Source organism: Perna viridis, chromosome 3 (assembly GCF_037379345.1).
Source record: "Perna viridis isolate PV_CMFRI_1.1 ecotype Kerala chromosome 3, ASM3737934v1, whole genome shotgun sequence".
Lineage (NCBI taxonomy): Eukaryota > Metazoa > Mollusca > Bivalvia > Mytilida > Mytilidae > Perna > Perna viridis.
In genome coordinates this window covers 37,805,044-38,069,021 of record NC_142447.1, presented here as the reverse complement: position 1 = coordinate 38,069,021, position 263,978 = coordinate 37,805,044, and the positions used below count along the sequence as shown (strand labels likewise).

At 32.5% G+C, this 263,978-nt stretch overlaps 11 protein-coding genes and 3 long non-coding RNA genes across 25 annotated transcripts; 7 read left to right on the top strand and 7 right to left on the bottom strand.

Annotated features, from left to right (window-relative positions):
- Window positions 1-22,735: 22,735 nt before the first annotated feature.
- On the top strand, window positions 22,736-28,413 carry LOC148622156 (uncharacterized). Its single transcript, XR_015920867.1, has 3 exons — window positions 22,736-22,994; window positions 26,605-26,746; window positions 27,750-28,413. It is a non-coding gene; the product is annotated as an uncharacterized LOC148622156 (long non-coding RNA).
- An 8,516-nt stretch (window positions 28,414-36,929) lies between these two features.
- On the top strand, window positions 36,930-42,884 carry LOC148622155 (uncharacterized). The gene is made up of 4 exons (XR_015920866.1): window positions 36,930-37,073; window positions 38,291-38,388; window positions 38,841-38,950; window positions 41,445-42,884. It is a non-coding gene; the product is annotated as an uncharacterized LOC148622155 (long non-coding RNA).
- Window positions 42,885-57,824: 14,940 nt separating this feature from the next.
- Window positions 57,825-58,727, bottom strand: LOC148622154 (uncharacterized). Its single transcript, XM_088574108.1, has one exon. It carries the CDS (start codon window positions 58,725-58,727, stop codon window positions 57,825-57,827), a length of 903 nt encoding a protein of 300 aa, XP_088430234.1.
- A 3,532-nt stretch (window positions 58,728-62,259) lies between these two features.
- LOC148622153 (uncharacterized) lies at window positions 62,260-102,094 on the bottom strand. Its single transcript, XM_088571764.1, has 31 exons — window positions 101,810-102,094; window positions 91,022-91,173; window positions 90,124-90,292; window positions 87,752-88,093; window positions 87,074-87,379; window positions 84,680-84,991; window positions 83,719-84,039; window positions 83,105-83,419; window positions 82,548-82,704; window positions 81,795-81,943; window positions 80,171-80,497; window positions 79,420-79,731; window positions 78,540-78,860; window positions 77,643-77,951; window positions 77,122-77,454; window positions 76,162-76,497; window positions 75,395-75,712; window positions 74,486-74,797; window positions 73,790-74,113; window positions 73,518-73,625; window positions 72,777-72,983; window positions 72,114-72,434; window positions 71,238-71,561; window positions 70,687-71,007; window positions 70,150-70,473; window positions 69,286-69,630; window positions 68,605-68,922; window positions 67,993-68,316; window positions 67,036-67,377; window positions 65,802-66,119; window positions 62,260-64,110 (listed from the first exon to the last, which is right to left on the bottom strand). The coding sequence occupies exons 1-31, from the start codon at window positions 101,904-101,906 to the stop codon at window positions 63,386-63,388; spliced, it is 9,189 nt and encodes a 3,062-aa protein (XP_088427890.1). The 5' UTR covers window positions 101,907-102,094; the 3' UTR covers window positions 62,260-63,385.
- Window positions 102,095-113,550: 11,456 nt separating this feature from the next.
- On the top strand, window positions 113,551-142,493 carry LOC148622152 (antiviral innate immune response receptor RIG-I-like). Its single transcript, XM_088571759.1, has 19 exons — window positions 113,551-113,689; window positions 114,448-114,576; window positions 117,114-117,242; window positions 117,920-118,252; window positions 118,930-119,088; window positions 119,649-119,783; window positions 123,437-123,775; window positions 124,500-124,643; window positions 125,170-125,568; window positions 125,928-126,106; window positions 126,714-126,895; window positions 131,419-131,614; window positions 134,259-134,421; window positions 135,438-135,533; window positions 135,858-136,018; window positions 136,736-136,874; window positions 137,412-137,651; window positions 137,900-138,067; window positions 138,499-142,493. The coding sequence occupies exons 2-19, from the start codon at window positions 114,465-114,467 to the stop codon at window positions 139,140-139,142; spliced, it is 3,918 nt and encodes a 1,305-aa protein (XP_088427885.1). The 5' UTR covers window positions 113,551-113,689; window positions 114,448-114,464; the 3' UTR covers window positions 139,143-142,493.
- Window positions 142,494-150,536: 8,043 nt separating this feature from the next.
- On the bottom strand, window positions 150,537-177,904 carry LOC148622151 (exportin-7-like). 3 transcript variants are annotated; one of them, XM_088571760.1, is made up of 30 exons: window positions 177,862-177,904; window positions 175,048-175,194; window positions 174,517-174,610; window positions 173,309-173,379; window positions 171,557-171,652; window positions 169,291-169,368; window positions 168,509-168,658; window positions 167,961-168,087; window positions 165,004-165,077; window positions 164,630-164,749; window positions 163,456-163,602; window positions 162,252-162,427; window positions 161,835-161,892; window positions 161,318-161,450; window positions 160,682-160,787; window positions 160,059-160,194; window positions 158,856-158,929; window positions 158,458-158,602; window positions 157,671-157,827; window positions 157,285-157,352; window positions 156,898-156,986; window positions 156,556-156,663; window positions 155,706-155,788; window positions 155,404-155,458; window positions 154,901-155,060; window positions 154,120-154,258; window positions 153,578-153,738; window positions 153,064-153,162; window positions 151,754-151,881; window positions 150,537-151,449 (listed from the first exon to the last, which is right to left on the bottom strand). In XM_088571760.1, exons 1-30 carry the CDS (start codon window positions 177,874-177,876, stop codon window positions 151,338-151,340), a joined length of 3,306 nt encoding a protein of 1,101 aa, XP_088427886.1. In that variant the 5' UTR covers window positions 177,877-177,904; the 3' UTR covers window positions 150,537-151,337. The 3 variants fall into 3 exon arrangements, with proteins under 3 accessions (XP_088427886.1, XP_088427887.1, XP_088427889.1); XM_088571761.1 differs by lacking the exon at window positions 165,004-165,077 and having other exon boundaries at window positions 164,630-164,733; window positions 177,862-177,899; XM_088571763.1 differs by lacking the exons at window positions 171,557-171,652; window positions 173,309-173,379; window positions 174,517-174,610; window positions 175,048-175,194; window positions 177,862-177,904 and adding an exon at window positions 169,971-170,050.
- A 2,715-nt stretch (window positions 177,905-180,619) lies between these two features.
- Window positions 180,620-184,939, top strand: LOC148622150 (BBSome-interacting protein 1-like). 6 transcript variants are annotated; one of them, XM_088571757.1, is made up of 3 exons: window positions 180,620-180,730; window positions 184,152-184,223; window positions 184,534-184,939. In XM_088571757.1, the coding sequence occupies exon 3, from the start codon at window positions 184,548-184,550 to the stop codon at window positions 184,767-184,769; it is 222 nt and encodes a 73-aa protein (XP_088427883.1). In that variant the 5' UTR covers window positions 180,620-180,730; window positions 184,152-184,223; window positions 184,534-184,547; the 3' UTR covers window positions 184,770-184,939. The 6 variants fall into 6 exon arrangements, with proteins under 6 accessions (XP_088427883.1, XP_088427879.1, XP_088427882.1 ...); XM_088571753.1 differs by having other exon boundaries at window positions 184,152-184,249; XM_088571756.1 differs by having other exon boundaries at window positions 184,152-184,343.
- Window positions 184,940-185,069: 130 nt separating this feature from the next.
- LOC148622149 (uncharacterized) lies at window positions 185,070-187,519 on the bottom strand. Of its 2 annotated transcripts, none has more exons than XM_088571751.1 (3): window positions 187,459-187,519; window positions 185,502-185,713; window positions 185,070-185,268 (listed from the first exon to the last, which is right to left on the bottom strand). In XM_088571751.1, the coding sequence occupies exons 1-3, from the start codon at window positions 187,506-187,508 to the stop codon at window positions 185,153-185,155; spliced, it is 378 nt and encodes a 125-aa protein (XP_088427877.1). In that variant the 5' UTR covers window positions 187,509-187,519; the 3' UTR covers window positions 185,070-185,152. The 2 variants fall into 2 exon arrangements, with proteins under 2 accessions (XP_088427877.1, XP_088427876.1); XM_088571750.1 differs by lacking the exon at window positions 187,459-187,519 and adding an exon at window positions 186,446-186,608.
- On the top strand, window positions 187,497-197,068 carry LOC148622148 (uncharacterized). Of its 2 annotated transcripts, none has more exons than XM_088571746.1 (14): window positions 187,497-187,650; window positions 188,923-189,142; window positions 189,485-189,564; window positions 189,829-189,924; window positions 190,599-190,814; window positions 191,111-191,226; window positions 191,442-191,562; window positions 191,935-192,160; window positions 193,184-193,248; window positions 193,771-193,905; window positions 194,413-194,658; window positions 195,135-195,241; window positions 195,557-195,695; window positions 196,037-196,329. In XM_088571746.1, exons 1-14 carry the CDS (start codon window positions 187,587-187,589, stop codon window positions 196,081-196,083), a joined length of 1,878 nt encoding a protein of 625 aa, XP_088427872.1. In that variant the 5' UTR covers window positions 187,497-187,586; the 3' UTR covers window positions 196,084-196,329. The 2 variants fall into 2 exon arrangements, with proteins under 2 accessions (XP_088427872.1, XP_088427871.1); XM_088571745.1 differs by lacking the exon at window positions 196,037-196,329 and adding an exon at window positions 196,352-197,068 and having other exon boundaries at window positions 187,498-187,650.
- Window positions 197,069-197,074: 6 nt separating this feature from the next.
- Window positions 197,075-198,577, bottom strand: LOC148622147 (uncharacterized). Its single transcript, XM_088571749.1, has 3 exons — window positions 198,255-198,577; window positions 197,823-198,031; window positions 197,075-197,468 (listed from the first exon to the last, which is right to left on the bottom strand). Exons 1-3 carry the CDS (start codon window positions 198,344-198,346, stop codon window positions 197,317-197,319), a joined length of 453 nt encoding a protein of 150 aa, XP_088427875.1. The 5' UTR covers window positions 198,347-198,577; the 3' UTR covers window positions 197,075-197,316.
- A 775-nt stretch (window positions 198,578-199,352) lies between these two features.
- On the bottom strand, window positions 199,353-201,996 carry LOC148622146 (uncharacterized). Of its 2 annotated transcripts, none has more exons than XM_088571747.1 (3): window positions 201,824-201,996; window positions 200,077-200,297; window positions 199,353-199,531 (listed from the first exon to the last, which is right to left on the bottom strand). In XM_088571747.1, the coding sequence occupies exons 1-3, from the start codon at window positions 201,934-201,936 to the stop codon at window positions 199,407-199,409; spliced, it is 459 nt and encodes a 152-aa protein (XP_088427873.1). In that variant the 5' UTR covers window positions 201,937-201,996; the 3' UTR covers window positions 199,353-199,406. The 2 variants fall into 2 exon arrangements, with proteins under 2 accessions (XP_088427873.1, XP_088427874.1); XM_088571748.1 differs by lacking the exon at window positions 201,824-201,996 and adding an exon at window positions 201,557-201,725.
- Window positions 201,997-205,223: 3,227 nt separating this feature from the next.
- LOC148622145 (mitochondrial proton/calcium exchanger protein-like) lies at window positions 205,224-223,902 on the top strand. The gene is made up of 13 exons (XM_088571742.1): window positions 205,224-205,384; window positions 209,187-209,244; window positions 209,858-210,386; window positions 210,834-210,980; window positions 211,257-211,400; window positions 212,799-213,002; window positions 213,826-214,077; window positions 214,724-214,879; window positions 217,503-217,602; window positions 217,829-217,980; window positions 218,993-219,249; window positions 219,495-219,636; window positions 220,654-223,902. The coding sequence occupies exons 1-13, from the start codon at window positions 205,336-205,338 to the stop codon at window positions 220,870-220,872; spliced, it is 2,409 nt and encodes an 802-aa protein (XP_088427868.1). The 5' UTR covers window positions 205,224-205,335; the 3' UTR covers window positions 220,873-223,902.
- A 2,480-nt stretch (window positions 223,903-226,382) lies between these two features.
- Window positions 226,383-254,606, bottom strand: LOC148622144 (uncharacterized). Of its 2 annotated transcripts, none has more exons than XR_015920582.1 (3): window positions 254,389-254,606; window positions 228,296-232,923; window positions 226,383-227,824 (listed from the first exon to the last, which is right to left on the bottom strand). It is a non-coding gene; the product is annotated as an uncharacterized LOC148622144 (long non-coding RNA). The 2 variants fall into 2 exon arrangements; XR_015920581.1 differs by having other exon boundaries at window positions 228,296-228,374; window positions 254,389-254,477.
- A 1,073-nt stretch (window positions 254,607-255,679) lies between these two features.
- On the top strand, window positions 255,680-263,087 carry LOC148622143 (uncharacterized). Its single transcript, XM_088571743.1, has 2 exons — window positions 255,680-256,206; window positions 262,109-263,087. The coding sequence occupies exons 1-2, from the start codon at window positions 255,834-255,836 to the stop codon at window positions 262,648-262,650; spliced, it is 915 nt and encodes a 304-aa protein (XP_088427869.1). The 5' UTR covers window positions 255,680-255,833; the 3' UTR covers window positions 262,651-263,087.
- Window positions 263,088-263,978: the final 891 nt, after the last annotated feature.

The following is a 263,978-nucleotide window of genomic DNA, read 5'->3' as shown; positions in this document are numbered from 1 at the left end:
TTTATTTCATGATATGGTACTACAATAATCACTACCACCTGGACTACAACTACTCAATAATAATGATAGTAATAGTAATGTGAACCGTGGGAAAACCTATTGTTACAGAACTTATTTTGATCTTAATTCTTGACTCCGTGTTGTTCTACATGACACCATTACTATAGTTAGTCAATAAGTCAAGTTAATTCACAAAAATGGATATTAACAAATTTATTTATATCTTATATTTAAAAAAAAAATCAATAGTTACTATTTCAAACAGTTTAAGTAGGTGTGAGAGAAGAAAGTGTGTTTTGTGTTTATTCTTTGTATACCATTATTACGACCATATGTCTAAATCCTAATTGGTATTCGTCATCAATCACATTTCAACTAGTATCATAGTGCTAATACAGCGCGTAGGTAAAATGATTAACTATGACGAAAAACATTCACTCATGCAAGTATACTACTAAGATTTTTTTTTTCGCTTTCTTTCCTGCTAAGATCACACCTAATTATTTTAAGTTCACTCACCTTATGTCTATACCTGCTAAATAAAACTCTCGCTTAACAATGAATATTTCAGTTAATTAAAAAAAGCACTGAGAGATTAGGAGTTTGGTAGCTTCTGACATATGCATACAGTTACACCAGGGATGATTGCATACAAAGTAAACATTTCAAGGTAAACTGCCTAGTTATTGACACATGTCAACGAGTACTTCAGAAATTGTTATAATCCAGACAAAACCATCCGTCATAAGTCCGGTTAAATATAACTTTGATATCTTAATGAGAATGCTACTATCAAGTTTTATTCGATTTACCTGAATATAAAACTTTTAAAATTTTATCAATTCAAATATTAAAACCATGTGTAGAACAAAATGAAAAAAAAAGGTAACAAGAAACAAAGACAGAGCAAATAAAGCAACAAGATAATCAACTAACACATGCGTAATTCAAACCAAGGGAACAAAACTGAAGTAAGCATTGGTCGTATATACAGGTAGATTATCGTCCACAACCGAGTTCATAATGTCATGTGTAAAAAAGAAGAACATAATCATGATGGGATTAAAGAAAATATTCATAAATAGGATGACATACCAAAGTGAACAAACAGTGAATAAGGACAATTACTTTTTGGGGCTGTATCACTTAATTCACACAACATTAGACGAAATGGTACCCTCAATATCAAATGGAAAATTAACTACACGTAAATAAGAGTCATAGTGTACGTGATAGTTAAATATTAATTTCACACCTTGGTGCGCTTGATTACTCTTTAACGCCAATGTCAATCACTGTTTGATTATAGAATCTGGCCATGTCTTCTGCCATGACGAAAATCTGTTTACAAACTAAAATAAAAGCACTGTTGAAACAGATTTTAGTGAAGGGTTATTTATCAATGATTGTCAGAGTTCGGGTCTCATCCCTGTTTTAAAGATTTTCAGTTTCTTACTAATTCAGACCAATATCAGTCATAAGCATCTATAGCTCTTCTGGAAACTAATGGCAAATAGTTTTTTTTTGTTCTAAATAGTACTGTGTTTCTGAATTGATTTCCGTCGTCTTGTGGTTGGCTAGTGACATTTATACTTCTGTAAAATTAGATAATATAAAATTGACCTGAGATGGTATAATATAATGTAAGAAATGACGAACGTCATTACTGTCAAAATAAACTAAAATCCCTGGTTCATTAGTGTCTGGTAATATTTTACCCTTTGATAAGAAACTGAATTGATGAATATCAAATAATGAAATGAAGTTCGTCGTCTACATGTATGAAGCTTTATGTATTAAAATTATACACTAGATTTGAAAATTTTTAATTAAAAACTTTATCGAAACACATCTTTATTATGGCCGTGTGATTATAGCATATGATTGGAATAGCATTCTCAAACAGAAACTGGATCGTTTTCCCCGGATTCTGACCACAAGGACAACTTCTTTCAAAAATGTTTTCATGTTTGATATTTCCATTGGAAGCACTGACAACCTGATTTTAGTCTTAAATGACGTTACGTATTACGTCATACGGAACTTTCTTGCTTTTAGTGCAGGTTCAACAAGTTGTTTCTGAGAAAAACAAACAGAATGTAGAGAAAGCTAGGTCTGTATCTGACACACATGGATCAACTTTACCCAAGTCTGTTAGAACTTTGACCGTCATCGATAAGGCCTGTTTGTTAAACCTGCATCATAGTAGAAAACAATCAGTTTTGTCAAAAGAAATAGAAATCAATAAAGAATCAGGATGACAGAAAGTACTTAATAACAAGCAAAAATCTAAAAATGCGTTTTCGACTTTTTGCTCTGAATTGAATATTCTGTTCGGGAATTTACTAAGAAACAGCGTTTACATCATTACACTTTATGCTTTTCACGTGGTGTGATTAACCGAAAAACGCATTTTTTAGAAATGTTAGAAAGATTGTAAGATGGCAAGGTGGAATTTCCATTTTTGCAATAGAAATAAAATACATAGTGTCCGGGTAACTATTCAAACAGTCGTACCAAGAATCTATTGTAGGGAGAAGGATTTTAAGTCGAGACAGGTATCAATACAAGTTTTTTGTTTATTGCTTTTGGTTGCATTTTCTTGTTGAAATAATATAATTGATTATTATGTAGTGCTTTTCACGTCTTATTTTTTCAGAGGAAGGTTCGTATATTCAAGATATCGTGTTAGAAAACTTCTTACCCTATTTGATGATTCCTGACGTATTTACATATCATGATTAATATAAGCTAATTTATTCATTTAACTCGTCAGTTTTTTTTTTTGTTTTTTAAATTTTTTTTATAATTTTTTTTATGGATAAAAAATGCGAAGAATGATGACTCAAGTGATTTTCAAACAAGGTATGCATAGATAAGACGACTTTGAGAACAAAATGACTGTAATAATACATTAGTTTGAATTGATAATAAACTCACAAAAAAGAAAGCTAGTACTAAAAAATTTCCTCGCATACTACACTTTTCATTTTATTGGAGAAGTCTGTGGAATGAATCTGAAGTTCATGTATTGTTATTTAGGAAACATTCAGAATAATTGCATGTACATCTTTGTCAAATTATGTCTCAAAAGTGTATCATTTGTTTTGTTAAGACATATACAACACACTTATTGCTGAGACACAGAATTGTGTTACGATTAGTCATCCAGTTACATTAGTAGAAATATAAAACCAATCGTCCATACTATAAGGTCTAGTATTCTTATATTGTTTGTTAAGTGGTTTTGACTTCATTCCATCATCATGAGGAATTGGATTAAGCAAGAAACAACTACTTTATTGACTGTTCATTGCGTCACTCCTTTATATGCAGAAAAATGATCGACTTGATAACACTTCGAGACATTTTTTACTCTATTGTATCGATTAGAATTTAAAAGCAATAAAATTCCCCGTGTTTTTTGTTTCATTTCCAGACAGAACCTAAGCGTCATTAATGAATAACATATGTCGGACAATAAATTTGGAATATTAAATTTTGGAAATGATATACAAGTATATATACAGTATCTTGTTTTTTTCTAGCTAAGGTACTGACAATGTTTTTCAGAAATAATAAAATTATAATTGTTACCGAGTTCATTCCCCTGAATTCAAGTTATTTAAACAAATGGCTTTTCCGATGCCACAGATTATAAGTGGTTATCTATTCATTATGTAGTTTCTTATTATTTTCTGTTTGTGATAGGTGTTGAAAGTTTCCGATTTTCTAAATTACTTGATACATTGATATATTTTCAGGAAAAATATTCAAATAAAATGCAAACACCAGCAGATATCTAAATCTGGATTTGAAACTACATTTTTTCAAAGAAACTTTTGCATTTGGGCAATCATTTAACAGGTTATACAAATTATACAAATTTTGAATTTACCACAATTTAAAAAAAATCATGAATAATTTTAACTTTGTTCAATATATACAAGAAAATACGTTAATTATCGAAAGTAATAGTCCGCTGTTGTTTTTCATACTTACAACTTTTCAAACCGAAACGTCCAGTAACTATTTTTCTCTTGCTACATTTTGACATTACAGAATTCAGCAAAACAACGCCATGAATTGTCCAGAAAAACATCTAATTCTGAATGAAATACTGAATATTTAAAAACATGTCGTTCGAAAATAAAAAGTGAGCTACTTTTGACGGTAGAAAAACATATTCACATAAAAACTCTTTGTTGGCAGTATACCTGTTCAATTTATGATGTTTTTTTTTTTAATTTTCGATACAGGGTTAAATATATTATATTCAGTGATTTTCTATGACATATCTGGCAACACCGCCTCAACAAAATAAATATACAATCAAGTCTAAGCTACACCCAAACTTGCGAATGGATGCGAGGTTGCAAATTTGGTCATTCCCTCAGGGGGCTTCGAACCCCTTCTCTTCTCTAACATCTATGGCAACACCGCTCAATTCCAATGCTCGTGACCACTCGGTCAACTTGGCTAAAAAATATAGCTTTCCTTGACCGAGTGATACTAACTCGTAAGTAAATCTAAAGCGCGAGCATTAGCACATGTTGTAACTGAATAGGACAATCTTAGAACACAATGTATGGTAGTACGGGACAGTTCATTTAAATGTTATTATATGCAGGGGGGGGGGGGGGGGCGACCAAAAATTTGCATCGCAAATTTGACAGTTCTAACATCGTTGGAAATATTTCAGACCTTTCTATACGTTAACATATCTTCCCTGTATCAATTTGATCCGATGAAGCAGTGTAGCGGATACAGTCGTCACATTCTGAGACGTTTGTATAATATTGATTTGTTGTGACATGCATCATTAATTTGATCCTCTATGAATCCTCTACTTAAATGAACTGTCCCATACTACCATACATTGTGTACTAAGTTACAGCCCTAGATTAATCCTACGAGGATGAATGACCCGGCCAGCGAAAGCTATATTTTTATATAGCCTAGCTGGCCGAGTGGTCTAGGGCGCTGGAATTTGTGCAGGCGGTGTTGCCATAGATGTCACAGCGGTACGAGTTCGAGTCCCGCGGAGGGAACGGCCAAAAATTTGCATCGCAAATTTGACAGTTCTAACATCGTTGGGAATTTTTCAGACCTTTCTATATCCTTCCTATCACTAAGACCTTTGTTTTGAAGCAAGTTACAAAGAAAAAATTGCGACTTACGTAAATGAAATACTTTGATTATAACATTTTAATGTAAATTTTAAGGAAATGATATTTAGCTTCCAGCTAAATTAGAAGTTACAGATCTTGAAAGACGTTTCAAGGATATTTGTAAAAAATCAAATCTGCCGCAGGACGGAATTGTTTTATGTTAGTCTGAAGATCAATAATTCGTCACGTTAAAGACATGGATTAGTGTTGGACATGTTTCTAAGCTGGAAATAATTGTTTGACACAATTAAAGTAATTATTTGGAACTAAATCATAGAATAGCGTGGCCTACTTAAACTAGGTATGGATCAATATGCATCAGTTATTACACTAACAGTTATTAAATAGCAGCTTTTGATACCTCAAACAAACAATGACAAAGTCATTTATTGAACAAAATAATTTTATAACGAGAATATTGTTGTTTTCAACAATTTTTGCATGGAATTGAATTCAGATTTTATAAGTTTATTATTGTAAAAAGCAGTAAAAGCTCGTCAAGCAATAAGTCACTTCACTTAATCGATTGGGATGTTTGTTATTATTTTTTTTTCAATAGGGAGGATATAGCATTTTCTTAAGTGACAAGAAAGCGAAGATTTACCAAAAGCATCAATGTTTTACAACAATCACATTATATAGAGCAATAAAAATGCCATCGAATGTAACTTTATTTTGCCCTATATTTGTTTTTGTTAGCCATTTGCCGAATCTAAGTGTCTCGTGTTTCAATGTGTGGTCCAATATAGACTTATTAGCTGACTGTCGTTCCGAGTAATGTTTACTGATTTATATTTTATTTGATTGTTTTAGATAAAGGCTTCCTCATTCATGACTTTCTGGATTATGATAAAATGTCTTGGTCAAGCAAATTAAAGACTTGTTTTATCGTATGCTTTTATCGAAACATATAGTAATAATACGATAATAAGGCTAGTATTCAGGGTTTCTTAGATTTCAAGTTTATGGGATTGAAATTAGTTATTGTTCAAAGTATTAAGAGATAATATTGGCAATTTTTGGTATGGCATGGTCACTGTAAATGTTTCAATATCCAAAAATCCGTTTGATTTTGACAAATGTGCTCCAGTATTTAAAAAAAATGAAATGACGTTTAAACATAAACAGAAACGAAACAGTAATCAAGGGAACCAAGGTTATAGCGGTAATCAAAAGAATGTAATTCAGGGACAAGCCCACAGATGGAAAACAGACATACTCAACAAAGAACATAATGTAACTAAAATCATACATAGTATTTACAAAGTAACAAAAGCAAATGAACAACTTCGACTCCACTAAAAACTGGGAGCATGGACCAGGTGCACCGGTAGGGTAAGCGTCCTCTGCTTTTCTAGAAACACCTGCCGAGTTGCTCATAAAAAGTCAAGTCTGGGGTAGACAAACGAGGAAAGGAAAACTGTGACCTGTTGAATAAATCAGTTTTCATGGTGCAGATTGATACACCATAACGATCCACGAGTTCATGATGACGACCATAAAACTTCTGTAGTGATGACTTCAATCTTGTAGCAACATAACCCTGTTCCAGAAGCCTATTTGTTAGAGGTCTAGCGCGATACAAAAAGTCTGTGTTGTTTCGGTAAGCTCTGGCATAACGTATGAGTGATATGAACACTCCTTACGCAGGTGCTGAAGGGATGTTGCCACAGATGAAAGGAAAGTTGACAATTCTGAATGAAAAGTCATCACGTTTGCCGTAAAGTTTGGTAAATAGCTTTCCTTTACCATCGATTTCTAAGTGTAGGTCAAGATACGAGGCTGACTTCACAGTGTCTGTAGTATGCTTTATCTCAAGTTCTTTGGGGTAGATGCGATGTATCAAATCCCCGAAATTAGGATTGTTTAAAGATAATACGTCATCTATATAGCGGAAACAGAGATTAAAGGATCTAACTAAACGATATTTTTTCTTTCGGATCAGAAAAAGAATAATGTAAAAAAAAGTTGTTTTTCCGTTGGCATAAAGTGTTATGATCATCCAATGAACGGCGATTTACTATCCAGATATCTACTATATTGACAGGACAGTTTACAAGGAAAACTGGTTTTAATAATCCTTTATGAATCTTTCCAGACTGGTTTAAATCTTAAATTGTACTGATGATCAAGCAATATACAATCCATCGGAAAAATAATCAGAAATTTGACATAATACATCGTATTTCGGATATGAAACAGCAATAATTTGCATCTGAAGTCGATTCCACATTAAGCCTTATTCATTGGTAACGATTTAGTAGAGAGTCATCTTGACAGTCATTTTTCTTCTCTTTTTTGGTATAGATAACTGTTGTCTTTTGGTCATTTTTCATTTCATTTAATCAATAAATCGCATACAAAAGGTTAGAGATTTCGAGTCATACATAGTTCAAAGACATCCGATTATAATTGGAAACTGTCGAGTTCGAATAGCAAGTAAAACAAACTAAAACGACTTTTTAGCTCAGCCATGGCACCGAAAGAAAAGGAAGCATGATAAATTTTATGGAAAAAACAAGTTCGAAGAAGTTTTTACGAATAGCTAATTGGAATTTTTATATACTTTATTTAAAAAATGATGTTTATTTTGCGAGATTGAGGGGTACCTAGTAGGTTAAATACCATTTGCTAGTACTTTGACACAAATATACGTCAATTTCTTTTGGTATCTTGAAGGAAAGTTTTGCACTATATTAGTCTTTGTTATTTTGTGATATCAAGAGAAAAACAAATAATTGACAATTTCGTATTTTTATAGTGATTTTGTATTACCATAGTGTAATTTTGTTAATCTAGAATCTTTTCCACAATATCAAGGTTATTGACATCATGATTCTTTGTTGAAATGAATGATTTCGCCCTTGTGTGAATAGTGTTTGACACGTGTCGCAGAGCTGCATTATTGTTGGTAGAAATGACCGGATTATGCTCAATTGCAATATGACGGGTTGCGCTGGCGGTGTACTGGACATGCTAACCTACCTATCGGAGCTCATGGTATCATTCCCGGGATCACATTGCTAGTTTTTTTTATTGTATTTTTGTTTTCTTCTTTTTTTTTTGGTCTTGTTTTTGTTTTTGTTCGTTTTTGTTTTTTTTTACGTCTTGTTCAATATCTTCAGTTACTATGTGTTTAGGGCATGTGTTTTTTTTTGTATTTTTTTTTTATTTTGACGAATTTGAACCATTCCACTGCTGATGCTTCTGTCTTAATTTATTTTTGTTTGTTTGTTTTGTTTTGTTTCGTTTGTTTGTATTTTTTGCTTTTCTTTTTTTTTTTTTCGTTTTTTTTTATTTCTGTCAAAGATATAGACAAGTCAACAAAAGAGACGATATAAATTTAATTTGTAAATATCTCTATATTTTTCAATATGAAATTCCTAGTAATTTTAAATGTCGGTAAATGTACGGAAACGGAAACGATGTACTTTTCCGTCCGGTCAACTAGTTCGCCTTATATCAATAAAGGACTTGAATTACTCAGTATCAATATCTGGGCTACTGCAATAGGTAACCAGTTTGCTACCATTAAAAGTGGAAAACAAACATAACATTGTTTGCCATGGTTACTCCAAAAGTAGCGCGAACAGACGGTTGGAATAGTTCGAAGTAAAATGACGCAGGCTTATGTCGCAAATCATATTCATGTCCATGCCATAACCATTTACCGTAAATTGTGTTTTGCGCAAAAAAATATTGTCTATAGTCTATTGTATAGTAAGAAGGACAATATCAAGACTAATGACACATCTGTTTTGTGATTCTTGTGCATCGAAATGCAGAATTAAAAAAAAGCAGAGAGAATGAAAAATTAACACATTTCAGTGAGATTGCTATGAGATATTTTAAGAGAGAAAATGCAATTACATTAGATAAATGAATTTAGAAAATAAAACCACAAACCAGAGGGAACGTAATGCAGTTAATGGTGACGTTAACTTACAGCAGTACAGAAAGACGCTTTCAATTATGATGCATAAATGTCTCATTGCAAGGCACATTTTTGTTACACTATCCGTTGTTTTTTAAAAAAGACAAAATATAATGTCATTTTACAAATATAATAATAAGAATAAGAGAATGCATTGGGAGAAATAAATAACCAAAATATGATAACGAGTGCCGAATAACACAAAAATTAATCAACGACAGAGATTGTTTCGCTCAGGATTTAGATCTTCTAACAGTCTTTTCAGAAGTGTTCATACTTTACATTTAAATAATAGGTATTTTTGTATTTAGTTATGTACAAATACAGATTGATAATCGTTTTATTACATAGATTTTTACACTTTTCTTGTTATTTCAAGACATTATGTGCTTTTTTTTCTATTGCGTATGAATTTACTGAATTCTTAGTGATGTCCAACGTTATAAGAGGATAGTGACGTTTTCTGTGATAACAGAGTTTAACAATGAAACAAATGATTTCATATGTAAAATATTGAAATTTATCACACTTGGAAACTTCGATAAGCACGATATTTATGTTAAATGATAGTGGCGTAGTCTTCAATGCACTTTTCATTACTATGGCTTTGTTTTATTGTTCGGGAATCCAACGCGAAACAATCCAATGACCTTTAATGTCTATGCACCAACAACGATATACAATAGGTAAAACCTCAATTAAACTATATTTCGGCATATAATTAATCCTGCTATTTCAAAACATCATTGTTACTTTTCCAAGCTGTTCTTGGCATACCTGTTTGCTAGTTCTTATTGAATCAGTCTGACAAAGGTTTCAAGAAGTTTCTCGTTTATTTTCAATCTCCGAAATATTCAGTGGTGAAATGTTTTAAAGAAAGTATCGAACCATGTTCATTTTTCAATCGCTCTATTTCTTCACTATTTGAACGATATTTATTCACTATTCCTCACCCGGCAATTAAAGAGCAATAAAACTGCTTGCAAATCGAACAGTTTAATAGCAAAATGTCTTTTACAATTTGAAAATAAAGTTTTATATCCATTAGCATTGTCTGAAACATTTCTTTCCAATTTTCTAATGTCTTTTTCTTCTGCTTTTTCTTCGAATGCTTTTAATCGTTATGCTTGACGTTGTCTGGTTTTGCATACAGGATGATAAATTATAGTTTATGACGTAACAGACAAGAATACAGATTTCTTTATACCCTTTCGGAAAAGTACCTCGTTCCTTAGAATCATAAATTCCAATGATTATTCTAGCTTGTATAAGTAATTTATTGATGAAACCTTTCCCCGATTATTGTGACGAACGGCTTAGGTGTCTGATTTACAGACTTATTCAATATATTCAAATTTCTCCGTAAACGTGCAATGACTTAATTCAAATTCAGACTTGCATTACACATTCTACTTGATATGTCTTTCAAAATCTTGATATAGATTAAATTGTAAAAAAGCAGGTCAAGTCTTGAAGACAGTTCAGTTTTATATAAACTACAACACGTCAAGTGCATTTAATACACCTTCACATACAGAGCTGAGTCCCTTATGATTATCATTAACAACAGATATAAAAGTACAATCTCGCTTCTTATGTCTATACATGCATATATCGTAAACGCAAAAATTTGCGAATGTTAATTATTATAAATTTCACGATGTATCTAAGCTTCTGTACAAATACACAGACTTAAGTACCGTGATGAGTCTAAAATTACAACCATATTTTAAAGAACATTGTATTGATATTACTATTTCGACTGTATTCCAGCTGATGTTTTTTCATGTTTAATTTACTTTTTTACAAATGATTCCGTAAATACTTCTGACATTTTATTAAAATCGTCCGTTTTTCCAGGAAAATGGGAACACAATGAGAGTATAAAATAAATTACTTCACTCCAAAAACAAATATTGAATTTTGTTAAAAATGTGTTCATAAATGAATAAACTTGTTCACTATTAAAAGTGCTTAAAATGCTTTTGTCTAATAACAAACTATTGTGGGAAATGTTAAAAAACATAAGCTTATACAACTTGTACTAGCTAAAGTGTGACTGCGAATGATTTGAACAGAACGACCTTCGATTGTAACATTTATCTTCCGTCTCAAGTTAATCGAACTGACAACCACAAAACAACAATCGATCAACATTTGATACAAACAAGACGAGTTCAAACGTCCGACGGCACTAATGATTCCAAAATGAATATCCGCAGTTTAATCGTAATCCAATCATAATAATATATTTGTTTAGTTTCATTTGATTTAAAGTCGATATCAATAAAAAAAAAAGGGGGGGTGCAAAGCTCTGTCATATTCACGTGCCAGAAATGAACAATTATATTTATTGACCAGCTTTTGATTCCCAAGATGCTGTTTAGAATTGTCCGGTATGAGGGTTTAACGACCTCAATACCAGCGTAATCAACAACATGCCGATACATATAGGAGATTCATTTATCCAGAAACATTTCTATTGTAGTGATCTAAAAGAAGTTTTTGAAATTCATTACCACATAGAATTGCTGTGCAATCGTTGATTACTTTGTCGTAATCCTGATCACACGCGATTCTGAAGTTTGAATATCCAAAAATTCTAGACATTTTATCTATCAAGCAATGTGACAGTTGTCTAGCTCATTGAATAATTGGAGTAAAAATACCTTTCATTTCTTTTATCAGTTATCCCTTGTACTGCCAAATCAACAAAGACCTGTCATATAACAAAAAAACAAACAAACAAAAAACAAACATATGCACACAGAAAAGCTGAAAGTATTTACTTGATTTTAGTTGAGTTCTTCGTGTTGATCGTTTCTGTGTATAAATTTCAGTTTCTTTGGGATTTGATTCTTGCTTTTCATTTGTTTATTTTTTTGGTTCCTTACCATTTCGTCCACGGGTTCTAACGCGTTTAACTACATGTATTTGGTAGTTCTTATTTTCTCTTCATTCAAGAGTGTAGAATTTTAATAGTATTAGTGTTATTTAAGAGTAAAAAACCATCTGTATTTTATGCTAGACAGCATCGGTTACCTCCATTGAATTTCCCCTGATGCCTGCAAGTCGACAGAATAATATATGTATTAAAAATGTGCAGCCGATGGTTTGACCACTATACTCTTGTAAAAATGGGCTTGGTTTATATAAATAAAAAATAATATTCTAGCGGCATGGTAAGGAACAATAAAGCTGAAATATTGTTTTCCTAAAAATGTTCTCTGTAATGAAATATATAACAAGATATGATCAGTATTTCAATTTATCGGCTCCCCTGTGCAGATTAATACCAATCAGATGTGCATCAGGAATAATGGCATAAAACTGCCTCATTTTCTGTTGATAATTGCAAGATTGAGATCTGCATAAATAGTTGAAAGTAATTATCTCATACATCAACCAAAAGAGGTGAATTTCATTGACAAGTCAAGATGTGTTTAAGACGATCGTGTTATTACAAAAAAAGATCAAAACATCAAATTGTTGGGGAAAAAACAAAAAACGATATTAAATTAGGTAAAAACACGACTTCTTTTAAAATTTTAATAACTTGCAATACCATTACGAGTACATTTTTTGTTATAAATTTAGTTTCTAGATTGTCGCTTTTTCTTAATACTATGTATTATATATTATACCAAGCAACATAAATGTCTAATGGAACAAAACTTATCATTCAATGTGGGGAAATAAAAATGGAAAAGAAATTTTTTAGTACATGTCTAACCAACTTTCAAAACAGATGAACTAATTCTATGAAATACCTAGAACAATTTGTATTTCATAATAAAAATACTATGAAACCGATTCGCTCATTATCTGTATATGTGTCTTGCCTCAAGTGTATTTATTCAATCATAATTTAATTAGATTGTGTGTTTATTCAACCTTAATCAGTATTGCCGTGACTAGTGTTTTTTTTAATGACGAGACGCATGACAGGGTTCTGTGTGCACCTTCCTGAAATGATAACGATAAACTACAAAACTTTGGCAAAAAAGGAATGGTCTTAGTCCGACCCTAGGTATTTAAAGACCACTTTCTCTCTCTTTCTCTCTGCCTTTTTATCAACATCGCTTCAATAAATCATGTAACCATCTTTATTTAATTTGACTCATTATTAACTGGAAGTAAGAATAATCTAGATTGCAATATTTTTATACAAGGTAATCAAATAAGAAGGATTACTCTGATATCAATTTCAAATCTCCCTAACCCCGGTTCCCCTGATTTCTCTCTCGAAAGGATATTTTAGCAGCTACCAGCTCCCTTTTTCAGGAAGAGGACAATTTCGTTTATTTGTGAAAACCTTAATGTTATGCTTTATGCTTACCCATGCAAATCTTATCCTATACCTACTGGTTATTGATATTTGGTCAATAAAAGATCTACTCTTGCTTACATTCAAGCTGCCCGCCACACCTGTCGGAAACGAATTAAATAGTTGGGAAAGATTTTGAGGATTGTATTCGCGTTTGGTGTTTTCTATATCGCCTCCTTACGCTCACTACTGTTTATTCAAAGCTAATCGTATTTGGTTTGTAACAAGCTGTCTGATTAGTTGATTCCCCTTAAGCAAACCAGATAAGTTTAAGCAAACTAGTTTAGTATTGTGTCATCTTTAATTTCGATTTCGGCCTGCAGTTAATTCCAAAAAAAAACACAACGTTTTCAGTGCTTATTCATTTTGGGCAGGAACCTATTAAAGTTGAATTATAAGTATGGCCAAGTTCGAATTTTTATAAGTCGCTTCGCTTGTAAAGATTAATTTCCATGTCTAGTCTTTGTCCCTCGATTACATACTTTTGATTTCCGCTAGAATCTTGGTTCCCTTGATTACTCTTGTCAAAAACAAGGTTATTTCGCATAACCTGTTCAAAATTTAAAAATATCCCTTAGATAGCACTGATTGTAAAATTTGAAATTGATCCATTTACTACATCACGCAAAAGCTTGTTTAAACTACTGTATTTTGGGAAAGAAATGGCAATGCCGGGTAATATAAAAGAAATTCCGAAATTATGAAAATTCCCCTTTTTACTATTTTATAGTATTTATAAAAAAAATAAAAAAAACAATTCGAAGTGCCTAAATTTATCAGATATCTTGAATAAATCTTTTTCTTAATTAAAAATATGAGTTTTACACTGTCGGATTGCTTTGAATGAGAATTCTATTTTATACTGAGACCAGTTTGTTAGGGGTAATATTTTTAACATTTTTTTTTTCAATATTCTTCTTGAAAATGATTTTTTGGTAGTTAATTTATGAACAAAATTAAATTATGTATCGAAAGATACCAAATATGAGACGTTTTAATTGAGCAATAACTTGAATCGTTATGATGTATCCATCTGCACCATAACAACTGATTTATTCAACGGGTCATAGTTTTCCTTTCCTCGTTTGTCTACCCCGGAGTTTACTTTTTATGAGCAACTCGGCGGGTGTTTCTAGAAAAGCAGAGGACGCTTACCCTACCGTGCACCTGGTCCATGCTCCCAGTTTTTAGTGGAGTCCGAGTTGCTTATATGCTTTTGTTACTTTGTATGTATGATTTTAGTTACCTGATGTTCTTTGTTGTGTTTGTCTGTTTCCCATGACTAGTCTTTGTCCCTGAGTTACATTCTTTTGATTACTGCTATAACCTTGGTTCCCTTGATTACTCTTGAAGAGTCAATTTTGTGCGACTTTTTACGGGAAAAAAATCAAAAATCCAATTATTAGCATTTTTTTTTAATATAAATTCTTACTACGAAAATCGCAACAAGTCATAAAAAGAACACCAGAAGTATTACTTGAGATAAAACTAAACAAAAAATACCGAATAAGAAATTTGTTTACTGAAGCATGAATAGCGATTTTGACATTGAAAAATATGTCAATTTAAGTGATTCTTCGGTGGAGTGGGGGTACATTTCTTTCATTTTACTCCCAACCCCTAAGTGTTACCGCAACTTTCTTGATACCATTGGAAAGCTGAGACATGTTGATACATATATATCTCAATTTTGTAAGAAGAAGTTCAAAGAATTAAAAGGAAAAGTAAAAATTTGAATTTTGCTTCAATCAGGTATAAAAAGTAACATCAATAAAAATACAAAAATGCTTCAGTTTATTTTTTTGCGACGCAATGATATGTAATTGTGAGGTATAAGGGTAGCTGAAAATCATATTTTGGTTGATGGGTTGGGGTTAACGGGGTTATCTCAACCCACGTACTATAGTTTATCTTATTCGAAATTGCGATCTGAATTATCTTAAATAAACTATAAAAAATTAATTATTACTCTTGATTATCACTCACTTGTAAACTACTTAATACAATTTCAAATTCAATTTTGTCTAATAATGCACTTTTAAGCGAAGTATTTATTAGAAGAGAACTTTTATATCATTTAACGGAGAAATTTTATGAATACATTTTAATCATTTTTATAGTCAGATATCAGATAACATAGATAGTCTATCACTGAACTATTTATGTATGCAATTTAAGAGAAAAATTACATTACTTAAAAAATGATAAAGTGCATTTAACCCCTAAAAATCTTGATGTGTCGTAAAGATAATACCGATTTGACAGGCGTCAATCAAAATATAGGGAAACGGTTTGCAAAATTTAACATTATAAAACAGAGGAATTCAATAGTACAAAAGTCATTCTCTGACGGATATATTACAGTGAACAATAAAATGATTCTTGCTCTAAATAGTCAATTGTTTAAATGGCAAAGGAAAACTACATAATGGGATGATAAACAAGAGACTAGACTAATGGATGTTCATTTAGTTATTACTCTTGTAAAATCAATGGGTCTTGATAATAGGCATTAATCAATTCGACACTCGTCTAAACAGAACTATTCACTTATGTTTTATATCAATAAAGATTATTAGAATAAATCAATTCTTAGTCATTTTAATTGTGTTTTTGAATGTTATTTTTATGCAAAAATGTTGTTGAATAATAGACCAAAAAAGTATTGAAACAAGAATGTTAATTTTTACTAACAGATTGCATATATGAACAGAACCCAATTCATGAAAGTTTAATATGAAAATATAGTACAGTTGAATATGTAAAACAGGATTTTACAATCATATAACATTTTCTCTACTCAATAGGTAGTCTGGATACCTGCACTGAAAATCATATACAGTGAATTCATTTCATATTTTACTTGAGTTTTGTTTTTCACAATTTTTTGTGTATTTGAGATATTTTTAGATGTTCAAGTAGCACAATTATATTTGGTGCATATGGGTTAAGGTCACGACGGTTTTTTTTTTTCGGTGAATGCTGGATCCTCCAGTATTGAACTTGCTTTCAAAATTAGCTGTGAAATGTAAACAAGCACAGGGAATATATAAATGACACGTACGACCCGCAGACTATTCTATTTCAATATCACTATTTTTATAATCTAAACATTTCATCTAAGATTAATTGACATATTGTGAGATATCATCAGAAAAGAAGTTTAAACATAAATATTATATTGTTCAGAATCTTTTAAATTACACAAGAGCCCGTGGGACCTAGACTTGGTTTTCCATAATTGTGGGTAAAGATGTGCATAACACTACTCGAGTAATTTGTCTATACAAGTGTTTAACAAAATGGAAATAGGCTAGATGTTATCGGGTAAATTACATAACATTAAGAGTCTGTATGATGTTTGACTATAGAATGTGCATTCCGACAGACGTGTAAGAAGAAAAAGCGAACAAAAATGAAAACTATGAATTGATTAAATAAAATAGAATATGCTTCTTACTGAAATTTATGAGAGATTAAGAAAGCAAGTACTGAATATTTCCAAAGTTTCCAGTCTAAAACCTCGTGTACATTTAAAAAAGATATCCATAACGGAATTCCAAGCCGGTAAAACACAGTTTCGGTAGATCCTATCTAATATTTCTAGCTATTAATTTTACTGTTTTTTTTCTGGAAGATGACATTGAATAACCACACTTAAGAAATTTAATGCAAAAGCAAAGGTCACCAAACTTGATTTCGAGATAATTGAGCCATAATAAAGGCAGTTTTTAAATTGATTCTGTGGGGAATTTCACTAATGCATTCGCAAACTATAAAAAATGGTTGATAGATTCATACAAATAAATAAAGAACACTTAACTGGTATTCTTTTGTACTTTATTAGCAGTCCGCCTAAGAATCATACACTTTTCACTGTGATTTATTAATGTCAGATATTTTATCCGAATTGAGTTTAAATCACTTGGATATATTGGAAACAACAATAAATAAAATGAAAAAAATGAAAAAAATATTTTCACTGTTAGCATAGCAACGACCACTCCTTAGCAACCACCAGTTTAGGGCCTAATTATCACAAAAATATCACAATTTGAATGTAATTGTATATATCTAATGGTGGACATTTGTCAGACTACATAATTATATTAATGAAGTGTGATTTAAGGAAAACAATTTACAATGAAGTACAAAACAATCTGATTGGTTTAGATCTGGTTACCATAGCAACCAAAATTCTAAGTTTTTGACATTTTTAAATATACGTAAATAGGCTATGTTCAGACCTGTTTTGCCAGCTCTAGAAAGAAGATATTATCCAAATGTATGCCTAGACCTCCCCACTGAAACATATCAAAAATAAAAATGTGTAACCTATCTTTGTTTTTGCTCATCTGGACCCGAAATCACCACCCATAAAGATTTTTCTTCATCTTAATGCTTTTCATACTAACATTGTCCAGACCATAACTTTTTTGGTCAAACTGAAGTTATATACTGATGCATTAAGGATAGCGAATCAGCATCCAAATGAAGGGCAGTATCTACATTTCTTTGACTGTGTTAAAATTTACTTCTTAACTCATGTATGGGCAATAATAAGTAGAAACTTGTTGACTATGTTGTATAAAAGTAGTTTGCATTTTATAATTATACAATTGATTCTTAAATGTCAAGACAAGATGAAATGTATAATTATAGGTTACCCATGTTTGGTTCACTCATAATTTCTAGACAGCTACAGGTAATAGATGTAGGGTAATAGACCAGTAAACAAACGTTTTTTTTTAGATCACCTGGCCAAAAGCAAAGTAAGCCTATGCCATCACTTGGCGTTCGTCATCGTCGTCGACAAATTTTCGAAAATCTTCACCTCTAAAGAATTGAGATCTGTGAAAAAAAAACATAGCCACAGTTACTAAAAATAACACATAGGGGTCTAATGGCATTTTTTGCAAATAATTCAAAAACCGTTGCCTTTAATGAAATTCTGGTTGGGATAATATTATTCAGCATCAAGAAACAGACCTATGCCGAAATTCTGAAAACGATGTAGGAGTTATGACCCCTAAAACAGTTTTTTGGCATTCTTCGTATGTACAACTTTGAAAATATTCTTTTCAAAAACCATTGTGGTGATTTCAATTAGAGTTTGCATAATTGTTTCGTTGGTATTCCACACAAAATGACAGTTGGGATTTTCGATCAATGAAAAAACATAACCTCTGTTTCTAAAAATACAACGTAGGGGTCAGAAGAAATTTTTTGGCAAACAACTCAAAGGTTGTTGCGCTTAGCAACATTCTTGCAGAGTAATATTGTTCAGCCTCCTGAGACAGACCTATGCCGGAATTTTCAAAACAACTTATCATTTGACTCAGGATTTACAGCCCCTGAAACAGTTTTTGTCAGTTTTTGCAAGAGCAACTTCGTAAATCTTCTCTAAAACCATTGTACATAATTCAATGAAAATTGGCGTATCTGTTCCTTAGGACATCCCACACAATATGACTGTTAGTACTTTTAATCCATGAAAAAAATATGGCTGCTCTTACTAAAAATATAACATAGGAGTCAGAAGACAGTTTTTGCAAATAACTTAAACTTTGGGTTATATTGTTCAGCATCATAAGACAGACCAATTCCGAAATTTTCGAAACGATTGGTATACTAATGAAGGAGTTATGGTACCTGAAACAATTCTTTTTTTTTTTCGCATGCACATGTACACTTTTGAAAATCTTCTCTAAAACCATTTAAGATCATTTAATGGAAATAAATCATATAATCCAGGGACAAAAACCAGACATGGAAAATAGACATACACAACAAAGAACATAAAGTAACTAAAATCATACATACAAAGAAACAAAAGCAAATGAGCAACTCGGACTCCACTAAAAACTGGGAGCATGGACCAGGTGCACCGGTAAGGTAAGCGTCCTCTGCTTTTCTAGAAACATCCGCCAAGTTGCTCATAAAAAGTCAAGTCCGGGGTAGACAAACGAAATATACATTTCTGTATGATTTTGAAAGATAACAGAAAATAATGTTCAGTGTAATAGGTATGATCTATCTCAACCAAGGAAAAAGCTTGCGTATTATTTGCAGGAAACAAATTGAAAACAAAGGTAAACTTGGTGGGTTTTACATGCATGTCTGATTTTTATTTTTAAAAAACTGCAACTTAAGTAGATTTATGGGTGCAAATTACACCGAGCTCAATTACTCACATAGGTTTATATAATTATAATGTTGATTTCCGAACTTTGCAAAGCCATCCCCATCAAATAGACATATCTTTTTCATTACTCGTGCTCTTCTTTTTGCATAGAATACCGGACAAGATGTGAACAATTAGCTACCAAAAAAAATTCATTTTTGATGCTGAAGAACTCAAGAGCACTCATGTTTTGATATTTCATATTAATACAGTCGATTTATAATCCATATTAATCATGAAACTTTCGTAATTGAATATATGCATTACTAAAACTGTTTTATATAGTTTTAATATTATTATTATCTAAAACAATCGTATATCTGAATCTTACGCTGAAAATTTAATTATTGCATTGATCTATATTTAGAAACTAACATTTGATGAATATCAAAGCCAATCCGTCTGTGTATTGTAAATCCAGTGGAGACAGAAGAAAGTTGTAAAAACAAAGTAGGAATGATAAAACAGATGTATAGTGACAACAGTTTGTACATATATTGGCTTAAAATGATATGTACAGATTATTTAGGGTTTAAAAAACTATTGCTGTAGAAAAATCATGGGTGCATTCGGTATATTCGAAACGGTGTACTAAAATATGAAAACAATGCGTTTAATTCTGATTGGATGTTATATATATATTTTTTCAAAAGAAACAAAATATAACAATCAATTAATGTTATTGAATTCTAAACGGATAGAAAATAATCATAAAATATCTTGTGGCGAAATGCCAAAAATACAAATTCGTCTTCATCCGACATTGTATAAAGTGTGATCATAATTTGAATTTCTTTACATTATTCAGTTCAATAAAATGTGCTGATAAAAACATATAGTAACCTCAAAAAAATGTGGAAAGTTTATAAGCCAAGAAAAGATAGTATAAAGAAAACAGACTACCATCATGAAACAGATTCAACAAAAGAGATTCAGATTGTTAAGGAATGTTACCAGAAGAGATCCAAATTAAATCACACGAATAACTGCAAAATGGGTACCAGCTGGTGACGAGCGAAAGAGGGGAAAATCCCAATAAATCTGACAAACAACAATGACCAGTGATTTCAATGGTACAGGAGATTCCGGGATAAATGGAGAAAATCGCCAAAGACCGAGATGCTTGAAAATCCCTGGTCACAGCTATGCACCTCCAGGCGCGAAGAGGATAAGTAAATAAGTATTGAAACTTGATCCGGGTAAATTTCAATATGTAGCGGTCAACTAAAGCTTAAACATACATAGTCTTAGTGAGCATTTTTCGTCATTTTTGTTGAATCTATATTTTTAAGAACTTTAAGAGCATATTTCCCCTATTTCTGTTGTTTTTAAAGTTTATTGCAAGCCGTTTAAACGAATCTTTTGATCAGCTGTTGATATAGAGCGAGAACATGGATCTTTAATTTATAATTCACGACTGTGAGAATACTTATTTTATTTACTCAATTTCGTTTTTGTTTGGTCAAGTGGGTAAAAAATAAGATTTTGTAAGTTAAAGGTTTAGTAATTACTTAAATACCTATAGAAAAATCGGTCAAATCGATTTAACTCGGTACAGAGTGTTGACAACTTCCACAGAAATATTTGCTCTTCGGTATTCATACCCTTAGAAATAACTTTGTTGAAAAACATTTACAAGAAGTAAGGTCTACAATTTCTATATTTGGTTAACCAAGATATTTCTTAAGAAAAATAGACTCATCTATACAGAGGGTGGTATTTATATTCCCGCACTGAATAAAGTAAAGTAAATGTACCATTCAAATTCAAAACGGGATGATTTAATCAAAGTGTGTCCTTCACATTTACAGTTATAATCTATCCACCTTTTTAGGGATGAATGCGTTTGAAAGTCGATTTGTTGAGGCTTGAACATATCATGAGTCAGTTTTTCATATAGGTGTGTATGTGCTCGAATCCATGTAATAGAATATATAACTTGGGCAATACCTTGATCAATGTTACTGTTTGTTAACGGCATATTTATTAGAATAGTATTGTTGTATGTCTCCGACGGATATTCCGTTCATTCCATAATATTATTTACTTCATATCATATACGTAGTAGCTCCCTTAGAAACATACAAATACTGTTAACAATGGTAGATATGCTACTTGATGCCGAGCAAATTAACTTGAGTCAGACATAATCATGTTTGTTCTACTAATCATTGATATAAGATCATAGGTAGACCTAAAAGAAGCTTAATCTTCCAGGCAGAAACTAATAATGTAAAGATGGACGTATTATGGAATATCTTGTTGTTATTGGAGTATTTTATAGCTAATGTGAGAAAGGTGCTTTTTCAGTTGCTAGCGAAGGAATTTTAGTTTTTTTAATCTTAAAACGAAGGTAATGAATTGTCCTTTTCAAAGGATGCACTTCAAAGTATTCATTTTTTTATGTTGTAAATTTGTTCCTTTTATTAATATTAGCAATTTTTTTCATCTAATGAATAGAGCTAAATACCTAAACTACTAGTATATATGCCACATGTTTGGTTTGCTTACATACTAAGGAATAAAACCGATACAATTAAAGTAAGTCAAACTTGTATATAAAAAAAGAACCGAAAAATTTATAACTTTCTGAGAATCAATTCTAGTTATACTAGGAAATAAGGTTTGTAAACAATGCTGATACCAATTATGTATCAATGTAAGTTTCAGTTCAAAAGGTGCATTGATACATCTTATATTGCAGATCCCTATTTATCCCGAAATAAATTAAGTATACCTCAAAATTAATACCATTTAGAATACAGAACCAGAATGGTGTATAAAAAAGATTGAGATGTTCATAATTGTTTGGCATACATTGCCAAAATGTTCCACTGTTATATTTCTAGTCACACTTATCTATCTCCATGGCTCTATTTCTGTCTGAAGAGTGAGTTCTAAGTGTGTTGACTGCATTTCTTCAATAAAAACTATATTTTTTATGTATCATCACCTGCTTACTTCATGTATCATCAACTGTATATATATATGCATCTCTTTAAATCCTTAAGAATACTGTATGAAATACCAATACGTTATAAATGCACGACTTTAATTTCATTAAATATATCAAGTCAAAACTTTTCAAATGATGCACTTCAAAGTATTTAATTTTTTGGTTGTAAATTTGTCTCTTCCTTTTGAATATTACGAAACGATTTTTTTCATCTACTGAAAAGAGAGCAATATTAAAAGATCCATTCCCTATTTGAAAAGCCTAATATTCCTAGATGGTCGGCTACCCACAAATTTTATTGGAGTTTTTTAATTAACATCCACGAAAAATTAATTCTGTGAAGTAGGAGAAAAAGGTTTTCGACTATAATTTATCCTCACATTTTTCTATTGGGTGTTTTCTTTGGAAGAAACTCAATCGCGGTTAGTATGTGTAAGGATATGGATATTATTTTATTCATAATGTTTTACTTGTCATCCTGGTAAGGTCTTAAAAACAATTTTGAAGGTCATTTCCTTCTTAAATGCAATGACTTTTGCTCTGATAAAAAAAAATTGTAATTAAATGAAATTATTAAATTGAGTTATTATATTAGAAAAATAACACCTAAGCCTAATCGTGGTATCTTTTAATTGTACACTTCAGCTATGTTATTATATCACGGAAACCGCGTCAAATGTTTCGTTAACAAACTATTGACTTAGCTTTTTCAGCTTTTGATGTGTTGATTATGTTTTTTAAAATAAATAATCTTAGTTTCGGTGAGTGTCTTAACCTCATCTACCCAAAAAAGATTGCCATATAGGACGTTATATATTCATTAAAGTGTGCCTCTAATCGTGACATCCACTTTGTTATTGACAAAATATGAAATATTTCAACTCTATGAAAACAACTACTTTGATGATTATCATTCTACCCTTTCTATTATCATTGCATTCCAGCAGCTCAAGTTGTTATCTCAGGCCCCTGCAGGTCTGGGTGTTAAAAGAATAGGCCTGCAGCAGCGCTAAGCTTGTCGTAAATAGAGACTAAATAGTGCTCAGAACCCTAGCCGGGGGCTAGGGCGCTCTGCCCACAGAGTAACTGGGTTGTGTGCCCTAGGTGGTGGAATGGGGTACCCTTGGCGTGTTACATGCTGGGGTCGTCAGGCTATAATACGGAAAACCTGACCACAAACCATAGTGGTGCACCGTGTTGGGAAACATGCCACGTTCCTCGCACGTTAAAGAACCCTACTGTGGTATTCTCCCGGAGTAGGAACCATAGGGGTCCGCCACAGGAAGCTAAATTGCCCGACCCTACCCACCACTCCCTATTTCCAGTGGCAATCAAAATTTGTCGACCCCATTGTCCTTGTGTCCCATCCCTTTTTCATTTCATAATTTCATGTTCATTTTATCATCCATTTCATGTTCATCGTCTGAATATAGCTGAAATATTGCTGCTCGGACGTTAAACCCCAACAAACAAACAAAACCAATTATGGCCGTCACCATCACCTGACTGAAAGAAAGAAATTTTTCGTATCCAAGAGTATGTTTGCGTCCTCCAACTGTGATATAATACCAGCTGTACATTAGATGGTTTAAATAAAGTCAACGTTGGAAAAACACGTATGATCTTGAAAATGGTAGTATATGTTTGGCAAGATCATTTGTTTAAAAGGTTAGCACTCATTCTACGATTCACAGAAGTTGTGATTGCCGACAATATCCTTATAAGATATGAATGTGTAGCAAATGGTCAAAGTCGTCAGTTTTGCAGTCGTCACCATGACCTGACTGGCCAATATAAATTGCCCTTTTCAAATATCACAAACGGCTTCCAGCTGGTATAGTTCTTTTTCTTCTTCGCTCACTAACAATGACCTTCAACAATCAGCATTTTTTGTGTTTTAATGAAGCAGGAACTGCACATCTATCCGAAGCACATGAGTCTGCCACTGGTTTACCGTACCTTTTTATATTACCTTCTGTATTGTCACTATATCTTCATAAGCAAAGGCAAAGATAAAATGAGTGTAAATGTTTGTATTGACCTTGTTATGGGCTATGTTTATGTATAATGTACATGATTCATTTATGTGTGTCCTCTTTGTATGAGGCTATCAATAAAGTCCTCTTTTGTATGAGGCTATCAATAAAGTCTTCTTTTTCTTACTCTGATTTTGTTTGTTTATAAGTTGTAATTCCATGAAAGATATATTACTGCGTGAAATGGTGTGTTTATTTGTTGTTTCAGTTCATTCTTGACCTTACATTCAAGTGGATGTTTAAGGCCTTATAAAACTGGTTTAGCAACACCGCAGACATGCGCCTGTCAATAGTCAGAAGCTGTTGATCATTAATATGTCGTCGTGTTGTTATTTGACCTTTTATTTTATTGTAAGAAGTGTCATCGTTCTTTTACCATGGGTTATATAATTTTTTTATGCAGTGGCCTTTCGGAGCTTACTTAAATGTGTGTTTACACTTATTGAAGACCTTTGCTGATCTCTTTAGGTATTTACTATTTTACAGGGGTTATGCGATGGTGCATTAGTGACGTTTTGCCATATCTATTCCTTTTCCTATTTGACACCTTTTATATAGCTTTGTCAAACAGTCTCAGTAAACACTTTTAATGCCTCAAATGTTAAAAAAAATTATAGTACTAATTGTTTATCTGCTGACTTGTATAAAGGGTAAGGAGTGAAAATACAAAATGTTTCTTTTGAACAAAGTTGACACTTACAGAGTCAGCTGTTGGAATTATGCAAACAAATGAATGACCGCAATTTATCCAGTCTGACTTGTTACAAATTATCTTATAATAAGCTGACAATTATTGCTCTACAGCATTTTATTATTTGGTTTATACATTACTGTGTGATAAGTATGTCTTTTGTGTCATAACTGATACTTAACAAATAAGTTATTTTGACGAAATTACCAATTGTCTAATGACTATTCACCTTTTGCCTCATTGCATGTGCATAAAATGTACAATGTAGTAATAGTATACAAAATGTGTTGACTGTCGACTAAAGAACAATTATTTTACTTGGAGATTCAGGACCCGTGCAGGTCCGGGTGCCAAAAGAATAGGCCTGCAGCAGCGCTAAGCTTGTCGTAAATGGAGACTAAATAGTGCTCAGAACCCTAGCCGGGGGCTAGGGCGCTCTGCCCACAGAGCAACTGGGTTGTGTGCCCCAGGTGGTGGAATGGGGTACCCTTGGTGTGTTACATGCTGTGGTTGTCGGGTAATAATACGGAAAACCTGACTGCAAACCATAAAGGTGCACCGTGTTGGGAAAAATGCCACGTTCCTCGCACGTTAAAAAATCCTGCTGTGGTATTCTCTCGGAGTAGGAACCATAGGGCTACGCCACAGGGGGCTAAATTGCCCGACCCTACCCACCTCTCCCTATTTCCAGTGGCAATCAAAATTTGTCGACCCTATTATCCTTGTGTCCCATCCCATTTTTCATTTCATCATCATTTCATGTTCATTTTATCATCCACTTCATGTTCATCGCCTGATTATAGCTGAGATATTGCTGCTCCGGCGTTAAACTCCAACAAACAAAACAAACAAACAAACTTGGAGGTTCGGAAATTATGTTGGAGTCCAAAATGCTATATCTTGGTCCAGCAGGGCGCAGAATCAAGAATAGATACATGTTTTATACCATTCAAAAATAATTCATTTGATTGACAAAGTTACGATTAGAATGATACAGAGTGTTTGTGATTTCCATTTTAAAATACCTGTTTAAAACTTGTCACATATTATATCGTATAGATACGTTAATTATAATCAATTCACAACGAGGAAGTAAGCTTTACGTATTCTAATTGTAATTATACTCTCTTATTATATTATCTGTTATGACAGACATTTACATCCTTGTAGTGTAAGACGACAGAGAACTAAATGAAATAATCTATTTGAATACCTTAGCATGCAAATCATACGTGGGCCATTGTGTTTTGTGAAAAAAAGCACCCTTAACTTTACAGGCTACAAAATTGAAATTTATAATTTCAGAACAATCGATTTGTCGTGCAAAATTAACATTACAATCATGAGAAAGTGAATTGCAGCTGCTTGTTAATTGTTAAGAAGAATTTCCCCAAGTTGGTATTATTTCCGTCCCCAGGAAAAAGGAGAGATTTTCAATTTCTTCATAGTAAGTAATTAGGGTTATATCTAGTATTGTCTGACAATACAGGACGGTAAGAATTAAACTGAAAGGAAATGGACATAACTGTTGATTGAGCAGGCAATAGTTAGATATATACCATGAGCTATATGAGGAAATATGTTAGTTTTTCCTTAAATGTTGTTCTATATAAATAAAATGTGGAACAACGGATCACTTACAGTATCCAAGATTTGAAACAAAGGACAGCAATTTTGCAAGGACTACATTTATTTCCAAAACGGTTGAAGTATATTTTAAATTACTTTAATATTCTGAAAATTACGAAAGGTGGATCATGTGGTTTAGCTTATACATGTATTTTTGTCAATTTATCGAAGCAAATAGCATTATTCATTTTGAAACCAAAACAGTTAAACATAATGAAGCGAGGATAAAGTCCTTTTGATTCGTGTATGATTATGAATTTATCAGAATTTATTAAATATTTTTGGCAAGCACATTTCCGATATCATACGAACTCTGAAAACGTTTACTGAAAAAAAATATCATAAAATAAAAAAGATTTCATTACCCCTAATGCAAACTTTTAATCTTATATTACCATATTTATTGTAGAATGCTCAGGTAAAAGTAGTAGGTTATGTAAATGTAAAAAAAAATAGAAACCATGTGATTTTGGTATATTTTAGCTTGACATGTGTTCAATCCATTGAGGGGCTTTTGATATTTAAAATAGGTCATCACATGTCATGCTTAAAATAGACGAAAAGCACATGGTTTTTGGTTATATTTACATTCAAATAGCTATTACTTTTACCCGGTAAATCCTACAAAATATATGGACATTTTGAGAAATAGGAAACTTTTTTTATTTCTTCATGAAAGTTATTATTGGTAAATGCTCCATGAGTTCGTATGATATTGAAAAAGTGTTAGGCAAATTATTTTTTAATTTTGACAAAAATCATATTTTTTTCATAATCCCATAGAAATCAAATGAACTACACATAACGTAAATGATTTGTAGAAACTAAAAGTGTTTTTACTCACTAGCCGGTAACAATTTAGGAAGCGTGATGACAGTTGTCCGACGTAGGTAAGTCATGCGAGTTAGAAAGTTTCTTATAAAACAATCGCGGTTTTAAAATGTTATTGCTTCAATTGCAAGTTATCAATCATAAGGTCTAGCTTAACTCATGAACATATTTTGCTTTGTGTTTAAATTCCAATTTTTGTTTGTATTACAAAACTGCAGTTTTTCGTGATAAACATAGATAAATGTAAAGAAAAACACAATTCTTATTAAAAGTTAACACGTCTCAGTATAATGTTATGTTCTATAGACGTTTAGCAATTACAAACCAACCCGATTCTAGTATAAGGGTCTAGACTAATATATTGTTTATTACACCTGATATCCCGTATTAAAAAATGAAGTATGGTCTATGTTTTTCTTTCAGTTTTAAGAAACCTCTTTCCTGTTGGTTTATACTATCGCCACCAATGACGTCTTCTTGGCTACAGAAGGACGTACATAAGGAAATGTTCAAACAATTAAACGAATGTTTGGTTCTGTCTTAAGTTACTTTCTTTTATAAAAAGTGCAAACAAAGGTCATAGCGGTAAAACCTATTTAAAAACATCTCAAACTTTTTCATATTGTGTAAGAGTTTTCAAGGGAACCAAGGTTATAGCGGTAATCAAAAGAATGTAATCCGGGGACAAAGACCAGACATGGAAAACAAACATACACAACAAAGAACATAAAGTAACTAAAATCATACATACAAAGTAACAAAAGCAAATTAGCAACTCGAACTTTACTAGAAACTGGGAGCATAGACCTGGTGCACCGGTAGGGTAAGCGTCCTCTGCTTTTCTAGAAACACCCGGGGTAGACGATGTAGAAAAGGAAAGCTATGACACATTGAATAAATCAGTTTTTATGGTGCAGATGGATACACCGTAACGACCCATGAGGTCATGATGACGACCATATAACTTTTGTATTAATTACTTCAATCTTGTAGCAATATAACCCTGTTCCAGAAGCCTATTTGTTAGAATTCTAGTGCGATACAAAAAGTTTCGGCAAGCTCTAGCACACCGTATGAGTTGTAATATGAACACTCCATACGCAAGTGCTGAAGGAATGTTGCCACAGATGAAAGGAAAGTTGACAATTCTGAATGAAAAGTCATCACATTTGTCGTTAAGTTTGGTCAATAGTTTTCCTTTACCATCGATGTCTAAGTGTAGGTCAAGATATGAGACTGACCTCACAGTGTCTGTAGTATCCTTTATCTCAAGTTCTTTGGGGTAGATGCGATGTATCAAATCCCCAAGATTAGGATTGTTTAAAGATAATACGTCATCTGAGTTTAAAGGATCTAGCTAAACGATGTTCTTTCTTTCAGATCAGATATAAAGTCAGCCTCAAAAGAGTGAATAAATAGGTCAACAAGTAGAGAAGCACAATTTGTTCCGATTGGAATGCCGACCGTTTGTTGAAAAACGCGTCCACCACACTGGACAAATATGTTGTCGATTAAAAATTCCAGCATTTTGTAAACATCTTCTGTATATTTGGAAGAAGATTTGGAATTATTTCTTACATAGTATGAGGAATCTCTACCAAGAACTATATATTTGTATCTAGGTGTACCACCTTTTTGGAAAAACGACCATGTATAATGTTTTTAAGTCGGGATTTTAACTGAGTATGGGGAATAGAAGTAAAACGTGTTGAAAAATCATAGGTTTTAATGCTGTTATATTCTGATAATAGTCTTGAACTGATTGTCTCCAATAGAGTTTTCGAATTTTTCAGGATCCACATTGAATTAATACCAAAGGAGACCAAAAGAGGATAGCACAGATTTATGGTTTTCCACAAACTCATCTTTGGAGAATGTGGTAGCAGTATCGATCTTATCACTGCTATTATTTTCTACATCTACCTCTGATAATAAACATTGGAGGTAAAACGTTTTGCAGACAAAAACAATGTTGTTTTGGTATTAGTCTGCAGGTACGACAACATATTTGTCATGTATAGTAGACAATGTTTTTGCTACATCGGGGTCTTTGAAAACTGGTGTAGTATTGGCACTCATTGACCTACTTAAAACTTTTATTCGTTTCAAAATTAAATACCTCACGGCCTTTAACCACTCTGACAGAGAATCAATGTCTTCTTGTTCTCATTTTATCCATTTTCTTGTGTAGTCCTTCACGGCATCCATGTGAATTTTAAAGTTATAATTCCAATTTATGGAACATAGTTAACGGTACGTGGGACCTTTAGAAAGGATATTACGCAGAGATTCGTTTTCGATCATGGACAAATCTCCCGTAACGATGTGACCAGAAGGACCATATTGAATGGAAAGTTTTTGCAAGAACAGTCAGCTTGTTTAGCCTTGAAATCCTCAATCTCGAGGTTCTGCAATAGCCTTTTAGAATTGAAAAATTTGGATGCAATGGGTGAAGTAAAGGAATATGAAATAATTGGTATGAATTTTTCTTTAAAATATAGGGGAATGTTGGTAACGTTTTTGTGATGGAGGATGTTAATCAAATTAATTGCATCTATACCTTTTTTGACAAACGGTAGTGGAAGAAATGATCGTTTTTCTTCATCTAGACTTTTCACACCAACTGGTTTAAAGAGTCTGTGGAAACCAATATCTAAAATGATGGCAACAAGTCTGTGTAATGCTGAGGTAGGGTCAGAAACAGGAGTGTGAAGACTTTGTTTTGTACATGGAGTGTTGTAGAGTGAGAGGTATAGAATAGAGTTGGTTCTAATGTGATGAAGTCCAAGAGGTTTTTGTATGAAAGGAAGGAGACCATCTATGGAGACAACATGTGTAAAAGATCCTAGTAGTGAGGTTGCAAGTTTTAGACAAAAACATTTGTAATTCTGGGTTTTCTTTTCTTCCTGTTTTCATTGGGACCGTTTTCTTAAACTTGACGTGTGCAACCAAAGTTACAAAATTCGAAGTAATATGGTGATTTCCTAGTAGAATTATCGCCTTAAAAGACAAAATGCATATTTTCTCGGAATTCGTCATTCATAGAAATAATGCTAACAAACGTCTCGGTTTGTTCAAATTTGAAATTGTGCATCAACTTCTTGTAAGAAGTATTGCCGTTGATACGTCAAAAATAACGATTCTTGAAGTTTTAAGATTATGCTTGAAATTTCCAATCGTAAAATGGCCTTTGTGATAAAGCGTATTATATCAGACCCCTTGCTAAGCCAAAATCGACGATTTTGCCGTTTTTATTTATAATTTGGAAACCATTACAGCTAGCATAGAACTTTCAAACTTTAACCACATTTGAAAAGGGTCAACTTTCTACGACTCCTTATCAGAGTTATTATCCTTTAAATTCTTTTATTGTTTCATCTTGAAGATAGTTACAGATACACAAAAAAACTGTCTATTTATGAAATGATCATTATGGAAATGTATACAAAAAATGACATTGTCAAAGTTGTATGACAACTCCGTATAAGGGCTTCTTCTTGAAAACAAAAAATAACAATTATTCAGGTCGTCAAGTTTAAAACTTTCGATTGATGAAATGGTCCTATAGACGAAAGTGTAAATGATTAAAATGTTATCAAGCGAACCAAGGTTATAGCGGTAATCAAAAGAATGTAATCCGGGGACAAATACCAGATATAGAAAACAGACATACACAACAAAGAACATAAAGTAACTAAAATCATACATACAAAGTAATAAAAGCAAATGAGCAACTCGGACTCCACTAAAAACTGTGAGCATGGACCAGGTGCACCGGTAGGGTAAGCTTAATGCCTCTGCTTTTCTAGAAACACCCGCCGAGTTGCTCGTAAAAAGTCAAGTCCCGGGTAGACAACCGAGGAAAGGAAAACCATGACCCGTTGAATAAATCAGTTTTCATGGTGCAGATGGATACACCATAACGTTCCACGAGTTCATGATGACGACCATAAAACTTCTGTAGTGTTGACTTCAATCTTGTAGCAACATAACCCTGTTCCAGAAGCCTATTTTTAGAGTATTAGTGCGATACAAAAAGTCTGCGTAGCTTCGGCAAGCTCTGGCATAACGTATGAGCTATGATATGAACACTCCATACGCAGGTGCTGAAGGGGTGTTGCCACAGATGAAAGGAAAGTTGACAATTTTGAATGAAAATTCATCACGTGTGTCGTAAGTTTGGTCAATAGTTTTCCTTTACCATCGATTTCTAAATGATATATTTATTCCCTTCGGGAAGCTGCAATTGAACAAATAGGCCAATCAAGCTTTAAGTTTTTCTTCGGGCAATAACAGGACAAAAGTACAAAAAGTAGTTAACTTTCATTATTCAGTATAATGAAAATTCAAGGATGCTTATGTTAAAACTGTCGAAACCTTCTATCTAAAACAAAGTGATTGATTTGATATAAATATGGTGAATTTATGAAGTTCCAATTTTTTTTTTTACATTGTATGTTAGAAAAAGGTACGTAAACACGACTTATAACGGGTATACATGTACGTACAAAGTCTTCTTCCTAAATAAAATATGAAAAGGAACTGTATTGAATTGGAAGGTTTGTTGTTAGTTAGGAAAAACAATATAGCCAACGATGGTGCTTTATGGATTATTAATTGATATCATTTCAAAATATGTTCAATGAAGCACTGAGAGTGAAAAAGGCACGTTTGTAAGGATGCCTCTCCCACTTGTTGCAAGAGTTGTCATTCAAACTTCAGATATAAATGGATGCTTCATAGCATTGTGTATCGTATAATAAAATAAAAATACTTAGGAGCAAAAATGGGGAAATCATTGTACGGGACAATACCGGAAACACCAAAACAAAGGTGCAAAAGTGGGGAAATCCTAGGGCAGAACAACAACAGAAACACCAAAGCACAAATGTGCAACAGTAGGGAAACTCTAGGACAAAACAACATCGGTAACGCCAAAGCACAAAGGTACAACAGTGGGGAACTCCTTGAATAAAACAACATCAGGAACACCAAAGCACAAAGGTGCAAAAGTAGTGATATCCTTGGACAAGACAACACCGGGAACGCCAAAGCACAAAGGTACAACAGTGGGGAACTCCTTGAATAAAACAACATCAGGAACACCAAAGCACAAAGGTGCAAAAGTGGTGATATCCTTGGACAAGACAACACCGGGAACACCAAAGCACAGAGGTGCAAAATAAGGGAAATCCTTCAACAAAACAACATCGGGAACACCAATGAAAAAGATGCAAAAGTGAGGAAATCCTTGGACAACCCTAAAGCACATGCACAGATGTAAAAGTAGGAAAATTCATGTACAGCAAAACTCTGGGAACACCAAAGCACAAAGACTAAGAAAATATGTTTTTGTTTTAATTTTCGTTCCTTTTGGTTTTCCAGATCACATATGGTTGTTAGTTTGTTTAGTAAAAACCCTTATTTAAATAGCTATTTCTGAGTTAATTACTCGTTGAATTACGTTTGGTATCTAACTGCTTTTCTTTTAGTTTTTGTCTACTAACGATACACTTATGGGTTAATTATATCACGATACAAGGTGTTGTAGTGATCATATTGTCCGATATCATTTCAATTAAACTTCGCCTTTACTCCTTTCCTGTTATTTCTATTCGCATTTATCTGTAGAATGTGTGATTCATGATGAAATTTGACACATCAAAATAATTTGCATCAATTTATAATAGTTTTTTTGTACTTTAATTTCAGTTATTTTTGTTCTGACATTTATTACATCACTACAGGATGGTGTTATTGTTACTGTGAAGGAAATTTGAATAATTTTATAATTTTGTTGTCTTTAATCATGTCTTGAAACTCTTGGTAATTGGTGTGTACAAAACCAAGAACAGTTAGTCCTGGTTCAAATTTATTTCATTTATATACAGGGTTAAAAGAACCAGGTATGTTGACAGACTTCCCTGACCAATGGCTAACCATAACCAGTGTTCCGTTATTTATATATTTTATCATGTTCTTGATTTTTAAAAATTATTTATGTGTTTGTGTTTCTTTGTTAATGTTCCTTTTCAAGAGTTCAAGAAGGCAAAGGAAGAAATTGGGCTCTTTATCTGGGTAAGGGAAAAGTTTTGCTTTAACCGAAAGTAAGTGGCTGGCTAATTTGTAAAATAAAATCTTTTTAATGAAAAATATTCAACTGCATGTACATAGCCATCAGCGGAATTTTAAAAAAAAAGCACTTATAATTTCACGTAGAAATATATTTGAAAAAAAGTATAATATGAAAAAAACTAAACAACTATCGACCAGTCTAATATGAACTTATATATTATTTTCTCAATTTTCGCATCGGGTTGGTTATTTACCCTTCAGGATTATTATTCGATTTCTGTCTTTTTGTGTTGTTTGTTTGTGACCGAATATATGTTTTCTCTTTGTTCTTGGAGCATTGATTTCTAATGACGTTCTGTTCGTTTGACTGGTGGCAACATATCATACAATACCTGGCAATACAATTTTAACACGCTAGTTACCTAAATATACAGATAATGTGTTCAATTAAAAACTTACTAAACATTTACTTGCCAGTTTACCTTATAGAAAGTGGCAACACCATTTATGGTTATACAATCGATCGCCAATAGGATTCGAACGCCATCGTCATGATATCATTTGTATCTTCCACTGTCACACGAGATGATTAAGATATCACGTATGTTCCTTGCCTAGATTTATGATGGTCTCTGTGCTTAGTATTGTTGTGTACTTATGCGCAAGTGATTCTTTGTTTCTTGATATCTGATGTTTTAACCATTGATTTTTTTCTGTGTACTTTGTTCTATACTTTCATGTAAAGTCTAGATCGTTGAAAATGATCCACAATGTTTCAATTGTTATATAATTTTCAGAATCTTGAGTTTAAGTACACCCGTCATTTAATGTTTAAAAATAATTTTACGTTACTACAGGTGTACAAGGCAGCTTTGAATTCGTCAGAAATAGATTTTATTGTTTATGAACTAAACAAATGTGAAGGTCATTTAGGTTTCTTTCAGTACAGATAACACAGTTGATGCATTTGTTCTTATCAGCAGTATTTCGTTGAAATCTATAATTTCACTCAAGAGACATTCTTGTGCAAGAATTATTTGGACACTTTAAACCAATTTTTAAAAAAATGCATCACTTTGTTTACATCCGGTTAAAAAGTACTAACCCATCAAACAAATAGTACTCTTCGACTTTTATGTACTGTGATAGTTCTATGTTTAAGCTGGAAAGATGTTTAGTCGGTTAGAGCAGGTGCATCGTTAGAACATAGAAGCAATCAAAAGATAAAGAATGGTTTGTTAATTGAGTGAACAAATGATACGTTCAGTAAAGTTTCTTCACGCGCAGAAAACTATTTGAAGGCAGTCATTCATTTCCTTTGCACCCCACAGTTTGTTACTTCCAAACCAGCCATTTCTGCAAATGAACGGTTTTCGCTGTCTCTAAATCGAAACATTTGTTAGATTAGCACAGAGTAACCGTTTGAGCGAAGTAAAATTCTAACTGCATAACGTTGATGAGATAATAGTAATAATGTTATTTTGTGTCGATTCTTTTCAGCTAGTCTTCGGTTTAAACATAGAAAGGAGCAAATACAAATGTACGAGTGTTGTCGTGTAGGTTGTTTATCATTTAATTTGTATTATTTTTGCTGAGCATCAGGTGTAAACAAACTATGGTATACTTATTGTAAGTAGTAGAAGTCATCAAAGAATGTAAAAAACACATTTTTTATATATATTTCGTCTCATCAAAAGAGACGTAGCATACAGAATTTAATTATTCATACAAGGTTAAGAAATAACACTGATGAAACAATTTCATCAGAATGACTTTCGGGGTTTCCTATGTGGTTTCTTGGGAGGGCAATGGGGTATCACCTAGAGATTTGCTCACAGTGCATAAAGGAAACGTCGATAAACTATACATTTTTTTAGATGAGACATGTATTATTCTACCACCAGTATCTTACAACTAACGGAATGTGGCAAAACAAGACAAATAAGATGTCTGTTATAATTGAGTATTATTCTTTTTCTTATGAAAATCTACATCCAATTCAATCTCAATTAATCAAACTAGATTAAACGTTAATTTTAATAGATTTTACGCATGCACTTATCTGTAAAATTTCAGGAGTTCGAATCTTGAGTAATGTTCTTCATAAAGAACATTGTGAGGATTAAAGATCGGGTTAAAATTTATAAGATAATAAGTTACAGGTAGTTTGTACAGACCATATGCATCTCACTCCAATTACCTAGAAACACATCATTTCTGTTCAGGTTCGAGGTGCAGTGCACCAGATGCCGAGTTAAAAGTAAGCCGTACTTGTGTGTCGAGTTAAAGTACGCCGTATTTGTGTACAAGCCGTTTTCCTACTCGACTGTTTCTCTGTATTTATTCGAGTCAAAAGTAGAAAGTCCATCAATGTATATTTTTTCAATTATGTTTTGTACTTGACCTTGTTGTACAATCACTGTACAACCATTTTACCTTTTTACTTTGAACCTACTGTCAAAACAGACAACTACTTCTGTTGTTAGTATAAACATATATTTATTCTAGTATACAAACACATATAAATACAATAAGCACATTGAAATATACAACTAATAGAAGGAGAAGGAAAGATACAAAGTTCTGTGTCTTTTAGTGTAAACTTGTGAGAAAATGCTTATAATTCAAATGCTGTGTGGAATGATTTCTTAACCGACTATCGAAATAACGAATAGAATAAATGGACTTACAAAAAATAGTGAAGAGACGTAATCCATGAAAATTAAGCATTAATGAACCTTTTACTTTTGATGATAAACTTCTGAACTTTAAAAAATAACTTCTACATTTTGTTCAGCATTTTAGAACATTTGAGCCATACAATACGTTTACAGTGGTAGGTACATCAAGTGCCATAGAAAATATGGTTTCATTTCAGAACATATGATTACTAGTACTTTGGTTGTTACTGCAATGAATGGGGAAATTGACAATTTATTGTAGTACTTGACGAAATAAATATATTTTGTTTTTGTTGGTTATACAATATAAATCAATATGTATTTACAATTAGAGACCATGCCATACTTTCTATTCTTAGTAAAATTGAAATAACCCAAACATAGTCTGGCAACAGTATAATAGAGTATTGCCGATCAGATTTGTTTGTTGATACTGGCGCAACTAATAAAACAACAGATGGTAGGAGACAGGAGTAAAACAGATGTGCACTAACAACTTTCAAGAAACAGTTGCAGGATAGAGAAATATGCTTGTAAATGCATTTTACTAATGAAAAGGTCAGTGAAGTTATTTACATTGCATACAAACTGTTTAATCAAACATTTTTTCTCGTGCATGTTCATTTCAATTGGTTTGGTAAGACATTGCCCTACTCTGTGTGTGGCGTTCCTTTATCCATCTAAGCGATGCTAATATAGATTTCAAAGAATATCAATAGTTTTCTCGTTAAACATAGAAACACTTGCAGGAATCTTATCTGAGTAATTCATAATTAAAATCGGTAAGTTTAATGGATAAGGAATATAGAAATGAGCTCACTTACTGGAGATATAATCGGTTCTAGACTAAATAGTTCTACAGAATGACGCAGCAAAACAAGTTGGAACAGTCACTTGAATAAACGCATTCCTCAAAGAAATATCGCCATTTAGTGAGTCATTTCACAGGTCTGTCTATCATTTTCTGTTAGTAGATAAGATATTCAGTTTCCTCTAATGCTTTTTTTATTTGAAACTTCATCATTGGTTAATGCTATAAAGGGGTATCAATATCTGCTCTCTGTATCGATCATCCGATGAAATATCAAACCGCGTTTAAAAATAAAAGAAAACGAAGATACATGAAACATCACTACCGGAGACTTATACCTAACACCGTACCTATAGAGCTTTCGTCACTACATGTATTGTCAATGGCAAAATTGATATAAGGTTTGACTGATGGCAAAATCTATATTACATGTCGTATCATCCCGAATAGCTATGTCAGTACGAGGGCCCCTGGTCCGAGGGCTGATATTGATCGAGGTTGAAACGGCATATGATACAGATTTGCCATGTGATATACACACTATCATACATTTAAAGAGAAAAGTATTACAGTATACTGACTGTCCGAGAGACCCAGTAATGAAAATATAAGAGAATACCGAGTAAAGGTTCGGCCATGCGATAAATATATGTGATAAAGGTTAAACATGTGATATAGGTGTGTGATAAAGAGTATGAATCTACAATGATTGATAAAGATCAGACATTTAAGCCTTTATCAGATAATTGCTGTATTTAATAGTAAGCCATACGATAAAGCTCCTATTCCACTGAGGCCTGAACACGTATCATGTTTTTATTATTTTTGAAGTAGCCTTGTTCATTTTGTAAATTAATCGCCTAATTCGTAAGATTTTTTCCTTCGTCGGAAAAAATGGTGCTCGATAAGTGTCAGCATTACCAAATCTTATCAATTCACTTAGTTACGTTTATAATTTACTCAGTTTTTCAGGATTATTTCATCATACATTGTAACTTAGATATTTTGAAAGAGTTCGGAAAGGCGGTGGTTTACTATTGATACAACCTGTTTTATCAGATGGTATGTGTTAGAAAACAGATGTCTGGCTGGAAAATAATAAATAACTAATCGAGGTCGTTTTCATAGATTAATAAAGTTCATTTTAATGATGTTAAAGTTATTTTTTAACTTGAACAAGATTCAACAATGTTCATTATAGAGGCAAACTTATCTTAAAATAAACGTTGAATGAAATGAGCCTACCGTGTGTATTGTTTTGTTGAGGCAGCTGATACTGCTATATAGAAACGGATTCCTGCAATTTTATTTCATATAATAATTTTACATGAAAAAAAAAATTAACATTTCACAACACAATTATAGTAAAACTAATGCAACTATCATAAAAAAGAGTGAGAGTAAAGACGCAAAATACACATGAAACCGTGGATGTCGCCACAGATGATTTTAAAGGTGGCGTTTAGACTTTTTTCTTGAACATGAATAGTAATACATACTTGTTCTTTTTCCAGAAAAAATTTGGACCGAAATTAACAACTTGGTGGTTAACAATATCAGTGTTATGTTCGATTACATAAAGTGTTTGCCTATACAACTGTGTATGAGTGAATATTGTCTCGCGGTAAATATGTTGCTGTATGAGCATAGTAAAGAAATTGGTATTATTTAGCGTATTTTTTTCAAATCTATCTTTGTTACATACTTCTCAAAGTTTGCTATTTTATACACATAATCATGTCTTTGTTTCTGTATATACATATATTTATCTTATTTCGTGCTATTTATTCGAATGTCATCCTTTCCATGTAAAACAATTATTGAACGTTTTGTAACACAATATAGAAGAACTGTGGTTTAGACGTTGAATTCAGGGAATACTGGCTTTAAGAAAATTGATAGCTTTTGAGTTAATAGAGGATTCTATTGGAATGATTAACACGACATGAATTCTCTGTCAAAATATTTTTTATATCTGAAAATTCAACATGAAAAAATCCACATCCTTGTGAAAAGTGCCAATTAATGAACTAGAAGACAACGTTTTCTTAGAAAAAGACCATAAAAGAATAGCAAAAAGGAAGCCCTTAAACCATAAATAAATTGGTCATTAGTAGCTCACGGAGGGGTTGGTGCTATTATGAGTTTACGTTTCATATTGCCATCAAACAATAAAAAACATGAATCTTTTCATGGGTAGAACTAATACACATTATCCATATTTGGTTGTTACATCATGTCATATAAGTAATATAGAAACGGAAAGCAATTTTACATATTAATAAAACATACTCATGCTAATAAAACAAAACAAATTTCAATGAAACCAAATTAAAGCATGGATCAATTTGTGTGCATCAATATAACAAGTGATCACTATTTGTGTGCATCAATATAACAAGTGATCACTATTTGTGTGCATCAATATAACCAGTGGTCACTATTTGCTTCTACATTCAAGAGAATAGTCCACCTTCTCAGTTAAGATGATCGCACACAGGTATGTGAAGTAAAGAACTACATTCGTTCCTTGTACTTGATTCGGAATTGATGTACTGAAAATAGCTTAACTATCAAATATTCACTCGCATTTATGTTAAGCAAATACAATTAGTAGATCTACAAAAAATGTTCACATAATTGATTCGACAGTTTGTCTTCCATCGTAATAGTTAACATTTTGGAAAACAGATTTTTAATGCATATCAAGAGAGTGTCAATGCGCTCCTTGGCCAATTCATTTAGTTATTCTCTGGCAAATGTACTTTTAGCAGAATTGCGATGTAAGCGCAAGTGGATATATTCATTTTGTATGACCTCCAAAGTATACATCAGATGTTTAATTTTCCTCAATATTGTATCAACTGTATTCAGGATTTTTTGTCTTATGATATAATTTGAACACCAGGAATCAAATCAACGTCAAACAATTCTTCAGAACGACGGTTATACATGTGATAGGTGACCCCAATTTGTACAATAATAACAATTCTGTGAGTTTTGAATCCCGGAGAAATGATCAGAATTGTAATTCGGTACATAGTTCTCCGCCGTCTCCTAGTCTGTCTAGGGTTATTAAGTTTATCGGTAATAGGTATTGCAATGTAATAAGTGCGCTTCTTCGAAAGTATGAAAAATTCTGAGGTTTTACAAGTTTAATGTACGCTACTCGTTAATTAGTGTATTAGGTACCGACCTGGAATAAATCTGATTGATCCTGTTGATTCGTGGGTCTGATGTTTGTTTGTTGGGGTTTAACGTCCGAGCAGCAATATTTCAGCTATATTCAGACAATGAACATGAAATGGATGATAAAATGACCATGAAATGAAAAAAAAAAGGATGGGTTACAAGGATAATAGGGTCGACAAATTTTGATTGCCACTGGAAAAAGGGGGGATGGGTAAGGTCGGGCAATTTAGCCTCCTGTGGCGGAGCGCAAAGGTTCCTATCCTATCGAATACCACAGCAGGGTTCTTTAACGTGCGAGGAACGTGGCATCTTTCCCAACACGGTGCACCACTATGGTTTGCGGTCAGGTTTTCCGTATTATAGCCTGACAACCCCAGCATGTAACACGCCAGGGGTACCCCATTCCACCACCTGGGGCACACATCCCAGTTGCTCTGTGGGCAGAGCGTCTAGCCCCCGGCTATATTTCTGAGCACTATTTAGTCGCCTTATACGACAAGCTTAGCGCTGCTGCAGGCCTATTCTTTTGACACCCGGACCTGCACGGGGCCTTGTGGGTCTGAACTCGTTACGATATATATCTATATATAGATGTATATTTTACTTATTATACAATGATTTACGTCCTAATATAGATAACATGATTTTTTTTTAAAGCTATGTTACCCAAAATTGATACCAAAGGGCTTCGTATATACTTTTAAGTTAGAAGTTTGACGCGTCGTTCGACTTTCAACCAAAGAAATTATAATTGACAAACAAATCTATGCATTCCAATCATGATGTTTTAACCCTGAATAATGACCGATCTATTGAAAAAACTGTAAAAATATCATTTCTGCTGCTAGCGTAATTGATTTTTTATTGGTTTTTACTGCTGGAACATTAAATTTGTCGCTTAAAATAATGCAATTTTCCAATTCTAGGGTGAATCCAATGTTTTCAGGCGGAGGAACGACAATTAATACCAATTAAACAGTTTGTTATTCATAAAGAAGCGATGCATGTACACAGAATTGTTAGTAATGTGATTGGTAGGCAATTGGTTCCGACATTTAAAGTGATCGTCAGGATGTAAAAACTATCTTCAATAACAGTCATACTGACTTCAAAGCTGCTGGAGTAATTTGTGTTCATCAATTTCTTTATTAACTCCCGTTTAACCTGTCATTCTTAGAAGGTGCAAATCAATTTGTGAGCAAAATACTTCAATTATTTTCTTAATGGTTGAATGAAAACGGTTAAATTAAACATATATCATAGTCGACTTTAGAAATAATTTACGGAAACTCCCTTTTATCATTGTTTTACCACGGGCTGGCCATATATGTCGCGTCATAGTTCTAGCTTCATACGAGATAAAAATGTACCTCTGAAATATCATACACGTGTGTTTCTTGCTTGTACGAGAACAGGAAGTTTATATGAAATGATCGGTTAGCTTTGAACAATACCCAGTTTCCGATTCAGACACTGAGGCTCTTTACAAGACTATATAGATCATATACATTAGCACGCCCCGAAGTTTATGAATAATCATTGCCAGCTGCTTAATCTGGTTCCTGAACTGGTTCCCTGGTCAATATCAAATTGCTACAACGTACTTTTTTAAAACATAACATAGTTTATACGTCTGTGCAGGTTTTTTTTTTTTTTTGCTTGTATTAGAACGGGAAGTTTAATGATCGGTTAGTGTTGAATTCATGTAATATTACCCAGTTTCCGATTCAAACACAGGCCTTCGTTACAATTGATTATATAAAGGTCATATATATTATAGGGACACCGATATTTATATGTAGCCATTGCTGATTGTTTAATCTTGTTCCGGGTGACTAAAACATTCTAGTCATAACGGTTACGAATGAGTACACTATAATATCAAGGGAAGCAAGATTTTTGCAGAAGCCACCCTTTTTTAGAGCTTACCGTATTTGTACCATTTCGGAAGTTGAAAGTAATCCAAAATCTGTGACAGTGAATATTTGACGATTAGCGACTTTGAAGACTTCAGTCTTTAATTTACCATGGCTGTGCCTGTGGTGTAAAGAGCTTCGAAGCACGTCATATTAGAATCAACTAATTCTGTACCTATTTAAAAATAAAGAAAAATCCAGCAGAGGGAAATATTGCAATCAACTAAGATCAGAGACCTATAATTAATTACAAGTCTAAAGACATTATAAATCACAGAAACACAAATGTTGCATAAAATATTTTTGTAAACCGGTTGACGGCAAGAGGGTTACATTGCTTGTTTATCTTCAGTCATTAAACAAGAAATGATGACCTTTGATGAAATGCATCTACACTGCACATTTCATGTAAATATGTACATAAAACATGTTCTGATTATATAACCTTTAATTTATCGACATGCTTAATTCTATAAACAGTGAAATGGAATTTATTGATAATAAAGTAAGTCATAGAATTACACACTTTGTGTTTTATTTCATTTGATAACATGCAGTAAAAGCTCGAGCACATGTTTATTATTTCGATCAAAACAATTTGCTAAACGAAACTGGATATTTGATATATGATCTGAATCCGAATGACTTGTTCCAGATTGATTGATATATAATTCTTCCAACATTTTAACAAAGAATGCTGCCTGGCGCTGGTATTTACAATCAAACATTGAGTACAGGCTAGCATATATTAGCATAACGTTAAGTCCTGAAAGCATTGGACTGACAAATGAAAGCGGAGTATTTCTTCTGTAAGTTTTTGATTGTGTATGATAAACCGTATATCTTGGAATATTGTCTTAAAACAGTAACAACAAACTGTTGAGGTTCTATGGAATCAAAATATCTCGTATCCATAAAATAATCTGAAAAAAGCCCAAATGTAACAAAGTGGTGAGAAGTAGGGCGAATAATTAACTGTTAGTGAATGCACAATGATAGAATTTTCCTTTTGAATAAAAGATTTAGATGAACTTGTAATTCAGTGTAGTTGTTATTGAAATATCGAATGGCTGATTTGGTTGTTGCAGTGGTCATTTTAATAACCCTTTTAACAATGAGAAATAAGACATAGCCTGAAAAATGAAAACAGAGTATTTAGCTTACATCGTATTTGGTTGACTTCAGACCCTAGTGATCTATTTCATATAACACTGACATTTTGATAGAGTAATCAAGGGAAATCAAAAGAATGTAATCCAGAGGCAAAGATCAGACATGGAAAACAGACATAAACAACAATGAACATAAAATAACCAAAATAATACACATAAAGTAACAAAAGTAAATGAGCAACTCGGACTCCACTAAACACTGGGAGCATGGACCAGGTGCACCGGTAGGGTAAGCATCCTCTGCTATTTTAGAAACACCCGTCGAGTTGCTCATAAAAAGTCAAGTCCAGGGTAGACGAAAGATGAAACGAAAACTATGACACGTTGAACAAATCAGTTTCATGGTGCAGATGGATATACCGTAACGATCCACGAGTTCATGATGACGACCATAAAACTTTTGTAGTGACGACTTCAATCTTGTAGCAACATAACCCTGTTCCTGTTCTATTTGTAAGAAGTCTAGCGCGATACAAATATTTTGTTAGTTATGGCAAGCTCTTGAGTTGGGATATGACCACTCCATACGCAGGTGAAAAAGTGATGTTGGCACAGATTTAAGGAAAGTTTACCATACGAAATGAAAAGTCTTCGCGTTTGTCGTATAGTTTTGTTAATCGTTTTCCCTTACAGATACCTTACAGAAAAGCTTTTGCAATAGGGGTATCGAAATCGCAAAATTCTAAAAACATTTTTTCGCCGATACATATGTTTCAACTACGAGATTCTTAATTGAAAGTGGCATTGTCTACTTTTGTCTATTTTTACGGTACGAGTCCATAACGCACAATCTTTCAAACAAAATTTGACGGACTTATCAACCGTTACTGCCCTCAATAGATTTGTTTGTATGGCAAGCCGTTGTGGTACTAATTACCTATTTATTGATATCAATAATTGATTTATTGATATTAAGGATTATTTATTGATATCAATAAATTGTATAATTTTTCAACAAATAGATGAATTATTACCGAGTTGATAAAGAGGGTCCCACTATAGGTGGTTTAATCGTGGTCAGAAAAGTGTTTGTAATTGCTTATTTTATTAGATATTGCCCTGCTGCACCGTTTACACCTGCCTCATATTATGTCCATAGCTAGCTTTTAATAACTGCAAATATTCCTTAGGTGGTTTCTCTTTCCATCTACATGTCGTATATTTAGGGGAAATTAAATGTATCATTGAATACATTTTATTTGATTTTAACCTTTTTTTTATTTGCACGTGTGTACTGTTTTAGCTCATTTTCATCTTACATTGAATGGGTGGTTAAGGCCTTTTAAAATTAAACCCCACCACAGCCTTCACGAGCCTGTCCACAGTCAGGAGATGTTAGTCGTTCATTTGTTTTTTTATTATTATTATTTTTTGTCGTTATAAAATTTTAGACTGTCATCACTCTTTACTCTTGTCGTCGAGGCCATTCGGAGCTTGCTTACTTGTTGGAGACTTTATGATGACTTCTAAAAACATTTACTGTTTGGGGTTCAAGTTATACGCTAGTGAATTTGTTGCATATTACCATATTCTTTCCTTTATCTACTTACAATCAGTACTTTACACAACATTTCACTCTTATTGTAAAGTTTTACTTAATAAGACCACAGGAGCATGTTCCAAGAGAATAAAAGGAGCCAATGTTTTAGCGGTAATAAAAAGAATGTAATCCAGGGACAGAGACCAGACATGGAAAACAGACATGCACAACAAAGAACATAAAGTAACTAATATAATACAAAGTAACAAAAGCAAATAAGCAACTCGGACACCACTAAAAACTTGGAGCATGGACCAGGTGCACCGATTGGTATTGATATTACACATGGTGAGGACATATTTTTTTTGCTAGTGTTCCTTAGTTCGTTCATTTCTATAACGTACAGTTTCTATATTTCTATTTTTACAAGGGACTCAAACCTTTTTAAACTTATTTTATGTGTGTTTAATTGTGTATTTTTTTCACAGTGCCCAGATTTAAAAAGGGGGAAGGTTGTAATGTTTACTTGCTACTTCCAAGGAACAAATACAGATCCCGACTTGCGTGCCCTTGTGAATAGACAGGGTCAATCAATGCAACTCAACTGTAATTGTTTAGTGCTATCTTGTGAGATGTGAGGAATGACGGACGGACAAATTTTGCCTGATTTCAATCCAAGAAAAAACTATGTAGTCTACAGATTATATTGAATAAGCAATTATCAGTTTGAACATAACTTGTAAAAAAAAACGCGATGGGTACAGTGTCATTAGTCAGGTTTTTTCTCGATGATGGACATGAAAAGTATTGCAACTGATCTTTATTCTCACTGATCTTTTAGGTTTTTCCAGATAAAGATGTTTTAACAAGTGTGATCAATGAAGATAGGCGCGTTTGAAAACGATTATAGCTCAGGGACCTTTGAATCAGGTGAGCTAGTCAGAACTTGACTTGATATAATGATTCCAATATCGTGTCTTCATTAAAGGATGATGTATATACACCTGTCGGTCATACCTTCCTGCATTCAAGATCAGAAGACTTCAAAGTAAGTGGAGACATGCAAATAATCTAATTGTAAAGTGATTAACACCCCTCAGTTTCGTACGATATAATTAGTGGTAAATGTTAAAAGTCTGATCATGGTTGCTTAACATCATAATCGTTTCACAATATCGTAATAATAAACAAATTATCGCAATGGTTCCTGCTAATTAAGCACTATAACACCGATGTTAAGCAGTGCGTAGTGTTGTAATGAAAGTATTTGTTGACTTTGGGTGTTGGCAACCAGGAACCATTAAAGAAACTTTAAACAAGTGAAGTGTCCAAGATTTTTTAATTTTAAAGGAGATCTTTGGAATAGATATATGGTTGTATCCATATTAAATGCCTTATGGTATACCGTGGTTCTCAACCCCGCATGGAAAGAATTGGGGTTGATATTACATACGGTGAGGGCATATTTTTTTGCTTTGTTCCGTTCATTTTTGTAACGCACAATCAGTTTCTATATTTGTTTCATCAAGGGACTCAGACCTTTTTAACTTATTTGTATGTGTGTTTAATTGTGATTTTTTGTTCACAGTGTCAGGATTTAAAAAAAGGGGAAGGTTGTAATCACTCCAAAGTACTTTAATTAACCCAGTCGCATATTTTGCGCCTGTCCCAAGTCAAGAATTTCTAGCCTCTGTTTGCATCGTTTTTACTTTCAGTTTACTTATATATTGCAGGAGTATATGGGGGCGATTATTTCGCTTTACCTATGTATAATGTTGTTTTGGGGCTAGCCGCAGCCTTCCCTTTGGTGTGAGGGTTTTCTCGCCATTCATTGAAGACCCACGAATGGCCATGAGCTGAAATTTTTCATCGCGGTTGGGTTGTTGTCTTTTTGACATATTCACTATATCCATTCTCGTTATAGGGTGCACTATACAGTTACACTTAGGCGGACTGTTTCGCACACCAAGTGGACCCGGTCAAATTTTGTAAAATTAAGAGTTGAAATTTTGTGGATATATTGTTTAAATGTAGTGAAGCATTTATACATAGACAGATGTAATATATGTAATGGTAAACAGGTGTAATTTAAATGAACAATGGTATCTAGAACGTTTCAGTTCCCTGTTGTATTTGGGTCTCTCCTCAGCATCTGCTGGCTGATTTTCAAAATACCTTATTTCTCAAGAACTTTTTGGAACTAAAATTGCAAGAAAATGAATCGGAAAGAGTGTTATTATTTTTACTCTTTTTCCAACTCCTCCATGCATACTTATATCCTGTGCTAGTGTCAAAGTGCCTGATGTTTTAATAAAACATAGTATATGACTGTTAGTTTTGAAAGGGCACCCCTGACTTATACTAAAACTCAGTAATATTTTGTTTTCAGAACTTTACCATGGCTACTGGATTTTATAACAAAACACAGAGAGAGAGAGAGAGAGAGAGAGAGAGAGAGAGAGAATAACAGAAACTAAGCTACAAAACTAATTATGTAGTGTATATAAATGAGGAAGGAGTATCAAGTTTAATATATGATAGAATTCAATCACGAGGGATATAATTCTTTACCCAATTTAACAGAAACTACATTTTTTGTGTAGACGGACGCTTCTAATCCGGTTCCTCAGTATTGCCGACGTGCGGACCAACATTTTGTCAACATTTATCTCCCTTTGGAACAGGTGTCTAATCAGAACACGTAAGGTTTTCCATGCGATATCGACGATACTTTAGAAAATCTCAAAAGTCAAAAGGGAATTTCTCGTTCTACTGACCCTGCAATAAGTTTTCTTTACCCTGGATACAAATGAAAATCATCCTTATGTAACCTACCAACAAAATGAAACACCCTGTAAATTTTTGGAACACCGTTGTGTTTGTCTGCTGGGTATTCCATTTTCATTCGAGTTACCTCTTTTTTCTGCACCCGAATCCGAACATCGATTAGAGAGACTTCGAAATTATATGTTGAATGCATAGAAATTCGTCTAAAATCGTCATATTGACCACTTCAGAAACATCGCTACATCTCTATTGAAACTTTGAAAGGTAGTCAAAACACGCATGCTGGCACGAGACCGCAATTAATTTTCAAGTGCATTTCAATATACACATTTGAACAGATTTAAAAAATTCCACCGGCGCAAACTGAATAAAACTTCTCTGGCCTAAAGATTAGTACAAACAGGATTTTATATATAAATTGTAGAAAATTTTACCATCATTTTCTGAAATTAATACGTATAATTTGGAGATGGGGTAAACATGACAAATGAACTGAGGAAAAAGTCCTAAATTTTAACCTTCTTCCACTGAACCAAATCACAACTTTTAGTCAGAATTGATTAATGAAAAAAAATCCCATGTAATTTTAACCTATTTTCTACCAATTAGAGGCAAAACTTCAGCAAACAAGTTTCCAGTAAAAATATGAAAAAATGTGGAAGGTACCTACTACCAAAGTTGGAACTATATTTAACGAAAACCAAGGGGAATTAATTGTGTTCTCGTACCTGCTAGACAAAACGTTTTCCAGACCTCCATATTAATTGATTGGAACTCCTCGGACATTTTAGGAAAACAAAAACTGCTTTCGGTTATCATAAAATAAGGAATTCTTTTCTTCGGGAACTGTTTGGCCTTATAAAATTACAATTTTGCCGGCTCCCACAGATTATACTAAATCAAATCTAGCATATATGGTATATGATATGAAATCCACTTTATCTAAAATGGAACTTCCTAAATGTTTTGTTCGCTTACTTAAGGCAAATGCCTTCCTCATATTAAGATGTTATCTGTCATGGTGATTTTAAACTTGTGTACATTGAATAGATGTCTAAAACAAATCCTTTAGTCCGAAGAGAATCCGGATTATACAGGTTTTTCTCACCAGACAGTAATAATAACGCTTTCGTAAATATTACCACTAAGCTCCAATCTAATTTGTTCTTAACACAGAAGTAATTAGCAAATGGTTTATTCATATTGGGGTTTCCATGACATCCAGGAGTAGCAACGTGACAATACTTTAGTGCTTAAATAGTATCTAAGTACATATTGGTGTACAGAATTCAACTTTAATGTTATGTCCTTTGAAAAATAAATATCTCAAGTATTCATAATCTTATTTAATCAAAATGATAAGTTTCAAAAACCATTTAAAGCAGTAAGATATGTTGCCCTTTCTATCTCTACCTGTCATTTTATCAAGTGTTTGAAATGACGTCATTTTTTTTATTTGTTTGTTTTGTTTGTTCGTTTTGTTTATTTGTTTTTATATTTTTTAAACGGGTAAGGCAGTATATGTAGTTCCCGTTTTGCATCGAATACCTCCGGTTGTTGAAGTTATTCTCTGTTTTTATGTTTTTCTTCTGATTTTACTTAGATGATTCTTTGTTACCGTTTTTCCCTCTTGTAGCATCTCTAAAATTTTCAATGAATAATTCAAATATTCAATACTTATCTTATCTTTTCGCTTGTTTTACAAATTTGGTTTTGATAGTTGAGTTTGTACAACTTTGCAGACTTTCTTTTATAGAGATGATGAACGCCTACTGTTTAGTTTGACTTGTACCCCATTACAAGGCAGGACAATGCCCTTTTTTATTTGTATATGACTTCTTGGGTGGGAATCGCAGGGACATTATCAATACATCTTTTCTTTTCCATTACAACAAAGCAATGAATGGTCTTTTCGTTGCATTTCTGAACTTTTATTTTAATTGCAGCACTTCGTCTTGCACTTATCATGTAAGTTGTAGATCAATTGGATACAATCAGTTAAAAAACAGACTATAAGTATGGTTTATGGATATGACAAGAAGATTGAAAACAATGGTTCTATGTGGGTGATAATACTAAAACGTTACGTTCCTTAGAAGTGGGAAATGAAAATGAGATTTTAAGCTTACATAACAAAATCTTCTTATTGCCTGCTGTGATCAGAAGGAACAACTTGTAAGTCGTGTGCTTTTTAACTAAACCCTAACACATTTCGTATACACATCAAAAGTTTGCAAATATTTTTCTTATAATAATGTTTCTTAGACATTTAGAAATATAACCAGGATAAAAAAAAATTAATTTAAATCAGATGTTTCCACATAAAGTACAATCTGTGTGTTGTAATGACCAAATTACGTAACTCCATACCAATCGTCAAACGAAATACTTACAAAACTAGATAATCCATACGGCTGGTAAAATCAATGTAAACTTCAGAAAAGCTCAAATAAACCTCATTTTCGATGAACCGATATAGATATTTGTAAAATGGACGGCGAGAGTAGCAAATTTTTAAGAGTTTTTTTTTCCAAAATATCAGCACAATCCTAATCCAAATTTTTTTTTATGGAAAACGTATGTACATTTTAGCTCACCTGTCCGTAGGCCATGTAAGCTATTGCCATTACTTGACTTGGCGTCCGTCGCCGTCGTCGTTAACCATTTTTAATTGCCCTTGACACAAAAGCTCACGTCTCATTTTCTCTTCCATATTCAACCATTAAAAGCGTTTTTCTCTTCCCTGATGGGGTTTTTAACGTCCTTGACCACCATGTGGGGCTCACACGGACGGCGTTTCCTCCCTTTACTTCTGTTTTTAAAATTTATATTTCTGTATGCGCACGCTCATAAGATTATTGTATTTCTTTTACGGAAAAAAGATGTACTTTCTTTCTAACACCATTTGTACATTATTCAACAAATGAAATATGTTAAAACTAAACCAGTTTCCGATTTTGGGGATTTTTTCTTGGTTCCATAACTTAGACTTAAACACTAACCGGATGTTTGACAATTTAAAATGTAATAATAGATGCACAGGTGTTTTCCCATTACGCATTAGCTGTAAATTACAAGTAAAAAGTAAAAAGAAGTAGTAAGACGAAATTTTTCTGTTATAAAAAAAACGGTAAACTTATGAGGTGTTGTTACAAATCCTTAAGGTATAATACTTATAACATTGATTTTATCAGTGTTTTCTCTATTTAAGCCTCAAATTTGAAATATTTGAATACTTTTCAAGTTATGATTTTTTTCTTGATAAAAATTCATTTTAAAAAAATACTAATAAAGCATATTTTTTCATGTACACATACAACATTCAGGAACTAATAATAAAAAAAACAAAAATTAAGTTCAAAAATGAAATATGTGATTTTTTAAAATAAATTTAATGGGTGTTGATGCATAAAATTGAATTAACTTATGAAGTTATTTCAAAAAATGCTTACATAGTACTATAAACATGTAATCTTCATCATATTCTTTATTTGCAAATTCAATAAATTGATATCATTTATTTAGGAGCATAAATGATTGATAATTTAATAATCATAATTATAAATGAATTAATTTAAATCACAACCTTTAAAGAGAAGACAAAATCACCATGACAAGAAAAACAGCAGGCTACAACGTGATCAACTAGCTGCACGAGTATAAGAACATATTAGAAAAAACCGAAGTAATATGGGTTGGCTAAAAAAAAGGGAGTATTCAAAGCAACCTCCCTGGGAAACCTTCAGTATGGAATACATCTTGTAAATTAAAGATGCTTGGTATTTCTTTTGATATTATGGCAGATGACAATACTTGTCACCAATTGAAAAAAAGTACAAAATATTTTGAATTTTTGGTGTAGGAGGGACCTTACGTATTTTAGAAAGGCAACTGTCATTAAGACTATAGCCCTCCCAATATTAGTCCTAAGTTTTCACCAAATCCACCATTGGACATAATTAAAGCCATTCAAAAGACTTTTCTTCAATTATTTTGCGACGGAAAACCAGAAAAAATCAAGAGAAATATTATTATTAATGATTACCAAAATGGTGAATTAAAATTCCCAGATGTTAACTGCTTTCTCAAATCCTTGAAGATGTCCTGGCTACAGAAACCTCTTAACCCACTTAATCACTCGCCTTGGAAAGGACTATTTTCAAAGAGGTACTCGGAATTCCACAGCAATCCTCGGAACTTGATGGAGGTAAATGTGAATAAACATTGAGTCAGCTTATATGGTTTAATTCAAACACCATGGTAAACGGCACGTTTTTTGCTTTAAACAACAGTATTGTCAAAAAGATATATTTTTATTAACGATTTGATGTCAGGTAATTGATTACTAACCTGTAAATTAAAGAGTTTTCGGGGGAAATACCCAAGTATAGCAACAAATTTTGTTGAATATTATGGTGTCATCTCTGCAATACCAGAACATTGGGAAAAATCAATACAGGGAAAGGCAATAATTGATGAAATAAAAAAAATAATATTGTAAAAAAAGTGACAAGAAACTTAGTAAATTTTTTTTTAATTGTTCATTTTAAACAAATCAGAAAATGCCACCAAAATTCAGCAAAAATGGGATATTTTACTTGGACAGAAGATATTAGACTGGAAGCATATTTTTTCTTTGAGTTTTTCCATTACAAACAAAACTGTAAGCTTCAAAACTTTCAGTTCAAATTAGCACATAAGACTTTAGCAACAAACGCTTCCTTGTTTAAGTGTGGGGTTTAAGAATAGCAAATATGTACTTTCTGTAATGAAACTAAAGACAGTTTTTCCACAAATTTTATGAATGTAGACTGAGTGATAATATCTGGCTAAGTGTAAAAGGCTTATTACAAAAATATGGTTATGAAATCCCCTCCTCATTAAACATATCGACAAACTTTTTGGCATAAAAGATATTGATGATCCAAATAACATTACTATAGTTAAATAACACTATAACAATAAAGTTGAAATGATAGCACTTTCCGTATATCCGTTACACCCTTCATTTCGTGCATTATAAAGCTAGAGCATCGTTGCTTCTAAGAGATAATTCGACTTTCTATGTGAATATAAACCTCTAAAATACCACCAATAAACTGTTTCGTAACAGTGTTACCCAATCATATGCACGATATGAGTGACGCTGACAATCAGCTGACTGTTCCTTTTCTTGGTTTAATTTTCGTTTTCGTGCCAACATATATACTCAATACTGCTTGACCTGGTTTGCACTCATATGTTTAATATATGACGATTTTGATGTGTTTCTTAAGGTCGTTGGCTATCGTTTGGGGTCTCTCACGCACGGTGTAAAGCATCAAGGCGTTTACACAGTCCCCGGCATCGTCAAACCCGTGAATGTGGGTCAAAATTAGTTATCATGTGACCACGTTCATTCTTTAAATTCATTAAAATCAATGCATTATCACGTGATTTAATGTCCATCGATTCAATAATATGTAATATGCACGCTATATACAGCGTTGTAAAGCCTACAGCAGCATTTTCTGAATCTTTGACCCAGCAAAATACTTTCTGGGATAAAATCAACACTTTCCAGTGCATGTGAGACAGATATTGGAGCATGCCAGTCAATCGATGAGAAATTTCCACGGCGGAAAAAAATAATGTTATGTTTCCGAGCACTATTCTAAAATTTTGTAGGGTCGGTAGGTAGGGATTTTTATTTTAATTTGATATTTTTGTAATGAAATAAGTCATAGAGATACAATGAAAATCAAATATGCAAAGACTCAACATGTAATAGACTTAATTCACAGCCTAATCCCTTTTTGGATTCGGCGCATGAGTATTTTATTATTATTATTTTTTTTTTTTTTTTTTTTTTTTGACGGAGGTGGTAAAAACAAAAAATATCTTAAGTGCCGAATTCCAAAATAGGAATTATCCACGACCAAGAGCACACTCATGGCATGTGTGTTTTCAATTTTCTTCTTTTTTCTGAAAGACAATGGGCGAAATTTTTACGATATTTTTCTTTCTTCAAAATTTCAAGTAGGGGGTCAGTAGGGTGTCCGGAAACATTTTTTAGGCCTAAACGGATGGTCAATTTATTACTCCACTAGTGCTAGAGATTGTCTGGCAAGCTTTTTTCTGACTTGGCTTGGGGTATAAAAGAACGGAATTCCAACCCTTTACATCAATTGTCTATATATATACATGTATATCTGAAACCAAATGATACTGGCAGTGCCTCTTGATATATTTTATACAGCTGCAAAACAAGTGTACAGTTTTGGTCCAAGGAAACATTTTTCAGGCTACAAATTATATGTGACTATTTAGAATTAGATAAAATTGTTTGATGCCAGATTTAGTTGAAATATTGATTCTGAAGTGTTAATTGTGAGTCAGTTCCTATGGATTTAGCCGTTAAGTCCTTTTCATACCGGTACTGTATTTTTGTTTCATAATAATTTCGTATGTTTTTCGTTGAGTACATGACTGTAAGTGGGAAATTTTTCCTTAATGCAGTTTTATTCTCCTTTCCTAGAGAACTGTTTAACTAGACTAATGTACTAAGACATTATAGATGTAAATTCATAGCAAATCATACACTACTAATTTGGTTCTAATGAATAGTAATTGACAGGCTTTTTAGGGGATTGAAAATGGGGCAAGTCCAAATCCCGAATTTGCCAAAATGGTGCTGACAGCGACATCATCGTCGGCGGCGTCCGTGTCGTCGTCGTCCATATTCACTTGATTTTCGTGCGATGACATTATGGTTATGGTTGATCAATTGTTATAAAATTTTGATATAATTTTACTAACTACTAATTAATGATTGCTCCTATTTAATTTTTTAGTTTATGACCCTACCATTTTAAAATTAGGGCCATCCATGTAACTGACAGATACCACACTGTTGGTTTCTGTTAATCTAAAAAACACTGAGAGCCCAGAATTTTACCAAGCTAATCTACATAAAGTGAAATGGTCAATCCTTAACATGACATAGCAATTTCAACGCATCCATGCAAGTACACCTGCAAAGAAGAATATGTATATGACATGTTTTATGGTTGCGGCAAGTCACTGTGGACTTTGTTCCCCATTTATTGATATCAGTAGATATTTTGTAACACATGTTAATATATATTTATAAACACGTGCATAATTCAATTATGGATTTCTGGATTTCAGTAAATGGAGGATTTCTGAACGATGCAAACACATTCTCCCAACCGGTGCATCCGGGCCATGCTCCCATTTTTAAGTGGAGTCCGAGTTTCTCATTTACTTTTGTTACTTTGAATGTATTATTTTAGTTACTTTATGTTCATTGTTGTGTTTGTCTGTTTTCCATGTCTGGACTTTGTCCCTGGATTACATTCCTTTGATTTCCGCTAGAATCTTGGTTCCATCGTTACTCTTTCAAGACAAAACGTATGTATGTTCAAATTTGCTCTTTGAGCAATACCAGTCTGCGTCCATACTTGCCCCTTGGCAATACTAGTCTGGGTCCATACTTGTAAGATAGAAATAATTAGGCAGATGTACTGCACTAGAAAACCATTATTGTAAAAGATTGTTGCCTTTGCAAACTGCTCTTGGTATCAGTTAAACAAATACTTTAGTATCTTGCGGGAAAACATTGTTTTTATTTATTTTATTTTATTTTATTTGGTTTGTAATATACATTGTGACTTTTGATTAATATATGTGTCTGTACTTTCCACACTTTAAAAATAAACAAATTACACAAAAAAATAATTACATGTTCATACAAGCTCCCATTTCGCCTTAGTTCACCCCAAATCTTACTAAGACGAAATGGGAATGATTTTATGTACTAAATTTGACAGCTAAGGGGAACAAACCGATTTACATCATAGTTTCGGTAGTGCAGAAGGTGACACCTTCTACGTGTTTCACCAAAGCCGCATAATGATTTTTTTAATTATAACGTAGTGGGGGTGATGCCGCAAATGAATCTCATTTATAAAAAGGGTATTTTCTAATTCATAATGAATAGTTTTTCATCACACTAAGTGGGTTTGATAATAGAATGCATATTTTTATTACTGACAAGCTCTTACATCAATCAACATTATGATATACATCAAACAGATTCATTTAAGAAATCACACATACGTGTTTAATGCTTACAGGTGTTTCCTCTGAATTTTTGTACTTGTAGAATTATCCGTGCAATAACACAGCTAATATAAATTTCTATAACGGTTGTTTGTTACCACTTGAAAAGATGGTATCAATAATGTTATCACATACTTATGACGGAAAGGTCACTGGAGGAGCTGCATCGAGGGCTGCATGTCTCTACATAGCACGGCGGATTTAAAAATAAAAACAATAAACGTATTATCTGATTGGCATTGATCTCGAAGATAAACTAAGAAAGGCAAAACGTTGCACGACTTTCTGAAAACTATAGTATCTGTATTATTCTCGGTCGCTTTTTATTTTTAACTCCTCTCTAGGCTTGTGGTTACAATTTTGGTTAATGGCGGAATGACTGCACAGTATATGTGTAAAATATCAAATCTCCATTTACAATTAAACATGAGCGCAAGTCATGCGACATACAGCAATTCATAAATGTTTTCAGAAGCAGGTCATGCGACAATCATTTGCAGTCATTGTCGGAAAGCAGGTCATGCGACAATCATTTGTTGCTATTGTCGGAATGCAGGTCATGCGACAATCATTTGTTGCTATTGTTGAAAGCAGATCATGCGACTGTCGTTTGAAGTTATTGTCGGAAAGCAGGTCAAGCGACAGTCACTTATAACTATTGTCGGGAAGCAAGTCATGCGACAGTCATTTAGATTTAAGCAGGTCATGTGACATATATTTATAGTAATGTAGGAAAAGGCATTTAAAGCAGGTCATGCCACAGTCATTTGTTGCTACTGTTTGAAAGCCGATCATGCGACAGTCATTTGTAATTATTGTCGGAAAGCAGGTCATGCGACAGCCGTTTGAAGTTATTGTCAGAAAGTAGGTCATGCAACAATTATTTATAACTTTTGTCGAGAAGCAGGTAATGCAACAGTCATTGAAAGCTATTGTCGGAAAGCAGGTCACGCGACATGCAGCCATCTGAAGTGTTGAAATGAGTTTTCAGTTATACCGAAATACTTATAAAGCTTATAAATGTGCGAAAAGTTACTAATTCGCTAATACAAACATGTCAAATAGCTACAAATACATAGGGGAGATATATCAACATGGTATAATTACGATTTATCTCGCCAACATCGTAAAGGATCGGCGGCAAAATTACAGATGCCAAATATATCGGTTTTTTTTGTTTTGTTTTGTTTTGTTTTGTTTTTTTTTTTTGCATGTTTTCGCGACACTATAAAGAGGTTTCCGAGCAGCCTACGGCAAATGAAACAAATAGTTAGCGTTATTCTTGCTATTATTTCATTCCGTGCTTCAGCACGAAAATAATACATAAAAAACACAACACTGATTTCAAAGAGACAATAGCAACATTTAGACCATACATTTCTGACCTAGGAAAGGCTTAAATAATAACTTAGTCTATGGTGATTGTCTTGAGAAATATATCTGTTTTTATTTACATTATTAACTCCGTTATAAATTAATCCGACATCTTTTTCACATAACATAGTTTTTCAGCGTCTTAAGAATTAGCACAAAATTACTGTCAACACAGGCAATGTCCAAAAAATAATAACTCTGAGGTAAAAAAATAAGCTTATACTATAGCCGAGACATGTTGAATACGACCTTAATCCGAATTGCACGTTGATAACATCAAATGAATAAAGTATTTCATCTACAATGCAAGAAAAGTTGCATGGTGATATTTACCTATAGTGCAGCTTTTTTCGTTCTTTGTAATTCGTCGTCATAATTGGAAACGAAAAACGTTTCAAATTGTTTACAACTCTTCGGATTTTATACCATCACTCACAATATCAGAAACGAAAGCTATGAATACCTTTGTGGTGTAAGGTGGTGCGAGTCTTGATACGCCGGCATTGTCAAGGAATGATATGTTGGTGTGTAGTCTTGGTTCGGTGGCGCCATAAAACTGGTTGACGGTCCAGGCTGACCAAAGGTAGATGCGAACGCCGAACTCAAGGAATGATCGCCGTTTTGTGGAGAGTAGCTTGAAAATGGATTCCACTTCATGTCTGTTGAAAACGGATATTGCTGTGGATGTAAAGGGGGTGGATATGGGAGAGACGCGTGTGTACCATACAAATGTCCAAAATGAGCTTTATTATAGTCACTATTAGCTTTTTGCCTCTTTTTGAACCTGGTCGATCTTCTTAAGAAACTTCCATTACTAAACATATCTTTACAATCAGGGTGAATGGCCCAATAACTACCTTTTCCCGGTCGTCCTGCTGCGCGAGGGACTTTTAGAAAACAATCGTTGAGTGACAAATTATGACGGACGGAATTCTGCCACTTCTGTTGGTCTTTTTGATAGTATGGAAAGCGGTTCATGATAAACTGGTAAATTTCATTCAGTGACATCATACCATTAGGCGAACTTTCAATTGCCATGGTTACGAGAGCAATGTATGAATATGGTGGTTTTACGTCAGGTCCAAATTGTCTTGCTGCTTGGGAAGCCGTTGATCCAATTTTTCCTGAATCTTCACAAGAATTATGTGATGTGTTTCCATATTTGTCTTGATAATTCCCTTCAAACAGAATAGTATTAGGTTTTTGTCCATGTGAATAGAAACATCCTTCTTCTCCATCGCTTTTCTCCTCTTTGCATTTTGATTGTTCAAGATGAGTTAAAGATAGACTGTGTCCATTAGTATGCACATTGTCAGCAAGGGCGACATTAGGTCCACTTTCATCAAACGTTTCCATTTGAATATATGATATCTTGTAGAACTCCTGGAAATCACACAGAAACTATCCTGCCATTACAAATACATGAATATACAGACCATTTTGACCATTAGACATACATGTACATACACTGAGTGTTAAGAACTTACGAAAACATCATCGATTTTGAATAGTGAGTGGACATGGGAAAGAAAGTTAAAATTCCGAATTCGTTAATAGCATTTTATTTCTGTTCTTTAAAGTTTTAATGTTCTAAAAACAGTAATTGCCTTTTGCCATAGGGAAATTCAATATTATGACTAGGCATTATGACATGCGAAGTCTCGTCCATGGAAATCTAGCACATAATATAAATTGGGTAAGCATTTCGGTAAGACCGTTCTTTGACAGTTAAATTGAAAATTTGGTCGTTTAGTGTGAAAAGTATAAGCATAAATATAATAACTAAACCCCATTAAAGGGCAGTTAGATGAAAATAATTAAGAGAGTGATTATTTTTTCCAGAAAAAAATGGTAATGTTATTAAGATTGGTTTCGAAAGAGTAATCAAGGGAACCAAGGTTATAGCGATAATCAAAAGAATGTAATCCAGGGACAAAGACCAGACATGGAAAACAGACATACACAACAAAGAACATGACCTTTTAAGAAAAATTACCTTTTTCTTATTGAAGTAATGATTCTTTTATTTTAGATTAAAATGGCGGAGACAAAACTTGGCAAAAGATACTAGAGTGCGTGTCTATTACAATTCAACTCTGTCATTATTTAAAATGGTTTATTGATACAAATTTGTGAACTCGTCTAATCAGTGCGCATGGTTTTGGTACCTGGCTTCAGTCACGAGTCATATATAAGTTTTCAGTTTGTTTAATTTTGAGGCTGTGATTTCGAAGTAACGTGACTATTTACCATTGCATACGTTCGCAGATCAGTGTTTGTTCATTGTCAGATTGGCTGTCTATTAGCATGTGAATTATAAATTCCCATCAACATTTGCAGGTTAATGGACAAATTAATATTTATTTCACGTTAATTACTCCAACGATGCGCAAGAATCCGGATCAAAGTACTTCACACGCCTTATGTCCAAATACATCACTTTTTATTTGCATTAAATTTTAGATTTAAATGTCCCTTTTGTATTACTTATATCCCTGATCATTGAATCATAATCAGAAAGATAAATAAAGTTCGATCACCTGAATCATTGGAAATTGTATAACTCGAATGTAATAGTTAAATGTTGTAATTGGTCAGAAGATATCATGGATCAGTCAATCCTACAGGGGAGGGATTATGTTTATCGGTATTTCTAAGGTCGAGCGATACAATATTTCCAAAGAAAGCTATTACCAAAGACAATTCTGTATTCGTGTAAAGAATACATCTCTTCATTTACAGGGACTTTCTATTTTTTTTTCACTCCAGCATTCACTTACATACTTGATTTTTAGAATTTAATCATGAAGTTTCAAATGCACTGGCAGTAATGCGCCTAAAAAGCAGACTATTGCAAACGTATGCCCAATTAAATGATATAAATGGTTTTGCTTTCCAGGAGATAATTACAGAACTGTTCAACTAAACAAGACCGCAGACTTGGAACACTATAGTGGCCAATAAAGTACAAATCTAGTTAAATCATGGAGAATTACGACTAGTCCGAATTTCCTCTGAACCTGCAACCCTCCTCTTTTTTATTTGGATATTGATAACCCGACATATCAATATCCAAATAAAACAGAAGAGGGTTGCAGGGTCAGAGGAAATTCGGACTAAATTACGACCTTTTTCATTCCGAATGCTGAAATACGTTTGATCGACAGATCAAATTCCTCCACCATTAATCTCGTTTTTGGTATTTAATAGAATAAGGAAGAGATATGTAGAAACGCAACGAATGCATCATCGTATAATCTTTATAAAAATAATAAATACCTACAAAGATCACCATAAGATCTTCACACCTTCTAGTAAGCTCTGAAAGGCCCGGACAACTAAAGTAATAAATCCACGGTAACAGAACGGAGATGAACTAAAAAGTAAAATAACGACACGAAGACAAATTAATGACCAACATCTCCCGCTCGACTGTGAACAGGCACATGTCTACGGTTGGGTTATACGTTTTAAAAGGCCGTAACCACCCCCTTTAATGTAAAGTCAAAAATGAATTGAAACAGCAGATTAACGCAGCAAAAAATTCACACAGTAATATATCCAATTCTCCTTCGTGGAATACATCAACATACAACATATTGACAAAATGAGAAATCCAATTAAACAACTCGCAGTTACTGAAGACTACCTCAGAGAACATATTGCTGGATGACAATACCATCATTAAGGCTTTTTGGTGGTAATTTTAGACACTGTCTTAAATACACAACATACCAATAAGAGCAACTTCCTTACTGCTCCTAAACAAGATATGATTATTGCTTTTTAAACATAGAAATGTTAACTGAGGACAATGCTTTAAACAATGACAAAAATGCAAATAAATTCAATAAATAACAACTTCAAAGGCCGAACATTACCGATAAAATAAATACTATGGTTTGAATTTTAAAAAGTAAAATTCTTTGCAAGTAACTGCAAATAGACACCAAACTTTGTACATAAATGCAATCACTGCAAATGGACACACACTTTTACAAATACCTGCTATAAATATGCAATAATTTATTTTTCAATTTCAGTTTTTAGCATTAATATGAATTGATTAATTCCTTAAAACGCGTAAGAAGGTCTTTCAACTGTCTTCATTACTCCTCTATGTACCAATTTGTACAATACAATGTACAATATAGTTTTACATAAGTTATAAAATATTTTAGGTTTTCATTTATACTGAAAATAAAATCGAGCATACTAATTAAAGTAAAATAAAGATTCCAGGGTAACGACTCTGACAAAACAATGAATAGAGAAAGAGTGAGAAAGATAAGAAAAATATTCAGAATTTAACATAGTCCCCAGAAGAAGAGAAATATAAATATCTCCAATTTGGTTGAGAATATCTAACAAAGTTTCTGGCAGCAACCATTTGATTTTCGGGGGGTGGAGTTGTGGGTTTTTTTTCTGAAAAAAGTTTGTTTCTGGGAAATGTGGAAAAAAAATAATTTGACTAATCACTGGAGAGATTTGATTTAAAAAATGATAAAAAAAAATCATGCTGTCTATGTAAAAGGTGCTATGCAGTAGTGAGATGACAAGTAAGATTGTTTTCAGAGTAAATGATGAACAAAATTGTTTGTTTTTGATAGGCCTAGGAGAAAGTTATTTTGCTCAAGGGTAAAAAATTGTCTTGGAAAAAAAATTCACAGCCCCCCCTCCCTACAGAATCAAATGTTTGCTGCCTTATACAAGGTAGAAGGTGTAGGAGTTTTAGAATACTGATACATAAATTAGATAACCTAAAATGTAACAGACAGACAGGCAGAAGGATGGATGAACTGACATGCATGACTCTTGCACCTGATTTGGTCTTTGGCATCATACAGGAAAAAAATGACAAAGGGTTTGGCATTTAAAAAAGACATCGTTTATGAGACAGGTTTAATAATGATATCACATGATGTTTATAAATAACAGCTTTTTTATATATAATCAAAATGAATCAGGTGTCAATCACATATAATGGAAACCTGAACAATGACATGACATACATATAAACATTCACAACTTTCTATATCATATGTATATACAAAAACAAAGAAATCTGAGGTTTATGTAAAAAATCTAAAGACTGGTCTGTAGAAAACTAGGTTTTATTGGCATGAGCTAATACAAATACTGTTAACCAATATAATCATACAAGTGACAATCTGTGATAGTCTAAACCTGTTAAAATTAGAAGATTGGTAAGTTCTTCTAAAGCTTATTGATAGATTAACTTGCAAACATGTACAAACTATCTAAATGAAAATGCTGACACTATCCATTTACACATACATTTCATTTTATCTATGAAGAAGAGGTCTACATACTGATACATGGTGAACTGGGAAGTTGTCTCAGAAGTATATCTCAGCATAAAACATACCTGTTAACTTCTGAACTTTGGGACAGATCATGAGGGAGATTCTTCCCCATAGACACTGTCTCATCTGGAAGATTTTTAGGCAAAAATTTGTTACGTAAAAATTCAATTATTTAATATTTTTCACAAACAATATAATATAGTTTTAACCAAAAACCTCCCACTAATCTAACATTTTTATGTGGCAGATTCTAAATTATAGATTTTGTGGGTAGGGTCAACAGTAAAGTAGTGTCAGATGTTTATAAAAAGTAACCAAAATAGTATCAACTATAATTATCATAGATTCAGGAAAAAAAAATTATCACCAAAAGAAAAGTAATTTCCTGATTTTGGATGAAATAGGTATATAAAAAAATGAAATTGAAATTACCCAATATGAAAAAAAAAATGCAAATAAACACCAGCATCACATGTCCATATCTAGTGAGGCATGTTTCCCTTTGAGAACAAGCTGCAAAATTCAGTGCTAGACTTTGGTTCACTCATAACAAAAATGAGCATTCTCTTGACAAAGAGAACACTGCCAATCCTACATAAACAAACAGGTATTAGTATTATCTGGAAGACATTCTTAATTATAAAAGTTATATTAAGCACTTTGAGTGACTACATACAAGTAAGACCATCAAGCCGTGGATGTAGATTGGTCAGAAGGAAATCTTATTTCCGTCTGTTCTACATTCGGATTATTATACAATGGATTGGCAAACGAACTTGGCGATGGATCGCTAAAGTTATCAGTTTTTGCATAATAAGCACTTCCATTTTTAGAAAGTTTAAGTTTATCACCATCCTGTGATGATGGGCCTCCATTTTGAATGCCACCATTCTCAGTTGGTTGTAAGTTCATATCAAATAGCTGATTGTTCATACCATCATGGTGGTGTTCTGTGATTTCATCACGGAAACGTTCATGAGGTATACCACTATGGCGTCTTCTATATCTGACAAATAGCACCACAGCTAAAGCTATAATTATAATAAGTAGTATGACAACTGGGACAGCAATCATGGCTGACTTCCTTCCATCAAATTCCCGCTGTTGAACGGGAATGACTGTCACATTAGAATTTTGTCTCGGAGTTGTTGATGTCATCACAACTGATATTGTTGATGTATTTTCCCTAGTGGTTGTTAAGTGTCTATCAGTACTAGTATACTTTGTTGTTGTCATTTTCTCAGTGGTTGACGTACTGGCAGTTGAACTGGTAGATGTTGATGGTTTTTCTGTTGAGATTGTTGTTGTTGTTGATTTTGTTGTTGTTGTTGTGGTGGTGGTGGTGGTGGTGGTGGTGGTAGGTTTTGTTGTCAAAGCTTCAGTAGTTGTTTCCATCTCTGGTATCATAGGTGCTGAAATAAACAAAACATCGAAAACAATATGGCTAATCAAAATTTTGTCAAAGATAGCCTGTATAAATTTAGCACCTTATTCATTAGATGCCTGTTGATGAAAACTGAATCTGACTTTAATCATAAAAGGTATATATGTACTAGTAGAAAATAAAATATACAAGTAAGAGTCTTCATAAAATCATGTGATAGTTCTACATAGATTAACCTCCATCAATTATAGTTGCATGTAAAATGTACCTTTTAAGAATTCCAGAGTTTTATTGGAGCAAAATCATATTCTTTTCAAACTTCAAACAAAGGAAGGCTTTGGAATGTTGTATTTGGCATTCACCTACCTATTTGACATTACTTTTTTCACTTTTCAGTTGGAAATTTTAAATATTGTGTGGCACATCAAGATGTTTCTGTAAGATAACTTGGGCATACCCAACCATTTTGAAATTTCTGAACCCATCTCTGATAAGGGATGGTGTTATGCAAAGAACAGAAATTTCTCACCCTTCTGGAGCCCCCTGATTGATTAGTTGCGTTCATGCTGTTCATTTTTGTTGTATGTATTTAATGGTTCTTTTGTGTTTTGTTCTACGTTTTTTTATAATTTTGGTGTTCCTGGAGTTACCCCCATCATATGTATGTTTTTCTTATTTTATTTTGGCGTTCCTGGAGTTACCCCATCAATGTATGTTTTGTTTTTTTTTTCTAATTTTGGTGTTCCTGGTGTTACTCCATCATACGAATGTTTTTTTTTTTTTAAATTTTGGTGTTCCTGGTGTTACAGCCCCATGCAGGTCCGGGTGTCAAAAGAAAAGGCCTGCAGCAGCGCTAAGCTTGTTGTAAAAGGTGACTAAGTGGTGCTCAGAACCCTAGCCAGGGGCTAGGCGCTTTGCCCACAGAGCAACTGGGATGTGTGCCCCAGGTGGTGGAATTGGGTACCCCTGGCGTGTTACATGCTGGGGTCGTCAGGCTATAATAAGGAAAACCTGACCGCAAACCATAGTGGTGCACCGTGTTGGGAAAGATGCCATGTTCCTTGCACGTTAAAGAACCCTGCTGTGGTATTCGATAGGAGTAGGAACCTTTGTGCTTTGCCACAGCAGTCTAAATTGCCCGACCTTATCCATCCTTCCCTTTTTCTAGTGGCAATCTAATTTTGTCAACCCTATTTTCCTTGTGTCCCATCCCTTTTTTTCATTTCATCATCATTCATGTTCATTTTATCATCCATTTCATGTTCATTGTCATAATATAGCTGAAATATTGCTGCTCGCACGTTAAACCCCAACAATCAATCCTGGTGTTACCCCATCATATGTCAATACAATTTTTTTAATTTTGGTGTTCCTGGAGTTACCCCCATCATATGTATGTTTTTTTTAAATTTTGGTGTTCCTGGAGTTACCCCCATCATATGTATGTTTTTTTTTTTAAATTTTGGTGTTCCAGGAGTTACCCCATCATATGTATATATTTTTTTTTAATTTTGGTGTTCCTGGAGTTACCCCCATCATATGTATATTTTTTTTTATTTTGGTGTTCCTGGAGTTACCCCCATCATATTTATGTTTTTTTTTTAATTTTGGTGTTCCTGGAGTTACCCCCATCATATGGACCTTCAGTACATGTAGTACTAAATCTTCTTAACAGAGTGTACTGATTATGATACATTAAAAAATCATTTATGAACTTACAATGACAGATAACTCCAACATCTTCAGTATGGTTACAGTTGTGAGTCCCTATCCCCCTGTGGCTACATTGATATAACGTCTCCTCTGTCCCTTTACACTTAACATTATCAAACCAGATAGGACCTGATCCAATACCAAACTTCCCTCCTCTGACCACAGTTCCTCCTGTGTAGTTGAGCTGTCGACAGACCACACTGGCAGCTTGGTCATTCCAGAAATCATCACAAACTGTTCCCCATTGGTTGGGACCACTGATGTAGACCTCAACTCTCCCAGAGTATTTGTCCTTACCATTCACAAGCCTTAGTTTGGTTGGTTCTGTCAAAAGTGAAATACAAGTTACCAATATGTCATTCAATACTGTGCTCTAAGGGAAAAGGTATAGAGATTTTTCTAAGTTGATGACATTGAAAAGTGAAAGATCTTTCATTTTTCTTCATTTTTGTAGTAATCTTATTTTTGAATTTTTAAGTTGCACTCCAGCTTAGAATCATGCAAAATGTGATTCATGGGTGAAAAGCCTACATATTTTTATTTTTGATATTTTGTTTGAAATGCCATAGTAAACAGAAATTAACATTCCGTTTTTTAGAAAACCTGTGCTCTTAGAAGATAAAAATTATATAGAATGCACTGTATATTTCAAAATAAAGGGAGATAACTCTGTAAATGACACTCAAATACAATAGAATCTACTGAATTTTCAAGTTGATTATCTCCTAAGAGCAAGCAGATTTGAATGAATAATTACACATTTCATAATATAGACCCATAAATCAACACAATATCAAAATTAAAAATATGTAGCCTTTTTTTAGGTGTATCACATTTTACAGATATTGCATGAATTTTACAAAGACTACTACTTAAATTTTGGATTTCATTACAATGACAATCTATATACAACTTATTTCAAAAAAGACAAAATTTAATGGAGAACTTAATTTTACCATTCCACCAATAAAAGAATACCCTAAAACTTTGTTGAACAGTGGTGGCTTATGAAAGTAACCTAGTGTTTTTATAAGACAAAACCTTCTTGGTGTCTATGTGATACTTTATAAAGCCTACAAAAACACAGGTTAAGAGTAATACCCATCATACCAGTAAACCAATAATACCTAAATAATAAAAAAAAAAAAGAAAGTACCAGCAAATACAGAAAACATCTTTAAAAAAATATCTACCAGTCACTTAAGGTGTAATCCTTGACATAGAATCTCTTTAAACTTACCAACACTTTCATTAAAACATTGTGTGTAAGCCCCTGTCTCATCTTTTGTTCTCATACAAAGATCATCCAGGAAAGATGAGTTAAACCCTGTGTTGAGGCATGTCATCATGGTCTGTTCTGAACCCTGACAGAAGAAACCAGTTATCCACCTTGGTAAAGATTTCAAAGTTCTGTTGACATTATAGCTAACTATTCCATCTTTGTAGTTAAGTTGACGACACATGACCCTGGCATCAGCTGTTTTCCATGACCATGAGCAAACTGTACCCCATACACCATCATAACTAAACTCCACACGACCAACAGAGTTATCTTGGCCACCCTGTAACCTATACTGTACACCTATGAATACAAAAAAGAACCTATTAAGTAGCAGTCTTTCTGAAAACAGGAGGTGATTCATGCATGTCACTGAATTCAGTTTAATTTCTTTTTCAAAAACAGTAACTGATCACATAACCAGTCTTAGTTTTTCATTTTGTCCTTGCACTTTTGAGATAAAAATTATACAGATTGCACATAAAATTTGCACTTTGTAAGAGATATCGTTTGGATTTGGTTTCATTTGGTTGATTTTAGCGGGAGATAAATGTATGATTTTCTAAAAAGTGCAGATATGAATGCAGAAAGGATTATTGTTAAGTGAATGTGTAGCATATATAGACTGAAAAAGCATCATTTGTTTGGTGGGTTTTTCTACACCGTGAATCACTTTACCATTGGCAGTGTCTGAATTCTATGTGGACTGGTACTTAAATTAATAAATTTAATTATCATAACAAACATTATTCTAAAGACTGTTTTTCACAAGTAGAAACAACACTCTATTACTTACGTTACACAACAGAAAGTATCCACAATCATTTTTTTTTATTTTACCAGAATATTCTTTTGTTTGTTTGTACTGGGGTCCATATGAACCACAGGTACAATGTATAACTATCACTGATAGCTTACCTGTAGAGTTATAGCAGAGAACTCCAGCATCATTAGAATTAAAGCTACATGTGTCAAGATCAACATTCTCAGAGTGTGTACAGTCAGCAAGTGACTTCTCCATTCCAGTACATTTCACCCCTCTCATTAGTATAGGTTTTCTATTCTTCATAATATGTAGATAGGCCACACCCCCAGCATACCCAAGCTCTTTACAGGTGACATTGGCATCCCTGTCATCCCAGCCATGCATACAGACACGCCCCCAAACACCATTTACACGAACTTCAAGGATACCATGTACTCCACTGGCTAAACTATCATGTGCTATTCTTGGAGCAAAGCCTAAAAATTACAAATAGAAAAAAAACTCTTATTACTTGTAGAAAGATTTCATACCAAACAAAGTTAGAACAAACTCTCATACTCTTGAATGAGAGGCAAGAGTGTTATTACTTTGCCATATCCAGTAAAAACAGGATGCAAAAATTAACAAATTTTCACATTTCAGATTTCTTCTTTTAAATCTGTAACCAAGGCTATGATACACTTGAAGCACCACCTATGGAACAACTAAATATTTTTTTTTATATCTTTAAGAAATGAATAAATGAATGACTCTTTAAAACATACCTTTCTTCTCTATAGTGGAGTTACTGCAGTAAACTGAAGCATAGTTCCTACAGGATGTCTGGTTAAACTTCATTAAACATTCTGACAGATCCTTCTCCTTCCCTGAGCACTTCAGATCAGATATCAGAGTCTTCCCATCCATCTTACCAAAGGCTGACCCTTTAATGGCTAGACCATCGGTGAAGTTATTACCCAGACTCGTACATGTAACACGAGCAGCCACATCATCAAATCCTTCATCACAGACACTATACCATTCACCATTGACATGGTATTCTACACCACCCATTCTGGCATCATGACCTTCATTCAAACGAACTGAAAAAAAGAAATTGAAGATGAAATAACATTTATTTTACCATTGACTTCAGATTACAGAGTTCATCTTCTTCTTATCTACATTTAAACATACTTTAACACAGAAGATAGGTCTAACTATCACTTAACACTTAGTGTTCTTCATTCAAATCCACAATAAAACATTAAAAAAATAATCATGTCTTTGTATGTATATATTATAGCATAGTTATTATAACACAAAACAGATACATCTACTTTTGGTTCAAGATGTCTTCCATTCCTTTACAGATCAATTATGTAAGCATTGCCATTTATTGAAGTTTAGTTGCATTTGTATTCAATAAAAAAATAAGTAATCTTTTCTGTATTCTTTTAACTTACCATTTTTATAACAAAACACAGATGCATCATCCCTGTGAGAATCACAGATGATGGACAATATCCAGTTACTCTCAGAGAATTGATCATTAAAACCTCGATGGGGACACTGGTGTAAGTTATTCTCATCACCACTACACTGGAGATGACTGAGCCAGATAGGCCCCCTGCCTTTGCCATAGGCTGCACTAGCTAGAGCAACACCTTCTGTGTAATTAAATTGTCGACAAAATACAGATGCGTCTTTATTGTCCCAGCCTGCATCACAGATTGTACCATTGATGCCACCGACTGATATTTCAACACGTCCAAAGTGAGGTCCCCCTCCTGACATGTAGTACTTTATTCCTGAAAAATTAAGTTAAATATGTACCAGGGTAATTTCTCACTTACCATATATATTTGAATTGATGACTTAAAGAACTAGTCTTATACAGCTTTTACTTAGTAAAAAGAAGCCAAACATTTTATTGCTGGTATACTGTAAATTCAGAAATTATTGTGTGCATTAATTACTGCCATTGTTTCTTTCAATACAATGTATAGTCAAAAATGCCCATTTGATTGTTGCAATTTTTGAGAAATCTCACATTAATTATTTGAAAAATTCCCTAATGCTAATTTTTATGATTGCAATTTAAAGTAAGTAACATTTTCACAATAATAAAAACATGGCAATGATTTCTTCATTTTCTAAATTTACATAACTATTACTTTTCTTCATGGACAAAAATTACAAATCATAGCGTTCATTCAAACTGAATTACGAACACAGTTAAGAGGATACAGCTCATAATGGAATGAAATCAAGTAATACTACTGGTATTAAAGCAAATCAGTGGAAATGTAAGAGATAAAGCTAGATACCATCATCATCATAACATAGCACTGAAGCTATATGAGAATCAGAGCAGTCACCAAGAGTCATCCTGGACTTATGTGGACAATCTAACAATTTCTTTTCCTCTCCAGTACAGTTGAAGTCACTCAGCCAGTATGGCCCTCGGGAACTCTCTGACGTGGATTGTTCATCATGTTTGTAAGCAACACCCTGCTTATATCCCTGCTGTCGACACATGATGGTAGCATCTACATCATCCCAGTTATTACCACATATCCTGCCCTGGGCACCAAGATGAGTTACAATTATCTGCCCTTTGTTTTTATCTTGTAGCTTCAGTGTATATTCCTCTGTGAAAAAAATTGAAAAACAATGAAAAAATTATATTACAATTGTATATTTATAACAAATTTTAATTTCATTTATAGGTCATGGAAAGAAAAGGTAACCCACTGATGTTACAAAAGGATTTTTGCAACTCTGACAAAACCATGCAGAGATGGAAAAACAGGCAATACAGAATGCTTATAAAATCAAAACCCAAAACATATGTAGAAAATTACCTCTATCAGGAATCTGAGTTTGATTGAAGCACATGACTGAAGCATACTGTTCACTGTCACATTTCTCTTCTTGTAAGCATTCTGTCACAGATTTCTCTCGGCCTGTACACCTTAAGGTATAGTTGGTCAGAACAGGTTCTGTGTTTTTACCGAAGGCAGAACAACAAATAGCCTGACCATCAGTGTAGCCCAGCTCAGCACATACAATTCTGGCAGACATGTCTGTAAACCCAGTATCACACACTCGTAGCCAAGTCTTGTTGTGATAGTAGAGAACAGCCCCATTGCTACTCCCTGGGGTGTAGCCCTTATATAGTTTCACTGAAAATTAAAAATACATGACCTTCAATAAAACTATTTACTAAGAGAAGACTTTTAACCTTAGATGAAAAGTTTGACTTTAGTCAAAATACTGGCAAGCAAAATGTTTAGAATGTCATTTTCAGACACTTGGTAATCAAAATAAGTTCTGTTACATTATGAAAAATAATAATAGCAAAAACTTGACTAAAAAAAGCAGATGATTCAATGCAGTAATGTCTGAATCTTACCATTAGTGTAACACATAACAGAGGCATCATCCTTATGTCCAAGACAGAACCTGGAATTACCAATCACCCATCCTTCATGTGGACAGAGATCTAGACTTTCCTCCTTTCCTGTACAGTGGATTTTACCATCCCACTGAGCTCCCGATCCTGGTGGTAGGTTCTCTCCATAGTATGAGTCTCCTGTATTGAACCCAAGCTGTCGACAGAATACGTCAGCATCGTACTGGTCCCAGTAATGGTCACAGATTGTTCCCCATTCTCCATGGACAGACACCTCTACCCGACCAGATCTGTCGTTACCTCCTGCTAATCTGTAGTATACACCTGAAAAAACATTCAAATATCATTAACTGGATTTACAAGAACAGTTGTTTGCTTTGATTTGATTTCAGATCATTAGACATTGTAAATTCTACATTTCATATAGTCTATAAACTCAAATATATTTTGTAAATTCATTTGCATTGATGAAATCCAACAGTAAATAGTAAGGTTAAGTTACAAATATTGAAAGGATTTGTCCCAGTTATTCCTAATTGTTTTACAGATAAAAGTTATCCAAGAGGTAAGACCACTATCTGAGCATTCATGAGCTATCTGCAGTATATACTGCATCTGGGAATAAATAGCAAAGGTACCAATAATTGTTGTTAGAACAGCATGCCATACTTAAAATTCTTGTCAAAAATAAAGAAAAACAATTTCTTCACATTTTACTCAGTAACTGGTTATAACAAGTTTGTAACTCCTGCTGTACCATTTCAGATTTGGGTGCTATGCCTCTGAACATGTGTTTTAAAGGAAAAAACTGCTACTTAACATTGTGAGGATAACTTCTTGACTCTTGATTATCACATGATTTAAACATATCCTCACCTTCTTTATCAAAGCAGAGTACACCTGCATAGTGTTTCCCCTCACATTCCTGTACATTTCCAAATCCAACATGGTTACACTCGTTCAGACTGGACTCGTTGCCATGACAAGAGACATTAGTAGTCCAATAAGGACCAACAGCATCCATATCACTCTTGTAATGGTAATAGGCCATACCATCAGGATAACCCAGTTCTCTGCAAACAACCCGAGCAGCCATGTCATTCCAGCCATCATTACAGATTCTACCCTCAATACCAAGATAGGTAATATTAACCTGACCTGTATAACTTGATCCACCAGCAAGTCTTAATGTGTAATCTGAAAGTCCATTGTTAAATCACTCTATCATAGCTCATTGATATTGAACTTCTAAGTAAACAAACATCATCAGTTAGCTCACTTTCATTATTTCCATTAACAAAGTCTTAAACTCTTAATATATAATTTTCTGTATGTGAGACTGCCATATTTAAATTCATGAGGATTGACAAAATGATTTTCCAATACTCCTGTATAATAATCAATAGCCAATTTATAATTGTTTTTATTTGCTTTTTTTTTTTAATTATTTTCTGCATAGTAATTCCATTACATAATTCAAAATTTAACTTTTTCAGTAGTAAATCATTCCAAGTGATCAGTACATTTTGTTTTACTTACTCTGAGTCCTAGTTCCATTGTAACAGGCCAAAGAAGCGTAGTTCTGGGGACTATTACATGCTGTCTGACTGGTACGACAGTCTGTAAGGTGTTTCTCTCCTCCATTACATTGTACCTTCCCATACAGAGGAGTTATAAAGCTGAAGCCAAAGGGAGAACAACACAGAGGCAGTCCATGTTCATATCCAAGTATATTACAGGCTACATCTAAAAGGAAATGTAAACATTAAGATACTTAGTATTGTAAGTAAATAAATGAAAGTTTTTATGGGAAAGATGATTTCCAGAATTTTTTATTAAGAATGATAAATTTGGAATTAGTGAAAGCTGTTCATCGAACTTCACCTGATAGATAAAAAAACTGAAAATTTCATCAGAGCACTCTACAGAAATTATTACCTCTGGAAAAAATAATTTGAAATACTGGAAGTCAAACTGCAGTAATTTAGTACAATGTAAGTGTTACATATACATTAAAAATAATTCCAGTGATGTTTTGTTTTTTTGGTATTTATGAATCAGGTGATAGTCCATCAGACTAACTAAAGTGTCACTGTTACGATGAGAAAATTTTAAAACTCAATGTAATTCATTTTTACCAAAGTAAAATTACATCATGATGAAAATTCCTTAAAAACTAGCAAATAACATGTTTTCAGCTATTTTGTTGACAAAAAAATTGTCCTTTACTATGAAGCCATGGTTTTTTACATCCATTTTCAACAATACAACTATACCTACCAGCTTCCTTCTCAGTAAACCCACTAGCACAGACAGTACTCCATCCTTTAGTCTTGTGGTAAACCTCTAACATACCATTACTCCTATAGTTACCTCTCATCAAACGTACTGTAACAAAATTAGATATAAACATTTTATTGTGAAAATTTGTTTTCTTTATAGTTTAGGGTAACATCACTAAATAATCCTTTAAAGTATGAGCTTAAACTGTACCAAATAGATTGAGGTTGTCATCAATTAATTGTAAAAAAATTGACTTAATTCCTCCATACCAGATTTAAAACAGACAACTCCAGCATCATTTCCATGGGTACATCTCTGTGTTTGGGCAGGATACCATGATGCCTCACACTGGAGGAAATTTGTCTCATTACCAACACACTCCACTCTAGTCATCCAGATATCCTGTTCACTAGATCCAACGGTAGATGGATTAGCCTGCACGCCACCTACATAATCCCCTAATTGTCGACAGAAGACTTCGGCATCTGAATCATCCCAGTAAACATTACAGATCGTACCCCAGCGACCGTTCAGGTAGATCTCCGCACGGCCACTTCCCTCATACTCATCTCCAATCCTGAACTGTATACCCTCTGTAAAAATAAACAAGTACCAATCAAAACTTACGCTGATGCCTCATCTGATACTATTAGGTCTGACCTCAGTTTTATAGATTATCAAAACCAAAAAAATTGAATGCTGTGCTTACAGTTCAAGTGGACTGTAATTGACTCTCAGATAATGTCAAGGATAACAGAAATTAAATAATAGAATAAAATAAACCTAAATAAATAAACAGTTTAAAATACCATTAACACAATATTCAACATAGAGAAAGAATTGTCACTGAAGCAATGAGCTCTAGCCACTAAATGAGTCAAAATCAAGTACAGCAGACCCAGTAAGACATAATTGACCATATCACAACATTGTGGAAATGTTACATGTTTAGTGGAAAGAGTTACCTTTTTTCTTTGAGCAGACAATTGCAGCTCTAGAAGATCTTGTATTACATTGATGATCTTCACTGAATGAGGCCATCTGACACTGGTTCAATTTTCTCTCCATACCCTTACAGTTCACTTGACCAAACAATGTAGGTACATGTCTCAGAACAGTTCCTCGTGTGGCATTCCCTGTGGCAAACCCTAACTCTTTACATACTACCTGTGCATCTCTATTATCCCAGCCTACATCACATATAGAACCCCAGATTCCATATCTTTGTACCTCAACATTACCAAAAAATATACCGCTTGGTCTTGTTACTTGTACAGCTAAAATATAGAACATAAATGCATACAGTAAAAAGTCATACTTAGTATGTTTTTATTTTTTATCTGCACTTTATAATGAAATTCTATTATTAAATAAAACAATTAATTAGAAATTTAAACAATACTTCAATTAGATCAACTTTATCTGGTTATGATGTCCAATATTAACAGATTAAAACAAATAGAGAGTAATTTTTTCATATTTCTCTAATTCAAATAACCCTTAACTTAATAATGCTGTCAGGATCAAATCTTACATTTACTGGAAATTGTTAGAAATTAAATTATAAGGATTGTTTTTAATACTGGACCAAGTTATACTTGCATAACCAACTTTGGGGCAGTTTATGTTTGTTCATAATATGCTCCGCAGTTCATGAAGTAAAAAGTGCTCAAAAATTGGTTATATTGCATAATTTGGTCAAAAATTAAAAACAGTCCTTAAATACCTTTTCTTCTTAAAATAAATAAAAGATACCGTAAAAAAATCTGTAAATTATTAATCTGATATCTAATTCTAGTTTAATTTTACAGTAGTTATCACATCACTTCCTACTGTTTATTAAAAAAAATTAGCAGTTCTTACTCAATACTTACTAAATTTAGAAGCATTAGAGTCAGTACAAGCTACAGAAACATAATGTTGAGATGAACACTTCCCATCAGTATGGGGGCAGTCATTGAAATTCTTTTCTCTCCCTGTACACTGGACATTGGTTATACCAATCGGTCGTGAGGTCAACCATGTTCCCTGAGCGGAACAGCACTGGGCTCGACCATCTCTGTAACCCATGGACTGACAAGCAACCATTGCATCCCTGTCATTGAAGTTACTGTCACACACAGAATACCAGGACTCATTCGTAAACACTTGGAGCTGTCCATAATTGGCTAAACCTAATCCTGACAGTCGCACTGTAAATAATAATACATGTACATGTAGTATGTAATTTTACTGGAATATTCAGTATAAAGCCTGTTTGGTAAGTCTCAAAACCCTCAACCGTAAAATAAAAATCCTTTGTGATACAGATTTAAAAGTATATATAAAAAAATCCTTTTTGATCATATTATTACATATGTCCAAAAAAAGTGTTGTGTTCATTCCTGTCTTACTATTTCATAAAGTAAAATGCCTTCTTGCAAGTCAATGTACACATGTGATAATCTTGTTAAATAACAAGCTTTCAGTGAATTAAAAGTATCCATCTTTCGTGGAAAAAAAAATGTTTAATCAATATCTATCATTTTTAAGAGGTTTTCAATAGTGTGTTTTCAGTTTATTCATTTGCAGAATTTTGAAATAAAAGTAACAAAATCAAGAGGAAAACAAATGAAGCTAAAATGAGTAAAAATGTATGTACCACTTGCATAGCATTTGACTCCAATGTCCTTCTCATGGTTAGCACATGCTGTATCAGGTTTCTCTCCTAAGCCAACCAGTTCACATTCCAAAATACTTGATTCATTCCCATTACAGTAAGCTCGGCTGATCCAAACAGGACCAGTAGTGTTGCCATAGGAATGGTTCAATACGAACACACCATACATGAACCCTCGCTGACGACAAATCACCGTGGCAACCTTATTTGTCATATACCAACCACATATACTACCATATGTTCCATTAATTTTTACCTCTACAAGTCCTTCAGATCTTGATTTACCACCAGTAATCCTTAGATCAAAACCAGAGGTCTCTAAAAAGATATAATTGTATAAGTTCTAACCAATAATCAAATAAATAACTTTCATATCACTGAACAGATTACAGAGTTCATTTCAAAACCTTCCTATCAAATTTACCTAAACAAATCCTATACTAGCGCTGTATAGTTTCCATGGAAAAGATCAGGTTTGTGTTTTACACACAATATGATACAAATGTATTGAAAAAAAATGTTACTACAATCAGAATAACATAAAAAATGTTCTAAAAGTTCCTTTAGGCAATTTAGATGAGAGTAATTATACTGTAAATTTTCTTTTCAGGAAAGCATATAACTAATTGGTATAATGATTTAGATCAATTGCAAGTTAACCAAATGTATTCAAAGTTACCATTAAATTTATAATAAATTTAGTACATGTAAGTGAGGAATTTATCCCATAGATTGAAATGCAGCTGATATATTGATGCAATTTTTCTATAAAATACAATATTTCATCAGACCAGATAAATAGTTATAACACAATAACAATATTTCTTGTATCCGATAGATAGAAATGCAGCTGATTTATTGATGCAATTTTTCTATAAAATACATTATTTTATCAGACCAGATAAATAGTTTATAACACAATAACAATATTTCTTGTATTACCATTAGTTTTGTAACAGAAAGCAGCAGCAGAACTACTCAAAGAACAGTTGTCAATCTGTCCCCATCGTAGTTTACCACACTGCTCCAAGTTCTTCTCTGACCCTGTACAGTTAAGATTTGTCAGCCAGCGAATGTCATTCGTCCTTGACCTTGGAACATGTGGCAATACATCATGTCTATATTTATATCCAAATCCACCAAGGAATCCTTTCTGACGACAAGCCACCATGGCATCGTTACTATCAAACCCATTACTACACACCAATCCTTCATGGTTGAAGTAATTAACCTTGAGTTTACCATAGGTTCCATTCTCAAATCTTAGCTCAAATCCTAATAAAATAATAAAATATGATTAGGACATTAAATGTAAATTTTAATATCAATTTATTTAATATAACTGTCATTCAGTATTGGTAACTAACTAGCAACAACATTGTCAGTAAGTAACTATCATTCTAAACTTATCTTATATATAAGATTATTATGACTTACAAATATCTGTTAAGAAAACTGCTTACCTTTATATGGCTCCTTGTCCGTACAGACAACAGAGGCATACTTTTTACTTGTACACCTCCCCTGTCCATCTGAGGCTCGACATGACTGTATTGCAGGCTCGTTACCCAAACACTGGAGATTTGTGATAGTAATCTGGTAATCATTAGTACCAAATGCTGAACAACAAAGACTTTTTCCATAAGCATATCCCATGTCTCTACAGGCTACTTTAGCATCATTGTCATCAAACTCATCAGAACATACCAAGGTGTACATGTTGTCATTCCAGATCTGAAGTGCTCCATAGTCATCACCAGGAATGGTGTTCACTGAAATAATGATAAATACTCTGAGATACTAATTCTGTAGTCATAGTAGACTCAATTCTAAAATTAAGATTACATACTTTATTGACAAACAACTCAATATTTTGCTTTTTAAAACAACTGTAAATCAAAGAGCTTTCATGACTTATAAACAAATAACATGCATACATAAAGAAACTTTGTGTGATAAATTCTTTGTGTAAATTTTGCATGTCAATTACTTGGAATGTTCAATTTTATTTGTACATGATCTTATAAATTGAAGAAATCTTTTTCTAATGAGCTGATGCAAAATCATACAGTAACTTCTAAGTAATAATCCAGTGGTTATAATCTGCAGTCTACAATTATTTTGAGCTTTACAGAAATACCAACACTACCAGTTTAATGGATTAGCTTTTAATGTACTTGGAATATGTGTATTACATGTATTGATCAAAACTTTAACATAAATAATTGTAATCAAAATGTACCCATGCATGGCAAAATGATGTTTGATAACAACTCCTTTGTTATACTCCTCTTGACAATTGTCTAGAGTTAATTAGTTCAGTAATCTTGTTATTTTCCTTCATAGCAATATTTAACTACCTTTTCTAGAGCAGGTGACCCCAGCATCTGTGAGATGTTGACTACAGTATGACTGGACATTTCCCCATCCTCGACTCGGACATTCTAACAGACTTGATTCAGTACTATCACAAAACATTCCAGAAAGGTAAACATTTCCTGTTCCAGAACCATGATATGACCCTTTGTATGCTGTGCCATCAGGGAAACCAAGCTGTCGACAAAGAACTCTAGCGTCATATTTACTCCAATCATAGTCACATATTGTTCCAGGTATCCCATCATACACCACTTCTACGCGACCATAATGCTTCTTTCCATCAGCTAGTCTAACCTGCACACCTGTTAAAATGATTCATTTATTGACAATTAAACATTACAAAGACTGGTTGCCTTATTGATTTAACTGATATGAAGAAATGAATTTTGTTTATGAATGAAGTTTCAATTTTTTTTCAGTTACAGTACATATTTAAGCTCTATTCATAATATTTATTAAATTGCATGTTCAAATATAAGAATACAGAATACAAGTTTATACTGTGAAAGTACTTTTGTTCGTGGGGTACCAATTTTCCTGGTTTTCGTGGGTTGACCAAACCACTGGTTCCCAATGAATAAGAGATTCCCATTGATGTGTACACTGAAAACATTCAAACCACGAATTCAAGAATCACAAGCTTGTGTTTCTTCCCTGATCCACGAAAATTGGTATCCTCAAATTAAAGTACTTTCACAGTAATACAATAAAGTAAATAGGCACAACATTAAATCAAACAAGTAGTAAATATCAAATTATAACAATACATATAACCTTTCCTTTTATAATGACCAACTTTATAAACTTTCAAGGATTGACATTAGAATCCTTTGCCTATTTAGACCAAAACAAAATACCTACCAGTGGAGTTAAAACAGAGTACACCAGCATTCTTGATAGATCTGACACAGTCCAGTGGTACCTCAGCACTAGCATAGCAGTCCATCAGAGTCATTTCAGTCCCTGAACAGTTAGCCTGGGTATACCATACAGGCATGGTCCTGGTATACACTTCCTGTGGACCAAACACCACGCCCCCTTTAAATCCCATCATGTGGCAGGTTGCGTTAGCATCTTGCTCATCCCATCCATCTGTACATACCGTACCATTCATACCATACTGCTCTACAATCAGAGATCCATGGAATCCGTCAGACAGGTAGAATTTCTTCTCTGAAAGTCAAGTTATATTTCCATTAAACATCCAGTGATTCAATTACTTTTAAAAAATATATTTCAAACAGGTCAGGGGTTGAAAATTTTTTTAGTCCCAGGCATCAGGCTTCAGGAATTTTCAACCCCTGTAGGTGATATTTTATGCCAATTTATTGATACAATTATACTTAAATTATGTAGACTGTTTGTTTTACATTATTTTATATATTTTCACTATCATTTTACAAGTACATGTACCAAAGTATGCAGCAATGCAGATATCAGTCATAAATATTGTGTTTGGCATCTTATTTCCAGAAAGAAATACTTAGATTATGATGCTTTTAATGCCTGTAAAGAAGTGACATGAATAGTTTTATTCCATTTTCTTGGACAAAATAGCATTATCATGCTCAAAACTACATGTACATACTGATACCATATTGTCTCAACTTACCTGGTACAGTATCATGTTTAATACAGAGCAGGCTAGCATAATTAATGGTGACAGAGCTACACTTCCCCTCAATGGTAAATTTACATTCCTTCAAGCTCTTTTCACTCCCATTACAGTTAATCTTATACACAGTTCCAAATGACTTCAGAGATCCAAACGACCCAGGAGCCAATATTTTGGCCTTGTCAAAACCTACATCTCTACAAACCAGATTTGCTGTAACCTGGGTGAAGTTTTGGGCACATACACTGTACCATTTGTTGTTCTTTATGATTTCTACTCGACCAGTCACATAACCTTTAGATTTGGTGCCATCAACAATACGAACTAAAAATAGATTAGCAATAATTTAGTAAATTTATTTTCTTTTCAGTTGATAAAGTACCAGTATAATGACCAAAGTATTTAATTATCCTGGCATTAGTGTCACAAAACTTGAAAAGCCAATAAAGTCTAAAAAATTCCTAACTGTTTGTGATGTCATCAATTACTTTGGTTTGATGTCATCAAAGACTTTGGTTTGAGTTTCCATGAAGTTAAGAATATTCTTTGACTTAAGTTTTTTTTAGTTATGTGGTACCAAAGCCTTTCACTATAAATTTTCAAAATAAGTAGTCAACTAGTTAAAGCAAACTCAATAAAGGAAATCGGTAATGCAAAATAAACATCAAATTGCAGACACTGTCGTGCTATGCATACCTCCCACTCGTACAGGAAGTTGATATCGTAGAGCAACCAAAATTGCCTACCACATATGCCCCATCTATATATAGCCACATACTAAATTTGAAATTGATCCATCTATTTGGAGCCAAGATAATTGTGACAAAAAGTTTGACGGAGGGACAAGGTGATCTAATATACCACCCATCTGTTGAGTGGGGTATAATAATATTTTCTAGATTTTAAAGATTCATTCTGGTTCTTGGGTTCACCACATAGCTGTGTTTATTATTATTTATGTTTATATATCATACAACATCATTTTTGCTTACCAAACAAAACAATTTTCTGGACATTAAAAAATTTTAGTTTGACAAATTAAGAAAACCACAAAAATTAGTAGCCTTAAAAACATTAAATTTCATAAAGGTTAAGGGAGTCAATATGACACAGCATATCTCTAAGCACTACAGATTTCTTGTCAGTAGTCTTAAATCTAGATCATACCCTAAAGCATACACATAGCTAGAAAGATTACATGCTAAATATGTGAGTAACATATACCTTTCAAGGCAAAGTGATTAATTTTTCATACCTAATTAAGATTTTAAAAACAAGACATAAGAATTAACACCCCCACCCCCAAATCTTGGTAGAAAGTACCATAAAAATGCATTAAAACATTTAAAAATCTAGAGTAAAATAATTCTGCGAAACTATCATTAAAATTCAGTCATGAAATATTTTTACCAAATGCCCTATAGTATTCTTCAGTTGATCTTTTGAAGTCAAAGGAACAATGTAAATTTTACATTGTGACATCATCATTTATTTCATTTAAAGGAGATTTCAGTATGAAAACATCAGAAAAGTATGTTATCTTTAATAGTAGTTGATACTGTGCAAATACAACAATAACATGATAAAGTTATTGATAAGAACATTTAACATTAAATTTTACCATCTTTCCAGCAGTAAACTCCAACATGATTCTGACAGTCTAGTTGCTGTACAAACTTCCATCCAAAGCTGGAGCACCCTAGTAATGATGTCTCTGTCCCTGTACACCATACTTTAGACAATACTGCTGGCTCTTTCCCAGGTTTTACACTGTAAATTTATATAAAAATCATTATCATAAGTCATTTTTACCAATTAAAAAAAATTCAAATACAGTTAAAAAAACATCATAGAATATTTTCTTATGAAACATACATCACATATTATGTATGGTGTATGGTGGATTTTTTAAGCAGATGTAACTTTGGCAATTTTGAGACAAAAGTATACTATTGAAAAATGGTTGAAAAATTTTGTTGATTCTAATTTTGGGTAGATGCTGATTGGTGCACTAAATACTTCATTTTAGAGTAAATGTTTTGCAGAAATTATTTTTTGACGTTTTTAGACAGACCACTAAAATATGCCAAAAGTAGCACCCTGCGAAAATTACCTGCTGTATGGTAGTTTATGAAAAAAGGTCGCCAACTATTTAGCATCACTGTAACCCATAATCAATGAAGCATCAGAAGTTAGGTTATCATGTACATCATAAAATAATTTTGTTAGAAAAATGTATCTTATAGGTTTTATATTGATGTGAATTTTCCAACTCATTTCTGATTTATTTAACAACTAGAAAAATTATCATAGTGATTCTACAATGACTTAATAACAAATCCAAAGCCATATTTCTACATTACACCTTGCTTACACCATAGGTTCTCCAGCATTGTACCCCAAACTTCGACAGACTACAGATGATTCCTGAGATCCCCATTTATTGTCACAGATAGATCCTGCTTCATTATCTACATGGATGATCACTCGACCATAGTTCTTACCCCCATCTACCAACATGGTACGGGGTGCTAAAATTAAAGTAAATCATTTAATAAATAGTTACGGCAACTGAATTAATTGATTAAAATGTTAAGCATGATTCAGTTGGTTCATTGGAAAATTTTAACAAAATTGTTATTCCCAGAAAACAGATCTCCAAAGTAATAAAGACTAACAATAATCAAAAATTTTTTTTCGAATAAGTGATTTTAAAAACAGAATATGAATCAAGATTGTGATTCTTCAGGCATTATCAATACCAGTTTACTATAATACAATATCAACATATACGTTTATAGTGTACCAAAATAAAGATTTTTGGGACCATTTACAAACTTCTGCATCTGTGAATTAACTTGAAAATACAATTTATAACAAAGAAAGAAAACTCACTAACATGGGCGGAATATAATTATTATCATTTCTTACCAAACATATTATAACAAATAGCGCCAGCCACAGATGAGCTGTAACATACACCAGTGTCCATCTTACATCGAGATATATCTGTCTCATTACCAAAACACTGGAATTCTGAGATCAATACTGGGGCAGATATGGTTTTAGGGTAGACAGTAGCCACACCCCCAGCAAACTTTTTAGATCTACAGAGAACATGTGCTGCCCTATCATCCCAGAATGATGAACACACCTGTCCCCAGGTGTTAAATGCTTGCACTGATACAGAGCCATAGTTATCATTACTGATTCCCTCAGATTCAAGACCAATGTTTACTTTGATATCTGAAATAAAATATACTATTTCAAAATATACTGTATATCTGGCTCCTAAAAGTAAATCTATTTGAAGTGCTTGTTAAATTCCAAAAATACATCTGTGTTCAAGACCTTGCAGTCTAGTGTTCAAGGTTGTTTAACTCATCACACAAAATTTAAAAACATTTCAATATGAACAAATGTATTTTTCTAATGTACACAAGGCTACATTAAAACTTAGGCTCCAACTCGATTTACATGTCAGAGGAAGATAAATATGTTTTGACCCTGTTGAAACTGTTAATATAGATAAGTTCTAAACTTACCAGTCTGAGCAGTCCCATTGAAGCAACTGACAGCAGCATATCCAAAGTACTTGTTGCTGCATATCTTCTTGGTATCCACCTTACACTCATCCATGGATAATTCTGTCCCCTGACAAGACACCTGGGTCAGTGGATACTTATTGTATTTACCAAAACTTCCCTGAGGCAACACTGTACCATTGTTGAATCCTAAATCTTTGCAGACAAGCCGTGCCTCAAAGTCTCTAAACCCACTGAGACATACATCATACCATTTCTGGTCTGACTTGACATAAATGTTAACTATGCCATTGTCTGGTTTGTGTGACTGCAGTAATCTTACTGAAATCAACATTTTCATAATTATTGAGTAACAGAATGAAACAACAATCAATATTGTTTTCATCTCTAGTGAGTTGTTTAGACATTGTATTGACAGCATCAGCTACTAATACATGTCTTACTCAAGTTCTTGAAATAAAGTTGCAATTATAAAAGTTAATAACACCTAGTATAAATAATAAATCTATGGTCTATAGTACATCACAGTAAGTATTTGTAGCAGTTGTTTATTAATATCAGACAAGATGTGATACACTTTTGAAAAAAAAAACACAAAAAGTACTTTTTATTCTCTAATTCAGTAACAATTTCCAACCACATAATTAGTCTGTTTGTCATAAAGTTGTTGTACTTTTGAGAAAAAAACCACAGATTTTGTATGAATCTGGCCCTTTGCAGGAGTTATCATTCTTGATTTTGTTGTTTTGAGAGAGATGTATGTGTGGTTTTCTAAAAAATACAGATCTGTTTACAGAAAACGCTGTAGTTTTGTAAAAATATGGTATACAAATATTGTTTATTTACAGTACCTGTACCGATCTGTGCAACAAAATTGCGATTTTTATATGTGAATTGTGAATTTTATATGGACTATATTTTCTACCACACTAAAAGAATTTGTTAATGTGTAAATAAATACCATCAGTGTAGCACATGACTTCTACATCTTTTGTATGACCAGCACATCCATCTGTCGGTATGTCCCAGCCAGAACTGTTACACTTTAGTATAGATGTCTCTGTACCCACACACAAGATATCACTGAGGAAGACTTTCCCTGTACCAACTGATCCCAGGTTAGTTGTCTCACCGTCAGCATACCCCTTCTCCTTGCACAGGACCCTGGCATTGGTTTTTGACCAGTATTTGTTACATATAGAACCTTTCTGACCATCATATGATATCTCTACACGACCTCTCTGACCTCCACCAACTATGCTGATCTTAGGTGCTTTAAAGAAAAATTAACATAAAATTTGTATTCAGTGATAACTTATTAATACCTGTAGAGTAGAAGTATCATCATTCTGTTACCAGAGATTTCATTACTTTTAGGGCCTTCAAGAGCTTATTTGAAGTATTTACACTTGCTGAAGACCTTCAGGTGATCGTTGAAAGTATTTACTAAACTAAGGTGATATGGTTGTGCACTAGTTGTGTTTCATCATATTCATTCCTTCTTCTAATGTAGTTCAATGTGAAGTCATACCAAGAACTTTATAGGCTATCGATCTGCTGAACAATTTATAATGTAAGTTATTTTAGTTATACATTTGTTCCACATTGTTTTCATGTTTTTAGTGATTTGTTTGTTGTCCTATTTACATGTAAAACACTCACTGTAATCAAAATGTTAATTTCAGGACCTTTCACGAAGAATTTTGTACTATGGAGGAGGGTACTGTATTATTTTCACACTTTGAGCAGAACATGTATCACAACTAACTAGACATGCCTTTAGGAGTAGTGAAATGACAAGTTAATGACGTAAATATGTCTTAATTACTGCACGTCAACATAAGGTGATTATGGGCAGTAATAAAATCAGACAGAAAGCTAAAAAAAACACATACAATCAGTTGGTACAAGTTTTCCTAAGTGTGATCATGTGTATTATTAAAGACCTTGTAACATGAGGAGCACGTACCATGCTAATAAATGTAATACATGCATCAAGTTAATCTCCTACATTAATTGTCAAATGACTATAATGATGTTTTTTAATGTTTCCTAACTTATCATATTGTTTACATCAAGTTCTATTTAAAGATTAATGATTTGAAATGAGGTCAGAATGGAATTTTGTAAAAATTTTAAGTTTTCTTTAACACAGATAGACTATTGTTCACTTGATATAAAATAAGTTTTGAAACAGGATAACAAATACAGTTTTGTAAATCAACTGTCTTCAGTATTTTATTCTGTGTAAAAATATCAAACATAATGAAAAAATCCCTATGATAAAATAACCAAATATTTAAAAGAAGACTTTGTCTAATTCTTTTAGGAGACCCATCTTTGTGGTTTCTAAGATCATACAAATATAGTGACTAATATAGAATAGTGACAGCTAGTCTCTATGAACTGCCTAGTTACAGGTGGTTTCCAAAGTCACACAAAGATAAAATAGTGACAGGTGGTCTCTATGAACTGCCTAGTTACAGGTGGTTTCCAAGGTCACACAAAGATAGAATAGTGACAGGTGGTCTCTATGAACTACCTAGTTACAAGTGGTTTCCAAGTTCACACAAACATAGAATAGTGACAGGTAGTCTCTATGAAATGCCTAGTAACAGGTGGTTTCTATGAAATTCCTAGTGACAGGTGGTTTCCAAGGTCACACAAATATAGAATAGTGACAGGTGGTCTCTATGAAATGCCTAGTTACAGGTGGTTTCCAAGGTCACACAAAGACAGAATAGTGACAGGTAGTCTCTATGAACTGCCTAGTTACAGGTAGTTTCCAAGGTCAGATTATATATTTGTAATTAAAGGTGGGCTCAAATTTCATATTAATTATAGGTCATTTTTAGTGATAAATTACCAGTAGTTATCTGTTGTTCTCAAGGACAAATTAGATAGAGGTGGTTTCTAAGGGCAGATTAGTGATTAGTGGTTTCAAATGACATATTGATTTCATGAAGCCTCCAAAGACAGGCAAGTTTTGAGAGGTTTTCAAGAACAGATCAGTTATAGGTGGATTCCCATAAAAGAATAGTGATAGGTGATTTCCAAAAATGGACTAATTAAAGTGGATTTCAGTTTAGATTAGTTATAAGTGGTTTCCAAGGACAGATAAGTTGTTGTTGGTGGTTTACACAGGTAGATAAGATACAGGTGGTTTTCAAAATAATATAAGGTAATTAGGTTTTCAAAATCAGATAAGTTATGCATGTTAAAAATCCACACTGTTCATTGGCAATTACCTTGTTTTGCATGATTGTTTTAACATATAAAATTAGAAATAAAAAATACTCATAAATAAAAGTCCAATCACCTTTCTTTTTATTTTATGCACAAAATATGTACCTACCTTCACTTCTATAGCATAATACTGATACAGCAGGACACCAAAACACAGGCTGCCACCAAGAGGTGCTCTGACAATTTTTTAATGAACTTTCTTTTCCAGTGCACTTCACATTAAGGACCCATGCCACCTTGTCTGGCTGGTGTTTAGTGCCAAAAACAACTCCTCCAGCAAAGCCTTTCATACGGCAGACTACTGAAGCCTCTACATGGGTCCATTCATAGGCACAGGCATGGCCCCAAATACCTTCATGGAGGATTTCTACACGACCCCAATTTTTACTACCATCAACTATAGCAATGTCAAAATCTGAAGGGGAAAAAACAAAACTTAAATATTATAAATTTTTGTGTGTTCTAAAGAAAAGCTTTTCAATTAAAAATAAGGGATTGCATTTTCTTATTGCTAAAATTACTAACATCACTATGAATACAAGTTCAAAAAAGATTGTGAGTTATCTCTCTACTTGATTCTGTTTACAAAGATGATTTTGAAATTTTCAAGCATCACTTTCAACACAAAACTATGAGATATATATATATATCATGTTTATATATTGTTTTTTCATGCACTTACTGCATTTTCAAACTGTATTTGTTTGCCTTTAAGTGTATGTCTATACATGTTCCTGTAGAAACCTATAAAGCATAGATGATTGTAGTTTATGAATGTATGACTTACTATGATTGACCTTGTCCAGTGAAGTATTGTAACATATGGCCCCAGCAAGACTGCCATCAACACAGCTTTGCCAGTAGTAGTCCAGATGAGAACAATTTAATAACCTCTTCTCATTTCCTTTACATTTAAACCTATAGAAGGCATCCGAGAAGCCGAGTGACATCCTAACTGATCCTCGGGTTCCATTGTGTAGAGCCACTCCAGATTTGAATCCAAGCTCTTTACATACAACCCCAGCATCTGTATCATCCCAGCCATGATGACAGACTTCTGACCAACCCTTAGGTCCACTAACTTCGACAAGTCCTATCTGAGGTTGATCTTCGGCATAATGCAACTGTGCTATCATTAATTGTAAAAATTATCATGAGAAAAAATATGAATAAGTTTTATTAAACAATATGAACTGAATATTTTGAAATCTTTTTCCATTGGAAAATAATTTGAGATGTGTGATGTCATAAACATTGACTGGTCCGCAGTTAATCCCAAACTAAATAAAGTTTTGATAAAGGATCAAATCTAAATTTGGACTAGAATCGATTAGAAATTGTTTTTAATTTTTAAACAAGTTATACTTGCTTAACCAACTAAGATGGTTTACACTTGTTCATTAAAGGCTTACAAGTTCATGAAGTGTAAATTGTTCATAAGTTGGTTATATCACACAACTTAGTCAAAAATTAAAAACAATCCTTAAAATGATAAATGCCACTGAATTATAGCTGTAAATATACATACATGCACAAGGAATAACAGCACTGTCTTTATTCATAATCAGGAGATGACACTTAAGTTCTTCCATGTGAAACTTAAATGACGTGTACATGGACTAACCGGTATTTCAAAATGACAAATTTTATTAAATTTGAAGCAATTTCAGTTACACAAATGCATTTTTAGGAAAAATTTTGCCTTTAATAAGTTTGACAGAAAAATTATATCATATTTGACTGAATCTAAAGATGCTACCTTGTACAACAATGTACATTCATGTATAATGTCCATATCCAAATAAAAAAGAGGAGAGTTGCCGGGTCAGAGGAAATTCGGACTAGTACAGAGTATGATCAAATAAACTAAATAGCCTTATATGGCGGTATCACCCTTTCCCCTTCAAGTCCAAAAGTACACTCCATGTTTTGGGTGAAGTCCCAAGTACCTTTTACTTTTTGGTAAAGTTAAAATTCCACGAAAGAGTAATCAAGGGAACCAAGGTTACAGCGGTAATCAAAAGAATGTAATCCTGGGATAAAGACCAGACATGGAAAACAGACATACACAACAAAGAACATAAAGTAACTAAAATCATACGTACAAAGTAACAAAAGCAAATGAGCAACTCAGACTCCACTAAAAGCTGGAAGCATGGACCAGGTGCATCGGTAGGGTGAGCGTCCTCTACTTTTCTAGAAACACCCGTTGAGTTGCTCATAAAAAGTCAAGTCCGGGATAGACAAACGAGAAAAGGAAAACTATGACACGTTGAATAAATCAGTTTTCATAGTGAAGATGGATACACCATTACGATCCACGAGTTAATGATGACGACGATAAAACTTCTGTAGTGATGACTTCAATCTTGTAGCAACATTACCCTGTTCCAGAAGCCTATTTGTTAGAGTTCTAGCGCGATACAAAAAGACAAGATCTGGCATAACGTATGAGTTGTGATATGAACACTCCATACGCAGGTGTTGAAGGGATGTTGCCACAGATGAAAGGAAAGTTGACAATTCTGAATGAAAAGTCATCACGTTTGTCGTAAAGTTTGGTCAATAGTTTTCCTTTACCATCGATTTCTAAATGTAGGTCAAGTTATGAGGCTGACTTCACAGTGTCTGTAGTATCCTTTATCTCAAGTTCTTTGGGGTAGATGCAAGGTATCAAATCCCCGAAATAAGGATTGTTTAAAGATAATACGTCATCTATATAGTGGAAACTGAGATTAAAGGATCTAGCTAAACGATATTCTCTCTTTCGGATCAGATCAGCTATAAAGTACGGCTGTTTTGAAATGTTAAGTCCATGGACGTGTGTGCCTCAGTATAAAGTACACTCTAAAAATGACCAAAATCCCAAATCCAAAAAGGGGGGCGATACCCTCTTATACGAATGCCTGAAAGTGATATGTTTATGGTAAGGCTGCCTATCTGCATGCACAATGTAGTATAATCTGTTATTAAATACTTGTCTATTAAGTGACATACATATTGGCTCAAATAACGAACCAACACTGGGAGGGAAAGAAATTTATTGAAAACTTAACATAATTTTATTTCCACGTCAATTAGTGAAGAAGACCCAGTGATATTTGCGAAGTTTCAAATACAATATCAAATGTTTTTGTTTACGTTAAAATAAATACCTACAGGTAACGTTAAAGCAAGAGACGCCAGCATCCTCTAAATGGTTACAGTTGTGGACACCCCATGGATTGGTCAGACACTCGTCCAGCGAAGTCTCGTAACCTTTACAAATAACTTCATCTAAAAATATTGGACCTGTTCCGGGTCCAAAATGAGCTAAAGAATGAGCTATCTACAATGAGAAAGTGACCAAAATCAGAAGAAAAAAACATGGAAATATATTTTATTGTGGATAAAACATTGGACGATAAATTAACAACTTAAGTACCAGTCCAAATAAAATTCCGACATAGTGCATATTAAAGTGATTCATGGTGAAGAAAAACCCACCGAACATGCACTATGCTTATTCAATCTACATATGCTATATTTTCACGTAGCAATTGTCTTTTCCATATTCATATCTGTATTTTGTAAAATCGACCAAATTAAACAAAATCAAGAGCGATAGCTCTTGCAAAGTGCTAATTTTAATGTGCAATCGATATAAATTTTATCTCAAAAGCGCAACACCCAATGAAAATCTATGACTGGTTATGTGGTCTGTAACTGATTCTTAATAGAAAATTAAAGTGAATTCGATTGGTTCTTGACATGCATAAATCACCTCCTGTCTGATTTATATAATGACTGCTACTAAAAAAAAAACAACAAAAAATAAGGTAGTAACACATCAATAAGTTTGGTGCACATTTGCTCCCTAAAACGTTTGTTAAGGATCGATGGAAATCGCAAAGTTCAACATTTTCTAGTATAGACATCTACTACTTCTTCCATTTATAAAATGGGGATAAAGAATAATTTAAAAATAAATTGATACAGAAACATATATAATTACACTCTAATGGTTCACTGGGTGGGAACAAGCTGAGAAGTTATATAGTACTAAAACCATACTTACTCCCCAAGTAAACCCCAACTGTCGACACACAACTGTTGCCGCATCCTGGTCCCAAAAATCATCACATATAGTACCCCATACGGTTTTATTTTTAGAAATTTCAACCCTCCCTGAACTATCGTCCTTTCCATCTTTTAATCGTACGTAGAAGGCTGAAATAAAAAAAAAGTATTAAAAAAAGTAAATTTATTTGCTGATACATGGGCATTGACTACAGTGGCGGACCCAGAAGGGTGCAGGTGGTTGGTACCCCTTTTTATTGGAAAATTTTACACATGAAAATGACAAATTTTCACGCAAAACAATGCAGGTAATGTTCCAGCACCCCTTTTTTCTGACGAACCTCGGCTGGTACCCCTTCTTTTCAAAGTGTCTGGATCCGGCCCTGGACTATTGGCATAATCGACTATACAATGACTTATGCTACCATCAAATATGCAGCCCGTAGATTAGACTAAGTTTTAATTGTTTGTTTGTCGGGCTATGTAAATGATAGATTGAGAACACCACTGGTTGGATAGCAAACTTGATAGTTTAACAAAAGTCCGTAACACCAATTCGTTAATGCCTTAGGTTCTATTGTTTTATGATGCATATCTGTCCTATGTGGTTTGACTACTTCCGATAGTCATTTGATTGGAATTTTTTCACACATTGACTGACTACATTTGAATTATGATTGATAAAAATTCTTCAAGGTGAACACAACTGCAAATTTTGGAAGACAAAGATATGAAAAGACAAGGTCCACCTGGTGACAGCTTACAGTTAGAAGTTAAACGGCTGTTATTCGAAGTGTGACACTTTTTAGAGTTTTAATAAGTCTTTGGTGAAACCTATATCTGTCTCGTGTAACATTTAGTATGGTAAACGAAAAAGAAGGAATGTCAGAAGTACAAAATCTCACAGCATAAAAACACAAATCGGTAACGAAATTTCAGATATAAACAAATTTCTATCTAGAAAACTCGTTTTTGGCAGTAATGTATGGGGGCCAATTTAACACAAATTACAGTTAAGTAAAATATTTAAAGTTATGTCAAGTCGTACGAAAACCTTGTATACAAAATGATATATGTGTCGCTTTAATTCAGTAAAAAAACGAGCATCTATCATGTTCAATTATGTTTAATACTTAACTGTTATGACGATAAAATGCTTTCTGAATTCTAATTTCATTTTCAATGTGTCATTATACAAGAAAAACATGATTTTTAAAACTAAAATGAAAGATTTCTACATAAATTACATGTGTCTTTAACCCAAAATATGTAGGAAAAGAGCGATGTGTTTGCGTTAAATCGAGGGGATTTCTGAGGCTATCAGGTCTAGGAATGTTATTACTTAGTACTACAATATTCGTGTGACTATCATCAACAATATACTGTTTTGCACACATTTTTAAATAACGTCTTGATTTTGATGACTGTTAATAATCCAAATTTGTTTGATTGTACATGTATGATGGTTTTTAAAATTACTTTGAAGTGGGCTTTTATGACTATCGCATAATTGATTAAATCTTTATGGTAATGTCACCTGCATGGCCATTTGGAAACTTTCAATTTTATTAATGGACAATACCCATCTAAAGATGACTATGTAGTTTTCTTGTATTTCCTTATAGTTCCATCTTATCAATAACCAATCAATAAACAAGATGAACAAGGCTAATCTGGTTGATATGACAGAGATATATGCTTGGTAGGGGGTCAATTATTCAACATTAAGACTTCTTCAAAGACGACACATTAGCGATATATAGAAACATATATAGAAATAGAGCGGTTCAGATTTTTCCAACTAGGATGATACGGAAATCGGTTGGTAATTCAAGATGGCTTTTTTAATGAGCGTATAAATACATTTGTGTATACATTTGACGTACAATAAATCCATGACTTTATAAACCACCGCAATTTGTGAATTTTTGTTGCATTCATAGTTGGAATAAGGATCGGCGTCTTCTGTTGATTTTTTTTAAAATAATATGTCCTGGGGTTCATGGAAATTTCTTATGCCCCAACCCTTTAGTAAAATCCTCGACCGTCCACGGTTTATAGTGCAAAGGAGTCTCTATTATATATCAATGTTTAAATTTGACATGTACTAAAATGAGACTTTAAAGTAAAGCAAATGTACAAAAGTGTCTGTCAAGCTATGGTATCATAACAGTCAGCAAACATGACATCCCCAACTAAACATACAACAGACTAGTATGGAAGTTCTTAGACCTTTATGTCATTTTTAACGATAGCGAAGAAATAAAACCTTCATTTATGACAAAGTGAACAAGTATCGAGATGCCTACACATAAGGTCATCAATGTAGAAAACATACTTAAATCTGTTGTTATAATGTTCACCCATGAATTGCTACCAGCTGAGTGGTAGAAAATAGCGCATATTGACTACGTTACACCATTGATTGATTGGCGGATTGCCCATTTGCCCATTTTTATCTATTACTCATTTGACCTTTGGTGCAGCTCATGACAATCCACAATTATTACTCAAAACAGTTTTGCTACTACCCTCTTAAAGAAATAACCAGATCGGTTCCTATAAAATCTGTATAAAATATAAAATGTTGTCAAGGATTTTCCTGAAATAAAAGAGAGAGAGAGAGAGTAAACAGACGGAGGTAACTGGATGAATGATTATCCTAAATAAAATACATTGGCATTCAATGGCAATCAAAGAGTACCAACAAATTAAGAATTTTAAGGAGATTTAAGTTGCTGGAAGAACATTTACCCTTTAAGTTTATAATTCAAACGAAATTGAAGTTGCTGGAAGTACATTTACCCTTTAAATTTACAATTTCAAAGAAATTAAAGTTGCTTGAAGTGCATGTGCCCTTTATAAGCTCACAAGTTTTAATCAACCTAGATACAACTTACAATTATATGCATTAAGGGATTTCTGCACTTTTCCAATCTTTTTTTTAAATGATCGTATGTGTTGTGCTTTGCGTTTCATATCTACCAGATATATGTCAACGTAATAGAAAAAAACGAACAGATATAATGGTGAAACGTACTCCTACAACGTGAGAGGTTGGAATTCCGTCCGTTAGGATGGCACCAAGTCAGAAAATAGCTTGCCAGACTACCTCTAGCATTGCTGGAGTAGGTTAAACGCAACAAATATACCAGCGTATAACCTCGAAACAAAATAATATATACTTTCAGAGGTCATCAATGATTGATTGATTGCTTGGGTTTAACGCCCGAGCAGCAATATTTCAGCTATATGCAGGCGATGTACATGAAGTGGATGATAAAATGAACATGAAATGATGAAATGAAAAATGGGATGGGACACAAGGACAATGGGGTCGACAAATTTTAATTGCCATTGGAAATAGGGAGAGGTGGGTGGGGTCGGCAATTTAGCCTCCTGTGTCGGAGCCCTATGGTTCCTACTCCGGAAAAATACCACAGTAGTGTTCTTTATAACGTGCGAGGAACGTGGTATCTTTCCCAACACGGTGCACCACTATGGTTTGCGGTCAGGTTTTCCGTATTATAGCCTGACAACCCCAGCATGTAACACGCCAGGGGTACCCCATTCCACCACCTAGGGCACACAACCCAGTTGCTCTGTGGGTAGAACGCCCTAGCCCCCGGTTAGGGTTCTGAGCACTACTTAGTCGCCGTTTACAAGCTTAGCGCTGTTGCATGCCTATTCTTTTGACACCAGGACCTGCACGGGGCTCAGAGGTCATCAAAGGTCTTAATGCAAAAGCTATAACACCAAACTTAAAAAAAGTTGTTCTATTCCTAAATTATCTGACTTCTGTAAGCGGTTCGTATATTGATATTAATGTAGTGCACAAAACATGATTATTTATATAAATGGCCAGTATGATCGGTCCAATGATCATTATTTTTCATGTAAAGAATTACTTTCTTCACAGACAATTCATGTATCCAGCGATCACCCCCTAGTACTGGAAAACAAACTTTTTGGCGATTAATTTCTTAACGCCTCATGACCTGAAATCCTACTTGCATCTTCTATAGAATGTAAAAATCATTTCTTGTCCGCATCGTCACTCGACAGCGTTAGTAATGAATTATCGCATTTGTTCAATTTAGGCGATTTTGTTTTATCTGATATTAACTGTTCAAAATTCATTATAAGTGAACATATTTCTGAAATGATCATTATAAGGAAAAGACCAAAAGGTAAAAGTCTATTAAAAGAAAACATTTAATTTTTTCTATAATAAACATTTTATACGACCAAATGCGTAAATTGCTTTGAGTTTTTCCTTTTCCTAGCACTGTAAGCAGGATATTCTAACAACAGTGTGTTATTTGATCGAATTTTTATTGAATGAAATAAAAATGACAGATCTTACATGTCTTGGAATAGAATTATCATGTTCAATTAGACTACGAGGAGACATTAATTATCAAAATGAATTGCTTTTTTATTTCATTTACTGGAAATTAGATAAAATGTTTTTTGTTCATTTGTTGAAAAATTTGCCGAAATATAGTACTCTAGTCGAAACACGCTTTGTAATAATTAAGCTAGAACACAAAACACGAAAACATTTTTTACTACTGAAGAAAATAATCAGCTCTAAGATCGGCAAAATATAATACAATGTAGTGAGCAAATCCCGAGAAAAGCGTCTGTGTGCGTGTTTTTTTTTGTTGTTTTTCAGTGCACGAAAATTCATTCGCTTATAAATTTTCCATCAAATTATCATAAACAATTAACATGCACTCCGTCCAAATATTACAGGAGGTTACGACCTTAAAATGCCCTTAAAAGGCATCGTCCAAAAGAACCAGGAGATAACCACCTTCAGTGTTCCCTGAGTACTCCCCCCCCCAAAAAAAAAAAACAAAAAAAAAAAACAAACAAACAAACAAAAAAACAAACAAAAAACACAAGTGACGACCTTTTAAAACGTTTTAATCACTTCGGCGCTGGGATATTGTTTTTTTTTTTTTTTTTTTTTTTTTTTCTTTCCAACACAAATCAAAGACTGAAGTCTTCAGAGTCGCTAAATGTTCTATGCTAAGGATTTTGGCTTATTTTCAACATCCAAGCGAATTCAATGCTCTACTTAAACTTCACTACCAATCAATCAGTGATTTTCTCATTTTCACCATAAATATATGTATGTATGGCGCGGTATCGGGGTAAAAAATACGTATTTATGCATATACTAAATTCGATTTATTCATATACTAAAATCGAATTCTGTATATGCTAAATCATTTAAGCTTATCCTTAATTCGAATAAAGCATAAGCTTGAATAAATTATCTATGCATATGCGCAATTCGAATTATGCCTATGCAAGAATAATTAAGCATAGGCAAAATTCGAATTATGCACATGCATAAATAATTTAGCACAGGCAAAATTCGATTTAAGCAGGTGCATGAATTGAATTAAGCATATGCTTAAATGCTTTTTTTTCCTTGATACGGCGCCGCAAGTGTTCTAAATCCAAATAATCGCAATTTTTTGTGAGCTACAACTTGAAGATTTTAGATCGATTTAAGGAGGACTTTACAAGGATGATGATTGATAATATACAATCATGTTCTTTTCCATTTCACATCTTTTGACACCCTACATTTGTACATTAGTAGTAAAAAGTGTATTTCTTTTTCGAAAATATACTTGACTTTTAGGACTATATTGTTGTGTTTAGTTCAATGCTAACCGATCATTTCATCTTTAATATAAACTTCCCACTCTCATACATGTGAAAAACACGTAGAGCACATGTGTATGCTATTTAAGTAAATTTTCGGCCCTGTGTTGGTTTTTATCGCACGATTTGTTGCTTTGTTATATCAAGTTCATGATCAAATTCAAAATTTTCAACCAATAATAGATCAATGACGCATGTTTTATTGTGATTTTTGTTGTCTTCAATTAATTTGGTAGATTTCAGATGTTTGTCCACTAATACCAAGTTGTAGCATGATACATGGTTAAAAATGAATGATTTCGCCCTAATGTCAATTAATAGTGTTTGACATTATTAGTAGTGCGTCTTCGTGTTGTTATCTGACTTTTTAGTTTATTTTGAAGAAATGTCATCGTTCGGTTACCATGGATTTGATTACTTTTGCTGTCGGGGCCTTTTGGAGCTTACTTGAAGGTGTGTTTACACTTATTGAAAACCTTATGGTGATCTCTTTAAGTATTTACCGGTACTATTTTATAAAGGTTATACGATGGTGCATTTGTTGCGTTTCACCATTTTATGGTGACATACCAGGCGGCAACGATCTTATATACCCCTGTGCCTTTCAAAGGAAAAAGGAGGTTTCGACCTTAACCAGGAGGTAACGATCTTTAAATGTCCGAGCAATCCAAGTGAAGGAGGAGGTAACAAAATTAAAATGTCCCCTACTGCCGACAAAAGAACCGAGAGGTAGCGACGTCAAACTGCCATCTCGATCGAAGAACTAATAAAAAAGACATTAAAATGTTCTCTTGGTGTTTAAATGCACGAAACAGCTGCTGACTGGAGATGATTTAGAATAAAAATGGCCTGCGCTCTGCGTGAAAAAAATATTGCTCCTGACCATATAGTTAAAGAGTAAGACGGCTCATACCTGAAAATCAGATGATCGATGCATATATACGCGGAATATCAAAAATAGAATGAAAACTAACGCAAGTCACTAACATCGTAAACTGACTTACATTTTTATATAGAAACGAATGTTAATTGTTGCATAAATGATACAAATGTCCTGACACATTATAGTGAGAGTAAAGTATATGTTTGTTTCCGACCATAAAACAGATGACCAATGTGTATTAAATATCATAAAATACATTAAATATCATCTTTAATAATGACAGTGTCCGTTTGTACGCCTAGGGCAGTAGTGTGTTGTACATTTATAGCTCCTGTTATACTAGTCGTTAGCACTGTTGACCATTGAAGACATACATACATTAGCTAGGGTTACAAGAGTGTCTAGTCGTAAGATAAATCAAAAGTACAAAACATATATAAATTCCTCGCTTCAGTATGAAATAAGATCACGAAAAGAATGAAAGAGGGCAAAGAAAGATATCTGATCCCATAGAGTACTCTCACGAATGCACCAAGATGGATATTCTGCTGCAGCAGAACTACTTTATACGCTGACGCCCCCGGTATTTACTAGTACACCAAACCCATTTTTTTAAATATTTTGATCGTTTTACACCTTAACATGAGATACGTTTCGTGTAAAGTTTCAAGATTTATCTATGTACAAGCTGCAGTTACGTTGCAAAAGGTACACAGGAAGAATTGCGTGTGAGAATTTTTTTCTCTTGTATTACTGCTCAATCATTTGATGGAGATGTAAGTTTTTCGTTATTTGAACTTTCTAGTATCAGGGAAATGTAACTGAAAAATTACTTTTACATTGTGTTCGACGAAAGTATGAGTTAAAATTCGATCAAGGATATCCGTATATTTGAATAGGATAATAGTTTAGTTTTGAATTCTTTCATGGTTTATTATACATTTCATAGCTACGGGCTCGTTTACTATGCTTATTTTCCATGATATAAGTAAATAGATACATATCTGTTGTGACTTGTACTAATATTTTACAGTCACTTGTTCATATATTTACTATAACGTTTTAAATAAAAATAGTTAACGTGCATATTTCTGAGACTTACTGGTATTAAGCGACAATTTTAATGCGACTTAAACGACTAATCCTTAACTTTGATACTGAAAAAATGGCTACTTATTTTATTTATTTATTTATTTATTTTTGGTTTATCCGGTCCAGCATTGTCAATTTTCCCCACCCATTATTTACTGTTAGCACAAAGTTTGATCTCAGTTTCCTTAACTGAATATTTGAAAAACAAAAAAAAAACAAAAAAAAACTCGAAAAAAAGGCACAGATTTTATTGCATAAACTACGTTTTTTATACCTTAGAACCTCCAGAAAATCCATTCAAGTGTTTGTAAAATTGCCTTTTTAAGATATTGATAGGTCAAATTTAGTTGAAATGCACTATGGAAAAATGATGAGAAAATTTTCCCGTACTTTTTCCTTATATAAATAGAACTATCTATGTCAACGATGCTTCAAGATGTATTGAATATATTTGAGACAAAGAATTATGATGTGCCACCCATTGCCTGATTCTTACACAGAATGGTACTTAAAATCCAAATAAATGGCCTGAACATGAAAACAAGAAAAGATTTAAATACACAATGTGGCGAACAGACACCACACATAAAAAAACTAAGCCCTTGCGATATAAACTCCCGGATATCAAGTGACATAAAAGTAATGATCATTCTTTTTTTATTGTCATCACGTGTCATTAGTATAATAGCATTAAAATAACAAGCTAACTGCATCAACTCCTATCTCATATGTCACTTTATTGACAATTCATCATCTTTTTTAAATGAAGTATGCGAAAAATTGGTAACAAATTTCACAACGAAAAATACATTTCATTCGTTGCATAAAAAAAATTAAGACGAGTAGTGAAATCATGAAGTCGATCGTCTTCAAGTAGCACTCCAGCTAATTAATCATGCAAAATGTGATTTATGGGTAAAAATCCTATGTATTTTTATTTTTGTTATTTTGTTTAAATAGCCACAGTAAACAGACATTAACATTCATTTTCATATAACCTGTGGTACTTAGGAGATAAAAAGTATAAAGAATGCAGTGTAGATTTCAAAATTAAGAGAAATAACTTTGTAAATGACACTCAAGTACAACAGAATCTATTGGATTTTCAATGTTGATTATCTCCTATGAGCAGGCAGACTTGAATGAATAATTACACATTTCATAGTATAGACCCATAAAACAACTTAATTATAAAAATAAAAATGTGTAGCCTTTTATGGGTGTATCACATTTTTCAGATTTTGCATGATTCTTACAAAGGCAACGACTTAACGTTTCCCCCGATTTGCTGTTTTTGATCAATTGAAATCATTGGTTATTTGTCTCGGGTCATATAACGACCAGTTCAATGTACAAATGATGATTGAATATTCCACGATCAGTTTGTAGTCTGTCATTTTCTGGTCTTTGTTTTTTTACATGTCACGATTTGAGTTGTTTTCTACTTCCCATACACATGCATGTAACAAACGTAAAATCCGATATTAATCACCAAAGATTGGTTAACTTCTAAATATATGGGTTATTTCAAAATTTTGTCTAAGAATCGTACATGACGTACTATAAGAAACCAAAGGTATACTGGTGGCTTTTGTTTAAAAACTTGAAATTTTATGTCTCCCGTTTTATGTTTCAGTGAAATATTTCTAAAAGGGTATTAGAATCTTCCAAATACATCACCAAAATGATTCCCTTTTGCTCCATATGCAGCTATAGAGTGTGCTTGAATAGCGTTTAAAGAGTTGACTGTGTCTAAATGTCCAAATCTGACAGATAATGGTGGTCCTTATGATGGCATGGGGACTAATAAGTGTCTCAATTGACCGGTCATCATTGTCGTCAATGCTACACAGACCATAATGATTCTGATGTATGGAAAACAACTGTTTAATATTCAACATGTGTACATGTACTTATAATTTTACATTTAATATTTACTTTTTCTTTGAGTTAAAATAAATTAACGAAGTGGCTATATGAAATCTAGCTAGCAATCAATTTAGCTTCAAGTATTTGACACTATCACGTCAAATAAATAAAATTCAAATATGGCCCTATTAGGTCGCATATCCTTACCAACCAACATAATACAAGTTACATCCCCTTCCCCTCCCTTCTTTCGTGACTAGTGCAGACATGTGATAAAATGTTTCAGCTATTAATTTAATAAAGATTCGGGAATTGTTGAAACGTTTCTAACATCGGATGATAACGAGCTGTTTTACAATCGTTGCCTGGATTTTACGTTTTTTGTTTTGTTTGTTTGCTTTTTAGGGCGCTTCGGTGGAGTCACACGTTTTACATTTACACTGGGCTCATTTAGTGAGACGTTTTACTGTGGGTTCTATTTATTTTATGCTTCACTGAGATTTATTGGTCAAAATTTCACGACACATTCTTTTTTATAGACGTTTTGATGATAGCTTCTTTAGAGCAGACATTGTTATAGGTGTTATTTGGTCTAGCCTTATCTAGTAACGATGAGATAGTCTTAACAACCTTAATCTGTATTGCACTCACTTCCGTGTTCATGTCGGAAAACCAGCATTGACGATCGTCATGGAAATCATTCCTGTTATTCTATGATATTCTGACATAATTTCTAGCATTGTAGATGGGAACATAACTTTATATTTCTTTAAAAACCCAAGATGGTTACAGTACTTTAATGAATCTGCCAATAGTCTTCATTACGTATATTATCCATATTGATGTTTGCTAGAACATGTATCACATATTGATAATAATTACATGGTTTTGTTAGGACATGTGTACCATATTGTACACCGAATGGTTCTCAAAAAATAACCGTTAATTTGTTGCAGATGAACACGACGTTAAGATTTGTACTTGAATTTGTATCCTTTATTTCCAGGAGCAAACAAATAGGCGCTACGTTAATGAAAGGACACATTTTGTATGAAAAAAAAACCCTTCATCTGGATAAACGTTTTCGTTAATAACACGATTTGTATCTAGTTATATTTAGTTGCGTGCTTCCGTCGGTCAAAGCTCGCTTAATGACATGTACTATTTACGAAACCATAAAAATGTGAATGTTTATAAGAGATAGATTAATGGTAATGGTATTCCCATACAAATGTCATAATAAAATGATAATCTTACCTAATGTAGAATTTTTACCATACGTTGGACATAGAAACTCCACTAGAAATATCACAGATAGAAGCTGTATTATCCACAGTTTTGACGAATAGTCCATTATTATTTTTTTAAAAAGGTATTTGAGCAAATAATATTAATATCCTTCCATTATCAGTTTCCAATATTTTTACATCCTTTGAAGTTTTCCTATTGCGCGTAGTCTACCTCCAGGTGAGAATATTTTGTAGTATTACGTTAAAGTTTATAATAGTTCACCATCAGTTGATGAACACAATCGTACCATATTTTTTAGAAGGATGTAGAAAACAAATTAATCGTATAACAATATAAAGGTGCTGAGAGTATACAATTTTCTTTAGAAGACGTACCGAGGCCTTCAGGGATCCCGTTCCTTGTCAAATGCTATCAATCACTGACCATGTTTGGCCCTAGGCGATATCTTACGTATGGTAACCATAAATGATTTGATTGGAGAACTTATATATGTTTTATTTGATAATTAATACAAATAATCATAACGGCAATATGTATCTATAGATGACGAATCATAACAAAGGATTACACGACATTATTGAATAAGTACAAATATGTGAAAAAAATAAACTGATTTATTATGCTTGTAAGGAAAACGTTTGGAAGTGTTTTTTTTTTAAACGCTTCAAGTAGAAAATGACAAGATTTACAAGTAATGAGGACATTAATTTTTATGATGCCATACGCTCGATTTTCTAAAACACAATTAAATGAAATACAAGGAAAGCGAAATCGTTGTGGTGGTATTCAGCTGTCTGTTTATTCTGTTTGCCCAGCCACACTTCATTTTGAAGAATTCCAATATTTGGGGATGGGGTAGGGTTGGGTGCAAAAATGTTCTTGATTAAAAATATTTGAGTTGGGCTATGGTACACAAAAAAGGCCAGACCGCATTAGGGCTTCTTGTCATAAGAACATTTATTGTATGTTGAATATCAGTAAAAAACACATTTTATTAGTTAGCCATCGCCATAATATGAGACTAACACAGTGGCAAGATGAATTACTGTTAGAAGCATAGGCCGAATGAGATTTTTTTTTAATTCAGCCACTATTTTCTATTTCTAAATCAGGTCAAGAGACGTGCCATTTGAACTTAACACTGCAGCCTTGCTGTGAACCAATGGGGGTGTTGCTCCTTGGTGATAGAAAAATCGAGATGTCCGCTATTATGAGATTGAAAGAGCATACAGGCAACTCAGCCTTGAAAAAGGGGAATCGGAATGGTTGCACCTGCTGCTCTGAGTTGAGAAAAGGAGGATTGATATCGGCTACTGAGAGGGTGAGGAAAAAGAATGGTTGCCGAATATTCATAGACCGAAGATGAGGCTGATCAGAAGTCGGGGAAGGATGCATGCATGCCGGTGACTTAGATATGGGAGCATGTTATTTTTAGCGATATCTTAGTGACAGAAAAAAAATAATTTTTTGTCCGATGGCTACTTAGAATTTGTGGAAATTCGATTTCTTCTTTTTGCCTGCTTCTGAGGAAAAGCTAGGATTGTTGTCAGTGATGGGGAATTGTCGTGTCTTTAGAAATTGTGAAACCGCCAAGCCCATGTTGCAACTGGTATTTTAGAACAGTCAATGTTCAAACTATACATGTAGTCACTGGGTAATGGAATTAATTAATGAAATAGTAATTTTCCTATTCTGTAGACCGACCCTATCATTAATTTGGCGTGTTATACGTTATACTACAGAAATTAAGTGTTCTTCGGGTGATGTTTGCCTTTGAAACTCAGTTTTTCCTATCTTATAGTTTTGTTTATGAAATGTGAAATCAAAATTTTCTTTTCATAACAAGTTAACTTTTTTATCGGTTTCATAAGCAATGACTATGTCATTTATTATGGATAGTGTTGTTTTTTTGACATTCAATCAACCATCACACATATCACATTTAATGATTCATCTTACTGGTTTCCTGTCAAATAGATTTACATTTCATTATAAAATTTATAATAAGGTCTAGTTACCTGTTTCATTTCTTTTAACTTTAACATATATAAGTTTCAAAAGGGACAAAATAAATAAAACAGAGACAGACCTTAAAATGGTTTAATCACCGGGGCTTGCTCCCACTATCAAATATGTAGCCCGATTATTTATGAACAAGGTATGAGGCCCTGCATATTTGATAGTGGGAACAAGTCCTTGTGGTTAAATCACAGTCGCTTGTCCCCTTTCCGCTAAATAAGTTAGCTGCAAATTTGATAATGGTCTATAGTTCAAGTCATATCAATCCACAACCATACCAGTTAGCTTATAAATGTTATTCAAGTGCCACGTAAAACATACTGTATTTATTCCTAATCGTTTGTTCGCAAATGTATATCTAACGTCGCAAAAAAAAACTCAAAAGATATCGCAATATTTCAATTGGTAAATATTTCAATTGATTTACTTGTTGCGTTAAACAACCACTATCAGAAAATGAGTGGGTGAAACTGAATTACCATTTTCCAATATAACCAAAACTAGCTCTAGTAATTTGTTCACTACATTCAGGAACTTTAATTAGATTGCTCCATTTTCATGACCGAACTTTTTTTATTTGTAGATTTACACTCGTATGCAAATTTATCCATATGAACGCATTTAACACGTGCATGTGCAATAAATGTGCACTTGGTCGGGATTATTTGATTTGAAAAGCTAGGACATTCTAAACTCTTTTTTTTTTATTAAATATCAGGTTATATCTGGATAAAAAATTGACCGGATTAATGTTCCCACAAAATGGCGTCCAATGACGTAAAGAGTAACCAAGGGAACCAAGGTTATAGCGGTAATCAAAAGAGTGCAATCCAGGGACAAAGACCAGACATGGAAAACAGATATACACAACAAAGAACATAAAGTCACTAAAATCAAACATACAAAGTAACAAAAGCAAATGATCAACTCGGACTCTCAAACCTGGGAGCATGGACCAGGTGCACCGGTAGGGTAAGCTTAATTCCTCTGCTTTCCTAGAAACACCCGCCGAGTTGGTCATAAAAGTCAAGTCCGGGGTAGACAAACAAGGAAAGGAAAACAACGACTCGTTGAATAAATCATTTTTCATGGTGCAGATGGATACACCATAACGATCCACGAGTTATTGATGATGACCATAAAACTTCTGTAGTGATGACTTCAATCTTGTAGGAACATAACCCTGTTCCAGAAGCCTATTTGTTAGAGTTCTAGCGCGATACAAAAAGTCGTGAGTTTTGATATAAACCTCGCATTTTGACTATAAAATCCGATGAAAATGTGAGAAAACATAAAATGCATGGTTCTATCATATGCACATGCACTTCGGAACCGTTATTTGCCCAGAAACTGACAAAAATACGGTTTTCAATCAAATTAACGAATCCGACAGAAAAATGGCTCTCGATATAAAAAATGGTGGTCGAAAGTTGAAACCATCCGTTCCCCAAGAGCCTTTGGTTATATACTGCATGTATAATCGTAGGTTTACCGGCATTCCCTTCCCCTTTACTCCAACCTCCACAGTACTTCCAAATCTCTACAATTTATTCAAATTTCCCTCCTTAAATAAGAAAGGAAAAAAATAACAACCAAACAAAAACATACAAATAAATGAAATAATATTTAAACAAATGAAACAAACAAAAACAAAAAAAAAAAACAAATCAAAACAAAGATAAACTAAAGCAAACAAGCAAAGAAAGCAAAACAGATATACAAACACAAACTCCCGATTTCAGGAAATTTGATTCTTTTCACTGCGATTAGATTAGAACAGAATAGGATATGGAATTATATGCACCTGTAAACTGCGAAACGAAAAGAAAAAAAAACGAAACAAAATAAGCCGAAACGATACAAAATAGACCGAAACGAAACTAAAAGTACTATAAAGGGCATAAATGTGCAGAAATAAGAAAAAAAGTGAATCGATGTAGCGCATCACAATAATCATTACAAAATTAAGCAGTAGGGAAAGAACAAAAGCACGTATCAAATTTTTGTTTAAATAATGCACCACATTTTAAAGTGTCAGATAATACAGGTTGTTTTATAATTGAGTTCATCCAAGTTTTTGGCATTCAAATATCGATACATTAAGTAATAATTACATCTTGCTAATCACTAAAAAATTTCACTTTCAATCAATAACTTGATCATTGACAATCGAATATCCAAGCAAACTCATCGAAGTTTACGATTAAATGTGAAATATGTTCTAATGAAGATAGTTGTATAAACCTAGAGGACGTGGTCCTGATTTCGTACATTTACCAGGCATGGATCTAAGCACACCTATCTCCCGTTAAATTTGGAAAACATTTTTTTTGCATGAAATCTTGATTTTTTCACAAATTATATCTCCATTTTTTTTCTCGCTTTGCTCGGCATCTAATTCTATTAACACCCCTAACCTGAAATCCTTGCTCCGCCCGTTTACCAAAAATCGGTTTCACAAGGTAACCTTGTTTGGCATATCGAAAAAGCGGTGAGTAAGCCGAGTATCGAAATCGTTGCAAGATCATATTGACTACATTAATGTATGCACATTTAGTGTTGCTATTATATCTATTGATAACCAATAAAATAGTATAAGAAGTAAATCCTTCATTTAATTACAACTGGTTATTCAAGATAAAGAAAAAAAACAAAAACAAAAAACAACAAAGTGATGGGCAACTAGGTCACCAAGCAGATCCAAGAAAACAGCAATACCAATCTAACCATATATGTAGTGTGCTATTATTTCAATAAATGATGGAAAATGTTCGGACATTCACTAATTTATTCGCTTTTCTAGATTTTACGTGTCTATATCAACTACTTGTATTTCGACTAAATAACCTTATTTAGACACTGTTGTGTGGTACGTTCGTGCACTGGGCTCTGTAACTGTAACACTGTATAAATGAAAACTCTTTTTAAGGGATCGGTCAAAATTTATCGCTGCTTAGGACCGGTGCAAAAAAAATTAAGAGCCTAAATAAAAGTTGCAACCCTATGGCTATCTGACTTGAAAAAAAAATGATGTCCTATGTCAACAAAGTTGGTGTCCTATCATGGTTTTCTCATGAATATTTTTTTTTAAATATTATATTAACACATACAGTGTATTAAAGATCTTACAAATAAGGTATTGATATAAAGCTATTTCTTTTTTCAATGCGTGATATACAGTGGTGGATCCAAGAGGGGCCAGGGCCCCCTTGGAAAATTGCTATTTTTCAAAATTGTTGAAAAATTGTTCAAGATACCCTCAGAATGCAGGATTTGAGGTTTAATTTTTCAAAATTTTTCCCCACCCCCCTAGCAAATTTGGAACACATCGTGATCCTCACCGCTGATCCCGTCAAAAAAAAATTTGCCCCCTCCCTCTTACCTAAAACCCTGGATCTGCCACTGATACAGTTATTACAGTTACAATGAGTTATGTTAAATAGTTGTATTTTCTACTGCATTTATATGTTGTAGACTATTTTGTTATAATAGTTTGGTTTTTTTTAAGTTAATAAAAAAAATTAGTTCAAAGTATTTGTTCGTAAAAAAAAAACATGCGTCCTATGGATATTATCAGTAAAAAAGTGGTGTCCCAACAAAAGCATTACATCAAAAATGTGTCTGTCCTACTGCTATTTGCACTGGTCCTATGTGGCGATATATTTTGACCGGTCCCAAATAGAAACACATACGAGTACAAAGCCTTTGATGTAAAACAGTGGTGCGTATCGCTGATAAATACATAACGCTTAATAACTTCAAAATTAACCGGTATGGCAATGCAACTGGAAGTGACTGGATTTTATTAACCTAACCCCCTAAACGTTAGTTACCGCGCCATATTTGTAGCTCGACAGAAAACCAGAAATATAAATAATTTTGTAATGATTTAGCGTATAAAGAAGCCGAAAGGTCCGAATAAATCTAAACAAAAGCATTCTCTCGGAATGTTACATTCATGTGAGAAAACGGCATAACCGAAGATAGGTTAGAAGCAAAGAATGTTCAGACTGCAACAATCTTAGCGTAGAGACGGTGTGCTACATACCTGAATGAAGCGATCAACCGAGCTAATACTAAATGCCGACTGAATTGACCAATCAAAGCGACTCATATGTTATTAACTCAATCTCGTTTTCAAACCCATTAAGCATATATAAAATACAGACTCAACAGTTCAATGTAAAACCCCGAGCTCAACTCACTACGATTAGTTTTAATAAATAAATTAAAACGGGTAATTACGACGATTAAATAGTACTCTCCATGTACATGTATGTGCATAGTCAAGGGTCATTATTGACATGGTATATATTTAGGTGAATACTTTTACTGTTCTTTGTTAGAAAAATTTTGAGTTTGACGGTGGAAAACATTTTCAGTTCGACGAGTAATTTTGAAAAAAAAACTTTTTGTTAGAAAATTTATCATATCGCCTCTAAATTCCGTAGCCAAAAAAGATGCATATCTAAGCGATTTGTTGGGAAAAAAAGCAAAAATAAGCTTAATCATCCTGAGTGTTCTAATACATATCCTAACTTTCCGAAAAACAATTGACTAATAAAGGCTAAAAACCACTAATTCCACTTCCCATAGGCTTCTATTCTAATTTTACAATATTCAATGGCTTCTCTGGACTTTACCTTAACTTTAACCTGCAGAGGACTAAATATCAGCATGATTGTACATATGCCAGCTCACAATCCTCAGAATGGCATGTGGGGTTAGCAGACTTGCAGTGCAGTACTGGTCACCGGAAGTGAAGTGTCTATAAATAGCATGGGAAATCCCAGTGTTTTCACAAGATAGGGGTATATTTAGAAATCATTATGGAGATTAGGCTTCACATCACAAGAAGCAAAATGCACCTATAAAATGTACAGAAATGTTTTTCCTTTCAGAAACTGTTTAAATTTTTTAAATGAGATGAGAACTTTTTTCACAGCACTATGAGGAAAAGGGGTAATTTCTGCGTAGGACTATTTTTGCCTACGTTCCAAATGCTCATTGGTTGAATTGGTGGTCTGTAATCTAAAGGCTAAAAACCACTAATTCCACTTCCCATAGGCGTCTATGCTAATTTCACAATATTCAATGGCTTCTCTGTACTTTACCTTAACTTTAACCTGCAGAGGACTATATATCAGCATGATTCTACATATGTCAGCTCACAATCCTCAGAATGGCATGTGGGGTTAGCAGACTTGCAGTGCAGTACTGGTCACCGGAAGTGAAGTGTCTATAAATAGCATGGGAAATCCCAGTGTTTTCACAAGATAGGGGTATATTTAGAAATCATTATGGAGATTAGACTTCACATCACAAGAAGCAAAATGCACCTATAAAATGTACAGAAATGTTTTTCCTTTCAGAAACTGTTTAAATTTTTTAAATGAGATGAGAACTTTTTTCACAGCACTATGAGGAACAGGGGTAATTTCTGCGTAGGACTATTTTTGCCTACGTTCCAAATGCTCATTGGTTGAATTGGTGGTCTGTAACCTAAAGGCTAAAAACCACTAATTCCACTTCCCATAGGCGTCTATGCTAATTTCACAATATTCAATGGCTTCTCTGTACATTACCTTAACTTTAACCTGCAGAGGACTAAATATCAACATGATTCTACATATGTCAGCTCACAATCCTCAGAATGGCATGTGGGGTTAGCAGACTTGCAGTGCAGTACTGGTCACCGGAAGTGAAATGTCTATAAATAGCATGGGAAATCCCAGTGTTTTCACAAGATAGGGGTATATTTAGAAATCATTATGGAGATTAGACTTCACATCACAAGAAGCAAAATGCACCTATAAAATGTACAGAACTGTTTTTCCTTTCAGAAACTGTTTAAATTTTTTTAATGAGATGAGAACTTTGTTCACAGCACTATGAGGAAAAGGGGTAATTTCTGCGTAGGACTATTTTTGCCTACGTTCCAAATGCTCATTGGTTGAATTGGTGGTCTGTAACCTAAACACGCAGTTAAATCCGGAGGCGCATGTGTTTTATCCGGAATATATGAAAAGATCAATGGTCAATTCTATTATATATTGTAATAGTATTTGTAATCAGTATGATTTATCGTCATCTGAAGTCAAAAATGATTGTTCTTGGTGTTCTGATCTTGTTTCTGAGATTCCAAAACAGTTTAACGTTAACTATTTGGTTGAGCAACATGAAGCATTGTGCGAATCGGAAAAATTCAATTTTCAAGATTTACGAATTACTGTACTTTCAAATTTAAACATTGAATTCTTTCGATTCATGTTAGTAGATTATACAGAAAAAGAAGTGTGTGAATTTTTAGATTTTGGATTTCCGCTTGGTATAGATAATATGCATGGTGATTTTTGCGATAATATTTTCCAGAAAAATCACAAGGGAGCTGTTGATTTTCTAGGCGATATGCTTACGTATTTTAAGAAAAAGATTCAAAAGTGGGCTGTTTTAGGTCCTTTTCACAGTAACCCATTTTCTCACAGATTTATCATATCGCCTCTAAATTCTGTAGCCAAAAAAGATGCATCCGAAAGACGTATTATCTTGGATTTGAGTAGTAAAGGGGGTAGTTCAGTTAATGCTTTCATTGACAAAGATATTTCTTTAGGAGAACAGGTTCATCTGAAATACCCGAACATGAATGCTTTGGTGGATTTGATCGAAGCTAAAGGTCCAGGGTGCTTAAATTTTAAGCGTGACTTAAGTAGGGTATATCGCCGAATTTTTATTGATCCAAAAGAAATACATTTAGTGGGTTATGTTTGGAATTGTCATCTATTTTTTTGACAGAGCGTTATTGATGAGATTGAGGTCTGCAGCACAGATATGTCAAAGAGTTACAAACGCTATTGCTTTTATGGCTTCGATATTATCAATTATCTTGACGATTTCGCTGGGGCCGAAACTCCGGATTTAGCCGAGAAAGCCTTTGTCGAATTGCGTATTTTTAATGCTTGTGGCATTGATGAATCTGTTCACAAAGCTTGTCCATCTAGTACACGGATGGAATTTTAGGTATAATTTGTGACACTGTAAAATTAACTGAGATACCTATTCATAAATTAGATTATATTTCCAAAATACACAATTATAGGAAGAAAGCTAAACTAAGAGATATTTAGTCTTTGGTAGGAAAGCTAATTTTTTTGGCTACGTGTGTTAGATCAGGAAGAATTTTTATGTGTAGAATTTTGAACGGGCTCAGTGATGTTTATGAAACAAGGGGCTATATCAAAATACCCTCAGATGTTAGAAAAGATATTCTTTGGTGGAATACGTTTTTGCCCCATTTAATGGAGTGTCAATTATGGCTCTTGAAGAATGGTTGCATCCAGATTTTCTTATGTCGCCTGATGCTTGTATCAGCGGATGTGGTGGATGGTTTAGAGGAAAATATTTCCATGAACAGTTTCCTTAATTCATTTTGGATAAGAATTTACAAATAAACGCATTGGAAATTTTGGCTATTATGGTTTGTCTTAAACTGTGGAGACCAGATTTAAAGTATAAGCGCTTAAAGTTGTTTTGTGACAATACTGTATCTGTACAGGTTCTTAACACTGGGAAACCCAGAGACGTTTTTCTACAATCTTGTTTAAGAGAAATATGCTCAATTTTTTTCTAACAATGAACAGAAAAAGTATTCACCTAAATATATACCCTGTCAATAATGACCCTTGGCTATACACATACATGTACATAAAGAGTACTATTTAATCGTCGTAATTAGCTGTTTTAATTTATTTATTAAAACTAACCAATTACTCTGGTATGAATAGACAAACAAATGTTAAAAAAATAATTTATTTAATTTGCCAGAAAACAGCAGGAAATTATTTCCTGCTTGATAATAACATAACATAATGAAAAGATTAATTCTATCACATTCACTTTCTCTCGAAATCATATGAAACACTATAAGGCGGGCCACAAAAAAACATGAATCGGCCAAACAAGCCCGCCAAACACTACAATAAAGCAATAACATGTACATATCACAAAAAAACCCAAACTATATAAAAAAGAACAAAAAATCTACATGAGTTGCTCTACTTCCTGATGTAGAATAAGCTTCCAAGAAATGATGTTCTCCCTTGTAAAAGCTCTACGTCCCTAAAAGCTGTACGAGATGGTCTGCTCTCTTATCAAGCTCGGACTTTACAAAATGCTCTACTTTCGTACAGAGTAAACTTCCAAAGGATGAAGTTCTCCTTTGTAGAAGTTGGCCTAAAAGATAAAGCAGAATTTTGTAGATATATACATATTACAGAAATACAAGAAAAAAATAATACATCATAAAAATAATTATCATCAACAACAAAAATTACACTACATAGATAACTATATAAAATCACAAGTCCTTAATATATATTTGATTTCTGTTTAACATAAGAAATTTATTTATTTAGTAGATGATGAACTGTATTGATAATACACCATCTTAATTGCGTGGTACCTTCATAGCTCAGGTGTAAGCCATCACGATATGAGAAAAATTGTCGTACAGGTTGACCCCTTTACTAAAAATCTTATATAAGATTTAATAAATCCTACATTGTTTCTAAGAACAAATTGCCTTGGTTTTATTAAAATCGACGGGTCGTGGTAAAATATAAGAAAATAGAATTTTAGACCCATCAAAATATTGTAAACAAACTTTCAACAAAAATCTAAAATTTGACATAATCTTGTGGATCTTATTTGTGTTAATATCATTAGTGCCTACATGTAAAATAATGTGAGAAAATTGTTGTAAATTAAACTCTCCTCTTTTATTTTTTCTTCAATGTCCACCAGATGTGCACCTCTATAAACCATGACAGTGAGATTATCCACTTGATCCACGTATTTAGCAATAAAATCCGAAATAAAGACTTACATGAAACTTATCTGAAAAAATTCAAGTTTGGAGAGACTGAGCTAACTTCCTAGCAATAGTGATTTTATCATCCAATGAAAATTCTAAATGAATTAAATATGCGTCACTAGCCCAATCATCGAGTATTTTAATCATTTCACCGGGCACTTGCGAACGAAAACTAAATGTAGCACTTCCCCTTCTCGATATAATAACTGAATATGAAAGTCGTCTAATGACGGAAATGAATGGCCTAAAAATAAATGTGAAGTACGAACTCCACTTATGTAATTTTTAATAGAATCGACAGATTTAAAAGATCTGCTGAGGAATTAAATAAACAAACAGTCTCTGACGATGCGGGTAAAGCCGACAAATTAAAAAATGTACAAAATAATAAAAAGGCTCTCCAGTGAACTTTCAGATTTTTTTCTAGTACCCTCAGGGTAAGCTGAAACAGAAGACTTCTTAACGTCTCTTTTTTAAGTATGAAACTCATATTCTGAAAAATACAAAAAGAAGGACTCATCAAAATTACATTATTCCAAAATATATCTAAAAAAAGTTGACTACCATTCATGTTTAAATTCAAAATAACTGTCTGAAATGTTAAACTCTATCAAGTCACATGAATTGAAATCCCTTTGAACTATCTCATGAAAAAGAAAACTATTATTTTTGTCCAAATGCCAGCGAGATAGTAAATCTGCTACTCTGTTGGAATAACCTTGCAAATGAACTGCTTTAATTTCAAACTCATGAACAGCAGCTAAAATGCATATTTCTCTTAAACAAGATTGTAAACTCACCAGAACGAAATCATATGATAATCACGTGATAATAGCAAAATCATGTGTACATGTAAACAGATCACTTCCATTACAAAAGCATTTCGAAGGTTAAGCAAGGATGTACCCCAACAGTGCTAGAGGTTATCTGGCAAGCTACTTTTTGACTTGGTGCCATCCTAACCTCTAGCAGCTTACATGTTGAAAGCCACCGAAAATGTGAGTTAGCAAAGCATGTGTTTTAAAATATTTGAAGTCTTTTATAGAAGAAGTTTAACCTTCCGGAAATCAAGCGATAAAAATCCTATATTTTCTTAAAGAGGTCCATGTAATATAGTGCTTTTGTGCGGATTCTGTTGCCGCCTGTCACCTGTTGTGTAGATCGTTTGATAACTTTTTAAAAAATCTCCTCTGAACCCTGAAATCGGATTTTCGAAACTATGGTCGATTTGTATATAGCTATAAATATGAGGTGAGTTTCCTTATCTTAACAACAGAGATATATTTGGTTATTTCCCGATTATTATTCAATTTCATTTTTGTCATGCACTGAAAATTGAAAGAGAGGATATCTCTCATTCAAAAGTAAAACGATTTTTAATAAGTGGCCGAGTGTCAGATCGTTATTTCCGCCTTGTTTGTTACTTTCGTCCTGTATTATACTTATAATTTTCATTTTGTTTCATTACGTTTCGTTTCGGTCCATTTAGTTTTCGTTCCGCAGTTTACAGGTACCGAAGAAGGTCAGTCATTTTTGAGAAATTTTAAAAATTGACGTCGCCGGTTGACCCAGAGAACATTACATTTTATTCCAATCAAAGGGCCCTTTACTGAGCATATATGACATATAAGTGGTACGACTTATTTTAATTCTGGTGACCGAATTAATAAGTGTTGGAATACTCCAGAATTTCCAAATCCCACATCTACTTTCTTTTTCTATATTTAGATTAGGTGCTTTCCACTTTGATTTTCAGGAAAGATGTCATGAAAAATGGCGACTGGTACAGATTACAGTTGTGTGCACCTGTATTCTCCGATTTTAAAGTATATTCTGACGCCAGCAGAGTTAACTTCATCAAAACTAAAGACAATTATTAAGGATGGTGCGTATTATTTTAAGTCTACATTAGTTAGCTAACAGTAACACGATAGCTAATTTTTTTGTACTTTCGTTTGCCGGTTTGGACTGTAATAGTATATAATAATTATAGTATATAATTTTCTTATCGACACAGCGATTATACTAAACACTGCAAGGACAAAGGACAAAACTAATTTGGTTCACATTGAAAAAAATTAAGACAATTTTGAATATATATCTATACCAGTTATCACACTAAGCTTGAACTACTGACTTATGTCATGAGCAACATTGAAACTTAATTACAGTTTATACAGGTGAGGACTCAGTGGTGACTAGCACAGGTCGTGACTTAAAAACTCTATAATTGGGTACACCCCGAATGTGTAACCCGTACCTTAACCCAAATCACTATGTCCACGATTTTTCTATTATTATTATTAGGAATTTTATAGTCAAACTTGGCCCTAAAGTCCTTATTGATGTTTGAAATGAATTGAAGTTAAAACTAGTTGAAAACATTTATGATATTTTCAAATTCAATCAATTTTATGTTCTCAAATGTCACGAAATGTGTAAGCGGAAGTTACCATACCAAACTAATGATTGACTATTTCTCACTTTGAAGTCCAAGTTTTGCATTTTTTTCTGAAAAAATTCAGAGGTTAAAACATCATTTTAAGACTTTGGAAAACTTTTTGAAAGATTTGATATCGTTTAAAAAAAAATTTTTTTGGAGTTCCATATTGTTCTATAGCATGAATCCCTGTACCAGCAAGTAATGGATCTTATCAAGAATGGAAAAGAAAATCTCATACACATACCTGTTAATCTAGTCAAACCTAATTTTGGGAGATCTCCTGCAATCCATCATAAAATTGCGGGAGATTTTGCGTGATGACATTATCAACATATTTTGTTATGTTATAAATTAAATAAAACAGAGGATTTTAAATATTTTTTTCAAAACCATAAATACATGATATATATAAATCAATCAACAAAATGAATTATACATGTATTCACTGAAGTGATGCTTGGTATGGCATAAAATAGATTTTGCCTTGTTCCAATGTTCATCACTGCCATGTCAATGAATCTGGTTTTGATGTCCATGTTTCCATCTGTAAGATTGCGAACAACAATGGCAAAGAACTTTTTGGCACCCCTACCATTGCTTTCATCACAAAAAATACTGAATGGTTTTTGTTTACAGTTTTCAAGTACGCTTACCCTACCGGTGCACCTGGTCCATGCTCCTAGTTTTTAGTGGAGTCCGAATTGCTCATTTGCTTTTGTTACTTCATATGTATGATTTTAGTTACTCTATGTTCTTTGTTGTGAATGTCTGTTTTTCATGTCTGGTCTTTGTCCCTGGATCACATTCTTCTGATTACTGCTTTAAACATTGGTTCCTTTTGATTACTCTTTCAATCACTGTACATTTGTAGCCTCAAGACTTGGTATGATAGCCAGCTTTATGATTTGGGTGAATTTAGTCCTTTTACATTAAAGTTTCTCTTCAATTTTATTGTCAGATAATGTTTTTTTCTCTCAAAAAGTCAGTAAAATTATCAGTCTCACGGAACAGCATGTTGTGTGCGGCCACAAAGTTCATAAAATCTTGACATCACTATCCATTCGAAATTGTAAATTATACTATTTGTTGATATGAACGAAGATAATTCTAGAGAGACTCATATGTCGATCAGCTGTTCCAAGTGTTTTGATGATAAAGCGCTTTCGCAACCCACGCGGTTGTTGACATAAACAATAATGGCTGACAATAATTGACAAAAATTTGATAAATTCAATTAGGGAGGTTTTTACGGAAGGAATTCTTCATACTGGAAGATTGATCCCTCCTGCAAGGGATACTTTTTTTTTGTGGGTCAAAATGTAAAATTACGGGAGACTCCTGCAAAAACGGGAGGGTTAACACCTATGCATAGATAAAATCTGATGCAATTTTAATTTATCACCCTTGAATAATTGAATAATATTATGGTGTTCTAATGTGAAGTACATATTAATATTGTACAAATAACAAAATTACCAGACTTTGATCTTGGGTTACGGAATTTTAGGTTACACATTTCAGTGCTTTTGAGTATATGGTTACGGGGAAAAGTTGGTACGGGTACAGATTACACATATGGTATATATCCTAAAATTGTAAAACAGTAAAAACAATGAAAAATATTGCGAGAAGTCATGATTTTTCTATAGGTATTCTTCCACTGCTTCATTGATGTAGAAGTGTCTGGCTACTTTCTGTCTTGGTGTCATCAATATTGAATAGAATGCTAACATAAGTAAAAATATTTTTTTTATTTATTTATACGGTATGTTAGTAAATTAAGTTGAGATGTAAATATGGTATACATGGTTTTAATGAAAATCTTTCAATAACATTAACTAAAACACAACCACCAACCACAGTCTTTGCATGAATTCTTTATTCTTTATAGTCACATGACTTCCCATAATTCAGTTTTGTTATATAAGAGTTCATTGGCATTTAAAGTAGTACCTTTCTCAAATTATTTCATATTACAGATGCTTTGAATGCTGTGAAAGAAAGCAAAGTGCAAGAAAAAGAAAAAGTGTTGAAGATTCTAGAGTTAATTGGTGAAAGTGAAGATGACAGTAAATTGGAACTCTTGATTGGTGTCCTTGACATTTTAGGTAAGCAATGTTTGGTTTACTGTTTTAATTGTACATATAAAACAATAATTGAAATTATTACATATATGAATAGAGAGTATAGAATAAATATAGAAATGAATTTAAAGTACTAAAATGGCAGTGTGTGAGAGTAAAGCATGGATACAACAAAATTTTAGTTTTAATTTTAATTTTATCAAAAAAAAAAAAAACTCAGAAAATATGTTATGTGTAAAACTTACAGAGGCCTTTAAATAAAATATGATGTATACTAATGTATTCTTTCTTATTTGGTGATTCACGTGGAAAAATTCCACAAGAATATATACAATTTTTAAAATTTGTAATGGGAGAGCATGATTTGACACACAAAATTGTATTATCCCCATCAAGAATTGAACCTTAGACCGGTAATAAGGCAGCAACAAATAGATTGGCTAAAGAATTAATCCTTTAGTGGCTATTTGATTGTACACGTACATATTTCAATACAGGTAAGTTATCGCTGCGAAATCGTAGCTCTTGATCTTTTTTTTTTTTTTGATTTTGCGTTAAGAAAATACAATAAAAATAGTTAGAGCTACGTTTCGCAGCTAGGTAAGCTATTAAAAGAGGCTGTGGATTTTTTTCCTGTTTGGTAGATCATTAGTTTTTGAGTTCACCACAACCATGTTTAAAAAAATCTATTGTACTTTCAGGGTTTATATTCGTCCAGAAAGCATTATCTAAACAACACAGTGAAGAGACACAGGAAAAGTTAAAGAAAATTGTTGTCATCCTTGCTGAAGAAGGATTGGACACAAAAACATTATCTAAACTAGCACTAGACCATGGGTTGATACAGGCTGTAAATCATGAGAATGTATTAACAGAATGCGATAACTATGATGATAAAACTGGGCTGATAGTCTTGATTGACAGTGTTGTGACTCCACCCCCTGATGAATGGTATGAAGAGTTCATGAAATGCTTATGTGAGGCTGATTATGGAGAGATTGTCACAAGAATCAGGGATTATGACAACATGGAAGGTAACTAAACTAATCTGAGCATGCCAACCATGAAAATTGGTTCCCAGCAATTAACATTTCTTAATCATTATTCTTTTTGTTTTTAGATTTTTAATGTCAGTTTTTCATAAATATGATCCTAAGATTTTTATAGTTGACAGGATTTGAACTACATGATGATAGACTCCATTCTGTGAAAAGACATCACTTTTTTCAATTGTTGATATTTTCATCAGCCAAACTTCCTGCTTCAGATAATTATATCCAAATTTCTAAAAGAAAAAAAAAAACGTAAAACAGAAAATGATTTACTGAATTCATTTGCTCCACGATTTCTTATAGTTTCATTGCCAATCAAAATTTGATAGTATTTATCATATTTGAATGTTTTTGTCTGTTTTTGGTCATATACATCAACCTAATAAACTTCACTAGAAAAATCTATTAGTATTTTGTAAAAAATGTGAAATCAAAAAGTTCTAAGCAACTTTATTTTGAAGTCTCAAGTCTCACTAGATGTTTATATGTATTCAATGGAAATCTAGACAACATAGAAGTCTACATTACATTAGTATATAAACATGGTAGAATGATACATGTAATTTTGACTTCATCCTTATTCTATATCACTTACCATTTTTGTATGAAATGTATTAATAAAGTCTTTAATTTATGAATTCCTATATTTTATAATTCAGAAGAATGTTCAGCTTCAAACAGTAAACAACAGTCATTTGAAAGTCTATCTGAAGATGAATACTGGAGAAAACTGGTTATGGAATTGTTTCATAAATTTATTATTGCCCATGTCAGACCTTCAGATTTGATTGTGAATCTATATAATGTCCTAGGAAAGGGTAAATATATGATGTGTACTGATCAGTTTTTTTTGTCTGTCAGTGAAACTTTGATACTTCTGTAATCTTCTTGCTAATGAAATTTAAGTGCCACGATTATTTCTTTCAAAAAAATAATAAATAAATGAGAGAAATTAATATGAATTATGGAATTTCATGTCTGCTATGAAATAGAATCATCCAATACAAACATTTTTATGGTCTGTGATTGCTGGTCCTTTTATTGAAATAGAGAATTTGAAAACCTGCCAAGTTCTTATGTGAAAATGGAAAATACCTTAAGCATACATGTTTCTATAATTTTTAATTGTTTTTTTGCAAAAAAATACACCCTGGAAGTGTGACACATCTGTTGTAAAGAAAGATAACTCTTGAAATTGGGAGAATACTCATACTGTATACTGAAAAGAGAAAAAGAAATACATTTGCTCCTTGTACTACTCTGATTACATTAAAAAAAGATCTGTTGCTGAAGAAAGAAAAACATACATAAATAGTCTCTAATTTCTTTAATTTAATAGAAAAAGGATTTTTCATGTCATTTTTTTTTTTAATCTTAGCTGACATTATAAAAATTAGGAAAATGCAGAACCAGCAGTCAGAGGAGGAAGCCATGAGAGAAATGCTACAGAAGATTGATGAGAGTACATCTCCTGGTAAATGGGCTTCATTTAGAGATGCACTGCATAATGCAAGTAAGATTTTTATCAGCACTCAATTGTTTATTTCAAAATTACTGCAAGCATTTATTATTGCCTTTTTATATAACCACAAATAAAATGGTATGGCGCTGTCACCATCCTTGTTGTCGTCATCTGTATAAACTTGGTTTTCGTGTGATAATTTGATATTAGTTGAATGATCTTTATCAAAAACAAGTTTCCAAATCACAAAAGGAAGGTTGGTATTGATTTTGGGGGTTATGTCCCAAATGTTTTGGTACAAGGTGCCAAAAAGGGACCAAAAACAAATCTTTCCTAAAATTTAACTTGATCACTCAAGTGTTGTTGCAGAATATTATATTATCACCGAAGGAAGACTTGAATTGATTTTGTGGGTTAGACCTTAAAACTTCTAGGAATAAGTGGCCAAAAAGAAGCCAGAAACAAGCGTTTTCCTAACGTCCAAACAATAACTTGGGTCAATGCAAATGGATTAATACCACAAAAGGAAGACTTGGATTGATTTTCAAGGTTCTGCCTTATTCCATAACATAAAAATTAAGGACCACAGAATGGCTAGAAACAAGTGTTTTTTTCTGATTTCTGGATGATAACTTCAGAAGTAGGGAATGGATCACTTTAAAATTGTCAAAAAGTGCATTATTGGGTTTTCTGTGTATTATTATTTTAACTGAAATCTCGGGGTTCTTATGATTTGCTGAATCTACATGTAACCATGTTTTTAGATTTTGGATACTTGGTCATAATTGGTAAGTGTCCAGTTAAAAAATTAAGGTTCATTTTGTGTCAGAAACATATGCAGTGTTAATCGTTTAATGACAATCCAAACTCAGAGCTATATCAAGCTTGAAAGTTTTGTTTATGTCTTGTCTATGCTAATTTTTTCTAGGTTTGACCTCAGCAGTCAAATCAAGCTATGCCCTATAAATATTTTTTATTCAATAGTAAAATGATCAAATGACATCCATGAATTTTAAGAAAATTATTTAAAAACCAAATGGGTACAAAATATCTTGCAAATGGAGATAATCAAACATTTATTGAAGCTTGTCCAACTTGACAATCGTGATTTACAAAAGCTGATCCAAGGTCAGGCCCGAAACTTCCTGATTTGTCATAAAAGTTGCTTGATATAGAAACTTGAAATCACTGGAGCAGCCCCAATGGGCCAGTTGATGCCCCCACTTCATAATATCTGGATGTGCTACTGATTTAAATAAAATAGAAGTTTGGGAGGGTATTCTCTTTGTGTGCTTGCTTAAAGTATTTCTAGTTATGACTGTAAACATAGGTAAAACTTACGTCAGGAAACTGTAAGCTATTCCAACAAATTTAGGAAATATTGGATATATTAGCACATATCTCCAATGAAATCATTTTTAAGTTCAAGTGGCCGAAGTCCATGTGAGCTTTTGCCATTACTTGGCATCCATTGTTGTCATTGTTTTCTTCGACTGTAGTCTTTCAAACATCTTCTCCTCTTAAATTACTTTAATGGGCTAAGATGAAACTTAGCATAATTGTTCCTTAGAGTGTCCTGCACAAGTCTATGCTATGATTTTTGATCTGTAGAAAAACATGGTGGCCCTTACTAAAATGGAACATAGGGGTAAGACAGTAGTTTTTTCCATATATCTTCACAACTGTTTTGTTAAACCAAATTCTGACACAGTGGTAAAAATATTCAGCCTGTTGAGAGCTACCTGTATGCCAATTTTTGGCTATTTTTGGTCTTATTACAATGTTGTTCAAAAATCTTCTTCTCTGAAACTGCTGATTCAGAATCGAATGAAATTTGATCAGATTGTTCCTTGTGGTATTCTGCACAAACTGATAGTTCTAAATTTTTGAAATGCTGAAAATCATGGCCACTGTTACTAAAAATAGAAAAAAGAGTTCAAAATAATTTTTTTTTGCAGCTCAAAAACCATTGAATTTAGCAAAATTCTAATAGTTAGTTATAGTGTTCACCTTCAGAAAATGGATCTATGCCAAAATGTTCAAATTGATTTGTTGCCTGATGTAGGAGTTATGGCCCCTGAAACAGATTTTTGTTCTTGTTTTTCACATGTATCACTTTGAAAATTTTCTTTGAAATCAATAACAGAAATTAATGAAAGTTGATATAATTGTTTTTTAGGGTATCTTGCAAAAACTGATCCTTTAAAATTTTTCATTGGTCGGAAAATATGGCTGTCATTACTAATATGATGAAGATGAAACCTTTTAACACTCCCGAAGAAACATTAATTAAAAACAACTTTGATTTGATATTTTATACTTATAATCTTCAAGTATGGCAAATTTTGTAGTGATATATATTTGTCCTAAAGCATTATAATGAATGTAGTGGTCTGATATGTCTATTAGGCGAAATGTCTGGCATTCATAAGGAATTATTGGTTGTCATGGTCCGAAATATCTTTGGCTCGAATTGTCCGGCACTGGTTAACATTATGGTCCTTATATTTGTGAAACGTCTTCAAGGATATCTTTTGTTGCATTTAGTTTCGGTTCATTCTGTTCTATTTGGTATAGTTAAATTATGTTTTTATAATGATTTGATTCATTTTATCGAATTGATTCGTTTACGATTCTTTCTTTTATTGATTATTTTTCGTTTCGTTTTGGTTCGTTTTTGTTTCGCAATTTTTATGACCTCAGAATTATAGATAATATTGATTACGTAATTTTCGTAAACATCTTGACGCCATACTGCAGACTATAATGCCAACCCTATCTTGGAAAATCTATGATTTGATTTGTATTTAATTATCGAAACTAGCAAATATTTTCGAGACTGGTTTGGCTCTCAATCACACATTTACAAGTATATGCAAATGAAGCTGCCATTATGCTGTTTTTCAGCTCCTGAAAATGCAGGTACAAACCGGATATTGATTCTTTTTCTTGCCATAAGTATACAGAACCAAGTTGATAATACAACCATAAACGCTGCCTTCAGGAACGTATAAATAGAACAAAATGCGTTTTTTGCTATATTTTTCTTTACTATAGAGAAATATTGGAAGATGACAGCTACTCATTTGAAAATGGCTGGCATTTTTTCCAGTTGCTTGGATTCCAGTTATTTTTGATTTCATCAGGAAACATGGTATTTTAAGTTGAATAGGGATGTTGAAAGTTTGTTCTTGGCAGCCATTTTCCCACTAATTTTATACTTGCTTTGATTTCAACAGTTTATATAGTAAGCATGGTCTCCTGAGTTAAATGGTGATGATTAAAATGTTGTTAAGCCATGATTTAACTTCATTTGATGATCTTTTTTGCAGCAAGTGTATACTGGGCTAATGCCCCTTTAGACCTGGTGAAATAACAGGGCATAGGGATCCGTGCCAAAAATTTTTTTAACAGGTTAAAAAGTACTTCGAAGGCTTTTCCAACATTTTAGATTGCATTAGGTGCTCAGTTGAACTTGGAGCATTCATCAATATATGTTCTTTTTCTGCATTTTTTTTGTCAAACATGGTAACAAAGCATGATACCTTTACTTATTTAGTTAATAGGGTATGTTTGAGAGCCTCTTGTTTCAAAAAGCACAGAAGAAAAATAATTATAAATATCCTAACTATTTAAAGAAATGGCTTTCATTTCATTTATTTCTAGTAATAACATCATCTGAGCTACATTGATATTTCTTGCAGATTATGTAAAAATTATTGAAGCTGTTGATGGAAGACTAATAAACTTTGAAGATGAAGAAAAGTGGCAGAATATGATCAAGATCTTTAATGAAGTTTTAATGAGCAAAATAAATCCTTTTGAAATTTTACCTGACTTAGTAAATGAAAAACTCATCAGTGAAGAAGAATTACAAGAAATATCTCAAGAATGTAGATATAGAGGAGAAAGGAGTGCAAATTTTTTGCTACTGATGTGTATTCCAAGGCGCCATCCTGAGTGGTATCCTGTGTTTATGGAGGTGCTATTTCTGAAAGGATGGGATGAATTTGTCAATGAGATTGATGAAGATGAATGGAAAAGTGGGTTTTTAAATGATGAGACCAATATAAAAACTCAAGTTTTTTTTTTTTTTTGTGATTGGCCTTATGGAAGTTTTTTAGAAGATAATTTTGTCCAAAACCTTTTTAAAATTAAGGGCAAAGGAGGTGCAAAAATAATCATTTCATACAATTTAACTATACAACTCCAGTAAAAGTGTAGGAATGTCTATGATATTGTTCCACGACAGTCTAAACCAGAATAGTCAGACTGGTAATGATTTTAGGGGTCAAAGACTTGAACATTTTAGAAATTTGGGGCAAAAAAGGGGGGCCAGAAATGAAAAGAAGACTGGGATTTATTTTAGAGGTTGTGACTTAAGCCGAATAAGGAGGGCCATAAACAAGCTTTTTTTTTATTTCTGGATAATAACTTTAGTAAAATGGAATGAAATGCTTTGAAATTTGACTACATGGTGCCATGCTCCCAAAGGAAGGCTGGGATTGATTTTGGAGGTATTTAGAAATAAGGGGTAAAAAAATCAACCACTTCAATTCAGGTCTAGTTCTTATCCTGTCTCAAGTTTCTAATTGTTATCAAAATTCAAATCTGTATCAAATTGGAATGGTATATCAATACTATCCCCAATTGTTTAGGGTTCTACTTCTGCAGTTGTATCAAGCTACATTCTTAAACCATTTTATGACTATGTGCTATTCATATAATCAGTGTGAAGCATGTATTAACATGTTGCTTTTACTTCAGGGCTAAATCAGAAACATGAAGGAAAAATGACTAAAAACTCTAAGTTCTATGCTGATCAAAGTGTAAATATTGCAGTCAACACATCCAAGACAATGGTGGTTAAATTAAATGATGTGACAGTTGTTAAAGAAGCCAATGTTTCTTGTAAGCTTTTTTTTTTTTTCACTTTTTTCAAGAAAGCTGTAGTTGCTCTCTTAAAATATTTATGTATTAAGCTTTTAAGGCATGAAAATGATTATGTTAATAAAAGCCTTTATCTCAACTGTCATTAAAAGATTCTCAGTGGTAAATCAATAATTTCAGCGAATAAAATGTGATCAGTATGTAAAGTTGTTGATGATTTTATTGTAACATGGTAGCATTAAGTTATGATTTGGCAGAAGAAAACTGATATCTAGTGAGAAAATATGCTACTTTTCAAATCAGTTAGTTTCAAATATAAGGTTCAGGAAACTTCATAGTATAAAATATACAGTCAAACCTGTCTTAGCAACCACCTATATTAAGCAATAACCTATCTTCATAGAATATGATTAAAGTACATGTATCTTATGAAGTGCATCTTGTGTAAAATTAACCTATTTATAATGACCACCTGTCTTGTGTGACCATGATATTGATCTCACTTGAAAGGTTACTGAAGACAGGTTTGACTGTACATTTTTTTTAGACACTGAGGAGCCATTCATAAGAAATAACAACTTAAGTGCACCAAATATAGAAAACCAGGATGACAGTGCCTTGTTGTACAGTGGAACAATGCATGATTTAAGGTCCTGTGATGACAACAACATGGATGAGGTTACCATGGAGAAACGCTTAGCTCAGTCTACAGGGCTGCCCCCTCCTGCCAAACGTGGTCAGTCTTTGATGTCACTTCCAAGCCAACCAAATTCTATACCAAGTCAGAGTAACCAGTTCTCAACCCCCCAACCTAAGGCATCATGGGGTGCTTCAGATTTTTGGGAGAGTGGTAATATTCAGCCTGACTCTCTCATGTTAAATAATGTACTTGGTGATTTGGAGATGGAAGTTGGTGGGGAACCTGAGAAGAACATTCCTATCAATGGTAATTGTTTTAATCCTTTCAAATAGTTTGAAAGTAGATGAAGAATATAGAACAGTACCAAAATTACAAGAAAGGAAAATCTATAAACAAAAAAGGTCTCACTGGGCATAACATTCTCATCTATTACTTGCTATCATTTTGACATTGTTTATAATACCTTGAAAACATAGTCACACAGATTTCAGAGTTAGATATCAAGATATTGAAAGAGGAATTCCATGTTAAAGTTTTACCTATATCTCACAGTTTCAGTGAAGTATTTTGTATCATGATATTCAAAATTAGAGTTTCTGTGTTTTCATGGTAATCTCTGGTTCTTAAGTTTTAAAACTATTTGAAATTTTAGTTGTTGTTTACAGTATTTGAAGACACACCAAGTTCTTTGTCAGATGATGAAGACCAACAAGCACAGAATGAGCCTCTTGAATTGAGAAGTTATCAGAAGGAACTAGCGGCACCAGGATTGCAGGGCAAAAATTGTATCATAGTAGCCCCGACTGGGAGTGGAAAAACACATGTTGCCTTGAAAATCATTCAGGTTTGAATCTTGGTGTTGCCATAGGCAATAAATATGGATACTTAAACATGTCTTATTAATTTGAATGGGTTGGTCTGAAAATGTTTATACCTCTCACAATTTTTTTAAGGAATAATACAGTCAGTCTGTCTTAAGGTCTGTTTACATATCTTGTAAGTATAACTCCTTCAAACCTCGTAAATGCAATTTCCCAGTGAATTTCAATGAAATTTATAAGAAAAATAGGTATAAATGAATGAAGTATAAGGAAAGATAATTTTGAAGTGCTTTCGTAAAGTATTGGCAATCTTTTTGTGATTTTGTTAGTATTTCAGTTATGTCTTTCTCCTGTAATATATCCGAAAAAGGTGACATGGACAACATGTCTGTTAATTTAAAAATGCAAAACTTCAAAATGACCAATTTGTGACATTTCATTGTAAAAAATATTTCTACACACCGTAATTGACCAGATCATACTGAATCATTACAAATCAATTCAGGAAAATCAGGTACTGCATGTATTTTGTAACTCTGAAACAACATAATTATTTGTCTTAAATGATTTCGACATTTTGGATTATTTTTCCTTTTTCCTTGTGTTATCATGCCTATATATTTTTTTCAGGAGCATATGAGCCAGATAAGATTTCGACGACATCCCAAGGTTGTCTTTCTTGTTGAGCAATCAGCACTTGCAGAACAGCAAGCTCTCCAGGTTCAGAAGTATCTGCCATGTAAAGTCAAACTTATTACAGGAGAAGTTCAGAGAAATGAAAGACAGAAAAGCTTTGCAGAATGGTTAAAAAAGTAAGGGAATAGGTTACTAAGAAAGGGGATACTATCTGATGCTCTCCAGGCAGACTTGTCCTGTTAATATATGTTACTGGCTTCAGTTTACTCTAAAACTTTATTTTAAGACTATATAGGGATTTAAGAAGTCACCCAATTTTAAATAGAGCATATCGCAGCTGCACTTAAATTTTGCTGATCTTGGCTGATTGACGAACTGTTGCCTTACACAACAAAGGTCAAAGTTCAAAAGGACAATTGGTACATATAAAACATACGATACAAGCTCTGATGAGCTTTCAAAACCAACATCAACTTTGAAGCTTTCTAAAATGTAAAGTTTAAATTATTTTTGAAAAACGAATATACTTATTTTGCTACTAATGTACAAATGTATCATATGTCAAAAGATGTGAAATAGAAATGGACATAAATGTATATCATCAATCAGCCTGAAATCTTCAAGTTTCAGCTCTCTTAAACTCATGATTTTTTGAATTCTTAACCAAGTTTATACATTGAGAAAATCTCTGATTGATTGGGAGTTAAGTTTAGTAGGGCATTCAATTCGCCTGGATGTTGAAAGCAAGCCAGTGGCATAGAATATTTGACAATTAGTGACTTTTAGACATTCATTTTAATGAGTAATCAGGATAATATTTTATGGGATGTTTTACAAATTATTTTTTATCCAGGATATCATCTATGGTTATATGTTATCCTAAAAAAACAACGAAGGGCACATGTAAATTTAAAAAAAAGTAAATAATTGCCAGGATGTCATGAAACAATAAAATTTTACCAGGGGTATTATTCAATAACAAAACATATAGTTAAACCAAATTATCCATGTTTGGTTTTTAGTACTGCCTGAATTCCTAACAAATGTTTGTTTCATTTGTGACAATAAAACACTAGCAAATCCATCAAATTTATCAATAACCCAGCGGGCACTCCACGTTGAATCAACATAGAAATATGGTGGATATTTGGTGGTGACGTGGATCAACGTCAATTTCACATCGTATCCACGTGGATATATTCCACGTTGATGTTTTGAGGAAATGTCTACGTTATTTCCATGTCGATGAAATCCAGTCATATTACAGAAATAATAAAAAAGCTTACTGTTATGGAAAAGTTCAGGATTCTAAACTGAGTATAAATAGTTGTGAAGTGTTGTAAAACATTGTAATTACACTGACGCTGATTACTTGTCAAATGTGATAAAACAGACTTTTTAAATAATTTTGAAATTTACTGCCAATGTGTACTAAATGCAATCGGAACTACTCGGCCTTTCAGTTTGCATGCGCTTTTCAACAGTCCACTTTCTTCAAATTTGAAGATGTAAACAAACTCGGATTGCAAAGAACAAGAAGAAAATGCAGATTACAGAGCAGATTGAGCCATTTCTTTCACAGTATGTGAGTTATTTTATAATACATGTGACAAGATTGCTTATTTATAATCTTAGTTCGTGATAATAATGATAAATTTAGTAAAATTACTGTTATTCGAAAAAAGGGGGAGGGAATCCTGATGCGATGCTGACTTTATTCCATGTTGATAAATTATTTAATTTGGATTATTGCAAGGAGATGTTATCTGTTTTATATTTATTTTGCTTTTCATCATTCCAGGACACTTAAGTAGCACTGAGTTGTTGAAAAGAAGTTACAGTCTTCAATGCCACGGATGATAAATATTGTACAGAAAGAATTTGTAACACTTGGAAGAGTTTACAATGTAATCACACCTGTTCTTGTAAGTACATATTAAATATGTTATTAATATTACAAACTCAAGGATGAATGTCTTTATATTCCTTTGCTGAACATATAGAAATCACAACCAGCATGTCACCTCCTATAATTGTCTCTTTGTAAGTTCTTGGAACTTAAGTTTGTATATTTTCTTTTGTAGCTCTGGAATGTTGTTAAGCCAACAGTATTAAATTGAAACAAAAATTTTATATGATTTTACAAGGGCTTTTAGCAACTCTATTTCATTCTGGAATATTAGTATAATTGGGACCAAATAACCAATTCAATTTTTATAAAATTTTTAAAAAATTAACAGATGGACAATGCACAAATTGCATGCATGAATTACATGTACATCAAATTATGTAAATGTAGTAATGTTAAAAATTAGAGTCTATCACATTAAATAGAGGTCTATTGATCTAAAGCATAATTGTAAAGAAAATATACTTTTATTTCAGAGGTGCAAGGTCAGAGTTTTCACATTGGTGGATAAAGAAACAAGTTGTTGCACAAGAACTTTCTATTCACAGAACTTATAAGAAATGGTTTTGATACATGTACATTATTGTTTACATAAAATCTACTTTGAAAGACTGTTTACTTTCATCTTATGTTGAACTAGTTGAATGGGTAGATACTGTCGAAAAAAGTTGTATATTTCAAATATATATATATATAAGTCTAAAGGATTGTACAACGATACCGATAAAGATGTTAACACACTATAATTAAATATATAATGGGCAAAATTTTCAGTCAACAAATGACCTTCTTCAGTGCCTTAAATAAACTGAGTGTGTATGAAAGTAATGGTCTGTGAACACGACTCACTACCTAATCAGGTGAATACCAGTAACGTATAAAATTTTACCGACAGTAACAAAGATCTTGAACATTGTGCTATAGACACACGTGTATTGATCTTGAATACTGAACTATAAACTAAAAATATTTACAAACACTGTTATAAGAAACTATACAAAATAGGAAGAACTTAATGTTTTTTGTTAATTCCGTGTGGGTGTAAAACACGGAGTTCTTTTATCCAAAATCCCTCCCGCTTCACTCTGTAGATCGCTCCAGATCGTGTTTTGTTCCACGATGAAGATTTTCATTTTGTTGAAATCATCGAGGCAGTGGTTAGGTAATCTGAAGTGTTGGCTGTTTAGATCCACCAACATATTGAAGGCCACATATGGGACAGTGGAGCAAATATATAACATTAGCACTCTTGCAGTGCACATTGCAAAATATTTTGTAGCATTTCCCTGTGACTGTGCTGGTGAATGATGACGAGTGGTGCATTTGGTTGCAACATTTACACCTTTTGTCACCACAGGAGCGACTCTCGCCTGGAGTCAAGTTGGGCTTAGATATTTCAGCCCATATATAGCAGTGAAAGGCTTTTGTAACTGTGAGTGCAATGAGATAAGATTTAGATATATTACAATAAAACATTAATGAAGGTTTACAAAGTTAAATTATTGCCAGTGAAAACTTTCAAAGATTTAAAGGAGACACATTCCTACCTTTAGTTATTTATTATTTATATTGAGATCAAACTTTATTGGTATGCTGTAAACTGAATGTGGTTCCAACTTAAAGAGAAGGTATATTATTTCACAATTGTTTCAAAGGCATGTGATGTTGAGTAGGATTCAACAAAATACACTAAATATACATGTACAAGAAATTTTTTTGTTGCATCACTAAAACGTAAGACAAATAAAAAACTTCTTGGTGATAACATGGCCTATTTCAACACAATCACTGCCATTAAGGATCAGCTTTAATTCAACGTGGATGTTCAGTAAATTTTCAACGTTCTTTACATGTGAAATTTAAGTCATAACATAACGTTGAATCAACGTCAAATTTCCATGTCATTTCAATATTCTATTCAATACCATTTTTCAACGTTGTTTCCATGTTGAGAACTGACATGATTTCAACGTTGAATCCACGTGGCATGCCAGCTGGGAATATGCATAAAGTTTTTAATACATTTCCTTTTAGGTGTTACTTCCCTAAAGCACTGAGACATGGGTTTTTATTAAGAGTATGAATTATGTTCACCATATATGAACTATGTTCTGGATATATTTAATAGTATGAAATAATTAGGAATACCTGTAGTAAGCAGTGAAAACAATTTAATAGGCGTGCAAAAATTTTGGTGGTCAAATAATATCCTCTGGAAAAAAATTAATGTGAAATAAGATCCACAGGATATATCCATCTGGATAGTGTTACGTTTGACACATACAGTATACTTGTAAATGTATTTGCCGTATCAAAAAAAGTTCAAAGAATTATAGATTTTTCAAGTGCGTTTTAAGGAACAAAAACAAAGTTCCGTAATTGATGTAACAATAACAAACAATGTAGGGAGTCATTGTATGTAGAAACTTCCATTTGTTCCCATACATATTTTCTATGGTCAGATATTCTTAATGTATTTTACATACATGTGGTAAACATTGAAATTCAAGTAAGGAGATTACAAATTTTTGTCAGGAGTTGAAACCTCAGAATGGGAGGTTTTTAAATCAGTATCTTTTTTCTGTCACATCTGATTGAAAATGTTTCTTTTTGACATTTGTGGATTATTCTGACTGGTTCATATACAATAACAAATTCCCTATACTTTAATACATTGAATATAGAAGTAACTTCTTATCCAGGATGCTAGTTAATTTTATACAACAAGGAATGTCATGAAGTATAATGAATTAACAGCTATAATCTCATGTATACTGTTGTTGTTTTTAGGCGTGATATATTGGTAGTAACTGCTCAACTTCTGGTGAATGCTTTACTTGACAAAGATGTAAAAATCACAGACTTCACATTACTTGTGTTTGATGAATGCCACCATGCTCATGCTAATCATTCTTACAACAAAATCATGCACTGTTACATGGATGAGTTGTTCAAGTTAGAGACAGAGAAGACTAACCTACCGATGGTTTGTATTTTGTTTGATATGGATATTATGTATTTAGTCTGCCAAAAAACAAATTATCATATTTATGCATGTATACATATACATATCCTCTCTTGACCCTTATGGACTCATGAAGCTGTTCAACATAACTCATCTGCCTATTATTTACCATTGCTTCAGCCCTCTGCCATATGTTCCATCTCCATCTCTACCACTCTTCTCATAGTGTTTCTGGATCTACCCCTCAGGTGTCCATGTCAGTGTTATCTTTGTGTTGATGCAGGGGCTGCTCTGGGTTCCAAAATTCTATCGCCAGAAAAATTGGCAGCTGCCATTTTATGTCGCCTATTTTCAGAAATTAGAGCAGGGGGGGGGGGAATTATCTTTTTCAATTGATCACGTGCACATGGCCATAATTGTGTTTACCTTTGACCAGATGATGAGAGTTTTGATTGGCTCAATATTATATTTACATTTGATTGACACCTCCCATGAGGATATTGTCAGTCATGGTCGTCTGGTCTAATTACCGTTGTTGCCTTCAGTCGTAAATTGGTCATGGTCAGTTAACTCTGACCAGGTGCCAACATAATTTGATAACTAAAAGAAAATATCCCTTGCTGATAAACTTCCTGTCAATTATAATATACAAAACTTAGGCGCCAAGATAATCGCCAACTGGTTATTTTTGTTGCCAGGTTTAGCTAAATTCTTTCAATAGCTGAAATGATCCTTATTATTAGGACTACAAAAGTCTTTATGGATTAAAGTTGTCAGACTTCTCTTTGTAGGAGTTTTTGCTCTTGAAAGGGGAAAAATGACGTTTTTTTTGTTTTTTTTTAATACAGTTTTCAGCTAATATCTTGAAAACTATGATGGATAGAAATTTCAATGCTGAAATGATCCTTATGATAAGATATATCAATGTCTTCTTGAGTCAAAATGGTTAGACAACTTTTTGTTTAATTTATTGCCCTTGAAAGGCAAAATTCAACCAGGTGAGTGATTCAGGCTCCTGGGAACCTCTTGTTCTATTGAAAGGCAATGATTTGTCCCCGGATTGCATTCTTTTGATTACCGCTATAACCTTGGTTCCCTTGATTACTATTCCAGAAACCAAATCGTAGTTTACTCAATATATATTTAAATTGCAAAAACATAAGAAAGAAGGCAAACTCAGAAGAAGAAATTGATTACTATTCTGCTAGCAGTTACTATGGATAAAATATCATAAAAGTTGTATGTATCTAACATGTTACATATACATAATTTGAATTGATTTCTGATAAGTTGCTTCTCAATGAACACACAAAATTATTTTGTATGACCTAGCTTGGTATTGTGACATTATTATTGTTAATTGGTCTGCACTCTGCTATTCTCAATAATCCCAAATTTTTGGACTGGAATCCATAAGAAATTAAATAATAAAGAATTTTTCTAAATACTGAGCAGGTTATAAAGATAAACCTGATTTGGGCCAGTTTACACTTCGTATCAAAAAGCAGTTTATAAAAGTAGTTTATTAAAGTTGTTTATAAGTGTGAACTGCCACGAACAAGGTATTACCTGTTCCAAAATTAGAAACGTTCCGTAACTTTTTTCATTCAAATAAATAATACAAGATTTGTGTTTCAGTTTGATTTTCAATTCAAACAAATACAAACACTAAACACCACTATGGAAAGTGGAGCCTAGCTATGCCTGGACAATTCTACACAAATTTGAACGATAACCATGTCATAAAATATGTATGACAATCTGACGTCTTGAACAGGTTTTCCACTGTATGCAAACCTCCTTTTGTTTAGGGGGAAAAGGTTTTACAAGTTTATCAACAAGTATCACTCAAAAATAGAAAATTCATGTTAAAAGTCTTTAAAAGCATTAAAAGTTATTTATATTTAGGATGGGCTTAACTTTTTGCAGACTCTATATTTTCTGTTCATATTCTTTGAACATTTGTAACTAATGTCTGAAGTAAGGTTGAATAATGAATTTGTACACTTAAAAGGCCCAACTTGATGAAATATAAGATAATGCCTTAATATAAGAAAATAAACTATTTTTAATTATTTTACCAATACTGGTACTTACTTAGCATTAAAAGGGGTGAATTAGCAAAAATAAAACCCTTGACTTTGTAGCATCACATTTAGTCATGATTGCAAGTGGGGTTATGTAGTGATAAGGGTGTTCATCTTTCCTTCCTCCCATCCAAACTTCCTACCTTTTGTTACACAGAGGGGGACCAATCTCTTATTCATTACTTCTTCTGCACCACTGAAAGGAAACTTTCACAGAATCTTTATTTCATATTCTTGATCCAAATTAATTTAGAGGTGAAAAGGTCATGTTAACCAATGGGGAATTGGAGTATCAATTAAGTGAGCATTTTTCTCAGTTTTATGTATATTCTTATTGAACAAAATACTGTAAACCTATTAATTTTTGCTGATTCTGTCAAGTGAACATATTCACAGATATCAATTTTCACAGTTTCAAAATAATGATTAGCGTTATATAGTGTTAATAATCAATTTCGCATGTACTATTTTTTTGTGGTTTTCTGTCCACCATGAAAATAGCAAAAATTAGTATGTTTACAGTATACAAATCACTTTAAGATTTACCAGTAATGTTCTGCGTTGTATTTTCTCACCAGATCGTAGGTTTAACAGCATCTGTTGGAGTTGGTAGAACCAAGAACACGGATGGAGCTATAGAATGGATCAAAACTATGATGGCTAATTTAGATGCTGAGGAATTGGCCACTGTCAGAATAAACAGTGATGAGTTGCATAAGCATGTGATAGTCCCAGAACAAGGTAATGTCATATTCAACTGAATAATGAATCTTTCACTGATAAGAGAACATGCCACATTTCTTTTTTTGTTTGTGTTTTTATACCCCACGCAACAAAGTTGCGAAGGGTATAATGATTTTGACCTGTCCATCAGTCCATTTTCAGTTTTCTGGACTTTTTTTTAAACGCTTGCAGATATTGACATGATTTTTGGTATATAAGTTCACCATGATAAGTTACAGGTCATGTTTAACTTTCATTCCTCTCCGATGATTTTTACAGAAATTACGTGCCGTCACATAATTAGCAAAATTAACAGAAATACAGTTTTCTGTACTTTTTTTCTAAACGCTTGCAGATATTGACATGATTATTGGTATATAAGTTTACCATGATAAGTCACAGGTCAAGTTTATGTTTTGTTCCACTCTGATGATTTTTACCAAAATTACAGGCCTTGAAAAATATGTTTTCTGGACTTTTTTTCTAAACGCTTGCAGATATTGACATGATTTTTTGGTATTTAAGTTCACCATAAGTTACAGGTTAAGTGTATGTTTTGTTCCACTACGATGATATTTACTTTGGATGAACTAAAACTCAAAGAAATCACAGTCTGGAGTTTGAAACTACCATTCTGAGTAATAGAATTTAGTTGGAAGATAAAGGTCTAAAGCCTAAAAAACATTCATATTCCTCTTTTTATCAGGTCCTTCTACATGTATTTCTCTTACAAACAAATTTACTTAAGTATCCAACATGGGGATGTGTGGGTTATGTGAGCGCGCTCACTAAGGTTCTTTAATTTCTAAAGCCTTATTTTTTTAGAACTATTGTTGGATATTTTTAGAGGTTTTAGTACCAATTCCATAAGTATAAAAGACTTTTCATGAACATTTATAATAAGTTATATGGGTTCAAATGTAGGTAGATAATGTACAACTTAAGGGAGATAATTATTGTCTTAGTTAAGTAAGGGATACCCATTTCTGTGTATGTTCACAATATAGTTTTATTGTTTTATTTTTTTTTTGTAGTGATACATAAATCAGCTCCAAGGAGGAAGAATTATTTTGGGGAGGCAGTTAGTAAGATCATGGAAGTTACAGAGAAATACATGAAGCAATCAGCATGTAAGTATTGATTTTGTTTGTATTGATGTTTAGTTCTATAAGTGTTATATGTATTTTGTACTGCAATTGAGTACTTTTTCAAGGACATGGTATGGTAAATTGTATCTTATTCACACAATGAAACCCCCCAGATTTCAGTGTACCTGTACTTATTTAAATGTATTTGGGCATAAAATATATGAATTATCATATAGACACATAGTGATTTAATTTAAGAATGATAAGTTTGTATAAATTTATGATATTGACAGTTTTAATTGCAAAAAATAAGTAAAGAAAACCTTTAGATAATCTATTCTGTCATGCATACTTTGTTTGTGACAGATTCTGATACCATTCCTGACAAAGAGAAGGTGCTGAAGGCCCCTCCTGACAAAGGCTCAGATCAATACACCCAGTGGATCAGTAAATTTTGGAGAGAAACAGCTAAAATATTTAACCAAGAGGCCAGGAGGTTTTTTACCACATGCCGTTCTTATTTGGATGTAAGTATTACAACCTGACATCAATTCCTAAGGTCTTAAATAAGTTTTATTCTACTTTTTGCAATTATACCTTTAACAGTTCCAAATGGTTATGTAACACATCCATCCATCCTTTCTTCCTTCCATATATTCCTATCTGTAATTATCTCTTCACTAATGAAGGGATAAGTCATCCATCCATCCATCCATCCATCCATCCACCCATCCATCCATCCGTCGTGCCGTCCATCCATCCGTCCGTCCATCCATCCATCCATCCATCCATCCACCCACCCATCCATCCATCCATCCGTCCGTCCGTCCGTCCATCCGTCCGTCCGTCCATCCATCCATCCATCTAATAGCCCATTGATCTTTAGAGATTCATGTTAAAGGTCAAGGTTGCAAAGTAAATTTTGTCAGGGTAAAAGTATGTTTCTGGTATTATTGATTCAAGCCCAATTTTGAAAAAAGACCTTATGCTTTTGAAATCCTTATTTCCCGGGTTTCATATGTGCTTGCAATGCACCTTTTCTTACAATTTGTAGTGAAACCTTGAAAATGTCCACCAGAAGAGTTAGAAGAAGTAAATGAGACCTTCACAACCAAGGAATTGCTTTTCTTATTCTTGGCATGTTTCAATGATTTGATTTGCTTAAAATTGTGTAGCTGTTCATTTGAATTGACTATAATGATGTATATTTTGAGCTATAAATATGAATTACCGGTATATTTCAGTTGTATAACAGAGCTTTGATAGTATATGAAGATGCCAGGGTGAAAGATGCCTTAGATTTTCTTGAGGAAAACATCAGAAAAATGAATGAAGGTATAATTCAGGATGAAACAGATAAAAAGATGATGACCTTGTATGAAAGTAAGTATTAACTTTCATGTGGTTTCATTTTTGGCTATACACAGGCAAATGTGTCACTTATGATAATCTTTGATTATTCTGATTATCTTTTGAATCTCATATGTTAATTTTGGCTTGAAAACATATGATGATCATATGTTTTTGAAAAAATGATGATCATGCTATTATCATAAACAAACTGAAACATATGATTATCATATTATGCTTGATTCGTATGATTTCCGTTTGTTGCAAAATATAAACTTCTCATGTGGAGCACTTTTGATTGTGTATTGTATGACGATTAATTGCAAAATGGACTGAAGAAAAAGTTTCTGTCTAATGAATGACTATCAAAAAAAATTAAAAGCTATTTTAAGGAAGAAATTGCCCTCAACTGCATTAAGTAACCAAAAAAAACAATCATTCAATCATAACTTATGATCAACTTTACAGTAACTATTTGTGAATTTTATGAAAAGATAAACATTTTAGTTGCAAGGTTTATACTAATAGTTTTTTAAAATATATAAAGTGGATTTTATCTCCTTTTTAAAGAGAGTAAAGCTTTGCTCCAACACTGTGTGAACGACCCAAACCATGACAATCCAAAACTGGAAACCCTGAAGAAACTCGTCTCCAATACATATAGGGAGAATATGGACTCCAGGGGGATCATTTTTGTCAAGACAAGAGATCTTACTACTGCTATACAGAATTGGATGAGAGATACAGAACGATTAAAGGTTCTTAGTCCTATCAAGTTTGTTGGTGCTCAGGCTGGAGGAGAAAAGGGAGGTAATTTGTACCCTTATTTTATAAAGTGATTTTCATTCTGTAACATCAATCACATTTTCACACAAGATTTTCACTACGTAGAGAACAGTGAGTAACTTGGAATCTGCTTTATTTGTAAGTAAATTGTTTATGTATGAACCTATCAACATAAATTTATCACATCACTTACTGGTATTAAATACTATCTTGTTCCAGGGACTTTATATACACTCCCTGCTTTTACATGCGTTTTTTACATTATCTTTCAGGAATGACAAGAAATGACCAAGAAAACATCCTAAAGTTATTTAAAGATGGTCGTCACAAGATCATTGTTGCCACGTCTGTCGCAGAGGAAGGTTTAGATATACAGAAATGTAACCTCGTTGTAAGATATGATCATGTGACCAATGAAACAGCCATGGTACAGGCTAGAGGTAGGACATTGTTTGATGTAGTGTTAAACTGAAATGTCTTTTTATCACTGCCATGAACTGCTTGTAAGTTCATGCTTAATCAGACCGGCCAAATTTTATTTCTAAAATATGCCCTAGAAAACACTTATAATGCAGATCAAGGTAAAGTTATTTAAATAATTTCTTTAAACTGGTTGCACTACACATGTAACTAGTACAAAAGACTTTCTAAGGATTATTATTTCTTTAGAAGTGTTTTTTTATCTGTTAAGAATGTATTTCTGAAATGAAGATAGTTGCAAAAAAAGATTTTAGGTGTACCACTACATTCTTGTACATGTATTTAATGAACTGGTCTGAACTTTGACAGTATGATAAGAAAGCGCTTACTTTGAATTTCATTTAAAGTGTTTTTTTTCCCTTTATCAAGTTTTATTATAATCTATTCTCAGGAAGAGGTAGAGCTGAGGGTAGTCGTTATTATGTGGTTGCTAGTGCCCAGAAAAGAACGGCAGAAAAAGAAGAACTAAACATGATGAGAGAAGATAGAATGAATAAAGCTATCAGCCATCTACAACGCGAGATAGAAACCAATAGAACTAGCTTTTTAGAAGAAATTTTAGTTATTCAAAGGGCAGCTAACATACAGAGAGAATTGGAAAATGCCAACAAAGGTGGAAGAATTGTCTGTGATTATGAATTTGAAATGAGATGTGGCAAATGTAATCAATTTATATGCATGTCAAATGATGTAAAGAAAATCCAAAATGCCCACCATGCTGTCATTGGGGATGGAATAGCTAACCATATCACAACTATAAGGGTACCTAAACCTGCATTTGAAGATGAAAATATCAAAATGGGGGTTGGAAAAGTTAATTGTAAAAGTTGTGGTAAAAACCTGGGTAATATTGTTATCTATAAAAAAGCACAGTTTCCAGTGCTGAAGATAGAAAACTTTTTAGTGGCTGATAGTCTAGGGAATACTGATGTATACAAAAAATGGAAGAATGCACCATATGTTCCTCAAGAGCTGTCAACTGATAGCTTGTTGGAGAGAGTTAATGGAAGAAAGTATATCCCCATGGAGGACTGATTGAAAAGTTTGTGGTTCTCTATGTATGCCATAATATAATACTGTATGGAGGGTTATTTTAGCAGGTGTAAATTTTGTGATTTTTAGGCAAAAAAGTTCATGAAAAATTTTGTTGATTCTAATTTTGGCAGATGCTACATGGTGCACTAAATACTTCAGCTCAAAAATGTTTCATGTAATTTATTTTGCCGTTTTTAGACAGACCACTAAAATACACAACCTGCAAAAATTACCCGATAAATATGTTATGATATCAATGAAATCCATTGTTATCTAGATACATGACTGTGAAAGGTTACAATATACTATTAAAGAATAATCAATGCAAACTTGTTTAATTGACAATTTCCATGAAGAATAGCAACTATGAAAATTAAACTGCTTACACTATCTAATTTCTTCTGTATATTGTAATTAGATTATATTTGCTTGGAACATTGTGAGCTTATTCTAAATTCTATTGTGTGTGTGTCTGTTTTGTGTTATTTTGCTAAGGATTAAATACTTGATAAAACATTTATTAAATATTTTGATACTTCCACAAAATTTAGTGTGTATATACCAGTAGATTTCTTATACAAGAAACTCATCATGAACCATTCTTAGGGTTACATGAAACATGATTGGAAGATTAAGCATCACTTGGAGATATATGTAGGTACAGCAAGATAATTATTGCCAAATGCTTGTTAAGGAGATAATTCGGCTTATAGGATTTTCATATTTAGGACTTGTAATTACAACTCCTAATCATAATGTTCCTGGTTATTCTAAGGGCCAGTTATAAAGTTTTTGGTACCAAATTTGCCTGGGATACATTTTTGGAAGATAAATTAGAAATCCATTTTGATATGTTTGTTACCATACTAATAATAAATTGAAATTTGTTTCATTCTGTGCTTTTTTGTCAGTTATGATATCAGCTTCACAGTTAATGATTTGTTATGTGTGTAGTTGATCAGTGCCAAATTATTACAGATCTGTTGTGATGTTGTAATTTTTCACAAGCCTAGCAGATCCATTATTATTTTGCTATTTTGCTGGAGTCACATGTATTTTTTATGACACTTAACAGGCCTGTTATTGTCTTTCAAGGACTGACAAATCTATACCAGTATGATGCACAATTATTTGTGACAATTTTTTTTTTATATATTTCAAACTATTTCTGTAAAGTACATTTTAAAATAGAAAAGGCAGTTAGAAAACCAGAAAGTTTGAAAAGGGGGAGCCTTCTGACTGCACTGAAGGGGTCTGTTCCAGTGATTTTTTTTTTATCAACCAAAATTTTTTAGCATAAGGAGGGGGCTGGGCTACCATCTGCCCCTTTTTGAATCAGTTGATGGAAATTTACATTATGAATCCACAGATATAATTATCTTCGTAACAAGTGCTCCAGAGGATTGAATTCCCAAGCAAAACTGTACAAGCATTATTTTGTGTACATTGTACATATTTGACAGTTTTTAAAAAATAATTTATGTACACTGTGTTTTACTGTAATTTATTGCTGCTGACTGTGATAATTGATTCAATTAAAATGAAATGTAGGTACTAGAAGTATTTAAAGGCAGTAATGTGTATTTTTTAATACTTTTTTGTTTTCACAACACATTACATGTATCTTGTTTATTGCAATCACTTTTTTTCACTGCTTTATGATGGGATAGTGCAAAATATGAAATTTTAAGCATATGTGTATGTGTGTGTGTATTTGTGTGGTGTGCATGTTTCTTTACGCATATTAAAAAACATAGAACATTGAAACCTCAATATATAAAGCATATTTGTTTTTGTGGTAGTATATATGTACTCATTGTAAATGATATACATGTGACAGGAGTGGATCCTAGAAAATCTTAAAAGGGGGTGGGAGGGTTCATGGCTATTGTTTGCTAATATTTGTCCTTATTTTGCACAAAATTAACAATTTTTTTCAACAAGGAGAAGGGGATATCAATTGATACTACTCTTTCATTTCCACTACACTAAAAAATAATGTTTCTCCCTGTTACCAGAAAAGCTGAGTAGTTTTATTTGGGTGAGTGTAACCTGTAGAACCCTCCCTCTGGATTTGCAACTGATTTAATGTAAAGCATATCATGTTATTTCTAATTTGAATTCAATTTTTCTTACCTAATTTTTGGGAATATTTAGGTATAGGTAAAATAGGAAGGGTCTGAATACAGTTTGTAGTTGTATTAGATTTTTATAGGCATTCAAGTCTTATGTGATATTGTCTTTGTATTTATTCCAGTGATGTATAGATTCTTTCGAGGTTTTTGAAGAATCCTCTTTTAATTCTTTGAATTTTTAATCTTTAAACAAGTTTCAGGTCGTAACCTAGACCCTAAAAATGGTTGGTCTAATAAACTGATGTTGTTAAGTCCCTTCATACCTTTTTCTGTGCCATGAAGAATTGTGAAAGGATTTTCTCCCAACTTCTCCACAAGACATGTTCCATACCAATTTCTGTGTTCTCCCAAATTGAGTAAAGTATGAAGATATTTATGTTCCCGAAGCATTTTACCTGCAGGTCTTGGTGGATACTGGTAATTGAATCTTTACTATAAAAGGGTATGCATAGCTTGCTGATGGTGCTGCTTATTTTCAATTTCTACTGTTAGTGTTGTGTGTATTTTGTTATTTACTGTAGGCTGTAGAGAATAGATGTACAAGTTGATTTATTTTTTATTACTAGTTTCTAAGTTTAAATTATTGAGTTCTTTAAGTAGTATTGTTGTAAGTCATTGTTGAGTTTATTTTTTGAAATAATTTGATCACAGCTTTTGATTAAACTGATTGTATCACTTCTAATTTAATCTTTTTACACAACTGCATAAACATTTGTGATTGTATAATGGTATAGCACAGCTGTCGCATCATTGTCTGTAGATTCTTGGTTTTCATGCAATGACTTGAATACTAGTTGTTTGATGTTTATAAGATTTTGAAATGACAACAGGAAAGTTGATATTGATTTTGGAGGTTATGGCCCCAACTGTTTAAGAATTAGGGACCAAAAAGGAACCTAAAAAAAAAACATTTCATAGAATTTAACTATATAACTCCAGTAAAAAAAAGCATAGGAATATCTATGATGTTGTTCCACAATATTCTATACCACAATGGTCAGATTGGTATTGATTTTGGGGTTAAAACATTTAAGAAATTAGGGGTTAAAACATGTCTTTTTCTGACGTCCAGACAATAACTTGACTATAAATGAATGAATCTTTTTATAATTTTTATTACAAGGTGCCATACCACCAAAGGAAGGCTTGGATTGATTTTGGGTTTTAAGACTTGAACCTTGTTTGAATTAGGGGCCAAATAAAGGCTTAAAACAAACATGTTTGTTTTTTTATTTCTGTATTATGATTTGAGTAAAAGGGAATAAACCGCTTATTATACCGTACCCAGAAAGGAAGGTTTGGATTGATTTTGAAGTTTCGACTAATAAAGGGCCAGAAAGTGACAACTTAGATTCTGGTCAAATTCTTGTCTTGAAAGGTGTGTCCATACTTGCCCCAACTGTTCAGGGTTCAACCTCAGTGGTAATATTTAGTTGTGCCCTGTGAAGCCATTTTATTCATGAATGAAGCCTGTTTTGTAACAGGAGATCTACTGGACACGTACTCCTACTGCATAAAAGTTTGGAATTCTGTTTTTTCTTACTCCAACCAAGTCAAAAAATAGCTTGCCACACAACCTCTACCATTGCCAGAGAACAGGAAATGTAGCACATGACATAAGATAGCACATGCCATAAGAACAAGAGCTGCAAACAATTTCATAAAATGTTGCAAGTGTAAGATTTATTGTAAGAAATTATTCACTATGCCATTTTTACCTCCCTCCTTTGCAAAGTGTGGGTTTATAGTTTTAGGGTGTCGGTCCAATCTATCAGTTGTTCGATTTAGTCACTACTGGTACATGCAGTGACTGAATGAAACAATTGATAGGTCTAATTTTAATTAGGTTGGTTGTTTGTCCTTCTTTTATGCAGAGGGGGACCTATCTCTTAAATCTTTTACTCCTCCTACATGGCAGAATGGAATTAAATGAAACTGTAATTTGCCAATGAAGGAGTATGAAACTTTAGTTAAGGTATTTCCAGAGGAACAAGTTGCAGGAATTATATATATCATTATTTAAGGAACATGGTCATATTTACAGAGGACTGATCTTTCAATGGGTATGGGTTTAGCTATTAGAGTTTTATTGGTTAATAATGGAAGTAGCCATACGCACATATTTAAATTGTTTTTAGATGTCACAAAAATATTATATGTTCCCATTGTGCACCTCCTTCTTATCTGAATTAATTTGGGGGTTTCACATAACAAAACATGGACTGTCATTTATGAATATGGGGACATGGAGGGGGACATCTCATATCCATTACTCCATCTACAGTGCAGAATGGAATTCAATGAAATTTATTACATATTATTACTGTGCACATTCTATTTTAGGTTTTTATCCGAATCAATTTGGGGGTTTAATGTGACAGAACATGGAATTTGACATTTATGAATATTGGGACATGGGGGAACCTATCTCTTTTCCACAACTCATTCTAGACAACTGAACGGAATTTACTGAAACTTTCATAGAATCTTTATTACATATTAATTTCATAGTGCACACTCGTTACCAGTATGAAGATTTTGATCCAAATCAATTTGGAGTTCAAAAGGTGCATGTTATCAAGTGGGGGTGTGGGGGTATCAATTTAGTGAGCGCTGCACAGTTTTTATAGTCTATTCTGACATTACAACCAATTTTACACTCATGACTTTCTGTGATAAAGACCAATGAATGCCTAAATTAAATTTTGTTGATGCTTCAAAAATGAATGTCTCCTCCACGTTTTGAAAGTTTAAAGGGCTATAACTCCCATTAATTTCAACTGATTATGAATTTCTGGTAATATGCACAACTACAGATCATGTCCTAACTACCTACAAAGTATAAAGAAATTAGCTGCAGATTACAAAGTGTGATGGACAGACTTTCAGAACATAAAGTGACAAGACAAACTTGAGATAAAAAGAGACAAATACAACAGATCACTTCCAATGTTTTGCTACACGTTACTGGTGGATAGATCAGAGAAAAGGGCAATGGGAATAGCCAAATTTTACAAGCTGATGTATTTCATAGCCAGAACTGCTTGGAAACTACTTGCACTCTAGTTTTTATCTAGTTTAACCACTCGCAAAGTCCATAAACATGTCTGATGGTCATATAAAAAGCTGAAAAATAAATCTGTCCTTGAATTTGAGATTAACAAAGCATCAAAACTTGGGGTCAACACAAATATGGATATGGTGAAACATAACAAATGCACCAGCATACAAACCTTATTACAAAGTAGTAAATACTTTCAGAAATCACCAAAAGGTATTCAAGAAGTGTAAACACAACTTTAAGTTAGTCCTAGAAGGCCCTGACAACACTAATAAAATCCATGGTTACTGAGCAATGACATTCTTCAAAATCAAACTAAAAAGTAATATAGCAACACAAACCAATATCTGATTATGGACAGGCACATGAAATACGAGTGGGGTTAAACTAGGTTCAAAGGCCTTAACTATCCCCCTTTAACATAAGGTCAATAAACACTGTGCAAGGGGCAGCTTGATACGACTGCAGTGGTCAGCCCTAAACAGTTGAGGCAAATATGGACACAACATACAAGCTTGACACAGTTCATGGCTAGGATTGACACAGAAAAATATTCTAATATAGTCTAATTGAAACTGTTAAAAAACTTTTGAAATTTCCACTTAAAGATTTCCTTAATCTGACCTGATTTCCATAACTAAAAATTAAATGAGGTTGCATGCCTTGTCATTCTAAGAATACCTCCACCCAACCTGGAAAGGGAGACACTGAGGTGATCAGTAAACACGAAGGAACCTGAAAAGAGGAGACATGGTAAAAGTCATCATGCAAAAGCAATATATCAAACATCTAAGATTTCCCTTCAATAGAAGCTGAGGAACTTGTTTCAGATGGACAAGGTGATTACAATATAGCCCCAAAAAGTCAAAGAATACCAGTAGTTTCATTTATGTAAGACCACATGGGATAAATCTTTGATATTATGGTCATATCGGTGAAGACCTAACAGTGTTAATAATACAATTAGACAAATTTATTGAAATATATATTTTCTTCCCAAGTATTTTTCAAGATTTGACCATAACATTTTGAAAATTTTCATAAAAGGCAGGTAGATGCCACCTCTCTTTCCCCTGGATTCACCTACGAAAATAAACCTAGCTATAAAAAGAGAATAATAAATTTAAGTCCTCAAAAACTACCTTTCTGTTTCATATAAATTTGATAGTTACTTAGTTGGTTGTAGAAATTTTAAAAATCATCAAATTTCTCACCACATAGTATAAAATAAATACAATAGCATAAAACACTTACATTCAATTTAATGAACCCTATTTACAACAGATGATCTGTTGAAAATCAATGAATGGTTAGAATGCAACTATATTGAGTAATCCCAAATTTCTGTGTTGTGCAATTCTATCAAACTATTTTTACCTTATCTAATGGACAAATAATATAATTAGCACACACTATTGATACAGATTTGAACACATCATTCTGAATTGGATTGAGACTAAATGTTTGATATAGGATTCACCCAGAAATGATGTGGCCTCTTTTTGACCTGTTTTCCTAATCAATACAAGTAACATAACACAAAATTAATCCTTGACTTCCACTTACTGTATAGCACCTTGCGATATAATTTCAAGATCTTAAATTATTGTCAGGACATCAGAAAAATGCTACAATGGTTGAAGTTACAATATCCCCCAAATTATTCCTGGCCTTTCTTTGGTGTAGTGGCACCTGTAACAATTTCAAATCAATTTTCTAAAGTCATTATCTACATTATTTGAACTTTAAAAAATGTTTGGTTTCTGGCCCCCTTTAGACCCTCAATTTTTAACAGTTTAAGTCAAAACCCCCAATTCAACTCCAACTCTCTTTTTCTGGAATGATACATTGTAGTAAAATTTAAAATAGATCCATTAATCTAATACTGGTTATTGTCTGAACATAAAAAAAATAAAAAATTTCAGGCCCCTTGACCCCGGCTCCATTCCAAAAAAAGAATTCATGTCATAACCTCATAAATCTATCTAAGCCTTCCTTTGGTAGTATGGCACTTTGTGTTAGAGATCTATTCACTTGAGGTCAAGTTATGGTCCAATTAATATCAGGAAAATGATGTTCTTGGTCCATTTTTGGCCCCTAATTCCTAGATAGTTCATGTCACAACCTCCAAAAATCAATCCCAGGCTTCCTTTGTGGTATAAATATAAAGATTTTTAAGTTATACTCAAATTATTGGGTGGATTTGGAAGTGTCTACTGATGGTGACAACATACCATTATACAACAAATTTGTTTACAGTTGTCTCATAAAAATGAACTGCAACTACAAACTTATAAGAATGAAAATACCATAAAAACTACCAGCATTAGAAATAATTGGTCACTACAATTCTAGTGGGCAATAGTTGGAGTAGTAACATCAAGTACTATATCTTTATTTGTGAAACCAAGGTTCAAAGAATACTAGTATACAATAATTTGAAAATTGTATCCTTTTCCAATAAATTTATTAACGGCAGTCAATAAATCAATTAGATTTTGTTTGAGTGTGCTTTATAGACTATATTTCTGTTCATCAAAACAATAGAACTAATGAGGTGGTGACTGTAATGATGTAAATTTTGGTAACTTCAGTGTAATAATTTTTTTACGGTTTGGTGTGGAAATGTGTATTTCAATTTTGCTGAAGTCTATAGCAGTACTTGAGAAACATATCAATAATCTCAAATAAAAAAATAAAATTAGATTTTACTTCTTTGAAATTATAACTGAAATTTCATTGAAAATTACAATTGCTGCCAATGAATTCTGTTAATCCCCAGTAAATCAATAGCATGACCAATTCCAGAAAGTTAATCTAGGTGATCATACCCTACTTTCTAGATTGTGGAGCAGGGATATAGAATGTCTCTACCTATAACCACAGGGGCTTTATCCCACTATCAAATATGCAGCCTGGCCAGTATATATACAAGTCGGGCTGCATATTTGATAGTGAGAGCAAGCCCCTGTGTTTCACATCAAAAACAATAGATGAATAAAAAAAAACGGAACTTTTTTTACAGACTCAAACTGAATGTTTCACATATTTATGAAAAACTTACAGAAAGACCTTAATACAAACAGCCAGATGACGGGAAACCATTACCATGTCCCTCCATTACTTTCAGCAACGGACAACAATAATACAAAATTTATAGGGAGAAAGGTTACTGGTGATTTAGGTATGACCACTAAAAATAACAGAAGAAATGTTTAAGAAAATTTTATTTTCCCCTGTTCATAACAAAGTCCCTGACCCTATACATTCAATATAATCCATTAATTCACATTCACTCATGACTATTATCAACCAGGAATTCTAAACAATCATTCATGACAAGTTATTAGTTTATCTTTAAAGAATAACTACAAAGTTGCCTCATTTGCATCACTTAACAACTGGTTAGTAACAAAATTTACCAGTTTTACACATTGTTTATTTGACATTTTATTTGAATAGAATAAAAGATCTGTTAAGAAGACTAGGTTTTATATTTTTACTATACAACCATAAGACGTTGATTTTTGTATACAAAAAAAAGAACATTTACTAATGTTCCTTTAGAAAACCACCCTAAGGACGTGCCATTTAAAAACTGGTTTTCTTTCAATTTCTCATTGAAATGAGTAGACAAGTATGAAGATGCATTTACATATTTCCACTCAAATTTGTTCATCAGTAAACTCCTCAAAACTACTTGGTATCAATCATCACATTTTGTTCAGTTACCTATATTTAAAATCTTTCCATGGGTACTAAATGCACAGTTTTCATGGTAAAGACAAATGACAAATCAATATTATCAACCCAATGTACTACAATTTTTTATGAAAACCAAACTTTGACAATTTTATGGAATCCGCAAGTTAGAAACTCAAAGATGGAATAAAACTGAACCAACCATGAGAACTGATACCCAGGAATAAATGTACCATCAAAGTTTTACAAATATATACTACTGAATGACATTATTTCAAAATTCACTGTCTATCAAGTATGAGTAAATACTGTGGTATTCAAATATGAATAGATACCAGTCCATACAACCAAAAAAAAAAAAAAAAAAAAAAAAAAAAAAAAAAAAAAAAAAAAAAAAAAAAAAACATTCTTTAACAAGTAACAAAATATTATCACAAACACACTCGATTCTTCTGTACAACAAAATTACAACACTGCATTCTAATGCAACCTAATGAGAACAAAGTCTATTTAACCTGTCATAAGGAAGTTAACAGAAGAGTTATCTGAACAAGTATGTAGCCAGTCATCATTTGAATCATGCATCAATTTAATGTTTTTTAGGGTCAAAAGAAATATTTACTGACTGTTTTTAAATTAAAAGGTATCTTTCTGAAAAAGCAAAAGCATTCAATAGTTTTAATTATGAGCATCTGATCTAAAAGTACTTTATAATTCATAACACAAAGACTTTTTTTAGAGCTGTTAGTAATGTTTAGAAAGGACTGAAACTGATTTAATGTACTGTATTTACTGATAGTTTTAATTCATAAGCAAAGAATTCATTCTTCATTTATATTTTTGTAATGACCAAAACATGGAATTGCAGAAATGTCTGGATTGTTTGACCACAGAAAATGCACTCATGAGATGTAGTTGTCATGGCTTGCTTCACATATTTGATGAAATAGAAAAGCTCAATTTTCTTTATTTCTAACATTTTTATATCTTTCATAGAAAGCAATAAAGCCATGAAACCAGAGACCTATTCACTAAGTTAAAACTTACAATAGATTATTAATTTTTTTTTAAAACGTAACTTTTTAAGACCACTTTATTGAAACAAGCCATTTGATGCAATATAATGGTCTTCAATAAAAAAAACATTTATTTTCAGGAAAAAAGACTAGTAAGATATGACTGAAAATAGAAACAATGGCATAAATGTTTTATGTTTTCTAGCACTTCTTCATTCCAGTTAGCACTTATAAAACCCCCATCCCATGCACCAGGGAAAGAAAAACAAAACCAAAAGCACCAAGATAATGTGAGAGACCAGTGCCCCTATAAACAACCTTCACCCCAAACCCACCATTGTAACCCATTTACCACAATACAGCCCACCCCTTATATACTAGAGTAAAGTATTTATTCATAGGCATTCAAATAAAGAAGATATTTGAACAAGAAATTTACATTAATGTTAACTGCGAAAAAAAAGGTTCAAACCTAATACAATTATTTTAAGGGACTTCTGCAGACCCAGTGATTCTGAAACAGTGTTGACTTTCATTGCACATTTTAACAGGTAACATGCATTTTAAAATTTGCAAAATCATTACTTGTATGTACCAAACTTCACTGTACATTCCTTCAAAATCACCGCAGTCATATGAAAACAAAACCGACTTTTTTAAGCCAAGTATTATACATTTGTTAAAATATTATGCATGTTCTGGTGGTTTTATACAAAAGAATATATTTACATTACAATGCTGTAGTAAGATCCTATGCCATACATACAAATTAAATCTCTGGTTCAACAGTTACAATTTAATTACATGTATTTATCTGAATTATTAAGAAAAGTGTACTTAATTAATTAGGTGTTACTTACATAACCCTAATATAATTTAAAAATAATCACTAGTAGTAGATCTATGAATTTGTAGTAATACAAAGACAGCATAGGGACATTAAATGTCAAATGGGATGAGAACCAGAAAATCAATTTCGCAAAGGACTTGCATCACATTGAATACTTTATATCTAAGTATATTGACCATAATTTAATGTAACTGAATAGAAAGCTTCTACATCAAATCCTTGTGTTTTTTTTTTTTTTTTTTTTTCAAAAATGGATTTTAATGCTATTCGTTGTTGGTTGAGAAATTTTAACCAAAAAAATCCTTGAATTAATGTAAATGTATTAATTTTTGTGGATTGTCAAGAGGACATATTCCAAAGTATCAATTTTCGCAGTTTAAAAAAATGATAAGCGTTATTTAGTGTTAAAACTCAATTCTGCAGGTACTATTTTTCACGTTTTTCCGTCCACTGCAAAAATGGCGAAAATTAGTACACTGCGAAAATTAATACATTTACAGTACTTGAATCCATTCAGTATATCAGCACTCATATATACTTTCAATTTCAATAAAGAAACATCTTGTTTTAATGCATTTTCACAAATCACTCATTTCTACCCAAATTCAAAATCAAGAAAATAAAAGCACAAAACTTTGTCATATATTGGCAATACAGAAAGACCATGGCACTTAATAAAAATCTGACATTAGCAAAAAAGGGGATTTCAATGCTTGTCGTCTGGGATATAAGTTTCACAGTAATGGTATCTGTGCAAATCCATAAAAAATTCATGAAATATTTCAAAGAAAGAATGCTTGTGTTAAAATTCTGTAATTTTCTTGGTTTCCAGGCCATCCCTTATCCCTAAGGTGCCTTATTACCTCACTTGGTAACCATATCATTAAATATAAACAAAAAGCTCCCCCCCCCCTCATTATTTTTATGCTGCAGACAGCAGATCCATTCTTGAGTAAAAAAAGTGTAAAAAAAATCCTCCAATCAGCATTGCTTTTCATGGAATATGGCATACAAAACCACACGTTGAAAAGCATAAAATGCATTCCATTTTCTCGTTTTTAAAATAATTTTGGCCAAAAGACAATGAACACTTTTAAAGCTATGTAGTTACACACTTTTACAGAATAATTTAGACGGAAAGCACATGAACACAGCACACTACAGTAGTACTAAAATGTACATGTTACAATATTTTCTGTAGGTGGTAAAAATCATTTTGATTGGGGGCATTTTTCAGTCACTAAAAAGAGTCCAGACATTCACTTATCCTTATTAACTACACAGAGAATAGCGACATAGTGGCAACAGATTTCAGCATTTGTTGACCAAGACTTCCTAACAACCTACAGACAAAACGGCAATGAACATATTGCAATGTACTGTGAAGAACTATCACATTGTTAGCACTAAGTTCCTGATTTGAGATCACAGTCATCCACATGTCATCATGTCTAACGATGGTGATGGTGACGGACTAGATCCACCAGCAGCTTTCAAAGAATCATTGACATCTCGTCGGAATATTGACAAATTTTGTGTAAACCTGTAAAAAGAAAGCAGTACATTTTCAATACTGCTTTATTTGTAAATTTCACAAAAATAAATCTTAAAATAAAGGATTCAATGTAAATATAAATAAGTCATTTTGAAAGGATCAATGAGTTTTATTTCCTAGCTTTACAAAACAACACTCAACAGGTGTATTAAGAAATCATGACAACAGTCAACAGAGTTACCCAAAATATCATGGGCTAGTTGCGAGATACAAGGACAACCGCATATTTGTAAGTATAGATATTATCAGCAAATATCATTTGATATCAAATCAGGAGATCTTAAAAACTTACCTATCTCTGTTTTTGGACAACAACGATCTATCTATACAATTCATTAAATTCTCAAAACACATGGCCATACTCTGTTGTTTGTCATTTGGTTGATTGGAAATAATATTGTCCCGTAATTTGTTGAAGTACTGAAAATAAAAAATACTAAATTATAAATGTTTCCAATCCCCTACTAACAGACCATGCAGGATACACCCACGGTAGAAAGCCACCCTTTGTTTAAGTAATTGTATGGTGGTTTATCAGATTTAGTATTAATAAGATGGATGATAAAACCAAAAGTGTTAAATCAACGTGATCAAGGGGAATTACCTGTTGGAGAAAGTATCATGTTATAGCATATTTATTAAAGAAACATACATTAAATAACATGAAAGAGTTATCTGCTTAGCAAATGATGTTTGATTTGAATAATGTCCATGATTTTTAGAGGCATGTCTATCCAACAGTAAGTAGGAGAAAAATTGTACATCTGTCACTGAGTTGAGCTTGAACGATCCCAGTCAATTATGACTATCTTGGAAAAAGTTTTTTGCAACTCAGAATCAACTTCTAAGTCATTATCAACACATTTTACCAATTCATCATCATCTTTGTGAGGCTCCTGTCGAAATCGGTTTATGATGCAAAGTTAGTGTCCACATAGTGCACATAACTTATAGTTGACATTTTTTTTTTAACAATCTATAATTTGTGATTTATCTTTAGTGAATATTTCCAACTGCTGCTGCTTTTTGTCAAAAATTAATCAATTTACAAACAAAAATTGTTAAAAAATGCATCACCATAATAAGCCACTCTTGTAAGCCACTTTTGTAAAATCAGTTACTGTGATGCTATTGACTGAAGATATAGTTGTAACTCACATGTAGATCACAGGTGATTAGTCAATGTTATCAGAGTTTATTAAATTGTTTCTGTCTGTAAAATTCATTAAACTTCAGACAATTTACCAATCTGTCATTTTTCTATTCCTAGTATTGCTGGTATTAAATCTATTTCAAACTAGAAATATTCTGAGCAAACTCACGAAGAGAGTGTCCCACTTCAAATGGCATTAAATCTTAAATATAAACCCCATAAGTTGGATTACCTCCATTCCATTCCCAAAGACAGTAATGATTTTCCTTCATGTACATCTTCAAGTGACGCCCAAACTTCTTTTAAAATTCCATCAAGATCCCTTTAGTGGTTTAAGAGGAGTTTTAGTCACAAGAAATGAGGACTGAGAGACAGATGTAGTGATTCGCATTTACCACCCCCAAAAAACTTTGTCTGAAGGATGTAAAGTAAATTCTAGCATTACCAACCTCTTCGTTAAGTAATATAAGACCTAATAATGGGCGTGACATGGACCATTGATTCCGACAATCTTCAAACATTATGATATTTAATACTGTAGACAGCATCTGAAAATAAAAGAAATCATTTCTTGATACCACATAATTTACAAATCTGAAATCCTTAAGGCACATTAGGTTGATAAAACAGGCCCAGATACAAAAACAAATCTGAACTTGAACATATTGGAATGATTGATTACTCAAATTAAACATATTTCAAAGACAATTTTAAATTGTTATGTCCAGGAAAACATAAAGTAGCAACTTGCTGTGTTAGGCATACCCTCACCTATAGAGGAAGTTGACAGCAACTCAAATTGCAAACAATGTATGCTACATCTATAGAAAGACACATACCAAATTTGAAATCAATCCATCCATTGGGAGTGGAGAAAACTTTGACAGACAGACGGATAAACATCCTCTCCAACTATCATAACGAAAATCTATGATATAATAACAAGTAAATTTGAGGCAGTACCTGTTGTAGAATATCAGGATGTAGTTCTAATATTCTTAGGAATGCCTCACTATCTCGTACTGCACCTGGGGAATTTTTCTTCTTCTTACTGGTCAATCGCTTGAATAAGTAGGTAATGATAGTATCTAGTGTTGCACAACATCCAGTACAAACCATTGTATCTAAAATATAATATTCATATCTTTGTATGTGTATCAATGTGGAAATTAATTCATGACTTAACAGAAGTGCAATGCACAGCCTTTGAAGCATTTAAGCATAAAATATTGATAAAGTCTAAATACAGTGAATCTGATCTAAACTGGACCCTGAATAATCTTAAAACCTTTCCTAGACACTTTTATAAGTCCCTTTATATCAATTCATATGACCCTGATAATCCAAATACCTGTCTAAACTGAACACATTTTAATAGTCCATTTTGTAAAATAGACAGATGACACTGTATTTTTTTTTGTTCTCCTCCTACTACAAGTACAAGAACTAAGTATCAATTTTACAATTACTATTTTTGTCACAACAATGTATCTTATATATCTTACCTAATGCAGTTAATCCTTCAGATATTGTAGAGAGAATATACAAAAAGACCTGAGGTTCCAAGTTGCTAATAAATGACATATGATCATTGGCTAAACATTCTAATAAACCATAGTAATTTTGACTAAGCTTGGGATAATCCTGAAAAGACAAAACTTCAGTTATTGCCAAAATAATTGATTCTAAAGTAGTTATTAAGTTATGATAAAAAAATTTCTTCACAACACTTACAGAAGCTGAGTGTATCTGAAAACCTAGCTTATTAACCATATAAAGATGCTTAAATGAAAATGATGAAGCGAATCACATAGTACTAATTAAATAACACCAGTCCATACAAAATTCAAGCACTGCCTATGGTAGAGGTGCTTCATAGTGTAGAAAAACCCACTCAACAAACAATGCTTTTTTGGTCTTCATGTGCTGTATATTTACGAAGCAATAGTCCTTTCTGTATTCAGATGTGTATTTCTAAGATAACAATATACTCAATCCCCATTTAAATCAACCAAATCAAGAAGGATAACTCTTGCAGTGTGCAATCGTCTGAATATAGCTGAAATATTGCTGCTTGGATGTTAAACACCAACAATCAGTGTGCAATCAATTTCAAACACAATCTCCATATTTTTTTTTGTATTGAAAGTGCAACAACAACAAAACTAAGACTGCCAAGTGATCTTTAACTGTTTCTGATTAGACATAGAATTGAACTTAGTGGATTTTGACATGCATAAATCAACTCCTGTCTGATTTTTATAAAGACTGCTACACAACTCTTACCATTAGATCACGTTGAGACACAGATAACAATAATTTAACAAACATATTCAGTACATCATCTAATGCATCATCCCCATACAGTCGGAACACTCCAAAATTTACATAGTTTCCACATAAAGCTGCCTTTAACATTGAAAAACTTATAGAAATGCCTTTCAATCTGGTCATTGTTAAGGAAACATAAACAATAGCAAGTAATGATGAACTTTGATGTCTGTTGCAGCTTGCATAATAAATCTGTTTTTCTTAATATTTCGTATACATTTAAGAAAATTCAGTTGTTAAAAACTTAGTACATGTACTGTATTGTAAAAACTTCCTTTTCACCTATAATGTAAGGGACTGCCTCTGTGGAATGGTAGCAGTTTACCCACCTTGAGTGTGGGAGATCATGGGTTCAATACTTTCATATCCCACCAACAAGCAAAAAAAAAAACAACCATTTTAAAAAGCCAAACTGAAAGGACATTATAAAGTTATTAACAGTAATTTTCAAAGGATACTTCATCGAATAAATTTGGTCCTTAGGAACATCACCTAATGAAAGAACTCTGGAACCTGAAAAATAAAAGTCAAAATTTAGCACACAACACCTTATGAAATTCAAGTCTTACAAATCTTTTTAACTTGGTAATTTTGTGAAAATGTGATAACAAAACACAAATGTAAATTTGTACAGTCAAAATGCATCATTTCCTAGAAACCAATATGTAAACAAATTGAGAGTATCCAAGTAATGTTAAGTCTCAAGTTCAAATAAAGAGAAAAAAATGTTCTGCAGAACTTCAAAATATTTACAACATACCATAACTAACAATCATTTTACTGACTTCTCGAAACAGTAGGTATCCATTGGGTGAGGATACATCAAACATCAATCTTTGTGATCTGCAAAAAGATTAAGTTTTTGAGGGCAGTTGACTCCCACCCGCATCAATCTTTTTTAAATGTGGCCAGAGAACCTACGCATTTTTTTTTTGTATGGCCTTAAAGTATTAAGTAAGATTTTGTATACCAAATTTTAACAGTTCAAGTACTTAATACTCAATCTGTTAGCAGTGATATTTGTTTGTCTTAATATACCTCAAAATTTTGGCTGTTTTCCCTAGAAACATTCCCAATTTCAAAATAAAACTGCTTTAAATTTATCCCAAAGACATATAAAAATTTCCCATTCATAGAAAGTTTCAGTAGTATAAGCATTAAAATCTAATACTGCTGTGTTTCAATCGGAAATCATTTGTTTTTACCATTTAATGAAAGCACTTTAGAGATCCAGATTATAAACAACACATTGTTTGTAATGCATGCAATTTTCATATTGTCAATTTCAGAACTAATCTGACATATTCATTTAATATGATGTAACATGTGCTACTTTGCTCTAACCATTTCTTTCCCCATGCCAAGAAATACCAAATGAAAAAAAAATGTCACACAATTCAGAGTTTCAAATTTAACCCAATTAAAAAAATGCATACCTCCTCCTCAAAAAAGGGGTGGAGGAGTTCTGACAAAAAAAACCCCAACAAAATAACTGGTATTAGGTATGTGTATCTAAAACATTTATTATATATCTTGTTTCCATCAACTGATTGAAATTTTGAGAAAAAGACATAGGAATACATAGGAATACATTTTGACATTGGCCATACCTGCTTTGAGCTAACTCTGTAACTAGTTTAAGTATTGGTGTTGTGACTGCAGGTTCTGGGTACCATAGTTCTATGGCTCTGTGTAACACGGGAGTATAGGCAGGGTATCTGTTCTTCATCAAGGAATATAATTCATAATTATGTATCAAGACTTGGATTATTAAATAAAATATTTGATCAGATGTATTTAATGTAATTTTTTACGCAATTTTCTTAACCATTTGCAACTTATCTTTTTTAACTATCATCTTTGTCATAAAATGCCTGAGGAGGAAATTCACAATCCCTTTTTTTAAAATACAAGTTTCTTCAGATCCCTATAAATCAAGCATTTAAGGATACATCCAGTCAAACAACATCATAAAACTGGTTTTTGTGTTAAAGGCAAAGGCTAGTCCTCTTAAGTCTCTGGCAATTCCAACTAGGGATCGCTGCAAAATAAAAGTGAGGATTGAAATAAATTCACAATTCCTTGTGTTCTCATAATACAGCTCCATAATGATAATCATTAAACCTTTACTACCAAAATTTCTATGTTGCTATGTTTTGACTATATGGTAAAGGCCTCAGTTCTATCATAACTTCAAACCAATCATAATTAAACAATTTTACTAATATCATCTTAGTATTGTACTGGATTTTTATTAACTTCTAACAATGGCTTTGAGTAACAACTTTTTAATTTCTCATTTCAAAACTTGCACACCTGTCCCTCTATTAAGTCAATACCTTGGCTTCCTCAGATTTGATCTGTAAATTGACATCAGACATCATACTGCCGACTGACTCAAAGGCAGCTGAAATGTGCAAGAAATTAAACCATAGCTATGGTAGGCGCACCAACATCTATTTGAGAAAACATTTTTTTGAAATTGTTTAATTTTTCATATAAATGTTTTTGTTCCTCTTTCAAGTTATTCAGACTTGAGAGAGTGAAATAATAAAATGAAACCTTTTTTAATGCATACACAATTTTTAATTGTATAACCCTTCAGCTACATATTTCACTAAAAGCAAATCTGAAATATTTTATTGGTATAAATAAGATTTCATACTTCTTCATTATCATACTTAATTTACTGACCATTATTCCAATTGAATTCCCTCACAGTTACCTGTTAATGGCATCATGAATTGATCGAATTTATCTTCATCTTCTCCCAAATCTACTAACAGCAATCTACCTAAGGCTGTATAAAATGTTGTTCTACACCGCATGTCTGCCATACGTGTACTGGATGTATTTATACCAAGGAATGGAAAATGTTCACTCTATAACAAATAAACAAGAACAGTGAGCAGAAACTCAAAAGGATACCAAACGCTTCCACTTCAAATTCCTAAATTGGATTACCTACCCTTCCAAGCATATGAGATTATTCATATTTCACACATTCTTAGCCTTCAACTAACAAATAAAAACTCATGTTATATCATTTCCCCTTAGTAATGATGAATTAGTAACTGCACTTATGACTGATGGCTTTGCTTATAATTTTATTTTAATCATAAATATTTTAATTGCCTGAAGTATCATTGAATTCTATGGGTATACTTTAATTGCCTGAAGTATCATTGAATTCTATGGGTATACTTTTAAAAAAATCGAATCTTAAAAAATTGATCGATGTTAACATTGAAGGAATAACATGAGAATCAATTTTGTAAAACATGTGGATAGTTGGGATTCTGTCAAGTGAACATATTCACATGTAACAATTATCATGGTTTAAAAAAACAATGATTAGCCTTTTTGTTTGTGTAAAAAATGATACTGTGGGTAAAAATTTTGGCACTGAATTGCCCATAGCAAAAAATTGTAAAAAATTAGCACATAGTGAAAATAATAAGTTCCAATTTTATCAACCATATGTGTAACTATATCAACACATTTATACTTACAGTATGATTATTTAACATGAATTGGACGGCTTCTAATTTGACAAGTTTACGAACACTGCTGTAACCAACTGAGAGATCACTTAAAAGCTGTAAAGTTTTGGAGATTATCTGCTCACTTCTTGCCCAGTACTTCAAATTTGTTATTCTGTAAAGCAGAGATTCAAATCTGTATTTTAGCTGGCATGATTACAAATAACAGTTACCAATGAATTAACCAGTTACCTGTAAATTTAGTAATACTTATTAACATGAATTTCAGAAACAATCTTTGAAGAATAAAAAAGACAAAAATGAAACTGTTCTTTCAATCTGTCTATTTTTAAGTATTCTCAAATATATTTTTAATAAACATCTTCTAAATGAGGAAGGTTGGAACAAGAGCAAATAGTTGAACTTACATTTTGCCAATGAACACACTAAGTACCATTGATTCATCATTTAGCCCTAAAACTTCAGATAACTTCCTATAAACCTACAAAACATTTATATAAATCAGTAACCATGCAAAGCTTCGACTTTATTTTGATAAAACACCACATAAAGATGAAATATATTTGTACAATTAGATATGAAGATGGATGGGTATATATGCCAATTACAAGTTCAGTATCAACACATACAAGATTTTTGCAGACAGAGCTTGAATGTCTTTTAAAAAAGGAAAAAGAAAATGTGACGCAATAGATCCTTACAAACTAATTTTTGAGATGCCAAGTCAGTCCTTCCACAAACTAAAATTTTAGTTAAATACAGTGATAATTTTTATGGGAAAGCATTGCATTACCTCATGTAAGTACAGCCTGCTCAGAAACAAGACATGAAGGGACTTTAAGTGATTTAAAGTTCAAAGCTGTCAAATCTCACTTACTTTCAGCCAAATTCTAAAAACCCAAAATATAAAATCTTGACTCAACTACCACAGAGCAAAACTAACCATAATTCATTCTTGAATATTGCTCTATCCAAATAAGTTAGTAACTATCCTTAAAGGAGACATATCATTGACATTTCATGTTAAATTGACATTCCTTTGACATTTTGTATGTTATTTAGACATTCTCTTGACTTTGACATTTTGTATGTTATTTAGACATTCTCTTGACTTTGACATTTCATGTTATTTAGACATTTTCTTGACATTTTATAAGTTAGTTTGACATTTCTATGGCATTTCATATGTTAGTTTGACATTCCTTTGACATCTCATGTTAGTTTGACATTTCTTTGACATTTTATGTTATTTAGACATTCCCTTGACTTTGATATACCTTTGACATTTCATGTTATTTAGATATTCCCTTGACATTTTGTAAGTTAGTTTGACATTCCTTGACATTTTATATGTTATTTAGACATTCTCTTGACATTTCGTATGTTATGACATATCTTTGATATTTTGAATGTTGTTATGACATGCCTGAGATATTTTATATGTCGTTATGGCATACCTGTGATATTTTGTATGTTGTTATGACATGCCTGATCCATTTTATATGTTTTTATAACATGCCTGATATTTTATATGTTGTTATGATATAACTGTGATATTTTGTATGTTTTTATGACATGCCTGAGATATTTTGTATGTTGTTATGACATACCTTTGACATTTTGTGTACTTGATCTCCAACATAGATTTTCCTGAACTGATCAAAGAAACTAAGTATGGCAAGATCAAGTTTTTCACAACCACCCTGAGCTATTCTTGTGTCTGTCAAATTCATTAGCTGTAGAACTCTGTAACAGATTAAATAATTGAAAAATACCATTTGTTAATATGTCTCTGTTGCTCATTTACAATGCGAAAAGATGACAAAAATTTTGTGAACATTGTATTTCCACTGTATAGGGAAAATTTACTGTTTTTTTTTCTCCACCAACAGGAAGAAGATGTCATCTGAGTGAAAAAAAGATCTTCCAATGATACAGTATACCAATATGAAGCTTTGTGAAATATATCAAAAGCCTGAGATTAGCAGAAGCAGAGAATTTTGTAACGAAAAAAAAATGTGTTATAGATTGGACACAGGTTAAACTGTATACTCCTCTCCTGAGTGGGGGTATAAAAACTATAAGAAAGTCTACACACTAAAATGATGGTAAATGATATATAATTGTGTTCTACAACAAAAACTGTGGGTTATCCTCTTATGTCTGAAGACTTAATAGTACACTATTTAAGTTTAAAGTATCTTAAATAATTCAAAATAAAAAAAGAATATACCTGCATGCGAGTTCCCCATCCATAGCATCATGTTCATCTGTACTGGCAAAAGAAACTCTCCCTCCTATTACAGCCCCAATCAAATATACTAACCATGATAATCTACCTAATACACACAAAACATAACTTAAGTAATCTATTTATTATGTGCATCAAGAAATAGAAAAAAAACTACTTAAAGCTAAATAAAGGATACCCCTTGCTCCCCACCTCCAGTGACCATAACATATGGTCAAAATACAAAAGAAAGTCGCCAAAGAGAAAGTTGATGCTCCTTAAGTCTAAAATTAAATCCCACCATATGACATCCTTATATAAAGCTTCTGTTAAAATATCAAGTGGCCATGATAAGTATTTGCAAAGAAAAACTATATATCTCCAAACAAAGCTGAGGTAGAAAAATAAAAATATAGAATTACATAAAATCAATCAATTTCTTTTTAATGGTATCATTTTTAAGTGGCATCAAGATCAGATGTGCAAGGCAAAAAAAAAAAAAAAAAATTACAAATCATGTACTCAAGTTAGTATCTCATGTGTACAAGTAGTAAAGATTTTATTGGTCACACTAGAACTTCTATTCTATCATTATTGACAATTCTGGAATCAATTTATTTCATGATTGATTTCCCTTACCTTCCTGTATGTGAAGCTCTGCTCCAGTTGACCCTGATGACACTATTTCCTGGTACCTCTGAGCAGCCTCATCAAACAACTGCACTAACAGGGCACAAGTTTTATCATATTCACATCTTCCTATGCTAGAGATCTACTCACAAAACAGAAAATAAGAATTAGCACTTCCATTCTTATTTCCTAACTAACTCACCACGGCAAGCAATTGTCTTCTTCATTTTTTACAGTATCTTAAACAGTTGTTGAATAACAGCAAATAGAAACGAAAAAGATTGACTGGCAGTAGTTTTACTTCCCCTCGCTGATTTTCCATGCATCTTAAGAGGATAAGATGGATAACTTAACTGATATAAACAGACATTGACAAACAAAACATGTTGCTTTTATATGACTGATATAATCCAAGGTCCTTTTGTAGATTTTGCAACACTTTATGTAGGTGCTATAGTAAAATAGTCATAGTATTACTGTCGAGTCTTTATAACATTCTTATGATAGGTGTTACTGTTGATGTTACCTGGTCTAACTGTTGCATGATCATTCCCGAATCATCTAATGGATCATCTACACCATCTCTGCAAAGAAATATCATCATACAATATAATGCTATTTTCTAAATTTGTGAAAGGTAGAGTATAAAATCAGACAGTTTGTGAAGATTTAACATCAAAATGCTGAATATAGTAAAACAGTGATGCAAAGAAATGACAAGACAAAAATTTCAACACTACTTATCTAATATAAGTATAAAAGTAACAGAGATTTTCTTCACACTTTAAAAGAGTTGAATTGAACATCAATATAAATTACACTGATGTCTGCACACCAAACTGTTTTATTTCCATAATATTCAGAACGTATAAAGTCATCTAAAGATATTGTTGCATATTATGTGTTTAAATATTCCAACAACCTCTATAAATATCTGACTTACTTAACAACAACAGTTACAGATTCCAGCCTTGACATGACATAAGCCTTCATCACTTCAGGGGTGTATGTTTCTAACATGTGAGGTTCTGTTGCTTTGACATATGGTACAGATGCTACCATCCTTTGCCACAGACTTAGAAGGTAATGAACACTGTTGGGTGCAAACTGCCACATTTGCTGTAAAAAAAAATGATGCAAAATTTCAAGGAAATAACTAAGAAATCATTTAATATTACTTTGATTTTTAACATTAATATGCTGGCAAGAAGACAGACTACAACACCAGTGGTTTACTCGCTTCATCTTCAGACTGAAAATAACCTGTAAACTAGTGATTGACAATGACTCACTGACAATGACCTGTAAATTTGTGACTGACAATGACCTGTTAAATTGTGACTATCAATGACCTGTAAACTTTTGATGGACAATGACCTTAAAGCTGCATTCGCTGTCATTTTTGTAAATTTTTGTTTCTGTTGAAATATGCCTTAACTTTGAATTATTTGTACTAAATTGTACTTTTCCTGTATAATTTCATTTGATATCCACAAATAAAATGCATTAAATACATGTCGATACAATTATTGTCTTGCAAGACAAAAAGTCGACCTAAATTCATATGCATGTAACTTCTCGTGACCTTAATCTGTGCATGTGCTGTAAAGGTAGATTCATTAAGAAAAAATCTGATTGCAAAGTGAAAGTGGTTCATCAATAGCAAGGAAGACCGACGGACTGAAGATGAAAAGAAAAAAGTTTGAATATAACACAAGAATCCTTTTGAAATTTACGTATTGTGATATAATGTGGCACAAATATGGTCATTCTTAATTTTAAAACAAATCAAGAAATAGCTGAAATGAAATGTAAACAAGACACATGCTTAGCTGTGTATCCGTTATCATTTTTTTACCAAGGTGAAAGTATTTTTAACCCAGATGAATGTCCTGTCAGCAATCTTTGAAAGTAATGATGAAAAATAATTAGATCAGAGCTATCAATCTTCCTTGTTTAAAAAAACATTGTTTTCACAATATTCTGTAGGTATTATTGACACATTTATTGTTTCAATTGCATTACTACAAACTTATTTCACTGACTCAGCAAAACTCAGTAGAATCAGAACTGAATAAATTTGGCAGTTAATGCAGCTTTAAACCTTATGACTGACAATGACCTGAAAATTTGTGATTGACAATTACCTGTAAACTTGTGACAGTAAATTCTGCTATCCGTTTGATAGTATCAGCATAATTATCTACTTTGACTAGTTCACCAAGCTGGTAATTTGATTTCAGTCTGGCTAGTAAGCGACAGAATTCATGGTAATTACTAGGATCTGAGAGACTCTGGAATAAAAACCAAATATGTTTTTTTTTATCATTAAATTTTAGATAATAAATTAAGAAACTAATTACATATCGAGTAATATCACTACTGAATTTCACTTTTAACACATTTTATATTGTTGTTGTTTGTTGGGGTTTAACGTCCGAGCAGCAATATTTCAGCTATATTTTGACGATGAACATGAAATGATGATGAAATGAAAAAGGGGTGGGTCACAAGGACAATGGGGTCAACAAATTTTGAGTGCCACAGGAAATGGGGAGAGGTGGGTAGGGTCGGGCAATTTAGCCTCCTGTGGCAAAGCCCTATGGTTCCTACTCCGGGAGAATACCACAGTAGGGTTCTTTAGCATGCGAGGAACGTGGCATCTTTCCCAACACAGTGCACCACTATGGTTTGCGGTCAGGTTTTCCGTATTATAGCCTGACAACCCCAGCATGTAACACGCCAGGGGTACCCCATTCCACCACCTGGGGCACACATCCCAGTTGCTCTGTGGGCAGAGCGCCCTAGCCCTCGGCTAGGGTTCTGAGCACTATTTAGTCGCCTTTTACGACAAGCTTAGTGCTACTGCAGGCCTATTCTTTTGACACCCGGACCTGCACGGGTCAACAACACATTTTATAACACTTAATTCACTGTCAAAGTACTACTGTTCTTGGGGTACCAATTTTCATAGTTTTCGTGGTTAAGCCAAACCACAAAATTTGATTCCCAATGAAAAGAAGATTACTGTTGATGTTTATACTGAAAACCTCAAAACCATGAATTCAACAGTCCATGAACTTGCTTTTCTTCCTTAATCCATGAAAATTGGTATCCATGAATTAAATTACTTTCACAGAACTTCAGCTAAGCTTGTTTAATATCAAGACTGACATTTAAACCATCAATTTCTTTTTGATATGTGATTTTTTTCCACCTCAAATCCATATATAAATTGAAGAAAAAAAAATACAACTTCAAAGCCCATACCCAAACTTTATTATGATGCCCACAATTAAAGTTTATTGTAGCAGACCATACCTGTGGGTTTTCCAATATGTTTCGAACACCAATAACAATTTGATTTAAGAACTGTGATCTTTCAGTTCCATTAAATAAAGATCTTCGTACTGATGCTATCTGAACTATACATGATAAAGACTGAAATTGACAAAGTAGTTAATCATTTATTACACAATTCACAAACAATAAAAAAAAAATTCATAAATCAAAACTTGTTAAACTCATTAATTTTGCCACAAAAATATATGATAAAATAATATTATACCTAAGATGCCTTGTAGAAAAAGGTAATATACCCAAGGCAAGGAAAGAAACACTGTCATCAAAAGTCAACAAATTGAGTTCTGATTAATTGCGTAGTTACCAAATTATAATGCAACCCTTAAACTCACCATGGATGAGAGTGATGCTGGTAATCCAGAATACAGCTCATAAAATAAAGTTAATGTAGAAAGATCAAGGAATGCTGCAATAAAAACACAATAAGATAATCTGTTTCTTAATCATAAACACTGACAATTTTCATTAATGACAGTCATTAGGTGGTTTAACATCCAGCTGGAGGTTAATGCATTTCCACACAAAATGTTTGCCTAATTAAACAGACCCTTAGTACTTTACTATTTCACCATGCTAAATATTTAACATATAATCTTAAAGAACTTGAGAGATCCTATCAAGTAATTAAATGACATTTTAACGTTAAGAGTTATTCCTGGGAAAATGTATAGGGGTTGGGACAACACTTAAAAAAATATATGGGTGGGGGTATGTCAAAGCATACATAGTAATGCACTGCTATGAAAATTGTATTTTAAATCTATCGGTGGTATAATGAATTGGGCCATCCAACCCACCCAAACACTTTTCTTGGATTAGCCCTATTTAAATACTCAACTTTAGATGAAGAATGGGATGTACAGCCTACCATTTCAATTGAACTAATGGTCCTATTCAACCTTTTTTATATAAGCAGTGTGGGAAACCATTTTTTCCCAACTTGCCATTCTGGCTAGTGGAATATTGATCTTGCTAGCCAAATAGAAATTCACCTAGCCAATTTTTTTTGTTTTTTTTCTGTACTATCATCTGTTTTCTCTTGGAATTGACTATCTTCTGCCTTTCTTTTTCTTTCTTCAACTATCTTTTTATTTGTTTTCAAATTTATCAAAAACTTTTCCATTTTTGAATATTCCAACCCATTGAAGTTTACCGGAAATTAAAATGGCAAACCGTAAACAATGCTTTACAAGTCAATAAACAGTGTTCTAGGATTCCCATTACGCAATACCCGTGGTAAGTTTTCAGGTTGGTAAAGTCCTTTGGGAGCCTTTGGTTACCCATGGGGAAGTCAGTTTTAAAGTTTGGGTATGTTAAAAATAAGTCCTTACTTTCCCGACCTGTGGCAATTATTTCTGGATTTATTTCAGCAGAATTTAAGTTTTATTCTTTAGAAAATGTGATTGTTTTGTTTTGCTTTTTTATTCATCACGATCCTATTGTCGCGTTGTAATTAGATCTATTTTATTCCATTGAAGTCGAACATATTCGTGATGCAAAACAAAAATTTTCAATCCAAAAACGGTAAAAAAGAAAATCCAGACTTCAAAGTTCGTAATTTTAAACAGATGAATAGTTTCTTTCATCATTATATATTTGTTTGCAAATTAATATAAAATGTATTGAGGGGAGAGGAGGCACCCAAGTCTGAGAAAAGTGACTAATGGGTAAAACGCCATAAAAATGTAAAAGTTCCAATACAAGTTTTTATCATAGTTATGCCCAGCAATGTTTTTCATAAATACAATACTGAATGTTTGAGTGGTGGAAAATTCAAAATAAAAATGGCTCGCGAGTTTTGGGTTCACATCCTGAAAAGAGGTAGAACCCCCCTCTAAGAAAACAAAACTTGATAAAAAGGAAAGGGATAACATTTATGATGAAGAAAAGAGAAATCGTTCATTTGTCTTTGAAATGTTACTTTCAATGTGGGTAAGTTCATTTAAAGTCTGGGTAAGTCATTTTTGGACACCACTTACCTGTGGTAAGTCAAGTTGACCAAAAAATCCTAGAACACTGAATAAAATTGTGCATATCATGCCAAATTTCACCTGACATATTCAATGAAAACTTCTTAAAATGTAGGAAACATATTTTTAATGTATGATGTTAAGAGTAATCAAGGGAACCAAGGTTATAGCGGTAATCAAAAGAATGTAATCCAAGGACAAGCCCACACATGGAAAACAGACATACACAACAAAGAACATAAAGTCACTAAAATCATATATATAAAGTAACAAAAGCAAATGAGCAACTCGGACTCCACTAAAAACTGGGAGCATGGACCAGGTGCACCGGTAGGGTAAGCGTCCTCTGCTTTTCTAGAAACACCCGCCCAGTTGCTCATAACAGTCAAGTCCGGGGTGGACAAACGAGGAAAGGAGAACCATGAGCCGTTGAATAAATCAGTCTTCATGGTGCAGATGGATACACCTCAACAATCCACGAGTTCATGATGACGACCATAAAACTTCTGTAGTGATGACTTCAATCTTGCAGCAACATAACCCTGTTCCAAAAGCCTACTTGTTAGAGTTCTAGCATGACACAAAAAGTCTGTATAGTTTCGGCAAGCTCTGGCATAACGTGTGAGTTGTGATATAAACACTCCATACTTTGGTGCTGAAGGGATGTTGCCACAGATGAAAAGAAAGTTGACAATTTTGAATGAAAAGTAATCACATTTGTTGTAAAGTTTGGTCAATAGTTTTCCTTTACCATTGATTTCTAAGTGTAGGTCAAGATATGAGGCTGACTTCAGTGTCTGTAGTATCCTTTATCTCAAGTTCTTTGGGGTAGATGTGATGTATCAAATCCCAGAAATTAGGATTGTTTTAAGATAATATGTCATCTATGTAGTGGAAACTGAAATCAAAGGATCTAGCTAAACGATATTCTTTTTTTTCGGATCAGATCAGCTATAAAGTCAGCCTCATAAGAGTGAAGGAATAAGTCAGCCAGTAAAGGAGCACAATTTGTTCCCATTGGAATGCCGACCTTTTGTTGAAGGGATGTTTTACTAAATAACCAGTTGGCTGGTTAACTTTCCTTTGAACTCACGAATCAAATAATGGTCACCAAATTGACGAGTTTAGGCTAATGAGAACAAATTACACATCTACTCGTATTTGGCGAGCTGGTGAGCAGTGGTTTCTCACACTGTATAAGTAAGCAAGGATTCCTCTCATGAATATTATCTTTTCATTGATGGTGTTATCAATTCAATTAAGTTGAAAGGAAAGATTAAATTCTTAAATAATTTAGCAGTATACTAGTAAAATTTTACCTGTCCTCCAACTTGTAGGGATTTGTACTGTACAGAGTTCATCAGAAGATTCATCGTTAGATGATCCAGTGAAGTCAAATGTCAAACAATTATGTGCTAGGCGCAGGGCACTAGATATCAATCCATGCTGAAAAGAATCGAAGTAAATATATACATTAACATGTGACTGATGTTGTACAAGAATATAAAGTTTCATAACTAAAAGTAAGAAAACTGATAAGCTAACGACAGCTTCCTTCCATCAGGATAAACATTCAACTGTAACAAGCATTATTTTAGCATCTACAGGATGTTTCTCATTTCAACTTTTGTTTTACAGCTTCAACTTCCAAATCAGTTGTTGAAATCATAATGGCAGTACTAGGGTATGCATAATTACACTTTCTGACAAAACAACTACAGAATAATACATGGAATGCACTAAGTGGTTTTGAAGAAGAAATGTCCACAAGGTCTATTATTAAAGAAGTAGATACCGTATGTCCTATAACTTGGCTGACTGAAAAAAAAAAAGAAAAAAAAAAGCTTTCTATGATGTTGACACTAACCTGACTATCATCAGTGAAGTTCATACTTTTTAGATTGCCAACAGCAGTCCTCAGCAAAGAGCAAGACAATTGGAAGATTTCAAATAACTGTGTGTCACGAAATGATGCTGCTATCTTCCTGTGTTTGTTTATTGATCGACTAGCTTCAGCCTGAAAGCAGATGCCTAACAGTATTAGTTTTCATGGATATAATTATTTCATACTTTTTCAATGCACCAGATATTGAGTACTTTAAGACTGCTATACTAATTAGCAGGAGTTTTCTGTTTCTACTTTACAAAAGGACTAAGAATCTTATGTATGTATAGAGACTTTTACATGTACATGTAACTGAATTAATAGAACTAACCTCTTCTGTAGAGCTAATTACTAATCCTGATTTACTGTATCCTTATTACCTCTGTTTTCCTCTATATAATATAATGCCTTGTAGGGCACATCATAATACCACCACAGATGTCATACACAGAATTTCGGACTCATTTTTGTTCCCTTCTTCCTAAACAGTTCCAAAAAAAATCCCAGCATTCCATTCAGATATGACACCATTTAGTACAATTCATAAAGCACTATAAACTATGGACAACATTCATAGCATGATACCATATCATGACCTCAATTAATCATTAAGCAAGTGCAAAACCAATCAGAAATCTATGGAACTCTTTCTGGTGTACTGTTCTAATTAGTGCAATAGTACTGGGTTATTACTGAGTATGACAAGGTGTAAAAGCATACGGCAAGAGGATAACTGAATAAAGAGGGTCTCATTCAAATATTACCTCACTCAGCTGATTCATTTCACAGACAAGTTGAGACAATAACTGAACACCAATCATAACATGCTGTGTAGATCCACTCTGAAAATATAACATTTGTTAATGGACACCATATCAACATTTGCATTACCTTCCTTATAATTCCATTTTACCAACTTACTGACGCTGACATATAATTGTACTGTTTTGTTGGTTTCTCATAAGTAAACCAATTTTGCAGGTTTTTAATTTCACTGTATTTGCTGTTACTAGATGAACAACTCATTCAATAAAAAACTTGGATCTTTTCTAATAGGCATAAAAAATACCATTTTTTTTCAGCTAATACTACTAACCCTATTTTTTTTTAGCCTGGCCTAGTATACTGGCCATTTTTTAAAGTACTATTAAAGTCTTTTTTTTTTTCATTTAAACTAATTGGGCAAAAACTTTTGGAAAAATAAAACTTCTTGCCTACAACTCTAGTTTTTTAGAGCATGCCACAGGAAAGACAGGTATTTTTTTCTTCGCCTAATCACTCCATGAGATATAACAAAAAATAACTTAAATTCATTGGCTTAGTGTACTGTCAAATGATCATTGAAACAATACTAGTATAATTACTGATACCAACTTCCCTATATCATCATACATGATGTACATTTTTGTACATGTATACCATCATAATTGTTGTAAATGTATACCATTATAATTGTTGTAGATGTATACCATCATACATGCTGTACATGTATACCATTGTAACCATTATAATTGTTGTACATGTAAAAATAAAATAATTACTGATACGAACTTCCCTATATTATCATACATGGTGTACATTGTTTTACATGTATACCATCATAATTGTTGTAGATGTATACCATCATACATGCTGTACATGTACACCATTATAATTGTTGTACATGTATACCATCATACATGCTGTACATGTATACCATTGTAACCATTACAATTGTTGTACACGAATACCACAAGGGTCCGCAAATTTTGACAGCCCATGTCGGACATTTTATTAAACTTCAGCAGACGTTTGTGTAAGTCTGTTACATGCTCAGATCGAAAATAAACTTAAAAAAACTTTTTTATGTAGTTATTTTAAGATAAATATTGGAAATTGTGTTATTTCATCACATACTCTGTTTTTTACAAAATATTAAAGCGAGTGAACGAGTTCGGTTTCGACTACACGAGGACGTTCTAATATGTAAACAAAACATCGTATCTCTCAGACTTTTTCATCACATAGACAAACAGCTGAAAACTTCCGAGTGATGAAAAAAAGTGTTGATCATTCATAGAAGAAAATCACGAACACATTTTGCATATTGATTTAAATGGTCCGTTGACCTCAGTGTTAAAACGATTCAATCGATGAATTAATAATTACAAACTACGACTGATTCGTAGTTTCAGTTCCATGTGCTTTCGTTACCTCTGAAAGATCAGTGGGAAAATGGTGGACTATCTTTTTTAATAATTAACTAATAAATGTATGAAAATTCCAGAGTTACATCAATTAATTCGTATATGCAATGGGGTTGCACGTGTACCGTTAATTTAATTATGCAATCAACTAAACAGTTACAGGTAAATCACAGTCACAGGTGACTGCACATCGGCTAAGACTGACACACACCTGTCAATTAATTTCCAATAAACAATAGGAGACAGATAGACAGGTTGTTTATACACGAATAAAACCATGCAGACTCTAATTTATAAGGGTTGACAATTTTTTCATGTCTGATATTCGAAAATGGCTGTCGGTCATTTGCCTAATTTGTTGGTCAATGACCAACAATTTTGACTGTCTAGACCCTTGGTATACCATCATAACTGTTGTACATGTATATCCATATTCTATATTGTAAATAGTTTTTACACAAAAAATGTCTGAATTAAAATGAATATGCTTTTAACATTATAGAAATTTATGTCTTTTAAAAGACTTTACACAAAAAAAAACCTATCAGACATAAAAATGGAAAAAAAAATGGTTGGGCAATAAGCATTTATGAATGCAAATCCTTAATGATTTTAGGAGGCTAAAAAGAAAAATTGGCAAAATCAGATGTTGATATCAAATAAATAAAAAGAATCAAAACTGAAAAATTAGGATCTGAAGAATCAGAATTTAGTTTTTAAGTGGACAAAAAACCCCTCTCTGGTATACATAACACATTGTTAGATATTCCCTCTCCAGAAGTATTTTTGGTTAAGAAAGAAAATGAATCATTTTCTAAAGCTGAAAAACAAATCTAATTATTACCTGTATGAATTTTGTGACATCAGAAACAACATTACGGAATACATATTCCTCCTCTTGCACATCAAACCATCCAAGCTTTGTGATTCTTGCAAACAGCTGTAAGAACAAATGGTAATAGTAACCAGGGCTGGGGCTGATTACTTTCAAATGTAATCAATTACATATGATTACTTTTGTAAAAGTAATCATGATTATAAATGACTACTTCAGATATTTCCACACATGAATAGAAGAAAATAAATTTTCCTTCCTTGGCAGAGGTAATGTAATGACATATTTAGAAAAATAATTTGTGTATTATATACATAATTTCAAAGATGTGATAAACACAACTTTTTAAAATTGTACACTGAAAATTATTTTACTCTTATTAACATACTGAGTGTATTTCACTCTAACTAGTAGACTAAGGGTCTGTTTAAGTGAGGTGACAAAATTTGACAAACAATTGTAGAGCCTTAAGGAAATTCAATAACAGAAAAAATAGAATTGAGTAATATGTTTGTTTTATAATTATGTACATTAATTTACTCTTTCTTGAGGCCATTTCAATCTTTTAATTTAATTATAATTTACACAGATATAACATAGTACATGTATCTGAGAATCTTTTACAAGGTCAACAAACAAACCGGAAATTGGCAAAAATCGGAAGTAAATAAACAGTTAAAAAAAGAATCGTAACGGTGAAATCCCGATTTGAAATAGCAGTAATCCTTTAAAAAACGGAAGAAAATCATGTAAAGAAGCTGTATATTCACTAATTGTTTCACAAATTTTTATGTCAACATTATGCCATAGAGGATTTTGCATATAAATTATCAAAAATCTTAATAGAAAAATCCTTTTCAATTATCTATTCTTTATTTGCTGTGGCATATAAGTAGTGGAAAACAAGACACAAGGTAATAGAAATTTAACTGGAGTGGTACACCACTACTATCTATTCAATAAAATGTATATTAGTCAATCTCCATTTTCAATTGCTAAAATCAATTAAAATGTTAAGTTTGATAAATAATGTAAAAAGGGAACATACTGATTTTTAGTAATCTATTTTTCACAGATTTTTTTTTGTTTATTATGGTGGTGGTGGTGGTGGGGGGGTTATAACGTAATCAAAAAGTAATCATGATTACACCACTTTTTTTTTATTACCAAGAAATTGATTACATATGATACTTGTAATTATAATTTACAATGATTACTGATCACATGATTACTTATGAAAATGTATTTGATTACAACTGATTACAATTACTGTGAAAGTTTCATGAGGTATCAATTTTTGTGGTTTACGTGGGTAGGTCAAACCATGAAATGTTGTTTCCAACAAATAGTTGATTCTCTCTGATGTGTATACAGAAAATTTCAAAACCTCAAATTCAAGAATCCACAAACTTAAGTTTCTTCCCTCATCAACGAAAATTGGTATCCACAAATTAAAATACTTTCACAGTACTGATTATGATTACTCCATCCCTGATATCAACAGAATTACAATCTACTTGATTCATGTTGCTAACTTCTCAAGGCTATTTATCATGTTATTTATTAACATGCATTTCAATGCAAACAATTTTCTTTGTACATTTTCTATGTTACTTTAATGATTTCATTTTCAAAACCTTTGAAGAGCTATATTCAGTATCAAAGCAACAATGTTCTATGTTTATTACACGAGACATTATTGCAAATTCAGAAGTAATTTGACTGAAAACTCAGAAATCAAACTTGCAAAATAATGCTTACTTGAACTAAGGCTTGTAAAACATAATGTACTAGCTTTGGTCTTGTGGCCAGGTAATTCAACACATAATTTCCTACAAAACCCAAGACACAAATTCAAATTGTTACCACATTATAATATGTGCAGTTAAAGTAATAGAGTTAGACTGAAAACAGATTTTTTTCTATTTAGAGAAAACATAATTTTTTTTAATAAACCTATTATATTTTTTTTAAATAGTAATAAACAAACAAGTTTATGTATATTCTGACAGATAAATGCAATATAGCACATAATCAAAATTGACCAACTATTAAAAGTTTAAAGCACTGTATTCATACTATTCTCAACGTCACATACAACACATTTTTGAATTAAAGCTCTACTTTTTAAATCGTCAGGACTTACTGCTAGAGTTGTCTCTCTTTTATTCAATATGAAGATAGTTTGCATATATGTATGACGTGTTAGTACCAACGAGTTGCTTATTAGCTTAAATCATGCGTAACAAATCCTTACAGGAAAATCCCATACTAATATCCGCCATGTTGGTTTCTACGGGACGATTTGTTTACAAACAAAGTTTGTAAGTTCCCGTAAAATTCCGGTGACAATCGTCTGCTTGATCAACTTCTCTGTATTGTACGTTGTTTGCATAAAATAAATCTGAGATATCCGAAATAACGCCAAAATGCATTCTGGGTTCTTCGGTTTTTGGACAAAACCTTTAAACGTAAACAACATCTCCTAGCAACCCGATCACTGTAAACATGGCCGACTTTTTATAATGTAAATATTGGCACCGAGAATTAAAATCTGACCGGAATTTAACGATTCAATGTTTAGGGAGAAGCCGTTAGGCTAAACGAATGAGCAAGTCATTTAAGACAATTGAAACGACGGTAGGTGTCAATTAAGTCGTAGAAAATATTTTTATTCAAATTTTAACAGTATGTTATTTATGTGACGCCGAGTATAATAAGATTTATCAATATCAACTGGAAACGAGAAGCAAGGCATGCAGTCTTATGGACACAGATGATTTTACCAGGTCAACCAAGCAGAAATGAGCAAAATTGGAAGTATCTATATTTAAAAAAAAACGAAAATAGCAGAAAAAAATTATGTCTATGGACGAATGAACATTAGGATCACTATGTCCACAAGACCTATCTTACTGGGTATGATCCCAAGACCTATCTTACTTAATATAATGAATGAATATACTAACGAATATCTATTCTTTGTTCTAGTAGCAATGCCAGATTTGGTCTGGATACAAGTTTGGTCAATGTTGTAGCAGCAAGGAGCTGGGTATAAGGCGACTGAAATTAGAATAAAACTTTAAAATAGCAGCACAGTCAATATTACTTCTATGAGGAAGATAACAATTAACATGATAAATAAACTGAAATTAAAAGATGCCACTAAATGGTAAGAAGTCCAGTGTCTAAGCTACCCTTAAATATAGCACCCCTCTGCATTTCAAAGGAAAATGAGAAGCTATTTCATTCATGGCAGTCATTCTTTGATCTAAAAATTCATTTCGAACTAGCCTAATATAGAGGGCAAAGTACTCTTCCTTCTTTAACATGAAACAAGAAACAGTAAAAAAACCCTCATTTCTATTGCCCTTTTATCCTAATTTTCTAGCTGCAACACTGTTTCCACTTGTGCGTGTAGCTAGAAGAGGAACATTTTTACTATATTTTAACTGATGTTTGTCTTGTTTTAATTTGTATGCAAAAATAATAAAACGTACATTCCCTCTTTCCAACAACAACTGGCATTTATTCAGACAATCAGGAGATTCAGCAAACTGTATAAGAGCCTTTTCAGCTTCTGTTCGCAGATTTGTATCGGCAGTTTCATACAACTGTTTACAGAGATTTTCAAGCTGGAGGAGCTCCTGAAAAATAAATTAAACTTCATGAGACTGATAAGTGGATACTTATCTAACCAAGAAGGTCTAAAGAGCCTGTTTAACTCACCACAAAAAATTAGAAACCTCATTGCTATTACACGTATATCATTTGATTGGGCAAAACAATTCTTATCTTATAATGTACATCTTTTTTTCATTTATAATACATCTACAACTTTAAAGGACTCATTTAACTCCAGTAAGCATTGTCATAAGGATTATTTCATCAATCACTGGTGTCAATGTGATGTCCGCAACAGCAGTTATGAATATCCCAAGAAGAATTACACTGATTCTGGTAAGATATTGTAAATTTTGTAATAATAATGGATTATTCACCTGTGTTTTATGGTTATATTAATGTATTATTAGATTTTGAACTAAAATACAGGGATGTTTATTCATAGTTTATTTGCTAAAAGAACATGACCATTAAAAATCCGAGAAAAAACCTGGAAATTCAAATATTGATCTATGGAATATTGTGTGCCTGCTGGGCCTATGTGCCTAAATTTTTGAGTGTCATGCATAAAACATCTGCCAAACTACATATAAATCTTTAAATTTTTTTTTTTTTATAAAATAGTATTTTAAAAAAAAATTTCCATTTTCTAAATAGGTGCAAGTTGTCTCTAGTTATAGAAATAAACTTTGATACAACTATAACTGTTATTGATTACATTGTCTGTAAGTTAGTGAATTTGTATGCTTTGAATTTTTAGTAATAGGTTTTCTGCATAGTAATTGTACATTTGTACACACTGCTTCCAACTTATCATCGACGGATCACCTGAACTTGGCGATCACAATACTGGTATACCAGTATTGATGATAACTACCTCAATTTAATACATTTTTTATTGAAAAAGATATGATCTTGTATTATATTTAATATGAAGCACTATTCATAATATAATTAGCACTAAGAAATAACAATACATGTTTAATTACACATTTAAATGTTTATAGACAGCAATTGTCATCAGTGTCAGTTTTAAGTCTTCTGTTGTCTTGGTTCTCATCTGCCTTCCCTGGTCCTGTAAAAGCTCCAGTGTGTCCTGGTTGTCACTGATTTTTTGTTGTAACGACTTCTTGTCTCACTTCAAGATGTACTTCAGTGACTGTTGAACAGATAGTGTTGTTGCTGCAGCTAGGTCATCTGCAATGGTTTCTTCAGTCTCATCATTGTTAGTGGTTTTCACTGAAGCAAGTCTCTTTCTGTACTGGTACTCTGTTTCACTCGACAGTCTTTTCCTTTTAACAGAATGGCCCGATGGCCCATCTTCTGAAACTTGTACAGCTCTCTTGGTGTCATATGTTGGTGAGTGTTCTCTCCCTAGGACACATGCAGCATCTTTAGTTTTTGTTGGATTCTTTTTCTTTCGGGTCTCCATGTCTTTCATAAACTGTTTTGTCCAGTTATGAGCATTCTCTTGTGTTGCCATGTTTACACAGTAAGCCAGTTTTCTGTTGCATGAAACTTTTTTCTTCATGCTTGCTGCATACAAATCTGATTAATGGGTTAAAGTGGCTTTACCAAAGCATATATAATAAAATCATTAAGCTGCTGAGAAATCCAGTCTTTGAAATAGTTGTTGGTATGTCTGGTTATTATAATGTGTACCTTGTCAATAGTTGACATATCTGCAGGAAATGGAGGAAAGAGAGATGATATGGACTGCATGATGTAGTGAACACTATGTAGAACTAGACAATGTTTGAAATATATAGGTCTTTTAGCTTATGTTTTTTTTTTTTAGCTTGGGTAAAATCACATGAACATGATTTTTATTCACTTTGATCTTTTCAATTTTAATTTGATGTAATACACAGGACCAGGACAATACATACACAACAAGAACTAACAATACTGGAATACACTCATATTCCAGAACTGTCGAATTTTTATTGAAAAAAACAACAATAATGGAATAAAATTTTGTACCAGTATTGTCAACAATACTGGTATACCAGTATTGTGATCGCCAAGTCCAGGTGATCCTGATCGACTCCTAATCTAAGACATCATTAACAATTCACCATAGCTAGTCAACTTAGTACATGTACATGTAAATTTGTATAGCCTTCCAATTTCCATCTGTCTCAACAATAAACCATGTCCACCTTAATTTTTAGTGATCCCTAGTGTCAGTGGCCCTGCCCTTTCTAGTGGGTGTTAAAAGCACCTAGCCATTTATTTTCTACACAGTTGTTAATGCTTGCATGATGTGCTTTAACGTTGGCCTGTTACATGTTGAGGACTCCTTTTTAACCTGGAAGGCTGGATTATCCAGCCTTTTTCAAACCTGACGGGAAGAGTTAGAATAAGAAGTCTTACAAGGTTTTCCTGCAAAGAAAATAATCTGTAATTAAAAGGGCAAGAGAGTATTAGAGAACATTTAGTAAAAATCTTCCAGTCCATAAGCAATAATGCATAGGCAATCTGGTTTTACATTGTTTAGTGTTTGGTCCACCTCAGTGTGGAGCCAGTGAGACTTTATTCGACACGTGTTTATCAGCATAAAACATTAACTTCAGACAGATTTGCTTAATGAATTTCAGAATCAAGACAGAAAACTTTCGTGGTGCTTAGAAGTATACAATTGTCACCAATTAGATTTAAGGACAAATTCGGTTTATTTTGATTTTCACCTGCTCTTCCGCCATTTTTGTTTTCCCCTCAAATTTTCTACTGTACAGTGCGCATGCGTTGATTATGGCTAAATACATGCTTACAACTCCGTATTTTTAATGTCGTTAGTTGCTCATTTTTACATTTAGCAAATGATGTATTTTCAATAACAAGTATTGCCATAATAAAAATCATTAGAAAAATGCATTTCTGACCATAGCATAACAATGGGCCTCTCTGTTGGAGTTCATTAGAAAAGACAAATCATTTTAAAAATCACGAACATATTTCTATTTTTAAAATTTTTTTCAAAATGAAGTAAAAATGGATAACTGATTACACACTTTAAAGCATAACTCTTTTATAACATTGAAACTAATAATATGTTTCTAATACAGACTCAAAATTAAGCGGACGCAAAAGATCCCCTTACAATATAAAATTGGGATTGTTTTTTTTTTTTTAATAACTTTTTTCGTGATGCAGGGACATGGAAATTAGCAGAAAAGAATATTGTTCATTAAGAAATCAATTGGCCGAATATTGTTTGATAACATGTGATTATGATACCTACTTATCACATTTTTTTCTTGAGTGTAAGATGGGTCCCTGGTTATGACCCCACCCTTTTTCAAACCCCTCGATCCGCCACTTACCAATTTGGATGGACTTCTAATTTCTTTTTACAAAACTTTCCGTCCATGTATTACCACTGGATAGCCGTGTGGTCTCTTGAATGTAGTCTCGGAGTCTATCCACTAGATGTATTTTGGAACAAATTTTTTTTTGCAGCATTTTTTATATACACATATATATAATCAACCCAACTTTTCCAGCCCTCCCGGGCTACCTAGAGTCCGTCTATATGGATACCTTTAAACATGCAAATGCATCTAATGTACAATGTGTTTTAAGCCATTACGTAATACATGTATTTATAATTATATTACAGGCCGCGATCGTACGACTAATAAGAATAGACGACAGAGAACTTTTGACATAAGAGAAGTCTAAATCTATCATTTCTTACTGGATTTGTTGTCAATCTGCTGTTAGATTTTAAGTAAATTGTTGTAAATCATTATTGAAACGAACGTCTAAATATTACTTAAACATATTTATTCAGAAGAAGAAGAAAAAAAAACAAGTACAGAGTATTTCAAAACACACTGACAACAAAACATCCCTGAAGGATATGGAAACAAGCGTCGTCGCTTCTACAAGTTCGTCACCTGTTTTATACTCACAATCTATGTTTACATTAAATACATGCTCTAATAATTTACAGCATGTTTAGTGAGAAATAACATTCAAGAAATTTGAATACAATTTAGATCAGTGGAATGGAAGGATTTAATTCAAAATTAAAATGAGCTAGAGCAGTAAAATATGAAAAAAGTAGCAGTTGAATCTTCTGCCGTTTGGAATGAATTTCTGTACCGTCATTAAAATATAAATTTTCTGCTCATCATAAAGTTGATCTGAGTCAAACAGAAGAAGATCAGTGTTAAAACAAGGATTTATAACTCCTTGATTAAAAATGACTGAATTTTTTTTAAATATTGTTTCATTTCGAAGTTCCCGTTATTTATTAGTACCAATGTAATCGAAGGCTAAATATTTCACATTTCAAATGAAATATAAGACTATCGATCTGTATTCGCAAGGACAAAACTTGGTAACACACCGTGATTCCAGTGGCGGATCCAGATATCGGTTCGGGGTTGAAACCGCCATTTTTACGGAAATTCTCGATTTTGTGCACATCGCCTCCAACCCTCTTTTAAATTTTACTCATAAACCACCTTCATTATAAATTTCTGAATCTGCCCAAGCGTCCGAAGTCGTAGGTTTACATAAATGGTTTTCATACTGGATGCCAGCGGATGGGAGTATTGCTTTTTACAAGATAAGCAATCAAAGCACGTCCTGCTTCTTAATTCACCAAACTCACAATATTTTGTATGTAAAAGTGTTTTTTTATAATTGATCATCAAATGTACCATTTCCAAATTCTTAACTTGTTTTTTTACAAGTTCTCTTTTAAATGTATTTTATGGTAATTCTAATAATGGCTGATCAAGATCACAATTGCAAAAAGATGCCTTGGAGTGTAATCAACCGAACTTTTTCGAGCTTAAGGGTATATCCTCTCTCGAAGAGCGACCAAGGGAACCATGGTTATAGCGGCAATCAAATAAATATAATCCAGGGACAAAGACCAGACATGGAAAACAGACATACACATCAAAGAACATAAAGTAACTAAAACCATACACACAAAGCAACAAAAGCAAATGAGCAACTCGGACTACACTAAAAACTGGGAGCATGGACCAGGTGCACCGGTAGGGTAAGCGTCCTCTGCTTTTCTAAAAACACCCGCCGAGTTGCTCATAACAGTCAAGTCCGGGGTAGACAAACGAGGAAAGGAGAACTATGACCCGTTGAATGAATCAGTTTCCATTGTGCAGATGGATACACCTTAACGATCCACGAGTTCATGATGACGACCATAAAAGTTCTGTAGTGATGACTTCAATCTTGTAGCAACATAACCCTGTTCCAAAAGCCTATTTGTTAGAGTTCTAGCATGATACAAAAAGTCGGCGTAGTTTCGGCAAGCTCTGGCATAACGTGTGAGTTGTGATATGAACACTCCATACGCAGCTGCTGAAGGGATGTTGCCACAGTTTCATCATGTTTGTCGTAAAGTTTGGTCAATAGTTTTCCAAGGATCATATTATGGACACGGAAATATTGTGGCGTCTTTACCGTCTGTGGTTCTAATAATATTGTGTTTCCGGTAAAAATTTTTGTTTACCTGTCGCCAGTTGATATTTGTGATGTGAAAGAAGGTTATAATATTGGTGGGTCTGCCTGATCAAGGTGGTGTATATATTTTTTAAATAATATGAAAGTAGGACAAGTAACTAACATTTAAAATTGATGAACCCTAATCCTTCGATATCGTCTTAAAAAAACTTATCATAACTAAACTGTCGGAATTTACAATAACATTAACAATTTAACATCATCCTGTTCCTCATTGAATACACATGTTTTAAGCAATTTCTATTAGCAAGGGTTAAATGTACTTTCAACAGTGAAAGGTCTTGGACTTCTTTGCATCCGTATTAATTGGTCCTCTACATAACAAAAAAAACAACAAAAAAAACGAAACAAAAAAATCTCCTGCGACGAATCCCATAAGGGCTTAATCTGTCGATGTTCTTAGTGCTTGCTGCCACATGGCCATTCTCCCAAACATGCTTCTAAGTTGCTTTCTGCCTTTTATTTATTCAGTTATTGCGGTTGTTTGTGCTAGATGTGTTTATGTTTTATGCATCATTAAAAGCTCAGGTTCCACTATATAGATGGGTCACTGCAGATAACTAACTCCATGACAATTTGTCGAAATAAAGCTACATTGAGACACTTAACAAGCAAATCCAACATTTTTTTCCTGTTAAAAGTATATATTTTTCAAAATATAACATTATGGAGATTCATGAAAAAAGACAAATATTCTTTTCTATTTTGTCATGAAAATCTGTAGCCATGGTAACATAATAAAAATTTACATCAGTTTTCATTACAAATTAATTTGAAAAAAAAAACTTGTTTTCTAAAATATAAGGCACTTTAAAACTGCCTAAAAAGTAAGTAGGCATGATATTATTGTTAAAAAAAAATCAAATAAAATGTGTACCTTTTTCTGCTCATTTGTCCATGATTTTAATTCTTAAAGTTCATGTGAAATTTAATCTGGTTCCCCAGTCAATATCATAAGCGACCCAAGGACCGCCAAAAATATAGACTCGGGTCACCACCGATAGATATGCACAACAAATGAGTAAATTGTCGCTTATGAAATAAAATGAAAACAAAGAAGAAATTATCAAAATTAACTTTATTATTGTGCATTTGTATTGAAAGTATATATATGTATATATAAAAGTAATTTGAAAGAAATATTTTAACGTTTCTTTTTTAAATTTGAATATTAGAACGTATAAAAATAAAACAAAATAACGTCATATCTGCTCAGCCAATGAAAAGACAGAAGACGTCACTGGTGACTCAGGGTTATATTTGAGAGAAACTTGTGGACAGAAAGTATTACCCGGGCTGCCAGGTTAATGTGAAATTTTGCATTTTTGAAAAACAGCCAGTTGGTGCAGGGAAGAGGACCCAATCTGGCCAGGACCTGAATCTTTCCAGATAGCTTAAAGCATGCATTTTACACCTCTTTACCTTCACAAGTATTGCATCTATTAATATATGAATGCTCTACTATCCACAATCAGTATTTCCACAATTTTTCATCTTTGTTTCAAGTTTCACAAAATTAGACCAGGTCAGTTCTGTGTACGAAACAGTGCACCTCAATCCCATCTGTATAGTCAGAGGTTTCATTAAGAACTGGCTAATGTCAAAATGTAGACAGTTTAAAAAGTGGAAATGGATGGTTCATAATCACAATGGGCCCCATTCCCCCTTAGATACATTTTGAAGGTGTAGACAGTCCATTTTCTCTATTAAGCCTGTTCACTGAAAAGATATTGAAAGCCCTGATCAGCAGAGCTTATGTTGTCTGTAGCTGGTTGTCTGTTATTCTTTGTACCAAATTTAAATAAAGTTTTTGTATTGTTATTCATATAGTGCTTTTTTGTATGTCTTGAGTATGCATGTACTTGTTTTTTGTTTTTAATATCCATAGTCGGTTTCAAAAGCTCAGCAGAGCTCATGTTATGTTGTATATATTATGCCAACTATAAATAAAAAAACACTTACTGACATTATATATGGTTAACTCAGGATTGAACCTTTATTCAATACAAAATCCTATTGGAAATTGGAAAGAAAATTTTGAAGCTGCCCACTTTTAGATTTTTGTGGATTATTTCATGTCCATCTTGGATATAAAGATATATTCCAGCAAATTACATTTTCTGTTGCAATTAATTTGAGGTAAAGTACAATTTTTGCTAGATTTGCTGGTGTGTTCACATTTCGACCTAAGCTGTGAATGAAAGGTGAAAAAGAGAACTAAAGCAGAATGGTAATTTTTATATTTTTATGTTATTAAAACAAAAACTGTAAACTAATGAGGTGTTGTTACAATTATTAATGCAAAATAATTATAAAATGGTACCTATAAAATAAATTTTTATCAATTTTTTTCTTCTTTAAAATATTTGAATACTAAAAAAGTACTATTAAAATATATATAATTTTATTTTTCATGTATCAGTGCACATACAATTAAGGTACTAATAAAAAAACAAACAAACAAAAATTTTTATTTTTAAATTCAATATCAATAAATTGACATTATTTATTTAGGAGCATAAATAATTGATATTAAATGAGATAAGCTAAACAATGTATAACTGAAAGTTATTTGCTTATACATGACATTATGTAACTTGTTGCAATTTTGTTCTTAAAAATCCTTTAATAATTCTAACCATTGAGGTTCAAGACCTTTCACTGTTGAAAGTACATTTTAACCCCTGCTAATAGAAATTGCTTAATACATGTGTATTCAATAAGGAACAGGGTGATGTTATTGTAACTTGTTTTATGGTGTCATTCACTTAAGTATGGCAGTCATACAAATTACATGGTCCCTTTGATAAACAGGGTATTCATGAAATTAAATGCAGACAGATTACATTTTTATATGATACTTCATTACATGTATCTCCTTTTAATATTTTAATGTTGAAATAAAAATGAATGGCCTCTTTATTGATTTGTAAGTGCATTTAACTTCAATGTGGTCAATATGGTAGAATGGCTTAGTTGTGCAATAATTTTATCGGGTAACTCTTTTTAATTCTTATGCATAATAAAGTCTTTGGGAATTGATTTGTTTGAGAATACAGAGTAAAATCTAATAACATAATAACATTAGGGGGAAAAAATCATTGAAAAATTTTAGGATCTCCCATATAGAAAAAAAATAAGATTTGTGGGAGGTTTATGGTTAAAATTACTATTATAATTTCTTTGAAAAATACTAAATAATTGCATTTTTACACCCAAAATTTGCTTTAAGCTAAAAATCTCCCACATGAGACAGTGACAGTTTGGGAGAATTTACCAGAACAGGTATGAAACATAATAATTTTTCCAAACCTGAAATGTACCATAATTTAAATTCATTGATTTATACATAAAAAATAGATCCATATATACAAGTACTTTTAAAACATGAAGATATATTTTAAAAATCTAATGGGCTTTCTGTGCCATAACCTAATTAAATTCTTGAAATATATTTTTTTTGTTCTTTATACAGGTCAGCTCGTTCTTTATACAGGTCAGCTCAGTAGACAGGAAGTTAGAGCTATTTGAAGAGGATTAAAACAGAGTGAAACATTTTATGCAGTTGTAATTGTAAGATGTATAACAATGAAAATATAAAAGAGTTATAGTTGTTACAATAAACTATAATTTAAGTCAAAGATGAGCTGGAGAATTTGATGCCAAGGTGATTTGAATTTAATATAGAAAGTGATCAAAATTATAACCAATGACTTGCTACAAATATTAAGATAACATCGGCAGCATGGTAGCCACAGTGTATTCTCACACTCCCGATTTTAAAATGAAAAGTATCAAATTAGAAACTGGTTTACTTTATGTTACATTGTATATTAAAAGCAAATGTATATTTACAGTAACATCATAGAAGATGCCAGAGAACAAAAATTTGCTGAAAGAAGTGTTGCCAAGACAAGGTTTACTTTATCAGGAGGATATGCCAACAGTTGTGTTGTGTAAACCTAAAATCCTACCACTCAAATCTGTCACTCTAGAAAAACTGGAGAAAATGCAGAAAGAAGCCCAAGAAACTGTTAAACAACAAGAAAAGGAAGCTAGTATGAAAGAGGATGATTTATTTGGAGGGATTTAGAAATATACAAATTTCTGATCCATGTAAAGACAGGATTTATGTATTAACTATACAGAATTAAGAAATTTTAGTTAATACTTGATTTTCCAGAAGAGTTGTAGTAATGTTTTAAGTCTTCATAGGTCATTGCTGGTTATTCAGTTATTTATGAATAAATTGAAACAAATGCACTGAGTTAAATTGTAGGCCTTGGTTGTGTTGTTGTGGGGACATAAAGCAAAAAGTAATCCATAAGTGATACTTTAGTAATAACATTAAGTTACCAAATATATCATAGACACCATAGTAAATGAATACATGTGTGGTTTCAGTTTTATTAAAATGATACTACATGTACATTGAGCAATGATACATAATAGAAGTTTTATTTTCAATTCAAATATTTACTTAAAATCATACACATAATAAGGTATATATCCTGCATATGATGTTCTATTCCTTGGTCCTGACACTTGAATGACTGCTTTAGCATCTGTAGGTTTTGTGCATACCTCTTCACCTACAATATAGTGAGTTTGTTAATTGTTTTTCTTTAAAGTGATGGCATGTTTTACACAACTCCATTGTTTGATAAGGAATTTGGTTAAATGTATCTTTTCATGATATTTAGTTGTGAAATAGAACTGTTTTCAGTGTTGTATTTTTCATAACAGCATTGCTCTTTTGTTTATTTGTGAGGTTTTATTTCAAAGTATAGTCTTCACATTTTTTTTTACTATTATTGATACAAACCTTTCTTTGGAAATGGTAGTTGTTCTCTTTTTCCATTTATGATTTCTCTAATTTTTCTGATAGTTTTGTCCACTATATGACCAATACATGCTTCAAACATTGTTTTGGGGTCTTGTGACATAAAGACCAGATCTATGGATGACTTTGGATACTGCCAAACAACTGTTCCATTTGGACAGTCTTTAGGAACATTGATAATCCTTTTTCTGTCTCTGTAAAACATCATAGAACAATAAAATGATGCTACATGAAAACATGAAAAAAAGTTTTAATAAAATAAACTTAAAGAACTTGTATAACTTGAAATTGAACTACATGTAGTTATAAAAGAAATTGTGAAAACAGCAATGACAGATACACCAGTAACTAACTGTAATACTTCATTCAACAATTAGAATATATAGTGCATGGAAGTTAGGGTTCTGATGCATATTGTCTTTGGTGTCACCACATGTTGCTGCAAACATACCGTACAGTTTAGAAATATGCATTGATACAGTATTCTGTCATTATGATCAGAGCGGATTCAAATGGGGATCCCGAGACTCCCCTTCTTTACCTCGAAAATTCTAATTGATTATCAGAAAATCTGGAAACCATAAGAGTGCGTCCCCTCATAGACCAGTCAGCGCTAAACCCCTTCTCCGGAATTTATGGATCTGCCATTGGTGGTAGAATTAGACACATCGTCTTGATGAACAATTAATAAAGTTAAGTTTATACGAAGTAAACAAACCCATGAATGTTGTAATGGTATTAATCGCGATACTGTTTTTTTTTTTCATATTGGACACCGATGCTTTTAATAATTTATAAACAGTTTGTAACTTAACAGGTGCAAGTAAACGAAGACTAATAAAAAAACCAACTAATATAACAATGAATGTACTTTTGACCACAGACTTAGTAAAACCTATAGCAATGGCCAATAAGTGCATACTTACGAGAAAACAGTTGGATTGCATGGATGCCTTACATCGACGGCTAGCGATGTTTGAACAAAGTACAGCATGAAAAAAGCTGTAATGGGTGCCATTTTGGTAGAATGATAATCATGTCATGTAAACATGTCTTAATTAGTATATTATGTATTCCACTCGACAATGACATTTAATCTGAATTATTTATGGACAGTTTGGACTAAATTATATGCCTGTTAATGACACCTGGATATTCGTTATATATTTTAAACAAATTTCAGATTTTGAATAAAAGATGCTGTTATGCCCTTGCGGGTGCGATCGAAGGACAAGAAAGCATTACCAACGTTGACATGCAATGGAGTGATGCTACTTCTTTTCGGCTTCGGTTAATAAATGATGAGACTGTACAAAATACTATTCAACAAAGTAAACTTAAATGAATTCGAACAAAATTGAGACAATCTCTTGTCGCGCTTTACCGAAGGCCACCTAAGCTGTAAACGTATAAGAAAATGCACTGATTGGTTGAACAATCATTTTCTTCAATGTTACTTTCTCATAAATGTTTCTTTACCATGAATGAAAACTAATTCTGTGATTGAACTTTCGTGTTACTAGCAAAATTGTCAGCAAAACTAACTTTTTACAGAGAAAATCTAGGATGCCTGTCAGATTGATAACCATCTGGAAACGATATGGATTATGGTGGATCGTTAATTTTTACTAACCATTTTTTCAGGAAATGCAGAAGACAAAAGTTCGTCTTATACATTTGACTTGTCGGTAGACATATTATATTATGATACCGATTTGTCTCATTTTAAAAATAATTCAAAGATTTCTAATTTAATTTTTGTTGACCAATAAAATTGAATATGTGAATATGCTGTTGTTTATTATTGATATTGAAAAGGGCATGTTTTGACCCCCAGTTCATTTTCGATGTTATATATTGCACAATGGAAATAACCACTTAATACCAAAAACGCATCACCGAGAACGATCTAAGAAGAAACCAATGACACCATACTAACTCGGTATTACTTGTATCACATATGAAAACCCCAGACCAGTGCGTTATCATCTGAATGTACTGATATCATTATCAGAAGAGATAAAAATGTTCACCTGAACCGCCATAATCAAATTACTAAGCCAGGAAATGAATCTTTATTTTGGACTATATTCTGTTTTTCTTATATTTTCTCTCAATATTGAAGCGATAGGTAAGAATTGCAGACTTTTAGTTGAAAAAGACGACTTTGAATCATTAAAATAATTAATGTTAACATTCACATAAAAATACAAGTCAGTTTCCGGTTTGTCATGGTGCATATTGCTTTTAATAATCTACTATTAGTACCAAACACAGGAACCTGAGATATATGATATATTCCGGTAATTTGTACATTTCGGATATTTTTAAGTATCAAATAACAGTATTAACTAAATGATTGAATCAAATAGTCTTTTATACTGAAAGACACACTTCATATTTATAGCAAACACCCAACTATTTCAGCTAAGAGAAGATTGTTGAAATTCGTTAATGACTATTTGTCACATTTTTTTTTGGTCGAAAAAAATTAAATTTAGTGTCATTTTAGTATGTTTAGCTTTTCATGAGTAACGTAAATAAAATTTATAACGTAGATGAGCGTTGGTAATAACCGACATATTGACCACTATACGTAATGTCGTGGTTAGTGACGGAACTATTTCTCTTTATCAGTACGGATAAAGTTGTTGTTTGTTATTAGTAATATTGACAACACATTCCCGTACCATGTCATCTGAATGAGCAAAATAATGTTCAACCATGAGACTTTAAAAAAAACAAACAATAGATCCACATGTTAACTATTCGATTAGGACAAAAACGCCAAATTTCTGATTGTCTCATGCTGCGTTTTAGTGTAATCATATGTTCATAATGCTCTGTTAAAAGTGAGTGAAACATCAGATCTGAATGGGTGACCCGAAAAAAAACTATTTTACGTGAACTGGTGCACTTTGAAAAAATTGGAAGATCGATGTTTTTTTTGGGGGAGCAACCCCGCTAGAAAAGTGAAAAAGTGATTTTTTTTTTTCGAGAGATTGCCTTTGTCCGTCGGTCTTACAATCATCTATCAACACAAAACCCTGTACTTAAATATATTCAACTTACTCTCTGAATGTTGAGGGTATGTATTTGATTGGGGAGCACGATTTTGTCCAAATTTAAGGTTTTCAATTGTGTATATAACTGTTATCGTATTACAGACGGTTATAATGTGACGTCTTCTAGGATGGTATCAGATATTTCTAGCCAAACCCCAAAAATTAGTTTCCGTCCTAAAGAATGAACATTTGTAAGTTCCGATAGTACTATAATACATGATTCTTGCTGCACTTAAACAAGTACAATTTTCAACCAAATCAAATCGATATTCGATTATATGGCTAAAGTCTTAAACTAATTAAAGAAAGATACAAGATCATGTTTTACTTTTGTACAGAATGCACATGTTTTATTCCGGCTGGTTATCATGGAGATTGGTACTCACAGGAGAGTGGTGCAGATATAAGGACTAGCATTGATGTCAACCTTTGGAGTAGAATCTCAAATCCACAAGAAAAGCTAGAATGTGTAGATATATACAGACATAAGCAAGAGATCTCACTACTAAAACAACTGAATGACACCATGCATAATAGTACTATGCTAATGACAGTCGCGTAGGTTTTGGTTATAACATTTAGAAAGAAAATTTGAGCAATAAAAGTGACAAAGCAATCTGGTATATTCAAATTTGATAGGTTATTTGGCAATAGACGGAGAATGAAATGTTTCCGATAATTTTAGAATTTGTTAGATGTTTTTCTGCATCTTTAATTTGATTTATTTGTTTGATATTCATACCTGCAGTCGTCAACTTTTTATATTCACTTTGGAAAAGGGGGTTGGTTAGAACGAATTGCAAACAAAGTTGCCAAAACTGAAATACATGTATAACCAACAAAACATTTCAAATTTGAATGAACTGTAAATGACAGACAAAGCGTTTTACATTGTTTCAGGGGAGACACGAGCACCACTAAGTGTTACTTCTGTGTAGATGTTCTGTATAGGACAATAAATATAATACAGTACAGAAGAGGTAAATGTTGTTTTCCCTCATTCTTCTTGATTCATTTATCGTATAGTGTAATGCTGAAATATAAAACTTGTCCATGATTAAAAAAAATGTATGTACATATATATAACATTTGAAACCATGAACTATTTCAATATTGTAAAGCGTTTAGTGTTACGTCCATTTATTATTTATATATTTTCGCAATTTCTTTCTCCGGACTAGTCTAAAGAAGATACAAGTGTAACTAGTTATATCAAATTAATACAGTGTAATTATGTCTTTCAGAACACTGCGTCAAGAGTACAAACGTACCTAACATACAAGCTTGCAGTGGATTGAGGACTGGACTCCCAGATATGGACAATACAGTTACTATGTTTAGTTAGTACCAATTATAAACCTCTTTTGTCTATCCCGTGGTTAGCTTATCAGCAAGTAGAACGGGAATTTGCAAGAAACATGTTTTAGTGCAAGTTCTAAACGTTCATAATGGTACAGACCTATGACAAACCGTTTTCATATTTATTCGATGTTTAAGATACCTCATATAATGTAAAAGTTATATCTTAAATAATATGAAAGATATCTTATAAGATATATCAGATATCTTATGCAGTATTTACGATATCTACTGTAATATATGCTATATCTCTCCAGATACCCTATTAACTATATAAAATATCAGATATATTATATAGTCCATGTATACGAAATATTTTATATAACATATTAGATATCATAACTATGCATTTTATCAGAATTCTTATTAATTATTTGAGATATCTTATAGAGTGTACAAGATTTATTATATGTTAACTAAGATAACTTATATAAAATATAAGATATATGATATGTTATATTCGGTATCTTAAATGTTGAACAAATATGAAAACAGCTTGTTACACAGAACCTATTGGAATCATTAAAATCAATCCTTCAGTATTGAAAATCATCACCGATTCTAGTCAAAATCAACGCATAAAAAGGTTATTATTTTTTTTACTTAAAAATGTATTTGTCGAGAGATGTTAAATGTCAACAGCATTATGTTACAGGAGTTAGTCCGAAAGATGTAAACTGCATAACTACAATGGAAGGCATGTATCAGTTCACATATGAGGTTGGAGGGTCTATATCACGTGGAGGGATTTGTAATAATTCTAACAGTATGATAGCAGCTTGTCAGGACCCCGGATCTGCTTACGTAGACAACAAATATTTCCAGATGAACTATTCCAGATGTCATGATGTATCCACGTCAAAGGACCAAGGTACATTTTTTAAGCATTTTAAGGACATGTTGCATATAATTTTCATACGCTGGAATTATATCGAAATACGCCGATTTTTCTTGGGAATATTCTACTATTTTTTATCTATTGACCAATTGAATGGTAAATAAATATTAATGTATCAAAAGTGTCATTAAACTGAATAAAGCAACCGCTAACCTAAAATACACAATCTTATTGTACTATTCACTTTGAGAAAGATTCTGCCGTATTTATTCACCTACTTAAGAACTTTTAAAAGCCTTCATTAGAATGTAACCTGTTTAATTTTACAGATATACGATACCGTTGTATGGGTTCTTGGTTTGCTGTTAAGAATGGAGTTGGATACATCTTTGCCGCAGTAGCTGCTGTTGTAGAGGCAGATATAAGAGAAAGATTCAAGTGCATGGTAATTGATATGAGACCAAGTCATACGGAATGTTTTGTTTTAATCGTCAGCATTTTCCTAAGATATTCCTAGGTAGAACTCCTGACATTGATTCGACTTTTTTCCGTAATATATTTCAATATTCTAAATGCAGCATTATTTCTATTTAAAAAATGAAAAAAAAAACATGAAATGAAAGTATGGTTAACATAGTGTGTAATTATGATGGTTTACAGATGACTATGAAGGACCAGAAGGATCCTAATAATTGGGTTCGTTGGGTGATGAGTAGATTTCCTACCTGTAACACATTAAACAGTATATACGATGGCGACAGAAAACTTATTTTACGCAGAGGTGAGGTATTTAGTTGTTGTAGATGTTTTTATTTGCCCATTGGGCTAACTGGAACTTCTGCTATATCTGTGCTATGTCTTAGTCGTCTTGCTTCTAATTGTATGATTCCACTAATGTTCTGCATGGCTTTGGGTTCATTCACGTGGATTCATTTTAAATTTCCATTCAGTACCATGACAATAGGTCAATATGAAACTGTATCGTAGATAAATTTAAATATTTCTCTAAAAAAATGAATAAAAATCGATAATATGTGGTATTATTCTCAATAAGTAAGTAAGAATTCTTGATATTCTGAAAATGAAGGGTCATATTTGTTTTATACACTACGAGAATTAACAAACATATTTGAACCCCCGTTATATTTTACAGTGTTACCACCTACTAACTACCTCCATCCTCACTGTGTGTTACCCAGGAATATGTCTGGGCAGTGGTTCACACAAGGGAAACAGTTTAAATCAGACGTTTTCATTAATGAAACTCACATTAGCTTCAAGACACGAATCAACCAGTTTACTATTAGGAACTCGTACTATTCTTGTCAACAATCAAAGGATACAAGATATTTGATGACAAGAGTTACAGAAGGGAAATGGTAAATGTTTGTTTTTCATTTCTGGTCTTTGTCCCTGGATTACATTCTTTTGATTACCGCTATAACCTTGGTTCCCTGGATTACTCTTGCATAACATATAATAAAAATAGACGGATCCACTTTTTCCTGAAGAAAATTTTAAATGTTCTTATTTTTATGTGGGAACATTGAGAAGTATTCAGAAAGCAGTATATTTCAATAATCAAGTAAGTAAGTAATTTTTATTTAAAGTCGGGTTAATGAGTATATATAACAAATAAAAAAAGCTCTCCACAGCTTTTATACCGACTAATCAAGCAACTTTGTTTTTAGCTTGTATTGTAAACACAAAAGAAGACGATGCATGTTTTAATGGGGGGGGGGAATGTGGTGGTCCATCGCAAGACCCCCTTTGCAAATCTCTGGATCTGCCAATGCATGCATGCTTTATTCCTACTTCTTTGTACCGAGAGTACAATATCGAAAAATGGTTGACTTTTTCGTGTGTAGGTGATAGTTGTAATTTGCGAATTGTGTGAAATTTAAAGGCTGGAAGTATCCATCAGTAGAAATTATTACATTAAGACACAGAAGTTTTTGTTGTACTATATCTCTTACATGGTATCAACAATAAAATAGCCATGATAATAAGTACGGTGTCCATAGCGAAGTATGATTATTATATATGATAATACAAAGATTTTATGCTGAAATGCTCACTTTAAGCAGTTTTTACCTAATTTATTTTGTATAAAATGTTGTGTCGAATTGCACTTGAAACTTTTACAAAAGATTATTGAATTGTGAACACTGATGTGGCACACCCAGAACTCTGATTTTACTACAAAGACAAAATAATACGCAAATTAAAAAAAATATGATAAAAAAGACTACACACTGCAAGTAAAAATCGGCTCTTGAATCTGCATTGTTTGAAATGTAAGCAAGTATCACGCTCTGTCTATTTGTCGCTAAATACAAATCGATTGGTTGCTTGTCTGTCTGAGTATCCAGCTGACAAAGAAGAAATCATCTTTTTTTCAGTGAGGTTGATTTAGTGTGTTTTGATATCTTGCCAAGACACCATAGCGTCGTCCGATATAGAATTGGTAAGTAGATCAGCCTGGTTGATAAATGTGTCATACAAAATGTTTATCAATTTGGCCCAGTATCCTCGGAAAGTCATATTGGGTATCGGCGTGCTTCATCTGAATACAGCTATCCTCATATAATACGACAGTCTTCGGACATAATACGGGGCCAATATGAAACTAAACAATGTCACATATTATCCGATTACGTGTTAATTACATCTTGCACGGTCTCATGCACATGGTTTTGTCACTGTGTCTTGCATTTCGAGAGAGAACTGACACTTCTTTCGGTTTCATGTTTCACCAAATATTATATTTCAGTCTTTAGTACAATTTTGACTGTGTTGTCATATATAAGTATACATTATGATGATTTTTTGCACACTTTATGTACGTAAGTCATTTTTGTTTTTGTGATTTTTTTATTTTTCCATTATAATTACAAGATCATGCATGGTATAAGATGAACAAACCAAGATGTATAAAACAGTCCTAGATACTGTCTTAAGATAACTTAGTACTATATATCATTGTTAGGTAAGCCTGTCAGAATATCTCCAAATGAAGCCAGGAATAACAAAGTGCTTGTCAAAAAGTTCAGAGAAGCGTGTAGTTGGATGTCTTTCACCTTCAACAGAGATGAAATTGATTGGAAATATGAAGTTTTAATATGTAAGTACAAACGCCCTTTATTACTTATTGGTATACCATCTAACAACAGTTTCGTGAAAATTGGGTGGGCCGTTTTGATGTTTCTAGTCTTTGAAGTCCCTGTGTTGTTTACTCTTCTTTTTGCTCAGAATTAATTTATCATAAAAGATCAGGACAAGAGCCAATTACTGGTCCATGTTCTCAGTTTTTAGTGGAGTCCTAGTTGCTCATTTACTTTTGTCTTTTTGTACTGTTATTTTGGTTAATTTCATGTTCTTTGCATGAGTGTCTATTTTCCCAGTCGTTATTTTTGGATAATATTCTTTTGATTATTTTTCGAATCCTTGTTACCTTGATACCCCACGAATACAAAACAATCAATTGGAACATAATTTGAAACAAGATATAACATTTCAATATTAAACAATGTAACAATGATTGTTTTATATCAAGATATTGTAAGCCTGTTTTACAACATATCCTCAAAAGTCTGTGCTTTGTTTATTGTTTCCATTTCATGTATTTCAGTAAATCCTCCTGCACCTTTTCCATGTCCTATTGCGGGACGGTATTATTTTGATCAGAGCTTCTCAACGAAAGTTGAAAAGTACAACACGAGAATCCGAGGCGTGACTCAACGTCCAAGATCTAAAATCTACTGTGCAATCACCGTATCTGAGATGAAATCTTGCACAAATGACGTCAACAAAATAGCAATAGACGCAGAGTACTGTGAAACACTGAATTACAGGGGAAAGCCGATCGGAGAATATGGTATTGATATGTATTCTTGTACAAGGCATTATATAGCGTAGGTCTTAAAACCAACCTCAAATATATCTCCGTTGAAAAACTAGATAAAAGTCATTGGAAAAAGCTAATTTCTTTGTTGTATTTGTCTGTTTTCCATGTCTGGTCTTTGTCCCTGGATTACATTCTTTTGGTTACCGCTAAGGTAGTGCACATTGTACCTAAATAAAATAAAGGCAGACAATCACAGTTTCATGGAATCATATGCGTTCTGGTGTGATAAAAATTTATTCCTGAACCCCGCCAACATTTTTTATCACAGTGGCTTTAAAAATATAAAGTATTCATTTCGGGTATCGGAAACGGTCCTAGTCTTCGACTTCTAGACACCGTTTGTATATGATTGTATAAAAAATTTTGAAAGTATTGTCCTAATTTGTATTCATTTTTTTTAATTGTACATGTAAATTAAATTGTGTAACCAAATCTTTTATCGTCAGATGTATCGGACCACGAATTAACCTGTGTTGGATTTTGGATGGAGGATTACAAGTCGTATCTAATGACGTGGGACCAAGAGGATGCCATTTCTAACTTCAGATGCTGGGTACGGAAATCTCAATAAGAAACGTTTATTCAAACGTCTAGTTATTGGAGACAATAAAACGTCACCATTTTTGTTTGTTGTCATCAAGACAAAACAAATTAATTCAGTCCAACTGTGCATACAACAACATGAACGTACGAATCATGTGTACACATTTATTTTAAGGTTAATATATTTTTTGCATTCATTGTATTCAAGTTGGTTCTTTTGTTCTTTTTGTTGTGAAAACTGGTCATTTTAAATTACATGAATTCATGACTCCTCGAAAAATTGCGTTTTGACAACGTAACTGATTCTTTCATGTATTCTGTGAAGGTGTACGAACGACTTAGCTGGACAGACGTTGCAATGTCTAGATCACAAAATGCCAGATGTCCACCATATCAGAAAGCTGAATCTTACTTGTTACCTGGCACAGGACTGTCCCTGACATTACGTGAAAGTGAACGACTGTGTAAGTTAATTATTGTATATTAGATCTTGTCTTGTTGTTAATTTGCTGTAGATGTTTCCTATATTTGAAAAACAATGCACATGTTAAAGTAGCAGTCTTTATATAAAAAAATAGCCAGGAGGTGATTCATGTCTGTCAAAAACCCACAAAATTCACTTATATTTCATATTCAGAAACCGTTACAGATCGCATAACCTGTTGGTTTTTCATTTGGTTGTTGCACTTTTGAGATAAATATAAATCATATAAATGCTTTGTAAAATTGGTACTTTGCAAAAGTTTTGGTTCTCAATTTGGTTGATATGTATGGGAAATGAAAGATGATTTTCTCCTAAATGCAGATCTGTATGCAGACACGACGAAAAAAAGATCGAAAAAGTATTGTTGATTCGCAGGGTTTTGGGGCACTTTTCTACGCCTTTATGATGATTTATGTATGGCTGCATGGAAAGGACTAAGTAGATGTCATGTATTGTACTTGTGATATAAATGTTATTTATTGTAGTGCATGTATGTCGATTTTATAGGCTCCCATGAGCTTATGTTGTATTGTTTTAAAATATCGACGTTAAATAAAGCTTTTGCATTGTATTGTATTTGTAACAGCTCTACCAATCTCTAAATGTATAATTGCATGTATTAAACCTACATTTCAGTTGATGATTGTCCGCAGAGATTTGATCCTGGTATTGACCCCTACAAAAAACCCACAGTTATATACATCCTGAATGAAGGACGCTGTTTGAATTATAATTTTGTACTCATGTGTGTGAGTTTACTGTTGTTGACAGTCATTGGAGTTAGAACATTTTGAGTTCCTGGTCTGTTTGATGTTAATGAGTATGAAAGTATGAAAGGGAGAGAGGAAAGTGATGTGACCTTAAGATGTGCAAGTATCGACGATTTCGGATTATGGTATAATACAGACCATAATTCAAGAGCATCTGAAAAATGATTGCATCGTCATACTTAAATTACGAAGAGACTTACATGTGTATGTACTATCATATACATGTTGATATAAGAGTTATACCTAGCATTGTTTGTTACAACACTTCGCCACTAAGTCTGTGTAAGTACACGATATTCCTCGATTACTTGGTCCAAGAACTGCAGTTCCCCCCTATGGGAGCATTCTATTGTAATTTTGTATATAAGCATCTGAAGTCGTTTTTTTGTAATTCTGCTTGATTGTACCACATATATTTAACAACTTTAAAAATTTTCCCTTCATTTATGTATTACAAAATGATCATACCATTTTTGTATATTACTTTCATCTGATTTGTATGATGTATGTATGTATTTGTACATGTTTTATTAAATAAATCTATAAAAACTTCATGGAAGAAATAAAAAAAAACCAATTGCTATCTAGTTTAAACTTTAATAAGTTAATGTTTGAGTAATAAGACAATATACATAAGTACACGTTGTACAATTGTGTCACCATGGTCATATTATACACCATCATTTATAGTATTGAAAGCCGTCTCATACAATGATAACAGTTTAAACTGTATTTTTTTTATTTCTAATCCCCAAGGAATTTAGAACAAAAAGTTGAAGCAAAGTCGCACCAAACATCAACTCTTAGAAAAATAAAATATCTTCTTTTCAACTACTTGAGATGCTTTATGAAGTCTTTATATCGGCTATCAGATTTCATTTCGTTCCTTTCATATGGGATGAAAGCCATGTACGTTTTCATGCGCGGGGGTCCATTAAACTCTAAAGACAAACTTCCACTGTAGACAATACACTCTTTATCTCCTATCAAATACAATATTTGTGTATGATATACTCTCATATTAGAATATCTTAAATGTACCACTATCATACTAGTATTGGTTTAAAATATTTTGTTATGTGATTTCAGTTTTCAAATATGTAAAAGAATAATTGTTGATTGGGAAAGGAAGGGCCATCGGTCATAGACCCAGAAGCTTGAAATGGTCCATTAAAGTTACTAGATTTCATGTAGAATATTTTTAAAAAGGATAAAATGAAGTCAATTTCCATGTATTTGAAAATAACAAAAATAAAATGAAAATAGCAATTAAACCAAATGAAAAGGTTTAATAGGAAAAAAATAACAGATGAATAAAAGATGAGTTAATTTAATACCCGATTTTCTTGGTAGCTTCAGTTTTCTTGACCCTGTTGAAGACTTGACAACACATGTCATTACAAGTGGATCATTGATGTATCCAATGCAGAACTGGTATATTCCTTTTTCTTCTTGTACTGTAACGCGTAGAGTTTTTTTCGGGTAACTCCAATACAAGGTTCCTACTGTACAATTGTTTCTTATGACGACTTGGGGACTTTTACGTCTGAAATGGAGCAAGTGTTGTTTTTAAAATTTGTTTTAGTAAAAATGAAGTCTTGCGAGCATTTGCGATTGCATGGTAAAAAGAATACTGAAATAGCTTCCTATTGACTGTGTAGTCTTGATTTCTAGACAACAAAATTGTATTTGTTTCTTCTGTTCTATCGTTAAACTTTTACTTTCATAACAATTAAAAAATCTAACAAGTAACTTGCTTCGATCCTTACCTTTTAACTGCGATGTTGCACTTATCAATTCGTAGCGAGTGGCAAACAAACGCCACCGACAAAATGACGAAAAGACACTTTATTCCAAACATATCTAAAGCTAGAAACTGGGCAACTGTAATTTGCGTGCGGGATGTAACTTAACTTCAGGCACTCCTGAATTGTTTGTCTCTTGATGTTGTCACCTAGGGTACACACTGTACTTGAACTCTGTCTCTTTACATTAACATTATACGTCTTAGCTATTCATTTATTCGCTTATGTTATCTTTATGGAATTAAGAAAGTAGACGATAATAACCTTTGTTTTCAATTTTAAAGACATAAACGATAATCTCATACTTATATCATGTTTATTTTTAAAAGGGTCAGCTAAAACATTTTATAATAGATGTATGATGTTGTAAAATAAGAAGGTATTTAGTTATTTATGTAAACATTCAAGAATTCTTTTTTGTTGACAACTGATTATTAATGACATACATTATATTTTGTATCTAAAATGTGCAAACAACGACGAAATTCCAAAAATATGTTCAGGAAGTTGTCAGTCAGTCGCACTGTCGTGTTGGATGGTACAGTATCATTTTTTCCTGGAACAACTTGCATTGGAGGTGTTATTCAAGGAATATTCTCGGATCTTTGTTGTGTTATAAAGTAAAGGTCTTTGTAAAAAAAAAAATCAGGCAAATTGAGAGGTTTTGAAACCCATTGATCTGATAATATAGTCTTAATCAATGCTGTATTCTCTAATTGAAATTACCACCATTTGATCGCTGAATGTGTTTAGACAGAGTTATCTATCCCTTGTATGTTTATTTGCAGTACATTTCATGAAATTATTACTCATTTCACTAATATGTTACGGAAAATCGGGGCTTTTATCTTGAATAAAGGTGGTTCAAATTGTCAAATAACACTGTTAATTTGAATGTGTCGGTTTGTTTCATACCATGTTTCATTCACTGTTTGGCTCTTACAGTGACTGTTACTTGATATATGTAAACATGCAAGAAAAATGAAGGCTATAGTTTCAATGTTTCGATATGAGGTTTTTGATCAACTTCTCATAACAGATTTGAAGTAAAACAAAGCCAGATAGGTCTTATTTCTGCTTCATTCAAATAACACAAAGTGAGTTTACATTCGACAGTTATGTTGGCTTATTCGAAGACTTTATCTTGAACGGAAGGTATATTGCAAAAGTCCGTGGGATTCTATGGCTTTCAAAAGCAATTGTAAAATTGCCGTAATGGCTATCTGAACAGGTTTCTCCCCCTGAAACGATAAAAAAAATCTTCAAAACCAACACATAGATGTACTTGTCTTTATTTCACTTCATTTGAGCATCGTTCTATGTGAAGGCGCGTTTATTGAGATTTGGAAAAGGTATATGTTATACAGGCAGAAAACGGGCATCTTTATTCCAAGAAAAAAAAATCGAAAATAAAGATGAAATGAAGAGGCAAATAATAAACACTTAGGCTGGTAGACATCTGCAACTTCAAGAAAACATTCAGAATTTTAAAATGACAAACACTTGGTCCCAAAAACATTTTAACAAAATATCATCTTGATTCAGAAACACTTTAGGAAATAAATTAACTTTTACTGTAAGGTATCTGATCCAAGGTAATCTTTTCGTATTGAACCACTTGTTTGGTAATTCGACAGCGCTGCTTCTTTTTCTGATTTTGCTTGGGGTAATCTGTCAATTGCCTCATAGTATTTGCTTGATTTCGAATTGGGCAAAAATGTCGATAGACCACACTCGTACTTGCTTTACTTTGCATGGGCATTATATTGACTTCAATAGTACTTGCCTGCTCCAGCAGGGGGGAGATGTGTCAATTCACCCCCATAGTTCTGAATTATTCCAATCAGGTTTTGTGGACTTGTCGACACACCGAAACAAATAGCATGTATCGAATATTTATTCATTGGAACAAACACAACTTCCAAGTAATTCATTGGTGCATTCCAAGATATTGTGCCGTTTGAACAATTGGTTACGACCTCTTCCATAAGACTGGATCCCATTTTACTGAAAAAAAAAACAACGGAATACACTATAAATGTACTTAATTTGTGTGATGAACGAATAACTTATAAACCTAGTCGGAAAGCTTTATCTAGATAATAATGTTGAAATCTACCACCAATGGAAAATTTAGATTACAATAATATTCTATAATTTCATTGAATTTGTATCTGCGGGGCGCCGAATGAGACTCTTGTGGTTTTGTACTCAAAATTCAATTATGTACAGATAAAAGTGAATGTTGATCGACAAAAATGAGTTCAGATTAACAAAATTTATAACATAGTACAAATTTTCAATTTTGTGAGACAAAAGTCTATTTAGTGTCACATAAGTCAATTTTGTGTCACAAAATTGAATTTTTCACAAAAGTCCATTCTGTATGCAAATTAGTTTACAGAGTCCTTTGGATATACAAATGAAACCTCTCATCACGATTTTGTAAGAAGGTTTCTCATTGGATATAGTAACCGCGGGTCTCGCAGACGCAGGTTTCCGATTACTTCGAGCAAGGACATATCATACGGGTGATGAGCTATTCTGCAAAAATAAGTGTTAGATACCAAAATATTACTTTTTGCAGAATAACGCATCAACCAAATAATATTCCCTTGCTCGAAGTAATCCAAAACCTGCGAGACCCGCGGTTACTATATCCAGTGAGAGGACAGGCCTTACAAAAAACAAAAAAAAAAAAAAAAAAAAAAAACGTAATGAGAGAGATTTCATTTGCATATCCAAAGGATTCTATAAACTAATTTGCATACAAAATTGACTTTTGTGACACAAAATTGAATTTTGTGACACAGAATTGACTTTTGTGACATAGATTGACTTTCGTGAAACAAAATTGAATTTTGTCTAAAAAATGAATTTCGTCATTACAGAATAAAGTGATCATTAAACAACTTTGTGTAACAAGTTTAGTACGACAAAAATGATTTTATTATGACGGAATTCAATTCTGTGTACACAAAATTGATTTTGATTACAAAAAGATACGCTTACAGTAGCACGAAACAGGTGCATTGACAGGGTAAGTGTCCTAGTCTGTTTTTTTTTCTATAGATATATATTCTCTATTTATATCTTACCACATTGGACGAAAGTATACACATTAAAAACTCATGATTTTGTTCTTACCCGACTAAATTATAAATCCTTTACTTAAAACATTACACTTTTATTGACAGCAGCAAAACAAATTATACATGCAACATTGAGGGGAAAAAAGATATAAAGAGAGAGAAAAGGTTACATACATATAGAACCACACCTCCATCATTGCTACTGCATAGCTTCTATGGTAGAATCTTATTCTTGAATCAAACATAATACATGAGATGTTGTTCGTCTCAAACAATAAATATATATTGAAAAAATGTTGTCACGAGAATGTATGGTTCAGGAAAATGGGTAGTAACTTCTGTGATACTTAAACTGGAAGTATGTCCGAACAGCACGTAGTACAGTTAACTTACGAGCGCACACGCATAGTGTAATGATTTGGTGAAATGTGCGAACATTACCTGTACATCCCACGATGGCAAGGATGCGTTACATTGTAAGGGATCATTAAAGAGCTGCTTGTTTCAAAAATGCAGAAAAGCACGAAAACTATCCATCCTTTTGTCCCCTCCATATTTTTTTCTAATAAATTTCCGTCTTCTTGTCACTTTACGCTTAAATAGTCTTACTAAACAAGACTTGCAACTGTTGCAATGGTAATAGAATTTTACATCAAACAATCCAATGTCAAAAACCTACCGATTTATTGTTTTAATACCAACTTTACACGTACTTATGAAATAATTAAGGATTGCATACGGTGGCTTACAAGTGAAGATGGGTTAAAAAAATAAACAATCGAAAAAAAAATCGGTAATTCTCTTAAGTGTAAAAAAAGTATTTGGTAAAAAAAAATGAAGTGTGAAATGAGATCTCACACAATTATTATTAACCAGATTGAGCCAAATATTATTTACGAATATCAATGAGACGAAATGGGTAGACAATGATTTCGTTGAGTAAGTATGGGTGACCCCCCCCCACCCCCCTCAACGCTCACACACAAACAAAACAAAAGCAAATCGCTGGTTGATTATACTCGAGTCTTCTACCAAAAGAAGGTATAATACGGATTATCTTTTTATCAGATTTTATAAAATTCAAGAATGTGCTTTGTCTAGTTTAACACCCATTAGTTACACATGCATGTGTCCGTAATTTATTTGAAAGATTTTTAATAATGTATTTGATTCGTCCCGTGGATTTTAAGATGACAAATTTCTGCAAATCTTGTGGCCATCTGCATACCATTCCAGTATTTTTTACGTGAGGTCAAGAAAGTAAACAAATCGAAAACAAAATTTTTATACTAAGAAAACGAAATCAAACGAAAACAAACGAAAGCTGTAAAATCAAACTAAAACTACGTTGGTAAACATAAAAACGAAAACTACAAAGAAAACTAAGTGAAAACGTCAGTAATGTTTGGTCGTCGTCATTAACTCGTGGGTCGTTACGGTGTATCCATCTGCACTATGAAATCTGATTTGTTCAACGTGTCATAGTTTTCCTTTCCTCTTTCGTCTACCCCGGACTTGACTTTTTATGACCAACTCGGTGGTGTTTCTAGAAAAGCAAAGGACGGTTACCCTATCGATGCACCTGGTCCATGCTCCCAGTTTTTAGTGGAGTCTGAATTGCCCATCGTAAAATCTTAGTTTCCTTGATTACTCTGTAAAAGAATTTAAAAAAAAAGTTGACCGATAAACGAGAAATTTAACCAATGATTGCAACACAATAAAGGATGAGCAGACAGAATATTAAAGGGTAGTGTTATCAGTAAAATATATTCGGAATCATCATGTTGTTTTTTTTAAAATCGAACTATAGACTCAAATATATCTTTATTGTATAAATATCTTGATATATAATGATACACGAATAGTATTGCGTAATGAGTTATTGCTTACTTAATTACACAAATCCTTGTACTTGATTTATAGGCTCTTTATGGGTCCTGTAATTTGGAAAAAAAATTCTATTCTATTCTATTCTATAACTACATTGTATTTCATGTGAGCTATTGCCACCACTTGGCGTCCGTCGTCGTCGTCCGTCGTTAACAATTTTTCAAAACTCTTCTCCTCTGACGCTACTTGACCAATTAGAACCAAACTTGGTATGAATGTTCCTTGGGGTATCCTGCATAGTACTGATGTGGGGATTTTTAATTCGTTGAAAAATATGGCCACCGTTACTAAAAATAAAACATAGGGGTCAGACAGTAGTTTTTTTCATATTTCTCCAAAACCGTTGGTTAAGTCAAGTTCTTTTTAATTCTGAAAAGTGTCCAAGGGATCTATGTTGTCAGACGACTTCTTGTAAGAGTTATTGCAATATGAAAATTTTTTTTTTTTTTTACAGTTTTCAGCCAATATCTTGAAAACTATGATAGAATGAAACTTTCAACTTAGTTGCTGAAATGATCCTTATGATACGACATACGAAAGTTTGTTGGACCACTCCTTGTTAGAGTTATTGCCCTTGAAAGGCAAAAAAAAATGTTTTTAGCAGTGTTCAGCCAATATCTTGAAAACTATAATAGCAGAGTTGGCCAATCTCATTAGTGATGTCATATTCACTAATTTGCATATCATTAAGTGTCATATTGGTTGGCAAATAAACAACTAAATAAACAATCGACAATTTCATGATTAGAATCCCAATTTTCAAAACTTTTATAACTTTGTTATTTTTTATCCAATTTTGGTTCTGTAAAATGTTTCATTTAGATAAAGTAGTTCATATTATGTATGTGAATTATAACTGTTTTACTTGAAAAAATAAATTTATAATGATATTTATATGTAAACATCTACTTTTGTATAAAATTATAATTAAAATTTTATGTACATATAGTCTAATTACTGAATATTTATTTAAAAATTCCATGGATAAAAATAATTTTATTTGCAATGTTCATCCTCCCAAGTCAGGGTTTTGAGTCCACCCTCGCTCCCTCAAACGCCTGACATCACTCATTCATATTTAGCGGGTATCGACCTGCGCCACCTAGTGAGTTACCTAAATTTAACCCGGATCCAAAATCCAATCAAATCACTCGTAATAGAAACTCTTCGATATAACTTACAAAATGGCTACATACACATAACGTCATTTTTTTCGCTTAAGACTCTAAATTTAAATATGATCTACAGTTATTATTTTTTGGTCATAATGAATCATTAGTGACATCTTACAACTATCAGTTACTCGTATCATTGTTTACCTTTCCACGGACATTTTATGTCAAATCAATTTTCATTGGTGCTTCGCACCCGGAGAAGCAACCAATCGGAATTGGCTGGACGATACCCGCTAAATATGAATGAGTGATGTCAGGGGTTTGAGTGAGCGAGAGTGGACTCAAAACCCTGACTTGGGAGGATGGCAATGTTGGGGACCAAAAGAATTTTTTCAATTATCTTTAAAAATGAAAAAAAGTTATGATGCTTTAAAGTTGATACCCTATGCCACTCAATGGAATTTTTGCCAACCAAAACCAAATCGCAGGCAAATGATGACATCACGAAGAACTCTCCTATAGATAGAATGAAACTTCCAACTGATGGAATGATATTTATGATAAGTCCTACCAAAGTGTTTGTTGAGTCAAAATTGTTGGAAAGCTCCTTATTAGAGTTATTCCTCTTGAAAGACAACAAATAACCAGGTGAACGATTCAGGCTCCTGGGAGCCTCTTGTTGAATTATTATCATATCAATACACATTATTTATCGATATGCGGTGCACCTAAACTAAGGATAAGCATTTACAAAAATCAACTGGTTTTCTCACTTCAGTAAACTCTTCTTCAACAGCCACCCAGTAAGTAAATGACCTTCACATACTCTAAATCATCATTACGTTTTATTGTCAGTCGAGCGCTTTAACAGATGATCTTGATGGAACCGTTAGACAGAAACTAAAAGTTACTGTTTTAATCGCAGTTTTAGCTTGATTCAACAGAGTCATGGCCTATCGTGCAGTCGGCTCGCTGTCATTCTGCAGACTGCATTTAGGTACAAAAACCAGCAAATATATGTCACTCCAAAATTGCTGTATTTCAATTTAAATTATGCAATATAGTTTTACATGTTCAGGGTCACGTTACGATTAGTTGTTTACTTGGGCCTGTCATCATTTTTTTACAGTTAACTTATTTATGTCACGTTTAATGAAAGGTTACAGTGTCCCATGGCCCACCTCGGTGGTCTCAAGGTAGCCTGCTTCAATTGTGGGAGGTTAGCTCCCCATCCAAGTTACTCCAAAGACTAGAAATTGGAAGTCAGTCCCCCTCTATGCACACAGTATTTAAAGGAATAGAGTGACATCTTGTTGGCTTGGAGTTAGAATAGTGTGTCCGAGTGGAATGGCTTGCCTACCAGTGGGCTGTTGCATCTGTGAGCGTGAACATTAGATCTGGCACAGGGTGTAGGTCTAATTCTAAGCAGGGCAAATTGATTAGTCAATCATTCATGTCCTGAAATGAACTTAATATATATATAATAAAAACGCCCATTGAAGTTTCTTACATCTTTTAATGATTGAAAATAAATTCATTGTAAATTGCTGAAGACCCAAGCCATACAAATTTAATTAGGCATGTGGTCATGTGACCGTGTTATGTCATTGGTTCTTAATTCATAGATCAAGTGGTTGAAATGCATAGGGCGTCTGCTTTTGTTGCATGATTTCTACAACTGCGAGTGAAAGTATTGAAAATTTTGGTTTGCCAACAAATTTAAAATCAGGTTACAGGTGTATCATTTTAAACCACTTTGAAAAAAAAAAGATACACTGTCTGAAATATTAAACTATTACATGTATGAAGACTATATAGTCAAACCTCGTTAAGTCGAAGTTGAAGGGACCAGGCAAAAGTGTTCAAGTCAACCAAGGTCGAGTATAATCCAGAAATGTATTTGTCTGTGATTGTTTCTGCTTTTTTAATGACTTCCACATGTTGTATTGCTTGATTGCTTTGAATAACTCAAAATAGGGAGTACCTTTAAACCATGTGCACTACATTACAATAATTAAATTTCAGATTTACTAGCCAAACAAACGTAGTCGCAAAAATACATCAGTTATTATCATCTATTCTGCATGTAATTAAATGATCGGATATCATTGATTGATAACCTCTAGTTATCCAAGATTTCGATTCATCCAAATTTGAGTCATCAGAGGAAACATTGTATTGGTGTAACAGAATTTTTGCAGACTGTCAAAATAGTTTGAGTTATTATTTATGTTTTATTAATTTCTAATTTTTGAATTGTGGGACCTCATTCGTAAAAAAGGTGGGATTTCTCATATTAGTGCAATAACTTAACAATGCATCAAGCAGTTTTTGTGAATATTTGTTGAAAAGTTTGTTTCTATTAAGTATTAGTGTATTTTATATATTTTGGATCTTACATTTTTGAGATAATGGACATAATTCATACAAATATGGGACAATTTCTCATTTTTGGACCTTTAACACTTGCACTGAATGCTTTAACATGTTAATTGTTTATTTTACCCCCATTTGCAAAGTGGATCTAAGCTTTTGATTTTTACATGGAAGTCATTTGACTTCTGAGTTTTAAAACCATCTGATGTCGATCAAAACGACTTCCGGTTGATAACCGCCTTAAAAGTACTACCACTGTGAAAGAGGTTTGGCGGATGAATATTAAAAGGTATCAAATTGATTAGTTCATATAAATAAATTGCACGTTTTTACAGTGTAAAATTGGAATTATATTTTATATGATTGATTGTCAAAGAAAAATTTAAATACATATTCAGAAGTTTGAATTATATTTTATTAATGCCTTTGATATCCATATATGGATTCCACGTGATTGGCTACATTTAAAACTAAAAATAGGTTGTCAAGATTACAAAATTAAAATGAAATGAAACCAAACAATAAATAAGAAAAAGAAATAATAATTTAAATTGAAATTTTGAATAATCAGTATTGTGTGGATGTGTAGTTCTAATAGTGATGAAAGCGCTGATCACGTTGTAAATGATCAATCTTTTTGGAAATACATAAAGATCATATTACCATTAGCGGATTTTAAAGTTTTTTAGAATACCTATGATACATTTTATCTCATGACTTCCGAGGTTTAACACCATCGGCGCTTTGTTTATATATGGGGTTTATAGAAGTACTTTGTCCATCTGTCTGTTTATGTTATTTTTCAAAAGTCTTTATTGCAAGTTTTTAAGTTATTTAACAGCTTCCATTCAGGTCAAAATATTATCATTGGTCTTTCATTTTTAAAAAATAGGATCAAAATTGAGAGCTGCATGTATATCAGAGTTGAGTTTTGTGTCAATATTAGCCACATCTGTTCAGGGTTTGGCCTCAGACATATATGGCTGTGGTCTGCACAGTATTTTATTTAAAAAAGTGTCTGCAACCATTATTTTTTTTTTATGAAAGTGAACTAGATTTAATTCAAAAATGAAGTAAAATTAAATAGACAAGAGGAAACTAAGCAAATACATGTAGTAACCGAAACATCCAGCAGCAAATACAGGTAGGCACACTAGGTGCATGCACTTATATGTCATTTATTGGTAATTTTTTATTTCAAGCATTGCATGCTAGGCTAGTGGTATACATCAAGCCATCTGGAATATGTATCAGACTGGTTCTTAAAAATTGGTCAGGGAAATAAATTCAAAGTGAAAGTAGCCTTTTAATTGATATGAAATTAAAATATGTAGTTCTTAAACAAAGATTGATTGATTGTTGATGTTTGACACCCAAGCAGCAGTATTTTAGCTATATCTGGGCGATGAACATGAAAAGGATGATTAAACAAACATGAAATGAAAAATGGGATGAGACACAAGGATAATAGGGTTGACAAATTTTGATTGCCACTGGAATTAGGGAGAAGTGGGTAGAGTCGGTAATTTAGCCTCCTGTTGCAGGGGAGAAAAGGTTCCTACTCCTACCTAATACCACGGCATGGTTTTTTAACATGTGAGGAACATGGCATTTTTCCCAACGCCTTACACCACTATGGTTTGCATTCAGATTCTCCATATTATGGTCTGACGACCCCAGCATGTAGCATGCCAGGGGTATCCCATTCCACTACCTGGAGCACACAATCCATTTGCTCTGTGGGCAGAGTGCCCTATCCCTCAGCCAGGGTTCTGAGTACTATTTAGTTGCCTTTTACGACAAGCTTAGTGCTGCTGTGGGCCAATTCTTTTGACAAACGGATCCACAGTGGGCCATAAACAAAGAAAAAGAAAAATAAACTATTTACAGTGCATGTATTTTGATCCAGTATGCTTAATTTGTTTTTTTTTTTCAATGGACAACGGTTTACCTATCCTATCTTGCCCCTGAAATTGTATTATATGTCTGTGTATGAACTGTGATAAAGTCACTATCTAAACCAAAATGACATTTTCATTTTGTAATTCTATAAAACATTATGTAAGATTTTAAAACAATACAGGTCAGAACTATTTCTCAATTTAGATAACAATCTGATTGTTATGTTGGTAAAAATAACAAAAAATATGACTTTTTTTATGTTGACACCATATATACCCAGGGTAGGAAACTCACTCAAATTCTAGCCAGTCCTGAATACAATTTTTCAATACATTTACTATATGGCTATATAGATTTTCGCTAAAATTAGCCAGTCTTGGGTTGGCAGGCAAGCTACTATTTTTAACTCTGATATACCTTTTGTTTTTTTTTACAACTAGTAGTACATTTGTATTGTTTGTATTGTTCTTTCATCCATATAGTTTATATGATAGCATTTATATATTCTACTCTTCCTTTAGATAATGGAAAAATCATATCCCCTTTGTATTGTGGATGTTGTAAAGCTGACTACAAAAGGTAAGTTATAACTTTATTCTGTTGAAAGGAAACATTGTGTGAGTGAACTACTCTAGATTTTGAGAATTTTTGGTAGTTCATGGGATAATTTATCATGAAAATGACCTTTTGTGCAACAGAAATCAACATGCAAAATTCTTCTAATTTTCAAATGTACAGTTTTACTTGCGTCTCTCTCAGACTAAAATTTACTTGCCTTTGGAAATGTGAAATGGAGATTCTAGAAAACTGTGTACCATACTTGCATTGATATAAGGAGTGATAAGAAATCATTACTCTCTGTTATTCCTATCCTAGTGTGGTTAGCATAGAATACAGATTTTTTTACATTTGTTTAACCTTCTGACTGGAAAGCATAGTTATCTTCAATCTAAAATAAACTTATTTGCTTCAGTTACAGCTCTTGATTAAGAAAGTCTACATATAATTTTGTTATTCTTTTTTTCTTTCTTAAATTGAAGTTACATTTTAACAAAAATTACAAGACTAAACTTTTCATATATATGTGTGTATTACCGACACATCTTAATCTTTTAAGTGAAGTGATCCATGACATACCATTTGCGACTTCTCTTTTTTATGTGATTAAATCTTGATTTTTGTGTGTTTCCAGGGACCACCAAACAACATTAGCAAGATGCTACAGATCAGTAAACCACCATTTCACATATCTTCCTAATTCTTGGTCATCATTCGAACCATACGACTTTAAGTCAAGTTCTTATTATAAAACTAAAAATTTTATAAGTCAATCCATTCCATTAGGTACTTCATATAGATCTATCAGGCACTTTCATGTATCGAGAAAACATTGTGAAAAGGACAAATCAGTTGTTGAAAAGGCTGTTGAAGTAATGAAAGACAAGCTAAAACCACAGCAAGATGAACAAAAGGGAGTCATGGTAGAAGAGGTTAAAAAGGTGGATATTCCTAAAGTCAGACTTGTGGAGAAGGATATTAAAGTTGATGGAGAAAAAGATCTAGCTAAACCAAAACCTTCAGTGTTACAAACCTTAATGCATCATGCTAAATATTACCGTGATGGATTTGTACTGTTCTTTAAAGAATTGAGAATTGCTGTATCTTATTTATGGAAAAGTATTGTGAAAGGAGAGTCATTGACAAGAAGAGAAATAAGACAGGTTAGTACCTTACTGTAGGGTACCTTGTATGTGTACATATACATATAGTTATAAATTTTTTAGGAATTAACTTTACAGGTGTGGATGCATACAGAGTTACATACATATACTGATCTTTGCATAAGGCTTTGTTGAAGACCTTTTCATATTGATGGTTTTTCATTTTGATTTAAGAAATAAGTATCTCAGTAATTTTAATGGGTGCAGTTGCGCCCATTTTATATTTTGTTTTGGTTATGAATGGTTCTCTTTCACATTAACAAATTTGATTAGTTATAAATTGGAAATAATAAACTAGACTTTATAAAAGTCATTAATAAAAAATACCTGTATTCTGTTTGTTGCTTTTGCTTCACTTAGAAGTAGTTGTAAGTGCATAATATTGATAATAAAGATATTTCTTATAGGTCCTTTGTTATACTTGTAAGTATTCTTTATGTGTTTCAGTTGAACAGGACATCAGCTGATGTGTTTAGGATGATTCCATACCTTGTCTTTCTCATCATACCATTTTTTGAGTTGTTGATTCCATTTTACCTGAAGTTCTTTCCCAATGCATTACCAAGTACTTTTGAAAGAGGAAATGAAAAGAAGGTACAAAATGTTAATGTGAAGTGAAATTGAAGTTAACTCTATTGAAAATTAACCTTTGTCAAAGGATGAAGAAAATCTCTACAATGTACATCATAAGTGTTAATTGAAAATCCAGTATGTACAAACATTTACTGAAGTTCATGAGTTTTTGTTTTTGAGTACTTTGAATTATGAAAATATGATTCAATTTGTCATGCTTGGGTTACAGATGAATACATTGCTTTTGTGAAGTGTCCATTAACAAATCTCACAAATGAAGTCAACTCTTAATTTCAGGCTGAACTCCTTCTAAAAGAACAACTGAAAAGAAAACAGGAGATGGGTAAATTTCTACAAGAGACCATGGCAAAGACTTCACTGGAGAAGCTGAAGAAAGGAGGACCAAGTATGGTTGATGAGTTTTCAGATTTCATGCAAAAGGTTTGATAATTTGTCTAAGTATTGTCATGTGTGGAACAATGTCTAATTCAATAAACTTTATTTTTGACATAAAGAAAACAGGAAACATGCTTTTTATCAGTGATATCTGTCTGTCTGTATTTATTTATGATAATTGTTTTGTATGATGGGTTATTGGAAATTTGATTATGATGGATGTTTGCTGACATACTGTTGTTCCAGTATTGTTAGTAATGAATGTTTGCTGACACACTGTTGTTCCAGTATTGTTTGTGATGAATGTTTGCTGACACACTGTTGTTGCAGTATTGTTAGTGATGAATGTTTGCTGACATACTGTTGTTCTAGTATTGTTTGTGATGAATGTTTGCTCACACTTGTTCCAGTATTGTTAGTGATGAATGTTTGCTGTCACACTGTTGTTCCAGTATTGTTTGTGATGAATGTTTGCTGACATACTGTTGTTCCAGTATTGTTTGTGATGAATGTTTGCTGACATACTGTTGTTCCAGTATTGTTTGTAGGATACCAACTGTTGTAGTATTTGTGAATAATCTGAAACCACAAATTAAAAGTGCAAAAATCAGTAATCTGAATGCATGGATGTAAAGTCAAATGAAATGACTTGAAAAGTACAATCTCAGAATCACTCAAGTGTTAATGTGGCTGTAACTATCAATAATGGATGGTCTGACACCCTTTCAATTTTTAAACCACAAATCAATTTTTTATTAGCCCTAGTAGCCTCAGGGGTTACCAAAGTGTTCATTGTAATATATTATGATTGATGTTTGGCAGACTTGTTTTTTCCAACTTGCTTTTGTTAAAGTTGGTCATAATTTTAAGTGATATCCCACACACTCAGAATTTTACCATTTTTCTTTTCACAATAAGTAATCCTAAGCCCTCGATTTACATATCAATACTTGAAGCTTCCATTGGAAGTTGAAATTAGTCTTGTTTCAAGGTACTCTTTATATGCCTGTGGTTTGAAACATTTTTGATCTAAAATTATGTTAAAAATTGGTTAAATTTTGTGATAATTGCTCTATAAACATTTAAGTATCTTAGGAAATGTTTATCCTCCAACCATGGAAGATTGATTTCCACAAAATGAATGAAACCATAGTATAGTATAAACATTTGCTCTATCCATTCAATGATTTGATTATGTCATTATTCATGGTAAATTTGTAGTTAACAACTATGTTAATATTTTTTGATGGATTTTACTTAATCGTTTTGTATTATCCCCAACAGAACTTGAAATAATGCTTGATATTACACATTTGGCAAAGTAGTACCAATCTTAAATAATCATTAATACCAGTATCTTCTATTTTAAGGGTATTTCATAACAATACTTTCAATTTTATTGTTCCTTTCAAATAACAGGTATCTATTGTTTTGGCTGTTTAGGTGCGCAGTGAAGGCATTACAGTTTCCAATGATGAGATTTTGCACTTTTCCAAGCTGTTTGAAGATGAAATTACTATAGATTCTCTAACTCGAAGTCAACTTCAAGCATTATGTAAAATGCTTAATATCACCCCATTTGGTACTGATCACATTCTAAGGTTCCAGTTAGATGTCAAACTAAGAAGACTTCTAGTTGATGACAAGGTAAGCTTATGGCTTGATAGGTTTTCTATCTGTATAATACATGGTTCTAGCCCTCAGCAGGGAATGGTACCAAATTATATTTAGAAAAATAATTGTACTTTTAAAAACTGACATTAACCAACACAGTTGTTAATATATATATATATATATATATATATATACTGGGGTTTTCCAAGGTACTTATAAGATCCGAGTACAACATATCTCTTTCCTGTTTCAAAGTGTACTTTAAAAAATCAAGTGAAGCTGCACTTTAATTTATATTAAGTTAATAAGTATCAAATAAGATTTTTGGTTTTGTTGTGTCAACAGAACTACAAAACTCACTCATCCTTCACTATACAATGGTCTTTGATGAAATATTTTAGGACTTTTAAAGAATGGTTCGTAGATGTACAAATGTACCTGAAAGATTATTATTAGGTTGTGCTTGAATATGAAGATAACTCAACCTAAGTGCCCCATGATTTCTTGATAGATCCTAAGATTTATTTAATTTCAACAAAAATTAAACTCATACATTTTCTTTGACATGATCAGTTTACATGTAATATAGATATTTGTTCATATTTATAGGGAAATGCATTTATTCTGTCTCAGAAAGCTATGTTATGTCAAATATTTAATTACAATTCTAATTCTAAGCTGTGTAAAGCTTGATTGTCGTGTCTTTACTTGCCCCAACTGTTCAGCTTTTAACTTTTGTGGTTTTGTCAAAATGCCCCTGGCTAACCATTATATGAAAATGTTAGAAGAGTGGTACACTTTAAATAAGTAAAGTATTCTACAGTATAGTTTGACTTGATTGTTTTTTAAAATGTAGATGATTCTGAAGGAAGGCATTGACTCACTCACAGTTAACGAGTTGCAGCAGGCCAATCGTGCAAGAGGAATGAGAGCTCTTGGTGTGTCTAAAGACAGATTAATACACCAGTTACAACAGTGGCTTGACATGCACCTAAATCAAAAAGTGCCCACTTCATTGTTACTACTGTCAAGGGCATTGTATCTTCCTGAGGAGTTGTCAGAAGTAGACAGATTGCAGAAAACTATACAATCTCTCTCCAAGACTGCTGTATGTATATATCTTTGCTGGCTTAGATGTTTGTATTTAGACTATTAATTGTTGTGTTATGTTTATCATAGATACAATGATTAAAGCATTAGTCTAAACTTATAATTATTATGATGCCTCTTGAATAAATAAAATATTTGATATTAAATGTTAGCTGTGATAATAATATAAGATTCTCAGTGTACTTGGTCAAAGTATACATTTGTTGAATGGTGGTGAAAATTACTGTAAATGTATCAATTTTCGCAATTGCTAATTTTCATGGGTTCTGTCAAGTGAACATATTCACAGGTTCATTTTTTTTATTAAAAAATGATAAGCCTTATATTGTGTTAAAAATCAATTTCATAGGTAGTATTTTTCGTGCTTTTATGTTCTCTGCAAAAATAGTGAAAATTGGTACACCACAAAAATAAATTCTTCTACAGTAAATAATAAATATATAGATAAATAAGTTTTATTTATAGTTGGCATGAAATACATTATAATAAACATAAGTTCTATTGAGCTTCTGACCGACAGTACCTCGATCTACCTACTATTTTCTTAGTGAACATCGAATACAAGGAGATGAAATGATTGAAAACACTGTTAAAACCATAATATTTTATGCTGGCTATGTTGTTATTACCTTTGATTTTATTAGGCTGATGAAGCCACAATGAGAGCTGCTGAAATTTCTGGTGAGAAATTAGATCCTAGCAAGAAGATAGAAATCTTACAAGTCGAACAGGAAGCTATAGCTAAAGAAACCAAAGATAAAAAAGAACTTGAAGAGAAGAAGAAACAAGATCAAATGCAGGTAAATTATAATATGTATATAAAGAGCAGAGAATTACCTTCATAACAAATAACTAAATATTAGCTGTTACATCATAACTAAATAGTCAAGCTTTCACCAGTAAAAAGGGGTGCCGTAGTGGTTATAAACCAATCACCTGTTGATGTTTCAATGAACTTATTCTAGACTTAAGTTTTTTTTGAGAATTTTTCAGAATATGTAAAAGAGTATAGTAAACTTTTGCACATACAATCCTGTTTTGGAAGACAGGTGTAACATTTTTTTATGTGCACCGTTTTTTGTGATATATCGAAATCGTTTGACCGCGTTTGGCACAAAGGCTTAATTCAAAAGATAAAGGCATATGGTATATCTGGAAATTTATTAAAATGGATTGAAAATTATATGGCAAACAGAAACCAAAAGGTATTAATAGGAAATTGTCTATAAGATATAGATACTATTAAAGGAGGTGTTCCTCAAGGGTCAGTGCTAAGACGACTTTTTTTCTTATTGTATATAAATGACATTGCTGACAATACCACAAGTCTATCCAGGTTATTTGCTGATGATACATCACTGTCATATGCCTCCAGAAATATAAATCAAGTGACGAAAACATTTTCTTGGATTTAGAAAAGATAAATAACTGGTAAAAAAACTGGCTAGTAAATTTTAATTCCCAAAAAACAGAATATTTGTTATTTTCTACAAATCAGCAACTGGATAGACCAAGTATTAGATTCAATGATCAGTTGATTGATTGTGTTAAAAATCATAAATACTTAGGTGTTACATTTCATTCAAGTTGTAAATGGACTTGTCATATTCAAAATATACTAAAAGGTGCTTCCAATCAACTTTCCATGCTGCGTAAATTTAAATTTATTCTTAGTAGACAGAACCTGGAAAAAATTTACTTTGCCTATATTGCACCCATGTTGGAATATGCATGTGAACTTTGGGATGGTTGTACACAAGATGATATGAACAAAATTGAACGAGTGCAACATGAGGCTGCAAGAATTGTCACTGGTCTTCCAAAATATGCAAATATAGACTCCTTATATTTTGAAACTGGTTGGGAAACCCTTCAATCTAGAAGGAAAAGAAGGAAACTTAGTTTGTTTCATAAAATTCACCATCAAGATTGTCCATCTTATCTTAATGACTGTTTATCAACGAGATGTAAGGCAAAGAAACTTGCGAACTGATTCTGACTATCGCCAACCATTTACAAGATTACAGTTATTTCCCAACTTTTTTTTCCCGTCCGCAATTAGACTTTGGAACAATTTTGAATCAAATATACGTAATCTTCCAACCATTTCTAGATTAAAAAAAAACAAACCGATTTGAAATATATAATAAACCTCCTTCTTATTATTTCACAGGTTGTAGATTATGTAATATTCTACACACGAAACTTAGACATAGGTATAGTGTCCTGAATGCAGATCTATTCCGTGTTAATTTTGTGAATGATCCGGGTTGTGTCTGCGGCTGGGTGGTTGAAGATGCCATTACCTTTTGGAATGCCCATTATATTTTGAGACACGAGAACAATTGAAAAATAATACTGCCTTTTTACCAGAATTAACAGTCGAAACTTTGCTTTTTGGAAATGAAACCTTTTCTGATAATTTAAACAAAGATATTTTTAAAATCAGTTCAATTATTCATCAAAAAATCAAAGCGTTTTGACATAGGATGATCACAGCAAGCAATTTTAACTTCATTCTGTTAATATTTCCCATATTTACTCTCTTTTATACTCTTTTTTTTAGTTCAGATAACTATTGCCAAATATATTGAAATGACAAGTTCATCACATATGATAACATATATACTGTTCTTGATTCAGTTTTGTCACAAGTTGTTTACATTGTATAGTATGTTTTGTTGCTGATGTATGTTCACAAAATATTTGCAATTAATTATGTGGAAAGGACCTTTGTAAGTTGGTATAACTTATGTCCAATCCAATTGCCTGTACATTTTAGCAATAAAATATGTTTAAACTAACAGTTTTTCACTATTATATGAAATTCAGTCAGAACGACATGAGATTTCTCCAACCAAAATCAAAAATTTCGTTTGACATAGTACTTTTTGCATTTCTGACCAACTTAAAGATGCAAGCCATTACTAAATGTATTTTAAGAGTTTAACTTTTGTGATCACTGGTGAGGTATTTTTAGTAATTTAAACCTTAGGACTATTTTTTTTGTTTCTGATGAAGGAGATTACTTTGATACTTGGGACATATATACACATTGGTATGAATTTCTTTAAAGTATTTCCATCCAGAATCAGTAAATTACATAGGTACAATGAATATGTGTATTATATTCACTTTGTCTGTTTCTTATTTCTTTTTCTTTCCTTCTTTGTTGACAAAAAATTTTTGGTTACATTTTGTTTTAACTACTACTTGGGAAATTAATTTTTTATTTGGTGTATAGCTGTTTGAAGATGAGTTGTACTTGGCCTTCTGTTTTGAGTTCTACCAAACCTAACTTCTAGTATGACCAATATACAATGAAATTGAAAATGAGAGGTAATTTTAATTACACCTCTTGCTAACTTTCAAGTAAGTTTGTGAATGCATTTTTTCACTGAACTTGATACTTAAATTTTGTAGAAGGAAGAAGAGAAAGCTGAGGCTATTGCTGCTCGAGTTGAAATGGAAGGTGAAGATTTGAAGGATAGAGCTCCGGAGATAGCTGCTATGGCTAATGAAGGTAGTTTAAGATAAATATCTAATGATAGAGTTTATTAGTTTACAGTTTTTTTAAAGAGTTTTTTTTTAGGGAAAATTTTATAAAAACTGGATATGCTTGGAATATTAAGCTGTTGTAATTTGAGAAATTCATACTTATTAATTTAGTGAAGGACTTCATGAAAGTTTCAAGGTTTTTTTTGCTCACTGTAAACTCTCTACATTCCTAAGATAACATTATATTTCAGAAATACGATCAGTCAGTGCTGATGAAGAATTGTCTTCAGAAGACCTGAAAGAGATAGAGTCAGCCATTGAGAACATTGCTAAGGAAAAGAAATTTAACATAGACGAGGAAATACTACAGGACCTTAAAGAGGATGTTGATGAATACAAAGAGGTTTGTTTATTTTATAGTTAATTTAAATGCCATAGATTATTTTTATGTGTTGTTTTTAACTCACCAAGACCAAAGGTCTATATAAACTTGTGTCATCACTTGGCGCCCCTTGTTGTCTGTCATATATCTTTTGTTGTCCATCATCTGTAGTCTGTTAAGTTTTTCTTAAATTATTCTGTCCTTAAACTGCTATTCAAAATAACATGCTTTTCAGTCACCATCATCCTTAGGTGTCTAGTTTTGAAATTGTATCCATCATGTGCATAGTCAGAACAAAATGGTGACCATAGCTTTAAATAGAACATGGGAGTGAATTTCTTTACCTTATCTATATCTTAGGTTCTCCAGTTGCAGAATTACAAGATCTATAACTGTCTGTATTAATTCAATTTTGAGTGTGGGCTCCTTGTTATATTTATTGCCCTTGAAGGACGAAAAATTCAGTTTTTGCAATTTTTAGTCACTATCTTGAAAACCATAATATATGGAAACAAAATTTGATAATGAAATGATTGTTACCATTAGGCCTACAAAAGTCTCTATTCGGCTGAAGTTGTTGGAAGACAATAGCTGTATAGTTATCTCCCTTGAAAGGCTAATAATGACATTTTTTTAAAAAAGTTTTTAACCAATTTCCTGAAACCACGATATAGTAAGAAACTTTCAAGTGATGAAGTTCTTATTATAAGGCCCACAAAAGTCTTCATTGGGTTGAAGTTTTAGAACAATTGTTGGTTAGAATTATTGCCTTTGAAAGGCAAAAAAAAAATTAACCAGGTGAGCAACTCAGGCTCTTGGGAGTCTTTACTTGTCCAAGTTGAATGGTATAAGATTCAGATTTTTTTTAAGAAGTGTAAGTAATAAAAAATCCTGCTGCTGATTTCCTTGCATAAACTTGAATATTTCGTTTTGTGCTGAAGGTGTTGTATTGCAACTGAAATAACAACTTAGTTCACATATAATTTTTCAAATCCTACAAAGAATAAATCAGATACTATTAATGTATTGTCAGGATTTGGAGGACCTTCGTTCTGTGATATTAGCCTCAGGTGGTTCAGAAGAAGACATCAAAGAATCAAAATCAGCACAGAAACTTGGTAAACGGGTAGACAGACTCGTAAATCAGCTTGACCAGACCATTAATGACCTCCATAAACAGAGAACACAAATCAATGAAGAAATCAGTCTTAAAGAAGTAAAACTGAAATATACAGAAGCTGAAGACATGGAATTGAGAGAAGAATTCATGCAAAAAATATCTGAGAAAAAGTTAGTCACATTTGGAATGATAAAATTTATGACTTAGTTTTCAGATCTACCGTCTTTTTTCCAATATTTTATTTTCCCATGTTGTCTATGAAATGATTCTTGTCTGAGGATTGTTGCAGTTGTCATTTGAATAAAGAATTTGGTAAAAAATGTTGGCCTCCCATCATTTTAGCTTTAGAGTATGCTTAATTTGAATTGAATTACCTCCCTTTGTATGTAATAAACAATAACCAATTTAATTGCAGGGGCCTTGTTGTAAGTATCAATGACATGGTACTAGCCTTACGTAGACTACAGAAAGTTCCAGATGAAGTCAGATTACAGAAGATTGTTCAGGTCTTAGATGAGGATCAAGATGGCAAGATTGATGCTAGTCATGTTCTTAAGGTATGGTTCCTGTCTACCTAGTAACAGCCATCATGTCTTCCTTCTTTGATAGATTATGTATTGAGAAACTTTTTATCAAAGGTTACCAGTTGGGGTATTGTGGATAGGATTGAAGATTTGTTCCAGTGAAAATTACATGCCCTAAATTTTGATTTTCTGACAATGTTGGAATAGAAAAAAATACACATAATGAACCCAAACCTTATTTAAACATATCCTGAGTTATCTTGGTGCTGACAAATCTTATTTAAACATATCCTGGGTTATCCTTGTGCTGACAAACCTTATTTAAACATATCCTGAGTTATCCTTGTGCTGACAAACCTTATTTAAACATATCCTGAGTTATCCTGGTGCTGACAAACCTTATTTAAACATATCCTGGATTATCCTGGTGCTGACAAACCTTATTTCAACATATCCTTGATTATCCTGGTGCTGACAAACCTTATTTCAACATATCCTTGGTTATCCTGGTGCTGACAAACCTTATTTAAACATATCCTGAGTTATCCTGGTGCTGACAAACCTTATTTAAACATATCCTGGATTATCCTGGTGCTGACAAACCTTATTTCAACATATCCTGGATTATCCTGGTGCTGACAAACCTTATTTAAACATATCCTTGGTTATCCTGGTGCTGACAAACCTTATTTAAACATATCCTGAGTTATCCTGGTGCTGACAAACCTTATTTAAACATATCCTTGGTTATCCTGGTGCTGACAAACCTTATTTAAACATATCCTTGGTTATCCTGGTGCTGACAAACCTTATTTAAACATATCCTGGATTATCCTGGTGCTGACAAACCTTATTTCAACATATCCTTGGTTATCCTGGTGCTGACAAACCTTATTTAAACATATCCTTGGTTATCCTGGTGCTGACAAACCTTATTTTGTTGTGCTTTGTTTCTTAAAATGTCTGTATGACATGAATGACATGTATAATTAAACTATGAAAAGTACTGAATAATTGGGAATGGTAATGTAAAGTAATTATGCTTTTTAGGTGATTCGACTACTTGGACAGGAAAACATCAAACTAGAGTCATCACAAGTCACAGATATGATTGATTTATGCAAGAAAGAAATGGTCATTGAAGAAGAAGAAAAACAAAAGGAAAAAGTAGAAAAGGAAAAACTGAAACACACTTCTGAAACACAAGAACAAAATAACGTATCACAGGATGTACTAAGTAATAAGCAAGAGAAAATGAAACAAAGTTGAGAAATGGTATTAATTAGGTGTAATATAGGGCTTAAACATGAAGGTACTGTTAACACAGGAGGTACTGTGGTTGTTGGAGGTCTTAAGGGGAAACGGCTATGTTTGGTTTATATCAAATTCCTCCCCGAAAATATACTTTGTCAAATTAATATGAATATTGCATGATATTTAGTCAAAAGTTTGCTATCTCTGCTAACAAAACTTCTTTGTAGTAAATGCATTTATTTCATGAAAATCAAAGTGTTAAAAGCTGCTTAAATGTGGAAATTTGACCAATTTGACTTTAATACTTGATTCTGTGATTTATATATATTTCTATGCAGAAATATTGGGCATGTTTTTCAACTTAATATTTCAATATTTTGTTGAAAGTCTGTTGAGTAAAGGCAACTTTTGGTGAAATATTTAGTTTATTACAGCATGTGATCTTTATTTCTGGATAGAAAACCCACAACAAACCTCTCAGTTACATAAAAAATTATTGAAAATAACTGAAGGATGATAATTTGTGATGTCATTATGGTGTGTAATTAACATATTAACTCTTAAATGTTTTTGCCTGTTTTTACTCACCTTTATGACAGAAAAATATTCCAATTAGTCTTTTAAGTGGATAAACTTGATTTTCTCAAATTAACAGGGCTGGAAACTTGAATAAGCAAATATAGCCCTTTCACAAAAAGTGAAAGAAAGAAAACAAAGTGTGGCATTCACAATCCTTTCATGCAGTATGACCAACTGGCGGTGATCCATTTTACTACATCATTTTTTTGTGAATTTGATGTCAATATTTAGATCTAAGGGGCAATCATAATGCTGATATACTCCAAGAATCCAGTATTGGTTATAAGCTTGTAATTTAAAAAATGTAATGGTTTGTGTAACATGATTTTCTATTTGTATACAGATGAAATTTTACAATAGTGTTTGAATTAAAAGTTTTCTATGGTTGTTAATTTTTAGTTCATCTGGCCTAAAGGCGTGTGAGCTATTGTCATTACTTTGCATCCGTCTTCTGTCATTGTCTGTCGTCGTTAGCTTTTTCAAACATGTTCTCTCCACAGGGCCATTGTTCCAAAAAAAGAACATGGGGGTTATATTACTTTTTTGCTATTTTTTTCCTCAACTATAGAAAAATAATGATGATGAAAGCTACTCAGAAGATAAACATGATATTTTGAGTTGACTGGCACTATATAAATTTTTTGTTAGGCATCCATTTTCAAAATGACTGCCAATTTGTGGCCATTTTTACCAGTTGCTCGGATTCCAACAATATTTGGTTTCTTCAGGAAATATTGTATTATAAGTTGAAGGTGATGACAAAAATTTATTCTGGGCGACCATTTTCAAAATGGCTGCCATTTTCCCGCTAATTTGTACACTTGCTTTAATTTCAATGATATTCAGTTTATATAGTAAACATGGTCTTCTGAGTTGAAGTGATGATGAAAATGTTGCATAGCCATAATTTAACTTAATTTTATGTTCTTTTTCAGCAAATGTATACTGGGCTAATGCCCCCTTAGCCCTGGAAGGATAACAGGGCATAGGGGGACTCCTGCCATAATTTTTTCCAGAGGTTCTAAAAACACTTGAAGGCATTTCCAACATTTTACAGTGTTTTTGGTACTCAGTAGAACTTACAGAATTCGTTAGTAGATGCTCTTTTTCAGTGATTTTTTTGCAACATGATAATAAAGTATGAGAGCTTTACATACTTAGTTAATACGGCACGGTTTGCCAGGTGAGCGATTCAGGTTCTTTGAGAGCCTCTTGTTGTTTTTAATTTCCAAATTTTGTCATGTTAGATTTTTTATGAGATGAGTGGTGTTTAAATGTTTTTATTTACTGCAGTGCAGAACTAATTGAATTGTATAGAATTACAGGTATAACTACAAGTTATGCTTTGCATTGTTAAAACAAAGTGGCCCTAGGCCTACTTGAATGTACACAGTTATGTATGTCCTGAAAAATCTGATATATATATATATATGCCATATAAATACAATTATGCGGGTTATTTATCCTGGTGAAATTGTCAACAATATTAAAATTTAATTCTGCTAGATCATATCTTTTATACTAACACAATTTATTGCATTTAGCAATTTCTTGATTAATAAGAAATTAATATTTTATATAATGCAAAAAATGTATCTAAAAAAAACAGATTAAAGAAAATTGAAAATATTAATTTAAAAATCCCTTTCAAGAATTTACAAGAAAAGTTTTTCATTAAAATATGTAGGGATTTAAATGCATTGTTCACATATACATATAGTGCATAATAAAAGTTACCAAATTCAAATTTAAATCTGCCAATGCATTTTCACTTTGTGAAGAATCAAATGTGAACCAATTAAAATCAAGCTTATGAACATTCAGTTTGAATTGTTGATTAATTTTCCATTCATTTTGAGCACAGAATAAAGTTCAAATATTGATAATTCATATTGTCTTGTAAATATTATTTAGACATCAGTTACATATGAAGTTTCTAAGTTAACTTTAATTAGCATTTGATTGCATAATCAGTACACAGTACACTACATGTGACATGAAAATGTATTTATCTTTTGTGAATTTGATAATGGTGACATGCCCAAGGTGTGAACAAGGCATTCATTTTTTTGTGAAAAACAAGAACAAAAATCTGTTATAAAAACTTTTTTTTATAAAAGATATGAAAGCATAAAAAACTTATGGTAAATAAAAAAGTTTTCACAATTTACAAATTATTCTACTTTATACAAGAAATCTGTATTTTTCCCTATATGATTTATATGAAATTTACCAGCATTGAAACTTGATTATATTTAGTTGTGCGTTTTTTGTTTTAATTGAAATTTAAAGTCTATTAACCCAACAACCTGCTGGAAAATAGCTGATATTTTTCAAGGACATTGTGTTGTGAACTTCTGTTGAAATGAACATTTATGATCTATTCTAAATTCTATGTATCATGTTAACTCAGTTCAAATGGCAGTCTGTATTAGTATCTCAGGATTAAATGCTCGATACATCTGTTCATGCTTCAGTCACTACTTTATCTAAACTTATACATAAGCATGTTTTGTATGTCAGCATATATTTTCTTTTGTTATGATGAACTAGTCACATATTGAGTCCCCAACTGGCTTTGCTAAAAGGGAATATAGATTTGTGCTTTGTCAGTCACACAAATTTTTTAAATTATTTTCTAAACACTTGTAGATGTCGAGGTAACTATTGGTATGCTGTGTTTGGTTGTGCTTTAATGATTTTTTGACAAAATGAAGGACCTTGGAATTTTAATAATGGCCTGAAGTTCTTTATCCACTAAGCAAATATGGTCATTCTAGGAAAAGCATTGTCTAGAAAATATTAGGTCACAATTTTGTCTTCTTAAGTGCTTGCAGATGTTGAACTGGTATTTTGAATGTGAGTGTACAGATTAATTTTTATACAAACTTTTAATTCTGAACTGTATGTTAAAAGGAAAAAAGATAAAATTAGATTCGGTAGTTAAACTGTCAAAACATAGAGGGCCAAATACTTGATACAAGATAAAAAGTATATATATACTTCCTTTGTTGTATATATAATTAAACAACATTACATTTGTATTATAAAAATATTAGAATTAAAAAAATTTCAAATAGGTTTAATAGGGGGAGCAAAAAGGCAGACAAAATTACCATCAGAGGAAATTTGTGGTGAATGTTGTCTGAACTATGAGGTTTCTTGACAAGACAGTTCAAAGTTCACAAACATTTTTTTTCTGGCAGTATAATTGAATAAACTTGTGACATTCAATTACATGTAGCTCTCACTTCGTAATACATTTTGCTACTTTTATTCTATTTTTTCTATAGAATCCAGTTGTATGGATTAAGTTTAATTTGTAGCTTTGTCAGTCAGTATGATACACATGCTCTTCTTACTTTTGTGATGGTTGGAGTTTTTGTTCAGTACAGAATAAATGATACAGAAATACAATGTTTAGTAATGAAATATTTTTTGTGAAGAATCGTAAAAAGTGTAACAGTGGTGTATATATCTCTAGTTTGTTCCACCTCTGTCCTGTGATACTTTTATATTGTATATATGTGATGTTATTTATACAAAGATTCCGGTACTTAAGATGCTATGGATGCCATATTTATGTTTGATCATTTGTAGATTGTCATACAAATTTCAGCATTTTTTTTTCAGCAATTACATTTTGCACAGAAGTCATGTCTTGAAAGAGGTCACCTAATTAGTACTACAGTTTTGTTTAGGATGCCCCCATCATGTCACTATTGCTGATGTCATGTCTATGTGGATGAAGTCCTGTGAATAGTGATATGGTCATGTCTTAGGTGCTGATGTTATGTCACCTTTGCTAATACCATGCCTTTAATGTTGAGGTCATGTATAAGTTTTTGGTTTTAAAGTCATGTCATTGGTTTTGAGGTCATGTTTGGTGCTGATAGCATGTCTTCAGTGATGAGGTCACATGATTAGTGCCAAGTCTAAATTTCAGGTGTTGAGCTTATGTTATATGGTGCTGAGGTCATGGCACTACTAAGATCAAGTGTTTATCATCAAGCTATTGGTACTATAAAGATACCTTACTTGGATGATGCAATTTTATGGATTCAGTAAGTTTTTCTATATTCAGTATGGTATCTAGTACTTGGCTTTGTCTTTTCTTCCTTTTTTATTGAAAATATTTATATTCAGAATATAAAATCATATCCCACAAGCATCCATCTTTTATTTTAACTCAATGGTTGAATTTTGTTTACTATTCACAAATGATCTACGATACACAGATTAACTTTTTTTCATTCTCATTTTAAATATGTACATCTGAAGATCCTATTCCCAACATTTGTTGTATTATGGTACTTTAGTGTTGAGCTTCTCCTTTTGAAGTGAAGAAATTGAAAAACACTAGCATTTCTGCAATTGTTACTTACAATTGTAAATGCTTTACAAACAAGCATGAATTGCAACTTTCACTTTCAGTTCTGAAAACAAGAGGTCGTATCAGTCTTACATTTTGCCAAAATAACCTAACTCTTATTGAAAGAATGTACCTTTGTTTGAGTGAGATTCACCATGTATAATTAAAATATTGAAAAGTCTTTGGTGCTGTATATGTCTTTACTTGTTCTATTAATTTGAAAGTCATTGTGATGTTCATATCATTCCCCAAAAATTCTGGATCACAATAATATCCTTTGCCATAAGCATTGAGATGGAGGAATATAGCATTGCATTCTTTCAGTTGGTTCATCAATCAGCCAACCATTTTATCTAGATTTTCTATATGCATACAGATCATGGGCAGATCCAGAAAATTATAAAAATAAAGTTCTAATCAGAGATCATCAGATGACTTACTAAGCGTTTTTGATATCTGAAATTCTGGTTATATGCTTTAATAATGGTACAGACCGCCGGGACCAGGATTTTTTTTTATCGCAAAAAGTATTATTGAATCATTTTGTTTCAATATTTGAATTATTATGTGTGTTCTCAGACATGTCCGATTGCTATTGAATGATGCTTATACTATGCCCAGTTTTTTTTTATAAAAAGATCCTGGTCCCAAGGGCGTGTGAATCATAGATAACACTGTAATTCATTCTTTTTCATGTTGCAGCTGGCGGAAGATGTTTTGCTTAAATTAAAGTTTTTAATTTATAAAAGTGAGATGGGGTTCCAGGCTATCCTTTGCTAATTTTGTTGTCCAAGTTGTGCACAAAGTAAAAAAATCCAGTAAAACAGAAAGCGAAAAGGGGTGTTCCAACCAACAGAGCACTCCCCTAGAGTTCACCACATCAGATGTTGGTTATCTGTAAATGAATGTGTAGTGATGAATTTTCAGGTCTAATATATGTTGGATTTTACTTAAGTGATTTTAGTCGAATTTACAGGCCTTCTTAAATTTTTATGAAAAAAATCCTTTTCAAACTATTTTCTGAACACTTCCAGGTATTGAGATGATTATTATACGACGTTCCTCGAAGTGGGCTTTACTGTTTTGCACTTGTACGTGCGTATGCGTTTCCATCTGAAAACATTTTTTTACGTCACAGTTTTCTCAGCAACAAGAAGCATAAAATGTGTTAAGCATGTTCTATTTAACACACTTACCTGTCAGATTCTTAACCTATCAGTAATATTTTACCATTAATAAACAGAAAGTGAAGAGCAGTGATTTTAACCAAGTAAAATTGGCGGGAAAAATTCAAATTGATAAAAGTATCTATTTTTTTTTAAATCTTGTGTTCACCAAGGAAATTTTCTTACGCTGAAATTGGTTTTATTTAAGTATAATTACAGTGTAGGGTAATACTGTTGCTATAGTTTCTGAATGTGAATGCACATTAACTTTAGGACAGGTTTAAAAAATTGGGAAAAAGGTGAAATGGAACAATATTTGTAAATGTGTGTAAAGTTGGATAAGTAGTATGGATAGACACTGTCAAACCTTTCGTATTATTACTCGGTGTATTGGACTAAACAATATAGATGTAATACCGACAATGAAGATAATGTTTTCTTTAAATTTAGAAACTACTTGATTACTTCTAGCAAAAAAATCATAACATGCATTCTCCAATGCATACCCTTAGATACCAATTCCAAGCACTCGCCATACAGGACGACTCGCTAAGATTCACAACATTTGCACTTTTATAACATGCATTTTCCAATGCACACCTTTAAATTCCAATTCCAAGCACTCACCATACAGGACGACTCGCTAAGATTCACAACATTTGTACAATCATAACATGCATTCTCCTATGCACACCTTTAAATCCCTTTAAGTGAACAAGTAACACCACAAAGAGAACAAAAAAAAATACAATGGAATTATTATATAAGTCAACATAAGGCTGCTTTGGTGGTCCATATATTTAGCTCTGAACCAGTCGCCGTTCTCTGTCGTCGTCGTCGTCGATGTTGTCTGAAGTTTTTAAAAAATGGAGTTAAGTGAACAAGACAATCAAAATAAATTACTTAAAACGAAAGTGCTGCAAAACGATAGTATTTGTTTTTTTCAAATTTTTTTGCAAATATTTTGATTGACCCAGTAAATCTATCATAATATATAATAATATTGGATTTGTGATTTCAATGAGATGAAAAAATAAGCCTTTGACCCACAAAAGTTATCTTATATACTACAACTCCTTATAAGAGCTTAATATGAATAACTATATGACTGACCTAGAAATATGTACGAGTTATAAACCTCCCACTTGATAACATTCGCGGTTTAACATCGTATGGTGTATCAATTGTTTCGTCTCGTATCCTTTCCTTATATATTTCCTCTATCGTTTATTGTGAACGAAAAACAAAAGAAATGTGTTTCCGAACATGGTTCCGTTCAGCACAGCGATCACGTGTCTGGAAGATTTTTAAAAAATGTTACCTTTAGGTCGAATGTATATAGAATTTGTTGGCTCTAGTGCTATTATCCTCCTTATACTGTTTATGACCATAGGGAGCTACTGAAAGTATTGGATTCATTAGTTAGTTACAGTTACCTACTGAAAAATATTCTTTAGCACTTTAACATCGAACATGGGGAGGTTTCAATTGTATAAATTAGAGCTTTTTTTGAGAGGTGTTATATAAAAAAAAAACGTCATTTTAGAATATAATTGTACGTGTACTTCTGTGTAGTAGTGAAAATGTATTAAGCTTTGCAAATGCGCAAATGCTTGTTAAAAAGATGTAACATAAAACATGTAGCCTAGTCTATTCTATTCACTTGTTATATAGATACTAATACATGTAGTACGAATAATTAAGAATGTCGAAAATAGTTTTGTCTCACAACTTTAAATTGCTTTTGCCCGTCATAGTGCTAATGACTTTTTCGAGTGCTATATAAATTAATGCGGTATACCTTTATAAATCATAAACCAAACCAAAAAAACGGGGAAAGGACAGGTCACATGCGTAGTATTAACTGATGTTTGCTCTTTTCTGTGCTTACTAATGTACTAGGCACTATACTTTTGTTTAGAATCATCACATCGTTCTAAGCGATTTTGTAACAAGTTGATATAACACACTGTTGTTATTTATGAAAAGTTTAAAAGTTATTGTAAAAAAATACGGAAATGGGAACAGCGTGCGATAGGCGGAGAAATTGGTGATTTCTACACACGGAAATTCTTGCAGGAAATCGATAGAGTAACATATATATGTATTTACAATTCGCTCTTTGTTTTGATGTTACTTTATAGACAATGTAAGCATTCACCCTTCTATAGAAAGATTAAGCACGTTGTTTTGTTTGTTGTTTTTTGTAAGTAACTATACATACATGTATCTAAGGCGGTGATGCTTCAGTTATATACATGTACCACAGAAAGGGAAACAAATGTCAACGTGCCATATGATATAATTTTGCATTAAAATTCCTGACTTAATCGATAACAAAATAGTAAACAAAACAACAAAACACAAAAAGACACAACAAAAACAAAACAAAAATATAAAAATACAACAACAACAAAATAAAAACCAACAAAACAAAAACAAGGAAAACAAAAATAACAGCATGCATTTTAAAACGTAGATTAAAGGGAATGCTATCCCGAGCAGTATTTAAAACTTTCCTCACAAGCTTACTACTCGAGACAGTGACTTATGCAATATTAAAACTTTCCTCACAGGCTTACTACTCGAGACAGTGACTTATGCAATATTAAAACTTTCCTCACAAGCTTACTACTCGAGACAGTGACTTATGCAATATTAAAACTTTCCTCACAAGCTTACTACTCGAGACAGTTACTCATGCAATAACCGCATATCGTTCCATTAAAAAAATAACACTCAAAAAGCAAATTGTGACAGGAGAACTTCCTACAAAAAGGAATAAATAGCTATGCTAAAGCAAATGATACGCCGTCCTCCCATTTCGGTGATTAACTGAAAAACACTATATATAAAATAAAATAAATGAATTAAAAAAAAAACACACTAATACAATAAAAAAGTGAAAGGAAGCTTCTTTACAAACACTGCTCCAAAATAAATAGTTATCCCAAAGCAAGTTAAGTTGTCTACCGACGCATTGAGGGGAGGACGGATTGATGATAATGCAGACGGGCGCATAAGGATGATAAACCTTAAAACGTCCGTTAGCAGGCCGGCGTATGTTATAAACTGCATATATTGTTAAGACAAGATTCGAATGCTAATGCTTTTGAACTCATTGCAAACAAGAATACATAACCTGATATTCCCAGAAACAGCATTGAATCAGATGCTAAGGTTAGAATGAGATTTAGAGATGTTTTCCTGTCAGAAAGTGCCCCGTTCATAGATCTCGGAAGTTTAGGTAGACATTACATAGACAGAGAAATTGGTGACTTCTACGAACGGATGTTTTTATCGGAACATGATGAAACATCAATAATTGTACCATTTTGAAAAATGTATTTTCAATGCGAACTACCGCTTTTCAGGAAGTATGAATCAAGTGGTTGTCGGGTGCCCAAATCTACTGTGTTTTATACTTAGTACTGATTGTAATGGAACAGTGATAGACTTTTTTGATTCACCCTATATTATAATAGATGTAGAAGGAAAAATACGATAGTGACTCAGCACGAAAGGAAAATTGTACTTTGACGGAGTCATATTTTAAAATCATTTTCGACTCTAATGTATGTTTTATTTTGTCTATATTTACAAGATCGTTGGAAAGTACATTCAAATTATTCTCGGACTAAAAACATAAATAGTAGATATATGTCACATTTCAAGTCGTCAAGTTCCCGTTATATTTTTATTTTTTTTTAAAGATTTAATTTCCTTTCCTGTGTTCTATTACTTATCTTACAGTTAGAAATGCTTGCAACCATTATCTCGTTGTCAGATCTCAGCTGTGAGGAACTCCTAAAACCCGCTTCTGTGCTTCGACGGGTTAATCCTGATTATGTTTTAACTAATAGTAGACCATAAATACCATTTTACATAGTTCGACGTTGCTGGTAAAACACATGTATTTTAAGCAGAAATAAGATAACAGCACCTTAACTAAAAGGATTTATTAAGATTATGTCTAATCAAGGATTGGCTCACCTTTTTACACTAATGTTGTACTATTTTGTATAGTTAACGATAATCCTGCTGAGTACTTATGTCTAACTAACCTATATAATACCACCTTCTTCCTTTGTACTTCAAACAATCGTTTTGAAAGCTTTTAAAGAACCTTCAAATGATCTTAAGGTAACCACAATGATAAAAGTTGATACGTATTTTAACTTATTTACCAATTGGTGGACATGTACTGTAATGAAAGCTTTGAAAGCAGGAGTCTGATTTCAACAAGGATCACTGTCGTTATACTAACTTTTATTTTGTTTTTGAAGAATTGTTATCGTTCTGTTACCGTAGATCTTATATGTTGTCGGGGCCTTTCAGAGCTTACTTAAAGGTGTGTTTACACTTTTTGAAGACTTTTTGGCGATCTCTGAAAGTATTTTCTATCTAGATTATACGCGGTGCATTTGTTAACATCCGTTCTTTCTCTATTAGCTGCCAAGGCCTTCATCCAAGGATTACGACCTAGCTTGCTTTTAAAATAGCTCCAATTATTTGCTAATAAGACGGTGTAAAGCATGTCTTATATGTTTTATTTTGTCATGAATCAGCACGGGGTAATTGTCAAAATTTTTACTTATTACGATAATTATATAGAAAATTACTAAAATAATTATCGACACATAATATACAGTTTAGTTTGCAAAAGATTGTTTAATATGCCACGGAAGCCATGGTTCCGGGGAGACGACTCTGCAAGATCATAAAAATCCTATTAGAAGTAATTTAATAAACGGTCGCATCATTTATTCTATTATGTGAAAGCAGTTTTTACATATATTTTACTTATGTTTTGATTGCTAGGCACCGCGCCTGTCAGAATCCGTTATTGTTTTCTTTGGAGTGTCAGCTGTTAGGGGAAATGAGCAGCAGGAATTTAACTGTTGAATTATAGGTCTCGTATAATTATTGGCAGCCGTTTGATTGCGTACGTGTGGTTCAAATCTAACATTAATGAACCTTTTTCTTTTTTCATTTATTAATATACGAAACATTAAAATGTTGTCTCAAAAATTATTATTACAAAAGAGATATTTTATAACCGCCCGAACACGAAATATCACTCGTTTTTAAGTGGTTTCCGCATTTACGACGAAATAAGCAAATGTTTTTGCATAATTAAACACATTTTCTATTTGAAAATGGAAAGAAGAAATACATTTTGCTTTGCACTTATGAATCAATTTTCTTTCTTAAGTGGGATGTCATTTGGCACACGGCTCTGATTGGCAGCTGCAAAGTGGCGTAATTACATTTCAAAGACGGTTACAGCGAACGTTACAATAATGATGATGTTCTTTTTCATCAAAACAGACTCAAAGTCCGTATAAATGAAGCAGTCAGCAGCTGATTGATGCGTCAGTAATGGATTAACGGTAAATTTTTGCTATTCTGTTATAGATCATAGGAGTGATTCTGTCCTGATCACAGTAATTAAAAGCGATAATTACACATTCCAGAGACATTTAAGTTCCTCAGTAACTCATCCCATAGAATTTTGCTGCTCATGTTTAAAACTAAAATGAATTAGATTTAGACCAATATTATTTTTATGTATGGTCCACAATACAATTTCTTTCTGGATCTCCACCTTTTGCCAAAAATGATATTTTGCCAGACAGTAAGATATCTTTTTAAAATCGGAAGTGACGACGCTGTATCCTTGCAGTAGATTTGATTCAATGTTTTGTCTTTCCTGTGCAATAGAAGATCAACTCGATTGTATAGCATTCTCAGTTGTTTTATCCATACTATTTCGCACATCATGAGCATGTACCGCCGTAGAACTGACTCAAATGCCTTTCAGATCAGTTATATACTGTAGCAAAATGGGACACTTGTGATTTACAAAGTAGCTTCTCTTTTGAAGACAAAGTGTTTACAATAGCCTCTTTTCTGTTACAGAGATACTCTTGTTGATTCTTCAACCGCCTTTGAAATAATGGCACAGATTTAATAGAAACCGTATACTTGTTTAAAAAAAAACACTGGCATGCATGAAAATATAACCGTTTACAATATAAATTTGTATAAATAAAAAAAAATATGTGTTCCTCCTAAATTGTACTCCTGTAGTAAGTGTTTTTCTCCATTTCTAGAGATGGTTTTTAACTTCTCATACTATTGATGGAAATGTATACTGTATAAAATAATTATATTAGTGCGTAAATTACCAAGTTAAAAGACTTATTGAAAATTTCTTTCGAGTAAGAAATGTATTTCAACTTTTGTACTTGCCTTTTATAATTAATTTGATAAATAACTGCATTTGGAATTCAACACTACGTATTTACATTTAAAAAAAATATTTTTGCTCGTTGCGGTTTTTTATGGCTGTTTTGACTCTGTAAAGTGTTTTGTAATTTATACTGTTTGTATTGATTTCACGTTTTTCAGGAATATGCATGAACTTTACCGTGTATATTCAGGATAAGCCTAGATATGTTTCACGATCGGTGCTACAAAGTTTGATAATGTTTCAGAGTATTTGACAGTTTATAAAAACTTTAAATATATCCCATTTTCAGTTTTTGTATAATTATTTTATGATATGCACAAAGTAAAAAAAAAACTTGTGGACTAAAACCGTTCAAAATAGACCGCCAAGTTCTTTAAGACTTGATTAGTTTCAGACTATAATTTTATTTTAATTAAATACATTGTGCCTTTATCGTGTCTGTCGTGTGGACACTACTGTTGCAATTTTATTTTTCGAATTAATTCACTTTAATTCAATATTTTCGAATTTTATTACAATAAAAAAATTTTAAAAAATGAGGTATACGCTATTATTACACTAAGTGAGGCTGAAGGTCTTTCACGCCATTTTCTTTCTTTTCTTTCTTTTTTTTTTAAGGGGGGAGGGAGAGGTTATGCTTTATTATATTCCTGTACTATCAATGAATGTTATATTACCAGATAGTTTCCATCGTCTGTATTTTGAAAAAAAAACACCTGACGTGGTTACATAACAATGGTCGGCGATGACGTCTTCATTTTTGTCAACTCTTTCATGTGTATGCATACGAGCTGTATGCTCTTAAAATTTTAATCAAATATTTTTTTTTTAAGTTTTGCTTTTTCATTTTTTTTCTCATAAACCTTCAAACGCATGAAATTATGGGAAAGTTTTGTTAAAAATTAAATTTCAAAATTTCACATGGTGTAATAAGCGATTTGTCAGATTTTAGGCCCGATAAGTCTCTTTTAGATCTTATAATGACACTAATATGACTGCTGGGTAAAAAAATTAAATGTTGCCACATTAAATATTTACAAGATGTTGTTTCATCTCAGACGCCAACCTTTTGGGATAAGCAAACAAAATGCACATGCTTAGTATAAAAAAACTAGACATTCGTTTTTAAGTTGCATTGAATTTTCACTGAAATTAACGTTAGGTACTTGCAATCGATTCCAAAGTAACAAAAAGGAGAAAAAAATCTCCAATGTCTTCTGTGCTGTATTTCAGTCACGATTCCCCTCTGTTTACAACTTTTATGTAAAGATACATGTATACATTTTTTTCACCGACAATACATTATATATAATACATCGAATAAGTTATGTTATGAGAATTTAACCACCATACAAAAAAACGTGAGAAAGTTTCTCACTTTCTGCTATTGGATGTGAACAGTTTTAACTCATTTTAGATTTAATTTTGAGCAATAAACATATATAAAGTACTTGTAGAGCGGTTAGGTGAATGAAGTGCAGATTTTTAGCTTGATATTTAATGATAAGATCTTTATAGAATCATAAGAAATATATAAATGTTGCAAGTGATCTTGCTAAAATTATGGCGTTTCCAAAGATTGGACGCTTTACAATTATTTACTTTTATACTATTTTTTTCACAGCTGTATGTTAAAGGAGTATTTTATAAACAGATATAATTCTTAATAAAAAACTTTTTTTTAAAAACCAATGAAACTTTTTATTGTAAATTTTAATACAGACAACGTTCCGGTTGGTCGCCATTGACTATGACAATGTAAAAAATATTAAAAGAAAGCACTCAGGGAAACAATTTAAAAAAACATGCCAGTAACACCCAATCATGATGATGACAACAAATAAATTCCTTTTGAAGTCACAAAATTAATTGTCTACGAGGAAATAACTATATCAAATATAGTCACGGGGCCATTTACTTCCTGTTTCATCCATTCCCTAGAGTGTCACGGAACTACTTGATAATTTGCAACATCTCTAAAGGCTTTGTGACCGTTTTTGAGAGACGACCTCAGAGTACATCCTTGTCCTACAGTTCCCATACATTATCTAGTCACTATAAGCACTTATGGCATGAAATTTTGTCATTTTAAGTATTTTGGCTGTCAATTTATGACACTTAATTTTGCATCAAGATTCTCGACTAAGTCATCAATTTATCAGTTTTCAGCGGTCCATCAAATTTTGCTATATATATGGGTAAAACTGGTAGAATAAATCTAATGAGTGGAATTTCTGACACAGGTATAATTCACATGTCTGTATACTAACCACTCAGAAGGGAATCATTGATAACACGTATAAGATGATGCTTCCATTCAAGAGGACTTTGTATATGGATGACCTTTATCGACAAGTCCTACAACCTAATTATTCTAATCAATTTCAACCTCTACCATTCTTAATAGAATGAACAAACCCCGATATGCAGTGCTATCATGCTTAAACTTGAATTTTCAAGCAAATTATATGTAAGCGACAAAGTCTTCTTGAACAAAGAATTAGTAAGTGCATTCTTCGTATTGTTTTTGATTGTCGAAAGTTATTTTTGTCTATTTACGCGATGCCTACTATATTTATGATTGCAATGTTATCGCAAAAACTGTAAATCTCTATATTAGTATCTTTCACTTGCTTATGTGTCTGTAATCTTGACTTTCTTATCGTTACAGTTTCTTTCGATTTTAGTGCCGAAAAACCTTCAATACATAATTAGACTATTCAAATAAGTTTCGTCTGCATTCTGTAAATGTTTACGGTTATGAAAGTCAATACTGTTTTTTTATTTTACAGAAACGTTTTTGGAGTAATAACCCGTAACAAGCAATTACTACAAATCATAATATGGAAGATTGATCTCCGTTGAAGATAACCGAAATGTTAAGGCTCTAACATTGAATGAAATAGACCTTGCGTAATCAAAAACTGAACTTCTGGGAAGTCGGTGTTATTTCAAGAGCAGAAATCAAATAGTGAATGTTAATAAGCCGACAATCTACACAACAATGACAGTGAAAAGTGGTAATTGTAACTATAAACTGCAAATAATTATAACAAAATATAATCTCAATAGGAATCATTGTATTCTGAAAACAAGACTAATACTAATCTTTCATCACTTTGACCATAACACGAATATATCATGAACGATCTCATCAAATCAACGCAAATGTTTGATGACTGATAACTTATCTACCAACATCTCATCCAAGGTAAAATCCAACTTAAACGAAAAATCTACTACATCTTCAGATATCCTTGACTAATTTTGAGACAATAATATATGTTGAAATCTAATCATATGTTAAGGCATTATTGATACGGATAGGTTTATTATCATCAAAAATTAATCCTCCCCCAAGCAGGTAGCTCCAGGACATCTTAATCAATTTCAGTTTAATGTAATTCTTTATCGTTTCATTCTTTCATCTTGAATACCATATAATTACGAGATATTGTGAAAAATACAAATAATAATTAGTAAAAATTTTTGACGGCATATTTTCCTCCGATAAGAGATCTACCTTATTTTATGGCTATTATGTCTATTTTGTGAAGACATTTCAAAGGCGAATTATCAGTTAAAAGATAAGCAAAGGATTCTTATACTGATATATTGAATTAAATAGACTTAGTTGTACTTTTCTGTGTAGTCACTGCGATGGCAATCTTTTTAGATGCTCCAGGCAAATGCATTTTATCTTTCTAATCCTTTATTCATTTAAATGTCATTTTAAAAAATCATATAAAATGATCAACGAAAATAATAGAATATTTTTATTTAGATTTTTTCTTTAATTTTTAATACTGTTGGTATTATGGCTTGTATTTGGTTGGGCGCTGCAGATTATTTCAAACTAGATAAGAAAGTTGTTATTTTCTTAAATCATTTGACGAAACATTTTGAATAGCCTTGCCTTCAGCACTTTTGCTGCGAAAAGGAACTTTTTAATTATCCGTATATTACGTATCAAAGGGGAATAATTACTAATTTAACTATTTGTACATTAACATGGCTATTAGTAATCCCTTACTACACCACGTCCCGCCCATCACCTATCAATCACAAGTCTTATTAAGCTAAAATTAATTGAAACAAGAACTGGCTTACTTCAAGTACAAAACGGAAATGAATTTTCTTTGACGGTTGATTTTAATAAGTATGGCGACCAAAATTTGTAGCAATATCACAAATTACATAGTCATACTTATAGGTAACCTTTTTGTCATCAAACTGATAATTATTTATAATTAAATTGTGGATAATAAAACTAGGCTAAGAACGTTTTTAAAAGATATTTTGTAATGAACATTGTATTGATGCATCGCATGTAATTTAAGATTCTCGACCTCAGCAAATATTGAGTAAAAATTATTGTATTTTCTATTAAAAAGGTTAAGTCAGAAGACAACGTCTAAAACAATTTATCTGATAAAAAAAAAACAAAAACAAAAACAAAACAAAACAAAACAAAACAACAAACAAACAAAACAAAAACAAACAAACAAACAGAAAAAAACAATAAAAAGACAAAAATGTATTGATCTGTATTTATGAGCAATAACAGTTTTAAACAATCAATGACGAGTACAGTAATATTCCGTTATTTTGTATATTTTCTGTTTGTTGACATCTTTGGAAAACCCAGGGGCGCCCACTACTTCGTAAATTAAGCATGATATCTGTAGTTTTACGCCGAACACGTAACTGTCCCGATGTTTATTTTTCTATCTGTATTCACTAGTGTGTGTTTGTAAGTCTATTGAATTTCTATGATGGCACAACAAATTAAAAAGAAATGCCTTTTGGGTGATCATTATGAAATCAATGTATTTCACAATAGAGGAATATTTTGCACTTTATTTGCTAGCAATCAGCTGAAATGCAAGAAAATACATTTTCATAATTGTACAAATAGATATTTTGAAAAAAGATCAACCCAATTACAAAATTGTGATGGAGCAAATTAGCATGCCTGATACAAGTATTCTGAAAATGAAGCAAAGTATGCCAAAATGACATAATGATGAAAAATAACAAGCCTTGGTTTCCGAAGATGCTTTGATTGGTAAAAAGAAAGGTACTCTAAAAGTTAAAGTCAGGTTAAAATACTAGTTTTTTTAAACTAGTACCCATAATAACACAAGATTACCAACGATATCACACTGCGTTTTATGCTAGTTTCAAATCTTATAAAGTTCACGACAAAGGGAGGTGGAGGCCTAGAGAACTCAAAGAAAGTTGATTGCTTTTGCTCCATCCTGTTAATGCTATATGTACGTACAAAAAAAAGATAGAAAAGAAAAAAAATCATTTTATCGAATTGAAGCTGAGATAAATGTTAAAAATATAATTAGTAAAGTATCAATGTGGTTAAACGAGGATTAAATTCCGACAGAGCTGAAAAAAACGTCATTGAATCAAAGCTGTGGACTAAACTTGGAACCAATTAACCACTAAAAAAAAACGATAAAGACTCAATGGAAATCGAATCGAGGGTGCTCAGTTTGTTCCGATTGTGATGCTATCTGTTTGACGATAGCGTAAATAGCAACCACTTTCTATACCACGCAAATGAACGGAATCTAACATTTCATAAATAGTCATAATATTTTTTTTATTCCTTGAAGGCATATAAGTATTCCTTTTGTGACATTTCAATAAAAGATCAATTATTTATCTTTTTGGACATATTCCATTTTGTGATAGAACATAGTTGGCGATTAAATAAGAACGTATGACATTGCACACGAACAACATATTTTCAAAATTAAAAGGGTAAATGTGTCATATTTTGTGGATGAACATATGATTCCCTGGTACGGAAACTAACAAGTATCAGTATCCGGATTTTATTTCTAAATTAGAGAAAGACGTGTATCATGACCAAACGCCTGTGTCCGGTTTAGTGTTAGGATATATCTGATTATGTAGGAAGTCTTCCTTTTTCCACGAACTATATAAAATGTTTGTTTAATCTTTAAATAATGATTTCCGAAAAAAGTCTTACTATTGTAAGTAAAGAAGTCGGTGTCTTTAAGCTCAGTGTAATAGAAGAAATATTTATTCCAAGCTATTTCATAAGATTCGAAGATTACGATTCGAAGGGTTAATGTTCCATTTATGAAGTCTATATACTCAAGGGTATTTGTTCTCTCATGGTACTTGGTATGTAATGACTATAGTTTTATCAAATTCTTATTGACATTTCAATTTTGATTATAAACGCTTGTGTCCATAGTTGTCATTATAATATAACTTCCTCGAGGTATATTTCTAATGTTTCTGAAATGGTTTCAAGTTACTGTTCTTCTGCAGACATGTCAAAAGATTGTCTGTAATCCAAAGGAAAAGATAGGACAACGACAAAGAACTAGGATTGTGCAACGAAAAATAAAAAAAATAAAAAAGAACATAAAATGAAATCATTGACTAAGTGAATCGGTAGAGTAATTGTATTCTTTTTAAGAATCACACAAGAGCTGCTAGTCACGGAAGAATTAAATAAATCTGTGCTGTTCGATAAGCTCATATTGCGGTCGAAGAACTTCAAATTATAATGAAGTCCCTCTACTGATAAACGACAGACTTAAGAAACGAAAGCTAGATAGGAAGAGCTTTAATGAAATATCTTTTGTAGTTTTGTTTTTCATTGCTACATTCAGGAACAATTGATACCAGAAAAAAAATGAGAAATATAATTAGAAATTCACTAAAATTAATAATGTGGTGGAAATTACAACATTGCATTTCCGACTTTTCGACTTTCTGTCCAAACAACAGCGTCGCCATCAATCCCCAGCTTTTACTACATAATTCATTGTTTTTTTTTTTTAAAGCAATTGACATTCGCCACGTAAGTCGCCAACATTAGGACATGTTTCCATTTATGTCACTATTAATAAAAAAAAAATAAAATAAAAAATAAAATAATAATGTGCAAAAATTCTTTCATGAGATTTTCAAAACCATTTAAATTCTAATATAGGCTTGAAAACATAACACTTTATTCAGCTTAACTGTGCAGTACAATTTAAAAAAAACGAAAGTGGAAGCATAATTTTAACTGATCAGATTAAACAAAAGAATAGTAAAAGCATCTCAAAAAGGAAAAAAACACAAAATGTAGAGTAAAAGAGGACAACGACAGAAAATATTGCCCATCTTCATAGAGTAATAGAAATCTTTTTAAGTAATCGATTTGTTAAAAAATTAAAAGGAAACTTCTCAAAATGTATAGTACAAATGAGACTAGAGAATGCAATGGTTATAACAAAATACATTTTACATTTGTTAGAAATTGTTGTCCGAGTCAATTTCTTTTAGTCATAAATGAGTGAGTTTACTCATTTAACATGTGCTTGCGCTAAAGAGAAATAAATAATATTATTTGAAAACAATTAATACGTTTACAGTTTATATATAAATTCGGTTTTGCTGAAAAAGTATATATCGGATAAGATAAACAAATGTGATACATGCATAACATAATACTATTAAAACAATTATGATTAAAAAACTCTAAATACCCCTAAAACAAAACCCACACAAAAATGCAGGAAACAACAGTCGAGTTAAAAATAAATAAAAAAAATAAATTGAGTACCCTTCTGATTTTTTTTTATGAAAGTGTCAGATAATATACTTCTATGAATTGTTACTATAGTAATTTTGAACTTAAAAAACACAAGTAGGTGTTTTGATTTTTAATTGGTTGATTAGTAAAAGGAAAATTTTTAAGTTGAACAGAATTGACCTTAAAATGCTTAAAATTATACTATCGGCACATCATTTCCTTTTGATTTGCAGCGATAAAGGACGAATCTTGATTTTGTCTTTTTTGGCAAAATTTGGATGTATTTATTATGAAAATACTATAAGAGGTTTCCCAGTCTTTGTTTAAATATATCCGCATTCACACTTGAAAAAAGTCTGTTCGCCTTAATATGGAATAGTATATAACCATCCTTTACATAACTGTTGTAAAATGTATATTTCTAATATAACGTGCTTCAAAGTTCTTTAGACCACAGTCGTGGTGAAAAAAGTGACAAACACATGACCAACATTTTTTTCAATCCATAGGCTATTAAAAATATGAGAAACTCGTCCTATTCGAAATAAATCACGGAAACTCCGTTTTTTATTATTGTATTACCAGTTATGTCGTTATTTAACCCCTCCTTATTTCTTAAATTATTACATTGAAATTATGTAACTTGACTTACCAAATTATATAACGAATTACTAAAATAATAATGTTAAAAATAACGAGTGTAATTTAAAAAGAAATGAATGGCGAATAACATTTATAAAAATGATTTATCATTTTTCCTTGAAAATTTTTATTTTGCAAAGTTTAATCTTTGTAAGTAAGTATCAAGTCAAGTTTGCCCAACAATAGACAAGGAAATTGATTAAATAGATAATCCATCAAACTTCATAGATTGGTGTTGACTATTATGTAAAAAATAAACCACTTAATAACTGATTGATATATAAATAATGAGTTATTGTTTTTAAAACTCAAAAGTTAAAATTAAACATAAAACAAACTTAATTATAAGCTTCACTATATTACAAAAGTTAACACTGCTAAATTAAGTTCAAATGAAAAAATAAGTGGTATTTAAGTTAAAAATTTTAAATGTTTGTTTAAAATAAAGGTTTAATAAAACAACTACCGAACCTATAAACTCTAGACAACAATCTAAAGGAAAGTCCATAAAACAAAACAAAAAATCATATTATTAATAAATTTTAACTTTCATAAAACAATAACACAATTTAAAAAAATTACAAATCTGCTAATGGGAATAAACCAGGCGTTTAAATATGAAAATATAATATAACACATATCTTTGAGAAAAAAAAAGAGATAATTATAATTCAGCAGGTACACTGTCATATACATTCAAGAAAGTGCTAAAATATACAAGAAATTGAAAACTATTTTTTTTCTACTAATGAAAAATAAATTCAAATAATTAAATAAAAATGCTATAGTTTAAGGGGTCTTTTTATCAACGGACATCATAAATATGTAAGAAAAGAAAGGCGATTTAAAACTTTACCAAAATGTCGGAATAGATGTCAATAGTACACATAGATACTTTCTATTCTAGGAAATACAAAACAACGAAAGTTCAAGTTTTTACAGAGGTTTAAGGGAAAGCAATGAATTACATAATTCTACCACTGCTGAAAGACACGTATCGAATGCTGATCCAAATATTGTCACTATCTTCTTGCTAGTCGCTCTTGTCACACACAATAATCACACCGAATGCCAGCTGAAACACATCCCCGTAAAGATAAACTTGTTATTCTGCATTAAAAGCCTATTCTTATTGCATAAGCACAACTTCGGTTGTGTAGTTATAATGTCCTACCGAATACTAAAGGGGAAGTACCATAGTTGTCCAGTTTGTTGAATATAAAACCACGTCCAATTTAGAAAAAAAAATTCTTACAAGATAGTAGAATGCAAACCTTGAAAACCATAAATATAAATCAAATCCTAAATCCACTGCGTTAAAGAAAGTTTTTAACTTTTATAAAGAAAATTACATGAAGTGAGCATACTACAAGGACAACTAATTAAGAAGTAAATATTCAATGACTTCTCTTTAATGATATGAAAGTGGCCTAAGGTTCTTATTACAGCAAGACCCAATTACCAACACAATCTTTAAGATATCTGATGATACTTAATGCACTAACTACAACTAGAATTTTAAATATCATTCAATTGTTGTATGGTCAGTGATGGAAACTCGTTTGGAGTCCTGTCGTTTGTCTCTCCATCGATTTCTTTAGTTTTTATTTTCTATTATCAATTATTTAAAGGCATATAGACCCTCTTATGTCGTCAACAAGATGGTTAATGACACGATGGTCAATAACAAGATAATGCACGGTACATATTTCTACTTCAATAATATGTCTGGGACCTTTTGTTTCGACCCCTTAATTATATGCTGATCTTTGACCGTTGTAAATTGTTTGGTATGGAAGCCTTTTAGTGCCATGTAATTTACTTTTTTTTGTAATTTGTAATTACAGATTATTTAATTTGATACAACTAATAACATAACAGAATACTAATTTGATAGATACTGAATATTACATGTCCAAATCCGTATCATATGCTGTATTAACCCATGACTCCTTATTTACCCTAAAGGCCACCAGCCCAAAATCTTTTTCCTATATTTTAATTTACATTGTTTCTGTATTTCAAATGCATTGAACTTGCTGATAATTTTATTAAACTGCCAGAAAGTTTTATGATTTGGTGACCGTCTTCACCTTATATTACAAGTTTACAACCATTCTTTAAATGTTATATGATTGTTGATAATCGTACTCTCTATACGTGTTTATGAAATCCAACCCTACCATAGTACCATACGCTACAGCGTTGTGGAATGGCTCTCGACCTTTGGTAACACTTGGCCATAAATAAGGTTACACTAGGTTGTGCTTACAAATATGCTTAATTTCACTATTTTACCCCTTTAATGTGGTGGTTGTACGCGAAACTGGTTTAAATGATGTTAACACACTATAATAAAGTATATAATGGGCAAATGGGTTAACATCTTTATCGGTATCTTGTACAATCCTTTAGACTTATATAATTATTTTTGTTTGTGCTGCATCGTCATGACTGGACGATCCGATACCCATTAAGGGCGCTGGACTTAGTGCAGGCGGTGTTGCCATAGATGTCACAGCGGTATGAGTTCAAGTCCCGCGGAGGGAACGACAAAAATTTGCTTCGCAAATTTGACAGTTCTAACATCGTTGGGAATTTTCAGACCCTTCTATAAGTTTACGTTCTTCCCTGTACCAATTTGATCCGATGGAGCAATGTAGAGAATAGAGTCGTCACATTCTGAGACGTTGTATATATATAAACCCGAAAATATCTCAATTCCAAAGTTCCAAAGGTGACACAATTTTTCACTTGTATTTTCTTATGTTTATGTTTATCATATAGTGTGTCGGATTAAATCAAAAATTTAAAATTTGAAATAGTTTTGCACTTTATTTTACTCCTTTACATGAAATTTCATATAATATTTCACAGCAATAGGAACTATAAGATTGCTTCCCTTTATAAAGATACCTTTGTACTGTGTTATCAGGTACCATCATTATCTATTTAGTTTAATACAGGGTAATAATGGTGATGTTTCAGTCTTATTTGCACCGACGTGCGTACTGCATGTTTATAAGATACTTTTAATGTAAACAATGTGGCATATTTATTACATATAAATTGCTCATTCTTGGCTATAAAAAGTAATTATTTACTTTATTTACCTACATTGTTCTGCACCTGGTATCGATATTGCTATTTTCGTTTTACAGGTGGAATGACCATGTGCTTTATTGATTGATTGATTGATTGATTGTTGGGGTTTAACGCCCGAGCAGCAATATTTCAGCAATATTCAGGCGATGAACATGAAATTGATGATAAAATGAAAATGAAATGATGATGAAATGAAAAATGGGATGGGACACAAGGACAATGGGGTCGACAAACTTTGATTGCCACTAGAAATAGGGAGAGGTGGGTAGGGTCGGGCAATGTAGCCTCCTGTGGCGGAGACCTATGGTTCCTACTCCGGGAGAATACCACAGTTGGGTTCTTTAACGTGCGAGGAACGTGGCATCTTTCCCAACACGATGCACCACTATGGTTTGCGGTCAGGTTTTCCGTATTATAGCCTGACAATCCCAGCATGTAACACGCAAGGGGTACCCCATTCCACCACCTGGGGCACACAACCCAGTTGCTCTGTGGGCAGAGTGGCCTAGCCCCTGGCTAGGGTTCTGAGCACTATTTAGTCGTCTTTTACAACAAGCTCAGAACTGCTACATGTCTATTCTTTTGACACCCGGACCTGCACGGGGCGTGTTCTATTGGAAATGGATACTACGGTATTACTCCATACAATTTTCTTTATGGCTCAACCATTGGTCCAAGGATAGCTATATTGAAGTATGGGGGCAGCTGGAAATCCAATATGGCTACCCTAGAACCAATAACTTAGCCATGAATATGACAAACCTTATGCAATTATACCTTTATTGACTAATAGTCCATAATATGTCATATTGGTAAGTACATTATAGATATAAATTAAGCCAATATAAGGACCTAAATATTTCTTTTACAAGCAAAACATAGAATGAAAGAATTATCTATCACGAACATAAAAGATTTAGGTGGGGTATGCACGATTTGGCCTTCTCCCATTTGTTTTCGGAGTTGTAAATTTAAAAATTCTCGGAATTCTCAGTTACATGCAGTCGTAAATGATAGACATCTAATGTTGGATTGTCAATATTTTTCAAATAGTGTATCTTTTATCAAAATACTTCTTTCCGAACTGTAAAAGGATATTTATAAAATCACATATGCATTTCAGTATATGTTGTGGACTTGTGATATAATAACAAAACATTGGGTATTCTACACAATAGACTGAACTTTAGCATCCATAACAGTCCAAAGTATTGACGTCGCATTAAATATCACTAAAACATATAATAAAAAAGAGAATGGTATTGGTCTTCCAAACCCCGAGAATAAACATTCGGGAAAAGCTAGAGGTTGTTTTGGGATATGCTGTAAAATAACAACGGAAATGATATTCTAGATATATACATTACATTTAATATGCGTCTGTGTGATAGAAAGTGATTAGACTCGTCAATAATAATTGAATGTGAAGTATCTATTTTTCATACCAAATAGGGTACCCAAACAACTGATTTTATCTACTATTTGTGTTTTTGAATTTTAGGAATCTTAATTTAGATCAACTTATAAAAGAGAGCGACAATGAGGAGATCCAATAAGGTATCTTAAGATATGTCAATTGTTATTCGCAACCAGACTGGCAACCTTTCTATTGTAATTAAGTACTGTGGTAATTAAAAAAATCAGCTAAATTTGTGTAAAGATCACTATTACGTTCCAGAGAAAAGAATGTGGATAGTTTTTTTTTTTTATATATGACACTCAGTCTTTTTGTACCGTCTAGTCAATAATTTGATTTGATTTAAAGCTTTCTGGTTTGTTGCAAACCAAGTTATTTTGTATAACTTGGTTTTGGTGCTGTGACATCTGCTTTTCCAATTACTCCATAAAAATTAAAATTTTTATAACGAAACAATTCTTGGTATTTTGACTGAAATTTATAAAAAAGAAATAAATTTTAAAGAATGCCTCATATATCTGAATAGAGTATCTGAAATAACATTGTATGGGCCAGTGTACACATCTTATAAAAGGTCAGCTAAGCTCCTTATATGTTCGGAATTAATTTTGATTTAGTTAAATTATCTTACGTCAACTTTTTTGTAACATTGCTGAGATGCATACTAAGACCGTTGTAAGTTTCTCCTGCAATTATTGATATGTCTTAGGAAGAACCTATGTATAATTTTCTACAGACAATGTAAAAGACCTACATTTAGAGATCGATGGTAAAGGAAAACTATTGACCAAACTATACGACAAACGCGATGACTTTTCATCTGTGGGAACATCCCTTCAGCGCCTGCGTGTTTAAATCACACCTCATGCGTTATGCTAGGGCTCATCGTAACTATGCAGACGTTTTGTATCGAGCTAAACTTCTTACAATTAGGCTTCTGGAACAGTGTTACGTTGCTACAATATTGAAGTCATCACTACAGAAGTTTTGTGGTGGTCATCATATACTCGTGGACCGTTACGGTGTAACTATGAGAACCGATTTGTTCAACGTATCATAGTTTTCCTTTCTTCTTTCGTCTACCCCGGACTTGACATTTATTGAGCAGCTCGGCGGGTGAAAAGCAGAGAATGCTTAGTCTGTCGGTGCACCTGGCCCATGCTCCAAGTTTTTAGTGTTAGAGATGCTCATTTACTTTTGTTGCTTTGTACCTATTATTTTGGTTATTTTATGTTTTTTGTTGTATTTGTTCGTTTTCCAAGTCTGGTCTTTGTCCCTTGATTACATTCTGTTTATTTCCACAAGAATTTTGGTTCCCTTAATTACTCTTTCAATAACCAGGTCTGGAATTGACGTTGAAGTTTGATATCACTGTAGAAGTATAAGCTCATTAAGTTTAATAGATTTACCATTGTTCGGTGGCTTCAACCAACTCTACACCAGTGGATAAGTAAACAAAGTGGTCAAACACTCTCTTTAAAGTTGTAGTAGGACAAATAAAAGGAATATTAAGGACAAACTCTTAAAGTACAATGAAGCTTTTTTCCAAAAAAAAGTTAAAACACCCTACATCTCTTCAGAAATTGATATATTGCAGAAGTTTCACATTCATTGAAATGATAAAGGGCCAACACAAATATCGTTTTATGTCATTAAAGATATTAAGTGAATCATAAACTTATGATAATTATAACCACTGAATTAATTTTTCTTTCACAATATTTCAATCATTAAGATGCATGGTGCGCGGTTTGAGTTCATTGGCATAACAATTATTTGTTAAAATATAACGCCCTCACGCCAAATCAAGTTTTTGCTAAATTAATTGAACCTTCGAAAAAAAAGGAAGATTTCTGATGTCTTTTTTCTTTATGAGATTGGATAGCCAACTTCTGTAGGGAATTAAACATGAAATATTGTATAATATGTATTCACATTAGGCATTCATTCGAGAGTTTTTGTTTTTTTTATGTGAAATACATTAATGATTGTATTTACTTGGTGGCTGATTTGAACTTAAATTCTGAGTGTGAGATTTGTACAGTTTTATGCATGTAAGTGATGCATATGCTCTTTTTAGATGAGATCATGCGTTATGTTAAAAGCAACAGTTCGAAACATCTTAATAAAATGTACAAATCCTTCAAATCAGTTATGTAAACTGAGCACATTCATTTGTTCAATTTTGTTACTTTTATGTATGATTTTAGTTACTTTATGTTCTTTGTTGTGTGTGTCTATTTTCCATGTCTGGTCTTTGTCCCTAGATTACATTCTTTTGATTACCGCTATAACCTTGGTTCCCTTGATTACTCTTTCAATAGCACGTGTAAAAGCGTGAAAATCTTACGTTTTTTATTGGCTTGTTTTCCATGTAAACAAAGCATAAAATTTCATATGTTACACTTCAACTTCTACACATAGAAGGTTTCCTAATAAGTTAAAAAAATTGCGAAATTCATGTACATGCATGCTTTACTAATTTTAGGTAACATATTTTCATATTATTTTGTGATTATTTCGTGGAAATGAAACCTGTAAAAGATTTTTTTCTATTTTCTAGCAGCAAGATGACATTGACATATAAAACATAACTACCCTGCCATATTTTGTTTTGTTTTGTAGACATGACAATTGCGAACATTGACTTTTAGGAAGGCGTACGTTACTGAAACAAATGGTGAAAAAAAGGCAATATGTCAGTGCACAATTTTCTCTGTTTTTAAAAACGTACAAATATCATATCATACATTATAGAATGAATTAAATGCAGTCTTGACCTTAACACAATATTATTATTTGAAAGTGACATGTTTTAAGAGTTGAAATTTTTTTGTTTATATCATGATATTGTAAAAGGGTTCGTAGACTTGCTAAAAGTCTCTATGTAATATGTGATAAAAAACAACAATTGTTTTCTATCAATTCTTATTACAGCAAATGACTAGCGAATAGTTATATTAAGTTAAAATTGTTACATTTATAAAATTAAAGAATTGAAACAGGTGTAAGGCAATTGTACAAACCAAAATCTACATTTGAAAAAAAAATCCTTATTTTTACATTATAAAAATATTACATACTCTATAATTTTAATACAAAATTATTTATCAAACTGTATTTTCTCACTTTTCTTTCTGTTTTAGTTCATGTAATAATGTGTTCCTTTGATGTATTTAAGTTATTTCTAAAAACATTATAATTCAGGTAGTTTTGAACTTTCGTTTTTAGAAATACGAGGGGTTTCGAAGAACGAAACATACATATATAATACACTTACTCGCAACTGCGCAATATACCAACTTAGTAATACATACTACATGATACATACTATTACATCTTTATCACACTTGCTACTTTCTTTGACAAAATGTACTCACTTGTGAACATATAACGATCCACTACATTTAGTTATGTTTTTGAGTTTAGATTGTTAACGTTGACTTAAACGAAATATCATTAAAACAACAGTTCAACCGCTAGGCTTCAACAAAAAATCCCCAGTCAGTTAACATTGAAAAAATATGTGGAATTCATCTCCCAGTTTATACAGTTAACAAAAATTACATATTCTTTGCCAACGTAAAATTTCATACCTTTTCCCAGTTTACATAGGTAATTTTGAATTTGAATAACTAAATTCTAAAGATGAGAACGTTCATTTGGTGATGTTTAATATTCCTATTTAATAAAATGCACTGTTTTGTACATGAAAAAAGCAGAGGACTGATATATAATTGACCGAAGACAGTATACAGCTGTCTGTAATTGAGTGGTCGGATTTTGAGATTTAATATTTTTTTCAAAAATTATTCTAAAATTTCCGTATTTAAATTAGTCATTATTATTAAGGAATTTTATCCACATTCAAAATAGATTGGCTTTCTAGAAAAAAAAACGATGCTTTTTTACTTTTTCTGATCCATTAATAGGACTGCCATATTGTACTTTGTAGATTAAAGGGCTTAAGAAATCTGATATACAATCCTAACTTTTTGAATAACGCAAGTATGACGATGCATTGATATACTTTAACATAATTATCAAATTACATTCGTCAACATTATGCACTACAGTTGTTGTGAAATGCCTCTTTTCATTTCAATTCTTCTGAAAAGTTTAAAGAGAACTTGCGGTTTAATGGTTTGCTATGGAAAACGAAAATTCTGTAAAACTGATTATTAGAGCTTGATGATAGACATACTTGAAATCTACAAATATGATATATCAGTTATACTTGTTCAATAAATTGAAAAAAAAACACAAACAAACAAACAAACAAACGAACAGACAAACAGACAAACAAAAAAAAAAAACCACGAATATGGGTTACAATATAGGTAATGATTGTATATGTTTATTCAACTTTTTATAATGCAATAAATATCTAATAACACATTATTATGATATGAAATCGCCTTCATCATACTTAAAAAGATTTTGTATGATATAGGCACTGTATTATGAAATGAGCATGGTATGATGCTCATATATAATTGAGTAAAACAACTTTTTTTTTTTTTAAAATTATCAACTTGTAAACTTAAACCTTTAAATTCAAACTTGTTCCCACAAATATATTTATTTATCAATAAAAATTAAAAAAAATAATATTTTAATGTTCTTTCAATACAACACTTCATTATTCCAACTTATGTACAATTATATTTTACAAAGCAGATTCAAGCGTCGGTATTCTACTTGATTTAATTTTACTGCAATATATTTACGAGGAATAGCAATAACAAGTAAGAAAACAGAAAGAAAAATAAAAATAAAACTTGTATGGATAGAACTTCTGCTTGCAAGAAAAAAATACAAAAGCTAAACAGATTAAAATGATAACGGTCAACATGCAAATAAAACCGTCAAAGCAATGAGACATTCAGTGGTCTAGTTGTGGTTTTATTCACTGTTTAAAATTTGAATTGTCAAAAGTTGTGAAACTTATTGTTTTAGATAATGTTTTAAAATAGCTATCTTTTCATAAAGTGGACACTTAAATATTCTTTTGATGGGTATTATTACTAAGTGCCATCTTTTCGTGTGAAGATGTTGGCTAATTAGCATGGTCGGAAATGTTCTCACATTCCAACAAAACATCACATGGGCGACAAGGTCAAAGTCCAAGGAAAACCAGGTCTTGTCTTAAGGCATGTCATCTGAGTACTTGAGAAAATGACAAATTTTATTTTGGGATTCCGTTTTTGTCACTGATGAAATTCCATTAGACTATAACTGTACTTTACTTTTCTAACTCATAAAATACGTTACGGATTTAGAAATGTACTTTTTTGTTTTCTTTTTGGATTGCTTGTAAAAAAAAGATCAGTACAAAAACGAAATTAAATTTGCGTATATTTTCGTGTTAGTTTTTAATTTTATTTTAACCTTTATATACTAGGTATATATTTACTGTATTTATCGAAGATCAGAAAATATGAAATTAATAAGAATTATCGCTTGATCAGAAGAAAATGTTTTATAATAATTGAAAACTGTAGCCGTAGTGTCGGCGATAAGCGTCCTTTACATCAGGAGGGGGCATACGATAACGACCGAGGGTAAATGAAAGTATATTAGGTTGCTGTAAATATTGGCGGGAGTTGAGGTAAACATAAAAGAACCTACCACGCTATATCTTAATTCATTACAAGATTTTATATCGAGAAATGGGTTGATGTAGATTTTAATGATTTTAGTCAATATTAGAGTAAAATATAATCTCCAAATTGTCATGATGGTTTGCATATATTCCCACGCAAAATCCATTGACTCAAGACATACCTGAAGTGTTACATTCGCCAAAATCGAATATACGTAACAATAAAAAAAACACGCACAAAGCACAAACAAATTAAACAAATGGTAATAAAAACTCTGGGTCAAATCAAGGAAAAAAACACTGAAAACCAACAAAAATAATCAAACAAACGGAACAATAACAGATAGAATAAACCAGTTTTTCTATGGAACTATTTCAAATCTCCATTTTTTTAAATATACGGCAGTATAGACATTTGTACGCACATATTCCATGAATTATTTTAGTTGCAGCGTATTTCTCTGAAAAAGCGTATATAACGATTCTGAGGATCAAAGGTGTGCGCACAGAATTTTTCGGAATAAAACATGGTATTTCTTGCTGAAAAAAAGCGCCATAGAAAGATAATAACATATATTGTTCTAGTATGTTGTCAATGGTTGGTGTTATTTTCTAGAGGTACATGTATTTGCTGACGTAATTTATATATCCCAATTTTTTTTGGCAATATTTTTACACTTTATTCAGTATCTCAAGGCGTTTTTTTAATAAGTAGTGGGATATCAAAAAAAAATGAAGTTTGTCTATGAAATAACGTTTCAACGTACTAAAAATGTGTAAAAAGTTTCCAATTTTTTAAATGTGACCGAATTTCTGTTTTCAGAAAAGCACAAAATGTGTAAATAAAAATTCCTTTACAAGAAAAGTTTAAATATGAAATTCTTATCAAAATTTTACGAATGCATCTTCTTCATCATATACAAATTCAACTCAAATCACTTATTCTGTGTTTTGCCACGATATAGAATTGGAATGATTTAAAGAAGAGTCCATCTTAGAACCCCGTACTGAACCGCACGACAATGTCTGTACCAACATCGGACCGGTATGATGCTATATATTTAAAATTGCGATTTCTAAATTTGAGCTAAATGAAAGGTAATAACAAAATTACCGAACTGATAAAATCTAGGCAGTATTCAAAATAGGAAAGCTCCTGAATTAGAAAAAAAATTACTCCGTTTGAACTAAATAATCATTTTGGAAATTTCGACTAAGTGTCAGGTTTGATTCATATCGATGAGAAAGAAAAGTCGGTAAAAATGTCATTTATAGATACGGGGAATATTGGTACTGGTACGGCTACGGGTTACACAATTTATACCGTACCAACGCATTCTTTAAATTATTCTGGTTTAAACTGGTGATTAAGGTAGAAAAAAATCTCAGCTCAAAACTTATTTGTTTGTTGCATCTAATAGGAACAAAGTAATTCAACGCTTCACCCAGAAAAAAAACAACCATAGAGAAAAATGTGAAATAAAAAAAAAATATGTATAAATTAGAAACCAGAACCTGAAGGGAAACTTTACCTGAAATAACACGAACTCTACAAAATAACCCCCTTCCCATCCACACCCACCCCCAAAAAAAACCAACAAAACAAAGCAAATACAAAAAACAAACAAAAACAAACAAAAAACAAAACAAAACAAAACAAACAGACAAAACAATCTAACAAAAAATTAAAACAGCTATGTGTATGTGAACCGGTGTGTAGTACCGACAAGTTCATGGTAGATATGTGAATTTTTTTTCGGGTTACATTACACAATAGTGACAAAGAAACGACAAAAGTGCACTTAAACAAACATTTCTTAATAGCCTATAGATACTTTGTAAGAAAATGCACTTTGGGTAAGATGAGAATGTTTGTTAACGCGATATCGGCGATGGCTGTGCTGTGATTGCAAAGCAGCATGGACACTTCCGTAACAAGGCGATGTTTCCACATAAAACGCATTTTGGTAGTGCTAGGGCTGTAATTTCTACACCACTCCTTAACATGGTAATTGTCTCATAAAGGGGCATTGTTTTATATAGACTCATTATAAAGTTATGAATCAATCTCTTGTATGTTTGTCAACCTCCTTAAACCGGACCTTACTCATAGGATTATAAATAATTGTTATATCTAGGTCAATTATGACTGCAGAACATCCCACAAAATGTCAAAAACCACAGCTTTAACGACTACAAAGTGTATGTGCTTATTCTACTCCAAATATCTTGAATGACTTATTAAAGAAAAATACAAGTATCTTATGTTACCCTGTTTGTTGGGTTAGTAGTAAGTAGTTCAGCAATACCGACCTAAACACTACGCTCAAACAAATTAAGTTTTTTCGAACCACAATTTAATAAAAATAGATTTTCGACCAGGAAGAGGGGGTAAGGTAGTAATTTTATGCTTTAAAAGAGATTTATTAATTATTCCTTCTCTCTCTTTTTATTGAGCAAAGAGTTCGTTGCGTAATTCTTATTTGTAACATGTGTTTTGTTTTTCTTCGGGATCAGAGCAGTAAATGAATTTATAATTTATATTTCTTTATTTTTCTTCATTTAGCAAATAAGGCATACATTTAGAAGACGGTTTGATGTTCATTTAATTTTTGTTGTAACAATGCTTTCACGGCTATTTTTTAGGAAGTAATAACACTTTTTTTTTCATTTTTGATCGTTCGAAATGATGTATACTATGTACATGTATGCGTCTATGTGTGTGTGTGAGTGTGTGTGTTCGTGTATGTGCACGTGTGTGTATGAGTATGTTGTAAAAATTTATTTCTGAAATATAAAAGGTTTCACCCTACCTTAAAGTTAAAGCGAATTGATTCCTTCCCATGTAAACTTAACAAATGAAGAAAGTCTTGGGTGATGGTACGGTTTATGCATCAACAAGTACTTTAAAAAACATGCTTTTTGAAAACGATAATTTCTAATTGAAGGGTCTTTCAATATTGAAGAGGTTCTACTAAGTAGATACGATAATTAATAGTGAAAACAATTTTTGGAAATGCAATATATCATATATAAGAACCAATATCTATATTTATAGTAGTCACTAAATTTTCTGAAAGTGTATTGCCGAGTAAAATCAATAAAATAATGTTATCGACAAATTTTATCGATTAATGTTAGAGATCAATCTTTCGTTTCTTAAGTGCTACTTTAAAACTTGTTATAAACCAAAACAAACCATTATTTTGTGTTTCAAGCGTTTTAAAGATGTGGCTAAGTACACCACATAATTGTACTTAGAATGTGACAACAGCCTCTTTGTGTATATTAAAATTGTGTGTTATTTCTCGTGTTTGCCAAACAAACGAAAATGTAGAATGCTGGTGAGTCGGAAGATATTCGTAGTTTGTATTGTGTACATGAAAGTAAGAAAAAAAAATGAAACAAAAGTAATTAATCAAGAGAATTTTTCTGATTCTACAATTTTCATATCAATAATTGTAATTTTGAAATAAATGTTTTGTTTAAGCGATAGCTGTATTAATCTTCTGACCGAACCGCAGACATTAAACCTAAGATTTGTTTGAATACTATAAACTAAAACGCGACACACTGACGTTCTCCTCGCCTGATGCACGACTACATTTGCTACATTCATAGCTTTGAGAAAAACCACCCCCAAACTGCGGGCGGTAAATGGTTCACTGTTAGGCTATTTGATTCTCTTTTCACTGTGGTATATCGTTTTTATCGGGAGAAATGACATACAAATTCCCAGTAAATGATTTTTAACCCAAACTAAACATGAACAGATATAAACAACTTGCTGTGATAAGGAAAAACAATGTATTATCCATCTCTGCATTTATTTACTGAATAAAAATTCAAGATTTTGCTCTTTACGATAGAATAACGAAGTAAAAGATCTAATTTATAGAAAAGATTTGTAAGCTATTATTATTTAAAACTTTACATGTATCACTTTTATTACACTCGACTGCAACAGAAGATTTTTGAAATTTGATAGTAAGTTTTAACACAAATAATCAAAAAATATCTCCAGATAATGTTAAACATCTAAATCCCCATTTTCCGAAATAGAACAACAACTCTGTGTTTTCATTGCAAGCCAGGAAATTGTAATTCATCCGGTGTAAGAAATAGAGCGTTTTGATTGGTTGCTTGATTCAGATTTCTGTTGATGATAAACGTGTGGCCAGAGAGACCCTCATCATATACTCTGTGAATGTCATCAACTTGAAAAGCGTTTACAAAAAATATTAAGTGGATTTTTGCCATGTCGACTTATCCAAATAACATTTCTTCTCCAAGTTTTTTGGTTCACAACATTTTGAACCAACAGTGGAGTGATCCTTCATTGCTACAGAACAACGGATCGGACTATCCTCATTCCTACTATTCGAACTATGACTCCAGACTAACGGATTTGTATACAGCAAACCCAGCTTGTGTGTATGGGACGTCACCTCCGCCTATTTCGAATCATCAACCAACATATACGACCCTGTCAACACATTCTGTAGCTGGATTGCCTGACGGACACCAGATTCATACGGACACAACAGACTCTGGGAACCAGAGCTCCACAGACGCACCCCTGCTCACTCCGAAATCTGAAGAGGGAGAAATGGTGGAAGTTCTTGAAAAACGTAAGTTGAGCATAATAGTATTTAAGAGGAAGATGTCGGAACGAAATATCCCCTTAATACCTATCAAGAGCCACTTAATACGGCCACTTTTGAATATTTACTGATTTCGTGATTTAATGAATATCAATAGGCAAGGAGTATCCCACTTATCTGAAAAGTCTATAAATTTAATTTTCTTTTGTAAACATGCTTTGATAATGATCGTACTTCCAAGTGTGTCTAAGAAGGTCTGTTGTGTATCAATGATATGAAGTAGTCTGATGACATGGTAACTTGTAGACCTCTTTGCAATACTTGTCATAAATGGGGTTTGGAATTACGACCGATGGAGTACTCTTTCTTCTTTAAGCCAAGTGGTAAATATTTTTTTCAAAAGTTTATTCTGTATTACTTAAGCGACTGCTTTTAAACGCTGTTTGTGTTATTGTTTTCTTTCTGATTGAAACTCAAATACATGGTACTAATTTAGATACAATGTATTTTTTTAATTGTTGCACCTACCTTTACATTATTAAGAAATTGTCCTATCACGATAACGAATTAGTACTTGTTATAAAAGAGAAATTCGAAACCATGTTGACTGAGGATTCAATATTTACCAAAAACAAAAAAACAAAAAAAAACTAAAAAACTAAAAAATCAAATTCACGTTTTAAGTTTAAAATGTCTCTTTTGGACAGAGTAATTATGTCCCAAAAAAAAATCTCATAAATGCCATAATGTTATATGGGAAAGAAACTGATTGCCTGCATTTGAACAACATCATAAAGTTTTAAAAAGAATTATAACCTGACTTTAAATTGAACTAAATGGTCTGATAGATCTTTTCAGAAAATTGGAAAATCAAAGCACCGCCTTCCTCTTTAAAATTGTATGATAGATATTTTTTAAAACAATTATATGTTTATCTATTTTGAGACAATCGCTACAAAATACGTCCATTATAGGAATAAAATGAATTCAATTTTCCAAAGTCTAAAATTCAAATATTATGAGTTAACCTTCCGCTTACTATGAAATAATAACAATTATTCAGGGATCAATTATTTCTAAACCCGTTCACATAACCAATTTAATACTTCCGAAAAGAATTTCCCCCATTTAATATTATCAAAGCAAAGTAAAAATCGGATTATAATAGCATTATCTTTCGGACAAATACTGCCGAGTACATTTCTCTGTCCATGTTTACAATTTCTATTTGTTTTTTTTTTTATGAAAAAGAGATTAAAAGATGTCAAAGATTTTCTCATCCTCAAAATTTATTCAAGAAGAAAAATCGGATGTTGATAAATAACAATACGGAAACAAAAGTTTATTTTTAACCTTTTAGACATTAATTCTTGTCAAAGTACTAACAAGGTAAACGTATGAATTATCAGCTCTCTCATTTATTTTTTTCTCTTGTTATTTTGAGGAAATTAAAAAAAAACTTGCTTTTGTTACTTTATACGTATGATTTTAGTTACTTTATGTTCTTTGTTGTGTATGTCTGTTTTCCATGTCTGGTCTTTGTCCCTGGTTTACATTCTTTTGATTACCGCTATAACCTTGGTTCCCTTGATTACTCTTTCGAAATTGGGAATATATTACACACAGTTTGCGCGGAGAACAACCTAGCGGGCTTCGTTTGCAAATTTAACTCTCTGTCTATACTGTTAATATTAATATCATACTTTTGAAATATCAAGAAACCCGTTTCCACATTAAAGTGCGTTGAAACTCGAATGTAGCGCGCGCATTTTTATTTATTTTTTTTTTTGGGGGGGGGTATTGTACAAAGACTAGTTTATTTAATCATGGAAATACTTAACGCATTTCTTAGTACCACATTCTTGTCAACAACATAATTGATCTAATTGTAGAAACACGTGAACTTCAAGTCAATATTCTCTATTATTAAAATGGGGTTTGACAAATAATAAAGGAATAAGACAAGATCAAAGAATATTCGTTCTCGTACTTTAAAAGAATTTGAGTCATTTCTTTAAAAAGGCACACCCTGACAGAAGGGATGCGTGTTTAACAGTTTAAAGTATGAAAAGAGATGGACATCATTTAATACAGATCTATTGTAAAAATATTGGTATTAACTGACTCTAATTGAGTCATGCTAATTGGTTAAGTAAGTGAAATAAATGGTATAGTTAATGATTGAATCTACTGATTTATATAAAATATGTGTATAAAAATCCTAACAGATATCATCGCAACTGGAATAAATTTGTGAATAGCATGCCTCATAATTTTTATTAGTATATATAAACTGCAATGTGTTTCAGCCGTTTATGATGCACAAGATATACGGCAGCGGAATAGCTTTATCGCTCTATCTCTGTAAACCTCATCGAAATCTCGGTGGGAAACAATTTTAATGCGACAGCTCGCAGTCCACGAACTATTGGGTTCAAAGGCTATGTATATAAATCGTTTACAGTAACTCTGGAGAAAGAGTTATTAATACTGGGTTATTCGGTCCGGTCGGAAGTTAAATGGAAGTTTGATAAAATAATGAAGTGGAAAACGAGCTTACTAATTAGATATTTGTACGAACATGTATTAAATTAAGGAGGATTTGGGTTTCCTGAGGTAACTGGTGGAGGAAATCTCCGTGCTCCGCAAACTAAGGGAGCGATTTAATTATCAAATTTTATAAATTATGATCTTCATAATTTAACATTTGTCTTGAAAATAGGAAACTTCCTGTAATCGTGAAGACGTTTAGAGACTTTTGGATGACGGTTGCACAAATTGATGGTGCCGTGACATTACTTTTTTGTACATTAACCACGTGTGAATTAAAGATTCATATCAGTTTCAGAAACATTTCAAATGCATCATTTTGAGATGTGCACATGTTGAAAGAAAAGGAAACAAGAATATAAAAATGTAATTTAATAAAATTTTGCACAAACACTTGAATTTACATGTCTTTTTCATTTTCAATTTCCGTAAGATAAGATGAAGAAAGAAAGGAAAATAAATTAAGTTTGCCACCTAGGACATTGACACTCCATTTACTCCTGTCTTTCATTGAAAAAAGAGAAAAACGCACATGTAATGAATTAAAACGTAAAATAAATTGAAACTATGTAATGATAAAAGCTAAATGGTCTTTTTAATTAATGTTTTTAAACATGTCATAGGAAAGAATGGAAATGGAATGCAAGTAAAGCACGAATTTTCTTGAAAGCAAATATTGCAAGAAGCTTAGACAAGTCTTCAAAGTTATGATGTTGTACTAGCATGGGAAAATTAAGCCAGATCGACCAAGATACGCTGACAATATCTTAGATTTCTCACATAAACAATTTAATATTTCCAGATGTGGCTGATATTTAACAAATGATAAGAACTTAGAAACGTCTATTATATATTTATAACTGATTTGACGATAGAAATATATCATGTAAGAGAAACTACGTTCACCTTTATACAGTACTTTCCATGGAGACTAGAAGACAAAAAGTTACACGGGTTGAAAGTGATTAAAGTGGTTTCATTTTAGTGTTGTTCTATGGAAAGTTCACTATTGAATTATAGAAATAATTCGATTTTATTTATTTCTCAGATTTTGTTCAATATTGAATTAGTTGGAGATCGGTACCTTATCTTCTATGTGATAAAAAAAAATATTATGGTGAATTATTTCTAAGGAAGTTGATTGTTAAATTTGATGAGCAATTATCAACTCTATAACGTCCATTCTTTCTTGAAGATATCTCATTCCTAAGTAATGTCTAATGCCAACCTATAATTCATAAAAACAATCCACAATATCGCCAAAGGTTATCTTTGGTATGACTACAGAAAAACATCAGGGGGGTCACACGGTGCAAAAATGTATTTTATTAAAACATACCTCCACCACAGTATAGTTTATCTGACAATTTTCATGGCTGAGTTCAGTTGAAGACAAGCGTAGTAAGATCACACAACTAACTTGTTTATTCGACATAAAATCGCCTTGTGATGTACTGCCACTTACTTGGTTTCAATTCTCTTCGTTCGATTTTGTTATCGTTTTAACTTTGTCTCCAGTATTTAACAGAAAGGGAGAATTTTCCATTCAACCTAAAATGTTTAGTTCGTTTACGAACGAAGTTAACCATCTGTGGAATTTTATAATTCGCCTAATTGTTTTATACTTTTACTTTTTTTTAAGTATAAAGAATATTAAGAGCAAATAACAATTAATTGCTCACATTTTTATTTTTGAAAATCCTACAAGATTATTGCACAAAATCTTTTAGAAACGAACTTACATTAGCAAAATGAATTTTAAAATTTATTTAAATGAATGCAACATCATGTTTTATTTAATGTTAAAATAATTTTTAAAATGGTCGCGGTACAAAAAACTCGGCTATTTCATTCTTAATTAGAAGATACGATAAATAACTGTCAATCATGACAACCATTAGATAATTTCGTTTCTTTAATTGTACAAAAAATGGCACATGATAAATCTCAAAATGTAGAAGAATTAGGAGAATGTTATAGATACGAATTTCATTCAGACACAGATGCTTAACCCAAGGTTCTCTGGTGCACTGCAAAGTAAACAAAATCTTGAAAGTCGACGTTTCGTCGAGTCATTATTATTATTTTTTTTTCATATATATATTTTTTTTATATTTCGCCTTTCGAGTTTTCCCGGGAGAGACTCGGCTGATACTTTGGTCGTGGATACTATTGCTTGAAACATAACTAAACGAAGTGATTAAAGTGAATGATTTTTTAACAGACAAACAACACCGAATCTTCAACAAATGTCGTCAATTCAATTTTGACCAATGAACTCGGAGTTGTTCCCATTTCACATCAGTGACACACATTTTATGAATAGAATAGAAGTCATTTACGGAATGTATGGTATAATTATGCGAAACAAAAAAAAAAACAAAAAAAAAAAAAAAATATGGAAAATGCGAGAAAAAAATTTAGATATAAATAGAAATGTAGAAATGAAAGAAAATCACGATACTAACATAATGGCGTCAACATCACGAGTTGCTCGAGTTGTCACCGACTATAAAGACATCTATATCACCATAACACTTCTAACGTAATTATAACAACATATCACTCGTGTCTTACGACACTTAATGACTTAACCGCGTGTCTTGGCAAGTTTTCTAAATTTACTGCGAAAAAAAAATGCAATTGTGTATAACACAAACTGCAGTTTTTATAATTATTAATTTCAAGTGTCACTGTTTTTCTGGCGCTGCAAAAATACATATTAGAGATCTTCATATAATGCATTTAATTGGCTAAAGCTATTTAAGCAAACAATTTTGAAACAATCCGTTATCGGTATTAGCAACAATCGGTGTTTGTTTTGTGATCCACAATTGTGCCATGCATCCACCCAATCAAACTTCGCGATTAAAAACTATCTGGTCTTAATAAAATAAATCTGAAAAAAAATAAAACACTAAAAATCTGTTAATCTTTGCGATTGCTGTTTCTCGCGAATTATGACATATTCTCGGGTATCAATATTTTATGCAGTTTCCAAAAAAAATGATAAGCGTTAAATGGTGTAAAAATCTATTTCGCCGGTATTTTTTCTTGCGTTTTTAATTTTCACCGCGAAAATAGCGTAAAATTAGTACCGCGAAAATAAATACGTATACAGTAATAAAACGAAAAAAGAAAAAGAAGAAATATATATATATATATATATATATATATTGTGTGTGTAGTCTAGAAAAATAAAAGTGTCCAACTCTAAAAGCCATAATACATTAATTCACAAAATATATGCACGATGAAGAAAACGTTCACCACAAAAGAAACAAAAAAGTCCTCACAAAAAGTATAACAAACGTCTTTCTTTTTTGTTCTTTCTATTTCTACATTATTTTTTTTTCTAAGCTGCCATTGTCTCTTTCAGATCCGTCAGCCTCACCATCGTGCGACGACAGTGACAAAGAAACAAAACCTACAGAAAAGGTAACTGATAATTGTCCATACCAACAGAAGCCTAGACCACGACGAAAACCTAGAGTTCTCTTCTCACAAGCTCAAGTTTATGAACTGGAAAGAAGATTCAAACAACAGAGATATCTATCTGCACCAGAACGAGAAAATTTAGCTAATTTGTTGAAACTGACATCAACGCAAGTTAAGATTTGGTTCCAGAATAGAAGATATAAGTGCAAACGTCAACGCCAAGATAAAAGCTTAGAACTTTCTAATATGCAGCCACCAAGAAGAGTTACTGTTCCTGTTCTTGTTAGAGACGGCAAACCTTGTGTAGGCCAAAACGTCACACCACCCTACTCAGCTCCGTATAATGTTAATCCGTTTGTATATTCCACACCTTCTTACAATTCCATGAACAGTCACATGACCTCAATGCCGCCAATGAATTCTATTCAACAGAACGGTTACATTTCACAGCAATCACAACATCCTGGTATAAGGGCTTGGTGACTATATCAATGAAAACCATAAATATGTGCAATAACTTATCCTGCCATATTGTTCTACAATTTCTGACTGCCGAGTAACATGAGATTGTGAACAAAACTTTTATGGCTGCCAATTATTGACTTAAGGTTGAATTGAGTGTCCAGTATCTTTCAAAGAATCAGTTAAAGTGGATTGTATAATAATGCGAAAAGTGAAAAAAAAGGAAAACAAAAGTGATTGAAATGGTAGAGTTTATTCCACACAAATATGGTGCTCTAGTTGGTAGACAAGGAGAATGCGAATAGATTGAGCTAATCAGTATTGACCATTATTTTTTTATTTGTTATATTTTGTTGTTTGACTCTATGCAAAAAACTAATTGTTATTTCTAATACCTCAGCTTTTCCCAATTTTCCTTCAATTGAAAATGAGATAAAGAAATAAAGTGTAAATACATACTTTACGTTTGTTGTTTGTGATAAGACGGCGGTAGATTTATGGTTCAGGTAGTATCCAACTCTTAAGATACAACCAAGTCGACATAGTGCTATTATTATCATAAAATCAAGCAATTAAAATATTGACAGTGAAATCAATGTAAAAATCAGACGATTTAGTGATAAATCAAAAAAAGATTCCAGCTGAACTGTCGGATGTGACATAAAAAAATCACACATGTTTGGAGACACAGTCGACACCTAGAAAATATTTTAAAAAATATCGTACAGACCACCGAACAATCCAAATAAAAAAAAAACTAATACCGACAAGTAATAAATAATGCAAAACGAACTCCCTCTCCAAAGCTTTATCAACACTCACGTCACCCGAAAGGGTAAATTGAAAGAATTATGTATATAATATTTAACTTAATTCAAAATAGGACGTTTTCGACCGGTTTCAAATTCATTGCTTTTCACCTACTGAAGTATTAATACAAAGACAAAGGACCAAGACCACTAACACTAACGGAACCCCAATTTTGTGATATATTCTAATGTCATCACCCCATTCATTGGCAGGCAGTTGAATCCACAGGATGTACAATTTGTTAATTTTTTAGAATGTAAAAATACGTTTTAGGCGTTTGGATGCTCTTTTTGGAGGAAAATTGTTTTCTCGGGTATCTAGGTATCACCTTTTTCTACTATTTGAAAAAAAGAACGCTTTTGTAGATAGTTTATTTGTCAGTGATGAGAACATGTAAACGATCAAGGATAGTTCATCGAGGCTGTAAATCATCAAAAGTTCGTTCAGCTATTAACACCTTATGCAATTCAATAAAGATAAAAACAAAACTTTTACTCCATCTACTACTACTACTACTGATAGCAACAAAATGAATACGT

Coding starts and splice junctions, on each gene's coding strand:
- LOC148622146 (XM_088571747.1), bottom strand. CDS start 201,936: ATGGAGGGGACAAAAGGATGGATAGTTTTCGTGCTTTTCTGCATTTTT. Junction 200,298..201,823: donor TGCCATCGTGGGATGTACAG/GTAATGTTCGCA, acceptor TTTTTTTTTCAG/TAAAATGGGATCCAGTCTTA. Junction 199,532..200,076: donor TCTCCCCCCTGCTGGAGCAG/GCAAGTACTATT, acceptor TTATCGTTTCAG/GGGGAGAAACCTGTTCAGAT.
- LOC148622147 (XM_088571749.1), bottom strand. CDS start 198,346: ATGTTTGGAATAAAGTGTCTTTTCGTCATTTTGTCGGTGGCGTTTGTT. Junction 198,032..198,254: donor TGCAACATCGCAGTTAAAAG/GTAAGGATCGAA, acceptor GCTCCATTTCAG/ACGTAAAAGTCCCCAAGTCG. Junction 197,469..197,822: donor GAAGCTACCAAGAAAATCGG/GTATTAAATTAA, acceptor TGTATTTGATAG/GAGATAAAGAGTGTATTGTC.
- LOC148622145 (XM_088571742.1), top strand. CDS start 205,336: ATGGCCTATCGTGCAGTCGGCTCGCTGTCATTCTGCAGACTGCATTTA. Junction 214,078..214,723: donor AATCTCTCTCCAAGACTGCT/GTATGTATATAT, acceptor TGATTTTATTAG/GCTGATGAAGCCACAATGAG. Junction 214,880..217,502: donor AGAAACAAGATCAAATGCAG/GTAAATTATAAT, acceptor TAAATTTTGTAG/AAGGAAGAAGAGAAAGCTGA.
- LOC148622154 (XM_088574108.1), bottom strand. CDS start 58,727: ATGGAAACGTTTGATGAAAGTGGACCTAATGTCGCCCTTGCTGACAAT.
- LOC148622149 (XM_088571750.1), bottom strand. CDS start 186,537: ATGGCACCCATTACAGCTTTTTTCATGCTGTACTTTGTTCAAACATCG. Junction 185,714..186,445: donor TGCAATCCAACTGTTTTCTC/GTAAGTATGCAC, acceptor GATGTTTTACAG/AGACAGAAAAAGGATTATCA. Junction 185,269..185,501: donor ACTACCATTTCCAAAGAAAG/GTTTGTATCAAT, acceptor ACTATATTGTAG/GTGAAGAGGTATGCACAAAA.
- LOC148622152 (XM_088571759.1), top strand. CDS start 114,465: ATGGCGACTGGTACAGATTACAGTTGTGTGCACCTGTATTCTCCGATT. Junction 123,776..124,499: donor TGATGAAGATGAATGGAAAA/GTGGGTTTTTAA, acceptor CTTTTACTTCAG/GGCTAAATCAGAAACATGAA. Junction 125,569..125,927: donor GAAGAACATTCCTATCAATG/GTAATTGTTTTA, acceptor TGTTGTTTACAG/TATTTGAAGACACACCAAGT.
- LOC148622151 (XM_088571760.1), bottom strand. Junction 160,788..161,317: donor AGAGCTTCACATACAGGAAG/GTAAGGGAAATC, acceptor TGTGTGTATTAG/GTAGATTATCATGGTTAGTA. Junction 160,195..160,681: donor GATGGGGAACTCGCATGCAG/GTATATTCTTTT, acceptor AATCTGTTACAG/AGTTCTACAGCTAATGAATT.
- LOC148622143 (XM_088571743.1), top strand. CDS start 255,834: ATGTCGACTTATCCAAATAACATTTCTTCTCCAAGTTTTTTGGTTCAC. Junction 256,207..262,108: donor GGTGGAAGTTCTTGAAAAAC/GTAAGTTGAGCA, acceptor TGTCTCTTTCAG/ATCCGTCAGCCTCACCATCG.
- LOC148622153 (XM_088571764.1), bottom strand. CDS start 101,906: ATGGACTATTCGTCAAAACTGTGGATAATACAGCTTCTATCTGTGATA. Junction 82,705..83,104: donor TATTTGTTATAATATGTTTG/GTAAGAAATGAT, acceptor CTTTAATTTTAG/CACCCCGTACCATGTTGGTA. Junction 77,455..77,642: donor GGACAAGGAGCCATATAAAG/GTAAGCAGTTTT, acceptor TTATTTTATTAG/GATTTGAGCTAAGATTTGAG.
- LOC148622148 (XM_088571745.1), top strand. CDS start 187,587: ATGAATCTTTATTTTGGACTATATTCTGTTTTTCTTATATTTTCTCTC. Junction 187,651..188,922: donor TCTCAATATTGAAGCGATAG/GTAAGAATTGCA, acceptor ACTTTTGTACAG/AATGCACATGTTTTATTCCG. Junction 195,696..196,351: donor ACGTGAAAGTGAACGACTGT/GTAAGTTAATTA, acceptor CCTACATTTCAG/TTGATGATTGTCCGCAGAGA.
- LOC148622150 (XM_088571757.1), top strand. CDS start 184,548: ATGCCAGAGAACAAAAATTTGCTGAAAGAAGTGTTGCCAAGACAAGGT.